The sequence below is a fragment of the Ornithorhynchus anatinus genome, chromosome 3 (assembly GCF_004115215.2).
Source record: "Ornithorhynchus anatinus isolate Pmale09 chromosome 3, mOrnAna1.pri.v4, whole genome shotgun sequence".
NCBI lineage: Eukaryota > Metazoa > Chordata > Mammalia > Monotremata > Ornithorhynchidae > Ornithorhynchus > Ornithorhynchus anatinus.
In genome coordinates, this window is record NC_041730.1 from 65,961,791 (window position 1) to 66,233,601 (window position 271,811).

The window sequence follows — 271,811 nt, forward strand, 5'->3', positions numbered from 1 at the left end:
TACTATGCTCTTTCCCCAGGTTGATACAGGACACCTTGAGGACTTAGTGCAAACCAGCTTGTTGGACACCAAGAGCCCCAGTGCAATCTTCATCTTGTGTCCTACCCTCAGAGATGATGGTGCCAATTACAAGAATGTAGATCTATGCTAAATTGCACAGCCACCATCTCCTAGACTCACATCTCTGAACAGGGAAACGTGGCCTAGTGGATAAAACGCAGGCCTGAGAGCCAGAGGATGTGCGTTCCAATCCCAACTTTGCCACTTGCCTGCTGTGTGACCTTGTCCAAGTCACTTCACTTCTCTTTGCCTCAGGCTCCCCAACTGCAAAATGGGGATTCAATACCTGCTCTCCTTCCTACTTAGACTGTGAACCCCTTGTGGCACAGGGACTGTGTCTGGCCTGCGTAATTTTTACGTACTCAGTTCTTTGAAAGGTGCTTGATGGTACCATTACCATTACTATGGTAAGCTGTTAACAGATATTAAAAAATTGCCAAATTGTTACATCTCTCTTGGCTGGGCTGCTTATTTCACAGGGAGATCACACAGCATCAAACAAGTTGTTGATTACATTTTAGAAGCGAGCTTGTTACGGGCAGGGAGCATGTCCACTAACTCTGTGGTGTTGTACTCTCCCAAACGCTTAGTACAGTGGTCTGCGCATAGTAAGCATTCAATAAATACTATTGATGATGATGAAGAGGTGGAGGAGAAGGAGGAGAACATAGGATAAAAGAGTATTCCTACATGTCTATAAAAAGTTGTATGGTTCAGATTTTTCAGTTAATTTTAAAGTACAGGTATCAAGCTGTCAAAGCCCAGTTTGAACTTAGATTCCAGTTGCTTTGTGTGGAAAAGCTTCATTCTCAAATCTCTAAACTGAGTAGATGTCAACATTATTTACAAATGCATTGTTGTAGAAGGTGGCTTCTTCAGTGAAACTGTTAGCCAGAATTTGATTTCCACTCAGAGTCTTAACTGGAAAATCTCAAATCCACGGCATGAGAAATCATTGGAAAAAAATGCAACTTCAATCCAACAGTCTCGGTGGAAGAAGCCTTTCTGTTCAATAGTTATTGATCCCAATCATCCGATTATACTGTTATTTTGCAGGCTAGAGCAAGCCAATATACATTCTTCATTCATGATGTACTGAAGGGAAAATAAAGGGAAATACTGAAGGGAAGGACTGAATTTAACTTTAAGGGAGAAATTAGGCACTTGAAAATATATTTATGCTTTTTGCAACACAATTAAGGATGACACTACTGCGGGGGGACTTAGATCCAGGGGAACAGTGAAAATAAAAATCAACAACTGTGGCGTGGATTGACAACAAAGCTATTTAATAGTGGACCTGATTCTCTTCTTGGGGCTAGCTAAGAACCCCAGTAGAACATCTTCCTATGCAATTCTCCTCTCTTGCCCTGCCCGTGGTAATGGAAGTATCTGTTATTAGAGAAGCAGCGAGGCCTAGTGGATAAAACACGGAGCTGGGAGTCAGAAGGACCGGGGTTCTAATCCCAGCTCTGCTGTGTGACCTTGGGCAAGTCACTTAACTTCTCTATGCCTCAGTTGCTGCATCTGTAAAATGGGGATTAAGATTGTGAGCCCCATGTGGGACAGGGACTGTGCCCAACCTAATTAGCTTTTATCTCCCCAGTACTTGGTACAGTGCCTGGCACATAGTAAATGCTTAACAAATGCCCCGATTATTTATAACAGACTTTCCTTTGGCTTGTTGTTGCCCAACTCCATATGAGCTGAAAAACTGGCACTAGAGAAAGGGCTTTTTCAGCTGAGATTCTAGACAAATCGGACAGGAGAGGAGAGACCGACTGGAGAAGAGAGAGTCGTCTCTTCACTAACCTGAGATCATGAGCTACATGTGCCTCCATGGGCTCAGAACGGAGTTTTAAGCCAAGATGTTGGATAACAAACATTGTTGGAAAACCTTACAATGTTGTCCCATTATCGAGAAGCAGCGTGGCTCAGTGGAAAGAGCCTGCGCTTGGGAGTCAGAGGTCATAGGTTTGAATCCCTGCTCTGCCACTTGTCAGCTGTGTGACTGTGGGCAAGTCACTTAACTTTTCGGTGCCTCAGTGACCTCATCTGTAAAATGGGGATTGACTGTGAGCCTTACGGGGGACAACCTGATGACCCTGTATCTACCCTAGTGCTTAGAACAGTGCTCTGCATAGTAAGTGCTTAACAAATACCAACATTATTATTACATTATTATTATTTATAAATTTAGGAGCTAATTTGGAAGATGAACTGTAGTCATGAAGGAGAAGAAATTTAGACCCAGCGGTCACACGGATAATTCCTTTTCTTGTTCACGAGACGGTTGCCCACTGTTTCTTTACCTCTGTACCCCGGTTCAGATCCAGTTAATAAAGTTTGAGGAGTCAGAGAACCTGGTTTCTAATCCCAGCTCGGCCACTTGCCTGCCTTGTGACTTGGACAGGGGACTTTACTTTTCTGTGCCTTAGTATCCTTAACTGTAAAATGGGGATTCAATCCCTGTACCTCCTCCCATTTAGACTTTGAGCCCCATATGGTACAGGGACTGTGTTCAAGCCGATTAAGCACTTAACACTATCACAATAATGATATTATTGTTATCATTAGTAGTAGTATCGTTGTTAGTATTGAATCAATAGTAAGATTGGTAGTGTGTCCCCTTTCAATTTACCAGCCTTCTGATGAAAATATTTGGCAGTCACTGGATAAATTCGTAAGATAAAATTGATTCCTTTTGAACTGTATGAGAAAGTGACACTAACTGGGAAGTCCATAATTCTTTGGAACATTAAGAGTATAAGAAATGCCTTTACTGGTTAGGCTAGTGTCCATCCAATCTAGGATGCGACAGGATGATACTTAGAAAAAAAACGTGATCACTGCCCCCTCCTTGACATCATTCTGAACATTTTAGCTGTGGTAACAAATTCGATATGGTTATCGTGGACTGGGTGGAAAAGAGTTTCCTTTGTCTTTGAACCCACCCTATTCAAAGTTTAATGGCTGCCTCACAGTTTTTTTTCTTTATTATGGTATTTGTTAAGCACTTACTCTGTGTCAGGCCATGAACTGAGTCCTGGGGTAGAAACAAGATAATCAGTTTGGACCCAATCCATGTCCCACATGGGGCTTGCAGTCTTAATCTCCATTTTACAGAAGAGGTAACTGAGGCACAGAGAAGTTAAGTAACTTGTCTGAGGTCCCACAGCAGACAAGTGGTGGAGCCAGAATTAGAACCCAGGTCCTCAGACTCCCATTTCTATATTTTGACTCTCTTTCCCTAGTCCATCTGGAAATCATATGTGGAGGAAAGTCAAAATCACATCTCTTCCAAAAGGCCTTCCCTGATTAAACTCTCATTTCCCCTCCCCATTCATCCTTCTGTGTCTATGCACTTGGATATGTACCTCCTAAGAACTTTGATGCTTACCCCAGACCAATAGCCCTTTTTCTTTTTTTTAATGGTATTTGTTAAGCACTTACTAATAATAATAATAATGTTGGTATTTGTTAAGCGCTTACTATGTGCCGAGCACTGTTCTAAGCGCTGGGGTAAACACAGGGGAATCAGGTCGTCCCACGTGGGGCTCACAGTCTTCATCCCCATTTTACAGATGAGGGAACTGAGGCACAGAGAAGTTAAGTGACTTGCCCACAGTCACACAGCTGACAAGTGGCAGAGCTGGGCGTACCAGGCACTGTACTATGCGCTGGGGAAGATACAAATGAATTAGACTGGACACAGTCCATGTCCCACAGGGGGCTCCGAGCTTTAATCCCCATTTTACGGATGAGGTAACTGAGGCACAGAGAAGTTAAGCGTGTCCAAGATCACACAGCAGATAAGGGGCGGAATCTCTTCAACTTGGAGTCAATGGGATTCCAAGAACAACAATTCCATTCCTTTCTGTAATCATGAACAACTGATGAAAATATCTCTTGTGTGAAAGACATCCATTTATTAGATCAGGCTGCACACCCTGACTCGGATGCCTGCATTCAAAAACACTGCGCCGACGCGATACACCCTGTCTATGCCTCCTTCATAAATTGTTTCAGTAGCAAAGCGAGCAGGTTCCCAGAACCCACATTCAAGCCTGGAGAGAAATAGGCCTTTGTTTGCATCCCACTTATGCAACGTCCCTGGCAGCCACCAGGAAGGCCGGGGTGGTGGTATGTCTGGAGGCCTGGAAGGAAGAACTGTTCTAATGATTTCATTAAATATTCTGCCGCCTCGGGACCCGATGTCTGGTCCACCGCTTGTTACTGCATCCTGTTTTATGTTTGTAGCCAGAGGGCGTGAAAACTCCCGACGTAGGCCGGATTGCGGCGAGGAGTCGATGGGGTTCGGTAAAACACGTGGAAGGTTCTCTGCCCAAGTGCTTTCATTAGCTTCCGTGGAGGTGGTACCCATCAGTGTGGCTGGGAGCTAATATCCTACTTCTTCCGCCAAGTCTTGACTATTCAGGATCATGGGGGAACTCCTTGGCCTTGCTTACCCAAACCACAGATCATTGACAGAATATGCACAAAGAGTGCCAGCTCCTTGCATTCATTTACCACTTCCAGGTAAACTCCAAGATGAGTCGCATGCCCTTGTAGAAACCAAATCAACATTGTCTCACCTTGAAGAAAACACTACGATCACTCACTCTGGAGTAGAATCACCACGGGCAGACTGACAGAAAACAGAAGGGCATGAGAGGTCCAGATTTACGAATCCACACATGCGGTGGATGAATTTTTCCTCCCTTTCCCTTCCTGCCTTAAGATGAAGGTGCTATTTGAGCAATGAAAAGACTACAGATAAAGACAGAGGATATGGTGATTAGCAGAGCGGAATGATTCACGAAATAGAGTTGACTGTATTTCACAAAAAAGAAAAAAAACAAAGCATCTCATCCTGGGTTTCATTGGTTTTTTTCAGTGAAGCTGAAAACAGTAAGTAAGGCAAGAACAAACAGCTTGCTATATCCAGCTTCAACTCAGCACTTGATCATTTCCAAACCTGCTCAAACTGCTGAGATTGCAGCTATAGGACCTGTGTTTGAGTGTTCAGGTTGTTCTGAGCTGGCTGTATTTATTTGAGTCGCAAAGATTTGGACTTTCTCCAGCTTCTTGCCACCTGGGGTGATTTTCACAAGTGATGTCCCCATAGCTGCCAGCTTCAGGAGGGCTAGGTGTGAGGTGGGGGTGGGGAGGGGACTCCCCACTTTAGGCAGGGTGGGCAACCATCGGTAGCCCACCTCCCTCTCTTTTCTGGAATCTAGAAAGGAACCTGAAGGACAGAGATGGGGAGTCAAGATTTTGGCAGCAGGAGTGATAGCTGTTGCTGATGCTGAAGAAGAGGAGGAGAGGTCCATGGTTCCGTCCCGCCACCCTGGCCCCAGATGAGACCCTTAACAGGTCCCGTGTTTGGCTTTACAAGTGGCAGAATAAAACCTTGAAAGCGGGACAGGGCCACCTAAAATGAGGCATTTGATCACCTCACTTTTTACCAATGAGATGGGCAGGGGCAAAGGAGGTGAGCTTCTCACTACAGTGTCTCCTTTCCAGCCTCAGCGATCCCTACTTTCCTTTCCTGGACCTCTAAGAGCTTGCTAAGACCTCTCCCTTTCAAACTTGGGCATATCGCTTGCTACAGTTCTGGCTACCCATACTCTTACATAAGATTCCCCGTCTCCCCTCCTCCTTATGGCCAAAGGAAACTGAGGCTGAAAATTGGCCTTTACAGTTCCGCTTCTCTGAAGGCCGTGGCAACCGACTCATCACAGATTGTTGGTGAACCCTAAGAGGAGCGTGGTTTATGGCGGTATTACTCAGGTCCCATTCCTGAAAGGAGAAAGCAAGCTCTTGGTAAAAGTAGACTGAGGGATATTTATAACCAGCCACATCTTTCCGTGCAAAGAAGCAGCCTTCTAACTTTTCAGAGCAATCATCTTTCCTTTTTCAAAACATATAGCTCAGGTTCGAGCAAATTACTTTACTGAGGCAAATGTGCTTCTTGAAAGATCTAAAGCTGGTTGCATTCTGAAGTCATCCTAGTAAAAAACTTTTTTTGATATTTGATAGTTGGATAATTTGTCTTAGTGGAGCACAGTGGAGCACTGTATATTTTGTTAAAAGGAAGAAATGTAAGCACATGTGTGTTTGATAGACTATGCCATATATTATATTTTTTTCTGTGGAAATTATCCAGACAAATTGAGTTGCCCCCCAAAAAACTTCCATTAACTGATACTCCTGGTGCCTGGTATTTTTTTTACAGGAATGGTGCTGGCAGTTGAGTTAAATAAACAACTATTTTTCGAGTTGAGGATTGTCGGAGTAGTCAGATGGACATTGTGAGATGAAAATTAAAAAGAATTCTTTCCAGATTGAAATAAACTTAACCTCTAAATTTCACTGGACCACCTGGGGATTTTAGCAGGGGAATTCATACCTAAGTGGGATTGTGTAAATTTAAGGAGCCCCTGGACTTGAATGTTTTTGCGAATTTTTGAGAAGTTCGGCTGTGCAGGAAATCAATTCCCTGTCGCAGAGGCATGTAAAGTGGGACAAGTTTGAAATGCGAAGAATCTCGGGGTGGGGGGAGGGAGGGGAGGTTTGGCTCCCTGTGAGTGAGCCGGAGGGACAACAGCCCACCCTGGAGGGTTGAGAGGAGTGAACTCCACCGAGTATGCCATTTAGCGCCGAAGTAAGGGTATGCCAACAGTCGTGAATGTTTCCGACTAGAGAGCTCTGGAGGTTGTTTTCCAAGGTGGACAGGCCCAGTACGACACGTCCAGATGGAGGACTCCCAAAACAGTGCCCTGTTAAAGGAACAGGATTACAGCACCTCTAAGAAGCAGCGTGGCTTAGTGGATAGAGGGTGGGCCTGGAAGTCAGAAGGAGCTGGGTGCTAATCTCGGCTCTGCCCCATGTCTGCTGTGTCACCTTGGGCAAGTCACTTCACTTCGGTGGGCCTCAGTCACCTCATCTGTACAATGGGGATTAAAAGAGAGAGCCTCATATGGGACAGGGACTGAGTCCAACCTAACGTGTAACTACCCCAGTGTTTAGAACAGTGCTTGGCACACAGTAAGCGTTTAACAAGTACCATAATTATTATTATCGTTGTCAAGTGCTCGCTCTGACCGGCAAGTAGTTCCATGCTGTAAACCTCTCACCTCCCTCTCACCTCCCCACCAGACGACAGGTGGAAGGAAGCGCCCTGCAGTGGTCGATTTGGTCTGGGCTGATCCTGGGGGTGGTCCTGGAGCAGTGAAAGGTTGAGGAAAGGGTGGTAGGTGGCCAGGTTGGGAATGAGGTCAACCCATGGAGGGACAGGGCAGTAAAGGAACTTGGTTAAGCGGTTGGGTATTTGGTCCAGAGAGGAATGATCCAACCGAGACACCTGCGGCAACATTTCATCTTGGGGCTCCTCTCCTGGGGTTGGAATGCCATGTGTAACTTCACCGCGATGTTAGAGTGCTGCTGTCAACAAGACAGCGAGGTTGGGGAGAGGGGAGGAAGCAGCCCTAGAGACCATTTGGGCATTTGGTCCCTGAATTTAAGGCATGCGCCACGATCCAATCTCCAAATCCAGGGGTGTTGGATGCTGCTTTCTGTGTGGCGAGGCTCCAGAAATATACAAACACCCATGAATTTTCCACACAAAACTACTAGGGCTTAAGAGGCCCCTATAGCCCTCAAATGAGCCCAATAAATCCTGAGACTTTAGGACCAGCTTCCTAACTGCTCCAGTAGCAATTCTGCTCCTGGTTTGCCCTGAGTTTAATTTGGGTATTTTCTCTGCTGTATGTTCTGCAAATCTTTAGGCCATCAATTCACTTATGCACATATCTTTATACTCTACTGCAGCCTTCTATCTGAAATTCTTCTACCTGAAATGACTTCTTCTGCTAGCTTATTCACTCCTTGAGAACAGAGATCACGCCTAATAATTTCTTATACTCTCCCAACTTCTTAGTACAGTGCTTTGCACACTGGTGCTCAACAAATTTATCAGTTGGTTGATTTATCTACTGAGAGGGAGTGTGGTGGAATCTACAATTCTATGCAGGTGAGGGATAGGTGCTAGCATTTCTTAAACAACCCTCTTTCCCACATTAAGCTTTGACTGTGGATTTATGTGAATAATAAACATCTTGCCTAAAGCCCTGGGTGAATCTGAGGCAATGGGGTTTAGTCTATGTGCAAGAATTCTCCATGTGCATGTTCAATGCATGAACAACTCCATGAATTCTCCCAGGTCACGCACACAAACGGAAGACAACTGCACTGGATCTTCCCCTCTGATGGAGAACACTGTATAGGTCAGGTTTTCCTCTTACACTTCTTAAACTAAGTGACAAGAGGCTGGAAGTGGGGAGTAAAGTAAGGCAGTGTGGGATAGGACAGTTTTGGAGGGAGTTTCAGGAAAGGAACTTGAAGAGAGTTGATTGGTGGTATTTATTGAGAGGAGAGACAGTTAGGCTTGTGGAGGCCAGCCATGTCAGGCAGGAGGGATCTAACCCTGTCAGATCTTTCCAAACCTGCCACTTGGGATGATGGAATGCCTTAAGCTGAGTTAAGGAAAAGGATTTCTTATTCTGAAGCTAATACTGTTTCTCTTAAGTGTTGGTTCTCTCCCTGGCCATTCTGCTCCATTTAGGGAAGTGGCGGGATGGATGTTGATTAATGGAAAACATCTGATGCACCCACAGGAGTTTCTGAAACAGGGACGATGTTGATTGGTTGTTAATAGATAGGGTAGAGGTGGTGTAGAACAACATGGAGTCTCTTTGGTTTTAGGAGGTATTCTCATCTGACTTCTTCCCATCCTTTCCCCAGTTAGCAATTACTCCAGGAGACTTCTTTAAGGTGTAGGGATTGGGAACAACCTGTCTCCTGCTAGAAGAACTCAGAGGAGAGCCAAGCCAGGAGGCACAAAGGTAATGAAGCATGCATAAATACATACCCTGCATTCCCCTTCATTTTTACTCCCAGTACTTTGTAATGGGCTCTGATTGCAAAGGCATATTTCACAGTATATCCTGCAATTTAGAGGAAGGCCATTCCCTGTCTTGGGAAAACATACTTACCATTTGAGGAAAATTAACTCTTCCAGAGTGTTCTTTGAAAGAGACAAGCAGTGTGATCTAGTAGATAAAGTAGGGGCCTAGGAGTCAAATGACTTGGCTTCTAATTCTGGCTCCACCACTTTTCTGCTGTTGGACCTTGGACAGATCACTTAACTTTTCTGTACCTCAGTTACCTCACCTGTCAAATGGGGATTAAGATTGTGTGCCCTACGTGGGATATGGATTATTTCCGACCTAACATATCTACCCCCGTGCTTAGTACAGTGTCTGGCAAAGAGTACTTACTTACCAAATACTACAACAAAAGAAAAATGGCCTCAAGAAAATTACCCTCAACTTGCTTCTCTAACCTAAAAAAAAATCCACTAAGTGCTCAATAAATGCGATTGACTTGTTGATATAGAAGAGAGGATTATTTTGGCCCGATCCTAAACATAATTCTGGGAAACCTTTTTTGTCCAGATGGAGTGTCTTCTAGTGTAAACAGCATTAAACCCTTATATCTGGTTTCAATTTTGTTTTGCCACAGATGTATCTTAGTCATGTCACTTAAGCTCTCAGGATCTTTGCTCATCTGTAAAATGGGTCTAGCAATTCGTATTCCTCCCTACTGTGGTGGTGAGTTGATGCTCAGGGGTGAGTTAATAGAACAAATGTAAGCACTGAATAAATACAATATCATCTTATTTTTGCTGTTGTCATGACTCCCAAGGAATTGAATTCATTTTTAGATCATGAAAAATTTCCCCCTCTCCCTGCCCCAGGGACAGGGACCGTGTTTCATGGTATAGTGGTTAGAGCACAGGCTTAGGAGTCAGTGGTCATGGGCTCTAATTCTGACTCCTCCACTTGTCTGCTGCATAACCTTGGGGAAGTCACTTCACTTCTCTGGGGCTCAGCTATGTCATCTGTAAAAAAAAAAAAAAATGGGGATTAAGAGTGTGAGCCCATTGTGGAACAGGGACTGTGTCCAACCCGATTAATCTATACCTATCCTAGCACTTAGAAGAGTGCTTGGCCCACAGTAAGCGCTTAACAAGTTCCTTTATTGTTATATTATGAATTCCCTCCTATATAGTCTTTCCCCGTACTTAGTACAGTCCTCTGCTCAAAGAAAGTGCTTAATAAACGCTATTAGTATTGCAGTACTACTAATTCTTATTTTGGGGGGGGGGGGTTGAGCTACGCAGATGATCTCAGGCTCACAAACTTAGTTCGGAAGCAAACTGAAACTAGCACGGCTAAGGGTGGACAAGGGCTGGACTGGAGCCGGCCTGAGAGCCTCAGGAGCCCCAGGCCGGGCAAATTTCCGACCCCGGCGAATGCCCAGCCTGGCAGAGGGGCCGTGGGGCCCCTCAGGCTGAGGACAAGGGAGGGGAGGAAGGCCAGAGGAGGGATGCTGGAGATGGGGGGTGGGGGGGGGGGGGGAGGAAGGATAGAGAAGCAGCGTGGCTCAGTGGAAAGAGCCCGGGCTTGGGAGTCAGAGGTCATGGGATCGAATCCCGGCTCTGCCACTTGTCAGCTGTGTGACTTAGGGCAAGTCACTTCACTTCTTCTCAGTTACCTCATCTGTAAAATGGGGATGAAGACCGTGAGCCCGATGAGGGACAACCTGATCACCTTGCATCCCCCCAGCGCTCAGAACAGTGCTCTGCACATAGTAAGCGCTTAACAGATACCAACATCATTACTGGGGACGAGGCGGAGGGGCAAGGTGGACCCAGATCTCGTGACCCAGAAGATGGGGGGACGGGGGGAGAGGGAGAGGAGGGGGTCTTCTGCTGCCCTTCACCCTTCGACCTATCCACCGGGCCGGGCTGGGGAAGCAGGCCGGGGAGGAGAAGCAAGGGTCGGCTCTCCCGCTGGGCGTCCCGGGGGACCCCGGCGACCCCCATCCCCGCACCAGCCGCAGCAGGTGGGAGCCAGGCCGGCCGGGTGATTGACAGGAGGAGGGGGCGCGGCTGGGAGGAGGAGGAGGAGGAGGAGGAGCAAGAGGAAAGGAGGAGGAGGAGGTGGAGGAGGAGGGCGGCCGGGTGGTGGCAAGGACCGGCTCCGGCGCTGACAGCAGATCGGGGGTCGCCAGACCTAGCGATCCTCGGCTTGGGGGTCTGCCATCTCTCTCCATCTCTGTCGTCTCTGACTCGGCCCCCAGACAAAGGCGGTGGACCTCGCCGTCTGCAGAGACCCCCGCCCGTTCCCCGAGCCGGCAGGAGCTGCCCCGCGGTGAGTGACTTCACCGTCCCCATCCCCCTCTCCTTTCTTCGCTGCTGCTCTTGGCCGGGGACTTGGGGAGCGACGTCCCCTCGGAGGGGGACGGGGGGCGGCGGATAGAAGGGGAACCCCCGGACCCGCCCCAAGCCGGGTAGCAGGGGCAGGGGAAGTCCCGATCGGGCCGGCTCCTGCAACCCCCGAGACCCCTGCCTCCTCCAGCTGTCCGTCCTGCTCAGCCCGGTCCGTCCTGGTCCGTCCCGCTCCGACCTGGTCCGCCCCGGTCCGCCTTGGTCCGTCCCGGTCCTCCCTGGCCTGTCGGTGGTCCGGCTCGCTGTCGCGGCTCCCCCTCGGTGGGCTAGCTGGCTTGCGTTTGCGGGGACAAGCCGGGCTCAGGGGGAGGAAAGATCAGCCCGCAGAGAGGTCCAGGGAGGGCTGGAAGCAAGCTCTCCGGGATGCCGGGCCACCGGGCTGCTGGCAGCGCTGACTTCTCACTCCCCACCCAAGGACTGGCGCCTGGGGCTCCTTTCTTTCCTCCCCCCCCCCCCCTTCTTTCCTTCCCTCTTTCTCCCTCTCTCTCCCTCCTTCCTTTCCTTCCCTCTCTCTCCCTCCCTCCTTTCCTTCCCTCTTTCTCTTTCTTTCCCTCCCTCCTTTCCTTCCCTCTTTCTCTCTCTCTCCCTCCCTCTTTCCCTTCCCTCTTTCTCTCTCTCTCCCTCCCTCCTTTCCTTCCCTCTCTCTCCCTCTTACCTTTCCTTCCCTCTTTCTCTTTCTCTCCCTCCCTCCCTCTTTTCCTTCCCTCTTTCTCTCTGTCTCTCCCTCCTTCCTTTCCTTCCCTCTTTCTTTCTCTCTCCCTCCTTCCTTTCCTTCCCTCTTTCTTTCTCTCTCCCTCCTTCCTTTCCTTTCCTCTTTCTTTCTCTCTCCCTCCTTCCTTTCCTTCCCTCTTTCTTTCTCTCTCCCTCCTTCCTTTCCTTTCCTCTTTCTTTCTCTCTCCCTCCTTCCTTTCCTTTCCTCTTTCTCTCTCTCCCTCCCTCCTTTCCTTTCCTTCCCTCTTTCTCTTTCCCTCCCTCCTTTCCTTCCCTCTTTCTCTCCCTCCCTCCTTTCCTTTCCTTCCCTCTTTCTCTCTCCCTCCCTCCTTTCCTTCCCTCTTTCTCTTTCCCTCCCTCCTTCTTTTCCTTCCCTCTTTCCCTCCCTCCCTCTCTTTCTCTTTCCCTCCCTCACCTGTAACCCCTGCCCAGCAGAGGTGTTTCTGCCTTTTCTCTCCTGAGTTTTCCCTTCCGTCGCCCTTCTCTCGGGAGCGCGGGGAAAAGCATTTCTGCTGTAATGTCTCCACCGCAGACTGGGTTTGGGGAGAGGGAACTAGGGAAGGGGGGGGGGGGGGTGTATTCGTAGTCTTCATTCCCAGAGCAGGTAGACCGAGCCTTTGATTCTCGTGGCTGGGAAATGTGGAGACAGAAACCTAGATGGTTTAGTTTAATTTTTGGTTCTGTGGCATCGTTTGTATAAGGTCGTCGTTCCCTCCCCGACCGCCACGGGTTTGTCAAGGAAAGCAGCTCCTGTACAGTGCATTGTTCTTCCTTTTTAACTCTCTCGGAACAGTGCGGTCCCTGCTGGGTCCCCGGGGGGTGATCACAGTAAATCCCCCAGGGGCCCCCAAAGTGAAGAAGACCAGCAACCTTTCCTTGACGGGAGGGACACAAGGAAAGGTTTTCATTCAATTATTCTTTTGTCAGGGTGGCTTTCAGGGTGCACACAACTGAAGGTGTTTCTGGCTCCACTTCCCCTTGTGTCCTCAAATCCCATAAAATCTATCCTGCCTCTCTCCAGGTGACCAGTTTCCTTTACGTGTACTTGGAAGCAATTTATCTATGTTAACCTCCATTGTCTTTTTTGTTTGTTTTGGGTTTGTTTTTTTTTAAAGGATCCTTTCCCTTCCCCTGGGATTGCTATTGGGCACTACATAGAAATGGAGCTGGGTCTCAGATTTTGTATCTTTTTGTGTAAGGGGGCAGGGGACTGTAGTACCCACGTCTGGCAACGGGAACCAGGGAGGAGATTCCGACGGCTCCTTTCGCCTCTCTGCCTTATGTGTAAGGCATGTTTGAGAGAAGCCCTTGCCAAGTTTCTGGACTGTTCATTATACGGCGTGGGAAAAGCTGATAATCAGTTATTCCGCATCCCCAGAAGAAGAGAAATTGGACTCCAGTTATAGCATGGGGAATTTAGGAGGTAGAGGGAAATCTTCCTACATGGGAGGAAGGGTGGCTAGACCCTAGAGGAACAGGGGGAGGTTGAGGAGTGTCCTCTGTCACCTTTTAGAAGAGAGAGCTCTCTATATGATGGCCAGGCATGGTCCTGTCTGAAGCCAGAAGCATGGGCTAAATGGCCACAGAGGAGGTCTAGGTGACTGTGTAAATCAGTCAGTGGCATTTATGAATGCTTATTGGATGCAGAGCACTGTACTGAGCACTTGGTCTCAGTGTACGGTACACCGGACTTGGTAGACACATTCCCTGCCTACAAGAAGCTTCCAGTCAAAAAGGAGAGACAGGCAATACAAATTCATCACGGATATGTACATAAGTGCTGTGGGGCTGAGGTTGGGGTGAATAGCAAGTGTTAAAAGGTACAGATCCAAGTGCCTGGTTGATGGGGGAGGGGGCAAGAGAGCTTAATTGGACCTCTTGGAGATGTGATTTGACTAAGGCTTTGAAGGTGGGGAGTGTGGTGGTTTGGAATATGTGGAGGGGGAGGGAGCCTTCAAATTCGAAAATGTGACTGTCATGGAGATCCTATCCACATATAAGGGAGTGGCTAAAAGACCTATCCGTGGCTAACAATCCATCTGTGAGATATGAGATATCAAGATCCTCCCTTATCATGCTACTGTTTGCCATTTGCCGAACCTGTCATATTTTAATCCGTCTCAGTACCATAATCTGTTTGAAGAGAGCAATCTCTTTCCTGACTGCTGGGCACAAAGCTAGTCCGTCTGCTGCCTCCGTCTCCCAACAACCCACTGATAAGCTGCATTATTTGAGGCAACAGCTCATTAGGTTGCCCCTCCATCTCCGTACCAAAAACTCCTCACCACTGGCTATAAAGCACTCTATCACCTCCCCCCCCCCCCCCCACCTACCTCACCTCACTTCTCTCCTTCTACAACCCAGCCCGTGCACTTCTCTCTTCTAGTACAAACCTTCTCACTGTGCCTCGATCTCACCTGTCTTGCCTCCAACCCTAGCACACGTTCTGCCTCTGGCCTGGAATGGCCTCCCTCCTCAAATTTGACAGACAATAACTCTCCCCCACCTTCAAAGCCTTATTGAAGGCACATCTCCTCCAAGAGGCATTCCCAGACTAAGCCCCACTTTTCCTCATCTCCCACCCTTCTTCTGCATTGCCTTGACTTGCTCCCTTTGCTCGTCCCCTCCCCACCCCCAGCTCTACAAGAGTTATGTACATATCTGTAATTTTGTTTGTATTACCGTCTGTCTCTTCTCCCTCACCCAGCCACAGACTAAATTCTTTGTGGGCAGGAAATGTCATTATTTGTTGTTGTACTGTACTTTCCCAAGGAGTTAGTTCAGTGTTGTGCACATAGTAAGTGCTCAATAAATGTGAATGCACATAGTAAGTGCTCAATAAATGTGAATGAATTGTCTTAAAATGTTTGTTATGCCCTTCCTACTTGCGTATACCTAATTTCAATTCATCATACACACAGCACTTGTGTTCTTATCTGTTATTTGTATTGTCTGTCTCCCCCCCCATACTGTAAGCTTATTGTGGACAGGGACTGTCTGTTTATTTTTGCACTCCTCCCAGCGCTTAGTACTGTGCTCTGCACACAGTAAGCACTCAATGAGTAGGACTGACTGACAACTGCTTATATAGCCTGCTGCTGTTCTTTTCATTCATTCAATAGTATTTATTGAGCGCTTACTATGTGCAGAGCACTGTACTAAGCGCTTGGGATGAACAAGTCGGCAGTTCTTTCTCCTCACGTGTCCTGCTCTGTTGAAGCCGTGTTGGGAACGACATTGCCTCGCTACCGATGAGTTGTGCTCTGGAGCCTCAGTGGCGGTGACCTTGTCTTGCCATTTTAGTCTGAAGATGGCTTGTAGGAGATGCTGATGAAACTGTTTGAAAAGCTTCAAGTGCAATCTAGGTGGCAACCCTTAGACACTACCACAACTCCGAAGCTCTTCAGCTTTCAGTGTCATTCTCCTAAACACATAGCTCCAGACGAGTACTGAATTACACAATTTATCAGTAGAGCCCTGGATGTGGGACTTCCTCTGAGAGGCTCCAACTTCATTTGAGTGTACTTTTAAGCCAGAGAATCCTCATATTATCTAAGCCTTTGGCAGAAGTTAGTGCTTAAGGAGACTGGGAGACAGAGTTTCCAACTCATGTCATATCCTTGTGGAAAAAAACCCCAGTGGAATAGCAAGAGTACTTAAAATCTAACTGCAGCTGGGGAATTGAGAGTTCCACTCACCTGAGAATCAACAGTAATCATGGGGCACTGAGTGCAGGATTCTGTGCCAGAGGACCCAAAAAACAATAAAGAATGAGCCATGGCCTCTGCCCTTAAGGAGACTGCAATCTAAAAGATGATGCCAGCTTTACCCTTTACTAATTGTGTCTCTAGATGATAAAAGTCAGAGAGGGGGATAGAAATCTCATTCCCATCACCTTCAGTCCCCTTAAGCTAAGCATCTATCGGGCGATGTTTCATTTGCTTTATGCATTAGTGATATCACTGTTAACACAGAGCAATAGCTAGGAATGGGCGCAGTCTAGAACTTCCCCAGGCAAGATGCTGAACTGCTATGCTGGTCTTCTAGGCATCTCTTTTCTTCACTATTCCTCATCACTACTCAATGCCTGAATAAGGAGGGAGGGTCACTGAATCTAACAAATTGAGAAACACCTAGACCTGGGTGGTTTGGGCATTAACTCTATGATTCCCAGCTGAACATCCTCTGGAGCTTTGTACTCTGCTTCTTAAGACACATATTTCTTCACCAACCGCGGGCTCACCTGGCTGTCTTCTTCAATGATCCTTCCCTCTTTTCCAGTCTCTCTCTACTCTGACTCTTCCATTCTTTTGATTTTTCTTTCTTTATTTTCCTCCTCCCAGAAAACTTAGAAAGGAAAAATATTTTGTAAAATATGGCTTGGGTGAGGTTGCTTTCGTTAGGCTCTGATTTCCCTGCCACTCCTCCTCCCCTCCTCCGTTTGGAAATTAAAAATGTCAACTCAGGGCCCCAGCCTTGCTGTACACGCTTAAGCTGGGTCCATGTGGGGAGCAGTGAGAGTTAGGCATTCAGGGGTCCAGTGCTTAGAACAGGGTCTAGCACACTGTAAGAGTTTAACAGATACCATTTTTAAAAACTGCTCACTTCCCATTGGGTTCTCTTGAGGAAGTCTAACTTTCTGGAGAAATTTTCAGATGCATGGAGGCTTTTGGGTGCCAGGCATCTGTCTGACTTTTTGGGATAAATATCCAAATGACTTTTCACCTCCTGCGTATCTCTGTGTTCCCATAAATGTCCCAGTGGAGACTGGCAGAATGGCCCTCAACAAGTTATGTAGTTCAGCCTCCCACTACCTCCAGGAATGTGAACACCTCCACCAGCCAGGAAAATGTCTGCTAATTCAGTTGTATTGTACTCTCTCAAGCGGTTAGCACAGTGCGTTGCACACAGTAAGTGCGGCGTGGCCAGGTGGATAGAGCATGGGCCTGGAAGTCAACAGGACATGGGTTCTAAGCCCAGCCCCACCACTTCTCTGTTGTGTGACCCAGGGAAAGTCACTTCACTTTTCTGGGCCTCATTTACCTTATCTGTAAAATGGGGATTAAAACTGTGAGAAGCAGCGTCGCTCAGTGGAAAGAGCACTGGCTTGGGAGTCAGAGGTCATGAGTTCGAATTCTGACTCTGCCACTTGTCAGCTGTGTGACTGTGGGCAAATCACTTAACTTCTCTGTGCCTCAGTTACCTCATCTGTAAAATGGGGATTAACTGTGAGCCTCACGTGGGACAACCTGATTACCCTGTATCTCCCCCAGTGCTTAGAACAGTGCTCTGCACAGAGTAAGCGCTTAACAAATACCAACAAAAACAAAACAAAACAAAACAAAAAACTGTGAGCCCTATATGGGCTCATTCTGGGCAGGGAATGTGTTATTATATCAAGCATTTAGTGCAGTGTACAGCAGACAGTAAGTGCTCAATAAATATGATGATCTAATTAGGGTGAATCTATCTCAGTGATCAGAACAATGCCTGGCACATAGTAAGTGCTTAACAAATACCATTGATTGAAATTCCTCTGTCTAATTTTTATGATCTCAAACACACAGAGCGGAGGGACTGCTCAGTTATGTGGCACACTCTCTTCTCTCCCTTTTCTTTCAACTCCCCCAAAGTGTATCTGGAGCAGTTTGAAATGACTCTAGTGATGGTTCCAGCCTTTCTCTCTAGGAACAAGTCTATCTTTGGCTAGACCACTTAGGATTTATTTCTCAACACTGAGTTGATGGGGAATGCAGGAGCAAATCAGTTACCCAGAATGAGAGACTTCTCTTTGGATGTGTCTGGAGGCAGGGGCTGGACTAAATGACTTGGGCAATGCAATTTTTATGAACTGGAACAGCACTGACTGTCTCCTAGGGAATCATTAAAGGACTGTATGGTACAAGGAACACTAAACTGGAGGGTGGGAAGAAGGCTACCATTTGTGCCTCCCTTTCAGCATGATAGATGTCCCCACTTTCAGCATTTAGGTCCCTTAGCGGGTCCTGTGTGGCTCAAGGCAAGTCTACACTGGGGTCAGGAGTGGTCTGGGTTCAACGTTTGTGCACTGGGAGTTGAAAGCTTCCAATTCACATGCGTTATAATAATAATAATTGTGGAATTAAGTGTTTACTATGTGCCAGGCATTGTACTAAACGCTGGGGTGGATACAAGCAAATTGGGGTGGCCACAGTCCCTATCCCATTCATTCAATCATATTGAGTGCTTAATTTATGAAAAGCACTGTACTAAGCGCTTGGGACAGTGCAGTGTAACAACAGACACATTCCTGCCCACAACAAACTCATAGTCTAGAGGGGGGGAGACAAATTGCTTGTTAAGGAGGAGCCCCACATTGGGGCTTACAGTCTCAATCCCCATTTTACGGATGAGCTATCTTGAGCCTATAATCCTAGAGGGGGTGAAGGTGAGGCTTGAAGACTCAGGAACACTGGGACTATGAGAGACATGACAGAGGCACCCCCAAAAGGAAAGGCCCTCCCCACCTCAAATGTCCAGGGCTCGGGGGCGGCTACCCACCTTGCCCAATGGTGGTTCCGCCCCTCTTTGAGACCCACCCCCAAGCTGGAGGAATGGGGCTGCCTGAGGTCAGGGTCGGCCTGTCCAGATGAAGGGAGCTGGCGTGAGCTCGTTGTGGGCAGGGACTGTCACCGTTTATTGCTGCATTACGCTTTCCCAAGCTCTTAGTACAGTGCTTTGTACACAGTAAGTGCTTCATAAATAATAATAAGCCGGGTGTGAACAGGGATTGTCTCTCACTGTTGCTGAATTGTACTTTCCAAGTCCTTAGTACAGTGCTCTGCACAAAGTAAGTGCTTAATAAAAACACTGAATAAATGAATGAGACCCAAAGAAGTGATTTGCCCAAAGTCACACAGCAGACAAGTGGTGGAGTAGGTCCTCCCTTCCCCATTGCCCCTACTCCCTCCCTCTGCTCTACACCCTTCCCCTCCCTATAGCACTTGTAAATATTGTACATATTTATTACTCTATTTTATTAATGAGGTGTATATATGATTCTAATTTATCTATTTTGGTGGTATTGATGCCTGTCATTTTGTTTTGTTTTTTGTTGTCTGTCTCCCCCTTCTAGACTGTGAGCCCATTGTTGGGTAGGGATTGGCTCTATCTGTTGCTGAATTGTACTTTCCTAACGCTTAGTACGCTGCTCTGCACACAGCAAGCGTTCAATAAATTCGATTGAAAGAACCCATGATCTTCTGACTCCCTGGGCCGTGCTCTATCCACTATGCCATGCTGCTTCTATCTCTGGGTCTATGAATTCTGTAATTAGCGGGGCCTTTAAATTCTCATCCCCACCCACTTGCATGTTGGCTGACAGCTAGGAGAGGGGAAAGAGGGGTCATGAAGATTTCTCTCCAGTTCTTGGGGCATTTTTTGTCACTGTCAAAGCAGTGTAGTCTAGTGGAAATAGCATGATCTTGGGAGTCAGGATATTTGGGTTCTAATCCTGGCTCTGTCATAGCATGGCATAGTGGATAGAGCCCGGACCTGGGAGTCAGAAGATCATGAGTTCTAATCCTGCTCTGCCACTTGTCTGCTTTGTGACCTTGAGCAAGTCACTTCACTTCTCCGTGCCTCAGTTACCTCTTCTGTAAAATGAGGTTTTGAGACTGTGACACCCCCTTGGGACGGGGACTGCACTCAAACCAATTCGCTTATATCCATCGCAGTGCCTAGCACATAATAAGCACTTAAACATATGCCAGAATTATTATCATTATTATTATTATTATTTGCCTGCTGGGTGGCCTTGGGCAAGTCACTTGACTTCTCTGTGCCTCCATTTACTCATCTGTAAAATGAGGACTAAGTATCGGTTCTCCCTCACTCTTAGACTATGGGCCCCATGTGGGGCAGGGTCTGTGCCCAACCTATCTTGTATCCACTTTAGCAATCCATAAAGTGGTTAGCCCACATTAAGTGCTTTACAAGTATCACAATTACTATTATTATCATTACTGATCTTGTGGGAGATCACAAGATCACCTGACATGGGTGAGGAGTGAACACCTTCCAGTGAGTTAAACTCATGGTGCTTGGCTCATTGGCTCAAGCCCAGTAATGCTTATAGAACAATAATTGAACACCAGGGAGAAGTTGGTGCCCGAATTGAAAGTGCTTAAAGTATGCACCCTGTATTGTGCTCATACTTTTCCTTTTATTCCCTCACTCCCCTGCTTCAAACCCCTCTAGTCCTTAAACTTTTCAGATCTCTTGAGGGTAGCCAGTTATCATATTCCTCTTCCAGCTCAGCTGCTTAGCCAAGCTTCACATATGGTATTTCTTTGAAGTAAAATCCCTGCAGCCCTTCCGTCTCTGTGTCGACTATTCTCTCTCTCTTTCTGTCTCCGTCCGAAAATTGTGAAAGTCTTTCTTATGCCGAGTTGCCCAGAGGCAAAATCAGGACTGGAGTGATCTGTCCCCGGTGTCAAAGTAAGAGACCTTTGCTGACTTGCTGGATGTTCTTCCTCTATTTAGCAACTTTGGAAAATTTACCTGAAATGCTATGTTTTCCTCATTTTTAGAACTTTGAGAAGAATCAGTAATGAAAGCCAAGATATTCATTCATTCAATCATATTTATTGAGTGCTTACTGTGTACAGAGCACTGTACTAAGCGCTTGGGAAGTACAGTTCAACAACAGAGACAATCCCTGCCCACAGCAGGCTCACAGTCTAGAAGATAGAGCTAAGTTCACGTGGTCATGGGGGCATGGGTGTTTTGAAGAGACAGGTGGGGGACTACACCAGCGGTCATCATTGGACCGCTCTGTTGATAGATGAACAAGGCCAAAATGTTTCTCATGTTAGATGAGATGCTCACCTTGTGCATTTCTTCAGGAGGAATAAAATGTAAATTCTAATTCCTCAGAATGTAGGGAGATTGCCTGCCATATTCACTGAGCACCTACTGTAGGCAGGGCATAGTTCATAAGAAGGAGAAACAAAGGGCTTCCAATCTAATGGTCGGGACCGGGGGGAGATGAGATGAGCACAAATGAGCAAACATAATAGCCAAGGCTAGAAATATGAAACATTCAGAAAAAACCCCAAAGTTGGAAATACATTTTCAGAGACATAGATAAGTGCCATGAACTTCCTGAAGTGAACTAACTTGATGAGAACCTGTCTGCTAAATCCGTTGTATCGTACTCTTCCAAGCTCCTAGTACGGTGTTTTGCATCTAGTAACCACTCAATAAATACGGTTGATTGATTTGATTGATGAGTCCAGAACTGACATAGGGAGGGATTTGCCAAGAGGCGAGAAGCTTAATTTTGCTTCCAGTCAGTTAAGTTTCAGTTAATGTAGTTTTGGATTAATGAAACGGAGATACACTTAGGGATGATAAATAATAAAAACATTATTGCTTAGCAGTATACTGAAACAGCCCTCAATCATTCATATTTATTGAATACTTACTGTGTGCAGAGTACTGACTAAGGGCTTGGGCGAGTAGAATAGAGCAGAGTTGGTAGACACGTCCCCTGCTCACAAGCAGCTCACATTTTCCCTATCTGCTCATCTCTCTGTGTTGACATCATGCTTGTGTGGGTGCCCTTTGAGTACTTTGATATTCACCACAGACCCACAGTACCTTTATACATATCCTTATGCTCTATTATATCCTCTCCCACGATCTATTTTAATGTCTTTCTTCCCCTTGTAGACTGTAAACTCCTTGAGGACTCTATTACCTTGTACCTTCCCCAAGCTTCATATAGTGCTCCGCACACTGTAAGTGCTCAACAAATACCACTGATTGATTGACACAGGTCTCTTGGCCATGAAAATGGTCTTAAATATGGTTTCCTTTCGGAAATAATACAAAAAGCAACATCTCTGAGCACAGGAAGAATCTCATATCGTTCAACAGAATAAATACTTGCCCAGTTGATACCTAAATGTAATGTTCTAAGAATCTTCTCCGAACTGTTCTAAAGAGTGAATGAGTCCCATTATTTTTGATCAAGGTTCAGTGCGTCATATTCAGTTCATGCATTTGAGGTCTATTCAGCGAATGCGTCTTTCTGATGGAGAAATTGGGATGAAAAATGTATCCTCTAGTTTAAGTACTTTGAAGGTGAAAGATGCTGTGTGAGAGCTAATACAGCTGAACTTGGAGATTTTGAAAGGTGAGTTCCTTGATTTTCTTTTTTGAATTTTAGAGTCACTTTGGAAGATCCTCAAGAAAATAGGGAGGTACTAGAGTTTTTTGCCTCCATTAGTAAAAATAAGGGGGTATAGTGAGGGCAAGGGAAGGCTTGTTCAAGGTTGTCCTCAGTTGAAGTCAGAAATAAGAATTCTGGGCATCTGCTTTCAGATTTTAGTTACTGAGACACGATCTCTCTTGTAGGATGAGGAATGGGGCAGAATAGATTCTGGTCTAGTTACCGAATTGTGATGTTGCTCTCTGTCATTTTGATGATCTGTATTTCACTCGGTTTGTCACCCAGCAGATGTGTGGGTCATTAAAGTCCTCTCTGACTGCAGTAGCGGGCACTCTTGAATGCCATTAGAGTTGGCTCTGAGTTTTTCATTGCCTCTGTTGAGTCCTGAGAACCAAGAGCAGCTGCCTTCCTGGTTCATGGTTTTAATTTTTTAACTGCTTCTCCCAAGCACGCCCTCCCCAGCATGATCTAGTGGAAAGACCATGGGCCTGAAAGTCAGAGGACCTGGGTTCTAATTCCCTCTGTAGGGTAAGCTCTTGTGGGCAGTGAACTTGTCTACTGACTCTTTTATATTGTACTCTCCCATGCACTTAGTAAGCACTCAATAAATGTTTGATCCTTATTGACTTTCCACTTGCCTGCTGTGACATTGGCCAAATCACTTCCCTGTGCCTGTTTCCTCTAAAATAGGAATTCAATACCTGCCCCTGCCTCTTACTTTAGACTATGACCCCCATGTGAGGTGGGCACTGGGATTAACTTGGTTATTTTGGCAGGAGTAAGTCTTTAACATACCACCATTATTATTATAGTGATGATGAATTCAGCTGTGTTAATGTCTTTCTTTCTTTCTAGAAGCTTCTGGTGCTTCACCCTGGACCTCGGGGGTACCCAGAGAGCTGTGAAACACTCCCCTTGCCAAGAGATATGGCCACTCGGTGGGAAATGTCTTTCTTCATATTAAAGCCCTGTCACTTTAAGGACTGCTTCTTCCTTCCTCCTTGAAAGCCAATTAAAATTCTGCTTGAACCAGAACTGCAGGGTTGAATGGGACGTGTGAAAATAACGAGAACACAGAGCCTTGCTCTGATTCTTAATTCTGTCACTTACTCTACGACTGGCTGGATCCTTCAGGCTCTGGCTTTCGTATTTCCAGTGGTCAGCTTGGATTTTGGAATCCCAGCGTTTGTCTTCATCACATCTTCCCCCAGTCATCATGCTCCTTGCCTTTCTGATGTTCCCCAAGACCGGCTATCCTTCTTCACCCTGTTTCTGGGGGTGTGGGTGAGCAGCAGTTTCTCTGGACTCCGCAGCCCCACGCTTCCTGCCTCCTTCGTCTTGGCTGTGAAGGTGAGGTGAAGAGCAGAGCGATCGCAGCTGACTCAGGGAGGCCGACACGGGTCAGCAGCAGCACCCGCAGCTGCCTGACTTCCCTCTTTTCCTAGTCTCTTCACCTTCCTCTCCCCACCTCCCTTTACTACCCATCGCTCAGTGCTGAAAAGAAACAAATCTAACCAGAACACCAGTGGTTCCGGTCATCCCCCTTCCCGACCTATCCCAAAGGGCTTTTGAGGTGATCTGAGAGGGTGCCAGCAGTGAGAGAGCAGGCTTCCAGGAAGGAAGAGGTGGGTGATCAGCCTAATAATAATCATGATGATTCTTATTAAGCACTTAATTTGGGCCAAACACAGTGCTGAGCACTGGGTTAGATAAAAGATAACTAGATCAGATACAGTCTCTGTCCTACCTTCTTGTCTTAAGCCAACGAGTCGTATCCGACCCACAGGGACAGCACGGACACGGCTCTCCCGGAACGCCTCGCTTTCCATCTGAAATTGTTCTGGTAGTGGATCCATAGAGTTTTCTTGGTGAAAATATGGAAGTGGTTTACCATTGCCTCCTTCTGCTCAGTAAACTTGAGTCTCTGCCCTCGACTCTCTCCCATGCCCCTGCTGCCCAGCACGGGTGAGTTTTGACTTGTGGCAGATTGCCTGCCACTCGCTAGCCACTGGCCAAGCTAGGAATGGAATGGGTAGGCCTCTGCTTGACTCTCCTTCCCATAGCTGAGACTGGTAAAGTACGGGAAACTCTCCAGGTGAGATCCTGAGAGGGGCTGTGCTACCTAGGGGCTCCCAATCTAAGAGGGAGGGTGAACAGGTAGCTATGTCATCACCATTTGTGTGGATGAGAAAACTGAGGCACAAAGAATTTAGGTGACTGACTGGACCAAGGTCACAGAGCAGGCCTAGATCCTAGTTAGCCCTAGGCTCTATGTATGGCATTCATTCAATTGTATTTATTGAGTACTTACTGTACTGATTGCTTGGGAAACTCCATTACAACAACAAACAGACCAATTCCCTGCCCACAGTGAGCTCACAGTCTGAGGCTATACTGAGCCACTGGCATGCAGCTCGGGGCCTTAAAATAGAATAAAATGGGTGAGGTGGAGTTTTAGCGCCTGCTAATTAAAGACAGTGAAGACAAAGACGACCTGCCCCCTCCCTGTCACCCCGGCACTTGGCACTTTTTCTTATACCGGAGCAGTGTTCAGGCTGGTTCGTACTTCCAGCATCGTCTGTGGCTCAGATTCCTCTTTTCCAGGTGAACCCAAGCGGAGCTACAGAGGGGGAGCCCTAGTTCTGGAGGCAGAGGAGTTTGGGCCGTGGAACGTGATCAATTAATCAGTCACTGGTATTTGATTGCTTGCTGTGAGCTTGTTCCCTGCCCACAAGGAGCTTACAGTTTAATAATGTTGGTATTTGTTGAGCGCTTACTCTGTGCAGAGCACTGTTCTAAGCGCTGGGGGAGATACAGGGTCATCAGGTTGTCCCATTTGAGGCTCACAGTTAATCCCCATTTTACAGATGAGGTAACTGAGGCACAGAGAAGTTAAGTGACTTGCCCACAGTCACACAGCTGACAAGTGGCAGAGCTGGGAGTCGAACCCATGACGGAGAGAGACACATGAATATAAAGAAACTACAGATATGTACATAAGTACTGTGGGGCTGAGCCTGGAGAGAATAGTAAGCCTGTCAATGGGCAGGGATTGTCTCTGTCGGTTGCCGAATTGTACATTCCAAGCACTTAGTACAGCGCTCTGCACATAGTAAACGCTCAATAAATACTGCTGAATGAATGAATAGCAATTCATCGCATAGTGGTCCCACAGGAATCCAATAAAGATGGATTTCCAATAATAATAATGATGGTATTTAAGTGCTTATTACGTACCATTCAAGCACCGTACTAGGTTTTGGGGTAGATAGGTACAAGGTAAGAGGTCCCATATGAGTCTTACAGTCTAAGTAGGAGGGAGAACAGGTATTGAATCCCCATTTTGCAGATGGAACTGAGGCACAGAGAAGTTAAATGACTTGACAAAGATCACACAGCAGGTAAGTAGTGGAGCAGAGATTAGAAGCCAGGTCATCTGACTCTTTCTAGTAGGCTACACTGCTTCTCTAGCTTAGGTCCTCAGTGAGCCTTCCCTGCCGAAGCTCCGATTGGTCCACTCCCCCCGTCCCCCTTCTCTCTGACCGCCCCCAGTATTGGAGGAGCTGGTTGGCTGGCTTCAACCCATCCAGTCCTCACACTTGAAGGCTACCGCACTAGGGTTCCTAGGCATTCCTGATTCCAACCTGGTGATTCCAACAAGCAATCGGTGACCACCTCCCACCCCCATGCTGGTTGTCATCCTTCAATCTGCTAGAGATGGGCAAAACTTCACCTGGAAGGAGATGGTAGGGGAGCAGATGGGTCTCAATGCTGATCGGAGTTAGAGATCTTTGTTAGCAATATGTCTTGGCAGGAGGAACATCTGATTACAGTGAAGTGACCTTGTTCTGCAGTGCTGTCACTGCTTTCTAGCTGACCCATTGAGGTCTATTAGAGAAGGTGGAGTCCTGGATTGCCCACCTCCATCCCCACTGAAACATTTTGGGAGGAAATGGAAGGTATGTGGGCAGCTGTTGTAATAGAGGGAAGCTCCAAGTGCCTGGGAGTCGGGGGATTTGTGTTCTAATCCCAGCTCCACCACTTGCCTGCTGTGTGACCTTAGGTAAGTCATTTAACTTTTCTGTGCCTCAGTGTACTTAGCTATAAATGGAGACTAGGTAGCCGATCTCCTTTCCTCTTAGACTGTGAGACTCAAGTGGGACAGGGACTGTGTCCAACCTGATTATCTTGTATCTACCCCAGTGCTAGCACGGTGTCTGGGGCATTTGGGGTCAGGGTCAGGTCTACCAAATCCATTGTATTGTACTCTCCTATACGCCTAACACAGTGCTCTTCATGCAGTAAGCACTCAATAAATAGCATAGATGGTTCTGGGGGAGCTAGCAATATAAAAATCTCTGGAGCTGGGGATCCTTCTTGGCCACAAACTGATGGATGGTGACAACCACCCCCCGGCCCATCCCGACTTATTTCCATCTGCCTCTCAGATTCAAGCAAATGAGCGGTGATGTGTTCCTACTAAGATTCTGGTCACCATTACTTGACTCCTCTCTTAAACTCGATTCATGGCTCTCCTCGTACAAATCAACTGGGTACCCAGAAATTGATAGAGTATCAATAAGTGGCTTTTGGGGAGATGCCATCTTTTGTTTTAGGACCTGAATGATTCCTCAACCGCCCACTGCACCTCCTTCCCCATCTTCGCTGTTACATGGCCTGTTATCATTCGTGTGGCCCCTTGTAGGGATGTTCAAAGTCCCCTCTTCCTTGGCGGCATCCGTGCTGAGCTCCGGCTGGAGCCGGGGGCACATTGAATAGGGACCCATGATCAGATCTGGTGTGCAGAAGGTAATTGCATCACGGTTTACAGGTCACCTTGACTTCCCTCCATGAGCAGTGGCGGTGGTTCCAGACGGACAGCTCCGGTCACGGAGATGCCGCTGAAGATGGTCAGGATGGGGGCTGAACTAAGCCCCCCTTTTCCTCTGCTCCCCTTGCCCTGCCCATCACCCTCACTCACTCCCTCTGTTCTACCCCCTCCCTGCCCCACAGCACTTGTGTAAGTATGTACATATTTATAATTCTATTTATTTTTTATTAATGATATGTATATATCTATAATTCTATTTATATTGTTGCTATTGGTGACTGTTTACTTGTTTTGATGTCTGTCGCCCCCGTTCTAGACCGTGAGCCCATTATGGGCATGGATTGGCTCTATTTGTTGCTGAATTGTACTTTCTAAGAAATAAGTGCTCAAATATGAATGAATGAATGAATGGGAACGGTTCAGATGTGACTTGCTGCAGGAGCATTGCTTTATGAGCAAAAGGCAAAGGGAGGGACACAGGGATGGGATGTGACTGCATCAGAGCTAAATCTATGTTTTAAAATTTGCAGAAGCAGAACAAGAGGCATTTCAATGGGACTCCGAAATCCCTTGGATTGGGATGGATGGACTATCCCAATCCATCAATGGTATCGAGTACTTACTGTGTGCAGAACAATGTATGAAGTGTTCAGGAGAGTATAAAAGACACAATCCCCAACCACAAGAAGTTTATAGTCTAGAGCGTTCTGGAGTTGAGCAACTGAATTTGGAATTTTTGAGACATCGGGCATTGTCTATTGAATGATGACACCTTAAACACTGAGTGGGTGTTTCAGAAAACTCTTGGGAGGGATTTTCCTCTGGGCTAAATGGACCTTTTTTAAAATTAGGTTATTTGTTTTAAAAGTGTGAGTGTTTGGTCTGACCAGAACTGTTGGGTCCTGACTTAAAAACTAGAGCTTTAGCCCTTACAGGAGTAGCTTCCTCTTCTCTTCTACACAAGTGGGGCAAATTGATTGTCCATTGTTGTCTTCCTCTTTTGGACCTTCCTTAGCTCCTCCATTCAGTGAGGTGACCTGGACTGTACTACTTGGAAAGTCATACGACCAGCAGTTCAAAAATAGACACCTACTTGCATTCTTGAGATAGTCTTGCATTTCTTGAAAAGCCAGGAGCCTTGAGCTTAGCTAAATATGGGTTGGGCAAGGTGGGTATGTCTTGTCTGTTTGCCTAGAGATAGTGTCCCACTCATTAGCTGATCTAGGGAAGGTTTGTGGGCACAGAGTAGATGGAAGGGGTGGATATTCTACTCCCCACCCCTTCTAGATTGTGAGCCCATTGTTGGGTAGGGATTGCCTCTATTTGCTGCCTAACTGTACTTTCCAACCACTTACTGCAGTGCTCTACACACAGTAAGTGCTCAATATATACAAATGAATGAATATTCTACCCCTTTTCTGTCCAAATCCTAGTGAAAGAGGGAGAGTTGAGAAAACTTAAGGGACAGATATATATGAAGAGAAGGGAAACGGGTATAGAAAGATGGAGAGAAATTTATTCATTTAATCATATTTATTGAGCACTTACTGTGTGCATAACACTGTACTAAGCACTTGGGAAAGTACAATACAGCAGTAAACAGACACATTCACTTCCCACAATGAACTTCAGAGGGAAATAGAATCCAAATCTGGAATCTCTTAAGTTTTCAAGCTTGGAGTAAGTACCCTAGGGAATTCCTCTAGTTCAAAATTTCTAAGGTTGTCTGTGGCTTCTTGCCCCAGAAGTATCTGGAAGGGTGAACCCCACTTTCTTCCCCAATCTCTTTCTCATTCTCATTACACAAGGGGGCAGGGGGGAAGGACGGACTCCTGAATCCTACTCCCTCCAACTTAGGCAGTGAGCCCTGTGTGGGACAGAGACTGTGTTTGACCTGATTCTCTTGAATCTACCTTAGAACAGTGCTTGGCACATAGTATTTAGTATCATTTATTATGATGATTAATACAAGAGGCTCAACAAAGCCACCTACCTGGAGATGACTCAAAGGCCTTCTAATGGAGGCCAGAGTTGCCTACCACCGGTGGAGAAAAAGGAGGTGACCAGGTGACATCTTTGGCTGACCATCACAATAAGAAAGGCCATCCAAGACAAGCTACAGTCATCTATACAATGGGAAGCTCACTTAAGCAAGGGCAAGAAACTCCCTAATGAGAAATTAAATGGGTACAAAAGAAGTTTGAAGAGGGTCCAGTGGAGTTGGCATTGCCATCCACCAAAGGTTTTTCCAGTGTATCAGAAACAGGAAGCCAGCTAGGATATCGGGGGGGCCTTTTAATTTAGGTGGGAAGGAAAAATCCAGGAGGCTCACAGAATTCCAAGTAATGTCTTGGCATGGGTTCTAGCCAGTGGAAGCTGGTCCTTGGCAAGGGTTAAATGTATATAAGTTTAGATATGTGAGGTCAGTAGAGCGAAAAGAGGAAATGCGTAGGTTTGAGTATTAACCGGCAAGGCATACAGGAAATCATCAGAGAAGGTGACATTCCTTTGTTCCTGAAAACTTTCTTGCACATATGGTAAAATCTGACAATTAATCACTGCTAATGCAGTAATTAATATGAGCACAGCTGTTTGGACATTGAGTAGCCAATTAAGTCTTATTTTTCGTTCTTCTCTTGGTTCCCCTCAATCTTTGCCACCTTTCTAAGAATTACAGATAGAGGGTGTCTGGCACTTATAACTCTTGTGTTCTCTCTTGGGTTTCCTAGAGGTCAACTCCAGCTGGGTTTGGAGTTTTGCTCAAACTCTGTTGGACCGGGAGAATCTTTCACTTGGAGAACTGAGCAGGGAAGAAGTTAAGATAGTACACTGCATAGAGGTGGTAGTGGAAACCCTATGAATAGAACAGTCGTCATTGTTATCCTTCCTCCACTTCATCTGAGTGATGTTCCCAGCCCAATAAATCACCTCCCAATAGCTGGGCCGATATAAATGGATGAGTTCCCCATGAAAACATGTAGAAAGTGCGAAGAATAGAGCCTCTCTTCTCAGTTGAAAGATGAGGAGGGGAAGTTCCATCACAGAGGAGATTTATGTGGGGAAAAAGAGGAACACTGGATCTTGTAGGGATCATGATTGGCCACAAAATGGGGTAGGTTAGGGCCTGGGCCATGTGCTTGACAGAATGTTTACCTTCCATCTGGGGTGGCACTTGGGGAAAGACAGGTTTTCCGGTTCAGGGTAAAGGCCTCACTAGGGAGGCTGAGCTATTGAGACTTTTTTAGGACTAAAGGGACTAGAGAGAAAGGACTGGTAGCATGAGGGGAGGAAAAGAAAATCCTCAGAGGGAAGAATGGAGTGACAGTGGCCTAGTGGATAGAGCCCGGGCCTGGCAGTCAGAAGGACTTGGGTTCTAATCTCAGTTCCGCTACTTGTCCGCAGGTGACCTCGGGCAAGTTACTTTACTTCTCTGTGTCTCAGTTCCTTCATCTGTAAAATGGGGATTAAGACTGTGAGCCCTTTGTGGGAGAGGGATTCTGTCCAACCTGATCATCTTGTATCTACCCTATTACTTAGAAAAGTATCTGGCACATTGTAAGTGTTCAACAAATACCACAACTATTATTATTATATGGGATTCCAAGCACCTCATTCACTGACTTACACCCTCGTCTCATACCCCGGTTCCAGATTCTGAAGCTGCTCCCAGCAGTGTTCCTTCATTCACGCACCCAAGCTCATTCTCACCACATGTCTCCTTAGAGCTGTTGGTACTTCCAGAATTGCCCTCTCCTCTCCCTCCATTCTGAGGCTTCAGGCTGGCTTAGAATGCACCTGCCTCCTGATTCAGATTATAACCTCCTTGAGGGCAGGGATCATATGCTTTTGCTTCTGGGGTGCTCTCCCAAGTGACTGGTAAAGCTCTATGCACTCAAAAATACCACTGATTTAGGAGCAAAAGGGAATGGGGAAATCCGGCTGTAGCCTTTTTTTGTTTTTTTCTCTTCAAGGTGGCAAACTGGCTTGTTGGTTGCCTTTCCGGTCACCGGGTTATAGTGTGCGGGCACATGAATGGAAGAACTGCGTAAGCAGAGCCAGGCTTAGAGGAGGATAAAATGGGTGGGCCTCTGGGGTACCCAAATCTAAGGACCTTTCGGTCCCCAATTCCTTCTTGTGAACAACAGAGCCCCTGCCTGCCTGGTGACTGTGCCTTTGGTGTCACTGATTGGTGGCCATGGGCCAACTGGCATTTTGTGAACCAGAATGGGGACTGTAATTTAAAAGCGTTAGGAGTCAGACAACCACCAAGCCAACCTCCTGATTCAGATGGAGGGAGGTGGGTGGCCAGACTTCGTCTCTATGCTATTCAGGATGATAATAATAATAATAATGATTTGGTATTTAAGCGTTTACTATGTGCCAAGCACTGTTCTCAGCTATGGGGTGGATGCAAGATAATCAGTTTATACACAGTCCTTGCCCCTCAGGGGGCTCACAGTCTTGATCCCCATTTTACAGAAGAGGTAACAGAGGCACAGAAAAGTTAAATGACTTGCCCAAAGTCATGAAGCAAACATGTGACAGAGCAGGAATTAGAACCCAAGACTTCTTACTCCCAGGCTTGTGCTCTTTCCACTAGGTCATGCTTGGCCAGTCCCATGTTGAGCTCATAGCTCCATTCTGACGGCCCTTCGATCAGACTCACCACAGGCCCCTGGGCTCACCTACTGATGCTTTCCTCTTTGATTAGCCCAGAGGTCTTAAGAAAATCATGTAGTGGTGACCGCGAGGGCAATATTTGGCCTGGTGTCTGCATCTCAACTCTTACCCTTGTCCAGAGGGTACTAGAGACGCTGTGAAGGTAGAATTAACAGAATATCATAGGTTGAACGAGAGGTTCTGGGTGGGTTGGGGATTTTGTTACGGCCTTGAAACTCTGAGAGGTCTTCAGATCTAAGAGAATTTTTGAAAGTGCAAGAAACAGTTGTGGTGGTTTCTCAATTTCTGTGCATTCTTCTACCTCCAGTATGGATTATTGATGTAACATTCCTCCTTCTGTTCTGTGTGGGTTTAACCATGACATGTTAGCACTATGTCCTTGTCTGTATAAAGTTCTGGGCTAGGTTTGTCCAGTAATTTGGAGACGGAAGAGAAGAGGTTGGCCAAGGTTAAGGTTTGTTGAGCTGAAAAAAGAAAAGACGCTTGAGGGATTTAGTTAAAGAAGTGAGACTTGGTGAGGAGATTTCAGAATTAAAGAGAAGTCATTGGTCCAACAGGTCAGGGAAATTGTTGACTGTAGCAAAATTGATAAATTAGAAATAGATCTGAGTGGGTGACAATGAAGCCAAAGACTAAGTCTCTTTGAAGTCAAACACAATATTTACCAAACAACAAAAAAGCCCCCTTGTTTTCTGTTCCTCATCTAATATTTGACAGTTTTTTAATGAAAGGCACTACAAGATGGTTGATCAGGTATCCAGCAGAATTTGTACCTATTAAAACTCTTTTTACTGTGCTTAAATCATTTGTCACAACTAACTGACATAGTCAATCAAGTTTTGGTTTACCAGAGAAGTAAAGATACAGAGCATTTTCAAATGGTTGGTCGTAAATCTTCCAGGAACTCAGCAATCCCCCATCCAATTAGAATTTGTGACCCCTGGACTTCATGATCCCTCTTGGATTGTCGTCTTTGGCTTTTAAGTCAATGGAGAGCACAAGTGGAAATAGCTGCTGTATCGTGGTGAGAAATAAATGCTCCATGAAGATATTTCAGAATTGAATTGGGAAAACAATGCCATATATTCTCAATTACCTAAGTGCAGTGTGAAGTGTAGATAACTGTGTGCCCTACCCCTGGTGTAACTTAAACCCACTGCCCCGGCAGCTGGTCTGAAATCTCTTGGTTTGGGCAGAGCCACTTGGACAACAGATGCGGTGTTGTTGAGACATCAGGCTAGGTAATAGATACTGATTATGACTGTAAGCTTGTTGTGGGCAGGGAATGTGCCTACCAACTCTGCTATATTGTACTCTCCCAAGGGCTTAGTGCAGTGCTCTGAACACAGTAAGTACTCAAATACCATTGATTGATAGTGCTGTTCCACTTTAGTAAGTCAATCCAATCAGTGGTATTTACTGGGAGTGTCTTTTTGCAGAGCATTCTTCTAAGCCCTTGGGCGGGGAATGTGTCTGCTTATTGCATTATACTCTCCCAAGTGCTTAGTATAGTGCTCTGAATGCAGCGAGCGCTCAATAAATTCAACTGAATGAATGAACAATACGCAGACATGATCTCTACCCTGAAGGAGTTTACAGTCTAGAGAGGAAGATGGACATTAAAATGAATTACAGTTAGGAGAAATGCGGAGTACAGGGGTGTAAATGCTTTTGGAAGTGGGGTGAGCATCAAAGTGCTTAAGGGGAACAGACCCAAGAAGATGGTCACTGCAGACGAGGCATCTGGCCTAGGAACCATCTGACTTAGTGGACTTGGCTGGCCTTACATGCTGGCACTAATCTCTCTGTCGGGAGGATTTGGCTTCAGTGATTCTGGCAGTGAAGCATTTCCGCCTTTCTCACGATACAGGCAGGGGAGCGAGGTCTTCCATGTGCGTGCTTGCCCTTCTGCGTGCCCAGTAGCTCATTGTGGGCAGGGAATGTGTCTGTTATATTGTTATATTTTACTCTCCCAAACGCTTAGTAAAGTCCTCTGCACACAGAAATCGCTCAATAAATACAATTGACTGGCTGTAAATGAGACTACCTGTTGTCTTGCATTGTTCATTCTTTCACTCAGTGGTATCTACTGAGCTTTTACAATATGCAGAACACTGTATTAAGAGCTTGGGAGAGTACGGTATAAATATAAGCAGACACATTCCCAGCACACAGTGAGCTTACACTCTAGAAGGAGAGACAGACATCGATATAAATCATAGAGATATATGTAAGTGCTGTAGAGCTGGGAGAGGGGAATGAATAAAGGGAGCAAGTCAGGCCGATGCAGAAGGGGGTGGGAAAAGAGGAGAGGAGGGATGTGCCTTCAATAAGGATTTGAAGTGCGTAGTAAATGTCTGTCGCATTTGAGGAGGGAGGGCATTCCAGGCCAGAGGCAGGCTGTGGACAAGGGATCAGAGGTGAGATAGACGAGATCGAGGAACAGTGAGAAGGTTCGCGTTAGAGGAGCGAAATGTGCAGGCTGGGTTGTAGGACAGTAGCGAGGCTCATCCTGGGATGGCTTATTGAAACGAGGGTCTGAGTAGTTTAGGAGACAAGTTTTAGCCAGAGTTGAGGGCAACAAGAATAACTGTACCTGCGAAATTTTTATGTCCTCAGCTGTCCTGTCCATGTGGCAGTTGGACCCCTTTACAGGCAGGTTGGTCTGTTAACCTTTTGGACCTGAGGAAAAGGGGGTGTTGGAAAGACCAATTTTTATTCTTGATCCAGACAGGGATACTCCTAGACCAAGAAATGCTTCTCCAAGTCTCTGGAGAACCCTATTTTTGTTACCATTCCAAATAACTTGCTAACAAGAAATGATCATTCTATAGGTGGCTAGATGGTGAGGATGGTGAGAAGGAGAATGACATAGTTGATAGCGCACGGACCCTTGGAGTCAGAAGGTCGTGGCTTCTAATCTCGGCTCTGCCACTTGTCTGTGTGACCTTGGGCAAGTCACTTCACTTCTCTGTACCTCAGTTACTTCATCTGTAAAATGGGGATTGAGACAGTGAACCCTACGTGGGACAGGGACCCTACCCAACCCATTTTGCTTGTATCTACCCCAGAACTTAGTACAGTACCTGGTTCATAGTTAGTGCTTAAAAAATACTATTACTATTATTTTCAGCAGATTCTCAGACTCTGCCTAACTATCAGTTCGATACATGGATTTAAATCTAAGCGGATTTCCTTTCCTCCCCACTTGGGCTGGACTGAATGCAAGGTGTCTGTTATATTGTTATACTCTCCCAAGCGCTTAGTACAGTGCTCTGCACACAGGAAGCACTCAATAAATATAATTGACTGACATGCTGGGCAAGAAGTGAGGCCTCTCTGTTTCCCAATCTGATCTCCTGAGCCAGGCAGTTGAGCAAGTTAATAACACAACTGGGCTGATGACTGTTCCTATTAGGTAAGAAGTAAGTTCACTTGGAAATACAAATGCAGTTTTAACTCGAGCAAACATGAGAGCAATAAGAAGGGCAGGTGGTGTACTTTTAAATGACGTGGCGTGCAATAGATAGTGGAAAAGACTCGGTAAGAGATGGTTCATAAGAAATTTTCATGTTAGCAGGGCACTAGGAACCAAATAGTGGCCAACTGGGTCAGACCGATAATCTTTTCAACCCAGGATTTGGTCTCCAACTGTGACATGAAATATGTTCGGAGGAACTGGTGGGGTGGTCTGCATCCCTCAAATACTTTGGTACTCACCCTCACCACTGTGTACATAGCTTTATATTTCATTGCTGCCTCCATTCTGTAACTTTTAGTATCTGCTTTTCCTCTACCAATTCGTAAGCTCCTTGAACTCAGGGAGCCTGTCTACTAATTGTATTGTTCTCTCCTTTCAATAATAGTCACTCAATAAATACAGTTGATTGGCCAGAGATGTATTTTCTTAAAACTCTAGGATTTTCCCCTCTAACTTGCTGCCGACTTAGCATCCATCAATCAATCTAAGCTTTTTTTGAGATGATTGATGTTTTCTACCCTCACGACTTCCTTATAGTGGTGAATACCATATACTTTCTACATTCTGGGTGAAGTAAATTTTTTTCCACCTTAAATCTGATACTTTGAAACTGGAGTGAATGCTGAGAAGGGTTTAGATGAACTACCATTATGCGTTTATCTGTCCTATCTACAACCTTCATGATTTTTGTAGACTTCAATAAATTTTCCCCAAGCCCTTCTCAGTCTTTGTTTTTAAAGACTGGAGCATCATAATCTTCTCATAGCATTTATATTTGGAAGTCGCTCTGCTTTCGTGACTATCTGCTTTCCATCAGTCAATCATTTATTGAGCACTTACTATGTGCAAAGCACTGTACTAAGCACTTGAGCAAGTATAATAGATTTAGTAGACATGTTCCCTGCCCACAAGGGGCTTACAGTCTTCTCTCATCTCTGATATGACCTTCCTAAGATTTGATAATCAGAACTCCATGCAGTGGTCATACTATGCTTTCTGTGATGTTTTCGGTTATTTTCCTGGTAATGTCCCACTTCTAAAATTACTGAGCCTGGAGATTCAGCAGAGATGCTAGTAGGCATGTCCACTACTGTGCACTTCTGGTAGCTGGATATGTGTTCAGGCATGTGTGTTATGACTGATAATAGATGGAAAACCGAATGCAAATGTTTTAAGGAGTAGATGTGCAGGACCTGGAAGAAATAATGAATTTTAAAAAGTGAAAAGCTTAAAACCTCTTGGGGAAGCACTCTATGAAGTCAAGATGTTGTTGCTTTTAAAGCCCTTGCAATTAAGTGCTTGTTATTTTCGACGTACTTTGAGCCATTACTGAACCCTTTCACACTTTCCTACAGAGTACAGGAATCCACTCTCATTTTTCACTGTCCAAAGACATGCCACTTTTTCTCCACACTGTAATGAAGTCAGCTTTGGGGGTGCTGTCATGTGTGGTGGTGTGACGCTTTGCAGTGGTAGCCGTCTGGGCCTGGATATTGGTCGGGTTGTTCCAATTTTCTGCGAGTACAGAAAAGTTGCCAAATGAACATGTAATAGGTTGACCTTGGTGACTCTGCTCAGTGACTTTAAATATCTGTGCTAAAGACCGATTTAATAGCCAAGTGCAGGCAGAGAACAAGCTAAAGGCAGTTTAGCATAGCCTCATTATGAATTTACAAGAAGAAAATCAGTGATGCCTTTAACAATGGGAGGGAAGAATTTGATTGCTACACTGGCAAGAACTCATTATTAAGGATTAATAACATGCTGAGGCCATTCACCCTCATGGAAAGACAAGAATGTCGTTTTCGCTGCCTTTAATGACTTCAAGGGACCATCTCTTCAATAGTAAACACATGTCTAATGGTCAAAAAAGAACACTTAAACTAATTAGCCAGCATCCCTTCTTAGGAAGTGAAGTGAAAGGTGTGCAAATACAAAAGAAGACAGCTCTTAAGTGTAAATGTCACTTGTAGCTCTCAAAGCACTTTTCCCATCCCTGTTCTCAGCTAGCATTTCTATATGATGATAATAATAATTGTGGTATTAAGAACTTACTGTGCTTCACACACAGTACTAAGCGCTGGGGTGGATACAAGCAAATTGGGTTGGACACAGTCCCTTATCACCATTTTAGAGATGAGGTAACTGGGGCCCAGAGGAGTGAAATGACTTTCCCAAGGTCACACAGCAAGCACGTGGGTTAGGACCTTCTGACTGGAAGGCCTGTGCTCTATCCACTATGCCATGCTGCTTCTCTGAGTAGCTCACTGAAGCAACATTTAAGGGAGTTTTGCAAGCGAGTTAAAAACTCAAAAGCATCCCAAAGAGTTCATCCTGTAGAAAAATGGGTTCATTTAGCTGTTTTTTAAAGACCCAGTTTTTTAGTTTGAGAAATACCTACCTGGAAATCTCCATCTATTTGGAATCAAATCTCTTGTGTCATCACGGTCTCTGACTTTATCCTCACACTTGAACGGAGCAATGGAAAATCCACTTTCTGATTTACATTGTGCTATCCCTGTGCTTAGTTCAGTGCTTGGCTCATGGTAAACTCTTAAGTATCAAAATTGCTACTATTATTATTGCTTTATCCCACCCACTGGCACCCATTCTCTTCATCTGCACCATCAGAAAGTTGGCTGAGGGGGTTGCCACTCATGGGGATTTAGTGTCCTAGCTGGGGTTGTTTGTCCCCTAGACTGTGGGCAGGGAACATGTCTATTAACTTCTCACTTGTTTGAGAAATTTTGAAATTAGAAGGTATATAGCTCAAATGTAAAATCTACCATATAGAGAGTGGTGTGTTTTTTTTTCTAATTCTAAGTACTGTATTTGAAAACTTGTGGTGAAGTTCTGACAATTGGATTCGGATCTGAGGACTTCAAACTGCAAGGCAGCTTGGCCTAGTGGATAGAGCTTGGGCCTGGGAGTCAGAGGACCTGGATTCTAATCCTGGATCCACCTTACGTCTTCTGCAGAACTTTAGTCAAGTCACTTAACTTCTTGCTCTGTGCCTCAGTTGCCTCATCTGTAAAATGGGGGTTAAGAATGTGAGCCCTATGTGAGTCCCACATAGTATGGACTGTGCTCAATCTGCTTATCTTGTATCTACCCCAGTGCTTAGTACAGTGCCTGGCATATAGTTTAAATACCACTAAAAAAAATCAGCTCCCCCGACCTCAAAATCCCAAGTGATCCAGTTGCCCATATTACAGAGGAGATCACAAAGTTGTCATAATACTTTAGAGCCTTTCCTCTACCCAAGTCCTTAATAATGACCCTTTATGACATGATGTACAATAGAGGCTGTGACATCACAATGGAGGCCAGAGTATAATGTCACAAAGGACCTTTGTTGAGCTCTGAAATTTTTTTAAAAAAGTATAAATTCAGAAGCCCAGCTGGGGTTCCTGAGAGGCTGCTGGTACTATATATTGGTAATGGTTTGTGAGTATATTGCAGCCTGTGTAGGCTTTTGGCCTTTGTTTAGCTCTTCCCACTCTGTCCCTGTGAATAAACTAAACTTCTTTGTCTAAATTCCGAGTATTTAGGACCCTTCTGGAGTAGGGGTTTGCACCTAGGGAGGCATGTGACATCACGTGCCTTGTAGTACTTATGTCCGTATCCATAACTTATTTTAATCAGTTGTATTTTTTGAGAATTTACTGTGTTCAGAGCACTGTATTAAGCTTGGGAGAATACACTATCTCACAGTTAGTGGACACATTCCCTGCTCACAGTGAACTAGTGTCTGCCTTCCCCTATAGACTGTGAGCTCCTTATGGCAATGTCTACCAACTCTGTCATACTGTGCTCTCCCAAGCCTTTAGTGCAATGCTCTATACATAGTAAATGCTCCATAAATTCCATCGATTGACTTAAACCAGGCCTGCAGGGTAACGCTTTGACTCCATACACACCAATTTGCAGAAGCTGGATCTACCCGAACTGGAGTGTCTTTGAGGGGAAGAGGACCCCTGATTCCCATACTTGTTCCAGCAAGGGGAGCCTTTGCATTCCCCTCCCAGCCCCCCGAATCTCCTGGGAGCCAGTTCCGATCATGGGCCTCAGAGGCAGGAGCCATGGTGAATGGAGGGTAGCTAACGCTGAAAGCAAAAATACCGGATGTGATTGTGTCTTGTGTCTTATCTGTATTGGAGAAGGTTCAGACCAGGTGAAAATTCTGCAAAACTGAATGACTACCCCAACGCCTACAACTAAGACTAAAGTTGACTAGACTGTAAACTCACTGAAGGCAGTGAACTCTGTTGTATTCTACTATCCCAAGTGCTTTGTACAGTGCTCTGCACATAAGTGCTCAATCAACACCATTGATTGATTACACAATTCCCGAGCAACCTTTCCTGATAAACCTCTCATCTCCCCCGGCTCCACTATTCTCCCTCTGTATTGAATTCTTTGTATACTTAAGTCTGTTCCTCCTGACACTTTTTAAAAATGGTATTTAAGTGTTTACTACGTGACAGGCTAATCAGGTTGGACACAGTCCAGGTCCCACAATGGGCTGAGTCTTAATCCTCATTTTCAGATGAGGAATCTGAGGCATAGAGAAGTAAAATGATTTGCCCAGGGTCACAGAGCAGACAAGTGGCAGAACTGGGATTAGAACCCAGGTCCTCCTGACTCCCAGGCCCATGCTCTAGCCACTAGACCATACTGCTTCTCTACTTTTCTACTAGAGAAGCAGTGTGGCTCAGTGGAAAGAGCCTGGGCTTGGGAGTCAGAGGTCATGGGTTCTAATCCCGGCTCCTCCACTTGTCAGCTGAGTGACTTTGGGCAAGTCACTTCACTCTCTGTGCCTCAGTTACCTCATCTGTAAAATGGGTATTGACTGTGAGCCCCATGTGGGGCAACCTGATCACCTTGTATCCCCCGAGCGCTTAGAACAGTGCTTTGCACATAGTAAGCGCTTAACAAATACCATCATTATTATTATTACTTGACCCATCCCCTCAACACTTATGCTCTGCTTCCTCCATCTTAAATTTATTTTAATGTCTGCCTCCCCCATTAGATTGTAAGCTCTTTGAGGGCAGATACTGTGCCCCACAATTCTAATGTACTCTCCCAAGTGCTTAGCAAAGTGCTCTGTATACAATAATAATTATGGTATTTCTTAAGCACTTATTCTATAGCAAGCACTGTTCTAAGTGCGGGGTAGATACAAATACAATCATTCAATTGTATTTATTGAGCACTTACTGTGTGCAGAGCACTGTACTAAGCACTTGAGAGAGTACAATACAGCAATAAACGAACACATTCCCTGCCTACAATGATCTTACAGTCTCACAGTCTTAGTTCCCATTTTACAGATGAGGTAAACTGAGACACAGATAAGTTAAGTCACTTGCCCAAGGTCCCAGTTGCAGAGCCAGGATTAGAACTTACATCCTCTGACTCCCAAGTCCATGTTTTTGTCACTGGGCCTTGCTGCTTCTCTGTAAACCGTTCAGAAAATGCCGCAGGTTGATTTAAGACACCATGTGCTATTTCTCAAATCCTTTGCCTTGTAACCTTGATCGATCAGCTCTCATTAAGTGTGTGTGTGCGTGCACGCACATTTGAGGGTGGGGAATCCAGCGTGGGTGATCCATGTGGACTCTCAGTGGCTCTCTGACTGAAGGACAGGGTCTCGAGAATTGGCTCCTTCTGGCTAAAACGCCAGAGAAACGATACCCCACAGCTCTAAAGCTCCTTCGTCTGGGGCTCCGATTCTTTAGTTAAACTTTCTGCAGCCTGTACGTCAGAGACATTGGCAGGCTGATTGTTGTCAAGAAGCTTGGTAGTCTGAGGAATAAGCATAAAGCCTTCCTTCTACCCTAAACATCTCCCACAGTGAAGCCTAAACTGCCTGGCGATGGCAGCCATCCCTGTGATGTTTGGCAACACCTTCACGGAGTGGCTTTTCAAATGTCTTCCTTGATGGGAAAAGGCAACTGCACGTTTGACCTGGTAAGGAGGGATTTCGTCTCCTCCGCCTTTCCCTAATGCTCTGCCCTGTTAGGTCTTTGAGGCTGTGGCAGGAGGTGGGAACATCCCTTCTGCTTATTTCCAGGCTCACTTTTTCCTTGCTTTTTTTTTTTTTATTAAATCCAACCTTAACTTGAGCTCATTTAAATTGTTGTCATATGAGTAAATCCTTTTGGCTTTTACATATTTTATGGCTTGGAATGACTTTAACAGCACACAGCAACACTGCTGTTGATTACCTCACCCTCTTCCCTGACTTTGAAGCCCACAACCTCTGTGGCATTCTCTCCTCATTGACTTTCAGTTCTTGCATTCAGTTGACTGCCAAATTTACCAGTTCTTTCTCCACATTTTCCATATCCTGTATCCTTTTCCACCAAGCAGCCACCACTCTGGCTCAACTTCTCATAGTTGTAGAAATAGCACTTCTGTACTTACTGCATGCCGAGTACCGTGCTAAACCCTGGGAAGGTTACACATTTAGGAATTAGACATAATCCCTGTCCCTGGGGAAACTCACAAGCTAATAATAAAAAAGAAGGGGGATTGGCAACAGAACCCTAAGCACTTTGTGTCTCATTGTAATATACTTTTTCATCCTCCTCATTGTCTTTAGCTTCTCCCCACCTCCATGATGATTATTATTATTAACAGTAGTAATAAATGTGACATTAAGTGCTTACAATGTGCCGGGCACTGTACTAAGCACTGGGGTTGATACAAGATAATTGGGTTGGACACAGTGTCTCTCCCACACAGGGCTCCAGGCCTTAATCCCCATTTTACAGATGAGGTAACTAAGGCTTAGAGAAGTAAGTGAGGTGCCTAAAGTCACACAGCAGACAAGTAGCGGAGCTAGGATTAGAATCCAGGTCCTCTGACTCCTAGTCCGTACTCTATCCACAAGGCCATACTGCTTCTCCTTAAATACTACCTGCTACTGTCCGAATCCCCTTCCGGGCAATGTTTTTTCCACTCCTCAGAAAAAAAGTCTATTTCCCGCTTCATCAGACAAAAACTCCTCCCAGTTGGATCCAAAGCCTTTTATACTAGATCTCCTCAGGTTACATATTTTAGTTCTCTTCACCAGTTACTCATCGGCTCCCATAAGTTAACCTCATTTTTGAGTCTCCAGCCTCTTACCCTTTGTTTACACCATTCACCAAGCCTAGAGCTCCTTTCCCTGCCAAATACCAGGCTACAGTTCTCTCCATGATCAAAGACCTTCTAAATCATTACCTCCTAATAGTAGTAGTAAGAGTAATATTATTGATTAAGCACTTAAGCACTTACTGGGAAAGAATACATGGATGGGAATTAGACTGTTTCTGACCTTGAGGGGGCTCACAGTCTAAAAAATAAGGCAGGAGAGGGAAATGTTGGCAGACAGAAGAAGAGAGGGAACAAAATCCTAAGACAAAATTGTAAATGTGGACAATACACAAGCAGCGTGGTCTAGAGATTAAACTTTGGGTCCGAGAATCAGAGGATCCGGATTCTAATCCTGACTCCACCATTGAGAAGCAGCATGGCTCAGTGGAAAGAGCAGCGGCTGGGGAGTCAGAGGTCATGGGTTCAAATCCCGGCTCCCCCGCTTGTCAGCTGTGTGACTTTGGGCGAGTCACTAACTTCTCTGTTGCCTCAGTTACCTCAACTGTATAATGGAGATTAAGACTGTGAGCCCCACGTGGGACATCCTGATCACCTTCGAATCCTCCACAGCACTTAGAACAGTGCTTCGCACATAGTAAGTGCTTAACAGATGCCATCATCATTATTATTATTATTTGCCTGATGTGGACCTTGGGCAAGTCATTTAACTTTTCAGTGCCTCAGTTGCCTTCTCTGTGAAATTGGGATTCAATACCTTGTTTACTTCCTACTTAAACTGTGCGTCCCATTTGGGTCGGGCTATGCCCAACCTGACTATCTTGTATCTGCCCCAGTGCTTGTATGGTGCTTGGCATATGTTAAGCACTTAACAAAGACCATCATCATCATTATTATTATTATAATTGTCCTGTGGTCAGAGGAGCAAAATTTCAGACCCCTTACAGTTCAGCATTCACAACTGTCACCGCAGTGACCGTTAAAGTAGCAGGTGCCATCACCTCTCTGGGGTTTTGTGGAGCTGGGAACAGGCTGAGACTGCTTTTCTCTGTCCCACTGGGGTCAGATCAGGATGGAGGTTCCTCAGTGACGGGGCAGAGCCAGCCCCTGAAGGGGCAGAGTGATGGTGAAGTAGAGGAAGCTGAGAGGCCTGATCATCCTGCTGGGAAGCTCAGGCTTCTGGTGGAGAGAAAGGTCTGGGGAGCCCTCTACAGCAGCTTAGATCCTCACAGCCTGCAGTACCAGGGGCAAATGAGTTGAAGCAGTGTGGCCTAGTGGATAGAGCGTGGGCCTGGAAGTCAGAAGGAACTAGCTTCTAATCCCGGCTCTGCCACTTGTCTGCTGTGTGACTTTGGGCAAGTCACTTCACTTCTCTGTGCTTCAGTTACCTCATCTGTACAATGGGGATTAAGACCGTAAGCCCCATGTAGGTATTGCCATTGTTCTCGTGTGTCCGTCTCCCCCGATTAGACCGTAAACCCGTCAAACGGCAGGGACCGTCTCTATCTGTTGCCGACTTGTTCATTCCAAGTGCTTAGTACAGTGCTCTGCACAAAGTAAGCGCTCAATAAATACTATTGAATGAATGAATGATAGTGGCTGTGTCCAATCTGATTAACTTTTATCTACCCCAGCACTAAGTACAGGGTCTATCACACAATAAGCACTTAACAAATACAGGGTTTTCTTTTATTTAAAGAAAAATGTTGGGAACAGGGACTCTTGGAGCTGTATTGGGTGGGGAGCATCTGGTGGAGAGAGGAGTCCAAGAAACTTTCCCAACACCCAATGGTAACAAGCCAACAGTCACCTCTAACTACCCTGAGGACTCATGCTTAAGGGCTGAGAATGAATATAAACATGCATATGTATGATTGTACAGTGAGAGATTCTGCTCTTTCATCCAGACATTTGTGCTACCATCTGCTATAAGTCGGTTCTTCCTCTTGCTCCAACCATTTATAAGTAATTTGGATACCCCATTTGATCATAAACCCCTTGAGGGCAAGACTATATCTTTCCCTTCTGGTGTAGCCCCCCCAGGTGTTTAGTATAGTGCTCTGCCCACATAGGGTGTTCAATAAATACTACTGATTGTGTGTTCCATCGTGGCAGGCTGGCATTCTGTTGCTGATGAAGGCAGGCACCAGAGAATGCCCTTTAGATTGTAAACTCATTGTGGGTAGGGGATGTGACTGTTTATTGTTATATTGTACTCTCCCAAGTGCCTAGTATAGTGCTCTGCACACAGTAAGTGCTCAATAAATACAATTGAATGAGTGAAAGAACAGAGGGATGGGGATAACTGCAGGTTTACAAATAATAGTAACTGTGGTATTTGTAACGTGCTTACTATGTGACAAGCTCTGTTCTAAGCACTGGGGTGAGTACAAGATAATCAGGTTGGACACAGTCCCTGTCCCACGTGGGGCTCACACTCTTAATACCCATTTTACAGTTGAGCTGAGAGACAGAAAAGTGAAGTGATTTGCCCAAGGTCACTCAGCAGATATGTCCTCTGACTCCCAAACCTGCGCTCTTTCCACTAGACCATGCTGCGTCCTGCAAACAGATCCTGCCTATTGCCAACTGCTGGGAATGATTTTTACAAAAATTACGAATATTACAGAGTTTGAAACTCTTTAACATTTGACAGATTAAAAGCAGGTGTTCTCAAGGTCAGTGGGAGGTGGTGGCTGTCTCCGGGGTGTCAGGGTATTGGGGGAGGAGCAGCAGGCCGGACCCAAGACAGTTCCACATGTCACCGTCGTTTTCGGTCTTGGGGGCCCCTGGTAGCCGAGCACCGGCCGCTTTAAAGGACGCAGGAGTGGCGAAGCGGCTGCAGTGCTCTGCATACAGTAAGCGCTTAATAATAAATAATAAATACGATTAAATGAATAAATGACTCCCTGAGATTCCTCCTGCTGCTGCCTCTTCGGTATGATGCTTTGGTGTCTGTGAGCATCCCACTGCTTTCACTGTCACAACCAATTTTAGGTGAATTTTTTTTTTTTTTAAACTATATGTCCATGAGTTTATAGTCAGATGGAAACCCAGCTGGGTGCACCTTTGTTGGGACTGTCAGCTGCATTTATCCAGCACCTATTGTGCAGAGCATTGCTCTAGACATTTAGAAACATCATAAGTAAAAGGCATGTTCCCTACCCTTGAGGCTCTTACAGTCAAGTAGGGGAGGCCCTAAATTTAAGGAATCAAGACTCTCGTATCTTTAAGAAAATGATTATGGTATCTGTAACCACTTACTATTCATTCAGTAGTATTTACTGAGCGATTACTATGTGCAGAGCACTGTACTAAGCACTTGGAATGTACAATTCGGCAACAGATGGAGACAATCTCTGCCCATTGACGGGCTCACAGTCTAATCGTACTTATCATGTATCAAACACTTGTTCTAAGAGCTGGGGTAGATACGAGTAAATCTGGCTGGACACAGACCCTGTCCCATATGGACTCACAGTCTAAGCAATCAAACAATCGTGTTGATTGAGCATTTACTGTGTGCAGACCACAGTAATGAGTGCTGGGTAGACTACAGTATAGCAGAGTTGGTAGATACGTTTCCCCATCCACAGCAAGCTTACACGCTAGTGGGGGAGAGTCTAATTAGGAGGGAGAGTAGTTAAATCCCCAACTTACAGTTGAGGAAACGGAGGTACAGAGAGGTTAAGCGATTTTCCCAAGGTCACACAGCAGGTAAGGGGCAGAACCGGCATCAGAACTCAGATCCTCTGACACTTGGGCCTTGTCTATTCCACTAGGTCAGACTGCTTCTCGATCATGCAATAGTAAACTCCAGGAGAGCAGGGATTTATGGGTTTTGCTTCTGTTGTACTCTCCCAAGCGAAGCAGCGTGGCTCAGTGGAAAGTTCCTGGACTTCGGAGTCAGAGATCATGGGTTCGATTCCCGGCTCTGCCACTTGTCAGCTGTGTGACTGTGGGCAAGTCACTTAACTTCTCTGTGCCTCAGTTACCTCATCTGTAAAATAGGGATTAACTGTGAGCCTCACGTGGGACAACCTGATTACTGCGTATCTCCCCCAGCGCTTAGAACAGTGCTCTGCACATAGTAAGCGCTTAACAAATACCAACATTATTATTATTACTACTACAGCGCTTTGCACTGAATAGGCACTCAGTGATTGTCTCTATTTGGTGCTGAATTGTACTTTCCAAGTCTCAGTACAGTGCTCTGCACAAAATAAGCACTCAGTAAATACGATTAAATGAATGGTGGAAAGTGTTCTTTTGTATGAAATGGTCAAGTGAAACCTCATGAGAGAAAATTTTTGACTGAATTTATAACCACAATCTCTAGTGAATACAAGGTGTTTTTATCTCTCAGTATTTTATGAACATTAGCTAATTAATCCTAATTAGGCATTCAAGGGAAATCTCATTATTTCTCACTTCAGTGATCCATAAACTGAAATAATACTCTCACACCAAGATTAAGCTCCCCCAAAATATCTCAACTCTAATAACTGAAAGCAACTGTGTATACTTAATCAATGAAGACTATGAATTTATCTCCTTCTTTCCTAAAGAGCTTCTCTGCAGGGTCTCAGGTTGTGCTTCTCTTTATAAATAACCAATATCACATTTTCTGCTCAAGTATAACCCTAAATCATTCAAGTAAAATCTGTTTGTGGAAATACCAGTCGACTTTTCTTATGATATAATTCTTTCTATTTACAGGAGGCCTCTTTCCAAAAGAAGCAAAAATACTGCAAATATGAAATTGATTTTCACTTACTTTAAATAAGTAAAATTGGCCTCTAAGAGATTGCAGACGACATAAGCATTCTAAACCCATGAAAGTCAACCACTGTGTTCTCATTCGTGACACTTTCCTGTATATAGCCCCACATGAGGAGCAGCGTGGCATAGTGGAAAGAGCCCGGTCTTGGGAGTCAGCGGTCGTGGGTTCTAATCCTGGTTCCACCACGTGTCTGCTGGGTGACCTTGGCCAAGTCATTTAACTTCTCTGTATCTGTTGCCTCATCTGTAAAATGGGGATTAAGACTGTGAGCCCCACGTAGGACAACCTGATTCCCTTGTATCTACCCCTGTGCTTAGAACAGTACTTGGCACATAGTAAGTGCTTAGCAGATGCCATCATTATTATTATTATTATGACTGAACTTATCTGTTCTTCAAACTAACGAATGGGGATCATTACTAGCAATTTATCCTTACCCACATTAGGTAAAACTTGCCTTCTTGCTTGTCTCCAAAGACATAAATATGTTAGGTCCCTGTGTAATTACTGCTAAAGGGCAGTGTTTTCTCACTTTTTCTCACTCTCATATCATAGTGATGAGGCAGGATTCTATTACTTGCCCTTCATGGTTGTTCTCATTTATAATTTCTGAAGTCCAATAGTAAAGGCATTTTTCTTTGGAAACCGCTGTTTTAAGAACTGTCTACATTATGATAAAAAGGACCATTCAGAGAGACCACTGTGATACAAGTTCTATACCTGTGACATCAGCCTTAAAACACAGCTCATCCTTCTGCCCTCTAAACTGGCAGGGGAGGAGAAGAGGTGCCTGACTGAGAGGTTGAGTCAGGATGGGTAAGCGGGAAAGCCAAAGAAAAGGCGAGATGAGAGGAGCAAGCCCAAGAAAAGGGGCAGGAATGGTAGCTGCCAAACTGTCAGCCAATGAAGGTGATCTCACACCAAAGTCAGTATTTCCTTCTCCCCATTATCTGGAGAGGTTGCCCAGTTTTCTTGCATCTCTTCATAAGAGAGTAATGTTCATTGGATCAACTTATATTTAGAGCAGTCGGCTTCACCTGCAAAAGTTATCGGGTGTCTCCTTTACACTTTGGTCTACAGGGTGAGAGGGAACTTCCAAGGGAACATTTCACTACAGAGGAATGGGAAAAACATTTTACAAAGGGCACAAAATAGGCTTCACTTGGGAAAATGTGGGGTCAGCCGATTCCAGTGGAAAGTATTGTGTGTTTTGACTGATGAGCAAATCCGTCACTGCATAGTCTATGAAATAAGTGATTTCTTTAGGTACAGCATGAAGCTACTTTCAAGAGAACTGGTCTCATGCTACGCTTGCCTTCCCTGTAAACCCTGGGTGTCCCTTCTGTTTACTGAAGGCGACGACCACAAGCAGATATCTCAAAATAACTCAAATGAGGATTTTTGGGTGCTTTCAGGACCACGAGACATCACAGATTCAGTTCCAATATACAGAACCTCAGAAATTAAAGATGACGCTTAGAGAAGCTAAACATGAGGACAAGTGGGGCCAAAAGAACAATGTGTAATGTGCCTCCCCATCTCTATTGGCCAGGCAAACCCTGGTCCCAGTCTGATATACAGAATAAATGCAGGCCAATAAAAGCAGTGTTACCTGATGGCTAGAGTCCCGGCCTAGGAGTCAGAAGGACCTGGGTTCTAATTCTGACCCTGCCACTTGTCTGCTGTGTGTCCTTGGGCAAGTCACTTCACTGGGCCTCATTTACCTCATCTGTAAAATGGGGATTAAGATTGTGAGCCCCCGGTGGGATGTGGACTGTGTCCAACCTAATTAGTTTTATCTACCCCAGTGCTGAGTACAGTGTCTGGCACATAGTAAGTGCTTAATGAAATGCAACTAAAACACCAGACAAAATACCAACCTGTTGGTAGGAAGCAAGGAAGATGATCTCAGGTACTACTCTGGAACTGAAACAATGGAATCAAGAATCTGGACCCCGTTTTCCTCGCTGAATACATGAGGTTACTGCCATACACGCACACGTGGGCAAACACACATGCACACTCAAATCATAATAGTAATGTAAAAAACTGTGATACTTGTGTAGTGTGTACTATGTGCCCTGCTGTGCTAGGAGGATGATAGATGCAATACTCTCTGGAGCGCAAAGACTGAGGCAAATCCTTGGGTGGATCCAGATTGAAGTTGATCAATCTATCAATCAGTGGCATTTACTGAGAACTGACTGTGCAGTGCAATGAACTAAACAGTGTTACAGGTCAGAGTGCTTGTCACATCACCCAGTGGACAGTCAGTTGATCCCAGCTCTGTGATTATCCAATATGTCTTTATCGAAGGGCTTTTCTTGGCCAGCTGGACTGAGGCTGTCTACAGAGAGCCAGGAGACTCACTTCCTTCCTCTTCTCTTTTCAACACTCCTGAAATTCAGGCCAGGCAGAGAGACCAGGGCTGTTTTCTTCAGGAAAAGCTGTTGGAGGAAGCCGGTGGTTGATGTAACCCCATATAACTCTTTCCCTTTCTGTAAACCCAAGCTTATTTCCTGAATAAATTTTCTTGTCTCCGGGGCCAGGATGAGGTGCCAGCATTCGCCTGGTGGTCCCAGTTCTTCTGTCTCCTTTCTCCCTGGCAGGTTGTGGCCTCGTCCCGTCTCTGGGCCCCGAGCCTTCCCTTTTGTTTCCCTGCCCACTCAGCATCCGACGTCTGAACAACTCTGTGCACCAGAGCCGTCTTCCTCACCCCTGGGCGGTGGGAGGTTTTCAGATTGGATTGTTAACCATGAATCCTGATGAGAAAGAGAAAATAACAATAGTAACTGTGGTATTTGTTAAGTGCTGGTATTTAATTTTTTATGGTATTTAAGCGCTTACTATGTACAAAGCACTGTTCTGAACAGTGGCATAATAATAATGATGGTATTTGTTAAGTACTTACTATGTGCCAAGCACCGTTCTAAACACTAGGGTAGATACAAGGTAATCAGGTTGTCCCATACGGTGCTCAGCGTGGCTCAGTGGCAAGAGCGCGGGCTTGGGAGTCAGAGACCGTGGGTTCTAATCCCCCCTCTGCCACTTGTCAGTTGTGTTTCTTTGGGCAAGTCTCTTAACTTCTCTGGGCCTCAGTTACCTCATCTGTAAAATGGTGATGAAGACTGTGAGCCCCACATGGGACAAGCTGATCACCCTGTATCTACCCCAGTGCTTAGAACAGTGCTTGGCATACAGTAAGTGCTTAACAAATACCAACATTAGTTATTATTATTATTATGAATCCCCATTTTAGAGATGAGGTAACTGAGGCCCAGAGAAATGAAGTGATTTGCCCAAGGTCACCCAGCAGACAACTAACAGAGCTGATATTAGAACCCGTGACCTCTGACACCGAAGCCTGAACTCTTTCCGCTAAGCCAGGCCAGGCCACCAGGATGACCTGCCCTCGCTGCATGCCTCCCCCACCCCCGCCCTGGATTGGCTTGCTGGTTGACCTGCTGTAGAGCCAAAGGGGGAGAGGGAGGGTTAGATCTTCTCTCCCCCTCTTCCCCCCCAGGGCCCTCCCTCAGTGGAGGATCCCCTTCCTGGAGGAGGGGAGTGAGACCCTTCCCCTCTCCCCCTACAAGCCACGCACTGTACTAAGTGCTGAGGTGGCTATAAGCATATCAGGTCGGACAAAGTCCCTCTCCCATAAGGAGCTCGCGGTCTCAATTCCCATTTTATGATTGAGAGAACTGAGGCGCAGAGAAGTGAAGTGATTTGTCCAAGGTCACAGAGCAGACTAGTGGCAAAGCTGGGATTAAAAACCATGACCTTCTGACTCCCAGGTCCGGGCTCTATCTACTACACTAGGGCAACCACTGTACTAAGCACTGGGGTAGATAAAAGATAATCAGGTCCCACATGGGGCTTATAGTCTAAGAAGGAGAACAGGGCTTTAAATTCCCATTTTGTAGATGAGGAAATTGAGGCACAGAGGAGTGACCTGCCCAGGATATCAGAGCAGGTACGTGGCGGAGCCGGGATTAGAACCCAGGTCCTCTGACTCTTAGGCCTGTGCTCTTTCCGCTAGGCCATTCTGCTTTCCATAATGTGGAGAGGGTTCATAGCATGGGGACGAATGACAGTGAACCCCACTATGTAGGCACAGTTGTGAGAGTCCAGTGCTAGAGACAGGTTAAGGGAGACAGAAGAGAGCTGGCAGTAACCTTTTATCCACTTCCACATCATCACAATAATGATAACAGTAACTGTGGAATTCCAGTTCTTACTGTGTACCAAGAGTGGGGTAAATAAAAGATAATCAGGTCACACACTATCCTAATCCCACATGGGGCTCACACTCTAAGTAGGAGGAAGTACATAAGTGTTATGAGGGTTCTAAGTGTTTACATGTTACAGAAGGGACAAAGAAGTAGTTAGATATAAACTGAGGAAATTAGAGACATACCGGGGAAGGCTTTCAAGAGGAGAGGTGATTTCAGAAAGGCATTGTAAGTGGGGCGAGCTGTATTGGATGTGAAAGGGAGGGGAGTTCTGAGGAAAAAGAAGGGCCACAGTGGAAGAGGTAAGCGCGTAGAACAGCGCTTGGCACATAGTAAGTGCTTAACAAATACCATAATTATTATTATAAGGAACAAGGCACGGTCAGGAGACTGGTTTGTCTTGTCTTAAGCTGTCGAGTCATTTCCAACCCATAGCGACACCACGGACACATCTCTCCCAGAACGCTCCGTTCTCCATTTGCAGTCGTTCTGAGAATGTATCCACTGAGTTTTCTTGATAAAAATACAGAAGCGTTTTACCACTGCCTCCTTCCGCGCAGTAAACCTGAGTCTCCGCCCTCGACTCTCTCTCCCAAGATGCTGCTGCCCAGCATGGGTGAGTTTTGACTTGTAGCAGATAACCTTCCACTCACTAGCCACTGCCCAAACTAGGAACGGAATGGACAGGCCTCTGCTTGACTATCCCTCCCGTAGCCGAGATGAATAGAGTTCTGGCAACACTCCAGGTGTGACCCTGAGAGGGGAAGATTAGCTTGAGAATAATGAAATGTTTGAGCTTTGCTGTAGTGGGAGCAGAAAGTGGATAAGTAAGAGGGAGATAGCCGATGGAGTGACTTAGCCAATGGTCTGTAGTATCTGCTTATTGCAGAAAGGAATGGGCAATCATTAGAAGCTTTTGAGGAATGGTCAGACAATGTGCAGAATGGAGTTTTAGAAAAATGAAAGTGAAGCCAAATGAAGTGTGGACCTGCGAGGGGAGAGCCTGGAAGCAGGGAGATCAGGAAAGGGTTCTTGGAGTAAGCAAAGAGAACCCAGAATTAAGCCTCGAAAACACCAACAGTAGAGGAGTGGGAAGCAAAAGAAGAGCAGACAAAAGAGGTAAAGAAGGGTCAGACAAGAGAGGTAAGAGAAAAACCACGAAAGAAATATCTAGAAAAGCTAAAGTTGGTTTCAGGAAAAAAAACACCCAGGAAAGAACTACCTAGAAAAACTAAAGTTGGTGTTTTCAGGAGGGGTGGTCCAAGGTGTCAAAGACAGCTGAGAGGTCTCATATCAGACAGATGATTACTCTCCCCAACTTCAAAGTCTTATTGAAGGCACATCTCCTTGAAGAAGTTTTCCTTAACTAAGTCCTCGCCTTGTCTTCTCTCACTCCCTTCTGGGCCACTCTTACTTGCTCCTTCCTTCAACCCCTTTCCCAGGCCCGAAGCACATATAACAATAATGTTGATATATGTTAAGCGCTTACTATGTGCTGAGCGCTGTTCTAAGCGCCGGGGTAGACACAGGGTAATCAGGTTGTTCCACGTGAGGCTCACAGTCTTAATCCCCATTTTACAGATGAGATAACTGAGGCACCGAGAAATTTAAGTGGACTTGCCCAAAGTCACACAGCTGACAGGTGGCAGAGTCAGGATTAGAACCCATGACCTCCAAGTCCTAAGACCATGCTCTTTCCACTCAGCCACGCTGCTTCTCAAGGTACATATTTACAGATGCATATCTGTATTTTTTTTAATGTTTATATCAATGTCTGTCTCCCCCCTAGACTGTGAGCTTGTTGTGGGCAGGACTGTGTCTGCTGTTACATTGTACTCTATATTGTACTATGTTGTACTTAGTAAAGTGCTTTGCACACAGTAAGAGCTCAATAAATATGATTGAATGAATGAAAAGGGGGATTAATACAGACTAAAACCTATTAGATTTGGCAAAAATGCGGTCATCGGTGATCTGGGAGAAGCAGTGTGGCTTAATAATAATAATTGAGGTACTTGTTAAGCAGTTACTGTTTGCCAGGTACTGTACTAAGCACTGAATGGATAGAGCAAAGCTTGGGAGTCAGAAGGACCTGGGTTCTAATCCCAGCTCTGCCAAGTGTCTGCTGTGTGACCTTGGGCAAGGCAGTTCACCTCTCTGTGCCTCAGTTATCTCATCTGTAAAATGGGTATCAAGAATGAGTTCCACGTGGGACTGTCCCCAACCTAATTAAGTTATATCTACCCAGTACTTAGAACAGTGCTCAGCATATAGTAAGTGCTGAACAAATAACATTATTATTTTTAATCTTCATTATACAGATGAGGTCACTGAGGCACAGACAACAGAAGCCACTTGCCCAAGGTCACACAACAGACAGGTAGCGGATCCACGATTAGAACTTAGGTCCTCTGACTCTCAGGCTCTTTCCACTAGGCCATGCTGCTTCTCTGGCTCAGATGTTGCACCAGATTTGACAGTGACCGGGAAAGGGAACAGAAAGGCTCTGGAGTGAGAAGCAGATGCAGGGATGTCCATGGAGAAATCCTCCAGGATCATGCAAAATGTACAAACATCTGGAAAATGTTGTCCTTAATGAGATTAAATTGTGATGCACGCATGGTGTAATATACATGGTCATGTGCATGGTTTAGTGGCGAGAGCATGGGCTTGGGAGTCAGAGGTTGAGGGTTCTAACCCCGGCTCCACCACTTATCAACTGTGTGACTTTGGGCAACTCCCTTAACTCACTTACTTCATCTGTAAAATGGGGATTAAGACTGAGCCCCATATGGGACAACCTGATTGCCTTATATCTACCCCAGTGCTTAGAACAGTGCTTGGCACATAGTATGTGCTTAACAAATACTAAAATTATTATTATTACATTTCTAGGATATCTATAGATATTGCCAAAATAGATTATCATCGTCAATGGAATTTATTGAGCACTTATTTTGTGCAGAGAACTGCACTAAGAACTCTAGTACTGTACTAAGAGCCTGAACACTTGTCACGGTTCCCACCTGACTGGCTTATAATTGAAATAATCTTATGTTTGAGCAACATTGCCACCTGCCACTAACCCCATGAGGGAGGAAGTGGTTCCAGGAGGGGTGAGAATTCATCTCTTTTTGCCTGTGCCGTTTCACTAGTCTAAAGGCAAAAGAAGATATTGAATTGTGGTTCTGGTGATGTTCAGATCCTCCATTTCCACTGCCGCAGCACTTTGCGCCCGTCTGAAATGGGTTTCTTCTTTGGGAACAGAGAAGACTTTGCATTTTTTTTTCCTTTGGAAACTTCACGTTGACTGCCATTGCCTCTGAGCTACAGACACTGGCTTAGCGGATCAGAAGCAGCCCCTGCCCCATCACCCGCACGTGAAAAGCCTCCCCTTGGGAAGAGCAACCTTCTGAGCACTGGATGCTCCAAATGGCAGCTGACAGCAGCAGAGTCAGATCAGTCGTCTCCCAGGTGAATGACCTCCCATCTTCATGCCTTTCTCATTGGTGTTTTTCTTCTTTCAAAACAAATAGATTGTTTTGAAGAACTTAGGTAACAGTGATTGCCTGGCAGATCATTGTTCATATAGCTCTGTCTTTTCTGGCATCTCACTTCTCTCCTCCTGTAACCCAGCCAACACACTTGGCTCTTCTGTGGCTAACCTTCTTATGTGCCTTGATCTCGCCTGTCTCGCCGCCGACGCCTGGCCCGTGTCCTATCTCTGGCCTGAAATGCTCATCCTCCTCAGATTGGCCAGGCAATTACTCTCCTCCCCTTCAGAGCCTTACTGAAGGCACATCTCCTCCGAGAGGCCTTCCCAGACTAAGCCCCACTTTTCCTCATCTCTCACTCCCTTCTGTGTCACTCTGATTTGCTCTTTTTGCTCTTCCTCCCCTCTCTCCTCCCCACAGCACTATGTATATGTCTATAATTTTATTAAATTATATTGGTGTCTTTGTTTGTATTGATGTCTGTCTCTTCACCTCCCCCCCACCCCAACCCCTATTCCCTCCCTGGCCCCCAATACTGTGAGCTCATTGTGGTCAGGGATTGTCTCTCTCTATTGCTGTATTTACTTTCCCAAATGCTCAGTACAGTGCTCTGCACACAGTAAGCACTCAATAAATATGAATGAATGAGTAGAAGCCAGTGAGACCATGTGACCATGTGGGACATCAGAGAGCAGAGATCAATTAATTAGAATTCAGGGTCATCAGAGACCCAATCACAGCTGATCCATATAAGGCCCAGTCACCTGTTTACTAACATTAGAGTTTGTCTTTTCACGGAAGAGGGCAATGGAAATTGTTTAACTCACATGTCCCTCCCTTATCAATTCTAATACCCACAACGCTAGTTAGAAATAAGCAAGCTCTCCAGAGCCTGTGAAGGCACACTGTAGACACTTCTCCAAGAGACCTTCCATCCTAAGCCCTCCTTTACTCTTCTCCCACTATTTTCTCTGTCACCCTGACTTGCTCCTTTTATCCATCCCTCCATCTGACCCTCACAGCACTTAAGTACATATCAGTAATTTATTTATATTAATATCAGTCTCCCTTATCCGTCTTACTGAGCAGTAAGTGCTGAATAAATACAATTGACCTGACTGACTGGCCTTAGTCCAAGATTGTGCTTAAAAGGTTGAAAAATAGGTAAGATTAACCAGAATTGTACCCTTGCGGTATGGCGAGATCTGGGTTTCCAGTCTGCCCAGAAAGAACTGCGTATGTCGTCTCTGGAAAACAGCGGAGCTGTACGTAATCCTGAGGAACTCTTGCATTGGTGAAGTCATTTAATGAAATAGTATCTTGTCTCTGAGGCCTGAGGAAGGGTTTGGCGTTTTCCCATCGGAATTTATTATGGTTTCTGGAGCCTCCTGCCCACATCACAAAACACTAAATCACCACATAACGTATGTGGTTTCCACTAACAAAGGGGCCAGAGGAAGACTGCAGAAAGAAATTGGATATATCAAGGCATTTTACCTGTACCTAACTTCAGAGAAGAGGTGATTCTGGTTTATTTTCCCCTCAACTCTCTAAGCTTTAGCACCTTTCTGAAAACTGATATGAAATAGCTGGACTCCCTTTGTCTAATGAGGCTTATTGTATTGGATGAAGGGGTCAAAGACAAGCTGAAGGCCTCCTATGTTGCATTTTCAGTTTCTGTGAGATGGTGGAATTACTGATGAGAAATTTTAATTGACTCTTAAGAGAGTTTTATGTTGCAACTTATACCGGATGTATTTAACTGTGATACGTATTTAACTGTGATATTTAAGTGCTTGCTATATGCCAAACACCGTGCTGGGGGCTGGACTAGATACCAGATAATCATGTTCGACACAATCCTGTCCCTGACTGGGTTCACAGTCTAAGAGGGAAGGAGAACAGGTATTCAATCCCCATTTTACAGAGGAGGGAAAAAAAAGGCACTGAAAAGTAAATGTACTTGCTCAAGGTCACACCGCAGGAAAATAGTGGCATCAAGATTTGATCTCAAATCTCCTGATTTCCATTACTGTGGCCTTTCCACTAGATGGTAGACAGTAAGCTCCTTTTGGGCAAGGATGGCATCTACTAACTCTGTTGTAGTGTACTTTCCCAAGCGCTTAGTACTGTGTTCTGCACACAGTAAGCACTCAAAGTGCCATTGATTGATTGAGCCAACACTGCTTCTGAATTTTAATTTAATTTACACACACAACAGCCCACTGGTCAGTTTGCAGGAATGAGCATTTACCTAAGCTTCTTTCCCCAAATCCATTTCTAATAAAGAATGTGTAGACTGCTCTGCTAATTTCTTTATTATCTTGAACTTCCTTCCTATCCCTTAGACCTTCATTAGCCACCATAAAGCAATGGATCTGACTCCTCACGAGTGGAGAAGTTTGTCACATTTCTTTCTTAATGAATAACCAAGATAAAGAGTATCAAGATTGTATATAACCATTATCACATTCCATGTGAGACTAATTCCAATTTATGAAACATTTTCCACAGATGCTGTTCTAATGTGTTATTTTTCTTCATGAGAAACAGTCATTGCTTTAAATCGAGTAGAACATGATATTTTTAAATGGTGTGTTTGGCATGAAATGAAATCAAGCATTTAAAGCAGTTACGATGAAACAAGGACAAATGGACATGTTCCATAATATTAACTTACGTGCCAAAAATGTCTCTCTAGGGATTAAAATGCCTTTGAATTCTGAGAGCCTTTTACATCAAAGCCCTTCACAGGCTCTTACTTATTAGCACTCATGGCCCTTCCATAAGGAGGGGGAGAAGCATTTTTATCCCAATAAGTGGATGGGAACATTTGATGTATAGAGTCTGAAATCTGGAACTGGAGAGGAACTCAAGTCATCTGCCTTCCAGGCAAATAGGTAGATGACAGGTTTTTTCTGAAATCACTCCTTCTGTGAATCAGTTTGGTATGGGTATAAAGGTGATGATGCAGTCTGATGGGCATTGAGAAGCATCTGTGACAGATATTTGTCTGGCCTTGGTCCAGTCCTCAATCCCTTTCACTGCCAGGAGAAATTTCCGGACACAGCGTCCAGCAACAGTGGCGGGATCAGACCAAAACCACAGTCCCATCAGCTCGGAATCATCCTTGAAAATACGGAGGGCATGGGATTTCCAAAACCTCATTTTACCCAAGAGTGTGGATCCCTTTTAGTGGTTTTCCTTTTTCCAGGGACTGCCTACAAGGAGCAGAAAGGATGACTTTTCTCCCATGTCTCTCTACCCTTTCCTAGTCTGTCCTCTGGCCTTGCTTCTGGTGAGCAGTGAAATGTGGCTTGAGAAGCAGTGTGGTGTGGTGGCTAGAACATGAGCCTGGGAGTCTGAAGGATCTGGGTTCTAATCCCAGCTCTGCCACTTCCCTGCTATATGACCCTGCAAAAGTCACTTCACTTCTCTGTGCCTCAGTTACTTCATCTGCAATATGGGGATTAAGGCTGTGAGCTCCATTTGGGACAGGGACCGTGTCCAACCTGATTAGCTTGTATCTGCCCCAGTGTTTAGTACAATGCCTGGTACATAGTAAGCAATGTTAACTATAGTTAACAAATACCATAAAAAATGGCCCAAAGGTAGGAAAAGGAAGGAGCAAGAGGAGAAAGAAGAGGGCTGGAAAATCCACAAACTGGATATCAGTCAGTCAGTGGTATTTAGTGAATGCTTCCGGTGTGCAAAACACTGCACTAAATGCTTGGGAGAGTACTGTGCAATAGAACTGATAGCCATGTTCCCTGCCCACAATGAGTTTACAGTAGAGATGGGGAGACAGAAATTAAAATATGTGTGATAACCAGCTGCGAGTTGGTTTGGGGAGGCAGGTGACCCTTGGGTGCTGTTGTGAGCCAGGATTTAACACTGAGATAAGCCTTTACCAAAAGAAACCCTACATGGGCCTTGGAGTTGTCCCATCTACAAATGAACAGAGGAGGCAACTTCTTTATTTGGGTTGGCGATCCTGGGCACATACCAGGTGTCTGAGGCCTGATGATCTTGCGCTGAATATTTATTTGTTCAAATGATTATTTAGTTTTCCTCAGGAATCTGGGGTCTTTAGCCAAGTCCTTCTCTTCTTGCATTGTTTGTCAGTGGGGAAGTCACCCCGCCTCCCCGTTTTGTACTCCGAGATCTGCAGAGTCATCCCCTTTGACTTTCAGATTGTCTGCTGACCCTCAGCTGAGAGGCGATGTACTGCTGATAATCTTTGGAAATTTCCATATATTTTCCATTCCTTCCCCAGGTCCATCAGAAATGCTATCTGTTCATTCAATAGTATTTATCGAGCGCTTACTATGTGCAGAGCACTGTACTAAGCGCTTGGAATGAACAAGTCGGCAACAGATAGACACGGTCCCTGCCGTTTGACGGGTGTTCCTTTCCCTGACACATGGGCCAGTCTATCCCTGCAAACAAACCTCAGTTACCTATCACGATGGCTTTTTGAACTTTTCAGACCATCCAAACATTTTAAAGAGGCCTTTAATCTCATCCTCCTCTCCAACAAAACAAAGCCAAACTGCCCCTAAGTCACAGAGGGTCTGAACTGAAATCTACATCTTTTCTCTAGCTCTCTCATTTCAGTGGCAGAATAGTCCCACTTAAGGCCCTGGGCAGGATAGAATCAGCCACTCATCAATCAGTGGTATTTATTGAGCATTTACTATGGGCAGAGTGTTGTCCTAAGTGCTTGGGAGGGTTCAACACAACAGAATTAGACAAGTTCCCTGCCCGTAATGCGCTTACAATCTAGAGCGGGAGACAGACATTCATACGACGAAGTAATTTATAATTTAAAGATTTGTACGTAAGCACTGTGGGGCTGGGGATGGGGTGAATTTCAAATATCCAAAGGTCACAGATCCAAGCGCATAGAAGATGGAGAGAGCGAGCTGGGGAAAAAAGAGCTTAATCGGGGAAGGCCTCTTGGAGGAGATGTGACCTTAATGATTTGAAGGTGGAGTGTAACTTAGGTCCCCTCTTCTCCCCAGTGTCAGGCATTAAGGCTGGGAGTGCCAGGGTGAGCAGAGGCACCGAGCCCCAAACCTGGAGTTTTAGAACTAGTGCTTGTTTAAAGGAGCTCAGAATACCTTCAGACTTACCAAGGCTGAACTATCAAGGTTTAGCAGGTCCCAGAGGCACTCAAATACCACTTAAAGCATCGTGGTCTAGAGGAAAGAGCACGGGCCTGAAAGTCAGAAGACCTTGGTTCTAATCCCAGCTCTGCGACTTGTTTGCTGTATGACCCTGGGCAAATCACTTAACTTCTCTGTGCCTCACTTTCCTCATCTGTAAAATGGGGATTCAATTTCTGTTCTCACTCCTGCTTAGACTGGGAGCCCCATGTGGAGCAGGGACTGTGTCCAACCCGATTAATTTGTATCTACCCCAGAGCTTAGAACAAGGCTCAACATAGAATAAATGTTTTAAGTACCGTAATTATTAATATTATTGAGCCTCAAGGATCCTGGGCTACTATTTCCCTTCCCTCCCCGACTTTTCCCCTTGTTCACCCTCAGGGAAAGGTGCTAATAAGAACTAGAATGATAAATAGTGAGCAGCAGTAGGAAGGAAGGAGAGAAGTAGAGGGTTTGGGAAAAATCCATGAACTGGGCTATCATCTCATGAAAATGGAAAGCGGGTTGGATATTCAGAGTAAAACCAGAGGAGGGGTGAGATGAGAGAAAACTCCTCAGTCTGTTTCTGGTGTAGATACAAGTTAATCAGGTTGGACACAGTCCATGTCCCACATGGGGCTCATAACATCATTCCCCATTTTACATATGAGGTAACAGGCCCGGAGAAGTTGAACGACTTGCTCAAGGTCACACAGCAGACAAAAGGAGGAACTGTGATTAGAGCTCAGGTCCTTCTGACTCCCGAGCTCATGCTATGGTATGCTGCTTCCTCGTATGATAATTGGCTGATCTGGCCATTTAAAAATGTATCTTCAGTATTTTTTCCCCCTTGAGGATTTCCCTTCTGTCCACTCTGTAAAGGCAGGAGTTTGCTTGGGTAGCTGGTACCTCTACCCATGATTGATTTTTGCTTCTCTCTTATGTGAATGTTAGCATTTTTCTCACTCCCAAGTAGAACCCTTACCTCTAAACCAGGGTTTGGATGGTATGAAGTTTTTAAGTGACCCTAAGGACCAGTCCCCCAAATGAATTAAAGTTGTTTTAACATTATAAATGACAAAGGTGACTCGTGTCAAAAATTCAGTTAGCTATTTGGGCCATTGGCAAACAGCAAAAAGGAGTTACTCTAATGAAGAAAAACCATATTTTTGTCATTGAAAGCCAATTTTTGCCTGGATTTAAAAAGAGTAAAACATGGCCATGATCCCACAATGGGGGAGGGGGAGGTTTTGTGTGTGTGTGTATGATGCATGTGTGTGTGTGTGCGAGTGTAACGCTGAATTCACTTGTCTATCATTCATGTGGAATTGTCAAGAACAGATACTAGGGCCAGTTTTAATCAGTATCTTTGTAGGTGAATATGAGTGATTTAATAAAAGGATTTAGGTATTTGAAGGGATTTTATGATTGTTTTCCAAGTTTTATCAGTTGTCCTCCAATCCTCTGAACACCCAGTGAGTGGAAATGGGCAGAAATTCAAGTAGGAAAGATTTTTGATTGGTCAGAAGGAGGAATTTAGTCTTCAGAGTAATAAAATGTAGGTTATGTAAATTCAGGCCCTCGAAGGAATAAGTAGACACCAGCTTGTCCTCGGATGCAGATCCTTGGGCCGGTTCATCTCTAGAGATGCATTTATCCTGTGAATCAAATTTCTTCATACTAACTGGATTTCTTGCAAAATGAACCTCACATAATAATGCCATGATCTCCTCTCTCTCACCACTGAACCGTTACTCAAACCCTCTCCACTGCCCAAACCTCCCTCTGCTTATATTCAACAGACCACCACCACTTTCCATCTTCAAAGCCCAACTAAAATTATATTTTTGTGTCAGATGCCTTTCCTGACTATCCTTTCACCTCCTCACTGTTTTCTTCTTCCCTTCTGCATTGGCATTCATTACAACTAAGCACTTTGATACTCATCCCACCCCTATGCCCACAGCACTTATTTGCATGTCCTTATACTCTGCTGCTTCCTTATCAGTAATTTATCTGTATCCTCCTCCACCTTAGAGTGTAAACTCCTTGTGAACAGGGATCTGTCTGTGGACTCTTGCACTGTACTCTTCGAAGGGCTTAATACATTACTCGGCACACAGTAAGCACTCAAATACCATTGATTAGTCATTTTCGTACACTAGCCCTAAGAATTTAATGATTTTAAAATATTTTGTCTTTTGTTTCTGCTTGTTGCTTTGTCCTTGTCAATTGGTCAATCGATGGTATTTATTGAGCATTTGCTGTGCCATCATTTTTGTTGGGTTTCAGAAAAAATAGATTGAAAACACAAAGGCACTTTCAGAAACTGAAAAGTCAACACTAGCTTTAGTCACGAGACATGACCAAGAAAGAGCACAACTTTTCTCAGTTGGGCAGCAGCAGAGTCAAATTCCAAGTCACTGGGAGAACGGGAAGGGAAAAGCTTATGGAAATGAAGCTTACTGGCATCTTGGCAGGGATCTGCTTCTTTCCAAGTCACTGCACTTGAACAGGGGATAACTAAATCTCAAGCCAGACTGCAAATTCAGGAGATAGAGGTGAAGCCATTTTATTTATCTGCTGACCAAGGGAGAGAAGGACCGATTCAGGCTTCGAAGTGGATTTTTTGTTTGTTTTGTCCCGAATAATTTGGTTGGGTCAAAGACAAGTATCAACACAGAACGATGACCCTCCAAATTCAACCGCAAGAAGCAGGACAAGGCTTGGTGGTCATTCGGTTTCCCAGATTCAGTCAAGCTAAGGAGGGAAAGGTTATGTGTGGTGGGCATGGGGGATTTTTCCTCTCGGATGCCACTACACTCTAGTTGCTGCCCTCTCCTCCCTCTGCCTATACTTCATGAAGTTAATCAGTGGTATTTATTGAGTGCTTACTGTGTGCAGAGCACTGTACTAAGTGCTTGGGAGAGACAATAGAACAGAGATGGTAGACACGTTCCCTGCCCATAATAAGCTTGTGGTGCTGCTAATCCTTCTCCCACTTTCTGCAAAACGTGCCAGGAGAGTCATCGTTCTACTCGTGGTGACTGGGCTTTGTCCACACCCCAAATTATCCAGATCATTGCCAGTTCTTCCCTTCACATTGTGCCTGGGTAAATCAAGACTGTGAGGATAGAAGTCCCAAGTCAGCAGAAGTGTTTTGGCTGGGGTGAAGGGAGGCATGGAGAGAAGAAGCAGTGTGGTCCAGTGGATAGAGCTTGGGCCTGGGAGCTAGAAGGATCTGGATTCTAATCCCAGCTCTGCCACTTGTCTGCTGTGTGACCTTGGGCAAGTCACATCACTTCTGTGCCTCAGTTGCCTCATCTGGAAAATGAGATTGACTGCCCCAGGTGGGACATGGACTGTGTCCATCCTGATTACTTTGTATATATTAATGATAATGGTATATGTAAAGTGCTTACTATGTGCCAAGCACTGTTCTAAGCACTGGAGAAAATACAAGGTAATCAGGTTGTCCCACATGGGGCTCACAGTCCTCATTCCCATTTTACAGAAGAGGTAACGGAGGCACAGAGAAGTTAAGTGGCTTGCCCAAGGTCACACAGTGGACAAGAGGTAGAGCCGGGATTAGAGACCACAATCTCTGACTCCCAAACCCGTGCTCTTTCCACTAAGTCACGCTGCTTCTCTTGTATCAACCCCAATGCTTAGAATAGTGCCTGGCATGTAGTAAGCTCTTAACAAATACCTTAAAAAAAGAGAAGACTTCTTTTCCCTCTTCGTAGTCTCTCTTGATTCTTCTCATGCTCACCATGAAGTTAGTTAGCGGGCCGGGGGATCATGCAACATTTCTCCTCCCCTCCATCCAACTCAAAAGAGACACATGTGGTAATGCAGAACTTGGAGTGACTCCACATTGATGTCACTGGAGGGTCCGGGACTTGATTTTCCCCAAACGTCTCATTTCCTCTTATGACTGAAGCACCGTCCATCGCAAGAATGGCTTTAAGAAGGCCAGTGGAGGGTCACATCTGTGATGATCCCTTTGGTGTGTCCCTGGGAAGCAATTTCAAAAATAATTTTATCCCTCCATCTCCTCACATCCTTCTGTCAAGACTTCTTCCATGTTGGGAGAGCTGCTTGGTCCAACTGCCACCCCATAGGCGGTTGTACTGAAAAGATTTGCTACCTTAATGTTAATCTGCTGTCCCGGACCCGGGAGCCATTTATCACCGGAGTCTTTTCAGTGTTCACCGTGAAGTGAAATCAACCCCTTAGTTATCGGAGACTCCCCTGTTCATCTGGGAGATGAATGGGCTTTTTCATTGCGATTCATAAGTTCCGGAGAAAGGTGACAGAATTATGATCTCAAGTTTTGCATTTCTGCTCTTCCCCCTCACACCTGAGCCCTTTATTTAATCTAGCATCTATTTGATTCTTCCCTGGGTTTAACCTTGCTTCTTGTCTAGACCAACCTAAAACACGGAGGCTCGAAGGCAAAGAAGAATGACAGGGAAAACCCTCACACGATGATCTCTGTTAGGAGGTGGAAGGGTCACTCGGCCAATCTACTGGGAGCCCCTTTGGAGAAACGTTTGGAACGAGCCTGGAAGCAGAGCAAAATGATGAATGCTGGGAACTGAGCCAAGTTGGAGCTGCATCTCATGCCTGGATCACTTGTCTAAAAAAAAAAAAAAAGAAGAAGATCCAGTCCACATCTCCCCACGCCTCAAAAACCTCCAGTGGTCGCCCATCCACCTCTGCATCAAACAGAAACTCCTTACCACTGGTTTTAAGGCACTCGATCAATTCTCCCCTCCTACCTTACCTAACTGATTTCCACCCACAACCCAGAAAGCACATTTCGCTCCTCAAACACCAACCTACTGAGTGTATCTCGATCTCGTCTATTCTGCTGCCAACCCCTTGCCCACGTCCTGCCTCTGGCCTGGAACTTCCTTCCCTTTCAAATCTGTCGGACCACCACTCTCCCCATCTTCAAAGCCTTATGAAAATCTTACCTCTTCCTAAAGGCCTTCCCCAACTAAGCCCTCATTTCCCCTACTCCCTCTCCCTTCTTTGAGGCCTATGCACTTGGATCTGTCCCCTAAGCACTTGATACTCACCCATCCTCAGCCCCAAACATTTACATATAGTTCCGTACACTCCACCATTTCCCCTATCTGTAATCTATTTGAAAACCTGTTTTCCCTTCTAGACTTAGCTCATGGTCCGGGACTTAGCTCCCGGGCTTGGGAGTTAGAGGTCGTGGGTTCTAATCCCGGATCCGCCGCTTGTCAGCTGGGTGACTTGAGGCAAGTCACTTCACCTCTCTGTGCCTCAGTTCCCTCATCTGGAAAATGGGGATGAAGACTGTGAGCCCTGTGTGGAGCAACCTGATTACCTTGTACCTACCCCAGGGCTTAGAACAGTGTTTGGCATGTAGTAAGCGCTTAACAAATACCATCATTATTATTATTGTTGTGGGGAGAGAATCATGTTTACCAACTCCATTGTGTTGTACTCTTCCAAATGCTTAGCTTAGAACCAAGTTCTAAGCTAAGAGGTAGGCTTACAGAAGACTTGAATGCACAATAAGTATTCAAAAATTATCATTTTGAATCACTAGCTGCCATTTTACCCTCTTCAGCAAGCAGCCTAGGCACCTTCCCAAACATGCTGCTTCATAGGCTGTGGTGTAAGGGGTTATCGGTCTCTAGATTGTAAGCTCTTTTTGGGAAGTGAACCTATATGCCAACTCTATTGTTCTCTCCCATGGGCTTAGTATAGTGCTCTGCATACTGGGGAGTCAGGGGTCATGGGTTCGAATGCCGTCTCAGCCACTTGGCAGACTTTGGGCAAGTCACTTAACTTCTTTGTGCCTCAGTTACCTCATCTGTAAAATGGGGATGAAGACAGTGAGCCCCTCGTGGGACAATCTGATTACCCTATATCCACCCCGGAGCTAAGAACAGTGCTCTGCACGTAGTAAGCGCTTAACAAATACCAACATTATTATACAGTAAGGGCTCAACAGAGAAGCAGCATGGTCCAGTGGAAAGAGCATGGGCCTGGGAATCGGAGGAGTCGGAGGACCTGGGTTCTAATGCTGGCTCTGCCAATTGCTTGCTGTGAGGCCCTGGGCAACTCACTTCACCTCTACCTGCTTCAGTTCCTCAACCCTCAAATGTTCAATCTTATTACACATTTACAGTGTGCAGAACAACTCTTCTCCCTCCTACTTAAACTATGAGCCCCATGTGGAACAGGGGCCATGTCCTACCTAATTAACTTGTATCCACCCCAGCACTTAGCACAGTGCTTGACTTTTAGGAGTCATAACATTTTTAAAAGGGCCCTCAATCAGCGCTCTCCCTTCTATTATCCACTCTCTTCTCCCACTACACCACAGCTCATACTCTTTATGCTTCTGAAGCTAACCTATTTACTGTGCCTCATTCTAATCTCATTGGTGGCCTCTTTCTCATGTCCTCCCCACTACTCAGAACTTCTTCCCCCATCAAATTTCACAGAGCACAGTTCTTCCCATCTTCAAAGCCCTTCCGAAATAACATCAACTTCCGGAGAGCCACCCCGATTAATTTCTACTCTCCCTTTCTTATATCCCCACTGTTGTCTAATCAGCGCTTCTGTGCCGCCTAAGCATTTAAGTACTTGCAACTTCCCATAGCATTTTTATACTAATCTCACATATCTTCTTACTTAATCACTAACTCATTTACATTTCCTTCTTCCTCCTATTTGTAATTTATCTTGAATATATTTATTTATTTTAGACGTTTCGCTTCTTGAGAGTGAAAACCATGTCTTCTACTCCCAATGTACTCTTCCAGACAAGCTCGCCTGTAGACTCTAAGCTCGTGTGGGCAGGGAATGTGTCTATTATATTATTATATTTTTCTCTCCCAAGTGCTCAGTACAGTGTACAAAGTAAGGGCTCAATAAATGACTGACTGATTGACAAGCACTTAGTATAGTGTTCTTCACACAGTAGACTCTCAGTAAATCCTATTGGCTGATTTCTCCGTCCTTTCTGTTTGGGATTGCTCAATTTTAGTTTCCCTTATAGCATACTGTTGGGGTCCTCTTGTCATCCATTCTCACAGAGTAAGCACTCAATAAATACCTTTGATTAATCAGTTGATTTCCACATCCCACTCAGGATAGTTGTATCATTGAGGATAGGGGAGATGGTAGGGAACTGACCTATTTCCAGGACTTTATTATTTGTCATCCCACTTGGAGAGTCGATATCCAAGGTGACCCCAGTGAAGTGTTGGTAGAAGTGTTTTCATAATTGGATGTAGCCTTTACTTAGCGCTTACTGTATGCAGAGCATTGTACTGAGTGCTCAGGAGAGCACAGTATAACAATATAACTGCCACGTTCCCTGCCCACAACGAGCTTACGACCACAGAGAAGGTTGGACAGTGCTGTAGCTTTGCAGTCCTTCATTTTGGTTTGCGGCCTGATGCCACACTGCTGGTAGTAGCAAAATCCTTGAATTGAATGAATATCCCAAGGCAGCAGCCAAAATGTGTATTAATCATGGAGTTGTTTGAGTGTGAAGAATTCTAGTAGGCACACTGTTTCCAAACACACCGTGCGACGATTTTCAGGGATGGCTAAGAGTATGCCGGAGAGAGGAGGAAGCTTGTAGATCTAGTTTTCTATTTTCGTTTCTTCCCTTGCAAACCTACGGTCTGTTCTGTTCACTGCCCATTTGCCATACTGCCTCTGGAATCTTTAGTAACCCCCGGTGGACTGGAACCTGGTTGTACCATCTGCTTACATTCCAGTGTGCACGAATCCTCCATATATAACGATTGCGACTCTCATTCAACCGGAGGATACGTTCCAGTTGCTGGCTTAGTATTTCTATTTTTATATTTTGGTCAATATTTTTCTACCCTGAGGATCAGAGCTGAGCTCTGCATAGCCTGTGTTGGACAGCAAAACAGAGGAACAGACTAGATCAATCTCTTTCCTGTCTAAGAGAAGCAACGTGACTTAGTGGAAAGAGCATGGGCTTGGGAGTCAGAGGATGTGGGTTCTAATTCCGCCTCTGCCACTTGTTTCTCTGTGTGGCTTTGGGCAAGTCACTTAACTTCTCTGTGCTCAGTTACCTCATATGTAAAATGGGGATTAAAAGTGTGAGCCCCATGTGGGACAACCTGACGACCCTGTATCTACCCCAGCGCTTAGAACCGTGCTTAACACACAGTAAGTGCTTAACAAATAGCAGAATTATTATTATTACACATGTAGCATGGGCCTGAGTTCTAATCCTGATTCTGCCACTTGCCTGCTGCGTGGCCAAGTAACTTAACTTCTCTGTGCCTGTTTCCTCTTCTGTAAAATGGGGATTCAATATCTGTTTTCCTTCCTACCTGGACTGTGAGCCAGGATGGGGACTGGGGCTGATCTGATTAACTCGTATTTGCCCCCGTTCTTAGTGGAGTGCCAGGCTCCTAGTGAGCTCTTAAATGCCACAGTCATTATTGTTATGTAGTACTGAGCCTCCTTGGGCCCTTTGTAGGTGGAAAGGAGCTACAGATAACTATAATATTATTTGTTAATATTATAGTATTTGTTAACCACTTACTGTATATCAAGCACTGTTCCAAATGCTGGGGTAGATACAAGCTAATCAGGTCAGACAGTGTCCAACTCTGCTAAACAGTGGCACTCAACCAACTTGCCCTTTCCTATCTTATCTCACTGATTTCCTACTACTGATTTCGCGCCCTCACTTCACTCCTCTAACTTGGATCCCTCTCACTGATCTTCCCGCCGAATCCTCACCCTCATAATAATAATAATAATATTGGTATTTGTTAAACGCTTACTATGTGCTGAGCACTGTTCTAAGCGCTGGGGTAGATACAAGGTAATTAGGTTGTCCCTCGTGAGGCTCACAGTCTTAATCCCTATTTTACAGATGAGGTAACTGAGGCACCAAGAAGTGAAGTGACTTGCCCAGAGTCACATAGCTGACAAGTGGTGGAGCCGGGATTAGAACCCATGTCCTCTGACTCTGAAGCCCGTGCTCTTTCCACTGAGCCACACTGCTCATCCTGCCTCTGGCCCGGATCACCCTCCCACTTCATATCTGACAGACCATCACTCTCCCCTACTTTGCCTTATTAAAATCACATCTCCTCCAAGACGCCTTCTCTGACTAGACCTTTATTTCTCCTACCCTCTCATCCTTCTGTGTACACAAAAGGGTACGCTTCAATTTGTACCCTTTATTTACCCTATTCTCAGCGCCACAACATTTAAGAACATATCTATAATTTATTTTAATGTCTGTGCCCCCTCTAGACAGCAAGTTCCTTGTTGTCAGGCAACACATCTACCGACTCTTTTATACTGTACTCTCACAGTAAACTCTATGGTGGTTAATACAGTGTTCTGCACACGGTAAATGTTTAATACATACAATTGATTAATTGATAGATCAAACAGCTTCAAACTCTCCTTACCACTTCAATATCGTAAGAAAAAACTCCTATCGTGCCTTATTTATATCCCCCCTCTCCCAATTCATTTCTCACACTTTGCCCTTGCAAAGACCAAACATCTTTTATGTGTCAAACACTGTTCCAACCACTGGGGTAGGTACAAGTTAACTAGATTGGACACAGTCCCTGTCCTTCAAAAGTTCACAGTCTAAGTAGGAGGGAGAACAGGTAAGTATTTAACAAATGCCATAAAAAAAAAAATGGTGAGGGCAAAGGGAGCAAGCCAGACAACTAATAGCATCACTGTCTCTTGCCGGGTATCTTCTTTCTAATCAGTGAGGTTTGTTAGGGAGACATACAATGGGTCTTGTGATTCCTTTATTCAACTTGGCTGCTCGCATAAGGGTGGCATAAGGAGATTCTGAGTAGTTATTTTGGTTTACGTCTTGGGTAAATCTCGAGCTGAAGGTCCAGGGGCTCAAAGCCACAGTGAAATAAACCATCATGTAATGAGTGTGACATGCTCCTTTAATTCCCCAAGCAGTAGCAAGAGCTCCCAGAAGGATGGAGTTGGCTGGGTCAGAATCAGATTGAACAAACAACAATATGATTATGTTTTTCACATGTTAGTTGGCTCCAGAGCCAGGACCGAAATTGGCATATTAATTTAGAGTGGAAAGTTTTTTGAACAAAAGAGACACTACTTGCACAGACTTGTCTGCAGCCCCTAAGTTTGCCAAATGAGAAGTGCAACAGTGTGTTGGGGACACGGAATTCACCCTGAGAAATCCACCAGACAAGAGGAAGTGAGGTAGACTCTGATCCAGAAGGAATTCGTCTTGAGCTGGAGAGACAGAATGTGACGATTCAGTTTTGCACTCCTCACCTATTTTGCAATGGGGGGCTTTGAAATGGCAGCTTGGAAAATTGGCAAACCCATCCTGGATTACCTAGCTTCCAAATCCTGAGACTGAAATTCAGCATTTCAAGCTGAGACTTGCAGCTCTTTCATTACTCTGGGTTTAAAGGGGATGAGTTGGAGAGTTCTTGGTAAACACGTCGGGAAATATCCTAAGAACTTCTCTCTTGAGAAATGCAATTTTCGGATCAGTCGATCAGTGGTACTTACTGAGTGTTTACAATGGGTAGAGGACTGCTGTAAGCACTGGGGAGAGTACAATACAACAGAATTAGCAGACACGTTCCCTGCCCACACTGAGTTTATGGTCTAGAGGAATCAGTTTATCTGGAGACGTGGGCCTGCAGGTGAGTCAAGAAGTGAAGCAAGAATGAGAGAGGAGCCATGTCTCCAGTCTGCAAACAGTGGGCTGAAGGATTTGAAGGTTATTTTGTGGGCGGGGGGGGGCGTTGTGAGGAGGTGATGGTGTAGTGACTAGCCCATCTATCACCTCAGTCTGTCCACTTCCTCTGGAGATGCAGAGTGGCCAAGTAGAAGGAGCTTTGGCTTGGGTTCTTATTCCCAGCTCCACCAATTACCCACTGTGTGTCCTTGAGCAAGTGAACTACGGTGGACCTCATCTGTAAAATAATAATGTTGGTCTTTGTTAAGCGCTTACTATGTGCAGAGCACTGTTCTAAGCGCTGGGGTAGATACAGGGTGATCAGATCTTCCCACGTGGGGATCACAGTTTTAATCCCCATTTTACAGATGAGGGAACCGAGGCTCAGAGAAGTTAAGTGACTTGCCCACAGTCACACAGCTGACAAGTGGCGGAGCCGGGATTCGAACCCCTGACCTCTGACTTCCAAGCCCGGGCTCTTTCCACTGAGCCACGCTGCTGGGGTTAAGCTACCTTTTCTACCTACTTCTTAGACACTGAGCCCATCTGGGCTAGGGATTGTGTCTAGATCTGCTTAGCTTGTATCTACCTCAACACTTAGTACATTGCTTTGTGCATAATAAGCACTTAATGAATACTGCTGTGATTATTATTATTCTTGAAGTTCAGGGAAAGCGAGTAGAAGATGAGCCCCTAAGAACCAGTGCTTCAGTGGCAGTATCTGTGACCCAGTCATGGGTTCTAATCCCAGTTCTGCCACCTGTCAACTGTGTGACTTTGGGCAAGTCACTTAACTTCTCGGTGCCTCAGTGATCTCATCTGTAAAACGGGGATGAAGAATGTGAGACCCACGTGGGACAACATGATTACCCTCTATCTACCCCAGCGCTTAGAACAGTGCTTGGCACATAGTAAGCGCTTAACAAATACCAAAATTATTATTATTATCCAGTGGAAATACCAGTGTATAACCATGAAAGCAGCCCTGGCAGTAGCACAAATGGGTAGCCTGACCCTCAGAGTCACCAGGACCTGAGAACTACAGTGTCTGGGGTTTCTGGATGGACCGGTCTGGGGCACGTTCTTTGGGTCAGTCCCTCACATCCCTATCCCCAGTTGTTCCAGACATCAGGAGAGACATGTCGAAATGCTTTTGTTGTTGTTGTGATTTTTAGGTATTTGTTAAGCCCTTACAATGTGCCAGAAACTGTTCTAAGCTCTGGGATAGATACAGGGCAATCAGGTTGGACACAGTCCTTGTCCCACGTGGGGCTCACGGTCTTCATCCCCATTTTTTTACAGATGTGGGGACTGAGGTACAGAGAAGTGAAGTGAGTTAACCAAGGTCACACTGCAGTCAGGTGGCAGAGCCGGAACTAGAACCCACAACCTTCTGACTCCCAGTCCCATGTTATATGCACTACTATGCTATGCTGCTTCTCAAGCTTCCTTCCTCTGCTCTCCACCTAGCCCAGGGCACAGAGATTTGACTTCAACAGTGCACCACTGCCCATGGCCAGGAATAGACAGGCCTCACACCTGGGGAGCATCAGGTTCCAGTTAGCTACCCTGACTTTGACTCAAGCTGGGAACCCCCAAGAGGAAGGGTGGGGAAGGAGAAAAGGGAAGTGGAGAGGGAAAATATCCCAGTGGAAGAGTTGAGAAGAGTGAGGCAAAGCAAGTAGGAGAGAAGGAAAAGACTGTAATTGTGGTATTTATTAAGAATTTACTATGTGCTAAATGCCGGGAGGTAGAGGAAGCATTTTTGAGATCGGACCCACTTCCAGTCCCACATAGGGCTGGCTCACTATTTTATCTCCGTTTTACAGATGAGGAAACTGAGGCCCACAGAGATTAAGTAGGATAGGTGTTTTTTAAGAGCTTACTATGTGCCAAGAACTGTACTTCACCCTGAGGTAGATTCAAGATGAATGAATAGCCCAAGAGGTCTCACAGGCTTCTAGACTGTAAGTTCATGGGTGGCAGTGAGTGTCTGTTATACTGTTGTTAATAATAATAATTGTGTTGTTTAAGTGGTTACTATGTGCCAGGCACTTTACTAAGTGCTGGGGTGAATACAAGTAAATCGGGTTGGATACCATCCTTGTTCCACGTGGGGCTCACAGTCTCAATCCTCTTTTTACAGATGAGGTAACTGATTTGCAGAGATGATTCCCTTGTGTCTACCCCAGCGCTTAGAACAGTGCTCTGCACATAGTAAGCGCTTAACAAATACCAACATTATTATTAGTAGAGTGACTTGCCCAAGTTGTTGTATTGTACTCTAGTAACTGCTTAGCACAGTGCTCCACTCACAGTAAGTGCTCAATAAATATCATTGACTGACAGTCTGTGCTGGATCTGGGACTCGAACTGAGGTTTTCCGTCTCCCAGTCCCGTGCTCTTCCCACTAAGCAAACCATACAGGAGACCCAAATTACAACATCCCAAATTATAACAGAGGAGGAGGAGCCCATGGGTCAACAGGATACGTCTGGGAAACAGGTGAAGGAAAAGCTAATAGGACACAAGTGAAAGTGAAAGAAGGAGAAAGGCAAGAGCAAGGGAAAAAATATGAGGATGTGACCTCAGAAGAACAAGAAACAGGAGGGAATGAAGATCTGGAGATAACACTCGGGGATGAGTGGATGGATGGGGAGAGTGGAAGTAATGGATAGTAGAACAGTGGGTGAGAGGGAAGCAGTAGGAGGGGGATAAACAGTGGTGATGGTTGCACGAAGCTAAGACATCAGTAAATTAACCCTAGATGAATCGATTTTACTGTGGTTCCGGTGATACTGGTTTTGCTGGAATAATTTTTTAGATCCACGAGAATAAGTCCTCAACTCACCGTAATTATCATCATTATTTTTTTTAGCTGTCCGTACTTGATGGCAATGATGGTGAAGCGGACCTCTGGGTGACCGTGTCACCAAAAATACCAACACGGGACTTAGAGTTCCAGGAGTGTGGAGCACCCCCTAAGATTAGTACCCCCAAAGATTGCTTCTCGCTATGCGGGTGCTTTTGTTGTTGTGGCCACGGGTGTGATTTTCTCTCTGCCTCCTTATCTCACGATCTTTATCAATCAATCCTATTTTTTGAGTGCTTATTGTATGCAGAACAATGAACTAAGTGGTTGGAAGAGTACGATATAACAGAATTGGTAGACAAATTCACTGCTCACCACCCGTTTGCAGACTTAGAGAGCTTATGAAGCTTCTGCTCGAAAAGATGACCTTTACAGACTGTAGCGTACCATGCTGCTGCAAACTTTTGTTTACCCAAAACATTTGGCATTAAACCTGCTTCAAATGGTCGCAGTTTCCCAGTAGCTGAGAGACATGGAGTTGTCTGATTCCTTTTCAGATGCAGGAGAGAGATCTGGTAAAAATGCGTTTCGGAAATGGTAACCAATTCTGCTTGTGTGTATTGCCCCCTCCTCCCCAGCCCCCGGCCCCATTCCCTCCACCATCACACCCACTAGAGAGTGGTTTAAAAGCAAGATGTTCATTCCTCCTTTTCCCGGAATCTAGACTGTAGGAGGGGAAGATGAGGAAACAAGCAATGTGGATAGTTAGTACCCAAATATGAGGGATTTTTAGATACTGTTTTTTCTAAATGTTTCGAGAGTCCGACCTCCTTGAATTCTCACTTCTAGTGACCTGATTTATTTTAAAGGCATTTAAGTGCTAGGCACTGCACTAAGTCCTGGAGTAGGTACAAGCTAATCAGGTTGGACACAGTCCTTGTCCCACTTGGTGTTCAGAGTCTTAATCCCCGTTTTACAGATGAGGTAACTAAGTCAGTTACCATTAGTCATCCTTCACTGACCCTCTCAGTGCCCTGACCTGCCTTCAGTTCCTACTCAGAGCTACTCATTTTTTCAGGGCAAAAAGCAGACACACGGAGCTCCCTTGCATTTCTGTAACACTCAGTGTTTAGGATCATTATTTTTAATAATAATAAGTATTATTATTATATTTGTTAAATGCTTACTATGTGCCAGGCACTACGCTAAGCATTGGGGTGGACAGAAGCAAATCGGGATAGACACAGTCCCTGTCCCACAAGGGGCTCACAGTCTTGATCTCATTTTGTAGATGAGGTAACTGAGGCACAAAGAAGTGAAGTGACTTGTCCAAGGTCACAAAGCACAAGAACCCACGACCTTCTGACTCCTAGGCCTGTGCTCTATCCACTATATCATACTGCGCTCTATCCACTATATCATACTGCTCCCCATTATCATTATAATGATCATCATCATTTTTAGTTATCCCTCTGATCCCCTCTAGGAAGTAACTCGGTATTTGCAATTACTGAGGGTATGGGCCGCTCTATGATGGGGTCAAAGCCATAGCTGAAAACAAGATCTCTAGGGTCCTGTGCCTTTGCTTGGGCCTTTGGGTCTGCATGTTTTGGCTTTTTTTTTTGTGGTATTTGTTAGGTGCTTCCTGTGTGCCAGGGATTCTAATAAGCTTTGGGGTGCTTACAAGTAATCAGTTTGGACACAGTCCCTGTTCCACTTGGGGCTCACTGACAATCCATCAGTCGTATTTATTGAGTGCTTACTCTGTGCAGAGCACTGTACTAACCACTTGGTTGAGTATAACAGAGTTGGTAGACACGTTCTTAATTCTCAATTGTATGGATGAGGAAACTGAGGCACAGAGAAATGAAGTGATTTCCCCAAGGTCCCACAGCAGACATATGGCAGAGCTGGGATTAGAACCCAGGCCTTTCTGACTCCCAGGCCTATGTTGTCTCCACTAGGTCACTCTGTTTCTCGTAAGAATATCTTGCCTGCTTCAAGGAGGTGAGTCCTGTTGCAATACTAGCTGTCAATAAATGTCAACCCCTAGAAACTCTTTAGAGTTTAACTCCAGGATAGCTTGAGGCCATATGCAGCAGGACTCAGTTGCTCAGGGCCGGTCAGAATGTCTCTCTGAGAAAATGGGATCCCCCACCAGCCGAGGAGACGTCCAGCCGAGGAGACATGAGAGTTCTTCGCCCATCATATGAGTTGTTGAGGCTGCTCTTCCTGCCACGTGTGACTCCACAGCCTCCTCCTGACATCCAGATAGAGCTTTCCAACAACTCTCGGGAGGGATAGGGATGAAGGCATGAAGGAGCTCTTCAGGGACGAAGGCACTACCTCTAGGTTTTGTGTCCTCATCCAGTTGAGAGAGTGGGTGAAAACTAGTGAAACTGGATGCTATATTGCATTCGAGAGGAGGAGCATCAAGCAGCAGTTGAAAGGGATCTGGATCTTTCATTTGGCTCCTGAGCGCTTCCATTCTCCAGGGGTTTTCCCGGGGGTTTGACCAGATTGTTCAGTGACCACTGCTGAGGCCGAGGCACTTAGCAAAGGTTAAGTGCCTGGACCAGATTGCGCTGTGGGTCAGGAGAATGAGTTCCCATCTGTTCCAGTGGGCCCTGCCTCAGGTTTCCTTCCTGTGGATGGGAGACTTCCCACTTTGTTGAAATTAGTCCTTAGTCAGTAGACAGCGTGGCCTGCCTGCAGATATTTCATTATCACTGTCCAGGGCTACAGTGACAGCCAGGAGCAACAGTTTGGAGTCCAAGAGTGCAGGACTTATTTGCCCTTTCAGCCTGCCCAAAGACTGATTTCTTTTAGGGCTGGTCCACTGTGGCACCCCCATTCTCTAGACTGTAAACTCACTGTGGGCGGGGAACGTGTTTACCAACTCTGTTACACTGAACTCTTCCAAGCACTTAGTACAGTTTAGTGCACAGAGTAACTGCTCACTAAATACAGTGTTAATTTGCATGGCGGATTTCATTCCATAGCAAGAGCAGTCTGCTAATGTATTTTTTTCCTATAGTATTTGTTAAGCACTTACCATGTGCTAATCAGGTTGGACCCAGTCCATGTCCTTGTCCCACAAAGGGCTCGCATTTTAATCCCCATTTTACAAATGAAGCAACTGAGGCACAGAGAAGTGCCTTGTCCAAGGTCACACAGCAGGCAAGTGAAAAAGCAGCATGATCTAAAGGAGTGTTTCCCAGTGGATTGAGCATGGGCCTGGGAATCAGAATGACCTGGGTCCTAATCCCGACTCCAACCCCTGTCTGCTGTGTAACCTTGGCCAAGTCACCTCACTTCTCTGGGCCTTATTTAGAACATCTATAAAATGGGGATTAAGACTGTGAGTCCCATGTGAGACAGGGTCTGTGTCCAAACTGATTAACCTGTATCTGCCCCAGTGCTTAGAACAGTGCCTGGCACATAATAACTGCTTAAGAAATACTATTTGTAAAAAAAAAGCAGAACCAGCATTAGAACCCAGGTCCTTTTAACTCCCAAGTCTGTGCTCTAGCCACTAGGACATGCTGCTTCTCTAATTATCACTCTTTTTCCATTTCTCAGGTACTATCCCATTGGAGAGAGCTGTGACGCACAATGCTGTTGACATTCAGATGGCTTTGTGTCCTGCAACTCTCCTCTTTTCAGAAGTTTGAGCCCAGTGTGTTCGTCTCCTTGGGAATCTCAGGAAGCCAATCATCATTTTGGACCCTCAGCCCTTCACAGGGATAGTGATGGTCTGAATGAGGTCAGAGCTGATCATTTGGAGGCTTATATCATAATCCCCCTCCATTACTCCTTTCACCTTGTTCTCTGACGGAAATGGAGGAGAGGAAGTGGGGGAAAGCTGTTCAGGTGAAAAATGAGTTATGAAACCCCCCCCCCCCCACTAGTCTCCAGACCCAAAGTGACCATGTTGAAATTAAATCAGCCTTGAAACCACTATCTCTCCACTTAGTCTTCCCAAGAGGGGTGAGGAATCGTCTTTCCTGGTGACTTTTAATGCTAGGGTAGACAAGGTAACAGATCATCCCGCAAGATATTCCTGCTCAGAAGCAGGGGGATAACATAGAATGGGTTTGAGCCACTGAGGCCATTGAAATCACTTGCATCTCTATGATTCATGAACCCTGCAGCCTAGGGCTTGGGTGTCTGAGCTAGTGTCAGATGGGTTTAGAGATTCTCCTAAGATTTGTATGTATTTTTATTATATTTATTTAGCAGTTAATAGTAATGGTATTTGTTAAGCACTTTACTACATGCCAAACACTGTTCTAAGTGCTGGGGTAAATACAAGGTAATCAGGTTGTCCCACGTGGAGCTCACAATCTAAATCCCCGTTTTGCAGATGAGGTAACTGAGGCCCAGATAAGTTAAGTGACTTGCCCAAGGTCACCCAGCAAACAAGTGGCAAAGGTGGGATTGGAACCCACATCCTCTGATTCCCAAGCCTGTGCTCTTGTCACTAAGCCACGCTGCTGTACTAATCACTGGGATAGAAACAAACTGATCAGGATGGACACAGACCTTGTCCCACAAGGGGCTCTCATTCTTAATCCCCATTTTACACATGAGTTAATGGAGGCACAGAGAAGTTAAGTGACTTGCTCAAGGCCACAGAGCAGGCAAGTGGCAGACCCAGGATTAGAATCCACATCCTTCTGATTCCCACGTCCGTGCTCTATCCAATAGGTACTGCTGTTTCTCTGTTGTTGTTGTTCAGGCCCTATAAAAATGAATGCCCATTTCCCTAGATGGAAGAAGAAAAAACAGATTTGTAAAATTTTAGCAGCTCCTTAAAAGAAGGACATGTTTTTAACCCTCAATGATGTCATTAGAGTCCTATTTGGGAGCCAGGTGTCTCATTTTGAGAGTGTCTCATTTTGAAAGTCTTTCATTTTAGCATTCTTTCAAAGAATGGGTACCTATCATCATCTAGGTTTGGTAGCAAACAGGGCCATGCCAAGGCCACGTGCCTATGTAAGAACCTTCCCAGATGTTAGTGAAGAGTGTGTGAAAGAGAAAAAGGAAATCATAAAAAACCACCAAAAATAAGGCCAGTAGATTGATCATTTGTTGGTTACAGTTCCAATTTAGCACTGAAATATGAATATTTTATGGGCAAACAAGAAACCAGTCTAAGAATCCAATGTGCCAGAGATTGACGGTTTACTAGAAACAGCATCAAGTTTCATATGAAGTTGGAAAGGCTACAAGGCCATGGTAGACTCCAAACTTCTATAGTGGTTTTGGTACCTGGACTTTCCACAGATAGCATAATATAAACTTAAGCTATTTCACCCTCTAGACTCTTAGCTTATAAGCTCATTCTGCTGCCTGGATCATTTTTCTACAAAAGCATTCAGTTCACGTTTCCCCACTCCTCAAGAACCTCCAGTAGTTTCCCATCCACCTCCGCATCGTACAGAAGCTCCTTACCGTCGGCTTTAAAGCACTCAATCACCTTGCCCCATTCTACCTCACCTCGCTGCTCTCCTACTGCAACCTAGCCCACACTTTGCTCTTCAAATGCCAACCTACTCGATCTTGTCTATCGCTCCTCCTACTTCTCGCCCACGTCCTGTCTCTGGCCTGGAGCACCCGACCTCTTCATATCCAAAGGACAGTTACTCCCTCCGCCCTTCAAACCCTTATTGTAGGCACATCTCCTCAAAAGGCCTTCCCCGACTGAGCCCTCATTTCCTCTTTTCCCACTCCCTTCTGCATCACCTTTACGCTTGGATTCGCCCTTTATTCACCCCTTCCTCAGCCCCACAACACTTTTATGTATATCTGTATTTGATTCATTTATATTAATGTCCACATCTCCCCCTCTAGACTGTAAATTCATTAGGGGCATGAGGATGTCTACAAACTCTGTTGTATTGTACTCTCTCAAGAACTTAGTACAGTGCTCTGTGCACAGTAAGTGCTTAGTAAATACAATCAAAGATGATGATATTTGTAAAGCATAATTTCAAGTGATGAGGTGTAACACCCATCTGTTTGGAGGTGAATGCAGCAGTTAGACCAGCCTGAAAGTCTGCGGTTAGGATAGAGGGGTTGTTCTCTTTAGGCAGAATCTTCAGAGAAAGTCACGACACCAAGATATAAACATCCAAGCAGCAGCAGCAACGTGGGAAGAAGCGTGGCCTAATGATTAAAGCATGGACCTGGGAGTTAGAAGAACCTGGGTTCTAATTCCAGCTCTACCACTTGTCTGCAGTGTGACCTTGGACAAATTACTTAACTTCTCAGTGCCTCAGTTACCTCATCTGTAAAATGAGGAATAAGACTGGGAGCCCTGTGTGGAACATGGATTGTGTCCAACCTAATTACCTTGTATCTACCCCAGCGCTTAGTAAAGTGCCTGGAACATATTAAGTGCTCAACAAATACCACCAAAAAAAGGTAGCAAAGAAAACATGGAAGTGTTGGTTGAGTCTATGCCTATGTCCTTTGACCCACACCCAAAAGCATGGATAAAACTAGAAAACAGATCTGCTTCATCTTTTTGCTGTTGACATAGTATTTTGATCTCCCATAAGAGGCAGTTGAAAGGATCTCAGCTTCCATTCTATAAATGAAGGTCTTAAGACATGCCCTATCATGACAGTGATTGAGAGCCACTGAATCTCGAAGCACAGGTTGATACTATTTATGGGCCCACAAGTAAAGGGAATTTTTAATTAATTGCTATGTCATGACTAATTAAATGATAGAAAGCAGGCTGTTTTTCAGGATCATGTACCAGAGCTAAAGAATTATATTATTAGGGCTTGTGAGTAATAGATTTTTGGGGGTGACTGTTCAATTGCTCATTCCCAAATTTCAATGCAATTATTCAGTGCTGGCTGCAAATTTGCTTTGAAAATACATTTGTGAGTGTGTGCATTTTCCCTTCTAGTTTCCTTTTTTAAAACTTTGCTAAAGATGTTCGAGATTAAGTCACTATGGACATCTCTAAGAGAAATTTCAGAGAAAGGATTCAGGCAGCAGCTTTGACTGCTCCCCTTGGAACATATGTTCAGGTCATAATACTTTGTTGTCTTTCAGTCTTAATTCAGTATGCTTTCCTCTCTGGACCTATTCATTAAAGGAGAAGGAAGCAAGTCACAAAATCCAAGTGTCTTTGAGTAGCCCTTTGATCTAAGCCCTGCACATCAGTACAGAGTAGTGCTCGAGCCTCTACACTCCACAGAACCCCTGTTTGGATGCGGTTTCTGGGATTCGTCTCATTAGAGTAATCCAGTACTTTCCTGAAAGATGAAAATAGGCCATTTAAGGAAACGAGAAAAATGCACAATCAGAAATCCAATTAAGCCGTTCTTTAGCTTCTGCTTTAACCTAAACTGCCTACTTCACTGTGCTCCATTTCTCCTCTTCCCCAACTTCTCTTACCTCAGTGCCCTGGGGTGTGCTAGTGTTCCCTTTCCCATGGATAGCTCCCTTTCTTCTCATTTTTTTCCTTATGATATGTGCTAAGCACTTACTATATGCTAGGTACTGTACTAAGAGCCATGGGTAGATACAAGCTAATCAGGTTGGACACAGTCCATGTCCCACATGGGGCTCACAGTCTTAATCCCCATTTTACAAATGAAGTAATGAGGCACAGAAAAACGAATTGCCCATCACATAACAGAGAAGTGGCAGAGTCGGGATTAAAACCCAGATCCTTCTGACTCCCAGGCCTGTGCTCTATCCACTGGGCCATGATGTTTCTCAACTCCTTTAAGTAACCCCTTTATTTCCCTTTTCCTCTCGCCCGTCTGTGTCAACTATGAGCAAGGCTGTAAACTGTTTAGTTCATTCAGTTTTATTTATTGAGCGCTTACTGTGTGCAAAGCACTGTACTAAGTGCTTGGGAGAGTACAATATGACAGACATATTCCCTGCCCACAACGAGCTCACAGTCACAGTCTTAAACTCTTTGATTCTCATCCTAGTCCCACAATACGTAAATATTCTTATATCCTATTATTTCTCAGTTTGTCAGGTTCATTCATTCAGTGTGGTATTTACTGAGCGCTCACTATGTGCAGAGCTTACTAAGTGCTTGGAATGTACAATTCGGCAACAGATAGAGACAATCCCTGCCCAACAACGGCTCACAGTCTAAATGAGAGAGACAGACAACAAAACAAGTAGTCTAGCGTCAATATCATCACGATAAATAGAATCACAGATATATACGTATCATAAACAAAATAAATAGAGAAATAATATATACAAATAAGCACAAGTGCTGTGGGGAAGGGAAGGGGGAAGAGCAGAGGGAGGGAGTCAGGTGTGTGCCAGATGCTTGAACTCCAATTCTGACAAAAACAAATTTGAAACAAAGTCTAACACACAAAGCCACAGTGGAGAGGGTAGTATTAGAGAAGCCTGGAGATTTCCTCATGAGATATTTCTGGTAAGGTTTCTGGAGAGTTGAAGAGGGGGCTGGAAGAAGAAAGGAGGGATTTATGGAGACCATGCCTAATGGCTTCAATTTTACACATGAAGTTTGTGGTCAGGTCATTAGGGCAAAAGACGGGAGGGGAGACAGGAGATTTGAGGGAGTGAAACTTGTGAAACAACTGGTGAGGGAAATGGGTGCAGGAATTGATAGGGATGGAGAAATAATGTGGTCTTGTGAAGGAAAGAGAAGACCATAAGCAGGTGATGATGAATACTGTTGCTTCTACTATTAGCAATATTATAATTACTACGACTATTACTAGAGCCTTGAGGGAGAACTTCAGGGATTGCTGGCTAAATGTCTTTCTTCTGATTGCAATAATAATAATAATTATGTTGGTATTTGTTGAGTTTACTATATGCCGAGCACTGTTCTAAGCGCTGGACTAGATAAGGGATAATCAGGTTCCACGCAGGGGTCACAGTCTTAATCCCCATTTCCCAGATGAGGTAACTGAGGCACAGAGAAGATAAGTGACTTGCCCAAAGTCACACAGCTGACAAGTGGCGGATCTGAGATTAGAACTCATGACCTCTGACTTCTAAACCCGTGCTCTTTCCACTGAGCCACTGTGCAGTTAGGGTTCTCTCTGTCTAGGAGATTCTTCAGAATAATAATAATAACTATGGTATTTGTTAAGTGCTTACTATGTGCCAGGCACTGTACTAAGCACTGGGGAGGATTCAAGCAAATCAGGTTGGTCACAGTCGCTGTCTCACTTGAGGCTCACGGTCTTAATCTCTGAGTTAACTGAGGCACAGAGAAGTTAAGTTACTTGCCCAAGGTCACCCAGCAAACAAATAATGGAGTGGGGATTAGAACCCCAGGTCCTTCTGGAGATCCTTCAGAATGGGCTTCCTGAGTCTCTGGTGATCTAAAGAGGTGACCCTGTGATCCAGGCAGTTGTCTGTCATTATTAACACAGAACCCTGTGCAAACAAAAGGTGACCATGAGGATTGCCTCTTGTTAGCAATCAGTGGTATTTATTGAGAGCTTACTCTCTGCAGAACACTATACTACAAGCTTGGGAGAGTACAGTACAACAGAGTTGGTAGACTGCTTTGTGAGGGAGTCTGGGGGGGCATTGGAAAGTTAACTTTTTCAGAATCAGAAATTGGAATAATAGCAGCACTAAAGTTGCCGTAACAACTCCTCCCACTGCAGGGAGAGGAAAAAGTTTGAGAGGAGAAGGAAGGGGAAATGACAATCCCTCTTTCCCTAGCAAAGAGGGAAGCTGACAGCTGGTGACGACAGGGGATTTGAAATCAGAAGAAAGACCGCTGGAATGAAACAGCTGAGGGGCATGGAACTGCTGAAGTGAAGACTGAAACAAGACGTTTGTTATTGCGGCAGCACTGTGGGTAAACCCTGAACTGGGCTGCTCAGGTGCCAAAGCAGCCCATTGTGATGTGAGAGAGAGAAAAAAGAGAGGTGACAAAGGAGACAGAGAAAGGGAGATGGAGTGGGAGTGACAGCGAGGCAGATGAAGAGAGCAAAAAGTCTCTGGTGTGTAGGAAGTCAGCTGAGCAATTAAAGATGTGGGAGCTGAGGTGGAGAAAGAACTTTTATGTGTCATCCAAAATGACCTAGGTAATTGGCAGAGAATCATAAGCTTTAAAAGTTGACAGGCACCATTTCATTGCATCAGGTGAGAGAGAGAAATTCTTAGGAATCTAAGAAGTCTGGATTTCCTACTAAGCAGCCCATAGAAATACTGGATATTAACTATCTGAAGCGGTATTAATAATAATTATGGTAGTTGTTAAACACTTACTATGTGCCAGGCACTCTGAGTGCTGGGGTGGATACATGCAAATTGGATTGGACACAGTCCCTGTTCCATGTGGGGCTCCCAGTCTCAATCCCCATTTTACAGATGAGGTAACTAAGGCCCAGAGAAGTGAAGTGATTTGCCCAAGGTCACACAGCAGACAAGTGGCAGAGCTGGAATTAGAACCCATGAACTTCTGACTCCCAGAGTGGTGCTCTGTACACTATACCATGCTGTTTCAGTGGTTTTTATCGGTTATCCCCGAGTACTGTTCTCTTGGTTATATCAAGTTTTCAGAATAAGAAACTGATGCCAGAAAGATCACCTGACTTTTTTCCAAGGTCACAGAGGGAGTAATAACAATAATAGCTGTGGCATTTGTTAAGTGCTTACTATGTTCGAAGCCCTGTACAAAACACCGAGGTAAGTACAAGATAATCAGGCCAGGTCCAGTCCTTGTCTCACATGGGACTCACAGACTAATGGGGAGGGAGAATAAGTATTTAGTAGTAATTATGATATTTAAGTGCTTATTACTTGTCTATCACTGTACTAAGCACTGGGGTAGATAGAAATTAATTGGATCATATGCATTCTTTGTCCCACATTAGGTTCTAAGCTTAAGTGAAAGTTTAGCTGTGGACTTTCATCCCCATTTTATAGATGAGCAAAGCAACGGTGGCCTGCTTGCTCCCCCGCTCCCTCCTCCCTGCTCCTTTTCCTTCCTTTCCCTGACCCATTGCCACCCCTGGGATGCTCAGGGGGGTGTTCTAGGGGAGAGGTTATCAACAAGAGCCAGGAGGAGGAGGAGAAGACCTCGAGTCCAGTTGGAGAAGGAGAGGCTGGTCCACCCTTACAACTCTCTTGTGACTATAGACCAGGGTATGGGGAGAGCTGCTTTGGAGGAAAGGGAAAGGGGAGGGGAATATAGAGAGCGATAAGGGCCCTTTCTCAGAGCTCTCATCTGCTGCCTGACAAGTGGAGGTTTGAAAGGAATTGGGGTACCCAGTCTCTGTCCTAACCTGTGACATCACATTATGCTCTGTGTCATGTGTAATTGTGTGGCCTCATGGGTGTGCAGGCTATAATATTTTTTTAAGTTCACCCCTAAGAAGTTATGGTCAGTTCCCCATCTGTAAAATGGGAATTAACTGTGAGCCTCACGTGGGACAACTTGATTACCCCGCATCTACCTCAGCGCTTAGAACAGTGCCCTGCATATAGTAAAGCGCTTAACAGATACCAGCATTATTATTATGGTCTTTCCATCAGCAGCTAATATTTTTTAATTAGAGAGTCTTGCATCAAATTTCAAGAAATCACTCAACCAACCAGTCGTATTTATTGAGTGCTTACTTTATGCAGAGCACTTTACTAAATGCTTGGGAGAATACAATGTAACAGAGTTGGTAGACATGTTCCCTGCCCCCATTGAGTTTACAGTCTAGAGGGTGAACTCATTGGATAAACTTCATTAATAATAATAATAATGATGATGGTATTTCTTAAGTGCTTACTATGTGCCAAGCACTGTTCTAAATGCTGGGGCAGATACAAAGTAAGCAGGTTGTCCTACGTGGGGCTCACAGTCTAAATCCCCATTTTATAGATGAGATAACTGAGGCTCAGAGAAGTTCAGTGGCTTGCCCAAGGTCACACAGCAGACAAGTGGCAGAGATGGGGTTAGAACCCTCATTCTCTGAGTCCCAAGCCCATGCTCTTTCCACAGAGCCACACTGCTTAAGTGAATAAACTTAGATGATTGAAGAAGATTACAGAGAAGCAGCATGGCATAGTGGATAGAGCATGGGCCTGAGAGTCGGAAGGTCATGGATTCTAATTCCAGCTCTGCCACTTGTCTGCTGTATGACCTTGGGCAAGTTACTTCACCTCTCTGGACCTCGGTTACTTCATCTGTAAAATGGGGATTGAGACTGAGCCCCAATGGTGGGTCAAAGGATTTGCTTGTATGCACCCCAGGGCTTAATTCAGTGCCTGGCACATAGTAAAGTGCTTAACAAATACCATTATTATTATTATTATCTACCCCAGGACTTAGTAAAGTGCCTGGCACATAGTAAGCACATAACAAATACCATATGAAAAAGAAGACCCTAATGGAGAGAGGAGTGTCAAGATGTATTGAAGTACTCAGGAGTTGGCCTGTAACAAGGTACTTTATGAAGAAAAGAAGGCTGAGGTTTATCTCAAATTGGCATATTTTTCATTAAAGCCATTGTCAATCAGTGGAATAAACTTCTGCTTCTGATGCCTCCTACAAAGCCTCCTAATCATATTAAAGCTCCTTATTTAGTTAATGTTGTAATGTCATGCTTTTAATTACTTTAACAAAGACTTAGCAATAGTCGGGTAATGTTAAAGTCACAGTAAATAGCATGGAAATGAATTTCATTAATTTTTCAGGGGTTCTGGTACAGATACTGATTTATCACATGTACATTTATGGGTAAAGATACTCCACCGTACAGCCATTCATGATACATAACATCCTCTTACCTCTCTGGCCGGTCATTCTCGGTCTCCTTCGCCGGAGCCTCCTCCCCCTCCCATCCTTTAACTGTTGGAGTTCCTCAAGGGTCAGTTCTTGGCCCTCTTCTGTTCTCCATTCACACTCACTCCCTCGGTGAACTCATCCGCTCTCACGGCTTTGACTACCATCTCTACGCAGATGACACGCAGATCTACATCTCCGCCCCTGTCCTCTCCCCCTCCCTTCAGGCTCGCATCTCCTCCTGCCTCCGGGATGTCTCCACCTGGATGTCGGCCCGCCACCTAAAACTCAACATGAGCGAGACTGAGCTCCTCATCTTCCCTCCCAAACCCGGTCCTCTCCCAGACTTCTCTATCACCGTGGATGGCACGACCGTCCTTCCCGTCTCTCGGGCCCGCGATCTCGGTGTCATCCTTGACTCGTCCCTCTCGTTCACCCCACACATCCTATCCGTTACCGAGACCTGCCGGTTTCACCTCTACAATATCGCCAAGATCCGCCCTTTCCTCTCCACCCAGACGGCTACCTTACTGTTACGGGCTCTCGTTATATCCCGGCTAGACTACTGTGTCAGCCTTCTCTCTGACCTCCCTTCCTCCTCTCTCGCCCCGCTCCGGTCTATTCTTCACTCCGCTGCCCGGCTCATCTTCCTGCAGAAACGATCTGGGCGTGTCACTCCCCTTCTTAAACAACTCCAGTGGTTGCCTATCGACCTCCGCCCCAAACAAAAACTCCTCACTCTAGGCTTCAAGGCTCTCCATCACCTTGCCCCTTCCTACCTCTCCTCCCTTCTCTCTTTCTACCGCCCACCCCGCACGCTCCGCTCCTCCGCCGCCCACCTCCTCGCCGTCCCTCGGTCTCGCCTATCCCGCCGTCGACCCCTGGGTCACGTCCTCCCGCGGTCCTGGAACGCCCTCCCTCCTCACCTCCGCCAAACTGATTCTCTTTCCCTCTTCAAAACCCTACTTAAAAATCACCTCCTCCAAGAGGCCTTCCCAGACTGAGCTCCTCTTCCCCCTCTACTCCCTCTGCCATCCCCCTTTACCTCTCCGCAGCTAAAGCCTCTTTTCCCCCAATCTCCCTCTGCTCCTCCACCTCTCCCTTCCCATCCCCACAGCACTGTACTCGTCCGCTCAACTGTATATATTTTTGTTACCCTATTTATTTTGTTAATGAATTGTACATCGCCTCGATTCTATTTAGTCGCCATTGTTTTTACGAGATGTTCTTCCCCTTGACTCTGTTTATTGCCATTGTTCTTGTCTGTCCGTCTCCCCCGATTAGACTGTAAGCCCGTCAAACGGCAGGGACTGTCTCTATCTGTTGCCGACTTGTTCATCCCAAGCGCTTAGTACAGTGCTCTGCACATAGTAAGCGCTCAATAAATACGAATGAATGAATGAATGAATGAATGAATGCCTTGTGAGGAATGCCCAGATATCAAACATAGCCTGACAGTTAAGTGGTGCCAGCAGATTTTGGAAATGTGTGTTGATTTGGGGGATTGTACCTGGATGTAGAGTAGCTTTGGAGACACTAGAGACTGCAGGCTATTGGGAGAAAGAAGTGATATGACAACAGTGGTGGGAACTTTTTCAATGGAAAGATGTTTCTGATTATAATGTCCTTTGTTATGTTTCTCCTCAAGAAAAGGGAAGAGCGCCTGGGGGCATAAAATTTACCTAAGCTTGGTAAACAGCCCGGAATTAGCATCTTCTGCTTGTCATGGCACAGATCTGAAAGCTGAGAAGGAAGGAAGGACAGAGGGGTTGATGGCACACTGAGCCAAAGCAAGCTGGATTTACTTTGAGGCAAATGTATTTTCACTTCTTGAATGCACTGTCAATCATATTTACTGAGACTTACCTTGTTAAGTGCTTACAATACTAAGCACTGTACTAAGCACTTGGGAGAGTACAATAAAACAGAATTGGTAGACACATTCCCTGACTCCAAGTGTACAGTCTAGTGACATTGACCCTCACTATCATAAATATGATGTGTGTGGGGGCTGATGATAATCTTAGCATTGAATGGACTGGAGTTAGAATGAAGTGAAAATGCAAAAATTATTTTACTTATATCAATATACAGGAGAAAAGAACAGCTCTGGGAGGCAGAGGGTATTTTCACCCCCTTCTGTGGAGGAATGGAGTTGTCTTCTTCTTAATGTGTAATCTGGGAGATTATAAACTCTGCTAGACTGCACGTGGTTTTTCCCTTATCCGTAATTTATTTTATTAGCTGTCTCCCTCCCCAGATTATAAAACAGTTCAGAGGTAATTGAAACCATCTCCTCTCCCTCTCTCATCCCTCTCCCTCTCCTCTCCTCAAGCCAGAGATTGTGCCTACCAGTTTAACTGTACTCTTCCAAGCATTTAGTACTGTGTTTTTATATAAAGTTAGCACTCAAATCCTATTCATTGATTGTCCATGATGTTGATAGTGGTTTAGATCGACTACCATGCCTACTTTCCTGCCAATTGTTTCAGAAATGTAACTTCCTTCTCGAACTGCCGTTCCCTTCCCCTGGCCCCTCCGGCTCCCTCCATCTCTTGCCCCAGTGATCTGGCCACATACTTTAAGAAAATTGAAACCATCAGGCATGATCTCCCTAACATCTTCAGTGCTTCTTTCCAGTCCCTCCCTCCCTCCTGCCCCCTATTCCTCACTCCCAACTTTCCCAGGAAAATCTCAAGAAGAGACCTTCAACCTCCTATCAAAATCTATCCCTTCCACCTGAAGCTCTGTCCTCACCCCTTTGCACCTTATCAAAACACTTGCCCCTCCCATCTTCCTTGCCGGAGGACTATCTTCAATTGTTGGATCTCCAATGGATTCTTTCCTACTGCTTTCAAACATTCCCATGTCTCCTTATCCTAAAAAGAACACTCCTTTGGCCTCATGGCTCCTTCCAGTTATTGTCCCATCTCCCTCCTACCATTTCTCCCCAAACTCCTTGACAAAATGATCTATACCTGCTTCCTCCACTTCTGTACCCTAATTGGCCCCTCTCCCCGCTTCAATCATTGAAAACTGCTCTCCCTAAGGACATCAATAAGATTCTTCTTGCTTGCCAGGTGAGACGCAGCATGGCCTAATGGAGAGAGCACTGGCCTGGGAGTCAGAAGGACTCCCTGCTCCTACACATGACTGCTGTGTGACCTCGGGAAAGTCGCTTCACTTCTCTGGGCCTTAGTTACCTCATATGTAAAAGGAGGATTATTAATACTGTGAGTCCCTTTGTGGGACATGGATTGTGTCCAACCTGATTAGCTTGTATCTGCACCAGCCCTCAATATAGTGCATGGCATATAGTAAGCCCTTCACAGATACCATTAAAAAAAACCCCCAAACAAAACCCCATAAATTCAAAAGCCTCTATCTTAATCTTCCTCAACCTCATGGCTGCCATCCTCCTCGAAACATTATCCAACCTTGGCTTCACTGACACTACCCTATCCCGGTTCTTCTCCTATCTTTTCGGCTGTTCTCTTTTCAATCTCCTCTGCTTTTCACTCTCTGACTGTGGTAGTCCCTCTAGGCTTAGTTCTGGGTTCCCTTCAATTCTCCATTTACATCTACTCCCTTGGATAATTCATTTGCTCCCTTGACTTCATCTACCAACTCTACATGGATGATTCCCAAATATACCTCGCCAGTCCTACAACACTTATTGTACATATGTCTAATTTTAGTTATATTAATGTCCATCTCCTCCTCTAGACTGTAAGCTCGTTGTGGGCAGGGAATATGTCCCATATTTTTTATATCGTAGTCTCCGAAGTGCTTAGCACAGTCCTCTGCATACAATAAGTGCTCAATAAAATATGATTGACTAATGGAGCCTCAGTAAATCGTTGGCATTTATTGAGCACTTAATGTGTGCAGAGCACTGTAATACATGCTTGGGAGAGGACAATAGAGTGACTGTACATGACTCCTGCCCACAAGTACCTGTTTAAGGGAAACCATGGGGACGGGGGACATTCTTTTCAAAAACTCTCAGTGAACCACGATTCTTTTTGGAATAAGACTCCTTTATTAGGTGTGCAGGGTGAAGAGTAAGAAATTGCAGTACAACCCAGGGGTCGTCAGAGGGAGCAAATCACAGCGAGAGTAAACTTAGGGAAATAAACCGAGAAGAAAAGTCAGACAAAGAACAAATGAGATGGAAATGGTTTTTAGGAGGAGCCCTCAGTGCATGATGAGGCTTTCTGGCCTCAATTAAGTCATAATAGAGAGCTCTTGTGGGAAGAAAAAAATTAGTGTACCACAACTTTGAGAAGGGACTAGGGAGACTGTGAAGACTTCACTGACACTGTCCTTTCCTGGTTCTCCTCTTACCTCTCTGGCTGTTCATTCTCAGTCTCCTTGGCGGCCGCTGCCCTTCCATCCCCAAACTTTGGGGATCCCTCAAGGTTCAGTTCTGTGCCCTCTTCTGTTTTCCATCTATACCCACTCCCTTGGAGAACTCATTCGTTCCCATGACTTCAACTCCCACCTCTACGCAGATTATCATCTGCATCTCCAGCCCTGGTGTCTCTCCCTCTCTGCAGTCTCGCATTTCCTCCCGCCTTCAAGGTCTCTCTATTTAGATGTCCTCCGGTCAGCTCAAGCTAAACATGTCCAAAACAGAACTGCTTCTCTTCCCACCCAAACCCTGTCTTCTCCCTGACTTTCCATCATTGCAGTTAGCACCACCATCCTTCCTGTCCCACGAGCCCGTAACCTTGGTGTTATCCTTGACTCCTGTCGGTCATTCAACCCACATAATCATTCCAAGACTAAATCCTGTCAGTCTCACCTTCACAATCTTGCTCAAATCCGCCCTTTCCTCTCCATCCACCCTGCTACTGCCTGTTTACTTGTTTTGATACCTGTCTCCTCCCTTCTAAACTGTAAGCCCGGTGTGGGCAGTGATCGTTTGTCTTTATTGCTGAATTGTACTCTCCAGGCGCTTACTACAGTGCTCTGCATAGAGTAAGTACTCAATAAATATGATTGAATGAATGCATGAATGCTACCACATTAATACAATCACTCATACTATCCTATCTGGATTACTGCATCAGCCTCCTTGCTGACCTCCCAGCCTCCTGTCTCTCCCCACTCCAGTCCATACATCACTCCGTTGCCCGGATCATTTTTCTACAGAAACATTTAGGACACGTTTTCCCCAGTCCTCAGAAAACTCCAGTGGTTGTTTCTCCACTTCCATATCAAACAAAAACTCCTCACCGTTGGTTTTAAAGCATTCCATCATCTTGCCTCCTCCTACTTCATCTCGCTACTCTCCTACTACAACCCAGCCCACACACTTCGCTCTTCTAATGCTAACCTTCTCCCTATGCTTTGATCTCATCTATCTCGCCGCCGACACCTCGCCCACATCCTGCCTCTGGACTGGAACACCCTCCCTCCTCAAATCCGACACACAGTACTCTCCTGAACTTCAAAGCCTTACTGAAAGCACATCTCCTCCAAGAGGCCTTCCCTGACTAAGGCCCCCTTTCCTCTTTTCCCACTCCCTTCTTTGTCGCCCTGACTTGCTCCCTTTGTTCTTCCCCTCTCCCAGCCCCATAGCACTTAGGTATATATCTGTAATTTATTTATATTAATGTCTGCCTCCCGCCCTCTAAACTGTAAGCTTGTTTTGGGCAGGGAATGTGTTTGTTTATTACTGCATCGTACTCTCCCAAGTGCAGTCAGTGCTCTGCACACAGTAAGTGCTTAATAAATATGACTGAATGAATGAATTCCACATACTAATGTTGGTATTTATTTATTAAGCGCTTACTATGTGCAGAGCACTGTTCTAAGCGCTGGGGGAGATACAGGGTGATCAGGTCGTCCCACGTGAGGCTCACAGTTAATCCCCATTTTACAGATGAGGTAACTGAGGCACAGAGAAGTTAAGTGACTTGCCCACAGTCACACAGCTGACAAGTGGCAGAGCCGCGAGTCGAACCCATGACCTCTGACTCCGAAGCCCAGGCTCTTTCCACTGAGCCACGCTGCTTCCCCTAGGACATGGGACAGGGACTGTGTCCAACCTGATTATCTCGTATCTACCCTAGTATTTAGAACAGTGCTTGGCACATAGTAACCACTCAAAAAATACCATTAAAAAAAAGGAGAGAGAGAATGCCTCAGGGAGCAGAAAATACATGCTGCAAAGTTTGAAGGGAAAAGCCACTGCTAAGGGAGAGAGAACCACAGGTTCCATTCCATCACTTCATTGAAACCAGAGCAGGGGTACTCACTGCGCTGAATGGATTGGCTGGAAATCTGCAACTTACTTGTACTAGAAGAAAGACCTGCCAGAGTTCGGTCATAGGGAGAGGAATTGCATGCTAATGACAGTACAAATGTCTTCAGGGAGCAGCCTAAATAATTTTTAAGTGATGATTATGTTTCAGTCACTTAAGTTGCAAATTTCAATCCAGAAGCTTAGCAGCTAAACTATACAATTGATGCCATCTGAAATGTTGGGCTTCCGAAGTCTGAAGGGTAATAATGGGTTGTGGACTTGGATGGGAGACTCAATCAATTAATCAGTTGCATTTATTGAGCACTTACTGTGTGCAGGGCACTGTACTAAGCACTTGGGAGAATACAGCACAACAATTTAACAGACACATTCCCTGCCCACAGTGAGCTTACAGACTAGAGGGGAGACAGACATTATTATAAATAAAATACAGATATGTATATAAGTGCTGTGGGGCTGGGAGGGGGGATGAATCAAAGGAGCAAGTCAGGGACACTCACAAGGGAGTGAAAGAAAGGGAAAAGAGGGCTTAGTCGGGAAAGTCTTCTTGGAGGAGATGTGCCTTCAGTAAGGTTCTGAAGGAGGGAGAGAATATTTGTCTGTCGGATATGAAGATAAAGGGCATTCCAGGCCACAGGCAGGATGTGAGCAAGAGTTCAGTGCTGAGATAGATGAGAGCGAGGCGTAATGAGTAGATTGGCATTAGAGGAGCTAAGTGTGCGGGCTGGGCTTCAGTAGGAGAGAAGTATTTTGCCATCTGATGAATCTTCTATTGAAATGCAGTCGTAGAAAGCTTACAGCCAACATCTGGTTCAGTCTTTCAAAGTTAGGAAAGGACAAGTTTGAAGATGCCCTCTTCAGGAAGAAAATGAGAGAAAAAGGATTTTTTGCATGTTATCCCCCCAAAAAGCACTCCCCTGTTCTGCTTGGTTACTGCTTGGTTGACACCCCCAGAGTTTTACAGTGACTCAGGCTGGTGATCTTGAAGCCAGAGTGGTTTGTTTCTAACCCTCAAGTTTTAGCATTCAGTCCAGGACTCGATTTAAAAAGTGGTCCGCCAGCCACTTTGGGTCCCTCTTTTATGATCTGAAGAACCTTTCGGAGTTTGATAGACGAATGAGAATTCAGAGTGGTTTGGTATTTAGAATCCTTTATTTTGTGCTATTCTGTTGTTTATATTGTTGCTAGGCAGAAAGGCAGAAACAAGGGGAGCCAAGCAGAAGACCTGACCCTTTTGGCATCAGGCAGGAAACCATTCCTCAGCTCCCCTCGAGCCTGGACCCAGGCCATATTAAAATTCAGCACATGGCAAGAGGAAGAGCATCAATGCCATTTGATCTTTCTGTCTGATTCCCCCTCTTAGTGAGGGTTCGGGTTATATTAGTATTTTCTCTAGACTATAAGCTCATTATAAGCAGATGTGTCTGCTAATTCTGTTGTACTCTCCCAAGCACTTAATAAGGTGCTCTACACATATTTAGTGCTGGATAACTGATTGTTTTTTACAGGGGATGATTGTTGGGTTTGTGTTTCATCCAAGACTTTTGCTTCGACACATCTCTCCTGACGGCCACCTTTTCACCATTTCTCTGCTTCTTAGCTCCTCCCGTTCTCCCAGTACGTTCTTAACTATTTGTCAAAACTACAAAATTTGTTGTGCATTATCTGAAGACTTTAATTAGCCATGCTATTCCTGTCCTCCACTGCCAAGGACAATTGAGACTTGACTTTGTTTGTGCAAGTGGAACTTGATTTTGAGATTTAGGCCGTAGGAAACTAGATGATGTGAGTTCCATGTATATTAATACATGTGGGAGTCAGTGAATTTTTTCCATGTAGCAAAGACCCGTGATCCAATTGAATCGCCCAGTCCAGTACTGGCTTGCTTACTGACGGCTGTTGTCTCTAAGATAGTGTTGAACTGTGGTGCCCAAATAGTTTAATCAGGTGGTGATATTAATAATAACTGTAGCATTTGTCCAGTACTTACTATATGCCAAGCACTGTACTAAGCACTGGGGTAGATACAAGATCTACTTGGTCCTGAGGCTCACAGTCGAAGTGGGAGGAAGAACTGGCATGGAATCCCCATTTTGCTGATGAGGAAACTGAGGCACAGAGAAGTTAAGTGACTTACCTAAGGCCACACATCAGGTAAGTGGCAGAGCTGGAATTAGAACCTAGGGCTTCTGGGCCCCATGTTCTTTCCTCTATACCACATTGATTTGGGCAACAATTGCAGTCTTTACAGAATTGGCTTACGTTACCACAGGCTCGGGAATCTGGGCAGAACAGGATGAGGGGCAGATGTACTTAAGGGAGATGGACTTGCCCCTTAATCATTAGCCCTGGTCTTGGAAAAAAAAAAATAACTCAACTAAATAGGCAGGATGGGGGAAGTAGGTCGGTCAGGAAGAGGAGAGAATGGGAAGCTACTCTGTCAGTGCATAAAACAGTAACACTGTTTTCTCCTTGGGTCCCTACAGAATGGGGAAACCCAAGAGGAAAGCCAATCCATTTATCTCTTGCTTCACTATACCCCTATAGTTGAAAATTAATACTTAAATACATTCTCTTCAGGGCCAGACTAATCTCTTAGATTCTGAGGCTAATAATTTTGGGGGGTCCCTATGTGACATTAAGCTACAAATTACTTCATCTCTCTCTTCCTCCACGCCCCACATCTTTCCTTTTTCTTGCTCCCTCTCCCTCCCCCTCTCCGCTCTTTCTCCCTCCTCCTCTTCTTCCCTCCCCTTCTTCCCCCCTCCCCCTCTCCTTCCCTCATCTCTTCCCTTTCTCCCCTTCTCCACTCTGCTTTCTTTTTTCCACCCTCATGTCCAAGTGGCATTTCCTGACTGAGGTTGGAATCGGGTCCCCAACATCGCTACCCTTTCCACTTCCCTCTCCACGTAGATCAGTGACCAACTCAATCCTGATAAAACTGTTTGGGCACCACAGTTCAACCCTATCTTGAGAGAGAACAGCTGCCAATAAACAAACCAATACTGGATTGGGCAATTCAGTTGAATCACAACTCTTTGCTACAATGGAAAAAATTCACCGCCTCCCACCAGTCTTAGTATAAATGGAACTCAAATCGCCTACTTTCCGATGGCTCCGTGGCAGACCTGGGAAAGTGGCAGGAGAACCTGTACCCTTGTGAGAGTGGGACCATTATACAAGTAGCATGCCCTAGTGGATAGAGTTTAGGCATGGAAGTCAGAAAATCATGGGTTCTAATCCTGGTTCAGCCACTTGCTGTGTGATCTTGGTCAAGTCTCTTCATTTCTCTGTACCTCGGTTCCTTCATCTGCAAAGTGGGGATTAAGACTGTGAGCCTCATATCGGACAGGGACTGCGTTCAACCCAATTATCTTGTATCTACCCCAGTACTTGGAACAGTGCCTGGCATATAATAAGCGCTTAACATTATTATGATTATTATAAGTCCTCTTCCTCCTCCCTCCTCTTTTGTTGGTCCTCCACTTCTTTGCTTCTTTCCCAGGCAACTGAAGGATGATCCTTGATTAGCTCTCCACAGTCCACACCAGTCTGGGGAGATATGGCAAGAGCACAGGCTTTGGAGTCAGAGCACATGGGTTCTAATCCCGACTCTGCCACTTGTCTGCTATGTGACCTAGGGCAAGTCACTTCACTTCTCTGTCCCTTAGTTACCTCAGCTGTCAAATGGAGATTAAGACTGTGAGCCCCACATAGCACAAGCTGATTACTTTGTATCTACCTCAGTGCTTAGAACAGTGCTTGGCACATAGTGAGCACTTAACAGATACTATACTTTTTATTATTATTATTATTATGAAGGGGAGAGGGAGATATATAATGATGAGGAAGAGAAGGGAAAGAGACTATTTTGGTCTAGCCTCAGTCTCCCTGTCTTGTCCAGCTGTCAGGACCTGGGGAAGCCGTGGAAAAGTGTCACAAAGTGTGACCTAACTAAAATCCTAAGGGAATCCAATAGGAATAATAATAATAATGTTGGTATTTGTTAAGCACTTACTATGAGCATAACACTGTTCTGAGCGCTGGGGTAGACACAGGGGAATCAGGTTGTCCCACGTGGGGCTCACAGTCTTAATCCCCATTTTACAGATGAGGTAACTGAGGCACAGAGAAGTTAAGTGACTTGCCCACAGTCACACAGCTGACAAGTGGCAGAGCTGGGATTTGAACCCATGACCTCTGACTCCAAAGCCCGTGCTGTTTCCACTGAGCCAATTCTACTCCTTGCCATATTCCAGACCCTTCTCTTGTGAAGGAGAAGACTTTTTTGAGTTACAATGTTCTTAGCACCCTCAATTTCACACCAAACCAGTGGAGCCAAGACGGGAGTTTTCACAAACTGGGCTGGAGAAGGAGAAACTGCTTCTTGAGGTAGAAGAGAAGCAGAGTGGCCTAATGGATAGAACACGGCCTGGGAATCAGAAGGGTCTGAATTCTAGTACTGGTTCCGCCACCTGTCTGCTGTGTAATCTTGGGCAAGTCAGTCAGTCAATCGAATTTATTGAGCGCTTTCTGTGTCAAGAGCACTCTATTAAGTTCTTGGGAGAGTACAGTATAACAGACGCATATCCTGCCCACAGTGAAGTCACTTCACTTCTCTGGGCCTCAGATACTTTATCTGTAAAATGGGGATTAAGACTGTGAGCCCCATGTGGGACAGGGACTGTGTCCAACTGATTAGCTTATATCTTGTCTTTTGCGGTCAAGTCATCTCTGACTCATAGCGATGCCGCGGACACATCTCTCCCAGAAAGCCCCACCTCCGCCTGCATTCGTTCTGTCCTGTATCCATAGAGGTTTTTTTAGTAAAAATACACAAGTGGTTTACCATTGCCTCCTTCTGAACGGTAAACTTGAGCATCCTCCCTTGACTCTCTCCCATACTGCTGCTGCCCAGCACACACAGGTGGGTTTTGACTTGTAGCAGATTGCCTTCCACGCACTAGCCACTGCCCAAGCTAGGAATGGAATGGGTAAGCCTCCAATTGACTCTCCTTCAAGAAGTTGAAACTGGTAGAGTACTGGAAACCCTCCAGGGGCAACCCTGAGGGGGTAGCTTGTATCTATCCCAGTGCTTAGTACAGAGCATGGCACATAGTAAGCATGGCTTAACAAATACCATTTAAAAAAAAACACTCTGCCGAAGAAGGTGCTAAGTGATTAATGGAGTGAGATGTGCTTTGAAGGGTCAACACCTGCCATTTAAAAAAAAAAAGAGAATATGCTTAAGAGAGCCTGTGAGGTGTCAGCTGCTGGGAAGATTCTGTTTGTAGGTGTGACTGATGCATATGGGTAGGGGGACTGTTGTTATTGCTGTTCCAGCATTAACTTCATTACAGATTTGACAGGTGTGTGAGTCAAAAAGCACACAAACTGCTATAGCAGGCTCAGTTTAGACTTAATAAAAACAGATTAAAGCAAAGTAAATTTTCTAAATTTAAAGTATAGCTGTGTAGTCCCTCTCCTTTTTTCTTCTCCCCCCTTCCCTTCTCACCAGCTGAATATGGATTATTTCTATATAAATGCTGGGTATAACTGTCAACAGTATGTTGAATGAAGCTCACATGCCTGGGGTTCATTCATTGTCTTGCCTAACAAATGAAAGAGAGCCCACATCTTTTTTGGTTTAGAACTTCCAGAGGGCCTGACTCTGCATAGACTTGGATGAAAATAGAAATGTCCTACCTCAATTCAGCTCAATTCAATTACTTCTTAAGTTTCTCTAGGGTCCCTTGTCTTCTCCTTAGTTGCCAGTGCCCAAAATCTTCTTTTTTAATGTCTTCGTTAAGTGCTTACTATATGTCAACCACTCTTCTAAACACAGGGGTAGATACAAGCTTATTAGGTTGGAGAAAGCCTCTTTTCCACATACATCTCACAGTATTAATCCCCATTTTTCGAGTGAGGTCACTGAGACACAGAGAAGTTAACTGACTTGCCCCAGGCTTACAGAGCAGGCAAGTGGTAGAGTCAGCCTTAGAGCCCAGGTCCTCTGACTCCCAGGCCCTTGGAGATGCTGATGTCACTGAGCATATGGTGAGAGTAGTGACAAACGACTATCCAGGAAGTAAGCTTATTGAAGAGCATCACTATTCAATTATGAAGAAAATTCCGATATGGAATGCCAACAGCTGCTATCTCATGGTTCACATGTGGGGGTTTTTCCCTGACTCAGTAATTGCTTAATTATTCAGTGATGAAGAGTTGCCACTTGGCAATTAACTTGTCCTTTCCAAGCACAGGTTTAAACAGATATTTAGTTTATATGGTGTGAGGAGAGATATAGGGAGAGGAATCTCAGGCTTAGCTTGTGGTTTGGGGCTTGGCACCATTATCGGTGCTCTCAGGGATGATTCTAAGGTGGATTTGTGGGTGGGGAGCACTGAGAACTACACATTTTTGTTTACATTTCTTAATTAACTATTATTAATTGTGACATTTAAGAATTTATTGGGTGCCAAGCACTGGGGTAGATACAATCAGTAAATCTATAGATTCATTGAGTGTTTACTCTGTGCAGAACATTGCACTAAGCACTTGGAAAAAAACACTATAGCTGAGTTGGCTGACATGTTCCCTGACCACAGCGAGCTTACAGTTTAGAGGGGGGAATCTATCAGCGAGCTGTATTTATTGAGCGCTTACTGTGTGCTGAGTACTGTACTAAGCACTTGGGAGAGTACAACATAAAAATAAGCAGACACATTCCCTGCCCACAACGAGCTTACGATCTAGAGGGGGAGACAGACGTTAATATAAATAAATAAATTACAGATATGTACATAAGTGCTGTGGGGCTGGGAGGGGGAATGAATAAAGGCAGCAAGTCAGGGTGATGCTGAAGGAAGTGGGAGAAGAGAAAAGGAAGGCTTAGTCAGGGAAGGCCTTTTGGAGGAGATGCTCCTTCAATAAGGTTTTGAAGGGGGGGAGAGTCACTGATAAGAGGAAGGGTACATTAGTAAGCATTGTTGTTGTTATTGCTATTATTATTATATAAAAGTCCCAAACTCTCAGGGGAGTTACTCTAGCTCTGCCCTCAAGGTCCAGAAACTATGACCTGCATTCTCAGTTGCTGGGTGGGTCTGGCCCCATCCTTTCCTCAGCTGTCTGAGGCAGCCCGGCTACAGGATGGAAACCCCGGTGGGGTATGGGGAGGGAGAGCAAGGGGTCCCACCCCCATCCTAGTTAAACATAAAACTTTGTCCAACTGCAAAACCGTTGGCAGACTGTTTAAAGGGACAGTTTCCATTCGCCTGCCATCTCCTTTAAGAAAGATAAGTGGCAACCCGGGCTCACAGAGACATCGCACTTCTAGTAGCATCATCCACTTTGCAGAAGCCCGAGCTCTCAGTAAACCCACAAGCTAAACCTAAAAGCTGGTGCCCAGGAATCTGGCCCTGGGCTGCTTGTGTCATTCTCTGGGTGAGCCAAATTCAACATGTGGGGAACTTGAGCACTAAAGCACTTCCTCCTTCTCCCCACTTTTGTCTGACAAAGAAATTGACACCTTATCGGAGAGACTGGCGATCCTTCATGTGCTATTTTGGCATTGCTGTGAGGCTTGCAAGTCTTTCTCCTCCCTGGCTGGATATATTATTTTCCAAATAACAGCTAAGACTGAAAGCGGTCAGCCCTTCTCCTTCCCTAGGGGCTTGGGCTTTCTCTGGGCTCCCACAGAGCTGTGTGCTTGGCATTAATGTGGGATCAGGGCCGCAGGGAGTCCCTGTGGGATGGTCCAGGCCCGCGCCACTGGCATCAAAGACTGCTGAGGGGTTAGGAGGTGAGGAGTGGGGGTACAGTGTACAGCGCAGAAAGAAAAACCAACCCTCTTATGAATGGCTGTTGGCTGATGGGGGCTGGAGGAGCTAGAATGGCCTTTTTTCTCCTGCAGTGAGGATTTTCTGGAAAAAAGAAGTGGGAAGAATGTGGCTATAGAAAAGGTTTTGAATTAAGCACAGCCCTTTGGTCATGGCATGGAGCAGCATCGCTACTTGATACAAAGCCACTGTCTAAAAAAACCCCCAAAAAACAATGTTGGTGTTTAAGCAAAGGCGCCAGGCCCCGGGCCTGGAACCTTGTCTTAGGGAAAACTGCTTAACCCAACTCTTGGGAGATTTCCAGCTGGCTTTTGGTGGGTGGGATCTTTGGGCCATTGTGGGTTTGTCTTGGGTGGGTGCGGGGCAAGAGGGACAGGAGGAGAAGCCGTGTGGCCCAGTGGAAAGAGCCCAGCCCTGCGGGTCAGAAAGCCCTGGGTTGTAATCCTGGCTGGGCTGTTTGTCTGCTGGGTGACCTTGGGCAAACCATTTCACTTCTCTCTGTCTCAGTTACCTCATCTGTAAAGTGGGGAATAAGACTCAGCCCCGAGTGGGCTCCAATCCAATTTGCTTGTATCCACTCCAGAGTTTAGTAGAGTGCCTGGCACATAATTAGCGCTTAAATACTACAGTTATTATTATCCTTTCTAAACTGTAAGCTCATCGTGGGCTGGGAATGACTCTGCTTATTGTTACGTAGTACTCTCCCAACTGCTCTGCACACAGTAAACTCTCGCAAAAAAATATGATTGACTGCCTGAGACAAAAAAAGAGTATTGGCTTTCCTGGGAACTGGATCAGATACCCTGGTTTGACCCCGCACCCCCAAATGAAAGGATGTTCTCTCGGGAGCAGCCATTTTTTGCCCAGAAGTCATGTTGCTTTGAGCTCTGCCTGAAGATGGGTTGAATAACCCCACTTCCTATGAGCCAGAATCTAAATGAGACTTCATTTTCGTAATTGTTACAGAGCACAAAGGTTGTTTCCATCTGTGTTCACTTTCTGACTCTACAGAATATTGGCAGTTAATGTCAAAAAACCATTAGAAGGGCAGATTGAGGATTTATGTAGAGAAATAAGGAATTGACCAGTTGTATGTGAGAGCCTTTGTACTGGGTGAGATGACACAAAGAAAAGGTTCAGAAGGCTTACTTTGTCTGTAATCTCATGCCTATAATATGCATAATAATATTGATAGAATTTATTAAGTACTTAATATGTGCTGAACTCTGGGGTAGATATAAGCTTATAGGATCAAAGTGTCTGTCCCACATGGGGATCACAGTCTCTTTTATCCCCACTTCATAGATGAGGAAACTGAGGTCCAGAGAGGAACGACTTAAATAACACACTCTAAATTGATTTCACAAATATTTAAATTGACTTTAATTTTCAATACCAGTTACTAATTATTATTATTATTGTATTTGTTAAATGCTTACTGTGTGCCAGGCACTGTACAAAGCACTGCAGTGGATACAAGCAAATTGAGTTAGACACAGTTTCTGTCCCAGCTCTATCTTCTCCCAGGAGCCTTCCCCTCTAGTTTGCAGGGGCCAGGGAACACACGATTTTAGGAGACGCTGTGGTCGGGTGAGGAAGGAGCCTGTTTCCATCTAAGCACCTTCCCTGCGGTGATTCTCTCCCCTCTGTCAATGCCCCGTGCTCTTCAAAATTCCTCCTCAAAACCTACTTCTTCCAAGGGCCCCGTCCAGGACCATCTACATGCAGAGGCTTCTCTTCAAGGATCAGAGAAGAAGGTGGGCCGGACAAAGAAGGAAAGTTCAACTCAGGAAACCAGTCTCTCACCCGTGACATCAGTCCGCTGTCTCTCCTGGCGTTTGCCGTTTTTCACATTGTGAAGGCACTAGCTTGGAGCCGGCTTCCTCTACGCTGTAAGGCAGCCAAGCTCTGCAACACAAGAAATAATAACTACCAGAGGGCATAAATTGAACACAGGATGTTTAACAAACAAGGAGCAATCCTGTACCAGAAAGGAGGCATGTCGGTTCAGCCTAAATGACTCAGTGTTGGTACATTCGTTCGTGTGCCTTTTCCCTCGTTTGGCGTTATTTACTGGTGTAGGACAAGCTGCCCGTCCCTGCAAAACGTGAGCATCGCAATGCTCGCTAACCATCAGAAATTCTTTCCTCTTGGTTGCTAAGTAGGAAATGTCTTTCTTGCCATGTGTTGTAGTGCAATTTTCTTATAATTTGGTAAGTGTGTTTATACCACCTAAGTGGAAAGCTAGAGACATAAGTGTAATTAAATTTCAGGCTGTAGCAAACCACCTCTTAAAATATTCAAAGGTATTTACTGAAAAAAAAACAAAACCCAAAGAAGACTAAGGCAAGAAACAGAATTGTGGTCCCTTTGTTCTCCCCCTTCAAGAGTTCCTTTTTTCCCTGTTGGCGTGCTGCCGCTGGTGTGTGTGTTTGGAGAGCATAACTGATGAATTTCTGAAAGGTCGCAGCTGATACGGTTGCGGGCGTGTTAACCTTCAGGGAGCACAGATTTACATCAAGCCCATTTGACGGTCTGATCGAATCAATCTTCTCTTGCTTCTAGGAGGAGAGCTGGAAGCGAACAAGGGCCATAGAGGGCAATCAATTCAACTGGCAAGAAGCGTCTCGACCAGTTCTGTGGATTGGAGAACGATTGGGTTGGCGGTTCGAAAGACATGCGAGGGTTGGAGCCTGGACAGAACCTGGAAATTATCCCCGTGGGGCTCCTCTGCTGATGAGAAATGAGTTTGGGTCCGAAAGACCCCTCGCTCTAGAGGTGACACGGATCTGACTGGACATGGAATCTGGATAGGGCAGGGAGCGGTGCCCTAATCACCAACAGCTCTCTTGGTGACCCTTTCCCACAAGTCCAATTCAAGTCCAAACCTTGGATTTCGAAATTTACAGCGACCGGGAGCTGCTCTGGCTTTCAAAACTGATGTTCTCCACAAAAGATGGGGCGCGGTGCCCGGGGTGAGACCCACTGTGGTACCAGAAGGAGGATGGCTTCAGCCCTTGCCGACCCACTCCACCGCCCCTGCTGATGGGTGGCATCCCCGGCCCACGACAGTCCAAAGGGAGAGTCGGGGAGCGGCGGATGCCTTCAGCGAGCCTGAGCTTTTAATAGACTAAAGAATAATAAACGTTACGTGTTTGGATAAGAAGGCATTATTTTTCTTCCCAGTCACTTCTCCTCAAAGGATTCCAAGCCATTCCATGGTCTCGAGCTGAGGGTGTGGGTGTATTCGGGAGGCTGAGGGGAAGGAGGGGAGGGCGGAGGTCTCACCCCGGTGACAAGGCCGGGACTCCATCCTCTCCCACGGACAGGGGTCTGCCCGATCGATGAATCCTCCACCCAGGGGATCCGGAACAGACCCCTGATCCCGGCTCCCGGGGATGAGCCACTGAGGGTGGGAGCCAGAACCTGAGTCACTTTCGCCGAGCGCACCCCAGCGGGACCCCGGTGCCTGACGTGAACGATGGCGGAAAAGGGGGACTGTATCGCCAGCATGTACGGCTACGACCTGGGCTGCCGCTTTGTTGACTTCCAGCCCCTGGGCTTTGGGGTCAACGGGCTGGTCCTCTCGGCCACGGACAGCCAGAGCTGCCGGAAGGTGGCCGTGAAGAAGATCGCCGTGAGCGACGCCCGGAGCATGAAGCACGCGCTGCGGGAGGTCAAGATCATTCGCCGGCTGGACCACGACAACATCGTCAAGGTGTACGAGGTGTTGGGGCCCAAGGGGGTGGACCTGCAGGGGCAGCTGTTCAAGTTCAACGTGGTGTACGTGGTCCAGGAGTACATGGAGACGGATCTGGCCCGGCTCCTGGAGCAGGGCACTCTGACCGAGGACCACGCCAAGCTCTTCATGTACCAGCTTCTCCGCGGGCTGAAGTACATTCACTCGGCCAACGTCCTGCACAGGGACCTGAAGCCGGCCAACATTTTCATCAGCACCGAGGACCTCGTCCTGAAGATTGGGGACTTCGGCTTGGCCCGGATCGTCGATCAGCATTACTCCCACAAGGTAGGTTGGAGGGTTCGATCGATCAGTCGGTGGGTTTTACTGAGAGCTGACTGTGTGCAGAGCACTGTGCTAAGAGCTTGGGAGAGTACAGTATAATAGAGTTGGTAGACACGTTCCCCACCCACAGCAAGTTTAGACTGTGGCATGTTTCCCTGGCCTCTGCCCTTCCTCGGTCGGACGTCCATAGTCCCGAGGGACAGAGATAACAGGGAGAGCTAAGAGCCACAGAAAATTCCCAAACCTCCATCCCCTCTAACCAGTCGATGTTCTGAATTGGGTCTCACCAGGGTAATGACCAGAACGGCCATCTGACGTCGCTTCACCCAGTCACGTTTCTTAGCTGAACTGGACCCTTTTGCTGGTTTGGTTCCACCGAGTGGCTTGTCACTTTATCTTCAACTCGCTCTCCCTCTCACCTTCGGACCAGCTGACTCAGTGGTTGGAGGCTCGGTTCTTTGGGTTTCCCTTGGAGGTGAGATAGGGGAAACCAAATGGATACAAAGTGAGGAACTGAAGAGAAGCCAAAGGCCAGGATAATTCATCACTAACTGGATAAACAGCTCTGAATTATCCAAAGCAAGCTAGACCCACTGCCTTACAAGTGAACGGGGAAGGGACGATTGCTTCAGGTTCCATGCTTTGAAGGGCCTGCTCTTGGTTAAGAACTGGGTGGGCAGCTCTAGTCAAGTAGAAGAAGGGCTGGGACCTGGGGGGAAGAGGGAGGTAAAATTGGATAGGGTCTTTTGGGAAGGCACTGTGGTGTCAGGCGGGTGACTCCTACTCACTTTCGTGTCAGAGTTCACTCCCTCTGCCCTTCTTAATCCCCTCCAAACCAGCTTTGCCCAAGCGCTCAATAAATGCCATGGATTGATTGTATGTTCAGGAGCAGGCTCGTTTGGAGGTAGGAGGATGGTGAGATGGAGAGTGCTGGCTGCAGGGGCCCTATGACAGATTTTCCTGGGCAGGAGGAATGAGGGGGAACAGAGGGCCCAGGGCAGCAACTCCTTCCCCCATTGGCTGAAGCATTTTTCGAGGGATGCTTTCTCCTGGCTTTTTTTCCTCCCTCCCTGCCCCAGCCTGGGGGCCAAGGGACCTTTAAGAGATTTTTCACCTTGAAGCCTAGAAAGCCATTCTTAACTTTACCTCTTTCATCTGGTTTCCTTTGCCGCCAGCTTCTCCTCTGCCTCCAGCTTCTCCTCCGGACCGCTTGTCTGCGGTTGCTTTGCAAAGAACAGTAGCCCCTTCTGTGTGAAGCAATATTGGGAAAACAGTAAACTTCTGTTGCCATCCTGGGCCCTTTGCAGCCCTCAACCCTCTCGCGTTGTCTGGAGCAGCAGTTAGGCATCGCAGTCTCGGATATCTAAAAATCAAAACCAGCCCGAGCGCAGCAGGCAGACGGGCGGTCTGGTCTCTTGGCTCTCTGTTCCCAGAATGCATTAAATGTCTGGGCACTTTGCAGCTTGTTTCTGAATTAGGCAGCTGCGTTTCTTTCACTCGGTTCCAGTATTTCCCTGTAAGAGAGAAAGGGGAGGGAGACTATTTTCCGAGATGTAAAGAGGTTTGCTGGAGTTCATTCTAGGTTTTAGTAAAGAAGCGAGCTGCAGTCGGTAAGAAAGGAGGTTCGGCACCTTCTACGGCTGCTGTTCTTAGAGCTCTCCTGCTCCTTGGTGGACCCCAACCTGAGACGTTTTCCTTGCAGACAACAGGAATTTACCACCTTCTTGGAGATCCAGGTACCAGAATCCGAGAACCAGATTCCATCTCTTAGGTTATCAAAAAACTAGGGAAGCAGCGTGCTTCAGGGGAATGAGCAGCGACCTGAGAGTCGGAGGACCTGGGTTCATATCCCAGCTCTGCCACTTAACTGCTGTGTGACCTTGAACAAGTGACTTAACTTTCCTGGGCCTCAGTTCCCTCATCCGCAAAATGGGAGACTCAATATCTGTGTTCTCTCCGATTCAAACTGTGAGCCCCATGTGGGGCCTGATATTCTCCTATCTGCCCCAGCGCTTAGTGAAGTGCTTGTCACATAGCAAGCGCTAAACAAATACTACAGTTATTATTTTCAATGGTGACTTCCCCTACTCCTCATTACAGAGAAGGATGATTTTCAGCCGCTCATCTCCTTGAATGGATTGATTTGCTGGTTTTCAGTGTGGTGCTTCTGTTCTGACCTTGGGTAATTCCCTTGAGAAAATATATATTATTCCATGGCATTCCTTGCACACAGAGTGCCTTCCTGTCTCTCCACTTAGCTGTTAGACCTTATGATAAGTTTGGCAAGACAAAGTTTTGTTGCCCCTATTTTATGGAGAGGTAACCAAGGCCTAGGAAAAGTGAAGGTAGCAAAGTCTGATCTGAATCCAGTGCCCCCGAGGGTTTGGTAGATGGTACAGTTTGCAAAGCCCCACGGTTTCCCTTCCCTTCCCTGACTCTAAGGGTAAGAGTTAAACCCACAGGGTTGGCATCTCGGCAGTGATTCATTGATTGATGCCCTGGACTGGGAAGAAAGTCATGGGACCTACCTGAGCATCCAGTACCATCCCCCAAGTAGACTCTTATCTCCTCAGGATTTGACAATCAGTCATATTTTTTGAGCACTTAATATGTGCGGAGCACTGTCCTAGGTGTTTGGGAGAGTTGGTAGACACGCTCCATGCCCACAGCAAGCTTCCAGCTAGAGACCAGAGGCAGAATCCTAAGCCGGGCCCAGTCTTTCAGCCTGCAGGAGCAGCAGGGTTGTGCCATGGACTACCTGGATAAGGCATTGGTCAGGGATTCAGAAGGACCTGGGTTCTAGTCCCACTTCTGCCTCTTGTGGATAGAGCACAGGCCTGAGATTCAGAAGGTCATGGGTTCTAATCTCGGCTCTGCCACTTGTGTGCTGTCTGACCTTGGGCAAGTCACTTCACTTCTCTATGCCTCAGTAACCTCATCTGTAAAATGGGGACTAAGGCTGTGATTTCCATGGGGGAAAGGGATTGTGTCCAATCTGATTACTTTGTTTCTACCCCAGCATTTAGAACAGCGCATGGCATGTAGTAAGCACTTAATACCATAAAAAAAAAGACATGGCGACCCAGTGAAGGACAAATTTTCCACATCCAGAGAAGGAATGGGGGCCATTGTTGGCCCTTTCAGTCTCACCACAGAGATAACATCTTAATTTCAATCACCCAATGTATGCCTATGTGCAAAGACCTCGGTTTACCAGCTGCCTCCCTTTGCCCTGGCCTAAAGAGAGCGCAGCTGCTATTCTGCTAGCCACTGCTCATTAGGACTTCCTGATCTGCAATCCCATTAAGACTTTATGCCTATCCATTAGCCAGCCTGACTCACCATTTATTTCCTCTCTATTGTGTCTCAGAAGGGGTGTCTGAAGAATAGGAGCATGTTCAATTTTGAATTGATCTCGTTAGGAAGTGTACAGTTTTTTTTATAAGGGAGTTTTATGAGAAGCAGCACGCCTGGTGGATAGAGCAGGGGCTTGGGAGTCAGAAGGACCTGGGTTCTAGTTCCCAGCTCTGCCACTTAGCTGCTGTGTGACCTTGGACAAGTCACTCCATTTCTCGGTGCTTCAGTTCCCTCATCTGTAAAATGGGGATTAAGAGTGTGGGCACCACGTGGGACAGGGACTTTGTCCAACTTGACTTAGTTCAGTGCCTGGCACATCATGAGCACTTAACAAATGCCATAAAAAAAAAGAGTTCTTTAAGGTTTCCATGTGATCTGGGTAAACTCCCAGGAAATCAGAAACCGGCACTGGGGACTGAAGAGGTGTGTTGCGTGTTTGATTAATGATTTCCGGCTAGAAAGTTATGCACTCAGTGCTTTGGAAGGGAAACTGTGGACAGCCCCAATCCAGGGCCACAGAGGCAGGATGGCAGCCTCCCGGTCTTTGTTGGGAGCCTGCGACTGGTGACCAGACAGAGGCAAAATTTACCTGAAAGCTCCTTTGTGTCTGAAGCCATGTCCAAGCCATTGGCTTCATTCCCAGCTAACCGGGCAGGAGCGAAGCTGCTTCTCGGGCTTAAAAGCTGGGAACCATTACTCAGAATGGTTTTCTGGGCTCAGTGACCAAGCAGCAGTGCCCGATGATCTCCTGTTCTGAATATCTTTCGTCATTAACATTTGCTGGGCAACCCCGATACAGGGGTCACATTCGCAGACTGTAAGCCCCACCCTTTAGACTGTAAACTCGTTGTGGGCAAGGAACATGTCTACTAACTCTATTGGTTTTGGGGTTGGGGGATAACTGTATTTGTTAAGTGCTTAATATGTTCCAGGCACTCTGCTAAGCACAGAGGTAGATACAAGGTAATCAGGTTGGACACAGTCTCAGGCCCACATGGGGCTCACAGTCTTCATCCCCACTTTCAGATGAGGTGTCTGAGGTGTAGAGAAGTGAAGTGACTTGACCAAAGTCACACAGCAGATGAGTGGTGGAGTCAGGATTAGAATCCAGGTCCATACTTAGATTTAAGTCTATTGAGTGCCCCTCAGATATGAAGAAAGAAGGTGTTGCAGGACATGAGTGAGAGAATGGCTATGAGATATACCAGATCGAGGTACAGTGAGTAGGATGGCATTAGAGGAGAAAAATATGCAAACTAGGTTGTAGTGGGGAATCAGGGAGGTAAAGTAGGACGGGGCAAGGCGATTGAGTACCTTAAAGCCCATGGTGCAAGTTGGATAATAATAATAATAAATAATAATATAATGATGGCATTTGTTGAGGGCTTACAATCACTGTTTAGATACAAATTAATCAGCTTGGCAGTAGTCCCTGTCCCACAGAGCGATCATAGTTTAAAGGAGAGGGAGACCCCATTTTACAGATGAGGAAACTCAGATCCAGAGAAGGTAAGTGACTTGCCCAAGAACGCAGAGCAGACAAAGGGCAGAGCCAGGATTAGAATCCATGTTCTCTGAGCCCCAGGACGGTGTGGCCTTTCTATTATGCCATGCCGTTCTCTCTTTCTTGGTCAAAGAGGTTGTCATCCTCGGTTTCTGAAATGGAAGCTGCCAGGGTTGATCTGGTGTCTGTTTCCATGTCCTCTTGTTCTGGCCAAGTGGCGCTCATGGATCCTGTCTAGTCCCTAGAGCAGAATCACACTGACTTTTAAAGGACATTTGGCATCTGACGAAGACATTTCCAGGATATGATTTCAGTCAAATGAATTCGGCCAAATCAATCAACCAATATTTTAATTATGTGAATTTGGTGGTGAATGACGTGTGTGTCTATGATTCCATTATTATACCAATATAACACACAACAAACAAAAGATGACTTTAAATCCAAGTCTTACACTTAGACTTTACATGTAAAATACTCCCAAGTAGAATTAGGTGCCACTGGAATCGGAACTAATATTTTTTATTCCTATGACGATTGCATATTCACTCTCCTTGCTCTCCCATTAGAACATAAACTTCTTGAAAGCAGGGAGCAAATTGTCTTTTCTGTCATGTGTTGACGGTAAAGTGATCTTCATTCAAGAGCTCAGTAAACGCTGTTGATGATGGTGGTGGTCCCCTGGTTTAGACTTTGAGATCTGGGTTTTTATCTTGTTGGCGGATATGCGTAGTTATGGATTATGGGCCGTGTCTGTGGACAGTCAGCTTCCCTTTCCCGAGGTTTTTGCCTGAGAGCTGTCAGAAAGGGATGTGATGGGAAGGGACTGGAGGATCGATCACAATTTTCACTGCACCGATAGGCATCCTTACAGTATATGAATCTGATACGATTATTTCTCCTCAACCCACCACTTCATGCATGTGGGTTATTTTCACTGCCTTTGGTATTGTGATTCCAAGCTGCTTGCAGGCATCATTACAGCCATACAGATATTGTTGGGAAATATCGGGGAGGCTTCGTTGGATTGATAGGAGGAATGTGGAGGGGAAACAAGGTTAAGGGAATGATAACAGAAACGTTCTACAACTTGCACCATGGGCTTTAAGGTACTCAATCGCCTTGCCCCGTCCTACTTTACCTCCCTGATTCCCCACTACAACCTAGTTTGCATATTTTTCTCCTCTAGTGCCATCCTACTCACTGTACCTCGATCTGGTATATCTCATAGCCATTCTCTCACTCATGTCCTGCAACACCTTCTTTCTTCATATCTGATGGAAAAATCACTTATTCCACCTTTCAAGCCTTATTAAAAACACATCTCCTTCAAAAGGCCTTCCCTGACTAAGTTCCCATTTCCTCTTCTCTCACTCATTTCTCTGTAGCCCTTACACTTGGATTTCTACCCTTAATTCGCTCCCCCCCAGCACTTATATATATACACATATATATGCGCATATATATATATATATATATAGTAATTTATTTATATAAATGTCCGTCTCCCCCTCTTTGTGGGCAGGGTACATGTTTACCTACTCTATTTTATTGTACTCTCCCAAGAGCTTAGTACAGTACTCTGCACTCAGTAAATGTTTAATAAATATGACTGACTGATTGCATCCCATCTGACTGGTGTGAAAGAATGAAAATGAAGTCAGGCCCCCCTGATAGTCTTGCTCCAGCCAGGTTGTGAAAGAATTCTAGGGCAGGAGGCTTCTTGAAGGGGTATCTAGATAAGATTCCTGACTACTGTCTCCCAGTCTTGTCTTATGCCGTCAAGTTGTTTCCGACTCATAGCGACACCACTTAACACATCTCTTCCAAAACACCCCGCTCTCCATCTGCAATCATTCTGGTAGTATATCCATAGAGTTTTCTTGGTAAAAATACAGAAGTGGTTTACCATTGCCTCCTTCCACACAGTAAACTTGAGTCTCCACCTTAGACTCTCTCCCATGCTGCTGCTGCCCAGCACGGGTGAGTTTTGACTTGTAGCAGATTGCCTTCCACTTGCTAACCACTGGCTAAGCTAGAAATGGAGTAGATACGTCTCTGCTTGACTCTCCCTCCCATAGCCGAGACTGGTAGAGTACTGGAAACTTTCCAGGTATGGTCCTGAGAGGGGCTGTCTCCCAGTAACCCTGCATTATTCTAAAAAAGATAATTGATATTTACTTTCTTAAATATTTCTCAATTTGGAGAATCCACAAACCTCCCTTTAAAGCCATGTCCCAGTGATTCCCAACTCTTAGTCTTTTCTCAGTCCCTTTCTCCAATTTAAATCCTTACTGTCCTGAGACATCTTCATCTGATTGGCAGGGAGATGTGAGCCCTGTGTCTTGATAAGAGGATATTAGAAACTTTCCAAGATGCCCTCGTTGTCTCCATCACCACCATCTTCATCAAGTATCAACCTGCAGTAGACATTGAAAGTCCTCTGCTGGAGACAGACTAACAGGAAAACCCAAAACTGAAAAGCACTATCAGGAAAACCCAAACTGAAGAAACTCAATAATATCCATAATTCATTTATTTATACTAATGACTGTCTCCCCCTCTAGACTGTAAATTTGTGATGGGCAAGAAATGTTTCTGTTGTATTGTGTGTTGTATTCTCCCAAGTGCTCTGCACACAGTAAGCTCTCCATAAATATGATTGATTGATTGGCATTAGGAAGGAAAACCAGGGTATCATTTAGTCTACTTGGTCAAGATTCTCTGATATTGTTGTGGGTATGTGAGCAAAGTGATTTTCAAGGCAGAACAGAAGTATTCACCATCTGTAGAAAGTATCATATGCATTAATTCACTCATCTTTTTCCTGTGTGGATTTATGCAATATTTTCCCCTCTTCCAAATAAAGAAGTGAAGGCAACAGGAAGATGGATAGCTTATCTAATCACATGACCCCTTGTGAGAGGATCCTGAATAGAAGATGAGCCATTGGTTTGAAGATGCGTACAGGGAAGCCAATCGCAACTCCAACAAGAAGCCGAGTAGGCTCGTGGTTGGGTGGCCAGAGATAAATAAAGCAGATTAGGGAAGCATTTTGTTTTTCTATTTGGAATTCCAAGAGTGGTTTATCAAACCAACAGAGTCAAAGCAATGTATTTTAAAAGAATGGATGCACTCCTTTTTACTGGAGCAAAAATAGCCTGGAGGATGATAATTTAGGTCAAACATTCTTGGTCTTTAATCAAAGCTGTCCTACTTTGCCTGCAGTGTTTCCCTTTTATTACTCCCCTACCTGAAGTATGGAGATAAACCCCTGTACTTTTGACCTGAGCACCGAAAAGAACAAGAACCAGTGAGAGGCTTGTCAAACTTTAATTTCAGAATATGAGAGAGGATGGCTGTTGATACATGTAACGGTGAGGTGAGGTATCAGTGTTGATTTTGGTGTTAAAATGTTGGTTGGGGAAAGGGGGAAATATTGTGCCTCATGGAACTGGAAAGCTAAAAAGCAATTGTCTATTCTGTGAATGGGAGGGGCCGGCAGACCAGCCCTGAACAGTCAAAGGAGGGAAAGACCCAGAAGTTTCCTAGAACAGGAAATCTGCTTCCTTCACAGGACACCCTTTTACAGAAATCTCCTTTACAGAAGATGTCAGCCACTCACCTAGCGACATTAGCTAGAGCACACCAATTTCAGTGGAGGATTTGGGCCAGGAGGGAGGGGACCAAGAAAGAGCAAGACAATCCTGGAGCCATATAGAAGGGGAAAGTCCATATTAGACTCTCAATCAGGGGTAATTATTGAGTGCTACAGTGTGTACAACACTGTACCACACACTTGGGAGGCTACAATATAACAGAGTTGGTAGATACGTTTCCTGCCCACAAGGAACTTATGTCCTAGAGAGGAGTCAGATGTTTCTCCAGGAAAGCGCAAGGTCAGATGGGTGAAGTACACACAACTTATGCTGTCCCCCTGAGGCTTGCATATCTATCGGTCAATCGACGGCATTTAATAATAATAATGTTGGTATTTGTTAAGCGCTTACTATGTGCTGAGCACTGTTCTAAGCGCTGGGGTAGATGCAGGGTAATCAGGTTGTCCCACGTGAGGCTCACAATCTTAATCCCCATTTTACAGATGAGGTAACTGAGGCACAGAGAAGTTAAGTGACTCGCCCACAGTCACACAGCTAACAAGTGGCAGAGCTGGGAGTCGAACTCATGAGCTCTGAATCCGAAGCCCAGGCTCTTTCCACTGAGCCATTTATTGAGTGCTTACTGTGTGTACTGAGCACTGGATTAGGTACTTGGGAGAGTGCAATACAGCAGAGTTGATCGATAGTTTCCCTGGCCGCAGAGAACTCCCAGTGGGAAATAGACTTTAAAATAAATTACTGATAGGATCCACAGAAGACCTGCAAGGGTTCAAGGTGGATATTAGTCTTGGGTTTAAGGAGGAACAAGTACTAGATGGTGGGTATTCCTTGAACTGCTTTAAGATCGTGTTGTACAACTCTTGCTGTTGTTGTTGAAATCCTTTATGTTGGTTATGAGTTCATAATCAAAGATGTGCCTGAGAAATCTGAAAACTGCAGAGTCTACCAATTCTTGGGGGAGGAAGGCATTTGATACACCTCCAAACCCCCAAAAGTCAGTTCTTAGGGTGCAGGACCCTAGATCCTTCCCATACACTTGTGGAGATTCGAAGTCTAGGAATCTCAGGATGGCAGCAGCAACAATCTAAGGGTGCCCTCGTGTGAGCCCCTAAAAATCCCTCTCCCAACTGTCAATTGCCAGGGGTAATAATAACAGTGGTATTTGTTAGGTGCTTACTATGTGCCAAGCACTGTTCTAAGCACTGGGGAAGATACAAGGTAATCAAGATGTCGTATGTGGGGCTCACAGTCTTAATCCCCATTTTACAAATGAAGTAACTGAGGCACAGAGAAGTTAAGGGACTTGCCCAAAGTCGCACAGCTGATAAGTGGTGGAGCCAGGATTAGAACCTACGACCTCTAACTCCCAAGCCCGGCCTCTTTCCACTAACAACCTTAGTGTCACAACCTCAAAAGTGACTGGAAACTTCCCAGTGCTAAGCATCAATTCATAACAACCCACCCTCTCGTCCCCAAGAGAATGACATCTTGGATGTTCCCAAGATCTTAGCAATGCCATCTGATTGACTGGATCGTTGTCCGACAGTGAGAACTGAAGGAAGTAGTCCAAGCTGTTGCTTCTTTGGCAGAGCGATAGGCCAACGTGACTCGATGAAATCTAAATGTTGTACATTGATGCAGCTGGCATATCGCAGAGTGTTGCCCAGGCCATCCAGATGGCTGAATATTGAGCTGAGTTTAGTCACACTGGCAATGAGGAATCCCCAACCACCTCTCCCAGTGTGGCCAGTGAACAGTTGTCTCTGTGAAATACTGTTTAAAGGGCAGTTTGTATATGCTTCTGGACAAAAACATCGGTAGTGATTCGACATGCATCAGAAGCCTGGCCTGTACTTTCCGAAATCATTTATCCAAGGTGCTCAAGAGATGTCCATATTCAGGCAGGAAAACAGCTGACTAAGATAACACACGCTATGTTTTTGCTCCAACCACACTAAATTCAGAGCGGCAGGCTTCTGGCACCAACAGGCTCCCCGCTGGGTCCTAATCCTGTATCCTTTCCTCCTCTCCATGATATCATGCTTCATCTATGCTGCCTGTCATGTATCTGTCAAGGCCAGTTTTTTCTTCTATTTTTTTAATGGCATTTGTTAAGTATTTACTAGGTACCAGGCACTATACTAAGTGCTAGGCTAGTCACAAGCTAATCCCACCTAGTCCCACATGGGGCTCACAGTTTTAATGACTATTTTACTATTGTATTCTGAGGCCCAGAAAGTTAAGTGACTTGCCCAAGGTCACACAGCGGACAAATGGCAGAGCCGGGATTAGAACTTTCCGACTCCCAGGACCTTGCTCTATCCACCAGGCCACACTGCTTCTCAGTTCTGATCCTGGAGCTGGCCCCTTGTTTCTCTGGGCAGAGCTGTGGGGGAAGGAAGTCCCTCCTTCACTAATCCCTTTAAGCTGCTTCAACCCCTTTCTGAGGTTTCCAGGGAGATCAGTCTAGTTCAGGTTTCTCTAAGGAGGCCTGGGGCTCCCTCAGGGCACTAAAGGAACCACATGTCTTACCAGAAAACTTATTTTCCGTGTCTTGTACCCCATGGCTGCAGAAGTGCTGCCAAAACCACGCTTTCTCGGGACCATATTTAGAAAAGTGGCCCTTCTCTCTAAAACAGTGTCTCTGTGTTCAGACGTCCTGGAACGAGCATTTCTCATTTCTGAAATCCGGTGTCAGAAATGCATTGGAGAATCATAACTGAGAACCAGTAGGACACCGGTGGTTCGGAACTTGCTGAATGAACCAAGATGAATTACCTGCCTGATTTCCACATGGCCGGAAGCGACCTCAAAGAGTCTTCTGGCTCCCACCCACCTCAAAGCTGATCTGTGTCCTCTACAGATGAGCAAAAACAAATAAGCTCAGCAGAGGCACACTGAAATCCTTAATCCCACGAGACACGGCAATATGGCAAATAAACCAAGAGGCTCACCACTACCCATCCCTCTCAACTAGGGTCTGCTTATTCCTTTCCAAAAGGACCACAGGGAAGGAGAGGGAGTGGATGAGGCAAATCAGTGAATGGTGTTTATCAATTCTGCACTTACTACGTGTACAGCACTGTACTCAGCGCTTGGGAGAGTACAATAAAACAGAGTAGGCAGGCACGTTCCCTGCCTATAAAGAGCTTACCGACTAGTGGGGCAACTGCCCCAGCCCTGGACCAAGAAGGGTCCTGAACTAGTTCAGGAGACCAACCAGTCCTCTGGTTCTGCTTCTGGCTCTGCCCTGACATCACCTCTGGAGATTTCTCCAGTCTGGGTCCCGATTCTCCCAGTGGTGAAAGCCAAAACAGAAGTGCCTGCCCAGACTGACTGGTCTGAGTGTCAGTATTTATTGAGCGCTACTATGTGTGAAGCAGTGTTCTAGGTGCTCAGGTAACTAAATAAGGAAGTAAAAGGAGTGAATCCTAGCCTCAGGAAGTTTACCACCTTATGGAGCCAAAGGCCTCGAATAAGCATCTGTTTTACCTGCCCCTATCCAGTTTCTCTTGGCATTGCACTCTGCTGGCTCCAAACTATTTCCTCCAATCCTTGGACTTTCTTGTTAATGGTATTTATTGAGTGCTTACTGTGTTCAGAGCACTGTACTAAGTCCTTAGGAGAGTACAATACACATTATCCCTGCCCCAAAGGAGCCACTGTCAAGAGGGGTAGGCAGACATTAAAATAAATTACTCACAGGGGAAATGGCACGGTATAGAGATATTGGCTGTTTAGTATACCTTCCTTCTCCCCTTGCCTCTCTCTCTTTAGGGGAACCTTGTCTTGGCTAATGAGAGTCTTGCCTTTCTAAAGTCACTTTCACCTCCCACCTCCAAACCTCACTGTAAGGATATAAGCTTCTCCAATACCTCGACACCATAAACCGAAAAGACTTTTTCTGAAACAAAAGAGCAGGTGGGGAGCAGAAGTGAGACTGGAAATGAAGCCCACCAAGCAGCTTTTCTCTGAAACTGCTGTCATTAGTCCTCCCTCACTGACTAATGATTAGAGTTTGGCCCCCTTCATTGCCCTGCCCTATGGTCAATCCCTTGTCAGGGCTACTCATTTATTCATAGCAAACAGCAGACACATAGAGCCCCCTTGTATTTCTGTAACACTTGGTGCTTAAGATTATTGCTAATAGTTTTCCCTCAGATCCCCTCCAGGAAGTAACTTGATATTTGCAATTATTGAGGTTATGGGTTTCTCCATGACACATGAACCGAGTCAGATCTGAAAACCAGATATCCAGGGTCCTGTGGCTTTGCTTAGGCCTCTGGATCTGCATTTTTTAATGGTATTTGCTAGCATTTTCTCTGTGCCAGGCATCGTACTAAACGCTGGGGTTAATATAAGCTAATCGGGTTGAATTCAGTCCCTGTCCCACATAGGGCTCGCAATGTAAATCCCTATTTTACAGATGAGGTAACTGAGGCATAGAGTAGTTAAGTGATTTGCCCAAGGTCACGTAGCAGACTGGTGGCAGAGCCAGAGTTAGAACCCAAGTCCTTCTGACTCCCACCCTGTGCTCTATCCACCAGACCGTGCTGCTTTGCACGTGTTCCCACTTACTGCTTCTGCTGCTCTCTCTGAATACCCAGGCCCTGATTTAACTGGTTCTCTGGTTCTACTACAAGGTTGCTTCCATAAGCCGTGTTCCCTACCCTACTCATATTTCCATTATGCAGTCTACCAAGGCAAACCAAAGTCGGAGCACTAATCACCTCGGCACCAGAGAGGTAATTACTCCCAACCAGTCCATGTAACTTCACTGCTAGAGTTAGAACTTTCCTCTAGCTAATGAATTCCCTCTATGGGAGCTAAGGCCTCCCTGTCTTCTGTTATGGATGAGTCTCATTTCTTTCATTCATTCAATAGTATTTATTGAGCGCTTACTATGTGCAGAGCACTGTACTAAGCGCTTGGGATGAACAAATCGGCAACAGAGAGAGACAGTCCCTGCCGTTTGACGGGCTTAGAGTCTAATTTTTCATCCTCAAAGGGGCAGAGGCAGAAAAGGTTGCCTCAACCTTTTCTGCTGAGGAGTGGGAATAATCCCAGGGTTACAGCCTAATGAAAATTTGTCATCCAATTTAATAGTGAAAACAATTTAGTAGTGAAAACAATTTTTAAGACTAGTTTGCCCATTTTGGAATACAGCTCTATTGGGGAAAAGTATCGTTCACTGCCCCACACCAAACTCTGCTGTGAATTTCGACTAGTTAGGAAATTGTGGAAAAGATGCCACTTTTCCTGATGGGCCTTCCTAGAAACAGTGTGGCTTAGTGCTGTGACATGAAACCATGTCAGGAGTTGACAAGCACCACCCTGATGACTGGTGACATTCTTGAAGAATTCACGGTTGATGCTGTTCCCAAAGCCAAATGGTGGGGGAAAAGGAAACAAATGGGAGAGGATTTTGCTGATCGAGTGAGACCAGGATCAGAAAGGAAAGCACTTTATTTTCAGTCTCTAAATAGGGAATTTCTAAAAGCGGGAAAGGGTACCATTCACTTCAAACTTAGATCCATCCTCAGCCCTCTGTGAACAAATAAAATTCCTTCTTAGGACTCTTAACACATGGTATTTTTATGGTACTTATGTAGTGTAGTGTAGTGTAGTGTAGTGTAGTGTAGTGTAGTGTAGAGAGCCTGGGGCTGGAAGTCAGAAAGACCTGCTTCTAATCCCAGATCTGCCACTTTGCTGTGTGTGATCTTGGGCAAGTCACTTCACTTCTCTGGACCTCATTTATCTCCTCCGTAAAATGGGGATTGAGACTGAGAGCTCCCTTTGTGGGACAGGGACTTGGCCAATCTGATTTGCTTGTATCATCTCAGCTCTGAATGCAGAGCCTCGCCCGCAGTAAATGCTTAACAAATATCATAACTATTATTTAAATCCTACTCTCTTCTACTTACACTGTGATTCCTCATTTGGGAAAAGGCGATGTGTCCAACGGAGTTATCTTGTATCTACCCCAGCTCTTGATACAGTCAGTGCTTGGTAAATAATAAGCTATTAACAAGTACCATAATTATTACTATAGTAATAGCAACGCAAGGATGCTTTCACACCAGAGGTGAAATATGCTTGGAAACCAATTGACCTTCCTAACACATACCTTTATCTGAAATGAACTGCACTTTTGAAGGGCAGACCAGATCTTGCACTGCTTGAATCAAATTATGAGGCCGTGTGGATAATGTTATGGTTTCAATAAAATATAATATGAAGAAATGCATTATCTACTACTACTAAGCTAACTCATTTTGCTTCCCAAGTTCAACTGTGACCTCTGGTGTGTTGTGATAACTCAAATTAACCCAATAGCTTTTGGGCACTAGCCTTTAGGCTAGATCTGCAATCCAGGTAAAGAAAACATCTGTGGGTTTTTGTGTTGTTGGATTAGTGTAAAGTTGCATACACTATTCATAATGACTGCTATTTGTCAGTATCAGTATCGTACCTTGTTTTTTGTTTGGGTTAATATAAAGTTGTATACACTAGTCATGATGACTGCTGATATTTATCAATATCAGTACTGAGAAGCAGCGTGGCTCAGTGGAAAGAGCCCAGGCTTGGGAGTCAGAGATCATGGGTTCGACTCCCGACTCTGCCCCTTGTCAGCTGTGTGACTGTGGGCAAGTCACTTAACTTCTCTGTGCCTCAGTTACCTCATCTGTAAAATGGGGATTAACTGTGAGCCTCACGTGGGACAACCTGATTACCCTGTACCTCCCCCAGCGCTTAGTACAGTGCTCTGCACATAGTAAGCGCTTAACAAATACCAACATTATTATTACTGCATTAGCTGCCAGACTACACTGAACTTTGGGAGAAATTCTCTAAGTCAGGTTTACTCACCTTTCAACCCAAAGATTGAGAGGTGTAGAAACTTGCCAGCTACCCAGGGCTGTCAGTTGGCTGTGTCAGTTCACCATCCTGGGTCACTCATTGAGTGACTGGAAACCAGCTCTAGACAGCGGTATCCCTTGTTTCTGTGGAACTTTGGAAGAAGTGGTTTTCTGGAGCCTATTCTGCTCTCCCTGGGTATCCTCAAAATGAAGGAAGGTGGGTCCACAGAAGTAAAAAGATTACCCAGTGGTCGATTTGCTTTCATCTGCCGGGGATCTAGCTCCTCAAAACAGTTGTATGCTATTTCAGCAAATCATCATGCTCCTGTTCACAGGTGGTGGAATGTGCTTAGGCATGTTGGAAGGCTGTTTCTGGCCATCAAACAAAGCTCCCATCATCAGAGGCTGCTTCTTGGATCTTCAAACCAAGAAGATGCTTATTGCAGCAGACATCTGGAGTTTAGGTCAGGTCTGAGTCTCCATAATACTACCTGCTTAAAACCCAAGAGCTGAATAAAGTGGGCTTCATAGATGGGAGGACTAGGTCTTGTGAGATTCCAATTTTCATTAAGTGGATGACCTGGATGTTATTTTGAATAACATTGAATTTAGGCACATTCAAAACTTGTACTGAACTACACTATTAGATGAAGAGAAGACTGGGGATTTGGTGCCAAGAAATGATCTCTCTCGACAAGAGAAAATTGGCTGTGGCTATAATTTATGCTACAGTATTGTCTTGATCATACTTCCTAAAGATTAGGTTCATAAGTAAAGTTCTAGCCAGACAGCACCTTTTTTTTTTTCTTCTTGATTCCCAATAGAATATGATTGCTATTTGTGAAAGTAAACTGGCTTAAAAACTGCCCAGTTTTACCACAATCTCGTTTTCAGCTTGTCCTCTCCCTGTCCACTGAAATACAGCATAAGGGGCTTTTATGTTTAGTACACTCACTTGCAGCATTTACCCCCTCTATGCCCTGGCTTCGGTGACTCAGATGGGATATCTAATTTGCCCGAATTTACTCATAATAGCTTGGAACAGTTGGATGGGGGTGGAAGTAGGAAGTCCCTTCTAGTAATGCTCTTATTTCAAGCCAGTTTTAGTCTCAGTTGGACGGACGGCCACAAAAATGGCAGCCCTAGGACATCACCGTGTCACGCTCTGTGCTGGCATGTGTGATGTCTGCCTCTTGTCTGATGTGTGACTTTGGGCAAATCACTTCACTTCTTTGTGCCTCAGTTACCTCACCTATAAAATGGATTTTTAGACTGTGAGCCCCATGTGGAGCAGGGTCTGTGTCTAACACAATTTGCTTCTATTTACCTTAGTGTTTAGTAGAGTTCCTGGCACATAATAAGTGCTTAACAAATTCCATAATTATTATTATTATTAGGTCACAGGCTCTTTGGAGTCTGGTTTTATCAAGTGCTTTTGCTGACCACCTACTTAGGAATAAACATGCGATTACAAGGGAGGCAAGCCTAGGAGAGCAGATTAGTTGGAGTAGAGTTCTTTCATCTGGAAAGGAAAAGTCTGAAGGTACACTGAATAACCATCTTCAAGTATACAAAGGATTTCTCTGAGGAAGATGCTGACCTGCATTCTCTAAATTCATTAAATAACGGGAAATGCCTTGGATTGCAGCAAGAAGGGATTTAGTTACATAAGGAAGAACTTTTTGACAATCAGTGTGACTCATCTTGAACCAGACTATCCTGGGAAGTTGTGGGGCTTTGTCCCTGGAGATCTTTTTTAAAGAACCATCCCTGGAGGGTTTAGATACCTACCTGGGGATGGAGACTGAGCCACGAGCAGCAGTGTGGCCTAATGGGTAGACCCTGGACCTGGGAGTCAGAGGGACAGGAGTTCTAATCCCAGATCTGACTCTTGTTTGTCGTGTGACCTTGGGCAAGTCACTTCACTTCACTGTGTTTCAGTTACCTCAGTAAAATGGGGATTAATAATAATAATAATAATAATAATGTTGGTATTTGTTAAGCGCTTACTATGTGCCGAGCACTGTTCTAAGCTCTGGGGTAGACATAGGGGAATCAGCTTGTCCCATGTGGGGCTCACAGTCTTAATCCCCATTTTACAGATGAGGGAACTGAGGCACAGAGAAGTTAAGTGACTTGCCCACAGTCACACAGCCGACAAGTGGCAGGGCTGGTATTCGAACTCATGAGCCCTAACTCCAAAGCCCGTGCTCTTTCCACTGAGCCACACCGCTTCTCCACGCTGCTTAAGACTGTGAGCCCCATGTAGGACTTGGACTGTGTCCAACCTAATTAGCTTGTATCTACCCCAGCGCTTAGTACAGCTCCTGGCACACAGTAAAGGGCTTAACAAATAACATTTTTAAAAAAAGGAAAAGAAAATTACTTAGGGTTTCTTCTACTGCCACTGACCAACCTCTCAAATTCCAGGCATGGAGGCGCATATAACATTACTAGCAGTACCCAGAGTGCATAGTCAGATGTGTGTGCCTCAGTTACCTCATCTGAAAAATGGGGATTGAAACTGTGAGCCCCATGTGGGACACGGACTGTGTCCAACCTGATAAACTTGTATCTACCCAGCGCTTAGTACAGTGCCTGGAACATGGTAAGTACTTAACAAATACCGTTAAAAAAAGTATCATTTTGCTGAAGTCAGAGGATCCCCAGACACATTCCTATCCCCGGCTTGCTCTGAAGCCACCACACTACTCTCTTAAATCCATATGAACTCCAATGCCCCTTCAGAGCCGAGGAACTAGGCAGTGGGAACCGCAGCTTGAAGACACCGGGTGTTTAAAACGTTAAAGCCTGACATAAAAACATCCCGTTCTTTATCAGTTTTAACTAGGGGACAGGCCCATTGAAAATTGAAGTGCCCAAGATAAAGCCAGCTGAATAGCCACCCTACTTAAAGTGCAGTGATGCTCCCATTCTGACTTAGCTTTTTTTATGGTATTTGTCAAGTGCTTACTACATACCAGGCACAGGTCTAAATGCTGGGGTAGATACAAGGTAATCAGGTTGGACACAGTCCATGTACCACATGGGCTCACAGACTTAATCCCCATTTTAAAGATGAGGTAACTGAAGCACAGAGAAATTAAGTGACTCTTCCAAGGTCACACAGCAGAAAAGTGCTAGAGCCAGGATTACAACCCAAGGTCTTTGGACTCCTAGGCCTGTACTCTTTCCGCTAGGTCATGCTGCTTCTTGTGGCCCAGTGTTACCCACCCTTCCCTCCCCCACAGTTCCCTTCCCAATAGGTGTGACACCATCTGGTTTAGGTGTAGCTACATCACCTGGGGGAGGAACCAGTGGGTGAGGCAGCTAGTCTGGAAACCAAATGAACAATCTGATTAGAGCAGGTAAAGCACTCATGGTGCTCTTAGCAAAGTGGGGCCAGCTGACCCAGTGGCCCAGAACAGAGCACTGTCAGATCCCACATCCAAAATCCTGAGGGCAAGGGTTGTGTCTCTTACCTCTGTATACTCTTCCAAGTGCTTAATCTCATTCTAGGCACTCAGTAAATACCACTGATGGGTTGACTGATCCTCAAGTGGCCTGGCCTGGAGCTCTTCCGTGGAAAATATCACACCCCAAGATATGTCTCTGAGATCGGATCATGACCAGTTTGAGTGTGGCGTACATTTCTGAAAATATGCACTGAGGGGAAAATGAGGTATTTTGGCTCGGTTCCAGAGTGGGCCCTGGAGAAGGCTTAGAAATCAATCAATCAGTGGTATTTATTGAGCATGTACTGTTTGCAGAGCACTCTTCTAAGCACTTGAGATCGTCCAGTACAACAGAGTTAGTATACACATTCTCTGCCCACAACAAATTTACAGTCTGGAGAGGGAGACGTATATTAATATAAACAAATGTTACAGATATGGATTTAAAAGGTGAGGGGTTGAAGATGGGTTGAGTATCAAGTACCCAAAGAGTACAGATCTAAGTGCATCTGTGACACCAATGTGGGAGGGAGAGGGGGAGAAGAAACTTCTATCCACAGCGCTAAGGAGCACCTGCTGGCAGATTGGGCTAGCATGCAGACTTTGACAGGGCTTTATATCTTTCCCTTTTTAAAAGCATCACCAGTCTGCCTTGGACCACTGCAGGGTAATTATTTTGGGAACCCTGAAGGTAGACCAAAGTAGCAGAGTAAAATGTTCATCATCATCGTCATTCCTCTTTGGAAAGAGCTGAGTTGCTCTTTTGCCTACCTCTTACCACCTGGTATCAGGATACTCACAAAAGGAGAGCAGAATAAATAAGGCTTCAGATCCCAAAGCTAATAAATTGCCAGGATACAATTCACTGGACCCCAGAGAGGCTTAGTGGGTATCTAAAAGGCAGAGAGGCATTTCCCCTCTGGGAACTCAGTGGGTAAGAGAATGTACAGTAAGAAAATATTGAAACAGCCTGACATGCCTAAATAACACAACCCCTACTAACACAACCCCTATGTTCAGTTTGCTTGATAATATGTGTGCTCGGAGAAGATGTACTCAAATAGTAGTAATAACAGTAATATTATTTATTATTAAGTGCTTACTGTGTGCAGAACATTGCACTAAATGCTGCAAGAGAATATACAGGTGGGAATTAAACATGATCTCTGTCCCTTATGGGGCTCACAATCTAAAGGTTTTAGTGGTTAGAAGAGATTGGAGCCAGATATATCGAGTGATGCAACATTAAAACAAAACACAAACCAATAGACCAAATAGGGTCAAAGTCTGGACAGTGAGGAAGAGTTCGAGACCATGCAGGAGCAAGCCGGGAGCAGAGAATCTCAGTGGTAGAAGGGAGGGCCATGGTTGCCACGGTGCTTTTTCAGTGGCAAAGGAGGGATCACAGAGCATGTGGGAGCAGCGTTTATCCCCAGTCTGTGGTGGATATAGACTTACGACTCTTACATGTGGAACGCTTGAAAAGCTGAGGGATGCGAAGGAAAAAATCTTCCTCTTCAAGTTGACTTGGTTTTTAGGAGCTGAGGAAAGCCAGTGTGCTTATCTGATGTGACAAAGCGGGAACAGTTAACATCTTTGACCATTAAATGGGAGCATATTAGAGAAAGTTCAAATTGGATAGGTGAAAAGGCTGAAACTTTTGATCCTTCAGAGCTTCAAAATGATCAGCTGGAAGCGATCCCTATTGAGCCTGATCCTTTCCTGGGAAGCTGTGTTCATTCTTTTTGTGTACCGTGGGGCCAATTAGCAAATTTGGAAATCTCCTCAGACAGTGGAGGCATCTTCCAAAAGGAGCTTGCTTTACTCACACGACACATCTGCTGCTCTGGGAGAGTCTCCAGGGATTGAAATCCCATCTTGGATTTTCCAAATCTCTTCTTTTCACCCCTCTCTCTTCCCCACCTTCTAATAGTCCTTATAACATTATTATTATTGTATTTGTTAAGTGCTGCTGTCAGCCCTGTTCCAAGCACTGGTGTAGATACAAGTTAGGGACACAGTCCCTGGCCCGCATGGGGCTCACAGTCTGAATACAAGGAAGAACAGGCATTGAATTCTCTTTTTACAGATGAGGAAGCTGAGGCACTGAGGAGCCCAAGTTCATGCAGCAGGCAACTGGCAGAGCCAGGATTAGAATCCAGGTCCCCTGATTCCCAGCTCTGTGCTCTTTCCACTAGACCGGCTATTTCTCCTGTATTGATTCTGTTGGAATTCTGATCTGGGTGGACCTTGGGTCTGACTCAGAAATTTCAAGGTCTCAATATGTATTTAACCCATTAGTCAGTCAGCCAATCATTTACTGAGTGCTTATTGTGTGCAGACTAAGCACTTGGGAGAGTAGAAGACAACAGACAATATTCACTTGGATTATTTGTGGATTTCATTTAACCAGGCTCCCTCTGGTTCCCATTAACTAGGACAATTGAGAGCTTGGCTGGATGAACATAGGAATGGAAGCCTTCCTCTTTATGGAGATGGCAAAGAATTCGTATGGATCCCCGAGCGACCTACCCAGTGCCTGTACAAGGGAGTGCCCTGCAAATGACACCAATCTCCCAGGTTCCCTGAAATTTCTGGAGCAGAATTAGTCCCTGCTACCACGTTACCTTTTATCCAATAGCACTGGAGTCTGAAAGGGCTTCATGGAAGCATAGGGGATAGACCATGGCCCTGGGATTCAGAAGGTCATGGGTTCTAACCCTAGCTCTGCCACTTGTCTCCTGTGTGGCCTTGAGCAAGTCACTTCACTTCTCTGGGCCTCAGTTACCTCATCTGTAAAATGGGGATTAAGACTGGAAGCCCTACGCAGGCAGGGACTATGTCCAACCCGATTTGCTTGTATTCACCCCAGCGTTTCGTACAGTGTCTAGTATATAGTATGTGCTTAACAAAAACCATAATTATTATTATTATCTGAAATCATGCCAGCATTAGAAAGTGACAAGATTAGAAGCAGGAGATCATCAGCTCCCGGAAAGTGTCACGAGGACCACAGGATGGCCAGGCCACTAGAAGCTACGAGGGGCATCTTCCCTCAGGACTAGGCCAACACTGGCCTGGCCTGGCAGGTGGGAAAAGTGGCCGAGGCAACATTCAAGTGGATGCTACCAGAAGATATCCAATTTTGCAACATATAACCAGGGTATAATAATAATGTTGGTATTTGTTAAGCGCTTACTATGTGCAGAACACTGTTCTAAGCGCTGGGGTAGATACAGGGTAATCAGGTTGTCCCACGTGAGGCTCACAGTTAATCCCCATTTTACAGATGAGGGAACTGAGGCACAGAGAAGTTAAGTGACTTGCCCAAGGTCACACAGCTGACAAGTGGCAGAGAACTGTGGCTAGAGGATGGTGAGATCCTTCAGGGCATAGAGACGTTGTCTTTTATGTCTCTTGAACTCTCCCAAGTGCTAAGTATAGGTAACACAAACAGTAATAGCTCAGTAAATACTAAACCGCTCATGATGAGATTCATCGTAAAGCCTAGAAAACACCCTTGTTATCAGGGAGACCTCCTTTAAAAAAAGATTTTTGCTATTAGATCAATCAGTGGTATTTATTGTGTGCTTACTATGTACAGAGCACTGTGCAAAGTGCTTGGGAAAGTACAAAACAACAGAATCGGTAGATGTGTTCCCTGCTCACAGGGAGCTTACATTCTAGAGGGGGAGTTACAGTCTAGAGTTGATTCTGATATTTTGGGAAATCCTTCAAAATAGCCTGCATGCTGGTGAGTTTAATTCGTGACAGAAGGGACTTTAATGGGATTCCAGTTCTCAGTTCCAGGAAAGTGCGTGATAGAGTGACAGCTCCTAGGTTTTAGGACAAATCATCCCTTCAATCTCCAGTGGCACAAACGCACTTTGGATGCTTCTAAGTGGCTCACCAGCTTGCTAAGCATTTCACTGACAGTGACTACATATCACTGGAGTGGATAGCAGTCTCTTAACAGGAGGAGCTGCACTGCCTGGTGGGAAGACCACAGGCCTGGAAGTCAGAGGACCTGGGTTCTAATCCCAGATCCACCGGTTGCCTGCTGTGTGGCCTTGGGCAACTCACTTCTCTGCACCTCAGTTTTCTCAAATGGGGATTCAATACCCATTCTCCTTCCTACTTACATTGTGTGCCCCATATAGGATGGGAACTGTGTCCAACCAGATTAACCAGCACTTAGAATAGTGCTTGAAATGTAGTAAGCACTTAACAAACATCATAAAAATAATAGCAATATTAACAAGACGGTAGGTCTGTGGGGCAGGATTTCCTCACCCCATTTGTTCTAGCGAGGACAACCACCAGAAAGAGCTGTTTCACTGGAGCTTTAGTAGCTGCTTTCTGTTATGTAAGATGCTGCCCAACCTTGGAGAGCCTGCTGATTTGTTGTGGATTAGTTAGGCCCAGTCAGGAAAACTGGGATGGAATGAGAAGCAGTGTGGTCTATTGGAAAGAGCTAGGGCTTGGGAGTCAGAGGTCATGGGTTTGAATTCCGGCTCCGCCACTTGTCAGCTGTGTGACTGTGGGCAAGTCACTTCACTTCTCTGTGCCTCAGTTCCCTCATCTGTAAAATGAGGATTAACTGTGACCCTCACGTGGGACAACCTGATGACCCTCTATCTACCCCAACGCTTAGAACAGTGCTCTGCCCATAGTAAGCGCTTAACAAATACCAACATTATTAGAGCAGAAGTGAGAGTCAGAAAGGCCTGGGTTCTAATCTTGGCTCTGTCAGTTGTGTGCTGTGTGAAATTGGGCAACTCACTTAAATTCTCTGAGCGTCAGTTACCTCATTTGTAAAATGGGGATTAAGACTGTGAGCCCCATCTGGGACATGGATTGTGCCCAACCTGATTAGCTGTATCTACCCCAGTGCTTAGAACATTGTCTGGCACATAGTAAGTGCTTAACAAATGCCATAATAATAATAAAAAAAATCTTAGAGCAAGGATGACAGCTCTAGGGAAGGTTTGACTCCTCTAGATTCATTGTGACTCCCCAAACCCCATAGGGGATTCTAGGTAAATCCATTCTAAACTCTGAAGCTCTCCTGCAATAGTCCAGTGATTGAACTGGGATGTAATAGGTGGGCAGTTGCCGTGGTCACATGGACAAGGAAAAATAGAATGCTAGAGATGAAACAGACCGTGAAATCGGGGCTGGTCTATTGCCCTGACATCAGTCTTTCCCAGGGAGATTTAGCTCCTCTATCTCGTGCGATCAGAGATGTTCAGACATAAGCAGACTTCCTTCTCATCTCTGATTTTGGTGAGAAGAAAAGTGCTTTAGCAGAGTCAGAAGAATCCTAGAGATGTGAGGAAAGCAAGACTGGCCATTAGAAAACCAATTACCCAGGAAGACTCTGTAGTTCCAACCTGGATCAGGATACTTCGCAGCTGGCCGGCAGAAAACCAATAACTACACTATAGTGTGACTGTTACCATAATTACAGCTCAAAAAAGCAGGCATAATAAGAGCCCTTTTTAGCAGTGCATCTTGTTTACAGGAATTAGAGCAAGAACCCATTCAATTAGAGTAATTGCATCTATGTACATGACAGCAAAGACAGCCCACGCCGGTGCCGGCTGTGGGAGTGAATCAGACTGAGTTCTGATTCCAGACAGGAGGAGCGTAGAGTGAGCGGCCGTGGAGTGTGGAAGCGGAGAAGTTAGGCTTCTATTTGGTTTGAGCTCTAGCTTAACATCAGGTCGAAATGAGGAGAAGGGGGCATGGCTTCAGAAACTTTCCCTGGAGAAACAAGTGATTGTGATTGGATCATGTGGCAGGACTTTGCTCTGGCCAAGAGTTGACTTTGGGGAACATGAATTTCATGCGGCATCACTGCTCGGCGAGAAGTGAAATCCCGGTCCAGTGGTCTGGGTAGTTGAAAAAATGTTATCCACCTTTGCTCTGGCTCAGACCAAAGTTTGTAGAGGGCAGGAGGTGACCTCTATGGGAGTTACCGACACCAGAGATTTTGTCCAAGGTTTCTGCCACCTGAGTGGGTCACTCATTGACATTCCTGAGGGGATCAATCAGCCTGCTAATATTGGTTTCCTGATGCAGAGTAGCACAAGAAACAGCATGGTCTAATGGAAAGAGCATGGTCCTGGGAGTCGGAGGACCTGCTCTCTAATCACGGCTCCGCCACTTGTCTTTTTGTTCTGTTTTTCTGTTTTTTCTTGTCCTTTTTTTGGTTTGTTTTGTTCTTTAGGAGTATTTGTTAAGCACTTACTATATGCTAGGCACTGTACTACTAAGAGCTGGGGTGTCCCACATGAGTCTCTCAGTCTTAATCTCCATTTTACAGATGAGGTCATTGAGGTGCAGAGAAGTTAAGTGACTTGCCTATGGTCACACAGCAAAGTGGGGTATTCATTCATTCAGTAGTATTTATTGAGCGCTTACTATGTGCAGAGCACTGTACTAAGCGCTTGGAATGTACTATTCTATTCAATAACAGATAGAGACAGTCCCTTCCCTTTGACGGGCTTACAGTCTAATCGGGGGAGACGGACAGACAAGAACAGTAACAATAAATAGAATCAAGGGGATGAACATCTCATTAAAACAATAGCAAATAAATAGAATCAAGGTTAGAACACAAATTCTTCTTAGTCCCAAGTTCATGCACTAGCCATTAGGCACACTGCTTCTTTGTTGTGTGAACTTGGGTACGTCACTTCTCTGTGTGTCTTTTTCCTCACCTGAAAAATGGGGAGTAAATCCTACTCCCTCCTTCTTAGACTCTGAGGCCCGTGAAGAATTATGATACTTGTTAAGTACTTGCTTTGTGCCAGTCACTGTACAAAGAGATAGATACAAAATAAACAGGTAGAACAGGGACTGTTTCCAACCAGATTATCTTGTATCTATTCCTTAGTACAGTGCTTGGCACACAGTCAGGATTTAGTGCGTACCATAATTATTATCATTATTATTTCTGGCTCCGGATTTGCTGCCATCCGTCTGGATGATGATCCTGTCGAAACAGGCTCTGACTTTCTAGCAAATGTTTCTGGGTGAGCTGAGTAAACAGAAGCCTGTGTCCTCTCATTAACGGAGGCTGGCTCTAGAATGGAGGCTGGAGATTCCTGAAGACCTGATTTCTGGGACTTGCTCCAAGCCAGGTCCTGGCATACGATAAAGTTCGGTGACCCTGCCCTTTGCAGGCCCAGTCAAAGGCAGCTGGTGAGAATCCAGAGCCTCGTTTGGTTTCCATTTTCCTTTGGGTCAGGTAATATAATAATAATAATAGTCATAACTGTGGTCCGATCAGTCAAATGTATTTACTGAATGCTTACTGTGCACAGAGCACTGTACTAAGCACTTGGGACAGTACACTATAACAACAAACAGACGCATTCCTTGCCCACATCCAGGACTACCCTGAATTGGAGTGATAAGGCTTTTCACATAAGCGCATACTAGTCTAGTCGATGTCCGACCACCACTGGGGATTATAGATAGTCTTTCCGACAGACTGTTGAACCTGAGTGAAGAGATTACTGTAGGTGTACATATTCCCAAGAGGTCCCAATGGCAGCCCGAGGAGGTCCTGTGTCCTGTGAGGGCCTGCCCTTTGAGGATCTATGTCTTGTGAGGCTCTAAATCCTTTGAGGCCCTGTCCCGTGAGACACTGTCTTATGAGGCCCTATCCCAAGGTGAACCTCAGCATTTGGCCATGCTGGGTTTGGGGGATGGGGGTGGCCCAGGTCCAGTGGTTGTCCATCCATCACTGCATCAAGCAGAAACTCTTTACCATTGACTCTAAGTCAATAAATCAGCTCTTCACCCCCCCCCATGTTACACTGCTGTTCTCTTATTACAAGCCAGCCTGTCCACATTGCTTTTCTAAAATTTTGATCTCATTTATCACACCACCGGCAACCCCTTGTCCACGTCTTCTCTCTGGCCTGCAACTCCCCATCCCTTCATATCCAACAGACTATTACAACATCAAAACCTTCCTAAAATTTCATCTCCTCCTAAGCCCTCTTTTCCCCCTTATGCCCTCCCATCTGCATTGCTTAGGCATTTGGATCTGTTCTCCTTAAACATTTGATATTCAACCCCACCCTCAGCCCCACAACACTTATAGACATATCTACATTCTCTCCCATTTCCCCTATCTTAAATTTGTTTTACTGTCCTTCTCCCCATCTAGACTCTAAGCTCCCTATGGGCAGGAATCATGTCTACTGACTACTGTATTCTCCCAAGTGCTTAGTTCCGTGTTCTCCATGAAGTAAGTACTTAATAAATGTATTGATTTGGAAATTCATACAATGCAGAGGCATTTTCTAGACCCACAGTCTAGAAGGCAGCTTAGCAACCTCCAATCCACCCTCCTGCTCCCCAGCCATGTTGTCCCTTTGACTGCTGCTCTGGAGGTAGAGTTGTACTCCAAATCCTTTTTTAAAAAACAAATTTGTTTTTTTTTTTAGTTTTTGTCTGGAGGATGTGGTGTTATGATATTTGTTAAGTGTTTATTATATGCCAGGCACTGTATTAAGCACTGGGGTAGAGACAAGTTAATCAGGTTGGGCATAGTCCATGTCCTGCATGGGGCTCACCATCTTAATCCCCATTTTATAGATGAGGGAATTGAGGTACAGAGAAGTTAAGTGACTTGCCCATGGTCACACTGCACGTAAGTGTCAGGGCCGGGATTAGAACCATGGTCTCTCTAACTCGCAGGCCCGTGCTCGTTCCACTAGGCCAGGGATATTTCTTTCTCTACGAAATATTGTTTGTTGTTTCCCCTTATGGTTCTCACAAGCTGTTTCCATTCCGTGGATATTCGAACTGCCTGATCTGCCCCTCTCTAAGGCCATGGAGGCTTCTGGTCTCCCTTTGTCCTGTGATCTCAGATGCCTGCCAATTTTCAAGAAATCTGCCAACCGCATCCTAGCGACGAGTATGCTGAGCAGAACAGATATAATAAAGGGTGCTGTGTTTCCCTTTAAGACTGAGAGAGACTGAAAACATTCCAGGTATATTTTGACCCATTTTTTTCAGAGAAGAGGCAAGAATCCAGAGAGGCTAGGGGACCACTGAGCTGAATCTTTAAACTGTTTTTAATGAGAATTACCCATTCATATCCATGAACAAAGCTGGATCATTTAGTAGGTAGTTACTAACTTCCTACACGGTTCAAGCACCAGGCGTATTTCCTGTCCACAGGGAGCTTATACTCATAAGCCAACTGGCTACCCAGGAACTCCTGGTTGTGCCACCAGCCCCTTCTGAGTACAATAATAACTGTGGTAGTTTTTAAGTGCTTACAATTTGCCATGAATTGTACTAGGAGCTGGGGTAGTTGCAAGCTAATCAGGTGAAACACAGTCCCTGTCCCATATAGGGTTCACAGCCTTAATACCATTTTACAGATGAGGGAACTGAGACACAAAGAAGTTAAGCAACTTGCCCAAGGTCACACAGCAGGCAGGTGGCGGAGCCAGGATTGAAACACAGGTCCTTCTGACTCCCAGGCTTGTGCTCTGTCCCCTAGGCCATGCAGCTACAATGCCTGAGGTTGATTATTCATAATAAAAGTGATAGTGGTTTGTATTTGCCCACTTTCAACTCATTCCATTTAGTGAATTATCCAGGGCTCTCGCTTCCCCTCCTACCGTCTGCCTTCTGATGATCTCACTACTCTTTAGCAGGATAAAGGGACAGAGATAAAAGGGAAGCATTAATTTTTATCTGCAGTTCTAGATTTATTGGTCCTTGAGGGCCGGGACTATATCGTCTATCAATCAGTCAATTATATATATTGAGCACCAGAGTGCAAGCAGAATACTATATTAAGTATTTGTCAGAGTATACCAAAAACAATAGACACAGTCCCTGCCCTCAAGAAGTTTACATTCTAACGGGTGGACAGGCCAACTAAATTATTTAAAAATAGGTGAAGGAAGGATGAAAATACCACAGGCAAGTAGCATGAGTATGTCAGGATAAAATAGCTGATCCGATAATTACGTATAGAGTTGATGATGCATCTACGCATGAAACATGTTTCTCTCTGAGCACTTTGTCCTCACTAAGTCCACAGGTGAGACCCCAAATAGGTTTTAAGTACCTATTACTCCCCATCCCCCAGGTTTATCAATGATCAATAATATTATTAATCTGCTCCTTTCCCAGCCCACCTCTTCTCAACCTGATATGCCTTCCAAAGGATAAACAAAGGACTTTGTCTCCCCTTGAACACCTCAAAACTGTTAATGGAAATTCCCAGAGAGGAGGCTGTTAAATTGACTGATCATACAATACACCCTGTACTCCCTGCACAGTTCAGGAAGTACAGTATCCAGTGTACATCCCTGCACAGAGCTTCCTTTGAGTCCACTGGGAATTCCGAATCCAGAAGCTACAGCAGGAAAGAAATGAGTATAGAACTCACATTGTTTGGCCTTTCTTTTTACAAGGCAGAATTGTTTCAAGCTGTGTGTTAAAATACCAAGTATTGTAAAAACGCTGTAATTTAAGAAAAAAGATTTGAGGTGGTTTGAACAAGCTAAGCAATAATTAATCCCGATCCATCAGGGAGAAAGCGGAAAGCTAACACTCTTTAAGACCAATAGGGCCAAATTTCCCTCCCAATGAGGCAGTCAGGACAGGGAAAAGTACATGCCCTAAGGCTGTTGGGCTAGCTCTTCTGAATAGCCAGGGTAATGTTCTTCAGACCCTCAGGGGCCAGGACTTCTTCTGGCATCTCTTCCATGCTATGAAATATCCAACTGCTTTTAGCATAGAGCTCCTACAAAGTTGTTGTTGGCTGCTGGACATTCTGCTGCTTTAGGTCTTGACTCTCCTCTTAAGCTCCTCCTGGTTTTCTTCTTTTGCCATTGTTTGTCACTTAAAGGGGGTGCTATAACCTTCTCGACTGGTCAAAAATGCCATGAAGTTAGTTTACCATTCTGTTTCTGGGAAGACCCATTAGTGGTCTCGTGACCCCACCTTTCTGAGATCTTAGCCCCACTCCTGCCTGGTTGGCGGTGGGCCCAGTCATGGTGAAGGATGGAGATGGAGCTGACCTGAACTGTGGAATCTGACTGGTGCAAGGAGGGGCAAACCCAGGTGTGTGAGTGATGCAAGATCAGTTCTGTCACCCCATGCCTGGTGCTGGCAAAGCCATGCCATCACAGTAGAGGCGAGCCTGAATCCAGGAACATCTACCCTGGTGGGCTGGATTACCAGACAATTGCCTGCCCAACTGCCATACGTTTCCCTATACGTTAGATGGTGACTAATCCAAGGTGGCAGTGCCCAGATGGCACTGGGGACCTTATTCCCCCTACCATCGTTCTTCATCTAGGGCATTCCACTTCCTGAGAAATCCACCAGCATCCCCATAGCTCAGCACATGCACACACAGACTTGGGACAGCAGTGGCGTGGAGGGGAGAGGTGCTCCACCAATACGTTCAAACAATTCCTATTTTTGGGGTGGACATAATAATAATTATTATTGTATTTGTTAAGCACTTACTATGTGCCAGGAACTGTACTAAGCCCTGGGTTGGATATAAGCAAATCAGGTTGAACACAGTCCCTGTCCCATCTGGTGCTCACCGTCTCGTTCCCCATTTTACAGATGAAGTAACTGAGGCACAGAGAAATCGAGTGACTTGCTCAAGGTCCCACAGCAGTCCAGTGGCAGAACTTGGATTAGAACCCGTGACCTTCTGACTCCCAGGCCTGTGCTCTATCCACTACACCATGCTGCGGTTCTGTCTCATTACCCATCTACTGTCTGACTCGTTTTTAGCACAGTCTTAATTTCTTTTGGGCTTAGCAGGCAATGCTAACTCACCTGTCTGGCTTCTTGGAAGCCCTCCTTGATTAGTATTGCCATACACAGTTGCGCCCTCCTTCTATCCAGTCATCCTAGATATAATAATAATAATATTAATAATAACTGTGGTTTTGTTAAGTTCTTGCTCTGTCAAGCACTGCAAGAAGCACTGGAATAGATATAAGATCATCAAGTTCTACGTGAGGCTCATGGTCTAAGTAGGAGGAATAACAGGTATTGAATCCCCATGTTGCAGATGAGGGAATTGAGGCACAGAGAAGTGAAGTGACTTGCCCGTGGTCACACAGCAGGTAGGTGGAGAAACCAGGATTAGAAACCAGTTTCTCTGAATCCCGGGTCCGTGCTCTTTCCACTAGACCAAGCATGCTTTTGTACTGCAGAAGAGGAGGGACCATGGGAGAGGCAAAGTCTCCACCATTCTTAAAAGCCTTGTTCTCTTGGCAGAAAAAGTCGGGCCCCAGTATCACTTCTACCAACAAAGAACCAGGGCCTTGGCCCTTAGGGGGCTCCCTCCCTGCCCTCTGGCAAATGGAGCCCCAATCTCTTAACATGCCCACTTCAGAGAAAAACCATCATTCACTTTGTGACAAGCATCTTATAGCTCTTTTTCCTCTTTCCTTTCTCCCAAGTTAATAGGGATACCTTTAATTACACCTTCCCTCTGGATGCCGACAATTGCTCTCCAATTTCACACATTGAAAGGCAGCCACAGTTCAGTTGCTTCCCAAACATTCTTCGGTCATTCTAAGTTGGCTGCCTCTCTTTTGGGATTTGCTTACTAATAGGGCTGATCTAATCACCTCACCAAGGTCAATTAATCTAGCATATTTAGAGGGGTCAACATGAGACTTTTTAAAATGGAAAGTAAACCTGAGCACTTCCTGACCACTAGAACTCAAAATCTCCTCAACATTGGTGGATCGATTGCGGGGCAGGAGGCTCAATGAGGAGGCCCATCTGCGATGTTCCTTCGTGTTCTTTCATATTGCTGTTCTGGTCTTTGGGGATTCTTGGGTGATCTCTCCCCACCTTCAAAGCCTTATTAAAATCACATCTCCTCCAAGAGAAAGACATTAATATAAATAAATATATTGCAGATTACATAAGTGCTGTGGGGCTGGGAGGGAGAATGAATAAAGGGAGCGAGACAGGGTGACCCAGAAGGGAGTGGGAGAAGAAGAAAGGGGGGCTTAGGGAAGGCCAACTGTAGGAGACGTGTGTTCAGTAATGAAGGTGGGGGAGAGTAATAGTGGGAGAATAACTGCATATCTGTCCCTTCGTTTCCCTACACTCAGACACTGGCGCACTGTTATTGTGTATTTCTAGGAAAGAAGGAAGGATCTGGTCTTTGGCAGCCAAAACTTGTGAACCTGAGAGAGGTTGTCAAGCTCTACCCCAAGTATAACCAATTCTAGACTAGCACAAGAATGACAAACCCTAGAGAAGTGACTGAAAGGTCTAAGGGAAGCAAATGAACAGAAACATTCTCGTGCTGCTTCAGTGGGGGGGGAGAAAATACGCCCTCCCACCCCCCTTCTTTCAGATTAAAATAATAATAATAATAATGTTGGTATTTGTTAAGCGCTTACTATGTGCCGAGCACTGTTCTAAGCGCTGGGGTAGACACAGGGGAATCAGGATGTCCCACGTGGGGCTCACACTCTTAATCCCCATTTTACAGATGAGGTAACTGAGGCCCAGAGAAGTTAAGTGACTTAACTTAAAATAGAATCACATCCTTAAAATAAGAGAGTGGAGGGATTCACTCTGGACAGGGAACCAAACTGGGAAGTCTTAAGGAGTCGCTGCCTCAGCAGAGATCACAGTGAAGCTGCCCACCTGCCAGGCCCTAGAAGCATGGCAGATGTTGGCTCCTTGTTTAGATTTCGGGACCATTTTTCATCATTATCCAACTTTCTCCTGTGCTCCCTTTGAGGAGAAGAGAAGCTGGACTCTGTGCCCTCAGGGACCCAGGGTCAGGGGAAGAGGGGACTCTCTTCTCCTCAAAGGGAGAAGCTTCACTGTGATCTCTGCTGAGCCAGCCACTCCTTAAGACCTCCCAGTTTGGTTCTCTGTGCAGAGTGAATCCTTCCACTCTCTTATTTTAAGGATGTGATTCTATTTTAATCTGAAAGAAGGGGCAGGGGGGCATATTTTCTCCCTACACTGAAGCAGCATGAGAACGTTTCTGTTCATCTGCTTCCCTTAGACCTCTCAGTCACTTCTCCAGCGTTTGTTCATTCATTCATTCATTCAATAGTATTTATTGAGCGCTTACTATGTGCAGAGCACTGTACTAAGCGCTTGGGATGAACAAGTCGGCAACAGATAGAGACAGTCCCTGCCGTTTGACGGGCTTACAGTCTAATCGGGGGAGACGGACAGACAAGAACAATGGCAATAAACAGCGTCAAGGGGAAGAACATCTCGTAAAAACAATGGCAACTAAATAGAATCAAGGCGATGTACAATTCATTAACAAAATAAATAGGGTAACGAAAATATATACAGTTGAGCAGTATATACAGTTTGTCATTCATACAGAAAATATATACAGTTTGTCATTCATATGCTAGTCTAGAAATGGTTATAATTGGGCTAGAGCTTGACAACCTCTTTCAGGTTCACACCTGGTGAGTTTCCAGTACTCTACAAGTCTCGGCTATGGTAGGGAGAGTCAAGCAGAGGCATACCCATTCATTCCCAGCCTGGGCAGTGGCAAGCTTCAAGTCAAAACTCACCTGTGCCGGGCAGCAGCGGCGTGGGAGAGAGTCGAGGGTAGAAACTCAAGTTTACTGCGCTGAAAAGGCAATGGTAAACCACTTCCGTATTTTTACCATTAGGTAAGTGGTAGGGCTCAAGGCCGGGTCTGCTGGACCCCTACCTTCCCCACATGACCTCTAGGGAGATGACTTGTTTTTGTTAGTAAGCTGTTTGGGAAAGTTCTTTTACTTTACAGTGTACCTAGTGGAAAGAGCATGAGCCTGGGAGCCAGAGGACCTTGGTTCTAAACCTGGTGGTGTATGACCTTGGGCAAGTCACTCCAATTCTCTGAGCTTCAGTACTCATCTGCAAAATGGGGATTCGGTACGTGGTCGCTCTCCTAGACTATGACCCTCATGGGAGACCTGATTATTCTGTAACTACCCCAGCGCTCATTACAGTGCTTGACACATAGTAAGCACTTAATGAACATAATTATCTTTAAATTGCTAGTCATAACTGTTGCCCATGAAGCCATTTGAATGAGCTTCAAACACAGGATTATCTCTGTCAAGCTCTTGTCTTGTCTTATGGTGGCCTTGGGCAAAAAACTTCACCCCTCTGTGTTCATTTCCCCATTTGTAGAGTGGGACTGATGATAATGTCCTCCCCACCTCTCAGGTACTTTGGGAGTACAAATGAGATCATTTATGTCTAGGAAAATTAAAATATGGATGAGGTTCAAAGTAGTGAAGTCACATTTGAAGAGTGGGATTCAGTCATTACTCAATCAAAGAAAATCACTGATGGGAATAATCCACTTTTCCATTTCAGAGGGATTGAGGAGAGGAAGGGTAGTAAGATATGGGGAGAAATTGAAGGAGAAGGGGACAGGACAGAGAAGAGGAGAGGAAAAAGAGAGAATAAGAGGAGAGACTGAGAGGAAGGGAGAGAGGAGAAAGAAGGGAAAGTAGAGAGAAAAAGAGTATAAATATGTATCACACAGTTACAAGACTGATAGTGTGTGAAATCCTTGAAAGCAGAAAATAGAATATAATTGAACTTTCCACCTGCTTTACTGGACCCTCAGTCTTTTGGGAGCTGTGGTGATGGTTTGAAGGGGAGGGTTTATTCCATGCCATGTTGAGAATCAGGCCTCAGGAGGTGTGGGTCTCATATCTCAAGGTGATTAAACCAAAACAGTTAAAAGAGAAATGGAACCCCAAATTCAGGGCCTGAAAAATTTCCTAAAGCCTTGGAGGTTACAGCTGAGAACTTATCTTTTCAAAGGTTTCATGTGACTTTGTGAATGACTGCAGGTTCCTTTCTTTTAAAACCAAGCCTTTTGGGGTGAACTGCAGGGTGGCTCATTGAGTTATTTTTGAAGTGGGCCTATTATACTGAAACTGTGTGAAGCCAGTTTGAACTCTCTTGACAGCTTTTCATAAGCTGGTATTCATTTGTGTTTGGAGTGCTATGCAGTGAAGGGTAGTGTATTATTATCCATTGGATGGTTGAGCAATAATGAAACCAAGTGGGGTCCTCTTTTTCAGGGTTCTCTTTGTTTTAGAGTCATATAAGGACATGGGAGTTTGGAGTGTCCGTTGCACCTCTCTGCTTAGCTCCGAGGGCTGTTTGCCGTCATCTCGTTAAACCTTGTAATCTGAATTTGGTGACTGGTATTGTAATGATGCTTATGATGATGAAGATGATGATTCCCATTTGACAGAGGGGAAACTGAGGGCCAGGATGTGTTCTCTGATGTGTCACAACAGCAGCCAGTAGTAGTTGACAGCAGGGTGTAATCTCCTCTCTGGAATTCCACCTGATTGGCCACATTCCCGAAAACCTCCAATTAGCAGCTCACCATGTAGCTGATCCAGAAAGTCCAAAGTGGCTGTTAAGCAGCCTTCTGTGGCAGAACTGAACAAGATCCCTGCTATTTCCTGTACCACAGCTGTGACTTTAGGCTACAAGTAGAACGTGGCTAGCCGGAGCTGGAGAGGGCACTTTGTATTTCTAGAGAAACAGTGTGGCTCAGTGGAAAGAGCCCGGGCTTAGAAGTCAGAGGTCATGGGTTCGAATCCCTGCTCTGCCACTTGTCAGCTGTGTGACTGTGGGCAAGTCACTTCACTTCTCTGTGCCTCAGTGACCTCATCTGTAAAATGGGGATTAAGACTGTGAGCCTTATGTGGGACAACCTGATTATCTTGTATACCCCAGCACTTAGAATAGTGCTCTGCACATAGTAAGCACTTAACAAATACCAACATTATTATTATTATTACTGAGCATTTAGGGAGGCAATACTAAACATTTGAGAGAGTGCAGTTGAGTGGGTATCCATGATCGCTACCCACAAGGAGCTTAGAATCTAGTGAAACTGAGGACAAATGAAGAAACGCCTTTTAACCTTACGTCCTCTCTTGGTGAGATTGGACTGGGGGAATGTTGGAAGAATGTGGCTCTGACTTATTTACCTCTATATGTGTGTGATTTTTTATGTGTCTTTCAGGGTTATCTGTCAGAAGGGTTGGTAACGAAATGGTATCGATCTCCTCGCCTGCTCCTCTCACCCAACAACTACACCAAAGCCATCGATATGTGGGCGGCAGGGTGCATCCTGGCAGAAATGCTCACTGGGAGAATGCTGTTTGCTGGTGCGTTTCTACCTCTGCTTTGCTCCTTTTCTTTAGTTGTCTTTTCCTCACATAGTATGGCCCCCAAATTAAGCACAGGGCAATGTGCCCAAGCCTAAGGAAATCAGGCAACGGCTCTGAAAGAAATGTTCTCTGTGCTGCCTCTCGTTTCGATTCTCCTTGGGTTTGGTTTTCATGGGCATCTGAGATGGGAGGGAATTATGCAAGGTTTTCTGAATGTGTTTGTTGCAAGGAGAGGGCTTTGTTCTTTTGGGGGGCAGCAGCAGGAAGTTGGAAGGGGCAGGAGTGGGTGGGGGTGAGAGTTGGGAAATGAGGGCAGAGCCAATTTGTCATTAATAGGTTAAATTCGATTTTTGTGGCTTAACGATTTCTGCAAACATTGGGTTGGCTAGCTTATTGCTCCTGCCAATGGAGGGGTGGAACAACTTTCTCAAAAATCCCAGGGAACTGTTTAGAGCAATGACCATTCATATAACTTTCCATAACTGATGAGTGAACCAATCAGTGGTATTTCTCGAACACTTACTAGTTGAGAAGTCTGAACGAAGCACTTGGGAGAGGACGATAGAATCAGTATAAATCCCTGGTCCTCAAGGAGCTTACCATCTGGTGGGGGACACAGATACTAAAATAAATTACAGATGGTAAGGAGTAATGATGAGAAATATGAAACATCAGTATAAATATATCGAGTGCTTACTGTGTGCTAAGCACTGTATATTAGGTGCTTGGGAGAGAATGATACAATAGAGTTGATAGACATGTTCCCTGCCCACAAGACACTCACAGTCTAGTAGGGGGAAACAGTCATTAAAATAAATTACTGATAGGGGAGTGCAGGGAAGGAGAACATAAGGATATAGAAATAAATAAAATGCAAAAGAATGAGAAAAAATAGAGCTGCTAAAAAGAAGAAAACGTTTGAAATCGTCAGATGGCAGTAAGGCAACATGAAATCCATATCCTTAAAATGTAATATCACAGATACTTAACCGAGTAATAAAGCAACACATGTAACAAATTCCAGAAACACAAAAAAACATTGTCACATATTCTTGAGGTGAAATCTCATGACACTGGGATCATGCTGGATGACTGCCCAGGCCTCCCAGTTCTTGTTCAGACAAAGGGAGTGAGACAACTACTTTCTCCTTGAATGTTTCTTTCTCTCTCTCTTCTCCCTCTATGCATCTCCCCCTCTATGCTCCATTTCTCTCTCGCTTTCTATCTCTAGCTTTCTATTTCCCCCTTTCTTTCTCCTTCTCGCCCTCTCCCTTTCTCTCCCTCTCCTTTTCTCCCTCTCTCCTTCCTCCTCTCTTCTCTCTCCATATCTCTCCCCTCACTCCTTCTTTCTGTCTCTCTCTCTCTTTCTGTGTCTCTCCCTCCCTCTCCCTCTCTCCCCTTTCCTGCTCCCCTACGTCTTCCTCCATCCCTCCTTAAAAGCTTTTGGGAATATATCTCCTAAATAGGACAAGCAGTTCCTATTCTTACATGCTAAACATTGCTTAGGCCATCTGCTTAGACCAAGATTCTCATTGGACTGATATACTGGACCAGTATTTTATATTAATAGTCCACTATTGCTACATTCCTGAAAGAGCCTTGGCCATAAAAATTAGTATGTTTTGCTATTAGTTACGGATGGTTTTCTTCCTCCGTCTCAGACACTCTATTTCTTCTTCACATAAACCTAAACATTCTCAGTTCCTTTGTATTTTGGGGCCTTCTTGCTCCTCTATCTTAGATTGTGTCTTTTTGATCTTGGTGAAATGTTCTATGTCTCTGCGTCAAAAACTGCTTTATTTTCCTCTCCGGTCCACGGCTCCTCTGGGGTTTGTCGGGTTTGCGGGGACTTTACTCTGATTATGCCAGTTCTCCGTGCCCAGATTTAGGCAAGTAGAGATCATAATGCAATGCATTTGATAGGAAAACACACACACACACACACACACACACATTCTCCCCACCCCCCTGCCTCTAAGAGATCATGAATCTGGTTGGATCTAGCTCTGAGAGTTTGGATCCAACAAGGAGCATTCTCAAGTCACTGCAGCCTGAGGAGAGGGGCCCTCCCATCCAATGCGGATGGGCCAGGGAACTGACTCAGCCTCTTGGGGCTGCTCAGAGGGCCAGGCTGGCCTTTCCAGAGCCAATGGAATTGAAACTAAACACCTCCCACCACCAAACTAGGCCTGAGCCCCTTACTAGCTGGACTAATACCAGGCAGCCTCCGGAATTGGCGAAACCAGGGTCCATTTGCCTGGATGTGGGGGCAGCCAGTTCACTGGAGCCGAGCTCCTCACCTTGGTTCCCTTGCCTGGCGAGTGAATCTTACCACTAGACCAAACTTCCTGCCTAGGATGGCCAGGCATCTGGTTTTAAGCATTTAGGACAATGCTTTGCACACAGAAAGCACACAAGAAATACCACTGATGGATATATATTGGACAGTATGGTTTTCAACAGCTGTTTTCCGGGGGGGGTTCATCGCCCCAGATGACTCTATATCCAGGATTTTAAGTTTCTCTCCGCCATGGCCTCTGCCACCGAGTTTTGTGGCTCAGATGTGGTGCCTGTGCCTGTGGAGGGGAATGCAGTGACTCTGGAGCAAGTTGGGGAATCTGGGCCTCCCCAGTCGATCAATCAGTGGCATTTACTGAGCACATACTATCTGCAGAGAACTGTACTAAGAGCTTGGGAGAGTAAAATACAACAAAATTAGCAGGAGAAACGTTCTAAGTTCGAGAATATTCAACACACTCAAAATGGCTTGTATTGATGGTTTCACGTGATGCTGAATACATGTTACATCATAGGTATTTCAGTGTCCAGTAGTCTCGAGGACCATCAGTGACCACCTTGTTCTGAGCTCATCCACTCCGTGTCCTCCGAAGTGGTATTTTGTTAAGTACTTACTATGTGCAGGGCATTGTACTAAACACTGGGGTGGATACAAGCAAATCAGGTTGGACACAGTCGGACACAGTCCTTGTCCCACATGGGGCTCACCGACTCAATCCCCATTTTACAGATGAGGTAGCTGAGGCCCGGAGAAGTGAAATGACTTGCCCTTGGTCACACAGCAGACAGGTGATGGAGCCGGGATTAGAACCCATGACTTTGTGACTTCCAGCCCATGTTCTATCCACTGCGACTGTGCTCCCTCCCCTCATTTCTCTGGCAGAGGTTGGGGGGAGATAACGGAGCAATCATTTAATCAATTTAAATAAGTATTGCCCGGTTACTGCTGCAGTCCACTAAGGGCTGTCACCTAAGGTCTTGTCTCTCTGTTTTTCTAGCTTCTCATTTTCAAGTGTCTCATTTTGGTGAATCACCACCCCCTCTCACTGTGCACTCTGGGAAAATTAACTCTAGTTAAGGCCCAAATTTATCCTGCACCCCACCCCTCCCTCTACCCAACCCCCTCCCTCAACTGTAACCCAGACTGCAGATTTACACTGACCTCAGCCTTATTCCCCAGAATCTGAGCAGAACTCGGGCAGTTCTTCAGGGATAGCTTTCACATACTTGTGCCAGCCATTTCAGCCTCCCATCAGGATGAACTAAACCAGGGTAGAGTCACGGCAGCCCTGGAGTTGCTTTCCCCTGGTTGCTTCCAGATAGCACCAGTGCAATAAAAATTTAAAAATGAAATTGAGGGGGTGGGAAATCTCATTTAGAACTAAGTGCCTGAGGGATATTGTACAGAAATGCCAACTGTCTGCTGCAGTGGGTGACAGTGTTCCCAGAGCAAGTGAAAGGACTGAGATTGTCCCACTCCCGATGGCTCCCTGCCGTCCTCATAGCCGAAGACAGGGCCTCTTCTTTGACTTGGTCTCCTTCTCACAGAGGATTTCTAAGCTAGCAAAATGAATTGACTGGAGAAACCCTGACTGAGAGCGGCACGAAAATAACATTAATCACTGGGAGCAGCAAGTTCACACAATAATAACGGATTATAAGACTTGTTCAGTGCTTACTCTGTGTCAAGCAGTGTTCTAAGTGCTGGGGTAGATACAAAATATTCAGGGTGGATTCTAAGTGCTGGGGTAGATACAAAATATTCAGGGTGGACACAGTCCCTGTCCTACTTGGGGTTCATGGTCTAAGTAGGAAGAAATAGGATTTATTCCCCATTTTGCCAGTGAGGAAACCAAGGTACAGAGAAGTGACTTGCCTAAGGTCACCAAGGAGGCAACTGGCCCAGCCGGAATTAGAATCCGCGTCGTCTGAACTCCCAGGCCCTGTGGTCTTTCTGCCAGGCCACACTGCTTCCCACAACCGTTCAGAACTGGCTACCACAAGCCTCCAGCTAGACCCTATGCCTGGAGGGAAATCACTGCTGTTTGCTGACTGGCTGGTGACATCTGTGTCCCACTTCAGCACCTACTTCCCTCTGCCACTGGACCTCTGCTGCTCATAGCTCATTTGGAGATGTCACTTCACCTCTCCTGCCTAATTCCACCACCTTCACCTGAAGGTTGAGGAAAGTTTCTGGTTCTTTTCTTTTTAAAAAAGGACAAATGCATTGCTGCCGGTAAAGAGAATCGGTCTAGGTGAAAGCCAGTTTAGAGGCTGCTGTCAACCAACCCTAACCCTCACGAGCCTGGCCTGTGGTCAGTTGTGTGCCTCATGCCCTGCCTGTAAGAACTTCTCCTAACACACTGGACATGTTTCTATTTGTTTTATGGTATTTGTTAAACAGTTACTATGCATCAAACACTGTTCTAAATGTTGGGGTAGGTACAAGTTAATGAGATCAGTCCCGTCCCGCATGGGGCTCACAGTCTAAGTGGGAGACAGAAGAGATATTTAATCCCCATTTTAGAGTTGAGGAGCCTGAAGCTCAGAAAAGTTAAGTGACTTGCCCAAGGTCACACAGCAAGCAGTTAGAGCTAGCAAGCTCTAATCAGAGTAGGGATTAGAACCCAGGTCCTCTGACTCTCAGACATGCGCCCTTTCAACAAGGCTATGCTGTTGCCTGTTCTATGACCTAGGTCAAGTTGCTTAACTTCTCTGTACAAGCATGTGTGGCTCAGTGGAAAGAGCACGGGCTTTGGAGTCAGAGGTCATGGGTTCGAATTCCGGCTCGACCACTTGTCAGCTGTGTGACTTTGGGCAAGTCACTTAACTTCTCTGTGCCTCAGTTACCTCATCTGTAAAATGGGGATTAAGACTGTGAGCCCCACGTGGGACAACCTGATTCCCCTGTGTCTACCCCAGCGCTTAGAACAGTGCTCAGCACATAGTAAGCGCTTAACAAATACCAACATTATTATTACTACCTTTGATTCCTCATTTTTAAAAGAGGGAAGCAATTGCTATTCTCCCTCTTAGACTGTGAGGCCAATGTAGTAATAAAAATAATAATAATTGTATTAAGTGCTTACTATGAGCCAAGCAGTATACTAAGTGTTGGGGCAGATCAATCAGTCAGTGGTACTTATTGAGCACTTACTGTGTGAACAGCAGTGTACTAAGCACTTGGGTAAGTACAGTACCAAGGAGTTGGTCGAATTGTTCCCTGCCCACAGTGAGCTTACAGTATAGAGCGAGAGACAGAAATAAATTATGGATATGTATATAACTGCTGTCTTGCAGAGGGTGGGGCGATACCAAATGCCCAAATGGTACCAGATCCACATGCATAGATGATGCAGAAGGCAGAGAGAGATGGGAAAAAGAGAACTTATTTGGGAAAGTTCTTTTTTTTCCCAGGTATTTGTTAATAGTTTATTATGTGCTGTACTAAGCACTGGGGTAGATACAAATCATCAGATTGGACAAAGTCCCTATTCCTCATGGAGCTCAGAGTCTTAATACCCATTTTATAGATGAGGTAAACTGAGGCACAAGGAAGTTACGTGACATGCTCAAGGTCACACAGCAGACAAACGGAGCTGGGAAAAGAACGTAGGTCCTTCTGACTACCAGGCAGGTGCTCTTTCCACTAGGCAACACTGCTTCTCTTGAAGGAGATGTGACCTTCATAAGGTTTCAAAGGTGATAGATAAGGCTTTGCAGAGTGAGATTATTTAAGGATAATGCCAAAGGTATGAGCTTGTGAGACAGGGAGGATAGTCATGTTGTCTGCAGTGATTGGATAGGCAGGGCAAGAAACAGGGCTTGGTTGGGAAATGAGTTTTGCTTTGGATATGTTAAGCTTGACCTGTTGGAAGGACATCCAAGTAGAGATGTCCTGAAGGGATGGGAAAATACAGGATGGCAGAGGAGGAGAGAGAGTTCAGGATTGGAGATGTAGATTTGGGAATCATCCACATAGAGATGGGTGTTGGTGGTAAAAAGAAGGGGACCCAGAACTGAGCCTTGTTAGAGGAGCCTGTGAAAGAGACAGAGAAGGAGTGACCAGAGAGATAGGAGAACAAGAAAGGTGTGCTGACAAAGAGGATGAGGACAGAGTAGAGGCCATTAGATTTGGTGAGATCGTTGGTGACCTTTGAGAGGAGAGTTTCCGGGGAGTGAAGAGGGTATAAGCAAAATTGGAGGGGATCAAGGAGAGAGTTGGAGGCGAGGAGTAGAGGCATCATGTATAGACAACTAACTCAAAGAATTTTGAGAGGAATAGTAAGAGGGACTTGGTGTAGTAACTGGAGGGAGCCATGAAATCAAGGGAAGGTTGTTTTTTTAGAATGAAGGATACATGGACAGTGGGAAAGGAGCTATTGGAAAGTTAACAGTTAAAGTTGGTAATCAGGGAGGGAAGAAGGAAGGGATGGGGACGGGTGGAGGGGGAAGATTCTGAGAGGAGGCAGGATATCTCCTCTGGGGATACTACTGAGAAAGAGATGGAATATCAAAGGAGCAGGAAGGACGGACTGGAGAGGGGCAGGGGAGATTTTAGGGAGGTCACGCCTGATGGTTTCAATTTTCTCAGTAAAGTATAGAGCCAGATGGGGGGTGGAGACGGGGGGGTTTAGTAGGGAGTTAAATGTCTGAAATAACTGATGAGTGCAATGGGTGTGGGAGTTAATAATGATGGAGAAATGATGTACGACAGAGGGGAGGACAGAGTTAAAGCAGGTGAGAATGAAGTTGAGATGGACACGTTCAATTTGATGTCTGGATTTCCACCAGCAATGCTCTGCAGCTCATGCACAGGAGCAGAGGAAGTGGTTTATGGAAGTGATCCACGGTTTGTGGGTTAGTGGTACAAGATCACGGAGGGGACAAGGGAAAGAGGGAGTTGAGTTCAGCGGAAGGGGAATCTTGAGTCCATCCATTTCTGCTCCAAGAGAAGGTAGTTGGAGTATGAAAACCAAATGGGGCACGATGACTTTAGGGAGGTTAAAAGATCAGCGGTCTCTGTGGGCGAACAGGATAGATTTTTGGGGAGGGAGTGTGTAGAAGAGAAGGCCCGTTGAGGAGGTTGTGATAGAGGGAATTCAAAGTTGGTGAGGATAGAGACTGTAGAGTGACTAGAGATGATGAGATAGAGTACGTATCTGAGTAGGTGAGGTGGGGTGCAGCAGGTCAGTGGAGTTGAGGAATAAGACGAGAAGGAAACATCCTTATGGGTATTGAAGTCCCCAAATTTCAATGTAGGATTGGAGAAAAAGAAAAGGAATGTTAGGAATCAAAATGGTTCAGAGAGTTGGAGGGCCCTGAGACATGGTAGATGTCTGTGACTAATAACCGGATTAGGTGGTAGAGGCAGATGATCTGGGCTTCAAGGGAGGGGAAAGAGAGGGATGAGGGAGATGGGATGGTGTGAAAATGTCATTAGAGAGCAAGAAGGAAGCCCACTCTTCCCGCTTTCCCAGTGAATCTTGGGGAGTAGAAGATGAGGCCCCCTCTAGAGAGAGCCACAGGGGAGAGACTGTCATCTGGGGAGAGTCAGCCTTCATTGATGGCAAGGAGGTGCAGTGACTGAGTCAGGAACAGGTCAAGGATGAAGGAAAACTTTCCCATGATGGAGTGGAGGCTGAGGCTGTTGGGGAGGGAATGGGTGTGGGAAGGGGTTGGATGGGGAGGCAGTCTGAAAGGGTGGCATGAGGGGAAGGGGATAAAAGGGGCGGTGCTAGGAAAGAAGGACAAGTATGGGGGTGAAGGGAGGGGATGTCACAGTCAATCAACCAATCGTATTTATTGAGTGCTTACAATGTTCAGTGCACTGTACTAAGCACTTGGCAGAGTGCAATACAACAGAATTAGCAGATATGTTCTCTACCCATTGCAAGTTTACAGTCTAGAGGGGGAGACGTGCTATTGATGCCTGTCTACCTTTTTTGTTTTATTGTCTGTCTCCCCTCTTCTAGACTGTGAGCCCACCTTTGGGTAGGGATTGTCTCTCTCTCTCTTGTCGCATTGTACTTTCCAAGCGCTTAGTACAGTGCTTGCACACAGTAAGCACTCAATAAATATGAGTTGAATGAATGAAAGAAATGACAGACATAAGGGGCAGGGAGAGATTGGAAGGAGATAGGTGAAGGGTGGTGCTGTCTCTCTCCTCCTCTTTGTATTTCTCCCTCTCTCCCTCTGTCTCCTCCCTGTTCTTCTTTTTCCCTCCCTCTCTCTCCCTCCCCCACCCACTTCCTCCATCTCCCACTACCTCTCTCTCTCTCTGCCTCTTTCTCTCTCCCTCCTCTCCCACTCTCCCTCATTCCCTCTCTCTCTATATATATATATCCTTCCTCCCCTTTCTGTATATTGCATTGATGACAATTTAATGGATGGCTAATACAGTAATTAGCTCAGTGGCCTGTGTAGGATGTTTACACTTTGTGCAAGTGGGAAGTGAGATTATCTGCTGTGGAGAATTGTAGCTCTAAGGCTTGCTTTCTTTCTGAGTCTACAGAATCATATCCCTGACATATCTATGGGGGACTGAGTCGTGAGATTGGGAGGAGGGAAAATGCACCAGAGGTTGGACTGTAACCGGAGCAGAGGAGCCAGGGGAGTTTGGAAACAGAAGCATCAACACCGAGTCTGGAATCAGCCCCGGTTTAATGTTTGGGCTGTGTGGTGTGTGGCTCGTTTTTGATTCGATGCCTGTAGCAAGCGATTCCCTCTCCATTCGCTTTCCTCCCACGGTTCGTCTTTTCCAATCTGATGGCGGATCCCTGAGCCTTGGCCTGGGTGTCCCTTCACTCTCAGCAGGGGCACTGCCCACACTCTTCCACGGCCCAGGTCAGAGGAAAACCTGCCTCCTCAAGAAAGAATTGCCCAAATAAGCTCCATCTTAATTCTGATCTTAAGTGTGAACTAGATGTCGCTGAGTTTAATAGAAAATTCATGAGGCAAACCTATCACAATAATAATAATAATCCTTATGGTATTGGTTAAGCACTTACAGTGTCAGACCACTGTTCTATAGCACTGGGGGTGGACACAAGCAAATCGAATTGGACACAGTCCCCGTTCCTTGTGGGGTTCACAGTCTCAATCCCCATTTTGCAGATGAGGTAACCGAGGCCCAGAGAAGTGAAATGACTTGTCCAAGGTCACACAGCAAACAAGTGGCAGAGCCAGGATTAGAACCCATGACTTTCTGACTCCCAGGCTCCTGCTCTATCCACTACACCACGCTCAATTCCGGTCACCCTAGTGGCCACGGTCACAGGTCTGGGCTTGATTGTAACTAGGCCAGGTCTAGGAGAAGTCAGCCTCTAGGAGAACAGGACAGGAAGTCAGGGGCCCCAGACCCTTTGTGCCACTGGGACACCAGAGGGCTGCCTGACGTCCAGGCAAACTCCACTCCTGCCCGACACCACGGGAGTGAGATCCCCCATCCCTAGGATGAAGCTGGGTGGCCAGTCTCCCCTTCCATCTGTCATGGGGTGGTTACCTGGATTGGAACAGTACCTGGTGACATCCCCTCCAAGGATGATCCATCAATCAATCCATCCATGGTATTTACTGAATGCTTACTGTGTGCTGAGCATTATACTAAACACTTGGAAAAGTACAACAGACATGTTCCCTACCCACAAGGAGTCTACAGTCTTCAGGGGGAGAACAAAGGAATGGTGTAACTTATACATTTACCACTGGTCCTTTTGTTCGCCTCAATTCAAACCTGTTGTCATCGTGGTTTAGAAACATATTCTCATTGTTAGAGATGTCTCTTTCCCTGTTTAGATGGTGGGAACCCTTCTGAGACAGGGACTGTCCTTAATTGACTTTCCTTGCATTAACACAGTGCTTGGCATGCAGTAAATACCTAATAAATTGTGGTCACGACAGACTCTGGAAAGGAAGAGTTGTATTAAAGATTAAAAGTACAAACCCATAGCCCAGCTACTGCAGGCTGTTGCTTCCGAACTGTTTGCAAGGTACGATGACTCCAGTGGGTGTGGGAACAGTTGGGAAAATTGGGGTGGGTTAATAGAATATAATTTTCTGGCACATGTGTAGAGATTTATTGAGCATCCAAGAGGCATAAGGCATAGCTGTCGTATAATCGAGCACCCACCAGAGAGGAGATGGGATTTACCAGCCTATGGAGAAATTGGAAATAGCCACAGCAAATCACAACAGGGTCTGGAGTTGCTGGGACTGGATGTCAAAGGTTAATAAGCTTTTAAATCCCTTCTGTTAATAATTTTAAAAAGTAACAGCCACAGGCAAGAATTAAACTCACTGTAGGCGGGGAATGTGTCTACCCGCTGGGTTATATTGTACTCTCCCAAGCATTTAGTCCAGTGCTTTGCACACGGTAAGTGCTCAATAAATACAATTGATTGATTGACTGACCGGGAAAAGTAGGCATGAAGAGTGCAACATAGACAGCCTGGGCTGAGAGCCACTTCGTGTTCTTGTGGTGTTTACTCTGCTGGCCCAGGGAGAAGCATGCGGCCTTGTCTACGACTTGTTTTGTCAGACAGGACTGTACCGGGCGTCTTTCCCTGACGAATAAACAGAAATGTGAGGTTGGAATCTTTCAAACTTGGAGTCTGACACAGGGTCTGTCGGACACAGCCCTCTGGGGCCAGTTGGTGTTTAGGAACCAAAGGTTCCAAGTCAAAATCCCAAAGTTGTGCCTGCCCCAGAATTCCTGGCAGCAAGCCACCGAGGAAAGTGTCCTGTTTTCCATCATGTAGGGTGGCCGACTGGGCGGAGAGAGCAAGGGCAGGTCAGGACCTCTGGAACTTTGATGAGGATCCCAGTCTTCTTAGCAGGGAGCCTATCTGAAGCTCTCTGGGCTCAGAGGCCTCCTCCCTGGTGAACGGATTAAGGGTGGCCTAAAAATGTTCAGAGATCTGGGTCTTTGGAATTAGAGCATGCTGGCTTTCATTTTCTCCAGTGTCTTAGAAAGCATAGAGAGAACTGTGAGAAATGGTCTAGTGGAAGGGGTGTGTGATGGACTCTGGAGATCTCGTTCTAATCCTGAGGTGCAAACTGAGTCTTTGGAATTAGAGCATGCTGGCTTTCATTTTCTCCAGTGTCTTAGAAAGCATAGAGAGAACTGTGAGACAATGGTCTAGTGGAAGGGGTGTGTGATGGACTCTGGAGATCTCGTTCTAATCCTGAGGTGCAAACTGAGTCTAATCCAAACATTCCAAAGGAATAAAGGAGATGTGCAATCTGGCTAGATTCCAAACAGGAGTTTCTTTCCAAGTACTTGGAAGAGGGTTTTCTTTTTTCCTTTTTTATGGTATTTTGTTAACCGCTTAGTATATACCAGACACTGTAATAAGCGCCGGGTTAGATACGAGGTAATCAAGTTGGACACAGGTCCCTGTCCACATGGGCTCAAAGTCTTAATCCCCATTTTACAGATGAGGGAACTGAGGCACAAAGAAGCAAAATGACTTGATCAAAGGTCACACAAAAGACAAAGGCTGGAGCTGGGATTAGAACTCAGGTCCTCTTACTTCCAGGTCCAGTGCCCTTTCCATTAGACCACACTGCTTCGCTTCCTCAGCAGGGCCCTGCCCATTCTCCCCTTCCTTGTTCTCTCGCGTCAGTGCTAGCCTCCAAATGACCCTCCTTGATCTTTACTTTGCTAAGAGAAGAATTGTAAAAATTAATAATGTTGGTATTTGTTAAGCGCTTACTATGTGCGAGCACTGGTTTCTAAGCGCTGGGTAGACATAGGGAATTAGGTTGTCCCACGTGGGGCTCACAGTCTTAATCCCCATTTTACAGATGGGGAACTGAGGCCACAGAGAAGTTAGTGACTTGCCCACAGTCACACAAGCCGACAAGTGGCAGAGCTGGGATTCGAACTCATGAGCCCTGACTCCAGAGCCCATGCTCTTTCACTGAGCCACGCTGCTTCTCTACAAAGTTGTGAAACTCTGATAAACAAAACTCTCATAATGTTTTCATCAGCTGTAGATGGAAGAAAAAATACATGAGGAGTTGCCAAGGTTACTCAGCAGACAAGTGGCAGAGTTAGGATTAGAACCCATGACCTTCTGACTCCCAGGCCTGTGCCCCTATCCACCAGTGCTATAGAAGTGGTGGCTCACTGAGGCAGAACCCCTCACTAATAATAGTAACAACAATAGACTTGTTTAAGAATGTGCCAACTACTGTTCTAAGCACTGGGGTAGATACAGATTAATCAGTTTGGACATATAGTTTCCTTCCACATGGTGCTCACGATCTAAGTAGGTGGGAGTAAAAACTAATCCCCAATTTACAGATGTAATTGAAGCACAGAGAAGTTAAGTGACTTTCCCCCAGGTTCACACAGTGAAACACATGGCAGATTGAACCCAGGTCTTCCAACTCCCTGGCACTCTGCTCTCTGTCCTGATTTTGTTGCCTCTACCGGCACTTTGGCACAAAGCCACTGGCTGGGTTGGCTGGGTAGTCGTCTCCTTGGTCCTGAAGCCCCCTGGTATTCTGCAGTGCTGGCTGGGCTCAAGAAATAGAAAGTTTTGGCTCTGGCTGTTGCTGCAGAACATTTGGATCAGTCTTGTTAGGTTATTGTTTTCATAACTCTAAACATACATCCAAAGGGGAAAAGCTTTTTTTAAAAATAATGAAAGGTATCTTTTAGGCCCTTAGATGAAAGAAAATCTCTACCTTCAGCCTTTATTGTATTTTTTCTCTAAGGATCTAGCAATCTAAACAAAGTAGAGAAGGTAAATTCGGGTTGTGCAAGATAAGCAGTCTAAACAATTCAGTTAGAGCAGGGTTGTTTTTTGTGTATTTTTAAAAGGAATTTGGTAAGTGCTTATTATGTGCCAGGCACTGTACTAAGTGCTGAGTTAGACACTAGATCAATCCGTGTCCCATGTAGAGCTCACACTCTAATCACATTTTACAGATGAGGTAACTGAGGCCCAGAAAAGTTAAGTAACTTCCCCCAAGGTCAATAGCAGACAAGTGATGAAACTTGGATTAGAACCCAGGTTCTCTATCTCCCAGGTCCATTCTCTTTCCACCAGACTTAGATGTTTCTATTATTCGTGGGACGCTGGAAGTACAATTTTCCAGATAACTTTCTCCTGATCTTTGCTTTATTTTGCCTGGAAGATATAATAGTCATGGTATTTAAGTGCTCACTTTAACACAAAGTATAGGGTAGATACAAATAGAATTGGACACAGTCTCTGTCCTGCATGGGGTCACAGTCTGAGAGGGGAGGGAGAGCAGTTCTTCAATCCCCATTTTACAGACGTGGAAACTGAGACACAAAAGGAAGTGAAGTGACTGGCCCCAAGGTCACACAGCAGGGAAGTGTGGGGGTTGGGGGCTGATTCTTGACTCTGTAGGTCAGGAGACAGATTGGAATCAAGCAGGAGAGTGCAACCTAGCAGGGGACGATGCTGGTAGAGAGTGCCTGAGACCTTCTCCTGGGACAGTAGACATTTGGGCCAGTTGAAAATGTCCAAGGAGATGCTGAGAGGGTATCGTGATCCAGTCGGCAATCAGAATGAGGAGTGTGAGGGGTTTTTTTTCCCTCTTCTCCTGAGACTCGAGGCCTGTGAATACCTGAATTATTTGACTGTGGGGTGCTTATTCATCCCTGGAGGGAGTCTGATTAATTGTACACTAGTGAAGGAATGTGCTGGGCAGCAGCGGCATGAGAAAAAATCAAGGGCGAAGACTCAAGTTTACTGTGTGGAAAGAGGCAATGGTAAACCACGTCTGTATTTTTACTGGATATGCTGCCAGGACGATTGCAGATGGAGGTGGGGTGTTCTGAAAGAGATGTGTCCATGGCATCACTATGGGTCGAAGACGACTCGACGGCATAATAATAATGTTGGTATTTGTTAAGCGCTTACTATGTGCAGAGCACTGTTCTAAGCGCCGGGGTAGATACAGGGGAATCAGGTTGTCCCACGTGGGGCTCACAGTCTTAATCCCCATTTTACAGATGAGGGAACTGAGGCACCGAGAAGTTAAATGACTTGCCCAAAGTCACACAGCTGACTAGTGGCCGAGCCGGGATTCGAACCCATGACCTCTGACTCCAAAGCCCGTGCTCTTTCCACTGAGCCACGCTGCTTCTCATGACTTCATGACTTCTGGGGTTTGATGAATCGCCTCCAGGGGTAGCACGAAGGTGAAGTTTGTCTTTATTGACTGCTGTTCTCACAGTTATGGATCCCTAGCTTTCTCCATTGAATGAAGCAGGCCGCAACTTAATAAAGCCTGCCTATCTCACTTCCCCTGGCTCCAGTCTGCCCATCTGCATCCGCAACGTCATAGAAAAAATAAACACAAAGCAGACTCTGTTGAGCTGTGCCCACCATGAGGGTATCTAGGTCTCCTGGGGTCCTTTCCCTCAGTGATCTCGGTCTGCCTCATCTCGACCTCAGTCCTACGTCCTCTCATTCTGGCCCTGGGAGAAGTGAGGAAACATTCAAGAATGGCAGGAGCCCAGGTGACACAGTTGTGGTATGGCTCCTACAGTTCTGCTCTAACCCCAAGAAGTCCAGCCTGGTCCCTAGGTGCCCCGGGGCTGCCCTAGCTAGAAGGTCCCGGGGAGCTGGCTCAGTCCGGGAGCCAACCCGACGTTCAGAGACCCGAAGACCTGATTTGGTCTGAGTCCTTAGCAGTCGCCATGGTGTCACAGATTAGCCTTTTGTGTCCCAGAACTCTAGCCTACACTTCTGAAAGGCAGATGAACGTGCTTGGTTTGGGGTTTTTTTGGCACCTGCAGTGTGAAGAAATGAAGCACAGTTAAGTTGGTGGCTTCACCTGCCCTGCTGCCGGCCGGAATCAGCGCTTGTGGTCCTGGGGCTACCTCCTAGGGGACGGTGAATGTTGCAAAACATCTCTCTCGGAGGACTGGTTAACCTTGTTAGATTGGGCGTCTCTTAAGGCTGCACCGCCTCCGGGAAGATGGGACCATGTCTTTATCTCCCCTTGTCTCTCCCGTCCTCATTGAAATAACCAAGCATTTGAGGACTGTGTTTCCTTAGGAGGCCACGAGCTGGAACAGATGCAACTCATCCTGGAGACAATCCCTGTGATCCGGGAAGAGGACAAAGATGAACTCCTCAAAGTGATGCCTTCCTTCGTCAACTGCACCTGGGAAGTGAAGAAACCACTGCGGAAACTGCTTCCTCAAGTGAACAGCGAAGGTACTGTCAATGGGTCCTGACCCCAGGGAGCATCTACCTTCCCAGATGTCCACCTTTGCTCACTCTTGCCCTGGGCACGGGCAAATAGGGCCTCTCCCTCTACACTGTAAGCCTGTTATGGGTAGGAAACGCATCTGCTAATTTGCTCACAGTGTACTCTCCCAATGTTCTGCACACAGTAAGCTCTCAATAGATACTATTGATTGACTGATTGATTGATTTTCTGGTCTTACCCACTGGGTCCCTGACCAGTTCATGTTGGTGGTGTTAAAGGCCTCGATCCCTGAGGACCCACCTCTGGACAAGAACAGGAGGCTTGGGTGCCAGCTGCTGCAATGGAAAGGCTGGGGGGGGAAGAGTTGAGAGCCGGTGGGCAGCACAGTCGATTTGGCTGGTAGTTTGGAGGCCTGGGTTCTAGTCTTCCTTCCACTCCTGACTCATTTTAGCTCCCTGATCTTCAGGATCTTCATCTGTAAAATGAGACTGATGCCATGGTTCCTCCTGTCCAGCATTCTGTCCAGTGGCAGTGGGCTGCTTAGAGGACAGTAGGATGGTTGCCCATCATGTAATCCACCTAAAAATCCTCAACTTTCTCTCTAAATCTGTTATTTTAAAAAAAAGTAGCTTTTGCTGAGCCCCATTTATGCTGAGAAAATGCTGGAGGAACCAGTTACTAGATGGTTGATTAAACCAGCATTCCTTTGTCCAGGTTGGATGACATCAGACTTGCCCTGCTTGAGGGTGGATCACTCTCTTATGGAACCTAGCATGTCAGCTCAGGTCTTCCTCCTTCTTGCCAGGGAAGGGAAGGTGACTTGGTGATGTACCTTGAGGATCTTCCTCAGGCCTACAGTTTGTTCATCCGTTACTGTCTGGTTGGCTTGGAGTTTGACAGTTGATGTGGCCAGAAAATCCAGGAACCTGGAGGCCCTTCAATCAGACCTCCAATTCTCTCCAAAGGCCCAGACCTGACCTTTCCCAAGGCCACTATTTTGAATCTAGACCTCAGAGGGACAATTGATTTGTTTTTTCTCCACTACCCTGGCATTGTTTAGGCTTCATAGATGAATGCAGCCTTCCTTGAATCAGTGAAGAATTGGGGGCTATTGGAGCATCTTGGTCCCATGCACTGCTTCTCCCTCTGTGCCCACTGTTTGACCCAGAGAAAATTTCTCAACATCAGTTTTTCCCACTCTGAGACAGTGGAATCCACGGCAGTTATCAAAAGGGTGTCTGAGAAGTTGGGCTGCTGGCCAATCTGAGGTATTTAGGGGGCTGATGTCACCCACTCTCTCGTGAAGGCCATGGAGTAGAGGGCAGGCTCAATGTATGGAAGGAGGCAATACTTGGGCAGATTCCTGTTGCTCTTTGCTTCAGGAAACTCAAATGAAATCTTCTCAGTTGACTTGAGAATATTCCCTCCAAGCCCTTCACTTGCCTTGGCATCCAAGAGACCGGCTCTGAAAAGGCCAAAGGACATTTCCTGCCATGTACACTCACCCCTGCTCTGCTGAAAAACGTGGGATCGCAGCCCCCGCTGACCTTCTTAGAGCAGGCATCTGCAATTGACGTTTTAGCTCTCTGGAGAAAGGAGACCATTCTTCTGACTCAGGTCGTCACTGCGGTGAATCTCTCCTTTCACCACCTGAATCCTTTTGTTGAGCTGCAACACTGCAGTAGCCTCAGTGGATGCCAGAAGGCTGCATGTGGAGTTAGCACAAGCTGCAGAAGAATCTTAACAATGACGAAGGGTTCAAGCCCCTTTCCTCCCCACCCCCACAATCCAACTTTCTCCTCAGAAGGTACCATAGAAGTTGGAATGTACGTGTCTTCTTTCCCCAAAGCGTGGAGACTATGACCTGCCTAATGATTTAAATGACGTCAGAAATCTGGTCACCAGGAACTCAGCTCCCCATGCGGATCTTATTGCCATGGGCCCCTATTCTGCCTGGGTAACCCCACACCCTGTTGGGCCCTATCTGGGTAACCCACACCCTGGTTACTTCCAGGACTTCTCTAGGTGCACAAGTAAAGGAAGGAATTGGACGCAAGGGCAATCAATCAATTAATGGCATTTATTGAGTATTTAATATGTGCAGAGCACTGTACTAGAGCACTTGGGAAAATATGATTACAACAGAATTACCTAATGGGTACCCTGCCCATAACAAGCTTTCCTTCTAGCAGAGGAGGAGACAGATGCTAATATAAATAATTTATAATGTATAATTTAAAAGATATGTGCTGTGTAACGCTTTTCACTGGTGGTGGGAGTGAGAGAGAGTATGCGGAAAATGGAGGAACCCAAGCCCCAGACCCTCCTGGCCCAGTGGAAGTCACTGAGTGCGAACAAAGTACTAGTTGAGAAGTAGCATTGCCTAGTGGTTAGAGCCTGAAGTCTGGGGCTAAGAAGGATCGGGGTTCCAATCCCGGCTCTGTCCCTTCTGTGAGACCTTGGGCAAGTCATTTCCCTTCTCTTTGCCTCAGTTCCCTCATCTGTAAAATGGGGATTAAGACTGTGAGCTCCAGGTGGGATATGAAACTCTGTCCAACCTGATTATCTCGTATCTACCCCAGCACTTAAAACAGTGCCTGGCACAAAGTAAGCACTTAACAAATATCATAAAAAGTAGAGGTAATAGTAGTGGGAGTAGTAGAAAGAATTTATTGAGTCCCCTCTTGATGCAGTGCACTAAAGTAAGCACTTGGGAAGTGCAGACTAAAGAAGTGACACAAAGAGCAACAAACATAAAATATTTATCACAAGAGTAGGTGAAATAAATACATGGAGCACGAGGCTGCGTCTTGGTCTCTGTGGGCCGCGTTGCTGGGGTTGCGGGCAGCGGGAATGTCAATTAGCTCTCGTTTACTGTTCCCAGGCGGGGCGTTTGGTCTGCCTGGAGCTTGGAATCGGGGGAAATGAATGATTTCTGGGTCTTTGCCTCTCCCTCCCCATGCAGCTAATTGATTTCCTAGAGAAGATCCTAACCTTTAACCCCATGGACCGCTTAACAGCTGAGCTGGGGCTGCAGCACCCTTATATGAGCCCTTACGCCTGCCCCGAGGATGAGCCATCTCCCAGCACCCATTCCGCATCGAGGACGAGATTGACGATATCCTGCTGATGGCGGCCAACCAGAGCCAGCTGTCCAACTGGACAGTATGCTATTGAAGGCTTGCAGATATGGTTTGCTTTAATCATTTTCCCTCTTAAATTTTTCAGGGAACATACAGGAAGCTTGTTCTATTACCTAGGAAAAAGGGAGTGGCCACCAACGGGCTTGATTGGCATCCATTAGGCAACATCACATTCCATGTCAAGAGTTTGAAGACGACTAGTCACATCAACGATACTGTGGATATGCTGCTGGGAAATTTTGCAATGAGCCTGGACTCAGGAGACCTGAAACCTAGTCCCGATGAGCCGGTGACTTGCTTTTGTGATCTGGGGCAGTCCACTTAACCTCTCAGTGTTTTTGATTTCCCCGACAATAGTATCTGTCCCTCTTTTAAGGATGTTAGGAGGAGATATGAAAGCAGCTTGACCTAGTAGAAAGAGCCCTAGCCTGGGAGTTGGAGGGCCTAGGTTTAAAGCTCAGCCTGCCCATTGCTGTTGTATGACCTTGGGGCAAGTCACTTCACTTCTCTGGTCCCCCAGTTTTCTCAACTATAAATGGGGATTAATTGGCCTAGTCTCGTTCCTGTTTGGCCTGGGAGTCCCATGTTGCACAGGGACTGTGTCACACCTGATTGATTTGTATCTATCCAGCACTCAGAAGAGTGCTTGACACATAGTAAGCACTTAACAAATGCCATAATCATAATGAAAGGATAATTATGAAAGGGCTTGGATGTCTTCAGCAGCCAGGTTGCTCTAATTCCCCAAGTCTGCATTAGTGCTTCTCCTCCTCCACGGGTCTCCCTTAGTTCTAAAATTAACTGAGGTAATGGTTATGCCATGGGGTGTTTTTAATGGATCGGCTGGGTGAGGCAAACAAGAAGAGAGTTTCAAAGCCTCCAGTATGACCTTATTTACCTTTCGTGGGACAGTGCCCATTTTGGAATCCGGGGGAGGACAAGAACAGGTGCTCGCTGTTGTCCCCAGACTCGGCCTAGTGGAGTCTGGGCCATGTCAGCCACAGAGGATGGGATTCCTCCAGAGCTGTGGTTTTGCTTCCAGCCCAATCCAGTGGGAAATTGGAGAGAGGGAGATGGGTTGTATAGAGAAACAGAGTTAATTAAAGCCTCCTGACAAAAGATTTACTCTTCTTAAATTGCCTCTTCTTGTGTCTGGAGGCTTTGGGCTGGTCCCGTCTCATTGCCCACTGAGCTCGTTGAGAACAGTGAGGCAGGGATCATGGCTGAGGCTCAGGGGGAAAGCGCGGGCCAGGGCAGCAGAGGAGTGGCCACCCTGAGGAGAACGCAGAGCTCATTTGATGGGTAGGCAGGACAGGGTTGTTTGCCAGGTAAGCTCACTGTGGGCAGGGAATGTATCTGTTATATTGTTGTGTTGTGCTCTCTGAAGTGCTTAGTACAGTGCTTTGCACACATTAATAAGAGAGCTTCCTGCTGGGTCAGGTAGGCGTCTCTCCCGCTCCTGGCACCAGAATTCATTCATTCGGTCAGCATATTTATTGAGTGATTATTTGTGCAGATGCGATAGTACTAAGCGCTTTAGTGACCAGGGCACTTGGTCAGTGGAATCAGGATAGCCTGGGGAGCCAAGGTCAACAAAGCAACATGGCCTAGTGGCCGAGTCCAGGCCTGGGAAGCAGAGAATCTGGATTCTAGTCTGCTGTGTGACTTTGGACAAGTCATTTCACTTCTCTGTGCTTCAGTCTCTTCAACTGGAAAATGGAGATTAAAAACCTGTTCTCTCTCATCCTTAAACTGTGAGCCCCATGTGGGACAGGGACATGATTAACTTGTATGTATCCCAGTGCTAATAACAGTACTTGATATATAGTAAGCACTTAAATGCTGTTTAAAAAAAAGGCAATGGATCCTGAACCTTTAGCATTTTGTGTGGCTCAAATAAGAGTCCTATTTCCCCTGCCCACTGACCAGGGCTGGTTCCACAGAGAGAACAGGTACCTCCCTGTCCTCAGGAGGTCACATTCTCATGAGAGAGACCGGGCAGGTACTATGGCATACCCCTCCCTTTCTTGGGGATAGAAGGGAAATAAAAGATCTATAGCTACCCAACAGGGCTAGAAGCCATGGGGTCCCTTGGATAATAATGGCACTGATGAAGCACTTACTGTGTGCCAAGCACTTGGCTTAATGTTAGGGATAGATATAAGACAATCAAGTAGGCCCTAGTGCTCCTCAAGTGAGGAACCGTTCCCTGGTGAAGCCTCCCGCCTCAGTTTCTGGCCCACGTTTTGACCCCATCCGCCTCCCTCTGTCTCTCCTCAGATATCACATCAGTCTGTCTTCGGACCTAGAATGGAGACACGATCGATACCAGGCCACAGTGAGGTTCAGCGGGATCCCCGCGCGGGTTCCGAATCCATCGCGGAAGAGGCCCAGGTGGATCCGCGGAAGTATTCCCAGAGCAGTTCGGAACGGTTCCTGGACCAGTCCCACTCCTCCATGGACCGAGCATTCGAAGCGGACTACGGGCGGTCCTGCGACTACAAGGTCGGCTCTCCCTCCTACCTGGACAAGCTGCTGTGGAGGGACAACAAGCCCCATCACTACTCTGAGCCCAAGCTCATCTTAGACTTGTCCCACTGGAAAAAAGCATCCATCGCCCCTGCCGCCGAGCTGGCCCTGGAAGAGGAGCCGTCCAATCTCTTCCTGGAGATCGCCCAGTGGGTGAAAAGCACCCAGGCGGGGCTGGAGTGCCCCGGACCCCTCCCCGAGATCCAGGAACAGAGCCTGCCCTCCTCCCCCCACCACCACCGGGCCCCCAAGGAGGCGAACCACAGCACTGACCCTCAGTTCGACTTGGACGTCTTCATCTCCCGGGCCCTTAAACTCTGCTCCAAACCCGAGGACCTGCCCGACAGCAAGCTGGGAGAGATCAACGGGGCCTGCATCGGAGAGCGCCCCAGTGATATCGTGCAGACCGAAGCCTATCAGAAGGAGAGGTGGTGAGGGGGTCGGGCCTGGCCTCTGGCCCCATCCGGCCCAGCATTCACGGCTCCACTTCTTGACACGGGGCTGGGAGCGAGCAGCGGTGGGCCGAGGAGTGGCCCACCGGCCCCCTGGCGAGCTACCTTCTCCCGGTCGTTTGGGAGGTACCCCTCGATGCCTTTTGATGAAAGGCAAGCACCAAGCCTCGGGCCCCCTTCTGATGCCTTAGGGTTACAAAAACCCTTCAAGGAATCCCAGTTTCTCAAATTGCCTTAACAACCCAGCCTTTAACCTTTACAACCTGCCCTGAGCACGGGTCTCCGGATGGGAGACTATCGTCCAAAAACCCCAGCGTGAGAAGTTGGCAGATGTTGGGCCTTGGTTCCTTTTTTCAGACCCAGTCTTCTCCTCATGGGAGAGGAGGTGGTCCTCTGAAAGGAGCGAGTTCTACCTCGTTTGCCAGGTTCAAAGAAAGGGAGCCCAGAGATTTACCTTTAATAGATAAATTCTCCCCCAGCGTCGCCTAAGACAAAGCAAGGCCAGAGAGCCTTTTCCAGACACATCATTGCTTAGCCCGATCTGTGGAAATTTCATCTGGTTTAATCAGAAATTGGAATCTAAGCCAAAGTGTTTCAGCCGATCGGCTTGCCATTCTAATCTAGCTCCCTGTCTGTCACCTCGGGTCTTTCTCCAAGATCCCTGTTTGCCAGAGGCCCAAACCAATGGACGACCCGGGCGATGGAGGGGAATCACCACATGGCATCGCTGATCTGTTGCTCCTCCACCCAAGGTAGATGCTCACTGGCTCAGCTGGTTGGAAGAAGCCCATGAAAGCCATCAGAGCAGGCCCAGAGGCAAGTGGGATACGAGAGGTTAGCTAAGGAGAGATGAGCTGTGTAACGCCCTTTCCTGGGCACATGCGCTTACCTGGACTCTTTCCACTGGGCTTGGTGGTCGGGTGAGGGGAGGTAGCGGAGGGCCAGATCCGCAGAGGGAGACCCACTGCAGTGATAGGAGGGGTTTACATTTGTTCTGGGAGGAAGGTTACTGCCTTCCATTGGCTTTGGGACCTCGGGTTCCCTATCTCAGTCAGTCAAACATAAGTATTAATTGAGCTTCTACCTTGTTCAGCGCACTATACTAAGCACTTGGTAGAATAATGTAGCGGTAGAAGACCCGATCCCAGAGAGCACAAGTAGGAAGCGGGGCCTTCTCCTTCGGCATTCTTTGCTGGCAGAGATCTCTGTAGAGAAACCTATCTCCTTTGTAAATTGATAAATCCCACGAGCCAGTCCTGGATCTCTTTTTACTCACACCTCTGAGGCACCTTAAGTAATTACCCCGCTAAATGTAGTTTGTATACTGAAACAGACCAGAGACTTATATTTAACAAAAATACTCAACCTGACCAAGTTTTTTAAAGAATGGAAATGGTGTAAATATGAAGATGTTTTTAGAAACCAATCAGTAACCAAGGTATGAAGGTCCTCTGTGCCATTTGCTTCTCTGGCCGAAGAAGGAGAAGAGGAGCTGTACTCCTAGACTCCAGGATCCTTGCCTCACACGTATCTCTGGGCACTTACTGTTACTCCCACAGTACGAGGTCACGGGTAGATCTTACCAGATGATCTGCAGGGATGTAATGTTCCCAGCTCCTCTGCTCCCTCTGTTTTCGGCAGCGACAAGGTTTGGGTTTCCGTGGGGAAAGCTTGTCCCGGCACCGGGTCAGAGGGCTGACCGTGTTCGCTCTGCGCTCATTCTTGTTGGTTTCAGCGGGCATTCTTCTTTCCTGAGTGGCGATCTCGAGACAGATTTGGGCGCCTTTGGATGGGGCATAGGGATCCTGTCACAAAATACCCTCAGGGTCCAAGGGGGAAGGCCCATTTGGCAGCCAGAATTCGGTCCTGCAGGTCCCCAGTCAGCACCTCACCGGAGCGGATCCCATCCGTACCAGCTGCAGGGCTGCCCCAGGAGGGGGGTGGAACCAAGGACAGGTGAGGCTGTCAGAGATCCCCAAACCAGGAAGCAGAGAGAAGCAGTGTGGTGCAAAGAGCATAGGCCAGAACATCAGATGACCTGGGTTCTAATCTCAGCTCCACCACTCATCAGCTGTGTGACCTTGGGAAAGTCACTTAACTTCTCTGTGCCTGTTTCCTCGTCTGTAGAATGGGAAATTAAGATTCAGCTCTATGCGACGCATGGACTGTGTCCAAACTGATTATCTTGCATCTACCACAGCACTTAGTACAGTGCTCGGCACATAGCAAGCGCATAACAAAAAGGGGATCTCATAGCTGAAATTGGGCTACTCGTGACCATTTGGCGGAGAGTGAGGTGATGGGAGAGGTCCTGGCTCCAAGGTAGGGGGAAGGAAAATGTGCTGGGAAGGGGCCAGGAGTTCTGGTTTCCCAGTGATGCAGCCAACTCTTGGTCCCCTGAGGCCTGGAAAGAAGGAGTTGCATAGACAGATTAGATCCACAGGTAGTCTCCAAGCCTCATTTTACTCCAAATTTTCACCCACATACCTCACCAAAAGTGAACAAGTAGTCTTATTCTTTGAGGTGTTTCTCCATTCTCTTGCCCATTCCGGGATGAAGTAGGATCAGAAAGCTGGGAATGGGAGCCAGGAGGAGAAACAGAGAACCTGATTAACCTACACTGTATGCTCGTTGTGGACAAATAATGTGTCTATCAACTCTGTTATATAGTACACTGCACACTGCATTGATATGGTATATCAATAAACCATCTCAGAATCAAATTGAGAGTGGACCCATGTCCACGAGAGCAAAACCATCACATTAAATGAAAATGTTCCACTTCCAGCCAAGAAAAGAGAGCATTGTTAAGAGTCTCATTTCCCCCCCGCTACTAGAGACTTTCTATTCCAGATGAAAAACAACTGAGCCCAAAGGATCAGGTCTAGAGTGGCTTCCCGGCCATCGGGGCCAAGGTGGGGGTGTTTTTGCATTCTACAGACCGGCCTCTCCCCTGTCCTGCTCTGGAGCTTCTCCTCGGGGAGCTGGGCTTGCCAGCGGCAGGGTGGGTCTATGATCCAAAGTCTGTTATCCGATGTATCTACCAACTCTGTTGTATTGTACTCTCCTAAGCACTATACAGTGCTCTGCACAGACTAAACACTCAATAAATACCACTGAATGATCGACTGACTGAAGATCCCTTTCTGTTTTTGGATTTTAGCGAGAGAATGGCTTTTCCATCTGCTCTGGACATGGAAAGTCAAATGCAGATCAATGTTGCATCTTCCTAGTGACCTTTGACAATTTTTTTTCTTTTCTAGGAGAATCTGTCTTCAGTAGAACTTAAGAAAAGGCCTGGTGAGATTGACAGAAGAAGGGTCTCCTGGACCATCACTCAGTCAATAGTATTTAATGAGTTCCTGTGGGCAGAGTTCGTCTTCCAACTCTCTCATCTTTTACTCCCGCAAGTGCTTCATCCAAGCTTCTGTACACAGTATGCCCTCAATAAATACTGTTGACTGACTGCAGGAACAGGGTGGGGGCAGGAGGTAAGGAGGGGATGGAGTACCATGCTAAGCACTTAGTACAGTGCTTTGCTCACAGTAAGCACTCAATAAATACTATTGAATGAATGAAAGATAAGGGCTGCCTGGAAAGAGCACCTCTCAGTGAGAGGGAGTCTTCTGGAACTCCAGAGTCACTGTGATGCCAGTTTTGCACCGTTATCACCTCCGATGACCACTCCAGGTTTGGTGGGGACTCCTGCTCCCAGATTAAGAAAGGTGACTTTAACAGGGTAGGAACTCAGATAGCCCTGGGCCCGAGGGCTGTGCTTCTTCCTGGGGGAGGCCTAGACCCAGGTGCCGTGGTTTCTGGAGAGTGTTGGTGATGGGGCAGAGCAGGGATGAACAAAATCTCACTCCTGCCCACTTGTAGCATCGTGAGAGGTGGACGCTTCCTTTCCATAGTGCCTCCCTAGGCCCGTAACTAGCTCTAGACTGCTCTGATTGTGGCCGCCGGCCCAGCCCTGGCCCAGCTTCTGTAACCGCAGTGTTCAACTACTATATCAAGCCTTTGCCATCCAAAGCCACCATCCTTTTTGCTCCAAACCTTCCTTTCCCAACTCCTCAGCCAGGGCCCATGCTGCTCTGGGAAAACAAAGTAGGAAGAAATGTCCCAATTCCCCCAAGCTTAGCTGGGTCCACTGTCAAAGAAGCAGCTCCTGCTAGGCCTAGGGATGCCTTCATCACCCTCAGCTTGCGGGCAGGAGCTGGAAGACTTTCTGAACTGTGACGGGGGAATCCTAGCAAGAGGGGGAAAGATAGAGATAGATTTACCTTATTTGAATCTACCCCATCTCTAGGTACAGTGCTCGGCACATAGTGAGTGCTTAACAAATGCCTTATTGTTAACAATTGGTGCAGTCCAGGGATTAGACCTGAAGATTACACAGGACCCAGGGGAAATCCGATTCATGCTGCTGCTACTTCCTCCGAGTGTTCATATTTGTTCCATCTCCCTCCCTCCCTTCCTTCCTGCCACCCCCCCACCTCCTTTCCCCCTCCCTTCCTGTCCAGCCGGCTCTTTTCAGGCTAGATCTCGGTCCTCCCCTCTCTTTTCTGCCACAAGCCTACCTGTGCATCAGGCTCATCAGCCCAGTACCCTTCAAAAGAAAAGGGGGAATGGCATCAGTCAGAGATGCCACCTCTAGTGGGAGAAGACACCTCAGTCCTCGGAATCTTCTCTGCTGGGACCGCAACTCAGAGGGAGCCTAGGGCACTTGGCAGTGGAGGTTCCCAATAGTGATATCAAAAATAATAATAATGGTACATTTTAATCACTTACTATGTGCAAAGCAGTATACTAAGCCCTGGGGTAAAAACAAGGTAATCAGATCAGACACAAGTCCTATCCCACATGGGGCTCACAGTCTAAGGGTGAGAGAGAACAGGTATTGAATCCTTATTTTACTGATCAGGAAACTGAGGTGGAGAGAAGTTTAGAGACCTGTCCATGGACACACAGGACACAAATGGAAGAACCAAAATTAGAACCCGGACCCAGTAGGCCTCCCCGCTCCACTACAACAGATACGTTGGACCCAGGCCATAGAATGCCTTTTCTGATCCCATGGGTTTGTGGGGATCATGCATTGGAGACATCATCATCAATGGTATCTGAGTGCTTACTATGTGCAGAGCAGTATACAACAGAGTTGGCAAACACATTCCCTGCCCACAATGAGCTTGTAGTCTAAAGAATTATAAATTGGCAAGTGCTTTTCCTTAAAAAAATGGAATCCATTTTTAGCCCAGTAGCCAATCAGCAATTAAACAATAAAAGCAACAAGGCATCCAAACTTTAAACACCACCCATAAAGAGCTAGCCAACTCAGTCCTCAAACTCTCTCCCTTTACCTTTAATCCCAAATGCTAATACTAACCCCTTTTGGCCTTTGATTCTGCTAACGGTTACACAACTTCACTTTCAGGACTTGAGGAGATCTGTTTGAGGCATCAGTTTCAGAGATCCTGAGTGGAGGTTAGAGAGGAGCCTCTGAGCCACAAAGTCCTTGTGGGCACCAAGATCGACCTGAGGACAAGGAACACAGGTCTTGCTTTTGTTGCAGTGTATGAGGCACTTGGGAAAGTACTTCTCCCTCGGGTGCTCAGTAAAGACCACTGATTGATTGAATGAAGTGTCAGTGTATGTTCCACTGATTTTATTCTAGCTCTTTAGAACTGCGGCTCTGGGCTTTCGTGGATGATCCATGACCTAACTAACATCTGACATCACTTTGATCTCTTATCAAACATTTAGCTCAAGGAAATCCCCTCTGTGCTAGACTTGGGAGTTCATCGGGAATATTTCTTTCCTGCCCATTGTTCATTTCGGGTCTACATCACTCAGTGTGAGACTCGCCCTGGCGCTTCAAAGGGGCCTGTGAGTCTGGGCGAGGGATAGTATATGTCAAGTGGGCCCTTCAGTAACATTCCAATGGGGTACTACCTCTCTCCTAGCTTTCCTCTACCTTGACTCCACAGCAGAACAAAACTGAATATGCTAGATCTAAATTCAATTCTACAGTTGTGTGATAGTTTAATCTATCCTGTTTTAACATTACCGAGTGGCAGTAAAGATTTCCTATACAAACTGCTACAGCCTTCAGTATAGCCATGAATTATCTGGTGCAATATGTGTTCATTTTCTTTAAGTATCTACTATTAAAGAAAATAAAAGGAATGCTATGCTGAAATGCAGCTAACACTCTGGATCCTTTTTTTATTAAATCACTGCCTGATTACCAGAGTCTGTCTACAGATTAGCAAGCAAGCTGTTAATCTTGTCACCTCAGCTATCACCAATGGGTTTATTTTGCTGTGAACATGATGGATTGTCTTAGAAAAGCCATTTCAGACTAACCCAGAATGATATTCTATCACAAACATCTGAGCACCATCATTTCTTGTAAGGTGCACTATGCAATGTGCCATTATGTGCATTGTATAAGTCCCATTTATCTCCTTACGAGGCTTTAAATACAGATGCCTGAGGGTTTGGAGGGGAAAGAGGTAGAGGGGGGTGTGGGGGGGAGGGGGAAGAGAAAGTGAGAGAGAGAGAGAGAGAGAGTGTGTGTGTGTGTGTGTGTGTGTTTGGTCCAAGAATGAAAAGGAGCTAGAGTATAAGATGAAATATTATGAAATATTATGAAATATTCACACCCTGTAGGTATCCCATTCCTCATTTCCCCTTCCTCTCCCTGCACCCAATCTCCCCTTCTACATTCCTTTCTCCCCTTCTCTCCTCTCCTCCTCCTTTTCCTCTTCCCTCCCTGACCGGCATTCTGCCCTCCACCCTCCCTCTCCAACTCAATCCTGTGAAGGCCCTGTTCTGCCCCATGGACCATCCCCAATGGGGTTCGGCTTCTGGGTTGATCTGGGCTCATTTCCGATCTGGCTGCGAGATCCTCAGGGCCGGACTCAGTACCAAGCTGGGCATACATGGGGAGCTTGTCGACCTAAGCGTGACTCTTTGGGGCAGGATGATGCGACTACATTTATGATGATTTTGCCAGATGGGCTGCTGACACCCCCTTCCACCAGATGGTAAGTCCTCAAGAGAGGCTAGTGAAAGGGGGCTGTGACCCCAGTCAGAGCCTCCATGCAGCTTCTGTGTGGGACCTGGGGGTGAGGGAGGAGGTGGAGGAAGGCTTCTCCCTTCCCACAGTTCCAGGGACCAGGATGTTAGGAGAAAAAGCAGGCCCTATTGGCTAGACCACAGACCTGGAAGTCAGAAGGACCTGGCTTCTCATCATAGCCTTAGCATCCTCGTTCATTCTAAGCAGCATAGCGTAAGGGATAGAGCACGGGCCTGGGAGTGAGAAGGTCCTGAGTTCTAATCTCAGCTCTGTCATTTGTCTGCTGGGTGACTTTGGGCAAGTCACTTCACTTCTCTGTGCCTCAGTTACCCCATCTGTAAAATGGGAATTAAGACTGTGAGCCCCATCCGGGACAAGAACTGTATCCGATCTGATTACCTTGTATCTACCCCATCACTTAGAACAGTGCTCACTTAGAACAGTGCCTGCCCATAGTAGCAGGCACTTAAATAAAATGGAAAACAAAACAAACAGTGCCTGCCCAAAGTAAGCAATTAATACCATAAAAACAAAAAATGGAAAACACAAAGACGGGGGCTCTTTGAAGCTGCAAATGGTGTGGGGCAGGGAAATTAGGGGCCAGTGAAGAGAATTTAATGTCGGGGAAGGGAAAACTTCTAGAGTTTAATAACCACCCTGACTACACACTAAGAGCTTAATACATACTACTACTAGGAATGCTCTCCCTCCTCTAATCTGTCAATTACTCCCCCCTCCTTCAAGGACTTATTAAAGACACATCTTCTCCAACAGGCCTCCTCTGTCTAAGCCCTCCTTTCCTCTTCCACTCTCTTCTGCTTAGCCTTGACTTGCTTCCTTTATTCATCCCCTCCTTCCAGCTCCACGGCGCTTATGTATATATCTGTAATTTATTTCTTCATAGTAATGTCTGTCTCCCCCTCTAGACTGTAAGCTCATTGTGGGCAGGGAATGTGTCTGTTTATTGGTATATTGTACTGTACCAAGCACTTAGTACAGTGCTCTGCACTCAGTAAAGCGCTCAATAAATTCAACTGAATAAACTACTATTACTCCTCATGAGACAGAGCCAGTCTCCCATTGATGCCCAGTTTCTTGGGGAGATGGGTTTACGAACATAAAGGTCTTAGAGGACACACCTGAGACAAGAGATAATCATCAGTGGCCTGCGGGACCTAAAAGTCAGGCAGAAATTAAAACTCCAGGTGCATTCTGCATTTTCAAGTTCCAAGTCCCCGTTGTAAAATTCAGACCTGGTTAAATGAAGGACATACTGATTTGGATTTTTCCTTGAGGAATCCTGGCCCAACCTCCTTCACTGACCTGATTTATATCTTGAAGGGAAACAGTGCATCTACCTCCAAGATCAAACAACTGGAGTGATATATCAAAAATCCTGGTAGATTCCTTGAATCAGCAGTTCTCTTGTAATCTAATACATTTAATGAGGTCTATTTATTATAACCAAAATTGTGGCTTTAAAAAAATCAATCAGTAGTGTTTCTTGAGTGTTCGCTGTGGTCCAAGTGCTGTACTAATTGCTTGGGAGAGCCCGACATTGGGCAGGGATTGTCTCTATCTGTTGCCATATTGTACATTCCAAGCGCTTAGTACAGTGCTCTGCACATAGTAAACGCTCAGTAAATATTACTGAATGAATGAAATGAATGAATATAATTCAGTAGAGTTGGTAGACATGATCCCTGCCCAGGAGATGCTGAGGGAGGTACAGTCTTCAAAATAAATTATAGCTACAGGAAATGGATATATACAAAAGTGCTTGGAAAATGGGGGGGATATAATAATGATGGTACTTGTTAAGCACCTGCTATGTGCCAAGCACCTGTTTTAACTGCTGGAGTAGATAAAAGTTAATCAGATTGGACACAGTCCCTGTCCCACATGGGGCTTAATCCCTATTTTACATATAAGGTAACCGAGGTCCAGAGAAATTTAGTGACTTGCCCAAGGTCACACAGCAGACATCGATTAATCATTCAAACGTATTTATTGAGCGCCTACAGCGTGCACAGCACAGACATGTGGCGGAGCCGGGTTTAGAAGCCAGGAATAGCAAGAGCTTAAAGGATAAAGATCAAAATGCACAAGTAAATAGAGGAAATGACAACTTAGCCAAAGAAAGTCTTTGGAAGGATGATTTTGATATAGGGCTTTTAAAGGTAACATTACAATTTAGAATGGGAATTTCTTGCCCTTGCTTTTTGGAATACAATAGTCTTAGCTCGCACCCATGAGGAATACCGCTTAAACTTCTGAGTTGAGAACTGTCTCTAAAGGCTTTCTTCACTGCTCCTATGGTGGGTTCTCAGCAGTGAGAGATTTTCTAGCCACAATAAAGTGCTCTCCCTGTCCTTAACCAGGTCTGGAACTGCTGTAGCAGCAGTAAAGGACCCGGGGGGTGGGGCGGGGGGAAATCAAGCAGGCACATCATTCACTCTCCTGGACCACAAAATATCCCCCCTGAAATGGAGGGAATTCTGTTGGGAACATGATTCTGACTGGGCCCTCCTATGCAATGCCTTAGGTACCTAAGGAGGCTCACAAAATCTAAGATGTGGTTTGGCCTGCTTTCTTTTCAGGGGAGCCCAGGTTTGGAGGTAATTCACGTGTCACATGGGGGGGTTCCTCCGAAGAGCCTGCAGCTCAGAGCAGTTTCCACCCAATACCTCATTCGCTGCATATAATTGTATCCAGAGCCTGGGGCCCCCACATTTGCCGAAGGAACCAGCTCTCCAAACTATGAGGTAATTGATCTTGTCTCTTCTGGCGCCACACTGGGCTCTGTATTTCTGTGCCCTGTGGCTCAGCCTTATGATTTACTTATTAGGCTTAACTATGACACCGGACTCCCTAGGGGAAAAAACTGAGGCCATCCTCTGAATTCGGACAGATGCTCAGTCCAGAATGCTGACTGATTTAGCTGGGGGTGTTCCCCGGAGCAAGTTGAAGTCAGGAACGTTTCAGTCCGTTGCCCTGAAAATCTGGGGCCTGGGCTGATCAGGCAGTTGGTTGTAGCGTTCTGCCCGGTCCCACGAGCCCCATCAGATTCCCCTTCCCCAAACCCAGCCACCCTGAACCCCTCCCATACTCTCGACTGTAAGCTCGTTGTGGGTAGGGAATGTGTCTGTTTATTGTAATATTGTATTCTCCCATTGTTTTATCACTTATTTAGTTTTTATAATGATGAAACAGGATTCTATAGCTTGCCCTTCATGGTTGTTTTCCAAAAGAATTTCTGAAGTCCAACAGTAAGGATATTTCCTCTTTAGACATCACTGCTTTCAGAAGACTCTACATGCCAAGAAGAAGGACCATTCAGGGAAACCACTGTGATACGGCTTCCATACCAGCTGCACCAGCCATAAAATACCACTCATCTTTCGGACCTCTAACCTTGCCGGGGAAAGGGGGTGCCTGGCTAAGAGACTGAGCCAGGGCGGGTAAGCACTGAGGCCGGAGACCAGGCTGAGCAAGAGGAGGGGAGCAAGCCCAAGGAAAGGGGCAAAGACAGCTCCATTTGCTTGTATCCACCCTAGCGCTTAGTACAGTGCATGGCACATAGTAAGCATTTAAATACTACTACTACTCACCCAAGCGCTGAGTACAGCACTTTAAATGCTCAATAAATGCAACCGAATGAATGAATTACTGCACAGAGCTCTCCCTATCTATTCCTCTCACACTCACCCCACCACTTAGCACAAGGTTTAGGTATGCATTAAGCACTTAATGCTGGTATGATTATTATTATAATCATCATCATCGTCATCGAGGAAGGAAGAAGAAAGATTCGGCATGCTGTTGCAATCTTTTACACCCATATTGTCCTGACGGATGGGGCTGATCTCAAGGTCGGGGGGAGGAGGAGGGCATCTTTTGCCCCTCCTTATGTTGGCTGCCTACTGGCACAAGATCACTGTGGTGTGCCCCGGGCCCTCTGCTCTGCCCTTCCTTTGGCCCACGAGTGTAAAGACCTTGGGAGTCGGTGAGGACTGCCCTGTCAACGACTCTGGTATTATGCCTGGCAACCACAAGCTGCAAATTGTCATCTGAGCATTGTGTAAATTCATTCAATCATATTTACTGAGAGCTGACTGTTCAGAGCACTGTAATCAGGACTTGGGAGAGTACAATATAACAATCGACAGACACATTCCCTGCCCACGCAGAGATTTCGGTGAGTGCTCGTTACCTTCATAACCTGGTTGTCTGACTTCAGCTTTGAGACTTCGGGATGCTAGCTGAAGTCCATCTATCCTTATCTTCCACTGTATTTTTCTGTTTGTCTCCCCAGTTAGAGTGTAAACTGCATGTGGAAAGGGAACATAACCTCCTTTATTCTGTATTATCCACATGCCTAATACAGTGCAATGCATAAGTAGGCACTCAGTATATGCTACCATTACCAACTGCAGAGAGTCAGGGCTTCAACTCTATTGTATCCTCCTGAGTATTTAATACAGTACTCGGCACACAATAAGTCCTCAGTAAATACTACTAAATGATGACTACAGTGCTCTGCACATAGTAGGCGCTCAATAAATACTATTGAATGAATGAATGACTAGGTCCGTATCCCTCTAATTTGGAACGATTATGTATCCCTGACCCAGGTGACCTTTCTGGGGCATAGCATTGAGAAGCAGTGTGACCTAGTGGATAGAGCACGGGCCTAGGAGTCAGAAGGACCTGGGTTCTAATCCTGATCTGTCCCATGTCTTGTGTGACCTTGGCAAGTCACTTCACAACTCTGTGCCTCAGTCATCTCATCTGTAAAAGAGGGATTGTGACTCTGAGCTCGGTGTAGGACAGGGACTGTGTCCAACCTGATTTGGTTGTATCTACCCCAGTATTTAGTATAGTGCCTGGCACAGAGTAAGCACTTAAATACACTAAAAAAAAAAATCCCACCATGCACAAGCTGTCTGGCAACTGCACCCCTTTCTTTCCCCTGTACCACCCTCCCACCCTTGTTTGTGTAAGACCCTCAGCTTCCAACTATGCTTGCTCCTTCTCTCTCTGTCTATAATCTCTCTCCAGTCTCCCGTCTCTCTCCATCTTTCTCCTGTCTCTCATCTCTCTCTGTCTCTCTTGTCTCTGCCTCTAGGCAGTGGAGTTTCCAGCTGCTCTGGGACGTGTTACCTCACAGGGCCATCACCTTTTGCTCCAGAATGGGAGGAAAACCCACCACAATGAACAGGAAGCTAAATACTTTCCTCAATCTTTCTTTCATTTCCTTGACTTTCTATTGCACTTTCCCAACAGCTGGGTAAAATGTGTTTTATCATAAGCGGGGTTTCACGTACGGGTTTAGCCGTTGATGGTCCCGGTCTTCCAAGCACACCCCTGGGACTCTCTCTGGGATCTGGAATCTGGTGCCGGAGCTCCAATTTCTCATCTACAATAGCAGACCTGTACAATAATACCAATTAAACGTGGTCTACCGGAAGGAGCACAGGACTGGGAGTAAGGAGACATAGATTCTAAGCCCAACGCTGTCACTTGCCTACTGGGTGACCTTAGACAAGGTCACAATTTCTCTGGACCTCAGTTTCCTCACCTGTAAAGTGGGGACTCAAAAACTGCTCCCCCTTTCCCTTCGATAGTGAACACTATGTGAATCAGGGACTGTATCTGACCTGATTATCTTCATTTACCCCAGCGTTTAACACAGAGCTTGGCCCGTAAAATGTGCTTAAATACCAAAATCATTATTATTATTATTATTATTATTCAAGTGCTTTGATTCAATTTGTGAATCATCTAGACCCTTCTCGCCTCTCTACCCCTCATCTTTTGAGGTATCTTTGAAAGATGGTTCACTGGGCTATCCCAGCTGTTGAGGAATGGGGGAGGTGAAACTCTTCAATCATCTTGGTTCTTTGGTGGGAGCTTGCAGGTAAATGTTGGGAGAAAAGGAGGTTGAAACTTATTTGAGGATGTGGGATTATCTGTTCTATCCATACACAATTATGATTTGAGCTGCAGAGTCATTCAGAAACCAGATATACCCTGGTCCCGGAAAATTCCACTGAATATATGTGGAATATGTGTGAAGACACACCCACACACAGTCAAGCTGGACCCATCACTTATTCGGATCCCGTACAGGGCACTGTGCTAGAATGCCAGGGACAGCAGGCTGAAACAATCAAGTGCTCCATTCTACGTTCTGGTAATCTTTCTACCTATATCATTACCTCTTCTCTTGCAAATGCTCTAATTCCAGTTTTCACCATCCCAAGACTCTGTTCCTGACAGCAACCCTACAACAATAAACCAGTTCAAGTGTGAGCCTTGTCTGTACTTTCAACATGCGCACTACAAAACTGACAAAGCTGGAAAGGCCCGGATTGCAGTTTTCTGCATGTGCTAGGTGAGGAGAAACGGGATCCAGCCTGGATTGGGAAAAAGCATCTGCCTTTACCCTCTCTGCTGATGAAAACTTCTCAGTTACCTGTGCCAAATTTGCAGATACTGGGTGAATGATATCAAAAATAAATCTGGCCTTTAATTCCCACTCTGCTACACAAATTCAAGCACTCGAGAAATACAATTGAATGAGTAAACATATCTAGACTCTAAGCTTGTTGTGGGTGGGGAATGTGTCTGTTTATTGTTATATTGTACTCTCCCAAGCTCTTAGTACAGTGCTCTGCACACAGTGAGCACTCAATACGATTGACAAAAAAATTCCAAGAAAAGGGAAAATTTTCCTTAAACTTCCATCCTGGCATTAATTTACATTCAAAGAGTCACACATATGCACTGTCTAAATCTGTGAGTGAAAAGCAAATCAAACCAAAGCTTCTTCTGGGATGCAGTGTCGACTATTAAGATACCACTTACCAAGGAGACACTAGACAGAGAGCATGTCAGATCTTGATTAGTGAAAACTGTGTGCATCAGAGAGAAGAAGAAGGATGGGCAGGTGCAGTGTTGCTACATTTTATCCTACCTAGTCTGTAAGCTCTTTAAGGATAGGGATCATGCTTCTCCATCCTAGTGCATTGTACTTTTCCAAGGATTTAGTACAGTGCTCTGCACACGGTAAGTATTCAGTAAATACCGTTGATTGAATGATTGCTGTCTCCTCCTCCTGGTATTGATTATGTCAGTGGCAGCACTGCCAACGCTGCAATCCCAAGAAGCAACGAGACCCAGTGGGCTCACTGAACCCAGTGAACCATGGGCCTGGGAGTCAGAAGGACCTGGGTTCCAAGCAGTCCAAGCAGCTCCGGCCAAACAAAGCCAAGGTGGCAGCTGGAGGGGTTGAGTTTAAAAGCAGCTGAATCACACCCAATCTTCAATCCCCCAGCAGAGGACAATGTGCCCTGGAGCCCAGTGGGGCAATCCTTGCTGTGGGAGGCTCAGATTCTGGGGTGCTCCAAGTCCATTCCCCTCCAGAGCTTCACCCCTCTGCTTTATACTGCACCGCTAGTGAGCTAGACAGCAGGAGTGATGGTGCGTGAGGGAAGGAGAGAACGCAGTAGACTGAAGCCACACACAATGGGTGTGGAAAACTGCTGGGCAGGAGGAGAAGGCAGACACTCAAGACAACAAGGGGAGAGATTTACGCTTAGCCTCCTCTTAACCAGCAGTTTTCCACACCCACTGTTTGTGGCTTCAATCTACCACGTTCTGACAACCCCACATTCTCAGGGCAGTTTCCAGGGCTATACAGGGAGAGGATTCCCCCTCCCCACTTCCTCACCTTTGATTGTACAGTGTAAAGTCTTCCCTATTAGGTTCTGAGCTCTTTAAGGCCAGGGGTCGGTCATTTTTTCTTCTTTTTCAGCACTGAACCAGGGACGAGAGGAGCTATAAACAGATCAGTCACTGATGAGCTGACTGACTTTGTTGACTGGGACGCCCCAGAAGGCTGGAAATGTGAGAATATGGGGAGGGGTGGATGTAATTACTGAGAACACTGGAAGTGCAGGATGGATGGAACATAATAATAATAATTAGGGTATTTGCTAAGCGCTAACTATGTGCCAGGCACTATATTAAGAACTGGGGTGGATACAAACAAATCGGATTGGACACAGTCCCTGTCACACATGGGGCTCACAGTTTCAATCCCCATTTTACAGATGAGGTAAATGAGGCCCTGAGAAGTGAAGTGACTTGCCCAAGGTCACACAGGAGACAAACGGCAGAGCCAGGATTAAAACCCCATGACTTTCTGACTCCCAGGCCCGCGCTCTATCCACTACACCATGCTGCTTCCCATTCTCATGGGAAAGAGGAGAGGGAAGAAATTAAGGAACAACTTTCCAGAGCCAGTTTGATGGGTTCAACATCTGAAGATCTTAGATGTAACTATCCACCTCTCCCCTTCAGATATGGCTACCCCTCTCCCCCACCTTCCCAGGTAACAAATTAGTCCCTCAAGGTCTGGAGAGCTTCTGTCTGGCACCCTGGAAGCCTGGAACAAAGAAATTGGATAAAACATCTGGTAATAAGATTACCTAGCTATTCCTTGGGGGGAAACAGAACTGACATCTGGAATCTTGATAGAGGCTGAGGGGGAGGGTAGTCATTGGAGGTAATCTGGCTTCATAGAGTTAAAAGAAATGAATAAAGCTGGGCCTCCCACTGACACCTGCTCCACACTCAGCCAGCCTCAGGACTGACCACCCATCCAGGAGCCTTTGTCTGGCATGGAGCCCTAGCAGGGAAAACCCTCAAACTCCCTCGTTTCGTTGCCCTGCAGCAGAGACACTTGAAAACCTGTTTCTGGACTGTGCTGTGAGAGTCTGGGGAGTTCCCAGGGACTCTAGATCCAATCCTTGGCTATTTGGGAACAAGGATCAAAGTCTTTGGAGGCAGTGACTGTAGAACTTTGGTGCCTTATTACAATCCCCAATCTTGGGACATCTCTGGTTCCCCCGAGACCGGTTATTTGGGAAAGAAACTGACCACTCCCTAGGCATCAGTGGCAGACACCGGCAAGGCTGCTACTGTGTTTATTATCCCTCAGAGGGCAAGGGAAGTACAAGCAGAGTTTGATTGGTCCATGGGGACAGGTGGCTTATACCTGGGAGAGAAGAGCCAAGGGAAAGTGGACAAGCCTTCCTGCAGTCTGCTCCTTCCTATGGAGTTTAGGGTCCTTATCTATAAAAATATCCCTCTTCCCTCTTTCAAATCCAACTCTCTCTCTTCCCCAAGTCTAGCTCTGGTTTCAGTAAGAGAGCACAGTAATAATAGTAGTAATGGTATTTGTTAAGAGCTTACTTTGTGCCAAGCACTGTTCTAAACATTGGAGTAGATACAAAATAATCAGGTTATCCCACGTGGGACTCACAGTCTTCATCCCCACTTTACAGATGAGGTAACTGAGGTACAGAGAAGTTAAGTGACTTGCCCAGAATCACAGACCTGACATGTGACAGAGCCGGGATTAGAACCCATGACCTCTGACTCCCATGCCAATGCTTTTTCCACTAAGCCACACTGCTTCTCCTAAAACACTTTATGAAAGGAGGAGCTAGTTTTGCAAAACACAGCAGTCTTTGCAAAATTGGAATCCTTGGCACCAACCACCCTCAAATCCATTACAAATGCCAGTATTTAATCAGCAGCTTCCTGCAAGAACTGGGCCCTGATATCTAGATGGAGAGCAGCGTGGTCTAGTGGGTAGAGCACGGACCTGGGAATCAGAATGACCTCGATGCAGCTCTGCCATGTGTCTTCTGTGTGATCTTGGCCAAGTCACTTAACTTCTCTGTGCCTGTTACCTCATCTGTAAAATGGGAATTAAGATTGTGAGCCCTATGCTGGATCGGACTTTGTCCAACCTGATTTACTTGTTTCTACCCCAGCACTTAGTATAGTGCCTGGCACATAGTAGCTCTTGAACAAATAAAATGAAAAATCAAAACAAACACTGGGCAAACATTCCATAATGTCCCACACTAGCAGTTCAACAAGGTGTTGTGTCCAGTCAACCATTACCCAACTCAAGCCTTTCCTCCTCCCAGTGCCACCATACTTTAAAGAGTTAATATTCTTAATTAATGAACATTAAAAATAATTCATTCTTATTTATTGAGAACTTACTGTGTGCAGAGCACTGTACTGCTTGGGAGAGCACAGTACAGCAATAAATAGTCACATTCCCTGCCCACAGTGGGCTTACAGTTTAGAGTTAGATATTAATGTAAATAAATAAAATTAAATATATGCACATAAGTGCTGTGGGGCTGGGAGGGGGAAAGAGCAAAGGGAGCAAGTCAGGGCGACACAGAAGAGAGTGGGAGATGAGGAAAAGTGGGCTTTAGTCTGGGAAGGCCTCTTGGATGAGATGTGTCTTCAATAAGGCTTTGAAGTGGGGGAGAGTAATTGTCTCGCGGATTTGAGAAGGGAGGGCCTTCCAGGCCAGAGGCAGGATGTGGGCTAAGGGTCAGAGGTGGTGAGACAGGGGAGGTAGAGGCACGGTGAGAAGGTTAGCATGAGAGGAGCAAAGTGTGCAGCCTGGGTTATAGAAAGAGAGAAGTGAGGTGAGATAGAAGGGGGCAGGGTGGAGGAGTTTTCGTTTGATGCAAAGGTGGATGGGCAACCAACCACTGGAGTTTTTTGAGGAGCAAGGTGACCCGTTCTGAATGTTTTGGTAGAAAAATGATCCTGGCAGCAGAGTGAAGTATGGACTGAAGTGGGGAAGAGACAGGAGGCTGGGAGGTCGGCAAGGAGGCTGATGCAATAATCCATGCAGGATAAGATGAGTGATTCTATTGACATGGTAGCAATTTGGATGGAGACGAAGGGTAGGTAGATTTTAGCTATGTTGTGAAGGTGGTATAGACATGATTTAGTGATGGATCACCCCACTAGCTCCCCCTTAGCCTGAGAGAAAGACAGAGAGACTGGCATAAGGAGAGGGGTTCTTCTGCTCCAAGATTCCTCTTAGTTCATGTGGCTTACCCAGCAGCACGTGTTCACACTGAGTAATTTTATAATCAATCTGGTTTTGTGCTTTTAAGCTTTGATAAGTTATTTAGCCTAGTGAATTGAATTCTCCTGCTTAGCCTCATTACTCACTTGCAAAGCAGCTTTCCCAGAAATCAAACTCCTTTGGGGAGTGTGAGAAAAATGCACTGAGCACAACATAAATGTATTCAACAGACCAAAAACTCCCCTAGAAATAACCTGGTAAAGGAAGTAGCAGATCAAACCTTTAATAATCCTGAGAAATAGTCTCAGGTAGGAAAAAAGGTCTCCACCCAGTATCAGCTGTCTCAGCTAAGTATGTCTTGTCCACATTACTTATGCACAGTAGTTGAGTGATACACTAGCCCATAAATACACTGATATATAGGCAGGGAAAACAGTAGAAATCCAGTAAATCAGTCCAAACCTGAACTAGCAAGAACAGACTAAGTTGGTGGATGCTGAAAGGTAACCAAGCAGCCTTCCCTGACTAAGCCCTCCTTCCCTCTTCTCCCACTCCCTTCTGCTTCACCCTGACTGGCTTCCTTTATTCATCTCCCTTCCCAGCCCCACAGCACTTTTGTACATATACATAATTTATTTATATTGTCTGTCTCCCCCTCTAGGATGTCAGCTCGTTGTGGGCAGGGAATCTGTTTACTGTTGTATTGTGCTCTCCCAAGCACTTAGTACAGTGCTCTGCACACAGTAAACACGACTGAAGTTTTGAACCCGTTTTAATCACTTCCTAGGCTTATTTGAAAAACAGGTTATAAGCTAAGGACAGATTGTATTGCTTATGCTAAAACTATAGTTTTGAAACCTTTAGAACATCTTACCATTCTCTTACTTCCTACGCTGGATAACAGCAGTCCTTGTCATCTTTCCCAGTGTGTCTGCTGCACCAAGGCTTCTGAACATCCCAGCACCACCAGACCTTTGTTCTACTGAACCTTGTGATATCTTCAACAGAGCAATGTGATTCAATGGACTGTCTCTGCCAGTCTCAAAAGGCTGAGAGGAAAAGGGATGGTAAGAGGACGTGGAGTTCTTTATCGATCGTAAAGACACTTTTTAAAAAATAATTTGTTAAGCATTTACTATGAGTCGAGCACTGTTCTAAGTACTGGGGTAGACACAAGCTAATCAGGTTGGACACAGTCTTAACCCCTATTGTACTTGAACAGTGTCCAACCTGCTTATCTCAGACCTACCCCAGGGCTTAAAACAATGGTTGCCTAGTAAGCACCTAACAAGTACTATAATAATAGAACATATTTACAGATGAGGTACCTTAAATGACTTGCCCATAGTCACAGGCAGACAAGTGGTGGAGCCGGGATTAGAACCCAGGTCCTTCTGACCCGGGCTGTAGCTACTAAACCACACTGCTTATACCTACAGGTGGTGGCTTCCCCTGAGATGCCCCTCAGGGAGATCCAGCCCAGAGTGCCCTGGGACAACTCAGCCTAAGGGACAACCAGAAAATGATCCTAGGCACCTCCAGGGCCGATTTAGGGCACCCCTGTGAGCTGTTGACCCCACTAAAACCCCTAAGAGTGGCCCCAGGGGTGCATACTGGGTGAAACCCAACCAGGTGGAGCGTTCATCCCGGGGGAATTCACCTTATGGAGCCCTGAGGGCACTGAATCTGGGCCACCTGACGGACAAAACCCAAACCCCTTGTTGGAAGGACACGGTTTAGTGGAAAGAGCACGGCCTGGGAGTCAGAAGTAGCAGGATTCTAACCCCGGCTCTGCCACTTGTCTGTTGAGTGACTTTGGACAAGTCGCTTAACTTCTCTGTGCCTCAGTTCCCTCATCTGTAAAATGGAGACTAACACCCTAAACCCCAAGGGGCACATGGACTGTGTCCGCCTTGATTAGCTTGTATCTAACTCAGAGTTTAGTACAGTGCCTGGCACAGATTAAGCACTTAAATATCATATAAAAGAAAGGATGAAGTCAAGTCACCCCAGGAATCTACTCATATTACTGCTCACTGCCCCAAGCAGGATAGTAAGATAGGTTATCTGGAGTGCCAGGCAGGAATCCCTGTCCTAAATAGACCTCACTATCCAAGTAATAGGAAGAACTAGTAACTCATCTCCATTCTTCAGATAAGAAAACAGACATGGAATGTATAAGTGACTTGCCCAAGGTGATATCAGGCCAGGTCTCTTGACTCCCATTAGACACACACTCCCCCTTACCTCCTCTTCCCTGTCTATAACATCATTTTTTCCCTCCCCGGTTTTCTTACCTCATAAGGACTGGTGAAGGAAAAGGGTGGTGGTGTTTTTCAACCATCCTACCTTTATTTTCAATCGACAGTGATTTTTCCATTCATTCACCTGAGATACCAAGGACTTAAAAACCACCCTTAAATTTCTGAAATCCTGAGCTTTCCAGAAAAATAATCCAAGTACGACAGTCCCCTGTTAACCAGCACTGCTTTGTAAACTCTTAGGCTGCTTTGTTAAACGCTCACTACCGGGCCCCTTGCCTTCTCCCAGGAGGCACAGCCCTCCCCACCTCTAAAGTCCTTTTGAAATCCCACTTCTTTCAGGAGACATTACGTGATGCATTTTTCCTCTCTTTAGATCATATCCTCCCAACGACCACCACACCACTTATATGATAACAGCCACCCAAAGCATATTGGGCCATATTTTCTACCCAAACCCAACAGCCTCCACTCCATCCTAATCCTCTTCAACCTCTCAGCTGCCTCTGACACCATCAGCCGCTTCTGACAATGCAGACCCCTAGCCTGCCTCTGGCCTGAATGACCTCGCTTCTCATATCTGACAGACAATAACTCTCCCCTCAGTTCAAAGCCTTATTGAAGGTGCGTGTCCTCCAAGAGGCCTTCCTTGATCTTCTCCCCCTACCTTCTATATCACAATGACTTGCTCCATCTGTTCTTTCCCCGTCCCAGCCCCACAGAACTTGTGTACATATCTGTAATTTATTTATTTATATTAATGGCCGTCTCCCCCTCCTCTAGACCAAAAGCTCATTGTGGGCAGAGAATATCTGTTTATTGTGGTATTATATTCTCTGAAGCACTTAGTACAGTACTGTGCACACAGTAAGCACTCAAATATAATCGAATGAATGAATATACTGGGAAACAGCATGGGCTAGTAGAAAAAAGTACAGGCTTAGTTGTCAGAGGACAAGCGTTCTAATCCTTCTTCCTTCAATTGTCTGCTGTATAACCTTGGGCAAGTCATTTAACTTCTCTCTGCAACTGTGAAATGGAGATTAAGACTTTGAGCCCCAAGTGTGACATTAACTGTGTCCAACCTGATTACCTTGTATCTACCCTAGTGCTTAGGACAGTGCAAGGTACATAGTAAATGCTTAACAAATTCCAAAAAAAAAAAGATTAAATTCTCCTCCCACCAATTTAAACTGTAGGGACTATGTCTGATCTGATTATCTACCCCACATTTAGTACAGTGCTTGGCACATTATAAACACTTAAAATACCACAATTCTTATTATTACCCGACTATTTTAGTACTTCATTCAGCTATTCACATTCCTTTCATTTTCCTCCTATCTGTTAATTATTTTGTGTCTTTTTCTCTCAAATTTGTAATAGTTGTGTTTGTTAAGCATTTGCTATGTGTCACGTGCTGGGGATGATCCTGTATAAATCAGTAGGGATTCTGTTCCACATGGTGTTCACAGTCTAAAAGAAGAGTAATCGGGAAGGTGACAGTTTTGTATTTTACCTCTATTGTATTCTCCTGAGGTCTGCACTAAGTGCTCAGTGAACACTACTGATTGATTCTTCCAAAGGCGAAACTGGCAACAAAGGCAGGTTAAACCAAATATTGCTTATATTCTGTGTCTTTGTCTACACTGACTAAATATATTTTTCTACTCTCCTTCTCTCAGACCTGTTCAGTGAAATATTTAAAAAGAATAAGTAAATCAAAATCACCCACCTACCACTGCACAACTTTGGGCCTCCAAAGGCCGAGCAAGGATTATATATACATATTTATATAAAATGTTGGCATTTGTTAAGCGCTTACTATGTGCAGAGCACTGTTCTAAGCGCTGGGGTAGATACGGGTAATCAGGTTGTCCCACATGAGGCTCACAGTCTTCATCCCCATTTTACAGATGAGGTAACTGAGGCACAGAGAAGTTTTATATATATATATATATACATATATATATGTATATATATATTTATATCTCAAGGTATTAGCAATATCCTCTTAGTTGTATTTTTTATGTATTGCTACTTGGATAAATTTTCTGGATTGGCATTATTTATGTAGATCCCCCAGGATACAATCAAATAAGTAAATATTGTCAACTTGGGTGCAGATTAGCAAATTTTGAGACGCGCAGTAAACTATCTTCGCAGCAATGTGAGGCTTATGATGGAAGTTACTGGCTGTGAAGGACTTTTTCCTAGAGGCAGAATCTTATAAGTGGTCATTATGCCTCTTAGTTCCAAACAGGAAACATGCATTTTCATAGGAAAATTGATTAGAGGATAGGTTTCCATATGCCGGACCTTAACTGGAGAGGAACCATGAATGAGGGAAGGACAAAAGCAATACACTAGCAATGATAGCTCGGAGAGACAGATTTTTCCCACCTATTGAATGGTGGAGGGTAGAAAAGTGACTTGGTTATCTTTCGATGGTCACATGCCATTCTTAAATCGTTAACTTTTATGGAGCAGAATTTCTTTAAAAGATGGTCCAAAGGAACGGAGGTGTTGCTGCCCTCTCCTGATCATCGGGTAGAATTCTTTTCTTATTTTCACAATTAGGATCCCTCTCTACAATCCAAAGGCCCTGTAGAAGATCAAATCGTTAATCAATTGTATTTATCGAGCACATACTGTGTGAAAAGCACTGTTCTAAAGACTTGGAAGAGTACGCTATAAAAGAGTTGGAAGACATGTTCTATGCCCATCAGGAGCGACAAACGATAAACTATGGACATGCACATAATAATAATGATGATGGTATTTGTTAAGCGCTTACTATCTGTTGCCGACTTGTTCATCCCAAGCGCTTAGTACAGTGCTCTGCACATAGTAAGCGCTCAATAAATACTATTGAATGAATGAATGAATGTGTGCAAAGCACTGTTCTAAGCGCTGGGGGCTATAAGGTGATCAGGTTGTCCCACGTGGGGCTCACAGTCTTCATCCCCGTATTACAGATGAGGTAACTGAGTCCCAGAGAAGTGAAGTGACTTGCCCACAGTCACACAGCTGACAAGTGGTGGAGCGGGGATTCGAACCCATAACCTCTGACTCTCAAGCCCAGGCTCTTTCTACTGAGCCATGAGTGCTGTGGAGCAGAGGGTGTGGTGAATAAAAGGTACAAAGCCAAGAGCAAGGGAGACACCGAAGGTAAAGGGAATAGGAGAAATTAAGGATTAGTCAAGGAGGGACTCTGGCCTGAAACACCCTCCCTTTTCATGTCCGACAGACAATTACTCTGCCCCACTTCAAAGCTTTATTGAAGGTACATCTCCTCCAAGAGGCCTTTCCTGACTAAACCAGAATTTCCTCTTCTCCTATTCCCTTCTGCATCATCCCGATCTGCTCCCTTTATTCATCCCTCCCTCAGCACTTAAGTATATAGCCATAATTTATTTATATTAATGCCTGCCTCCCCCTGTAGACCCCAAACTCATTATAGGCAGGAAATGCGTCTACCACCTGTTATAGTGTACTCTCCCAAGAACCTAGTACAATGCTCTGTGCACAGTAATAATAATGGCAGTATTTGTTAAGCATTTACTATGTGCAGAGCACTGTTCTAAGCACTGGGGGGATTCAAGGTGATCAGGTTGCCCCACGTGGGGCTCACAGTTTTAAGCCCCATTCTCCAGATGAGGTAACTGAGTCACAGGGAAGTTAAATGACTTGCTCAAAGTCACAGCTGGAAAGAGGCAGAGCCGGGAATAGAGCCCACGACCTCTGACTCCGAAGCCCGGGCTCTTTCCATTGAACCATGCTGCTCAATACGATTGATTGATTGATAAGGATTTGACGGAGGGAAGAGTGATAGTCTATTGGATATATGTGGTAAGCCCACAACGAGCTGCCTTATTAGCGACCGTTTGTGATTCAGTGAACAGCAACAAGGGAATAGTGAAGGCACTGATGGGCTCTACTTGAGGGCAGGTGTTTGCCGGCCTGCGATGGTGGAGCACGGAGGGAGGTGTGGCTTTTTCTCCCTGTTCTACCCAGTAATGGGCCTGGACCAATCAATGACTGCCGCATAGACCCACAGCTGTGAAGCCAAAGGCAGATAAAAGGTGCTCATTTGCTTTTCATTTTTTTTTTTTACTCCTGAGGAAGCATAAGTAGCAGAAGTGAAGTGTACAGAGATGAAGTGTACAGACCTGAAGCAGCACTGAGGCATACAGAGGAGAAGGAAGGAATAGTCCTTGGAAGCAGAAAGAAGATGTATTCCCAGATGGGCTCCCTTGACCAGTAGACTGGTATTGGACCATCGGTGGAGTGAGTGTATGGGTCACTACACCCTTGCATGTTGGTAAAACTAAGTACAGAGATTTCCACGGTAGTCTTGGTGGTGAGTGATGTTTGACTCTGTTACATGTCACTGAGGCTCCCCGGGTCCGGGAAGGTCCCGGTTGGTCCGAGCAGGGAGTTTGCGACAATATAAAGGGGGAGGGAGTGCTAGGCCAGAGGCGGGATGCGTAAAGTGATTGAGTGTTTTAAAGCCACTGGTAAGGAGTTTTTTGTTTGCAGAGATGCAGTTGGGAAGTTGACAGACCATGAAATTCATAACCCTTTCTCCTTCTCAGAAGTTAATTATTGCTGACTTTTTCACTACTATCCAGGGGAAAGGGGCATATGGGCCCACAGTGGGGAGGAAATGCTAGGAAGGTCTCCGCCCATGCAGGAATTCCAGGAATTATTTACCTGAAGGCAGTCACTGGGAGACGGGTTGGAGGATCAGCCACATGACTTTATTTCAGAGCCATTGATTTAGTTTTGTTTTTTTTAAAGATAAAAAGAAGTTGTAGCCTTTCCCATCTCACCCCAAAAAGACATTTGACCAAGTGCTTAGTCAGATCTCCCTCCCACATAAGAAATGGAAACAGCATGGTCCCGGGAGTCAGAGGACCTGGGTTCTAATCCCAGCCTCGGTTTCCTCATCTTTAGAATGGAGATTCAGTACCTGTTCTCCCTCCTATACTGTGAGACCCAGAAGGGACGGGGACTATGCCCAACCTGATTATCAAGTATCTATTCCCACACTAGGTAGAGTGATTGGCCACTGTATGGACAACATTTCTGTGGCAAAATGTAGGAAAACTTAAGCCTTGCTACTAGTTATCTCCCCTCTCAACAGGAGAGGAGACATGGAAGAAATCCAGGCAAGGCAGGAGAAGGGATGGGTTCCATCTACCCGTCTGTTGCCTAACTGTACATTCCAAGCACTTAGTACAGTGCTCTGCTCACAGTAAGTGCTCAATAAATGACTGAATGAATCTATCCAGTGTCTTAGCTTGTAGAGACTCAGAAAAGACACAGCTAAGGGTTGACCTAATATCAAGCTTTCCGTGAATATATATCTTTGGCTCTTACAATCATGGGCAGACTGGAAGGTCCCTATTCATTCAATAGTATTTATTGAGCGCTTACTATGTGCAGAGCACTGTATTAAGTGTTTGGAATGCACAAATTGGTAACAGATAGAGACAGTCCCTGCCCTTTGACGGGTTTATAGTCTAATCGGGGGAGATGGACAGACGAGAACAATGCCAATAAATAGAATCAAGGGGAAGAACATTTCATTAAAACAATAGCAAATAGAATCAAGGTGATGTACATCTCATTAACAAAATAAATAGGGTGATGAAGATATATACATTTGAGCGGACGAGTGCAGTGCTGAGGGGATGGGACAGGAGAGGGGGAGGAGCAGGGGGAGAAGAGGGTTTAGCTGCAGAGAGGTGAAGGGGGGTAGAGGGAGCAGAGGGAAAAGGGGAGCTCAGTCTGGGAAGGCCTCTTGGAGGAGGTGAGAGGCCTCTCTGAGGAGGTGAGCTTTAAGTAGGGATTTGAAGAGGGGAAGAGAATTAGTTGGGCGGAGGTGGGGAGGGAGGGCATTCCAGGTCCGCGGGAGGACGTGGCCCAGGGGTCGACGGCGGGATAGGCGAGACCGAGGGACGGTGAGGAGGTGGGCGGCGGAGGAGCGGAGCGTGCGGGGTGGGCGGTAGAAAGAGAGAAGGGAGGAGAGGTAGGAAGGGGCAAGGTGATGTAGAGCCTCGAAGCCTAGAGTGAGGAGTTTTTGTTTGGAGCGGAGGTCGATAGGCAACCACTGGAGTTGTTTAAGAAGGGGAGTGACATGCCCAGATCGTTTCTGCGGGAAGATGAGCCGGGCAGCGGAGTGAAGAATAGACTGGAGCGGGGCGAGAGAGGAGGAAGGGAGATCAGAGAGAAGGCTGACACAGTAATCTAGCCGGGATATAACGAGAGCCCGTAGCAGTAAAATAGCCATTTGGGTGGAGAGGAAAGGGCGGATCTTGGTGATATTATAAAGGTGGGACTGGCAGGTTTTGGTGACGTACCGGATGTGTGGGGTGAACGAGAGAGCCGAGTCAAAGATGACACCGAGGTTGCGGGCCTGAGAGAAGGGAAGGATGTTCGTACCATCCACGGTAATAGGCAAGTCAGGGAGAGGACAGGGCTTGGGAGGGAAGATGAGGAGCTCAGTTTTGGCCATGTTGAGTTTTAGGTGGTGGGCAGACATCCAAGTAGAGATGTCCTGGAGGCAGGAGGAGATGCGAGCCTGAAGGGAGGGGGAGAGGATGGGACAGAGATGTAGATCTGTGTGTCATCTGCATGGAAATGATAGTTCTCAGCTATAATAATTCCCTTGAGGATTATGTCTGTTCCTACCTCTGTGAAGAGAACTCCCAAATCAACCTCCTTAATTGAGCTCTTCTCATCTGATCTCTAGGATCTCCTAGATTCTCCTCCTGCCTCTAGGATATTTCTATATGATTGTGTCCCAGGTACCTAAAGCTCAACATGGCCAAACCAAACTCCTAATTTCTCTCCAAAAATCTTTTTCTCTTCTTTATGCTCCCATGACAGTTGACATCACCATCATTCTCCCTGCCTCTCAAGCTCACAACCTTGGCACTAAAGCTCACAACCTGCTCTCTTTTTAAGCCCTTATATTCAGCCTGTCACTGCATCCTGTCAATTCTTCCTCCACGACGTTTCCAGGCTCTGCCTTCTGCTCCCCATCCACTATGTCACCACAATGGTCCACGCACTTTATTGCATCGTCCTCCTCACTGACTTCCTGCCTCCAACCACACTCCTTTCCAGTCCATCTTTTCCTATGGTGCCCAGTTCAATTTTCTAAAACACCATATCCCCACTCCTCAATTTCCAATCGTTACCCATTTTGGGGTTATGTGAGAATAAATGAGTATTCATTGGAGGGTTTGAAAGGAGTGATGCATTCTAAACAATGATGGAAGAAGTCAGTCATCACCATGAATGATATTTATTGAGTACAGATCAGTGTTCTAAACACTTGGGCGAGTACAGTGCAAGAGTTGATATATGCAATACTTAAGGTAGAGGCTTACGGCAGAGAGACCAGTAGAGAGGCTTTAATAGCAATCCATCCAGGAGCTGAGATGCCAGGGTGGATCCATGAAAGATTATATTATTTGTAATCTATTAGTCTGATTCCCCCAACTAGCCTGTAAGCTCCCTGAAGGCAGAGATCTTGCCTATTAATTCTACTGTGCACTCCCCAACCTTTAGTGCAGGATTTTTCATACAGTCAACACTTAATACAAATGATTTAAATGTATATTCGATAAATACATTCAATTATTTGATTCCACTATTTGTACATATTACCCTGATTTTGTCCTCCATTAAAGCGTAAGCAACTTGTCCTGAGCTTTTGTCAAACTTTCCCAAATCACTCTCTCCCCGAGCACCCAGTTGGTGCTCAATAATTACCACTGCTACTGATTATTACTACATACTCCATATGATTAGTATAGCATTTGTTAAGCACTTCCTATGTGTCTAGCAGTGTTCTAAGCGCTGGGGTGGGTACAAGATTAAATCATGTTGAACATAATCTCAGTCTCACAATCTGACTAGGAGGGAGAACAGGTATTGAATCCCCATTTTACACATGGGGAACTTAAAGCACAGAGAAGTGAAGTGACTTGCCCAAGATCATGCAGCAGGCAAGTAGAGGAGGTGGAATTAAAACCCAGGTCCTCTGACTCTCAAACCCATGCTCTTTCCATTAGTTCATGCTGGCTAAAGAGAAAAAACAGGCAGATTTAGAGACTGACCAAATGTAGGAGGTCAAAGGCATCTTGGAGTTAAGGTTGACAGCAAAATTGTGAGCTTTGGTCAGAGGATGCTAATGGCATTTTTGGTGAAGGGAAAGTTAGGAAGAAGAGAGATTTAGGAAAGAAGATCGGGGGACTCCGTTTCTAACATCAAGTTAAAGGAGCTGGCAGATCATCCAAGTAACATGCCACAGACAGGAAGAGATATCAAGTTGTAAAACGGGAGAGAAGACAGGGTTGAAGTTCCAGATTTTTGGAGTCATGCACCGACGGTAACTAATGCAGCGTGAGCAGATGAGTTTCCGAAAAGGAGAGGAGAACCACTTCTCTTAATACAGAGTCTTGAAAGACATTTACTGTTAAATGATAGTAATACTATTTGTTGAGTACTTTTAATATGCCAAGCACTGAGGTAGGTACAAAATAATCCTATTAGATACAGTCCTTGTCCGACATGGGGCTCGCAGTGTGAGGGAGATGGGAAGAGCCCAGATATCTAATCCTCATTTTATAGGTGAGGAAACTGAGGCACAGGGAAGCTAAGTGGCCTACCCACAGTCATAGAGCAGGTAAAGAGCAGAGCCAAAGTTAGAAGCTGGGTCTCCTGGCTTCCCATCCTGTGCTCTTTCCACTGGGCCACACAAACAGTAAGGGAGGACAAAGAACCAGGAATGGAAATTAATGAAGATGAATCAAAGTTAGGGGATGAGTTTTTTGGCAAAAAAAAAAAAGGGCCAGCAAGAGTGTTTAGGAGTAAGGGACCAACAATATCAAAGGTAGTTGAGAGGAGGAGGAGGGAGGGAGAAAAAGATTAGGAGTAGAGCCCATTAGATGGATAACAGTCATCTCATATGAAAGAAGTTAGCCTCTGGGTGGGGAAAAGAAAACAAAATAATGGTACTTGTTAAGCGCTTACAATGTGTCAAGCACTGTACAAGTTCTGGGGTAGTTAATTAGATTGGGCAGAGTCTCTGTCCCATATTGGGCTCACACTCTTAATCCCCTTTTTTTTTTTTTTAACAGAGGAGATAACTGAGGCCAGAAAAGTTAAATGACTTGCCCAAGGTCACACAGCAGACAAGGGGCAGAGGTGGAATTAGAACCCATGACCTGATTCCCAGTCCTGTGCTCTATCCACTACCCCATGCTGCTCCTCTAAAAGAAGTGAAGTGGAGTTCTTATGAGTGAGCAGCTTCCCTGCCTAGAAAGGTCTGGTCTTTCCCCTTTATCTATGTTGAATTTAGCCTATTGTACAACTAGCCTGACCCTGTATTGCATTGTTTAATATAAACTAGGACCACTTAATCTATGGGCCCAGGGACAAGCAAATTCATATTAAAACGCTGATCTAAAGCATTTTCCTATCTCTGGGTGGCAGGTCTCAACAGTGAAAATACTTTCCTGTTGAGCAGGAGCTTCAGTTGCACTAGCTAGTTAAGATTTGTTAGCTATTGCCCAGGATTATTTAAAAATACATCCAATTTCTCCACTCAGGTAATGACAAGGGATAAGATAAAAATCTCAAGGAGTAATAATAATTATTTCTCAGAGTAAAAAAAAAAAGTCAGGATTACTAATGAATTAACTGGAGGATTGTCACTTTAGGTGAAAGAGTCCATTTAAACAATCCTAGAATTGATGATAAAAGTCATTATTTCAGCAGACTAAATATCCAGGAGCCATCCTAATAAAGGTGAGGGAACAATTTGCAATTTTATATTCAGAAGTCATTTCGAAGCATGCATTTAGAACTTGCAATATTCTGGAGTTGTAAAGAGCTCAGATGTGATTTACCATAAAAGTACTTCCCAGTTTATAAGGATCGTGTCTTAAGTTATATTTATCTGGTTCCCAAGGTCCTTCTAAAACCCATTCACTCATCATAATTCAGCATCCAAAGGTTCCAAGAGTTTCTTCCAGACCACAGTATTATTTGAGAACTCAGAAGTGAAGCTGAGCCATTTTAATGTTAACTCAATGGCTAAAGATGTAACAAAGGATTTACAGCGTAGGCAAAATGCCCAACAAAAGATATCTCCTCCTAATTCCAAATTCTGTAATTTCCTACACACTTAAACCCTTCCATTCAAGTTTCCACTCGAGTTTTAATATAAACACTGATTCCACTCAACGGTTTTGACATAAACACTGACCTTCATATGTCAAAAAGCTATGATGTTTATTTATAAAACAAGCTATTCACTCTGTGGGCTCAATCCCATTACAAGAAGGCTGGCAGTTGAGATAACTAGAAGCCAAAATATTTATCTTAAAGGTAAATAAGATTAGAGGTATTAACCTTACTGATTCTTACTTTTCAAAAGCTTATCAAGAATCTTCTGATTATAGGCGATGGCAAATGGTATCCACATAAAATGTGTGAGTGTGAAATTACTCTGTAATTACAAGTGCTACTAGCAAGGAAGAACTGAAAATGCATTCAAGGAGAGTTCAAAAGAGCAAAGCCCTTCTCCTTGGGTGTTGATGAGTTACCGTGAGCAGGAATAATAATCCACAAGTGATTTGAGTTGATGGTTCTCGTCTGAATTATATTCTGACCAAATTTAGCATTTGTAAAGAGCGAGACAAAGCATGGTCAACACAGCAAGAGCCAGCTGTACTAAAATCTCCAAATCAAATCATTCAATAGCACTTCCTACCATCTGCTAATGGATAACACAAGCAAACTGCCTAGGTTTTTCAAATAGCATCTCTCCACCCCATTAACAATGTCCCAGAGATTCAGTTCTTCCCCTAAAGTCACCTGCAACTTGCTGATATTGCTCATCCGGCTGTGCTTCTGTCACGTTTGATCTCTTCTATTATTATTGTTTCATTTCTTAAGTGCTTACCATGGGCCAAACACTGTTCTAAATACTTAAGTTAATACAAGTAAATCAGGTTGGATATGGTCCCAGTCCCACATGGGGCTCACAGACAAAGTAGACAGGAGAACAGGTATTAAATCCTGATTTTACAGCTGAGGAAACTGAGGCACAGAGAAGTGAAGTGACTTGTCCAAGCTCACACAGCAAGCAATTGGCAGAACTGGTAGTAGAACCCAAGTGCTCTGACTCCAAGGTCATGTGATTGCTCTTTCCAATAATAATAATAATGTTGGTATTTGTTAAACGCTTACTATGTGCCGAGCACAGTTCTAAGCGCTGGGGTAGATACAGGGTAATCAGGTTGTCCCATGTGAGGCTCACAGTTAATCCCCATTTCACAGAGAAGTGAAGTGACTTGCCCACAGTCACACAGCTGACAAGTGGCAGAGCCGGGATTTGAACTCATGACCTCTGACTCCCAAGCCCGTGCTCTTTCCACTGAGCCACATTCCATTAGGCCTTGCACCCATAAGTCTGGAATGAATTTGCTTATCTGCCCAGAGAGAAACCTCTTCCCTTTTTGAAGAGCTAGGAAAGACATATTCCATAATCTAGCTGCGTTTATTGCTGTTATTACTGCTAACACCTTTTCCACCTGTCCTCCTCAAACCACGGGAGAGTCAGCAATGGGACCAATAAATCTTTCTCTTTTCCTTGGCAGTGCAAGACTGTTTAACACATAGACAATTACCATTTTACCTTTTAAGACTTCTCTGTACCACCTTTGTGTTTTCCTAACCACAGCGTAAATCACTGAGATCACAGCCAAATCATAGACGCCAGAGCAAAAATTAGGGATTACCTCTCCTAAAACTCTTTTTCTTGGCACTGCAAGAATAATAGTCTACAGTGAGTTTCCATGCCGGCAAAACACAGTACTTGTCATTTTTGAATTTTTCATAACTTGCTCAAGGATTGATTCTGTCTCATGAATTGGATATGTACCTTTTCTACAACTTTTCTTGACAATGTATTCTCATTCTCTCTCTCCCCCACCCCCCACGACTCCATGCCCCCCACCACCTGAAATGAGGAGATAGAGACCTTATAGGGGATTGGTGGAAAAGTCTGGAATGAATCTGCTTATCTGCTCAGAAAGAAACCTCCTCTCTTCATGAAGAGCTAGGAAAGACACAAGGTTCAGTAACTTCAAAAAAAAACCATGGGTAAAGTAGTCCTCAGGAATGGTGAAGAATAGGTAGATGGATGGGAAAACAACAGAGAGTGTAATGAAGCTACATGGCCTAGTGGATAGATCACAGGCCTGGAAGTCAGAAAGACCTGAGTTCTAATTCTACCTCTGCCGCTTTTCTACTGTGTGACCTTTGGCAAGTCACTTAACTCCTCTGTACCTCAATTATCTCATCTATAAAATGGGATTAAGACTGGGAGCCGCATTTGGAACACAGGTTATGTCCCATCTGATTAGCTTGTATCTACCCCAGTACTAAGTACAGTACTTCAACCCCACAGTTCTTAAGTGCATATCTTTACATTATGTATTATAAATCATTCATTTATATTAATGTCTGTCTCCCCATCTAGTCAGTAAACTTGTTATGGGCAGGGAAATGTCTGCTAATTCTTGTATTATAATCTTCCAAGTGTTTAGTACAGTGTTCTGCTCATAGTAAGTGCTCAGTAAATGCCACTGCTGGATCGATTGATAGTAAACTGTTCACAAATACCATTCAAAAAGAATGAAAAACAAACAAGAAAGGTTTTTAATCACTACAAAATTTATTTGAAATATAAATTCACAAAATGCACAGGATCACAGATCGATACTTATGAAAGTTATGGAACTATGAAAAAGAGATGGAGGAGAGTTCTTCTACGTAGTAATGCTTCAAAGATGTCACTTATGCCACTCAAATACCCATCCCTGGGAAAAGGTGAGGAGTGGATACTTTCAAATTATTTTTTAAAAACATTATCGAATCTGAAAAAGAGGTGTTGGGGCAAATCATGGAGATATATTGTTTAGCTCAGAAAGAGAAGCGAGCCACTATTGGGGGTAGAGGAAAATGGGATTCAGGCAAATAGAAGGGGGAAATTTAGGAAATTATTCATTTATGGGGCAGTTTTGAGTTTTAATGATTAAAGAACAGATAATTGGCTAAAAGGGCAAAGTGTTAAGATTGGTTCTACCAGAAGATGGGAAAGGAATTCGTGAGTGAGTGAGTTTTTACCTAGCTGTATGCCACTCCCGAAAACTGTTACCATATTTTGGAGGATAAAATAGGCGACGTGGAAGTGCTAGTCAGTTCCTGTGTACTGAGAGATAAATGAAACAATGGCTACAAACCAGGGGAGGCAGAGTTAAGACCCGCTAAGTCCTACTGGGGCCCCTCTGTGTAGGAGAGAGGTAATTGAGCCTGGAGACAGCCACTATTTTGAACCGGGGTGCTGCAGTGAAGGTTAAGTGAAAGCAATCTAAAAGATCTGACATGGATAATGAAAAGCGGACTCGGTAAAGGCAAATAGATTACCACCGAATGCTAGTAAAAGCTATTTTTTCTCACTTTGAGGGACGTGGGCCTAAAGAACAGGAAATGAGCTGAATACAATAAAGACGATCCAAGCCGGGCTCTTCAGTGTTGAGTTCATGCTTTCCATGCTGCGGAGGCTTCATAGGATTTTATTTGCATAGAAGAACTGCAAGAGTTCTGGGTGATAGTGACTCTGAGAGGAAACAAATTCAGATGTGAGTAAGAGATTCAATAAAAAGCTCTTTTCACATTTTAATACTGAACATCATTCTGTTGAACTTCTCCAGTGGAACCTAGATAATCTCCCCCAAGCCGCTAGCTTTCGTCACTTGAGACTCTCTGGATTTCCTTTACCTAATACCTCCAGAGAGCATTTGGACAAATATTGAGCATGATGAGATGCATCCAATAAGGCAGACCTCCAGGGACAGACTCTCAAAACTCCTGGGTGGCAGAGACTGTCTCATTTGAGTTAAAAATGAAATCTGTGATGCAGAAATGATTGGAGAGCTACAAATTCCCCTTAGAGAATGGCACTAAGGAAGTAAAAATAAGACGACATTAAGAATCTGTGGTCTGCTTCTCTCAAATGAGCTGATCCTGTAGAACCCCTTTTGATGAGATCAGTGAAACAGCATTTTAAGAAATCGGTAATGAAAAACAATGCCAATCTACTCCGCTTTCTTTCGGAAACAGTGTGACCTTTACCGATCCTTGCGTCACTTACGACATTTACCCTCAATTATGAACAACCTTTTCATCCAACCATCCATTTTTGAATAGTCTTGTAGGCCAACCCCTTCCCTTCCAGAAAGACATTTTTATCACTGAAGCCAGGGCTCACTCACCAGTTGTCGGCAGAGTTTAGGGTTCCTTTGCTCTTCCTGCATCTGAAGTGAGTATTCGAGGGATCTCTTTCTTGGCCTCAGAAATGGGGAGCAGGCATGAAACGTAGCTCTGCAAGCCTGGGGAAGAAGAAGACTATGCTTTCAGAATCTTAGAACTGGAAGGGATGGGGGAGTGCCCCTCAAGGTCGACCTTTAAGAGTTGAGCGTCTTGAAGCAGCCTGGCCTAGGTGATGGAGCATGGGCTTGGGAGTCAGGAGGTTCTAATCCCTGCTCCCCCACGTGTCTGCTGTGTGACCTTGGGCAAGTTGCATTGTTTCTCTTGGCCTCAGTTACCTCATCTGTAAAAATGGGGATTCAGAGTGTGAGCCTCATTTGGGACAGGGACTTCTCTATGCCTCAGTTTCTTCATCTGTATAATGAAGATTAAAATTGTGAACTCAGTGTGGGACAGGGACTGTGTCCGACCCAATTACCTTGTATCTACCCCAGCGCTTAGTACAATGCCTGGAACATAGTAAGTGCTTAACCAATACCATTATTATAATAACAACCAATCCAGCCCCTTGTCTCTAGACAAAACCCTTCATAATAATAATGTTGGTATTTGTTAAGTGCTTCCTATGTGCAGAGAACTGCTCTAAGCGCTGGGGTAGATACAGGGTAATCAGGTTGTCCCACATGAGGCTCACAATCTTCATCCCCATTTTACAGATGAGGTAACTGAGGCCCAGAGAAGTGAAGTGACTTGCCCACAGTCACACAGCTGCCAAGCGGCAGAGCCGGGATTCAAACCCATAACCTCTGACTCTTTCCACTGAGCCAAGCTGCTTCTTTTATGAAGGATCCATGCTCAGGGGTTGATTTGAGCAGATGCGCATCCCTCTATTTCCGAGGAACATGATTGGATGGAGAAATAGTGATAACAAAAGCTAGGATTAGATAGAGGAGCAACATCAAGTATTCAGCTAAACAAGCCCCTTTCCAATTGACATACCCCATCAGAGTCTACTTCACCATCATTAGCAGCTGCTGTTAGGTGGTATGGGCGTGGAGAAAATGGGAAAATTACATGAATTTATTCTGAAAGATTCTGCTTCACTGGGGGAAAGTTATCAAATCAAGTTAGCTCAAGGGCCTTAGAGAGGTCTGATGAGATTGCCTGATTAGAATTCTCTGATGGGGCGCGCAAGGTGGCCTTACCGTGGCCACGTTGGAATTTACATCCCGGGAATGGACCAGGAATGAGGTCTGAGTCTGTTTAACTTGACTGGTGAAAAATTTCTTCCACTTCCACCCAGCAAAGGAAGCCAGTTGTCCAAACAAGATAAAGGCCGAGTACCTCAGACTGTCATTTTCCTGTGACCGAGGAGCACAAAACAGTTCATTAGGCAAATGGCCCTTGTACTCATTCATTGTCATATTTATTGAGCACTTACTACGTGCAAAGCACTGTATTAAGTTCTTGGGAGAGTACAATGCAACAACAGATACATTCCCTGCCCACAATGAGTTTACAGTGTAGAGGGGGAGACGGACATACATTATTATTATACATACATTAAATAAATTACAGATATGTGATGGGGGGATGGGAGACAGGATGAATGAAGGGAGCAAGTCAGGGTGACCCAGAATGGAGTGGGAGAAGAGAGGAGCCCTTAGTCAGGGAAGGAGATGTGCCTTCAGTAAGGCTTTGAAGTGGGGGAGAGCAATTATCCATCTGATAAGAGGAGGGAGGAGGTCCAGGCCTGAGAGAGGACGCGGACAAGAGGGTAGACGAGATAGAGATACAGTGAGAAGATTAGCATTATAAGAACAAACTGTGCGGGCTGGACTGTAGTAGGAGAGTAGTGAGGTGAGGTAGGAGGGGGCAAGGTGATCAAGTGCTTTCAAACCAATGGTGAGGAGTTCGACAGTGAGCTTAATGTTGTTCAGTATAGGGGATGGTTTGTTAGCAGTGAGCTACCTAACGAACCATTCCCTATACCGAACAACATTACAGGCCGTCAACTCTTCCTGACAAACTCACTGAACGGGGGCCGAATCCTCAGGGGGGTTCTGAAAAGATGACAAAGTAGGAAGCGACGTGGCCTAATGGATAGACCACAGGCCCGGGAGTCAGAGGGACCTGGATTCTAATCCTGCCTCCACCACTTGTCTGCGATGTGACCTTTGAGCAAATCACTTAACTTCTCTGTGCCTTAGTTCCCTCACCTGTAAAATGGGGATTAAGACTGTGAGCCCCATAAGGGATGGGGACGCTGTCCCAACTGACGTCACATATACCCCAGTGTTTGGTATAGTTCCTGGCACAAAGTAAGCACTTAACAAATACCATAAAAAGTGGCAAAATGACAGGAGCACAGAACCAAGAGTCAGGACACCCTGATTCTAGTCCCAGATCTCCACCTGCCTTCTCTGTGACTTTGGGTGAGTCACAACCTCCCTGGGCTTCAGTTTCTTCATCTGCAAAATGGAGAAAAAATAAGAATTCTCTCTACCTCTTAGACTCTGAGCCCCAAGTGGGAGAAGGGACTTTCATCTGATTATTTTAGCACAGTGCCTAATAAATATAATTACTGTTATTATTGTCATTATTATTACTGAACAGAAGAGGAGGTTTAGACGGTCAGTAGTGAAATTACCAGAATATTGAGGATATTGCCTATTCTTTTGTGCCTGAGTTTTCGAACAAGGTTTGCAACCTTGAGGGACAGTGATGAACATTAAGATGTTACGGTGACAAGTTAGTAGTGTTCTAATAGGAAGAAGTTTTGCCAAATGACAGAGCTTAAAATGTTCCCGAGAGGACGGAAAATGATTAAACGGAATGAATTCCAGGGCAAGGAGATAAAAATCTTATTTTCCAATCGCAAATGCACTCAAAGCAGCACAGCAGACAGAGGCTATGTTCTTTTCATCGGCCTGACCTTAGATTTGAGCCGCCTTAGCTGAAGAACAGAATTTGCTCGGTTGCTTTTTGTCATCTCACTTACGTCATCGAGCAGCGTCCTGGTCTGGAGGGTGATGTCTATGAAGAAGGAGCCCAAACCTGTCCCCTTGATCTTGCCCAGGAGAACACTAAGGGCCTTTACACTTTCATATATGACTTCAGGACTCACAGGATCATAAAGTCCATGAACCAGGGGATCCAGCAATATCTTCTTATACTTCTTGACCTGTTCGAAAATAAAGGCAATTAGGCATTAGTTGCCAACCAATAATAGCAATAATGATGATGGTATTTGTTAAGCATCTACTATGTGTCAAGTACTGTTCTAAGCACTGGGGTAGATATAAGCTAATCAGGTTGAACACAGTCCCTGTCCCACATGGGGCTCACAGTCTTAATCCCCATTTTACAGATGAAGGGACTGAAGCCCAGAGAAGTGAAGTGATTTGCCCAAGGTCACACAGCAAGCACGTGGTAGAGACGGGATCAGAATCTAGGTCCCTCTGACTCTCAGGCCCGTGCTCCATCCACTAGGCCATGCTGCTGGGAGGATACATAGATGAATTGTCCTACCTTTCAAATACCCAGCCCACTCTAGTCTCCTAATCAGTGTGAATTTTCAGAATCTGATCTCTTTGTAAATGTTACATGTCTGCCCAAAGAACCAATTTAGCAACAGTGAAAAATAATGCAGATTCCTATTCATATTAAGTCCTGGTTTAGCCCTTTAATTATTGTTAGTGTATAAAATAGCCATATCTTCCTGTTTTCTGCATTTGAACATGGCACCTCTGACAGCTCGGTTCTCAAGTGTGGTTGAACAGAAGAATTCACAGTTTCCTCATATAATAATGTTGGTATATGTTAAGCACTTACTATGTGCAGAGCACTGTTCTAAGCGCTGGGGTAGATACAGGGTCATCAGGTTGTCCCACGTGAGGCTCACAGTCTTCATCCCCATTTTACAGATGAGGTCACTGAGGCACAGAGGAGTTAAGTGACTTGCCCACAGTCACACAGCTGACAAGTGGCAGAGCTGGTATTCGAACCCATGACCGTCCAACTCCCAAGCACGGGCTCTTTCCACTGAGCCACGTATAAATTCTGCCCTTTGGCTTGCTATTGGAAAAGTGCCTGACACCCTTTTCAGTTCTGCCATTTTGCCTCTTGAGGTGTCCAAAGCCCCAGCTTTGTAACTGTGGTATTTGTTGAGTTATTAAAATGTGCCAAGCACTGTACTAAGCACTGCAGTAGATAGAAAATTATCAGGTCCCACATAGGGCTCATATATGGGAGAAAAACAGGTATTGAATCCCCAGATGAGGTAACTGAGTCACCGAGAAGTTAAATGACTCGTCCAAGGTCACACAGAAGACAAGGAGCAGAGTCAGGAAAAGAGATCCTCTGACTCCTCTATCCACTAGGCCACGCTGCTTTTCTGTCAGTCAGTCAATCGTATTTATTGAGAGCTTACCGTGTGCAAAGCACTGTACTAAGTGCTTGGGAGAGTACAATACAACAATAAACAGACACATTCCATGTCCACAGTGAGCTTACCGTCTCGAGAGGGAGGCAGATATGCCGGGCTGGGCTGTCCACTAGAGCTTAGCATGGGCTAGCAATCTAAAGCCTGGCTGGATCCCATCCTCCTGAATTTTTTCCAAGCCTAGGCTCCTGCCAGGGCTTGCCGGATGCTGCCTGTAATCGCTGTAGCACAATGGCACTGAAACAATAGGCGCAGAAATCTGCCCATCCAGCCAGAAGCGAGTTGTTGGCTGCTCTGATTTAATGCCAAATATTTCTAGTTCAGCCCCGCGACGGCCACCTGCCTGAAACAGAGGCCAGAGCCATCTCACCGAGGTTCAGTTCTGTACCGACGGCCCCTTCCTTGGGGGTTCTGGATGTTAATAATCGTGGTATTTGTTAATCACTTATCTCGTGCCGGGTTTTGTATTAAGCACTGGGGTGGATACAATGTAATTGGGTTAGACAAAGTCCCTGATCCACAAAGGGTCACAGTCTTGATCCCCGTTTTCCAGATGAGGTAACTGAGGCACAGACAAGTTAAGTGACTTGCCCAAGGTCACACAGCAGACAAGTGGCGGAGCTGGGATTGAACTCAGGTCTTCTGATCTCCAGGCCCCTGCTCTATCCACTAGGCCATACTGCTTCTTCAGGCAGTCATGAGCCAGTGCCAGGCTTTACTGTCTATTGTCGTTGCCAGCGGTCTCCCCATCTCCCACATTGGCTACCTAGTTTGTGGTTGCCCCACTTAGGCAAACTAAACTATTACGTTTGCTATTATTCAGTTTCTTTTCATGGTATTTGTTAGGCTCTTACTAAGTGCCAGGCAACGTTCTAAGTGCCGGGGTGGATACAAGCTAATCGGGTTGGGCACAGTTCCTGTTCCACATGGGGCTCACCGTTTTAATCCTCATTTTGCAGATGTGGGAAATGAGGCACAAAGAAGTTAAGTGACTTGTTCGAAGTCACAGAGTAATAATAATAATAATAATGTTGGTATTTGTTAAGCGCTTACTATGTGCAGAGCACTGTTCTAAGCGCTGGGATAGATACAGGGTAATCAGGTTGTCCCATGTGAGGCTCATAGTTAATCCCCATTTTACAGATGAGGTAACTGAGGCCCAGAGAAGTTGTGACTTGCCCACAGTCACACAGGTGACAAGCGGCAGAGCAGGAATTCGAACCCGTGACCTCTGACTCCCAAGCCCGGGCTCTTTCCACTGAGCCACGCTGCTTCTCTAGTAGCCAAGTGGCAGAGTTGGGATTAGAACCCAGGTCCTTCTAACTTTCAGGTCTGTGTTCTTTCTACCCACTTAGTCACACCTCTTCTGCCAACATCCTGTCCACAGATGTTGTGATGCGTTAAGCAACATTTCAATGCTGGTGGATTGAACAGCCTGCCTAGCGGGCAGAGCACGGGACTGGGAATAAGAAGGATCTTGGTTCTAATCCCAGCTCCACTACTTGGCTGCCATGGGACCGTGGGCAAGTCACTTAAAATTCTCTGCTCCTCAGTTACCTCATCTATAGAATGGGGGTTAAGACTGAGAGTCCATATGGGACGTGGACTGTGGGCAACCTGATCAGCTTGCGTGTAACCATTTAAAAAAAAAAAAAGACTTCATTCTGGTGGTGCTGACCTGTGACGGCGATTACAAATGCCCAGTAGATGGTACTAATGAAACTGTGCAGAGTCAGCTGAGGTGTCTATTGGGCATGTAGCTGTAAAGAAAATATGAAGGTCCCCTCTGAAGACTTTCTGTTTGCGAAGTACATGCCACGTTCGCCCCACGCTCCTCCAGCCTTTCACACTATATGGCTCGCATCCTTCAGAACTCATCTTTGAACCCAAGCCCTCCAGGGAGCTCTATCTGACTATCAGTCAATCAATCGTATTTATTGAGGGTTTACTCTGGGCAGAGCACTGTACTAAGCGCTTGGGAGAGTACAGTACAACAGAATTAGCAGGAGCGTTCCCTGCCCATAACGAGTTTACAGCCTAGAGGGGCGTCTAAAGTGTAGTCTAGATCGGGTTAAAAGAAGTCTCGGACTCATACTTGAACTCCCTCCTTCTTAACACTGTGATCCCCGTGTGAGACAGGCATTGTGTCCAACTTAATAATAATAATAATAATGTTGGTATTTGTTAAGCGCTTACTATGTGCCGAGCACTGTTCTAAGCGCTGGGGTAGACACAGGGGAATCAGGTTGTCCTACGTGGGGCTCACAGTCTTAATCCCCATTTTACAGATGAGGGAACTGAGGCACAGAGAAGTTAAGTGACTTGCCCACAGTCACACAGCTAAGTGGCAGAGCTGGGATTCAAACCCATGACCTCTGACTCCAAAGCCTGGGCTCTTTCCACTGAGCCACGCTGCTTCTCGTACTTGATGACCTTGTATCTACCCTGGCTTTTTGTACGGTACTTGACACATAGTAAGAGCTTAACAAGTACCAGAAGGAAAAAAAACACCTTTTACCCTTTGTCTCCCATCCGGTTCACTTCCTTGCCTGCCTGGAATTCCCTCCCCGCAGATCTCCCCATCTTCAAAGCCCTTCTGAAACCCCACCTCCTCCAGGAGGCCTTCCCTCATTTGTTTTTCTTCTACCAACCCATTTTGCCCCCTGTATTTCACTTCTGTACACATTTCATATACTCTATTGTTTGGGCATTTCTTCCTCTTATTTGTAATCTAAAGTAGTCCCACATTGAGATAAATCAATCAGGCAAGAAGCAGGGTGGCAATCAATCAGTGGGGAAGCAGCGTGGCTCAGTGGAAAGAGCACGGGCTTGGGAGTCAGAAGTCGTGGATTCTAATCCCAGCTCAGCCACTTGTCTGCTGTGTGACCTTGGGCAAATCACTTAACTTCTCTGTGCCTCAGTTACCTCATCTGTAAAATAGGGATTAAGACTGTGAGCCCCAAGTGGGACAACCTGATTACCTTGTATCGACCCCGGTGCTTAGAACAGTGCTCGGCACATAGTAAGCGCTTAACAAATACCCCAATTATTATTTACCGAGTGTTTACTTGTGCAAAGCACTGTGCCCGGTGTCTGGGAGAGTGCAATATGATGTAATTGTAATAATAATAATGTTGGCATTTGTTAAGCGCTTACTATGTGCCAAGCACTGTTCTAAAGTGCTGTACTGTACTGGTGGAGACTATTCGTTCAATGGTATTTACTGAGAGCTTACTGTGTGCCAAGCACAGAATTAAGTGCTTGGGGGAGTACAATACAACAATAAACAGATACACTCCCCGCCCACAACAAGCTCACAGTCTTGAGCTAATACCTCGGCCAATTTCTCAGAGGATAGTTTGGATCTGAGCCATGTCTGGAGCGGGTGTTCAGGGGAGGTCCCGAGTGAGGTGGACCTGGGAGTTTGTTTAGTCCACGATGACTCTAGTCTATCAGACTTGGATAACTAATTTTCCCTCTAGACCGTAAACTCATTGTGGACAGGGAGCGTGTCTACCGTCTCTGTTATTGTGTACTCTCCCAGGCCCTTGATAAAGAGCTCTGCAATAATAACAGACACCATCATCGTTGTTGTGATTATTAAGCGCTTACTATTCACCAAGCATTGTTCTAAGTCCTGGGGTAGATACCACCTAATCAGGTTGTATCTAATATTCTTATCTAGTAATATCTTAGTAATAGTAAGTGCTTAACAAATACCATCATCGTGATTGTGATTACCATCTAGTAATATCTTACTAATAATATAATAATTACGGTATTTGTTAAGCGCTTACTATGTGTTGAGCATTGTTCTAAGCGCTGGGACAGATACAGGGTAATCAGGTTGTTCCATGTAGGGCTCACTTTTTTTTTAATCCCCATTTTTACAGATGAGGTAACTGAGGCACCGAGAAGTTAAGTGACTTGCTCAAAGTCACACAGCTGACAGGTGGCAGAGCAGGGATTAGAACCCATGACCTCTGACTCCTCATAGTAAGTGCTTAACAAATACCATCATCGTTATTGTGATTAGTAAGCGCTTACTATTCATCAAGCATTGTTCTAAGCCCTGGGGTAGATACAACCTAATCTAACTCTGATTAGGTTAGAGACAGACCCTGTCCCACATGGGGATCACAGTGGGATCATCATTTTACAGATGAGGTATTCATTCAGTCGTATTTATTAAGCGCTTGCTGTGTGCCAAGCACTGTACAAAGCGCTTGGGAGAGTGCAATACAACACTAAACAGACACATTCGCCCACAACAAGCTTACAATCTAGGGAAGGGGAGACAGACATTAACATAAATAAAGATATTACAGACTTGCCCAAGGTCATACAGCAAACAAGTGGAGGACCCGGGATTAGAAGCCAGGTCCTTCTGACTCCCAGCCCTGTGCTCCATCCACTAGACCATGCCACTTCTCAAGAATCATAGGTGGAGAGGTCAGGGATCGACCCCGGGGCCTCATACATGAGAAGCAGGTGCCCTACCCCTGAGTTGTTACATCTGCAATGCCTGATAAACGCTGCTTCTGATAGAGAAGCAGCGTGGCTCAGTGGAAAGAGCCCGGGCTTGGGAGTCAGAGGTCCTGGGTTTGAATTCCGGCTCTGCCACTTCTCAGCTGTGTGACTGTGGGCAAGTCACTTCACTTCTCTGGGCCTCAGTTACCTCATCTGTAAAATGGGGATGAAGACTGTGAGCCTCATGTGGGACAACCTGATTACCCCTTACACCCCCAGCACTTAGAACAGTGCTCTGCACATAGTGAGCACTTAACAAATACCAACATTATTATAACGGCACATATAGTACAGAGAATATAGTAAGTGCTCAATAAATACCACTGATTGATTGACTGAACTCGAAGATGCAAAGCCTGTCCTGGGGCTTCTCTGGAAGTCCAGATCTCCTTCTCGTCTTGCTTCTGGGCTTTGGGCTAAACCCTTGGATCTACCAGGGAGTAAAATCAATCTTCAAGCAGGCAGAGGTTGCCTTCTCCCCAATGCCACATTCAACTTTTTTAATGGGATTTATTAAGCACTTACTATGTGCCCAGCACTGTACTAAGTGCTGGGGTCAATGCAAGTTCACTAGGCTGGATACAGTCCCTGTCCCACATGGGGCTCGCAGCTTAAGTAGGAGGGAGAACAGGTAATGAATCCCCATTTTGCAGCTGAGGAAACTGAGGGACAGAGAAGGGAAGTGACTTGCCCCAGGTCACACAGGCAAGGGGCAGAGCAGGGATTAGAAACCAGACCCTTCGGCTTCCAGGCACGTGCTTTATCCACTAGGCAGTGCTGCTTAAGTTTCTTTACTGTGTTCCCGGATATACTGTGTTTAGCCCCCCAGCCATCGCCTTGCACATATTTACCTGGCTTATCTGTCGCATCATCTATTTTTTGTCTATTGAGTTTGTCAGTCTACCTTTCTTGAGTCGGTCTTTGAGGTCCTTATTTTACCTTGTCTGGGGCTTCGCAGGCCATATTCCCTAAGCCTCGAATAGCCATGTGGCGCTTTGTAATATTGCTGTCTCGAGCCCTTGCCGCCAAACGGTAAAATGCATTCTTCAGAGGCTCCCGGTCTTTGAACGTCAGGTTCCGCGTTATCTGCAATTGACATACCTGTTAGCTCTGAGTGAGAATGCATCCCTCAGTAGTTACTACGTTGCAGTTAAAGCACGGAATATTTCATAAGGAAGATGATGTGTGTTAGACTTTAAGCTAGGTGATGATGTGCTAGACTTCAAAGCTCGCTGCGGGCAGGGAACGTGTCTGTCAGCTCTGCTCTACTGGACTACCCCAAGCACTTAGCACAGTGCTCTGCACACAGTAAGCAATCAGTAAATACGATTGATTGATGTTCCCTCTGATGGAATGAAATTCACCGGTGAGACACGCACAGCCTCCTTGAGATGCCTTTACAGCGTTCTCCTCGCAGTGAACTGTGTGTGCTAAAGTGATATGGTAACATGGCCAGGCCTGGAGATTCCAGTAGACTGGGGCAGAGCTTGACAGACCCAGGAAGACATGAGGGTTGTAAAGCTCACTGCAGGCAGGGAATGTGTTTACTGTATATTATACTCTCCCAAGCGCTTAGTACAGTGCTCTGCACACAGTAAGTGCTCAGTTAATATGATTGAATGAATCACTGAATGAGGTTCCATACTCTGGATTTGAAATGCTGAGCTCAACAAAATGGTGGGCAAGATAGGTGAATGGGGAGGGCTCTTTCTACTGCCCACATTCCCAAAAGCTGTTCTTCAAGGGTGGAAAACGACATTAAGAGCAAGAAGGAGCACGAAACAATCTTGACTCTATTTATTGCCATTGTTCTCGTCTGTCCGTCTCCCCCCTTTAGACCGTAAGCCCGTCAAAGGGCAGGGACTGTCTCTATCTGTTGCCGACTTGTTCATTCCAAGCGCTTAGTACAGTGCTCTGCACATAGTAAGCGCTCAATAAATACTATTGAATGAATGAATGAACAAGGGAAAGAATGAATGGATGAACACCTCTTTAAGATTCCTAGAGAACCTAACCTTGGAAAAGAATGCTATCCCAGTTTTCTTCGGCTTCTCCATCTGGCAGCTGGGAATGAGGCTTTCTGGGATGTTGCTTTGCTCTTCTTTACTAGAAAAGAAAAATCTCCACATGAAACACGGGGTATGTGTTTTATAAACAATGAGAAGGGGGAAGCAGTGGAGGTATGTAAACACAGCTGGGATCTTTGGAGTTCAGGACTAGTGCTCCTGTGACTATATACAAACTATCAGCAGACCTCCAAACCCCATTCCCCTGAAAGTGTGAAAGTCAGGTGAAGGCTGAGAATGATCTAAATCTCCTGTCAACAGGACCAGGTTGCTTAAAAAGGATCACGGCTTCAGTTTTCCCCCAAAACATCCATACTGCTCTCCAGCATGGCTCTAAAAGTGTTGCCCGTCGTTTAAAAACATTGGGAGGATGTGACGATTTGGTAAAAGGAGACCCTCGTTGAGAGTGGTGAGAAACCAGAGGATTATTAATCAATGACATTGAGCGCCTACTGTGTGCAGAGCACTGTACTAAACTCTTAGGAGAGACAAAGACAGTACAACAGGGCTTGTAGACACATTCCCTACTAACAAGGAGCTTACAGTCAAGAGGGGGATTATTCCTCCCCATCAGTAAAGTACTATTAATGTATTATTGTTTTTTCTGAATTTACCCTGTTATTCTTTCCCTGTGCGTCTGTACTTTCCACAACCTCTTCAATCTACAGTATTTAATGAGCACCCAGGGTGTTCAGAGCACTGAGTTAAAAACTTGTACAAAGCAGTTGAGTAAGAAACATAGTTCCTGCGTTCAAGGAACTTACAATCCAACAGGGAAGAGTGAAAGACACAAGTTATTTACAAACAGAGAAGACAGAAGCAGCGTTACAGATTTTGATAGCAGAAATATGGAAAGATACATAGATACATAAATGATGTGAATTCATGTAAGCTGAGACTATGCATCATCATCATCAGTGTATTTATTGAGCACTTACTATAGGCAGAGCAGTGTACTTACTAAGTGCTTGGGAGAGTACAATACAACAGTTAGAAGACATGTTCCCTGCCCAAAACGAGTGCCACTAATAATATGGAGGTAATAATTATGGAATTTAAGTCCTTACTATGTGCTAGGCACTGTACCGAGTGTTGGGTTAGACACAGTCCCTGTCTCACGTGGAGCTCACAGTCTCAATCCCCGTTATGCAGATAAGATAACTGAGGCACAGAGAAGTGAAGTGATTTGCCCAAGGTCACACAGCAGACAAATGGCAGAGCTGGAATTAGAACTCATGACCTCCGGAATTAGAACTCATGACCTCCTGACTCCCAGGCCCATTTTGATGTGTATGTATCTATAATTCTATTTATTTATATTGATGCCTACTTACTGGTTTTGATGTCTGTCTCCCCCTTCTAGCCTATAAACCCGGTGTGGGAAGGGATTGTAACTCTTCATTGCTGAACTGTACTTTCCAAGGGCTTAGTACAGTGCTCTGCACACAGTAAGTGCTCAATAACTATGACTGAATGAATGAAGGAATTATGCCACGCTGCTTAGAATGAACACAGATGCTAAGGGCAACTGTTGGATGAATGTGATGGATGTGGGAAGATAGAGCTTAATCAGGAAATGCCACTTGAAGGAGGTAGTTTTTCAGGAGATTTTTGAAGCTGGGAAAAGGTATGGCAGGGAATGTGACTGTTACATTGTTATATCGTACTCTCCCAAGTACTTAGTACAGGGCTCTGCACACAGTAAGGGCTCAATAAATACGATTGACTGACTGAGAGATTTTTGTGGTTGGGTTGTGGTTTAAGGGGTTGGTGTTCCAGGTAGAAGGAAGGATGCGAGTAAGAGTTTGTGGGTGGGAGAGATGAGACCAAGGCACTCCAAGTCGGTTAGCTTGGAAGGAGCCAAGAATGCAAGCTGGGGTGTAGTGGAAGAAGACATTGGGTATGTCAGAGGGAGAGAGAGTTAATCAAGAACCTTAACGCCAATGGCCAGGAATTTCTGTATGGTACAGAAGAAATGGGTATTAAGGGAGTAGACAGAATTACAGAATAGCATTGTGGAAAAATGATCTGTCCAGCAGAATGTAGTGTGGACTGGATAGTGGAGAATCGGGAGCCCCTTGTAACTGAATCACGGTCCTTGAATTTCTTTATTCCAGCGTTTCGTTCGGTGTTTCACACATTACGAGCCCCTATTTGTGACTATTACGTCTTCTACTATAGCCCCCAAAATGTTTGAACTTAAAGAACATCCAAATCAGTTTGCCTTAAAATCAAATTGTCTTTTAGGTTACTAGGAGTGATGAGGTTTTCTCTCCCTCTCTCGTGGATACCAGATGACTCAAACCGTCCATACTTGGTCAACAGGCCTGTTCCATTAGAGTGCATCTGGGGAGATCCTGAGAGATTCCACTTGTTTTCCTCCTCAGGAAGCTGTCTAGCTTCACCATCCATCATGGCATGGGCAGGGAAGCACCTCAGCCCTTCCACAGGAAAGCTAAATTCAAACACATGAGGTTACATCCCTTTAGTGGGTCGGCACAGACTTCAGAACCAACAAATAATCTCTCGTGAAACAGAGAACCTTACGTATTCAACCTAGAATTTCCTCTTAAGAGCATTAACAATAAGCGCTTAGTACAGTACTCTGCACACAGTAAGCGCCCAATAAATACAATGGAATGAATGAAGTAAATGACGGTCTCCTACACGATAGCTACCCATCAAAAGGAATTTCCTGAGAAGAAACTTGCCTTTGAGTCCCCTAAAAACATAATCTTTTCCTGTGGAATCTTTCTCTGGGGAGGAAAATGTAGGTTCAGAGCTGTCACATACCTGTCAAAAGGCAGGGGCCTGTTTAAGAAGAAAACAATGATTTTCTCAAAGGGGTAGTCTTCCAAGAGAAGGGCAGCAGGCTTTATTATAACAGAGCCGAGTTGCCTTTGTTCACTGACCAGGAGGAAAAGGTCAGTCCTGCCATAAGCGTCTCTCAGCTGGAAAGAGAAATAAACACATTACCATTTTAACATCCTTCATCTCCTTTCACGGCAAAGATGTAAACCAATACAACTCGCGTCCTGTAAACCAGTACAGCTTCAGCTTTCTCTGATATGCACGTCGAGCTTTCAAACTGATGCTTCTAAATGGCAGCAGCAGAAGCTAAAGCGAAATGTTGATTAAAATGGCTCGAGCTGTACTTCTACGGGAATTCAGGGAGAATTGTTAGAAGGAAGACAAGACACAGGTCCCTCACCTCTGTCTTATCTCTAAACACAGGTGCTTTCAGACCATATATAACCCAAGCTCTCACAAAAACTAAATCATGGCAGATGCCCAGCATGAAATGTCACTCTCTGAACAGGAATCTCTGGGGGGGAAAATCCCAAATCCAACACCAGATTATCAAGTACACCACACTTCTTCATATGTCAACCCAAGAACCTTCTGCTTCTTAAGTGGTTAGGTCTGCATGCCCATCGTGTGTACAGCAGTGTGGGAAGCAGTGTGGCTCAGTGGATAGTACAGTGCTCTGTACATAGTAAGCGCTCAATAAATAAATACTATTGAATGAAAGGGGCTGGGCTTTGGAGTCAGAGGTCATGGGTTCAACTCCCAGCTCTGCCACTTGTCAGCTGTGTGACTATGGGCAAGTCACTTCACTTCTCTGTGCCTCAGTTACCTCATCTGTAAAATGGGGATTAACTGTGAGCCTCACTTGGGATGCCCTGATGACCCTGTATCTCCCCCAGCACTTAGAACAGTGCTCTGCACATAGTAAGTGCTTAACAAATACCAACATTATTATTGCAGCACTCTAAAGGAAGTCCACAGACTTATGAAATAACTGGTTCCTGAAATCTGTTTTAATTGAAAATGTTGTTTTTCCCCTAGGCTCAACATAATAATAATAATAATGTTGGTATTTGTTAAGCGCTTACTATGTGCCGAGCACTGTTCTAAGCGCTGGGGTAGACATAGGGGAATCAGGTTGTCCCTTGTGGGGCTCACAGTCTTAATCCCCATTTTACAGATGAGGGAACTGAGGCACAGAGAAGTTAAGTGACTTGCCCACAGTCACACAGCCGACAAGTGGCAGAGCTGGGATTCGAACTCATGAGCCCTGACTCCAAAGCCCATGCTCTTTCCACTGAGCCACGCTGCTTCTCCAGCATAGTAGTTGGGGACTGGTTCCCGACTTGGAAATCTGTTCCCTGATTTTTCCAAAGAGGCAGCTTGGCCTAGTGGATAGCACTGGCAGTTGTACCTCAGTGTCATCTAGCTTACCACCCTGCCTCTAACCTGGAATGCGCTCCCTCTTCATATCCAAAAAACAATTAGTCTCCCCACCTTCAAAGACTTATTGAAGATTCAGCTCCTCCAAGAGGCCTTCCCTGACTAAGCCCTCTTTTCCTTTTCTTCCACTTCATTCTGCACTGTCCTGACTTGATCCCTTTATTCATCTCTCCCCCTGCGCCCCAGCCCCTTAGCACTTATGTACATTTCTGTAATTTATTTACTTATTTTAATGTCTGTCCCCTCTAGACTATAAGCTGTTTGTTGGCAGTGAATGTGTCATTGAAATGCACTTTCCCAATCGCTTAATACATACTTTGCACACATTAGGTGCTCAATAAATACCACTGATTAAGTGATTGATTGACTGATAGAACATGAGCCTAGGAGTCAGAAGGAACTGGGTTCTAATTCCGGCTCCTCCAGTTGTCAGCTATGCGACCTTGGGCATGCCACTTAACTTCTCTATGCTTCAGTTACCTCATATGTAAAATGGGGATTAAGGCCATGAGCTCCATCTTGGACATGCACTGTGTCCAACCTGATTAGGTTGTTTCTACGAACGTGTGCATGTAGTAAGCACTTAAAAAAAAATCATAAAAAATTGTGACTTCAGTCACTGGTGGATAAGTAGTCTGGCTACATTGAAGTATTTACATTGAATCAGATAGATTGCATGATAGGGCAGCTGATTTTTACTTCATCAGACCTGCTTGCTCTAGCCTCATTTCCCAGCCTCATCCTCTTCACCCTAACTTTTCTTCCTCATTTCTTACCCCATTGTGACTTTTAAAGTTATTCCCCCTCATATTCCATGAGTCCCTCCCACCACCTGGACCCCTAGAACTAGTGCCATAATGGAGGCTATTATTGTAAAGAATTGACACCAATGTGTTATAAAGCTGAAATAGGGGGCAAATTCAGAATCATTGAAAGTGCTATTTACCTTAACTCAAAATAGCTCAAGGTGGGATTTCCTGTACTAAATACTTCAGAGATTAGAATAGAGATAAAAGATTCAATCTCTGTCCTCAAATTCACAAATTTACAGTCTTATGGAAAGGCTCCTCCAGGGCTAACAGAGAGATAGGGGTGGCCACGGCAGGCATGGCAGGACCAGGACAGGGGAAGTGGGCAGGAGAGCAGAATTGCAAATGTGCTATAGAATCGACCTGACTTCATCTGACAAAAAGCCCCTGAGGGGTTTTCACATTTGACCTCTTGTTCATGAGGGAGAACATGACCAGTTAGAAAAGTCCTGAATCACTCCACAGTAAGCACAGTTCATAATAGGATTCTGAAAAGAGCTCTAGATTTTATCTGGGGGTTTCTAGAGCAGTTTTATGTCAGTATTTTGTATTCCCCATTAGACAGACTTCTGACTCCTATGGAGTCTGGGATTAAACCGCCAGCAGCACACTCTACCTCCAGCTCTGAACTTGCTTTCTTGTAAATTGCGGTGGTGATTCTGCTGGAGAACTGGTTCAGTGTGCCTCTGGGGAAAAACCACAGCTCCCAATTTTGACGGTCAAATAAAATGACTCTCCTGAATTTCGCCAGTCCTGCATTTCAGGCACAAAAAGAAGAATCGTTAGGAAAGACATCACTGAAAAGGCACTGTTCAAAGGCCTCTATCTTAACTGTACAGGATGACTGTTCACTTCAAGTAAGTATTGCATTGAATGGGCACAGGAATTAGGCTTGACCTTGAAATCTGGTATCGGGAGGATGCTTCTCTTCATCCCCCTTACTGTGATTCTCATTTCTGTAACTGTTTCTTAAACTCTTTTGAAGGAACCGTGTTGCAAAATACTAAAACTATCTTCCACAGGATAACTCTGATTGAAATTCAAGAGGAGCCCACAAGATGGCAGGGCAGCAACTCTATTGTTCTGAGAAATTTGAAAATCGGTCGTCCCTCAAATGTGAATTTCCTTTTCATGTCCGTATTGGAGGTGCATTTTTCTCAGGAAGAGCAGACTATTTGCAGGTGCATAAAGAAAGAATTACTGGGGGTTGGGGGAACTAAAAATTAAACTTTAATTTCAAAATACAACCAAAACCTCCCATAAACTTGATATTCCCATTCCCTTGCCTTCTGTTCCCTTGACTCAAACCCGAAAGATATCAGACCTTACTGTCCTGAGATTCTGTAGAACTGAAAATCAGGCACTGCAAATAATTTGAGAAGCATCATGGCCTAGTGGCTAGAGTCCGGTCCTGGAAGTCAGAAGGACCTGGTTTCTAATTCCCAGCACCATCACTTGTTTGCTGTGTTACCTTGGGAAAATCACATAACTTCTCTATGCCTCAGTTACCTCCGCTGTAAAGTGGGGATTAAGACTACGAGCCCCGTGTGGGACAGGGATTGTGTCCGATCCACTTAGCTAGTATCCACCCCAGTGCTTAGTACAGTGCCTAGCATATATAAGGCACTTAACAAATGCCACAATTAGTAGTAGTAGTATATAGAAAATGCCCTTTCCCCAAAATTCAGAACTTCATCTAGAAATAAGAATCATTATTTGGGCCTCATTTAATAGTTGAGAAACCTGAGATGCAGAGAAGGTTCAGTGTGGCCTAGTGAGAAGCAGCATGATGTAGTGGACACAACATGGGCCTAGGAGTCAGAAGGACCTGGGTTCTAATCCCATCTGGGCCACTTATCTGCTGTGTGACCTTGGGTATGTCGCTTAACTTCTCTGTGCTTCAGTTACATCATCTGAAAAATGGGGATTAAGACTATGAGCCCCATGTGGGACAGGGACTGTGTCCAACCTGACAAACTTGTATCTACCCCAACTCTAAGTACAGTGCCTGGCACATATTAAGCACTTAACAAATACCACAATTAATGTTGTTATTATTTCAGAATTTGTTTTGCTGATGCACTGAAAGTCTGAGGTAAAATTAAGATCGGCACCCGGAATTACTTCTAAGTACCCTAGAACAACATTCCAGAGTCAGTGGACTTTCAATATATATCAATAATAGTATTTACTGAGCACTTATTCTGTGCTAAGCACTGTACTAAGCAATTGAGGGAATACAATAGACTTAATAGACTTGATCCCTGAACTCAAGAATATTACAATTTGGTGTTGGAGACAGACCCTAAAATAAATTATAGGTAGGGGAATCAACTGAATAAAAAGATATGCATAAAGTGCTGTGGGGAGAAGGGGCAGGCTGAGTGCCTGTGCTTAGGGGTCAGAACTTTGTCATGATGGATGGACTCTCCTAAGTACTAAATATAGTGCACTGCACACAGTAAGTGCTCAATAAATACTGAATAGTTGATGTAGTAGGTGTGGAATAGACTGGGAAAATGAGAGATTAGTCAAGTAAAACTTCCTGGAAGAGATGTGATTTTAGCAGGGTTTTGAAAATGGGGACAGTGGTAGTCAGATGTGAAGAGGAAGGGAATCCAGACAGACGGGAGGACACGAGAAAGAGGTCAACCTTAAGAGAGATGAGAGAAAGTCACAGTGAGGTGGTTGGCATTAGCGTAACCAAGTGTACAGACTAGGTTGCAGGGAGAGATGTGCAAAGATGTTAATATGGTATTTGTTAGGCACTTCCTTTGTGCTAAACACTGTTCTAAGTATTGAAGTAGATGCAAGATGATCCGATAAGACACAGTCTCCGTCCCACATGAGGCTCACAGTCTTAGTGTGAGTGAGCGCCTTAGTGCCAGTGGTCAGGGATTTAAAACTGAAAATATATTGAAACTATAACTCTGGCTGACCTCTGCTGAGAGAACTCTCATTTTTGACATTGCAGATACTGAAAACCACATAGACTGCAATGAAGTCATCAATAGTTCCATGAGGTCTCGGACACAACACAGGCACAAAAACCATCAGTAATAGGGCTTGGACTCCCCAGGACATTTAAGGTGTTCCTTTGTGGCTTTAAGCTCTTTTTAAACCCCAATCATCATCCACCTCAGGTACCCACAGACTCAACCTCAGGCCATTCAGCTGTGAATTTAAAGCTAAAGAAAAGGTTTCTCTGAATTTCCTCGATAAACTCTCTACATCCTAGTAATTCTGACCTAACAGGTGAAGCCGTAAAATAAAGCACCAAAAATATTTTCAACATTGTCATGTTGATGAATATTCATTGATCATCCTAGTTGCTGTGCTACACGCAGAACATGGAAGGAAAGCTACTGATTTAGAAAAACAGTAACGAGTTGTACTTCACTGAGAAACAATCCATTTCCACCATAGACTTAGTTCTGAGAAACTTAGTCCTTAAGGCACAATAATAATGTTGATCATGGAATGACAACCCCCTTGTGCTATGTGGATTGGCAGGGGGATGAAACACTAATTTATCTTCGGAACTGCCTCATTTGGGTGATTATGAGAGATCGGCTCTTATAATTGCCTTCAAAGGCTTTGTTTTTACTTCCCACTATAGGCAACTTTCAACTATATAACTCCTCTTACACTCTTCAAAACCACTAAAATTTGCTCCTTCCTCTCTACTATAGACACGAATATCATTATTCCCCATTTTCCTCCTCTGTTTCTACAACTGCTTCTCCCCGCGATGGCTCAGATCCACTCCCATTTTCCAGAAGAATGTGGATTCATGTGATCCTAAAGTGTTTCCCCGGGGGAGGACCTTGAATCCCAACTTGCTCCAGCGCCTTCGTGTCGTCCCAGTTCAGCATGAAGTCTGGTGCAGAATCTGAGCCTTGGAACTAGATAACAAAAGCTGTGGCAGAGGGAGGCTCTGTGCCAAAAATTTAAAAACAGACATATAAGCCTGCAGAAATCTCTCAAAACTGAATTGTCGGGGGGCAGCCCAACAGAAAAGTGGACATCTGGCCACGCTACCTCCCTCTGCCCTCACCCAGTCCTGGGTACCGTGGACTGTATTAAGTGGTTGGGGAAGTACCCCAGAAGCACAGGACATGTTCTCTTGCCATAACTGACTTACACTCTAATAAGTAGAGATGGATATTGAATTTTTTTCCAAAAGGGTAATAAGAAGAAATAAATCAACTATAAGCTCATTATGGGCCGGGAAAATGGCCACCAATTCTGTTGTACTCTCCCAAGCGCTTCAAACATTGCTCTGTACGAGGTAAGCGCTCAGTAAATACCACTGATCGAACGACGGTACATTCAATCGTACATATATATGTTTGGGTATTCAGAGTATAATTGATCACCTACATATGTGTGATTGATTGTAAAGTCTATTTATTCTAATTAACATATATAATATATGCAGTCTTCTAGACTGATAGCTCGCTGTGGCCAGAGAATGTGTCTACCAACTCTCTTGTATTGTACTCTCCCAAACACTTAGTTCAGGACTCTGCACACTTGAAGTGCTCAGTAAATACCATTGATGATATATATGCTGAGAGGTATAAATAAATACATGAATATGGAAGTGCAACAGGTCATTGGTGGGTAAGACTGTCAGCCCCATGCAAGAGAGGGACTGTGTCCAACCTAATTAACTTGTATCTATTCCAGGGTTTAGAGTATAGTAAGCGTTTATTAAATGCCATTAAAAAAATGGGGTGCTGGGAGTTAATCGGTGGGGAATTGTTGGAGGAGGTTTGTTTTTAGGAGGGCTTGGTAAGTGTGAAGAGTTGTGGTCCATCAGATTGGGTGGGAAGAAGACTCGGCATTGATGGGACAGCAGAAGGATAGAGGGGTGAGAGTCGAGAGAAAGTGGAAGAATAAAAATGGTCAGCGTGGGAGGAACACAAAAAGTGAGCTGGACAGCTGTGGGAGAAGAGGGCCGATAACTAAGATGGAGAGAATCGGTGGACAGTTTGAGACTTTGCTTGATGAAGAAGGAAATGAGAAACCATGGATTTAAGATATAATCAACTTTGTTCACGCAGCAAGGATGTCGGCTGGTTACAGAAACTCCTGCACATGAATCAGAATAGTCTGACTCATCAAGATCCAGCACTGGAGAGATTGAGGAGAGAGCCAGCTGGGAGGAACTTGGAAGAGGAGTGATAGGTTACAGAAGAGCAGCTCAGCGATAGGAAGCCAAGAATTTCCCTGGTTCCGCCCAAGAACCTGGTCACCCTTTGTTCCTCTGCTGCTCTTCGCCCAAGCTCCCTTTTTGCCATTTCTCCAGACACCTGCTTTCTAACTTTTGTATTGTAGTCTCCCAACTACAGTGCTCTGAGCTCAGTAAGTGCTCAATAAATACAACTGATTGATTGAACTGGCTTCCACACCCACAGTGCAGCTTCTGCTACCTCTGTTATTGCCACCTTCATCACCCCTCCCCGATTCTTCCACCGCCTGGGGTCATTTAAAAGGGAAATCTGGCTGCTCTATGAGTGAACATTATATCATCTTTTTATTGACTCTTTATGGATGATTTGAAAATCTATGCCCACCTAAAACATAGTTTAATCAACTACTGAAAAGACAAAGTACCTAATAATATCTGAACCGAGTTTGATGTGGATGAAGGCAAGTCACCGTCAATGGTAAAAGAATAATTTACAGTGAAGTTTGGTTTCACTGCCGAATTTGAATTATTGGTGATTCAGTGCAATATGTCTTCTGCATCACACATCTGCTGTGTGACCTTGGACAAGTCACTTAACTTCTCTGGGCCTCAGTTACCTCATCTGTAAGATCGGGATTGAGAGTATGAGTGGGTCAGGGACTATGTCTAAGCTGATTAACTTGTATCTACCCTAGCGCTTAGAACAATGCTTGGCAAATAGTAAGGGCTTAACAAGCGCTTGTGTTATTATTACTAAAAGGACACATACAAATCTAAGCTGAATTTGTGGCAGATTTTGCTGGGGTTCAGTCCTGGGACCTCTAGGCAGAGCCCTGGGATGGTCAGGTTTAAATTGATCCTGAATCCACCAGTGAAGCCCAGTTTGCCCTCTCCAGGAATCATTCTTTCTTTACTGAACTCAGCTCATTCAAGCTGAGAGGAAACAAGTCAGGATCTGGGTCTCCTCTACTTTCTTGGTCTAGAAAAAGAGGAGTTTCTGCTCCTTTTCTCTTTTCTAGCCCTACAGCTGGTAGCTCACCACAGAAGAGGTGGGGGAAGGAGAAGGGATGGGTGGAGATGGGGAAAAAGCTGGTATTCAACCTTCCGGCTCCTAAGTAGAACTTAAGCCCTGATAAATACTTGAGCTCCTAAGAAGTAAGAAAAACGATCTGCTGAAAAGATAAGGCACATGTTTAGTTTATGTGTGAAAAACTTACGTTCAGAAAGGCAATGAAACGAAGGCAACACATCCGCTTGAAGTTCCGTTTCAAACATATTCACATAATCATTTGATCATCTAAAATGGTCCTGCTACAGAGACCCTCATATTTTGTACCACCAGAATGTTAATAACAAAGCACGACCAGAAGCAACTGAAAGAATCACTCTGCCACATAGAGTAAAGGTAATCTGCATTTACAGTTCCTGTTTCTCCCAAACTATAAAACAAAAGTGCTAGAACAAATAAATTTATTTTCTAATTAATTCGCACAGGTTTCAGCCTGTGTTTTATACCTGTGAAGTTAGGCAATATAACGTTCTGCTGCAGATAAACAAATTTAGGCTCAGGGAAAAAAAGTGCATAATTTTCAACACATAAATTTAACCAAAATTATATAAATAGAACTTCACTGACTTTTGTCTGAGGTTTGACAATGTTTGCTGACTGAAGGATTTGCTGCAGCTACCCAGTATTCAATTAGACAGTGTGGTTTAATGGCAAGGGCATGGTTCTGGGAGGTAGAGGACCAGGGGTTCTAATTGTGGTTCCACCATTTATTCATTCAATCATATTTAATGAGTACTTACTGTGTGCAAAGCACTGCACTGAACACTTGGGAGACTACAATGCAACAACAGACACATTCCCTGTCCACAGCAAGCTCACGCTTGCCTGCTTAGGTGGCCCTGGGGAAGTCACTTAGCATCTTTGGGCCTCAGTTTTCTCATCTGCAAAAGGGGGATTCATTATATGTTCTCCATCCTTTTTAGAGTGTGAACTATGTGTTGGACAGGGACTGTACTATATCTACTCTAGAGCTTAGAACGGCATTTGCCACATAATAAATGTTTAACAAATACCACAGATATCACTATTATTGCTCGGGCTAAAATATATTGTGCAGTTGTGGAAATTGAAGGAGACATCACTGTTACTGAAGCTTATTTACAGGTGTGGGTCTCTAGAGACCTAAGAAGCCATTGTTTATGGAAAATCTTCCTTAAGGATGCACAGTGCTAAGAAGGGGAAGGACAGTCTCAACCCACCAGGCTCACACAAATGTTGACCCTTATTACGTTCTGTCTGTGGTTTGGAGTTTGGAAAGCGTAGCACTGTTTTCAGTTTGGGCTCATCTCATAAGGTTGAAAAAACTGTTCAAAATCTACATTTGAAATAAAATGTATTCCAATACTAATCCAATCCTAATTGGGTCTGATACTGTGCTAGCCCAGTCAACTCTTGCAGGCTCAGTACAGGCGGGACGTACTCTAGAAATAATAATAATAATGGTATTTTTTAAGCCCTTAATATGTGCCAAGCACTGTTCTAAGCGCTGAGCAATAAATGCAGAGGATATGTGAAAGCTGAGACAGCTAGACACATAATTAGAGGAAGTGGTCGATTGGCTATAGAGGATTACATTAACTAGCACAATAATTTCTTTAAATTCACTTACTAACAGATAACCTTCAATTGCAAGTTAGTGGATAATTAACTGCAGTTTATAAATATGAATCTCAAAATATGAGTTCATTGTGGGCAGGGAGTTTGTAGGCTAACTCTGTTATATTGTGTTCTCCCAAGCGCTTAGTACAATGCTCTGCACATAGTGAGTGCTCAGTAAATACCATTTGATTGTTTCTAAAAACAGCTATTGTAAATATAAGTGGGACCAAATAGTCTGTGGCTTGATAACCAGTAAAAAACTAGAATTTATGAATACTGTTGTTTCCCAAAATAGAAATCCTCCATGAAATAGCAAACATAATAATGTTGGTATTTGTTAAGCGCTTACTATGTGCAGAGCACTGTTCTAATATATATATATATGTTGGTATTTGTTAAGCGCTTACTATGTGCCGAGCACTGTTCTAAGCGCTGGGGTAGACACAGGGGAATCAGGGTGTCCCACGTGGGGCTCACAGTCTGCACCCCCATTTTACAGATGAGGTAACTGAGGCACCGAGAAGTTAAGTGACTTGCCCAAAGTCACACAGCTGACAAGTGACCGAGCCGGGATTCGAACCCATGACCCCTGACTCCAAAGCCCGGGCTCTTTCCACTGAGCCACGCTGCAGCGCTGGGGTAGACACAGGGGAATCAGGTTGTCCCACGTGAGGCTCACAGTCTTAATCCCCATTTTACAGATGAGGGAACTGAGGCACAGAGAAATTAAGTGACTTGCCCACAGTCACACAGCTGACAAGTGGCAGAGCTGGGATTCGAACTCATGAGCCCTGACTCCAAAGCCCATGCTCTTTCCACTGCGCCACGCTGCTTTTCGTAACATAGAAAAGATTAGTAAATCTGGGCGGCCGTACAGGAGCTGAAACAAACATGGAGATTGAAAAGCAGCAAAACAAAATATTTTTGTATAGCAGCAACTATGATTATTCCAAATTACCTCTTTAAGCATCTTAAAGAACTGCAGGTTCCACATTTACTGACCTGAGTTTTAAAAAAACAATTTTTCTGCATACCTGCTGCATAAACTGGAGATTTGGGGCTCAACAATAGATAAGGACAATGTTCTGGGGTAATGCCCAAGTTCATACAAATCGATCAATCAATCAATGGCACTTACTGAGTGCTTACTATGTGCAGAGCACTGAACTAAGCACTCAGGAGAGTACTACTCAACATAGTAGACACATCCCTTGCCCACAAGGAGCTTACACAATAGGTAAAAAGTAGAATAATATTAAAAAAAAAAAAAAAGGTATGGTTCTACTCTCTTCTACAGCCTCGAATGATCAGGAAAGCCTCATAGAACAGTAATTGTATTAAAAACAACCAAGACTATCAGGGCTCAGCAAGTGGTTTATCTTACCAGTGCTTGCTTTCTTCTTGACACTAGATGTTTGTTTTTCCATTCTTTTCACTCCATGGGTCTATATCAGATTGCAGTCATATTTGATTTTCACAAATGTTAATTCCACAAAAAAGATAAAAAATAATTTAGTCAACGTTTGTACTCCCATACCGAAAGAGAAACAAGTACTTATGAATATGAATTGAGATGATCATCCCTTAGGATGCATATATTATTCATAAATTGGAACAGTAACGCAATTACTAACTGAAAAGTAAATGGTCTCAAAAGTAGATTAATAAAAACAGTAACTGAATTGATGTAATCTGTAGGAAAGTTAATGCTACTAATATTGAAACAATTGATATTAATATTATTATGTAATTAATATTAAACCTTCTAGCATCAAAATCCTCTGCCTCTTCCTGCCTTACGCGCATTCCTGAACACTTACCTTAGGCTCAGTAATTCTGTAGACACTGATTTCTGCCTGGTTGCTAGCCTTAATGCAGGATGGATACAAGTCACAACATTTCTGTCCCTTAAGCATTGTGAGGCGGATAGCAAGACCGCGTCCTTGAAGATGAAACATGGGGCTGATTAATGTTTATTCATCCATGTAGGCGGTGAGAGAAATACGCAGAAAAACTATGCATGTTGTTCTTACTGATTGATAGACATCTCAGTGTTATAGAAACGTTTAGAATTGTTGTCCTCATTGCCGCAGGTGGCCAGTGTCCTCTTTTCGAAGCCAGTTTGGACGGCAATCGGAAGTCAGGTTGCTGGAAAATAATCACAGGGAGGGAAGGGGATCTATACAGGTCATCTGGTCTAATGTACCCAAAGCAAGTGATTGTCTGGTTTTATCTTAAAGCTCTTCAGCAGGGAGGCCTTCTTGGGAGCTCATTTTAATGTTGTTTTTTTTCCACTCTGTCAAGAAGCTCTTTCTTCCATCCAGTCAAAATCACCCCTGTGTCTGTTTATTGTTATATTGTACTCTCCCAAGCCTTAGTGCAGTCCTCTGCCCACAGTAAAGAGCTCAGTAATTTTAACTGACTAACATTAACCCCCTTTTCTCTTGCTTGATCCTCAGTAATAAACATGGAGAGCAACTGTTTAGCAGTCTCCAAATAAGGATTCTGGTGATCAGTGATCAAGACCACTTTCTCTCCTGAATGAGTTCAATCTGAAAAGAGAGAAATATTTAGTATGACTAGTGATGTATGGAGAACTAAGAGTTAAAATAACCTGAAGATGAGTGGAAATACTAGATGAAATACTAGGAAACCAGGCACTCAATCAGCATTCTTCCTACTTATCCACTCTCTTCTCCCACTACACCACAGCTCGAACTCTTTATTCCACTCCAATTAATGACCTGCTCACTGAGCCTCATTCTGTATTTGCATTGTTGATATTTTTTAACTGTTTCAATAATAACAGTGGTATTTGTTAATAATAATAATGTTGGTATTTGTTAAGCGCTGACTATGTGCCGAGCACTGTTCTAAGCGCTGGGGTAGTTACAAGGTAATCAGATTGTCCCATGTGAGGCTCGCAGTTAATCCCCATTTTACAGATGAGGTAACTGAGGCATAGAGAAGTTAAGTGGCTTATCCACAGTCCCACAGCTGACAAGTGGCAGAGCCGGGAGTCGAACCCATGACCTCTGACTCCGAAGCCCAGGCTCTTTCCACTGAGCCACACTGCTTCCCCTAAACACTTACTATATGCCAGACACTGTTCTAAGTGCTGGGGTGCATACAAAATAGGTTGGACACAGTCCCCGTCCCACAGAGGGCTCACAGTCTTAATCCCCATTTTACAGATGAGGGAATTGAGGCACAGAGAAGTGAAGTGACTTGCCCAAGGCCACACAGCACAAGTGGCGGAGCCGGGATTAGGGCCCATGACCTTCTGACTCCCAGGCCTGTACTCTATCCACTACACCAAGCTACTTCCCTGCTTTTCAACTTCCTTAAATTATACTGAGTTCTGTTGATTTTTCAAAGTGTTAGCCACCCTGCCAGATAGCAACTCCGCCCATTCAGTATCAACTGCAGTTAAACAATTGGACAGTGAACCATCAGTGTGGCCCAGTGGATAGAGCATGGACCTGGGAGTCAGAAGGACCGTGTTCTAATCCCGGCTCTGCCACTTGTCTGCTGTGTGACCTTGGGCAACTCACTTTATTTCTCTGGGCCTCAGGCACCTCTTCTGTAAAATGGGGATTAAGACTGTGAGCCCCATGTGGGACATGGACTGTATCCAACCTGATTATCTTGTACCTACCCCAGCACTTAGTACAGTGCCTGGAAAATAGTAAGTGCTGAACAGATACCATTAAAAAAACCCACTGGGCCAATAAACCAAGGTTACACAGGAATGTGGAATTTATCTGTGCTTTCATATTCCTAAGGCTCATGGGAATGCAATCAATCAGTCAATCGGTGGCATTTATTGAACATTTTGATGTGCAGAGCACTGTCCTAAGTGCTTGCGAGAGTACAGAATTAGTCACATTCCCTGCTCATAATGAGCTTAGAGTCTAGAAGGGGAGACAGGCATTAATATGAATAAATAATTCATCATAAATAATTTAAAGATATATACATAAGTGCTCTAGGGTTGGGCGTGGGGCAAATATCAAATGCAATGCCTGGATAGGTCTCAAGCCAGCAAAAAAAGTATGAATGTTTTTTTTCTGTTATAGCTGTAGCTTCAGAGATTACCTTTATTATCACTTTTAATTTCATTAATTTGCATTCACAGAACACTGCCACTGACCCTGAAAGAAAATGTTTCCTTCTGATGGGACTAAGTTTTCCCGAGAACCGCTATAATCATAATAATACCTTGTGGGGCATTTCACCTCAATTATCTCACAAGCACTTTCACATCAATTATCTCATTTTATCCTCCGTCATTTATCCTTCCTCATCTCTAGGAAAAGGTAGGTAGTAGTAACCCCATTTTCCAGATAGGGAAACTGAAAGGTGAAATGACTTACCTAAATCACACAGCAGGCCAAGGGCAGAGACATGACTAGAACTCAAGCCTCCTGATTTCCAGTCCCATGCTCTCTCCACTAGATTACGCTCCCTCAATAAACTTGCGTTAGGAAAGAGATTTATTAATGATATTTGGTATGGTATTTATTTTACGTCACCATTTCTTTGCCCTGTTGCTCCAGCTCCCAAACCTTTCACCTAATCTCTAAATTGAGACTACTGGAGAATGTTCCTCTGACTTCCCCATAAACCTACTCTTCCTCTTCTCCCTTTTTCATTGGCGATGTCATCAATGTAGTAACATGTTCAATGAAATACAGGTAATTTTTAAAGATTCAGGGGCCAATTATCTAAACTATTAGATAGTTATCCAAGAATCAGGGCTCATCACTTTCATGCTGTTTGCATCTAGCAAAGTGGTAAAACCTGTAGTGCATGAGATTATTATCATAAGAACCCAGGGAACTTCTGTTCCTGCACTTTCTTGCAATGTCAGAAGTTTTCAAACTATTTACTTGGACCAAAGAATGCAATTTGCTCTGGCTCTTTCTGCCAGTAGAAAGAAGACAATTCTGAAGACAAAGCCTTCTCTGAAATGCAAACTAGTTTGAATGAAAGCAAAGCTGAACTTGTTTCCATTCTCTCTGAAAAAATGCCCTCTCCCAAACGGGGTGTTTATTCGGATTATTCATTCACTGACCCTATACATCTGCAAAATGGGTAGCAGAAGAAATCACTTTATTTGGAGAAGGGGAGTTATTTTTAGTTTAACATGGGAAGCACTGGCTAAATACCATGGATTGATTGATTAACATGATTCAGCATACAAATTGGAGTCATTTTTCATAGTTCCTTGATTTAGAAAAATCTGATAAAACATTTAACTAATATTTGGGCACTTTGAAAATTAGCTGAATAATAGGGATGTGAGAACATTCTCACAGCAGAGAATCTGAGCCAAACGTAGTACAAATAGTCTTTTCTATTTTATGTTTTAAATGGAATGTTTGTTCCCATTTAATCTATATTCGGGAACACAAGGATAAGTGTTTCAGTTACAAGTTGTAATAATTATTTTCTTCCATCCTCAGAAAACTTGAGAATGTTTTTAAAAGTATTCTCAATGCAAGTTCTTTGCATAACAATGTTAAGCACCATTTACTGCCTCCCAATAGCCTCACTGAGTTTCTGTTTACTTATCACATTTACATTTATTCTCCTTTCTGCACACCTGGAATTGAAATTCCCAAAGTAACGGTCTGGTTGGTTGGGCGTCTAATGTAGAAAAATATTACATGACTATGTATTTAGTAAGAGACCATCTCAGTTGTTATTTTATTCATAATTCAAGTTTATTTTCTACCAAAATGCTAGACCTTTCCCAAACATTGTTCCAAGAGACTTCTTGATTAAGCTTCCGTCTCACCAGAGTTATTCCCTTACTTACCTTTCAGTTGCTGCTTGAATCACTCACTGGTGATTGAGCACAAAGCACTTAACTAAGCACTTGAATCAAACTGAAACTGCTCATCTAAATGCACTAATTGCACCTAAATACACTGCAACAATTGGGTCCTTACCCTACTGCCCTTCGACTAAGCACATGAAGCTGTAGAAGAAAAAAGACCAATCAATCATATTTATTGAGTACTTACTGTTACAGAGCACTTTCCCAAGCACTTAGGAGAGTACAGTAGCACAGAGTTGGTATACACGTTCCCTGCCCACAAGGAGCTTATGGTCAAATCTAAGTGCAAAAGTAATGCAGAAAGGAGAGGGAGTAGGGGAAATGAGGGTTTAGTCAGGGAAGGGCCTTTTGGAGATGTGATTTCAATAAGGATTTGGAGGTGGGGAGAGTGATGGTCTGCTGGATATGAAGGGGAGGCAGTTCCAGACCAGAGGCAGGGATCGCCAGTTAGACAGATGAGATTGAGGTAAAGCGCTCAATAAATACGAATGATTGATTATTAAGATTTGTATCATGTGTCAAGCACCCCGGTAAGCACTGAGATAGACTCATTTTAATCCGATCAAGCACAGTATTTGTTGCACATGCTCAAAATCTAAGAGGTAGGAGGAGCTGGTATCATATCCCTCCATTTTTCAGATAAGGAGACAGACAGAGTGAGGTTAGGTGTTTTGCCCGAGGGGTAGACACAAGATAATCAGGTTGGGCACAGTCTGTGTCTTACATGGGGCTCACATTCTTAAGCCCTATTTTACAGATGAGGTAACTGAGGCACAGAGAAGTGAGGTGACTTGCCCAAGGTCACAGAGGCGCCAAGCGGGGTTGGGATAAGAGCCCAGGTCCTCTGACTCTCAGGCCAGTGCTCTTTCTACTAGGCCATGCTGCTTCTCTCTAGGCTATACGCGGCTTCTCACTAGGCCAAGCTGCTTCTCAGTAGGCTGCGCTGCTTCTCGAGTCAGCTCTTCTGGCGTCCAGTCTCATGCTCTTCCCATTAGGCCACGCTGCCGTCAAATAACTTACGATCTAGTAGGAGAGACGGGCAGGCATGAATCATTTATGAAGAGTAGGTGGAGGAGAATGAAAAGCACTACAAATGCCGGAAGGAGAAATATGGCAGGATAAATGAACAAACATGTCTATGTGCTAAGCGTGGCTTTATACACACGACCGCTAAGGATAGATGTTGGATTGTCACAATCTGAAAGCTTAGTTACAAACGTGCTCTCGGAGGGGTTGAGCTTTCAGGAGGGCTTTGAAAATGGGAATGGTCTCGTGGATTTAAAGAGGGAATAATAATAATAATAATGTTGGTATTTGTTAAGCGCTTACTACGTGCAGAGCACTTTTCTAAGCGCTGGGGTAGATACAGGGTAGCAATTGTCCCCCGTGAGGCTCACAGTTAATCCCGATTTTACACATGATGTAACTGAGGCACTGAGAAGTGAAGTGACTTGCCCACAGTCACACAGCTGACAAGTGGCAGAGCCGGGATTCGAACCTATGACCTCTGACTCCCAAGCCCGGACTCTTTCCACTGAGCCATGCTGCTTCCCATACGATACCATAGAGAGAAGGAGTTCCATGCCAGAAGAAAGGTATAAGCAAGGCACTGAAGGCAGGCGAATCAAGGATGAGGCATAATATGCAGGTTAACTTGGAAAGAGCAAAGAGCTTGACCTGGGATATGATAATAGCAATAATAATAATAGTACTTATTAAACACTTACTATGTGCCAAGCACTGTTCAAAGCACTGAGATAGATACAAGTTAATCAGGTTGGACACAGTCCCTGTCCCTCATGGGGCTCACATCCTTAATCCCCATTATACAGATGAGGTAACTGAGACCCAGAGAAGTAAAGTGACTTGTCCAAGATCACTCAGCGGATGTGTGCTAGAGGAGGGATTAGAACTCAGGTCCTTCTGACTCCCAGGGCTCTATCCGCTAAGCCACGCTGAAAGTGAAGTAAGATGATGAGGGAGAGGGATAGATTAGTAAAGAGAAAGACCCATCAGGTACTGATGTTTCATAAACACCTTCGGTACTTTGAGCGTCAGTCTGGGGTCGTGCACCTCTCAGGGTCGCGCCTGGAGAGTTTCCAGTAGTCTACCAGTCTCGACTACAGGAGGGAGAGTAAAGCAGAGACCCGTCCATTCCATTCCTAGGTTGGCCAGGGGCTAGCGAGTGGAAGGCAATGTGCTACCAGTCAAAACTCACCTGCGCTGGGCAGCAGCGGCAGGGGAAAGAGCCAAGAGCGGAGACTCGGGTTAACCGTGTGGAAGGAGGCGATGGTAAACTGCTTCCGTATACCAAGAAAACTCTATGGATCCACTACCAGAACGATTGCAGATGGAGGTGGGGTGTTCTGGGAAAGATGTGACCACGGTGTCGTTACGGGTTGGAAATGACTCGAGAGCCTAGGACGACAAGAACAACTGGGGTTGTGGTTTGCCTCCACCACAGTGGAGTTCCAAATGACTTCTAATACAGCCCTGGAACCGCTTCCTGGTCTTTTGTGGCTGTCACAGTCCTTCTGCTAGTCTTATTTCATTCATTCATTCCTTCATTCATATTTACTGAGCGCTTACTGCATACAGAGCACTGTACTAAGCGCTTGGAAAGTGCAATTCAGCAATAAAGAGAGACAATCCCTGCCCATAACGGGCTTACAGTCTAGAAGGGGGGAGACAGACAGCAAAACAATTAAACAGGGATCAATATAAATAAATAGAATCATAGATATATACAAATCGAAACGAGTAAACAGGCAATAATATAAATAAACAGAATTATAGATATGTACATATATATAGAAGCGCTGTGGGTTGGGGAGGGGGGTAGAGCAAAGGGAGCGAGTCGGGGTGATGGGGAGGGAAGGGGGAGCTGAGGAAAAGGGGGGCTTAGTCTGGGAAGGCCTTTTCAGGAGGTGAACCTTCAGTAGGGCTTTGAAGAGGGGAAGTGTATCAGACTGCCCTACGGTCTCTTTTCACCCAGGCCTCTGGATGGGGGAACCAGATGATGATAATAATAATAATAATAATGATGTTGGCATTTGTTAAGCGCTTACTATGTGCAGAGCACTGTTCTAAGTGCTGGGGGAGATGCAGGGTAATCAGGTTGTCCCACGTGAGGCTCACAGTTAATCCCCATTTTAGAGATGAGGTAACTGAGGCACAGAGAAGTGAAGTGACTTGCTCACAGTCACACAGCTGACAAGTGGCAGAGCTGGGATTCGAACCCATGACCTCTGACTCCCAAGCCCGGGCTCTTTCCACTGAGCCACGCTGCTTCAAAGCCGCGACCGTAGTTAGACTGCACTGCCGTACCATGGGTCTTTGAGGAGAACTGTGTGGGCTCAGATCATCCAAAAGGTCCTATTCAAAGCCGTCAAGTGAACTGAAAAGAAAAGGAGAAACTACACGTTCCCGGAAACAGAGCGGCTGGCTCATCATCATAGTAAGTGGTAGTCCTAATACAGCCCTGGAACCACTTCCTGGTCTTTTGTGGCTGTCACAAGCATACTGCTGGTCTTATTTCATTCATTCGTTCATTTAATCGAATTTATTGAGCGCTTACTGTGTGCAGAGCACTGTACTAAGCGCTTGGAATGTACAATTCAGCAATAAAGAGAGACAATCCCTGCCCATACAGGGCTTACAGTCTAGAAGGGGGGAGATAGACATCAAAACAAGTAAACAGGGATCAATATAAATAAATAGCATTATAATAATAATATTGCTGCTATTTGTTAAGCGCTTACTATGTGCAGAGCACTGTTCTAAGCGCTGCGGTAGATACAGAGTAATCAAGTTTTCCCATGTGAGGCTCACAGTTAATCCCCATTTTACAGATGAGGGAACGTAGTCCCAGAGAAGTTAAGTGACTTGCCCACAGTCACGCAGCTGACAAGTGGCGGAGCCTGGATTCGAACCCATGACCTCTGACTCCCAAGCTCGGGCTCTTTCCACTGAGCCACGCAATTACAGCTATATACACGTCAAAACAAGTAAACAGGCATTAATATAAATAAACAGAATTGTGGATTTGTACTTATATATACAAGCACTGTGGGGTGGGGAGATGGGTAGAGTAAAACTCACCTCCTCCAAGAGGCCTTCGCAGATTAAGCTTCCCCTTTTCCCTCTGCTCCCTCTCTGCTCCTCCTCTACCCTCTGCTTCCTCCCCCTCTCCCTTCCCCTCCCCTCAGCACTGTGCTTATTTGTATAGATTTTTATTACCCTATTTATTTTGTTAATGAGGTGCACATCCCCTGATTCTATTTATTGTGATTATGTTGTCTTGTTTCTGTCCATCTGTCTCCCCCAATTAGACTGTAAGCCCGTCAGTGGGCAGGGACCGTCTCTATCTGTTGCCGAATTGTACATTCCAAGCGCTTAGTACAGTGCTCTGCCCATAGTAAGCGCTCAATAAATATTATTGAATGAATGAATAAAGGGAACGAGCCGGGGTGACGCGGCTGACTCATCATCATAGTAAGTGGTAGTCCTGGGCAGAGCCAACTCCTCCCTGCATTTTCTTGGCGGAGGCAGAGAAAGATTTCTTCTCCCTGTTCTATTGCTGGTGGTGGCTGAGGGATGAGCTTCTTCATCTCAGCTCTGCAGAGCTGGCTCCACGTGGGTGAACCCATAGCCCCCTAAATTAAGCCGATGTAAGGGTATGCTAGGGAAGTTGGGGCTTGATGATCTATTTGGGAGTTTTCTGGTGTAGCTCTTGGTTTGTGATTTTAAATCTCTATTGGAACCAACTTCCTTGCGTTCTTTTCGATCGCATCTCCGATTTAAATAGTACCAGCGTGGTGCAGTGGGTAGGCCACGGGCCTGGGAGTCAGAGGGTCCTGGGTTCTGATCCCAGCTCCTCCACTTGTCTGCTGTGGTGATCTTAGGCAAGTCACTTCACTTCTCTGGGCCTCAGTTACCTCATCTGTAAAATGGGGATTGAGACTGTGAGCCCCATGCAGGCCAGGGACTGCATCCAACCTGATAAACTTGTATCTACCCTTGTGCTTAATACAGTGCCTGGCATGTAGTAAGTGCTTAACAAATATCGCAATCATTATCGTTATTGTTATCCCGGCTCTGCCACTTGTCAGCTGTGTGACTGTGAGCAAGTCACTTCACTTCTCTGGGCCTCAGTTACCTCATCTGTAAAATGGGGATTAAGACTGTGAGCCCCACATGGGACAATCTGATTCCCCTGTGTCTACCCCAGCGCTTAGAACAGTGCTCTGCACATAGTAAGTGCTTAACAAACACCAACCTTATTATTATTATTATTATTATTATTATTATTAGTTACCAGACATGGAGAATGAGCTTTAGAGTTCTTCAAAGTACTCAAGCAGAGCTTCCTTTCAGATCTGGCCAGATTTCATATCTCTTTTATGCCTTTTGAGTGTCCAGTCCGGAGACGGCTATTAACTTACCTCATTCTAGGTATTTTTAGGTGCTCCTTAACCTAATAAGCAGTAACCCAGGAGATCGGAAGGCAGCATCGGCAAAGCAGCAACTTAGGGGAAAAAGGGAACGGGTCAGAACGGGTCGGGCAGTGTTTCTCTAAAACTGATACCTGACACACCCTCTTCCCCTACAACTTCTCAGGAAATAGCAGTGGCATAAGAGCGTTCCCCACCCACCCCCCCCCGAAAAATCAACTCCCACTCTATTTGTATTTACACAGTTGTGCTGTTTTGTAATTCTATAGTTCCTATGTTTCTGCTGCATGTGTGCGTCTGGATATTTGGTCAGCGCTTAGTACGTAATTGTTATTGTTATCGTCATTATGGCCTCTACTGTTAGGATTTCCCGTCAGGCCCTGGTGTAGTAGCCTCTGGCCTACTGTTCATCTACCTGGATCTGGACGACTGTTACGAAACCAAAATCTGTCCCAACCGTAATTTGTCCCACTGTGACGGTAAAGGACGGGCAGAAGAGTAGTGCAATCCATGAGTCCAAATCAAGCTTGGAGTGTCCAGATGAGGACAAGGGGCCGCCTGCCCGGAGAGGTTCTCCAGGAAAAAAGAATTTAAATGGATATTTAAAATGGATACTCAAAATGATCACACCGCGTAAACAAGAGATGCCTATAAGAGGTTCCCTTGATACACAGCCTCTCCCAATCAGATTGCTTCTCGATGTTCCGGGTAGAACGGCGCTGGTATCAATCAATCGTATTTATTGAGCCCTCCTGTGTGCCGAGCACTGGATTAAGTGCTTGGTAGAGTTCAGTAGGACAGAGTCGGTAGACAAGTTCCCTCCCCACAACAAGGGCCGGTAGTAGGTTTAGGCAATTTGTCTTCTTACCTCCCGGGAGGAGTCATGAGCTGGCAGCAGAATTGCAGTTACAAAATTTCTGTGATTATATGGCGGCATTCAGACCATGCAAGGGGGAACCCCCATTTAATGACATAGCTAGGAGTCAGTTCCCGATTGCACTGGCACACCACTGGGATATGTGGGTGAGGCCCTCATTTATCATCACAGATTAACCGGTTTACTTAACTAATTACCTTGTTATTCCTTCTGCCCTTGATCTGGGTACCACTTGTCCTCTCTCTCCCTACACAGTATAGAAAGCTCAGTACATTCCAGCCTTCTCCAGCCATGCCGTCTTCCTTACTTGAGGTGTTGGAATTTTCATCTGTATATTTAATTACTTATTTGGCTATTTCAACAGGATGTAGTTACACTGCTTCCTGCTGTACCCTTGTTCCTCCTGCTGCTCATACTATTTGTAAATCATTTTGTCTGCCTGTACTCCTCGTTAGTTCGTGGGCTCCCTAAGGGCAGACAATAAGCCCATTGCTTCTGCGGTGCTCCGTCAGGCACTCATTAGGCACCCAATAAATATCAGTGATTGATTGACTGATCTCCCACTGGTCACGCAATTTTATTCTCATCCGTTAGAGTTCCGCTATCCCATCTCTGATCAACGTTCTGACAGTTAAGAGGTTGATTGGGAGTCTGATTACTCCCTGTGTGGTGAGGGAAGAGGTCATAGAAGGAGTTTGAGATCTATGGAACCCATTACTGAGTCATTCTTTGCTGCTGTTTCACTAGATTCAGCTCCTCTTTAACAACAGCAGCTTTAGTTGTACTAAAAGTAATGGGACGGCGACACACCATACTGAGCTCTTAGTCTTTTTCTTATGGCATTTATTAAGCGCTGACTATGTGTCAGGCACTATACTAAGCACTGAGGTAGATACAAGCTAACGAGGTTGGACACAGTCCAGGACCCACACTGGGCTCACAGTCCTAAATCCCATTTTACAGACAAAGGAACTGAGTCCCAGAGAAGTTAAGTGAGTTGCCCAGGGTCGCCCAGCAGACAAGTGGCAGAGCCGGGATTAGAACCCAGGTCTTTCTGACTCCCAGGCCCGTGCTCTATCCATTAGGCCACATTGCTTCTCTTTGCTCAGCTCATCACTCAGTTGTGTAAGCATTATGCTTACATTTACCCCTACTGGGGAGGTTGGGAGAGAAAAGCTTTCATCACTCACTGTTATCTCCACTCCCAGAGCAGTGGGCTCCAGCATTTTATCTCTGCAATGTCATGTCTATTCTCGGTTCCAACTTTATAGGGTTCACCTTCCATTTGTTAGCAAACTCTTGTTTTCTTGCCACTCCAAGATTTTAAAAACTCTGTCTCCTGCTTGGAGCTTCGGGCAACACTTCTTAGTGTCATAGCATCATGGCTTGTGCTTATCAGAGTTCTTTTAGGCTCTCCTAGATGTTGAGGGGAGTTTCTCTGCAAATCGATGGGGTGGTTGTTATACCTCATTCACGTCCCTTATGCTGAGACACATTCATGGGTAGGCACGGCTCCTAACCAGATATCAGTGAGGGCAGGGGAAATGCAGTGGCATTATTTATTCATTCATTCATTCAATCGTATCTATTAAGTGCTTACTGTGTGCAGAGCATTGTACTAAGCTCTTGGGTGAGTACGATACAACAATAAACAGACAGATTCCCTGCTCATATTGAGCTTACAGTCTAGATGGGGAGTTTACAGTCTAGAGGGGGATTATAGTTTGGTACCCGGAATGTGGATGGGAAGGGTCTAATGAGCTTTCTTCCCTGGATACAGGGACTGCACATTCAGCGGTGACAGTTTCAAGCATTCTGGTAGACCTCCTGGTATACCGTGCTCCTAGACGTCTCCATCCCTGTTCCTCTCTGCATCTATCACCTCAGTGTGTTCTAAAAGTGAGGAACTAAATCAAAGTGTATCCACAGGGCAAGTTATAACCACAGAAATATTTTCGCCAAGATTTTAGTGAGATAGAAGAAGCTTCTGGTGGATATGAAAAGGGAAGGCTGGTTGTAACTTTGTGAAATCTGTCCATGGCCACATAAACAGATCTGACCCTCCCTCCCATCCCAAGCTTCCTTCTGGACCCATGCCAGCTTTGACCTCCCTCCCAGCTTTTCTGACTCCTTCCACTCCCCAGAAACCCAGGGCTGACAGTAACAGTAGGTTTGACGTCAGCGGCTTGAGCCGTCGAGGCAGAGGGTGGGATGAGGAGAGTCTGCGAATGCTGAGTTGGAATTCCTTTCTGCCTCTTAAAGCTCCACCCCGTGGCTTGGAAATATGATAAACAGCACAGTGTGCTCAGAGAGGCAGCTCTTGCTGCTTTCTTCCCTCGTTCTATTTGAAGCTTCTAGCCCAGGAGGGCCATGGCCTGCCCTTTCTTCAAAGCCCTGCACGACTCCTAATATTGTTCTTTGTGTACTGCAGGGGCTCACTGGGTCCTACTGACTACTGGCTGGGAATGTATTTGATTTTCCCTCTGGAAAACTATAACCCTTCATAAAAAGAATGCGCTTGTCTTGAAGCGTTTATATTAGCGTCACGATCACTGGGGCAATTACTTCCCCAGCTGCTGTTTAAAACTAAACAGTTTAAAATTAACTTTTAAAATGAACTAGAATGGAGCAACAAGAAGAGATTTTTAAAAAAGCAACACAACAGTACAGCACAACCTTAAGTAATGCAGAATTTCTATGGACTGCTTGGTCAACCTCAGCACTTCTTTTTCAGCTCTGGGCTGACAAGAATCTTTGAGGAAGGATTTTTCGAACAAAGTGGGTTTGCCCGATTACTTGTTTTGTTTGCCTGACTACTTGTTTTGTTTTGTTGTCTGTTTCTCCCTTTTAGACTGTGACTGGGCAGGGATTGCCTCTATCTGTTGCCGAATTGTACATTCCAAACGCTTAGTACAGTGGTCTGCACACAGTAAGGGCTCAATAAATAAGGGCTTCAGTTCACATGACAGTGTTTAGGATCCGATACTGATCTTTCTCAGCCTCCCCTGAAAAGCTACTTCAGCCCATAACACCAATCAATCATATTTAATGAGCGCTAACTGTGTACAGAACACTGTATTAAGAGCTTGGGCGCATACAATATAACAGGGTTAGAAGACATGTTCCCTGCCCACGATGAGTTTACGGCCTAGAGGACTCATCTAGCTGACTCAGCGCCCCTTGTAGAAACTGTAGCCCAGTTTTCAGAACCGCGGACATAAGGCATTTTGGCTGAGACTCCATTCTCAGGACTACAACAAGTGGAATGTGACCCTGCATATGTTCGGGTAAGCTTGGAATCTCCCAACAGGGCACATCCGTACTTCCACACATCCGTGAAGTCTACAAAATCATAAAGATTGTGTACACAGGGCACATCCGTACACATCCTAGTGTAAGCATAGACTAGGTTTCACAGAGTCTTTAAAACAGAGAAGCAGCATGGCCTAGTGGATAGATCGGGGGCTTGGGAGTCAAAACAACCTGGGTTCTAATCCCGGCTCTGCCACTTGTCTGCTCTGTGGCCTTGGACAAGTCACTTCGCTTCACTCACTTACTTCATCTGCAGAATGGGGATTAAGACTGAGCCCCCTTTGAGACAGGGACTGCGTCCCAACCGATTTGCTTCTATCCACCCCAGCACTCAGGACAGTGCCTGGCACATAGTAAATGCTTAAATACCGAACCAAAATAAAGTGGCATTGTGATGAGAATCATATCGATGTGGGTGGACCGATTGTCTTTCTGACCACATGGTTAAAAAGGATTGTCCTGCTGTTATTTAATTAAAGGATTCAGCGGGGGGAAGGTAGTTTCTTAATTTTCGGTGAAAAAATACGAATAATTATTGTTATTATTATTTTAATGGTGGCTTTTAAGTACTAATACGCCACCCACTGTACTAAGCCACTGGTGTAGACACTAGTTAATCCGTTGTCACGTGGGGCTCACAGTCTAAGTAGGAGGGAGAACAGGTCTTGATTCTCCATTTTGCAGATGAGGGAACTGAGGCACAGAGAAGCTAAATGACTTGCCCAAGGTCACACAGAAGATCCAGGATTAGAAAAGAAACCACACATTTCTTTGCAGGTACCTACTGTAGGTAGAGATGGCTATTATCTAAGAGAAGGTCCCCAGGGACAAGGAATAATATTGACTTTCCTGTCTCTGAAAATACCTCATGGAACAAGTATTTGCCTTTTAACCTCTTGATTTCTTGGAGCTGTATATCAGCATCATATGGAGCTAATGTAGTTTGGAAGTTTTCCAAAACGAAGTCAGAAACTAAACAGTATTCTCCTTTGATCATTAGCTACTATAACTATCGAACAGGCCTTTAAAAAACGCCCTCTGGGCTGTTTAACCTTAGTTTCAGACCCACCGACTGCTTTATGTTCATGTGCGACTGCTCATTACACCGCGTTCCCAGCTCCTCTGTGTGTTTAATGTCTGTGGAAATGAGAAATATTGAAATGTACAGAGCTCTCCGTGGTAATGTGATCAAACATCTGGTCTTCTGTGGGCACGTCGTTCTGATAGGGTTGGAGAAGCTTCCTTACGAGGACAGGTTACAAAGGTTAGTACTCTTCATTCTGGAAAGACAGAGGCTGCCATCCAAGCTGTGCTTCAGACTGGCACAACACGAGTGCCCGCTGTGGCTCTACCGAAGCCAGTTGGCCAGGACCAGGATCTGGTACTGACGCTGCCTGGGGCACAGTAATAAATAATGTTAGCAATAATAATGATAACAATATTAAGTGCTTACTATGTGCTTACTTACTCTTCTAAGTATTTGGGCAGGGGCTCAGAGTCCTCTTTCCCAAGAACTGAGGACTCAACGATAATCTTGACCGGCTCCTACCTTGGGCAGTGGTGACAGCAGTAATTTGTGGTCAGCAGTAGTGGATTTTTACTTGTGTTTCTGTGTGCCTGCATAACTATGGGTCTCTGCGTGTTTCACCCTTACTCTGACCCCCTTCTCTTTCAGAATTACTGTTGCCTTCTGGCCTCCTTGTCCTCTTTTTGTCCGGCACTTAGCACAGTGCCTGGCACATACTGAGCACTTAACCAATACCATAAAATAAATAAATTTGTCCTTCATCCCCCTCTCTGTAATTCTTTCTTTCTCTGTCTTTCCAACTTTTTCTTGCTTCATTTTTTACCTCCCTCTGACTCTGTATATCTTTGGCTCTCTAGCTTTCTCTCTTTCCTGCCTTCTCGGCTCCACACCATTTTTTTCACTTTTGAGCTCCCCCAGATCCGGTCACCTTATACGTGAGTGAAGTCTACAAAATCGTAAAGCCTGTGTACATGGGACAAACAGTATTGTTGGTCATAAAATCTTAAAATATCTGGACAAAAGGGCATCCACTGAAGCTTGAAGGTGGTGGGTTCAAAACAAACTAAAGGAAGCCCTTGCCTTCTTGTATAAAGGGATTTGGGTATTCATATCGAAGAGGTACATACCACATTACAAGAAGAAAAGTTCAGGATAAACTTTGGGATAGTTGGGGATTTTAGATAATATGTCCCAAGGGATACACTGTAAGAAGCCAGGTGTTAGGAGGACTCGTCCTTCAGTCAAGGAGGACAACTGTCACACACATCCACCTCGCATCCAGAAGCAACCATGAGGAACAGATATTGGGCTGGATGACCATTTGTGTGAGCCAGAATTTCTTATGAAAGGTGATGAAAACTATTCAAGTAAAGTTCTGGCTGCTTCCAACAGAACCATCTCTAGTTCTAACTTCATAATTTTTAGTGCATCTAGAAGTTAAAAGTTTGGATAATGGGCATCGCTCGGAAGCGGTGCAGGGAAGGAAGAGTCCAGAGATTAAGATTCCCTTCTTATTTGCAACTCTGTTCCAGGCCTTGAGGTTGTGCTTGAGGCTGACTCCTAGAAAATCTACCGATCCAAGAAGGAGCACAAGGAACTTTCTGGATCTCACCTTGGCAGGAAAGGAGATGCATGAAGTCCATAAAAGGAAAAAATTGGGCGAACCAGTAAAATGTCTTTATTTGGATATCTGGAAAGACAACTCTTCACTTGAAGGACCAAAGATATGCCACATAAAAACTTATTGGTAAAGCAAGGGAAGAAAAAAAAGAATTACAAAAAACAGCAGAGGCAGCAGCAAGGGGACCCTTTAGAGTTCAATCCCCAAGCCCAAACAGGAGGTGATGGGGAGGGGGACTACTTCTGCCCCACTTGACGAAGACCAGCACTGTACACGGCTGAGAACTTACAAGGGAGCAGATGTGTGGGTGGAATGTTTAGGGAAAACCACTCCTTTCTGTCTCTTTTTCTCATTCCTCTCTTTTCTTCTAAACACTCTCATTCTCTGTCACACACTCTATCCTGATCCTCTCTTCCAATACAACCGAACGGCTCAGTGACTCACTAGTCTTATCCATCTCTGTCCCATTCCCAGACCTCCACGTCTGACCTGAGTGAGGTAGTTTGGCCGTGTCGGCTGAGGAATCAGGTGTCCCTGCAGCCTTTCCACGTTAATAATCCCCGTTTTAGTCTCCCACAGTTCCATGTAGGTTTTCCTCTTAGAGGCGAGGGAATGCACAGATGGAGGTAAGGAGTGCGGAAACCTCCTGAGCAGGGAGAGGTGGATCTCAGTGGTTGTTGAGGGTCAGTGAGGTGACTGGTTAGAGTGTGGACAACTTGACTGTCTCTCCACTACCTCCAACACTGTGGTTCACTCCCTTCTCCTGGAAATACCATCTAACCTTGGTTTGTTCTGTGGCGGTTCCTTTCTGGTTCTCCTCTTACTCCTCCGGGTGTCCAATCCATCAGACAATCAGTGGTATCTACTAGTGCTTACTGCACGCAGAGCACCGTACTAAATGCTCGGCGAGTACAACATAAGAGTTGACAGATAGGATACCGGCCTAGAACTCAGTTTCCTTCACCAGCTCTTCCTCTGCCAACCTCTCACTAGCTGTTCTGGGTTCCTTTCTCTTCTCAATTTTCTTTCACTCCCTTGAAGAGTTTGTCTTTTCCCACACCTTCAATCCCTGCCTCTGTGGGGTTGCCTCCAAAGTCTATCTTGCTAATCCTATCCCCTTGTCTCTGAAAACTTTCATTTCCTCTTGTCTCCAGGACTTCGCTACTCAGATGTCCCACTGGACCTCAATCTCCAACTACCAGCTCTGCACTTTTGTGCTCCCTAAGCACTTAATTCAAAACCTCATGTAGTCTGTGCCTACATATTTTTATTCTCTATTGTTTACCCCTGTAATTTATTTTAATGCTGGTCTCCCCCTATTAGATTGCAAGCTCCTTAAGGGCAGGGGTCAAGTTTATAATTTGTTTATATTCTCTTGAGAAGCAGCGTGGCTTAGTGGATGCAGCAGGTGCCTGGGAGTCAGAAGGACCTGGTTTCTAATCTTGGCTCTGCCATATGTCTGTTGTATGACCTTGGTCAAGTCACTTAACATCTCTGTAACTCAGTTACCTCCCCTGTAAAATAGGGATAAGACTGTGAGCCCCATGTGGGACAGGGAATGTGTCCCACCTGATTAACTCGTATCTACTCCAGCACTTAGAACACCACTTGGCACATAGTAAGCACATTACAAGTACCAATATTATTATCATTGTTATTATTATTGTACCCTCCCAAGATCTTAGTGGCAGTGTGGCTCAGTAGAAAAAGCCCGGGCTTGGGAGTCAGAGGTCATGGGTTCTAATCTCGGCTCTGCCACTTGTCAGCTGTGTGACTTTGGGCAAGTCACTTAACTTCTCTGTGCCTCAGTTACCTCATCTGTAAAATGGGGATTATGACTGTGAGCCCCACGTGGGACAACCTGATTACCGTGTATCCACCCCAGAGCTCAGAACAGTGCGTGGCACATAGTAAGCACTTAACAAATGCCAACATTATTATTAGTAGTAGTACAGTGATCTGCACACAAAAGTGCTCAGTAAATACTATTGAGAGATTCTGATTAATTTCCGATGCCAAATTCAGAAGCAGGGATTCATTCATTCATTCAACAGTATTTATTGAGCGCTTACTATGCGCAGAGCACCGTACTAAGCCCTCGGAATGGACAAATCGGTAACAGATAGAGACGGTCCCTGCCCATTGACGGGCTTACAGTCTAATCGGGGGAGACGGACAGAGGGATAAAACTATGGGGCCCAGAGAGACCCCTTTTACAGTGTCACTTGATGTCATCCTTTTACTATGTGGTGTATACATGATAGCAAGGTATAAAAGCCAGGAGGGCAATTGCAGGGGCTCTGACATGAGAAGATCTTCCCATACGTAATTCCAGTTACGAACTCCAACGGCCAAGTCCTAGATGTCTGACTGCCAATCAACCAGTTTGAGCCTGGGCCAATTAGAGAGAGGAACGTGGTGGGGACTAATGGACCTGAGAAACCGAGCTTCAAGAAGGTGAACACTAATGACCCCAAGCGACGTCATCGCTACGAAGGACCACACCATCTGTACAGCTCTATACTTTAGAGTTCTGTTTTTTGTTTCTTGGTTTTTTTTATGGTAATTGCTCAGTTCTTATCATGTGGCAGGCGCTGTACTGAGCGCAGGGCTAGGTACAAGCTAATCAGTTTGGACGCAGTCCATGTTTCGCAGTGGGCTCAGAGTCTTAATCCCATTTTACAAGAGAGGGAACTGAAGCCTAGAGAAGTTAATTGACTTTCCTAGGTCACACAGCAGACAAGTGGCAGAGCCAGGATTAGAACCCAGGTCTTTCCAACTTCCAGGCCCGTGCGCTATCCACAAGACCTTACCACTTCTCCGATTCCAGTGATGACTGATGACTCTTGAAGACAGAGGGACTCACGCACTATCCGAAGGTTCTGATAAACTGGTCCGGCTCTTCTCTTCATGGTCAGGACTCAGTTAAAAAACTTTTTCATAAATGTCCGGGTAGACTTATGGGGGTAATTCCAAACCAAGTATTTGGAAGTATGAAATATCAGAATATTAATACATTTAGTTGTATTTATTGAGCACTTACTGTTTGCAAACCTCTGCACTAAGCGCTTGAGCACTGTACTAAGTGCTTTTCAGAAGGCTACAGAGATTCCCAACTGTTGCTTGCATCAAGTTAAAACCCCTGACCCCTCAACCCTCCGTCAGCCCCACAGCACTTAGGTACATAGCCATTATTTATTTAATTATATGAATATCTGTCTGGGAAAGGGACGTGTCTACCAACTCTGTTATGCTCTAGTCACCCAAACACTCAATACAGAGAAGCAGCGTGGCTCAGTGGAAAGAGCCCGGGCTTGGGAGTCAGAGGTCATGGGTTCGAATCCTGGCTCTGCCGCTGGTCAGCTGTGTGACTGTGGGCAAGTCACTTCACTTCTCTGTGCCTCAGTTACCTCATCTGCAAAAAGGGGGTGAAGACTGTGAGCCTCACGTGGGACAACCTGATCACCCTGTATCTATCCCAGCACTTAGAACAGTGCTCTGAACATAGTGAGCGCTTAACACATACCAACGTTATTATTTTTACAGTGCTCTGCACACAGTAAACACTTAATAAGTGCCACTGACGATGACGTTGAGATGATGCCCCCTACACGCAGGAACAGGAGAAGCTGTTGCAACCATACGAACATTAGGAATGCCGGGAAGTTTGGATCCGCTGGAATCTGAACTGACCTGTCCCAGTGAGTAGCCGAAAGCGGTAATTTCATCCATATCTTACAAAAGCTCTTGTACAATAGGGATAAGATTACTGGTTTAGACTACTCACTCATTGTTTCTATTGTCCCTGTTTTCTCTTATGCTCTTTTGCTTTCTGACATTTCATTCATTCCTGAATGTCGATTGCTTTTCACCTCTTGCATTCTCCGATCATGAGTCCCTGTTGGGGCAGGGGCCAGGGTTAATGTACTTTTCCTCAGGGCTTAGTACAGTGCTCTGTGGATGCTCAGTACATAGAACTGAATGAGTGAATGAATGATTGCACCTTATCGTCAAGTTATTAAACCCATTCTAGGCAGCTAATACGGATACTGGAAGCAAGAAAATGAAATTTTCAATACGCAGGATAATTGCAAACTCTCGGGTTGATTTCGGTTATGTGGTTCCCATTACTGATAATAGCTTTAACCTCAATGTGCCCGGAGCCAGAGAGATACCCTGAATCCCAGTGAGTAATGGTTCAAACATCTGGCCTCATATTCAATTTGGAGTCCCTGAAGAGTCAGGTCATTTGGCTGTTCGTACAGCGGGTAGAGGGTAGTTCTCAATGGCATTGTAGTTAATAAGTGCTTTGAAGTGTTCTGTTTCTGTACAGGAGAGAAAGCCCAAGAAGGACCTCTTGGCAAAGTAATGTGTTATACGATGCTGTGAGCTCTTGAAAAAAACAGGTACTTTCAGGTGTACTTATAAATATTAGCTCAGGGCCGGTGGGACTGATGTCAGAGCTGATGGACAAAAGTTTCTTTTAAACAATTCAGAGAAACGAAAGAAACAGCAAGGACTTTTCGCGGGAGTGTGAAGCTGGGGCCTGGGATTCCAAAATTTTAAACTTGGCTCTAGCCCTTAGTCCCTGGGTGGCTCACAATGAGTCAGAGAGAGCTATAATTAAGTGTTACCTTGGGTTAAATGGGGATGATGAAATCTGTTCTGGACTCTTGTACAGGGAAGTTACAGGGATTAATAAAATTGTACCTACCTTGCAGTCCTTGGAAGGAAGGTGTAAATAAATACAAGGTACTACGCAGTCACCAGGACGGCTACTGAACTGAAGATTAAGAGGACGGGGACTCTGTGATTACAACAGTAGAATCTAGTCATTAGCACTTGGTGGGTTTTTAGAAATACCAAAGCACAAACCAGAGGTCAGTTCTCATTTCACCTTAGGTTAGAAGCATGTCCTAGGATACAGTCACCCTTTGAAATGGGTAAATCCGAGTTTATTATTTATATATTATATAAATATAATCTATTTCTTATATATTTATTACCCCAAAATGTCTTTTTCCTGCTCGGTGATTGTCTGACGTTCTGTAATGAAGTAGAATGTGAAAATTGATACATGTTTAATGCATGTATTTGTTAATTTAATTTTATTTACCAGTTGAAATATAGAGATTTGTTGAGAAAAGCTTTAGGCTGGTAGCTTTAAAATTTGGGATTTCAACATGCAGAAGGGCTTTTTCGTATGGGGGACAGAGTAACAAAAGGAGTAGAGAGAGGAGGTGACATATTTGGGAAAGATCATCCAGTTTGGGCTCGTAGATCGACTTTAAAACTGTAAGCTCTCTATAGGCAGGGAATGTGCCCGCTCCTTCTGCTGTATTGTACTCTCCCAAGTGCTTAGTACAGTACCCTGCACAGAGTAAGCACTCAATAAAAATATCACTGATTGATCGGCTGATTCAGAATAAAACCAGAATCATTAGGTGCTGTTTTCCTGTCTCCAAATCCTTCTTTGCCCCTATGTCTGACCTCCATTTCAGTCCCTCAGCTGAAGTCTCTATCTCCTTGCTTCTTCCAAGACAGTCCTCTCATAGCCCAGAATCTTGAGTAGGTTGGAAGTTACAAATTATGCAGTAGAGCAATTTTTCCTTACAGAGTTTGCAATGACATCATGTCTTTGTGAATGCAATTAAACGGACTGTTGTGAGTGCAAAGACTGAATCTCAATTGTTGTGGGTGCAGATGTGGACATCTTTTGGTTGCTATTGATGGTGAGGCTTTTTTTTTTTGGTCAATGTGTGTGAGTGAGGTTGATGAGACCAAAGAGTGGCCACATCATATGTGACCAAATCATGTGCATATAAAAGTTGACCCCGCTGCACCTTTGCTTTTGATAGCCAGGATGCCTAGTGCTGTTTTTGTTTCTTCCTATTTGTGTCATTGAAACTCTGTATTGGACCAGATCGATCCTTCTTTTAAGAACCCAGAAACCAGAGAACGAGCATGGCCTAGTGGAGAGAGCACAGGCCTGGGAGTCAGAAGGATCTGGGTTCTAATCTCAGCTCGGCCACTTGTCTGACGTGACCTTGGGTAAGTCACTTAACTTCTCTGTGCCTCGGTTCCCTCATCTGTAAAATGGGGATTAAGATTGGGAGCCCCAGGTGGGACAGGGACTGTGTCCAACCTGATAATAATAATAATAATGTTGGTATTTGTTAAGCGCTTACTATTTGCAGAGCACTGTTCTAAGCGCTGGGGTAGATACAGGGTGATCAGGTTGTCCCACGTGAGGCTCACAGTTAATCCCCATTTTACAGATGAGGTAACTGAGGCACAGAGGTTAAGTGACTTGCCCACAGGCACACAGCTGACAAACAGCTTGTATCGTGGCTCAGTGGAAAAAACACGGGCTTGGGAGTCAGAGGTCATGGGTTCAAAGCCCAGCTCTGCCACTTGTCAGTTGTGTGACTGTGGGCAAGTCACTTAACTTCTCTGTGCCTCAGTTACCTCATCTGTAAAATGGGGATTAAGACTGTGAGCCTCACGTGGGACAAGCTGATGACCCTTATCTACCCCAGCACTTAGAACAGTGCTCTGCACATAGTAAGCGCTTAACAAATACCAACATTATTATTATTATGATTATCTACCCCAGCTCTTAGTACAGTGCCTGCCACACAGTAAGCACTTAACAAATGCCACAAAAAATGTGTCAAGGAGTCGGTCTAGTCCCTTCTAAAATCTATACCTCATTTGGTTGAAACCTGAGATGCCTATTCTATCCTCGGATCCATTTCCCAACTTTGGTTTTATGAACACTTGTTTCAGAGATGATTTTTCCATTTGCAGAACCTACCGACCAATCAGTCTTATTCATCGAGGGCTTACTATTTGCGGCCTACTGTCCCGAACCTTTAGGAGAGTACAGAATAAAAGAGTCGGTAGACACATTTCCTGCCCACAGCAAGCTTATACGCTTAGTGCGCATAAAATCACGATACATTTTTTCCAGCGTAGCATAAAAAAGATGAGGTGACCTTAGTCATCATTTTTACTGCTGACAGCAGAGGCCCAAGTCATCTAAATTTGGGGACACTCGGGCAAGCCTGGGAATTCAGTTAATCATTTCTCAAATAATCATAAAAGTTCAGGTTTACTCTCTGTCCAAAGGTCAAGCTATACTGAGATGAATCTTTATCATTAATAAGTCAAAGTATCTTAGATATAAGAATGATGATTGGTACCTACATAGCTCTGCGCATGTGCCGAATCTTTTATATACCTACAATAAGCCGAGGAGGTTGCTCGGTAATCTTATCTCCACTTAACAGGTGAGGAGGTTGGAGGGCAAGCGACTTAAAATCCCCTGACAGATAGGGATAGCAAACCCAGCTTCCAGCGGGAAATGGCTCAGCGATAGGTTTACCTTAAGTTTCTGAGTCACCTTGGAGCAGAGTGCTGTATTACACAGCTCCCTGGGTCCTGCTAAACACAGTCTGCGAGAAGCAACAAGGCCTAGCGGATAGAGCTCGGGCCTGGCTTCTAATCCCGGCTCTTCCACTTGTCTGCTGTGTGACCTTAGGCAAGTCACTTCACTTCTCTGGGCCTCAGTTACCCCTCATCTGTAAAACGGAGATTAAGACGGTGAGCTCCATGTGGGACGGGGACTGTGTCCATCCTGATCTTAAATCCACCCTCGTGCTTAGTACGGTGCCTGGCACATAGTAAGCACCTAACAGATTTCATCATCATCATCGTTCTGAACCCTGGGCTTTGCACATAGGTTTTCGGAGATGGAGCAGGATGCGAAATCATTTAAAATACCCCTGAGCACCAGGAACCTCAGAACCCGGATAATTTCAAGGAGAAGGTTGTTATTCTTGTCTTACACTAACTCTTCCCTCAAGGCCATCCCACACACCTTCTAATGCTTTCTGGAAAGGTCATAAAGATAAGGGAAGGAACTATGGATTTATTTCTACTGACATAGAAACTTTCTTCTGAGGGGCTCAACTTCTGATAACTATTGAGTTATTTCACTCTCTCCTTCAGTTTTTCAATGGAGGCTACTGGTTAGTATCAGTACCGGTTGGTATTATTGATCCCGAGTCTTCCTCTGCCAAGAGGGATGTGTCCACAGATTTCTGGTAGGGAGGGGAAGAATACAGGAGATTGTTATGGCTCATCTGTGGACAGGTCAGGGTCAGGCTTAGCCAAATTGTAGCACTAAGAGGCATCGCCTTGCCCCCATCCCCTCCCTGCCCTACACAAGCATTAAGACACCAGAAACATGCTTGAAGATGCCACCAGCCATGACAAGCTAGCAACTAGTTTAGAAGCAGGTAGGTAGAAAATAATCTGGTTGGAAACAGAACCTATTCCACCTGTTTATCTTGAATCTATCCCTTAGTAAGATGGCTAGCACATAGCAAGTATCATAGTTCCTCAAGGGGCTCAGGGTCTAAGCAGGAGGGGACTCAGATTTAATCCTCATTTTACAGGTGAGGAAACTGAAGCACAGAGAAGTGACTTGCCCATATTCACACAACAGAGAAGCAGTGTGGCCTGGTGGACAGAGCACGGGTCTGGGAATCAGAAGGAGCTGGGTTCTAATCCCAGCTCTGCCACCTGTCTGCTGTGTGACCTTGGGGAAATCAACTCGCTTCTCTGTTACCTCATCTGTAAAATGGTCATTAGTTCTGTGAGCCCCATGTGGGACATGGACTGTGTCCAACCTGATTATCTTGTACCTACCCCAGTGCTATGTACAGTGTCTGGCACATGATAAGTGCTTAACAAATGCCATAAAAGAAAAAAAAAGCAATTGTAGTTGGTCAGCAGTGGCCCCAAGGGAAAGGAAGATGGGGAGGTAACATTCATTACTATTATTGGTTTCGTTCCCACTATATGCAGAGTGCTCTACTAGGTACCCTGAATTAGATGAAGAAGATGTAAATTGAGGACAAGAGATTTACGATCTGGATGGGGGCTGGGAGGGGAAGGAAGACAAATACCAAAACAATGAGTAGATAACTAAAGATAGCTAAAATTGAAGCACTCCTTTCTCTTACCTGTAAATTATTTCTTGCCTTTGTCCCCCAGTAGATAGTAAGTTCCTTGAGGGCAGAAATCTTGTCTTCTACCCACACTGTTCTTTCCCAAGCACTTAGTACAGTAATAATGTTGGTATTTGTTAAGCCCTATGTGCAGAGCACTTTTCTAACCGCTGGGGTAGATAAAGGATAATCAGGTTGTCCCAAGTGAGGCTCACGGTTAATCCCCATTTTCCAGATGAGGTCACTGAGGCCCAGAGAAGTGAAGTGACTTGCCCACAGTCACACAGCTGACAAGTGGCAGAGCCGGGATACGAACCCATGACCTCTGACTCCCAAGCCTGGGCTCTTTCCACTGAACCACGCTGCTTCTTCATAGAGTTGGAATTCAATAAATACCGCTCCAGTGGAGAGCAAGGATTTGCTGCTGAGATTAATGGCGTTCCTAGAAGTGTGTGTTTGTGTGTTTTGGGGGGTAAGGGGGCTGTAGAGGGGGAGACTGAGGCCCTGAACCACTAAACAACCCTGCCTGAGGACATGACTGAAGTTTACAAGATCAATAATAATAATAATGTTGGTATTTGTGAAGCGCTTACTTTGTGCCGAGCACTGTTCTAAGCGCTGGGGTAGACACAGGGGAATCAGGTTGTCCCACGTGGGGCTCACAGTCTTAATCCCCATTTTACAGATGAGGTAACTGAGGCACAGAGAAGTTAAGTGACTCGCCCACAGTCACACAGCTGACAAGTGGCAGAGCCGGGAGTCGAACCCATGACCTCTGACTCCGAAGCCCAGGCTCTTTCCACTGAGCCACGCTGCAAGGACAGGGTGAACCTGGAATTGCTGATCACCATATCCCACAACATCATATATGGGGCGCCCACTGAAGCTTGAAGGTGGTAGGCTCAAAACAAACAAAAAATATTTTTCACACAGTGCGCAGACGTCAAATTGAATTATTATTCAATCAGTAGTATTAACTGAGTGCTTATTGTGTGCTTAGCACAGTACAGAGCGCTTAGGAGACTACAAAAGAGTTGCTAGGCTTATTGCAGACAGAAGCAGCGTGGCTCAATGGAAAGAGCACGGGTTTAGGAGTCATAGGTCTTGGGTTCTAATTCTGGCTCCGCCACCTGTCAGCTGTGTGACTTTGGGCAACTCACTTGATTCTTGGTGCCTCAGTTACCTCATCTTTAAAATGGGATTAAGACTGTGAGCCTCGTGTGGGACAACCTGATTCCCCTGTATCTACCCCAGTGCTTAGAACAGTGCTCGGCCCATAGTAAGCGCTTAACAAATACCAACATTATTATTATTATTAAGCGGGGGAGAGAGACATTAGTATAAATAAATTACTGATATAATAACAATAATAATAATGGTATTTGTTAAGGATTTACTACACACCAGGCACTGTACTAAGCGCAGGGGTAGATACGAGTAAATTGGGTTGGACACAGTCCCCGTCCCGTGCTCACAGTCTCAATACCCATTTAACAGATGAGGGAACTGAAGCACAGAGAAGTAAAGTGACTTGCCCAAGGTCACCCAGCAGACAAGTGGCAGAGTCAGGATTAGAAGCCGTGACCTTCTGACTCCCAGGTCCGTGCTCTATCCACTATACCATGCTGCTTCCTGCAGTGGGATTAAGGGAGGGGAAAACAAATACCCAAAGATTTCGGATCCAAGTACATAGACAACACAAAAGGAAAATACAACTAGAGATAGTGCAGGTGGAAAATATCAACATTCATTCATTCAATTCTAATTTATTGAGCGCTTAGTGTGTGCAAAGCACTGCACTAAGCACTTGAAAGAGTCCAGTAAAACAACAAAAAGACGGCTTGGATAAATTCATGAATGAGAGAGGGACGGTAAATTATTAGAATGAAAAAAGTACATTTGAAATTGCGCGCTTGGATGTTGAACGAGCTAGCAATCTTCCTATTTCACCTAGCATCTTTTGGGGGTCACTGTTGGAGAATAAAGGCAAGGCTAGATGGGCCACTGATCTGACCCAGGGGGCTGGCTTATGCGCCTACGGGAACTGATTGGGATAATAATATCAGCAATAACAATAATAGCATTTATTAAGCACTTACTATGAACTATTAAGCACTTACTATGAAATAATACAAAGGTGAGAGTCAGACAAGGTGTCTGCCCCTCCGGGGGTGGCTCGCAATCTAACGTGATGCCGGCAAGGGGGAGCAATCAATCCAGGGTATTTATTGAGCGCTTACTGTGGGCAGGGAACGTGTCTGTTGTATTGCTATATTCTTCGATATATAGCAGTAAGCACTCAATGAATAAGAAGGGCTGACTGACTGTGTGCTGAGCACTGTATTAAATGCTGGGGAGAGCACGATATAACAGACACATTCCCTGGCCACGCTGAGCACTTGGGAAGGTACAGTATAGCGGATCTGGAAGACATGCTCCCTGCCCACAGGGAGCTTACAGTGTGAAGGAAGCCGAAGAAGCAGGAAAAGTGCTCGTTCCCCTCTCTCTACTTCCCTAAGAGGTTCTCCAAGTCCCATTAAGGAGGTGTTGGAGGGATGCTCTGCCTGCAGTAAGTGCTCAGTAAATACTACTGATCGATTGGAGAAGCAGCGTGGCTCAGTGGAAAGAGCCCAGGCTTGGGAGTCAGAGGTCACGGATTCGAATCCCCTCTCTGCCACTAGTCAGCTGTGGGACTGTGGGCAAGTCACTTCACTTCTCTGGGCCTCAGTTCCCTCATCTGCAAAATGGGGATGAAGGCTGTGAGCCTCACTTGGGACAACCTGATCACTCTGTATCTCCCCCAGCGCTTAGAACAGTGCTCTGCACATAGTAAGCAGTTAACAAATGCTAACATTATTATCATTATTGATTTGAATGGGGAATAAAGGAGGGGTGGAGGGAGGCGGCTTTCCCTTCTGAGGCGAGGATACATCACAGTGCCTTTGGAAGATTTAGGTAGGGAAGTTGGACTCATTATCCTTGCTTGGGGTTGTATGAGAAGGGGATTCTAGTATCCCTAAAAATGGGAAAAGCTGAGCCACTTGCAGTAAGTGCTCAAAAACGTACACAGTCATAGAAGACCAAATCCCTAGCTAGAAGTGATAACTGGAATGACAAGCGTTTTTTTCTAGTACTGCACTGTCCTTGCCACCCCCAGACACAGCTGTTAAAAGCTTTCAGCTTCCACTCATTAACGACATAAAGGAATCGCACCACTCCTCCCTCCCAATCCCACCGCTGGGCTTCAGTCCAAAACGCAACCGTTCTGATGTAAAAGAGACATTATCCACAAAACACGAGAGGCACGCTACGAGAAGCAGCGTGGCCTAGTGGAAAGAGCCTGGGCTTGGGAGTGAGAGGTCGTGGGTTCTAATCCCAGCTCCTCCACTTGTCTCCTGTGTGGCCTTGGGTGAGCCACTTGACTTCTCTGTGCCTCAGTTACCTCATCTGTAAAATGGGGTTTAAAACTGTGAGCCCCACCTGGGACAAATGGATTACCTTGCATCTCCCCCAGCACTTAGCTTGGCACATAGTAAGTGCTTAACAAATACCAACACTATGATTATTATTAGTGGAATCAGAGGACCCGGGTTCCGACCCCGGCTCGGCCACTTACCTGCGGTGTGACCTTGGGTAAGTCATTTAACTTCTGTGTCTCAGTTCCTTCATCTGCAAAATAGGGATTCAATACTCCTTCTCCCTCCTACTTAGACTTTGAGTCCCATGGGGGACTTAACTGTCTTGTATCTACCCCAGAGTTTAGGACAGTGCTTGGCACATAGTAAGTGCTTAACAAATACCATCATTATTATGTTACCTTCATTAGTGGTATCATTATTATTATTATTAATGACTGAATGAGAAGCCTAGGAGGGGTCAGCTGTGAGATCCCCTGCATCAAATGAAGGTGCTGCCTGCCCCACCCACTGTCAAATTTCTGTGGTTTTCATTCTGCAAAGGTCACTCCTCGGGAGCGGCATGGAAATATGGTGGAGTCAGCAGATCAAAGATCAAAGTCCTGGAATTTTACCCAATTTTACCAGTAGATAGCACGCAGATATCTGCTAGGCTTTCAAATCCCTTCACTTCTTTTTATAAGTAAGCAAATGGGTCAAAAATGCACAAGAGAAATAAAATGAAAATAAACTGTCCTTGGATTTGACTGTGAATCTAACTATTACAAGTGAATCAAACAGGAGAGGAAATAAATACTGGTCCCGGTTAAAAAAAGTCTAAAAAAATAAATAAATAAATAAATAAATAAGGCCACAGCCTACAGGATATCAGGCAGTGTGACTATTTCATTCAGTTTGGTTGTTTGGTACTGGATTATTCTCTCAATCTAGTACTACGGGGAACATTGAAAAAATTTAAATGCCTAAGAGTCGGAGGAGAAGATACTTGAAAATCTAAGTTAGCGAATACAAATATTTACAGATTCAATACAAGTTTTGCAGGCCAGATATCATTTATAACAAGTGAAAATACAATTAGCAAATGTGACAGTTTAGCAAAGGATGATTTATTTAGATCACAGAAAGCGTTGTACATTGGTCTTTTCCGGCCCGCCCCATCCAACAAGTATAATTCACTGACTGCTGTACTATCTGCAAATTCAGAGAAGAATTATGTAAAAATTGTATCTCTAAGTCTTTTTGAAATTTCTAGAGTGGTAATCTATTACATCCACACATTCTCAGAATATAAGAAAGATATTTTATTTATTTTTTCAAAAGAGCAGCTAAAATGAGTTTCCCTTCTCAAAAAAAGGTGGTATTTAAATAATTACTAATAAATATGATGCGGGAGTGGGGTGTTCTTGTTAGAACAAGAAAGTCTTCTAGTGGAGGCTCAAAAATGCAAGAGTGAAAATGCCCCAAATGCAGCAAATATTTTTAAAAAGTATGTTTTCTTGATGTAATTATAATAGACGTAAGAGACATGACAAAATCAATCTCAATAACACAGACCACAGTATGACTAATATAAAATCTTCTCTTAAATCAAACACCCTGGGGCAGGGAAAGCTGACACCTTCAAACTGAATGCCAGACTTGTCCCATGGGTAAATTAAATCTGGATTTGCTTCAAATGTTGCTCTCATTACCAGGATTTTGAAAGCGCACTCTCATCTAGTTGCCCTCCAAATAGCCTACAATAGTATTTGTTAAACGCCTACTGTATGCAGAGCACTTTGATAAGCACTGGGAAAAAGGACACGGATGAAAATTAAACACCATCCCTGGGCCTGAGAATGGATTGGTATTTCAGCAACTGAAAGAAGCAGTTTGTTAATTGAAAAGGTCTTCGTGTGACCTTGAAACTGAATATCTTTCAGAGCAACATCGGGAAGCCCCTTTACATTTGAACTGACTTCTCTCTGATGCAACTTGAACTAGCAAAGAGTTAACAGTCCAACAGGGGAAAGAATCGAAATTCAAGAGTGCCAATCCTACATTTCCCCTCCCTGACCCCTGACCCCGGGGGATCCTGGAATCTCGGAGGTTTACAGCTGATCCAGATGGCCAAGGCTTTGCGGGACGCCGCTCACGGGGAATTTGCTTGGACTTATAGTGGATGGGCCCATAGCCCTGAAACCCTCGACCAATATCAGGGCTCCTTGGCCCAAAATGACAATTCTAATCAGGGCTTGCCCAGAAGATCCCCGTTCCAGCCTCAGAGGGTCCATTCTGGACTTGGTACAGCGCTTAGGGTCTGGACACCCTCCCGATATTAGACAATTTCAGGGCCTTCCTAAATTGAGAAGTAGTGTGTCTTAGTGGATAGAGCACAGGCCTGGAAGTCAGAAGGACTTGAGTTCTAATCCTGCCTGTGCCACATGTCTACTGTGTGACCTTAGGCAAGTCATTTAATTTCTCTGTGCCTCAGTACCCTCATATGTTAAACGGGGATAAAGAGTGTGAATCCCATATAATAATAATAATGTTGGTATTTGTTAAGCTCTTACTATGTGCAGAGCACTGTTCTAAGCGCTGGGGTAAACACAGAGGAATCAGGTTGTCCCACGTGGGGTTCACAGTCTTAATCCCCATTTTACAGATGAGGGAACTGAGGCACAGAGAAGTTAAGTGACTTGCCCACAGTCACACAGCTGACAAGGGGCAGAGCTGGGATTCGAACTCATGAGCCCTGACTCCAAAGCCCATGCTCTTTCCACTGTGCCACGCTGCTTCTCATGGGACAGGGACTGTGTCCAAACTGATTAACTTGCATCTACCTAAGCGCCTAGAACAGTGCTTGGCCCACAGTAAGTTCTTAATAAATACCATTATTATCATTACCAAATTGCCATCAGCCTTCATGACATCCCACCCTGGACCTACTACAAGTCTCCCATGTGACCTTCAAAGCAGTTCCCCCAATGCAACAGTGAGCCAGTTTTATCCTCAAATGACAACATATGACCCAAAAAATGAAGTTATTAACTAGATCCAAAGCACTGCTCATCCCATCAGAGCTTTGCAGGGTGGGTGATGTTTGAAGAGCACTGTCAACAGCGAGATATCCAAAAAGCGGCTCTGTGGTCTCTAATAGTGAGCTAAAATACGGTAACCATAAATTGTGGGTAGAAAAAAATGCTTCAAAGACACAGTGAAGGAAAACCTCAGACAACATGGGAGACTAATGAACAAATGGGAGACAATAGCAGAATGCAAACTAGCCTGGCAAAAGCAATTAGAAATTGGGTAATTGTCTCAGAACAGAGGCTATGAGCATCACTAAGAGCAGAAACAAAAACAGCGTTAGGCAGTGTGGGTAACAAATGCAACATTACAGTATGGGTCAATATCTTCAAGCACACCACAGGAAAGGGATTGTTGGCCCCACATTGGTTCTACAAGTCTCTCCTCTTTCTCTCTCATGCACATACACGCACACCCCAGGAAAAAAGAATCTCACGGTCAGTGTCATCTCCAACTCAAAAAACAACTCTACATATACCATATATCGGTAAAAAAAATTGAATGACCAAAACTAACTGTGGTTTGGCTGTCTCGCCGTGTCTATCACCTCTGTTGTATTGTACTCTCCCAAGCACTGTACTAAGTGCTCTGCACACAGTAAGTGCTCAATTAACACCACCTAAGATGACGATGACTCCCATGCCCATCGACCATGCCAGTTGTTTCGGGAATTTAACTCCCTCCTCAGATCGCATCTTACCACCTCCTCCAACTTTTGCCTCTATTGATCTGATCATCTCCTCTGATAAAACTGAAACCGTCAGGTGTGTTCTCCCTAAAATCCCCCCTGTATCTCTCCACTCCCATCTTCCTCCTGCCCTGTCTTCAACTCTCCCGTCTTTCTCAGCAGTGCCTCAAGAGATCTCCCACCTCATCTCACAATCTACCCCTCCACCTATGCCTCCAACCCCATCCCTTTTGTACCTTATTAAAACTCTACCCTCCCTGACTGCCACCTTCACCCACTCACCCTTCCCATTGCTTTTAAACACGCTCATCTATCCCATATCCTTAAATTAAACCTCTCCCTGGACACCATGGCTCCCTTCAGTTATCACCCCATCTCCCTTCTACCTTTCCTCTCCAAACTCTTTGAGAGAGTTGTCTACACCTGTTGGCTTCACTTCACCACCAATTCTCTCCTTGGCCCCCTCCAATCTGGCATCCGTCCCCTTTACTCCATGGAAACTGCCCTCTTTGTCATCACTAATGACCTTCTTCTCGCCAGATTCAACGTACTATACCCTATCCTAATCCTCCTCGAAATCTCAGCTGCCTTCGACACCGTGAACCACCCCCGTCTCCTAGAAACACAATAAAAACCTTGGTTTAACTGACACTGTCCTCTCCTGATTCTCCTCCCATACTTCTGGCCGCTCCTTCACTTTTACTGGCTCCTCTTCTGCCTCCCGACCCCCAATTCATGGCTCAGTTCTGATTCCCTTTCTGTTCTCCATCTATGCCCATTTCCTTGGAGAACTCATTCTAACCCATGGTTTCAGCTACCACCTCGGTGCAGATGATTCCGAAATCTACCTCTCCAGACCTAATGTCTCTCCTTCTCCGCCGTCCCACTTTTCATCCTGTCTTCAGGACATCTCTACTTGGATGTCCCAGCAACAACTCAGATTTACCAAACCAAAACAAAATTCCTCATCTTCCCATCCAAACTCTGCCCCTTTCCCATCAGTGTCGTTAACTCCACCGCCCTCCTTTTTTCACATGCCCACAACCTAGGCATTATCCTTGACTCATCCCTTCCATTCAACCGCGTATTCGGTCTGTCATCAAATGCTGTTATTTCCCACTTTCACAACATCACTGAAATCCGGCCCTCCTCTCCCACACCCTTGACCGTAAGCTCCTGGTTGACAGGGAACAGGTCTATCTCCTCTGTTGTATTCTCTCGGGCATTTAGTAGTTTCCTGCACACTGCAAATGCTCAGCAACTACAACTGATTGGTTGACTGATCCATCCAAGCTCCTGCCACGCTGATCCGAGCACTTATCCTATCCTGCCTTGACAACTGCCTCAGCCTCCTCACTGACCTGCCTGCCTTTTACCTCTCCTATCTCCAATCCACATTTTACTCTGCTGCCTGGATCGTTTTCCTAAAAAAAAAAAAAAAAATTGAGTTCATTTCTTCCCATTTCTCAAAACCTCCAGTGGCTATCCATCCACCTCTACATTAAACAGATTTCTCACCATCACCTTGAGTGTGCTCAATCAATTAGCCCCTCCTACCTTTCCTCACTGATCTCCCACTACAACCCAGCCCACACACTTTGCTTCTCTACCTAGACCTGGAAGTCATTTGTCTCACTGCCCCTTGTCCTCGTCCTTCCATGGTCTGGAACTCACTCCCCCATCGTATCTTACAGATCACCTTTCTCCGCATCTTCAAAGCCCTACTAAAATCTCACCTCCTCCAGGAAGCCTTCCCTGACTAGGTTCTCATTTCCCCCAATTGCCCCCCCTTCTACGTTGCCTACGTCCTCGGATCGATACCCCTGAAGAATCTGATATTCATCGCATCTCAGCTCCATGGCACTTAAGTAATAATAATAATGATGGCACTTGTTAAGCCCTTACTTAACTCACAGTCTTAATCTCCATTTTACAGATGAGGTAACTGAGGCACAGAGAAGTTAAGTGACTTGCCCAAAGTCACACAGCTGATGAGTGGCGGCGCCGGGATTAGAACCCATGACCTCTGTCTCTTAAATCCGGGCTCTTTCCACTAAGCCACGCTGCTTCAGTCAATCAGTAAATGGTTATTTACTGAGCACTTACTATGTGCAGAGCACAGTACTAAGCGCTTGGGATAGTACAATACAAAAGAGTTGGTAAATACATTTCCTTCTCACAACAAGCTTACCAACTAGAAGGGGAGACAGACATTATTCATTCAATAGCATTTATTCAGCGCTTACTCTGTGCACAGCACTGGACTAAGCGCTTGGAATGGACAAATCGGTAACAGATAGAGACGGTCCCTGCCCTTTGACGGGCTTACAGTCTAATCGGAGGAGACAGACAAGAAGAATAGCAATAAATATATAGACATTAATATAAATAAGTGTATTACAGATATGTACCTAAGTGCTGTGGAGCTGAGGTTGGGGTGAATGCTAAGTGCTTAAAGGATACAGGTCCAAGCACATAGATGACACGGAAAAGGGAGGAAGTTAGGGAAAAGAGGGCTAAATCAGGGAAGGCCTCTTGGAGGAGATGACACTCTGAAGGTGGGTAGACTGGCGGTCTGGCGTGTATGGAGGGGAAGGGAGTTACGGGCCAGAAGGAAGGTGTGGGAAAGGGGTCGGTGATAAGATAGACGAGATTGAGTCACAGGGAGCGCTTTGGTGCCGGAGGCCCAAAGAGTGTGGGCTCAGGGCAAGGGATGGTGGCGTTGGGGGAGAAAGGGACACTGGAGGATCTTGACCTCCCCTCCGCCCTAACACACACTCCATGACCCACCAAGCCCTATATTCCTATACAATATACCATTATATTATTACAGTGCACCCTTCCCAGCGCCTAGTACAGTGCTCTACACAGAAATCGCTCAAAAAATACGATGGACTCTCCCATTCCTCCACTAGAAATTTATTTTAACGTCTACCTCCCCATCTGGACTCTGCGGTCCTTGTCGCGAGGGAACATGTCTATCAACTCTACCGTATTATTCTCTCCCAAGAGTCTAGTACCGTGCTCAGGACCTCATGAACAGTAAATACCATTCATTCATTGATTGACCCTGAAACCGACCCTTGAGCCAGGTTCTGCTGCTGAAACAAACGTCACCTGCAAGTCGCAAGCAGAGAAAATGGGAGAGGGGGATGAGGGGCAAGAGTATCTCTACTTCTGAGGCCAAGGAAAAGCAACGCTGGAAGAGGCTTGGGATCCCAGAAAATGTTCAGAGTTGCTTGGCTTCGCTGCTTTACCCACTGGTGTTAAGGGTAAGCCCCAACAGAAATAAAATCCTAGCGTACATACATATGCCTCTGTCTCTCTCTTTTCCCCACTCTTTAAGTTGCTTACGTTCATCTCTGCCTGTATCCACCTTCACGCTAAATGCAAAGATCACAGCTTCTTTTCTTTTATATTATTACCCGAAGCCCAAGAACCACAGATTGCCGAACTCACAGCAGACATTTAAATGGTCCTTGCAGCTGGAAAGAAATTGAGTTCTAGGGAGTTTACTGTTGTGGATGAGGGGATTTTTTTCAATCTAGAGAGAATTTAAAAGTTCTCTTGGACTTTCCAAACATATGTGGTCCGTTCCGATATCCTTACCTGCTGGAAAAGCTTTGTGAGATAAAGGCTCTGCTTAATCCCAGTGCAATTTTACTTTTTGAGACAGTCTGAAATAGCTATATTTATTTTAATCATAGGACACTCTTCTGAGGCAATTATTCCTTTAAAATCTGGCTTGGCATTTAGGAGAATGAAAACGTTACCCTGTTCCTTAAAATAACAGTGCTTATTTATGTCCAGTGCTTTGAATTTATATTTCTTATCTGGGTTGACACAGAACTATTTGGGAAGTTTGTCTAGAACTCCATGGGAACTCCCCAAAGAACCCTTTATTCAGTTGTTTTTAAATTCTACATCCAAATATATACAGAGCTGCTTGAATTAGGACATCGAGGCAGAACAGTAGAGAACATTTCTGGAGGAGAACCCGATAGCTCACATTTTGTCTCCAACTATGTCCCTGAGGGTGGTTTGCTACAGGCAGAAACCACTTGCCAGGGGCAGCTCCATGGATGTGGAAAATACCGGTGTTTTGTCCCGATATCTGTGACGGTGTTCTCGAAAGATCAACCGATCAATCAATGGTACGCGTTGAGTGCTTACTGTGAGAAGCAGCGTGGCTCAGTGGAAAGAGCACGGGCTTTGGAGTCAGAGGTCATGGGTTCGAATCCCGGATCGGCCACTTGTCAGCTGTGTGACTCTGGGCAAGTCACTTCACTTCTCGGTGCCTCAGTTACCTCATCTGTAAAATGGGGATTAAGACTGTGAGCCCCAGGTGGGACAACCTGATTCCCCTGTGTCTACCCCAGCGCTTAGAACAGTGCTCGGCACGTAGTAAGCGCTTAACAAATACCAACATTATTATTATTATTATGACTGTGTGCCGAGCACTGTACTGAGCACTTGGAAAAGTACAACTGAATAAAGTCGGTAGACGTAATCCCCGCTCACCCTCTTCAGGGGAAGAAGGACATTAAAAGAAATTACGGCTAGAAGAAATAATATAGTATAAGGATATATTTATAAGTGCCGTGGGGCTGGGGTAAGTTGTCGAAGTGCTTAAGGGGTACAATACTAATAATAATAATGTTGGTATTTGTTAAACGCTTACTATGTGCAGAACACTGTTCTAAGCGCTGGGTGAGATACAGGGTAATCAGGTTGTCCCATGTGAGGCTCACAGTCTTCATCCCCATTTTACAGATGAGGGAACTGAGGCCCAGAGAAGTGAAGTGACTTGCCCACGGTCACACAGCTGACAAGTGGCAGAGGGAGGCCAGGAAGTGAGGACTTAGGAATGACATTTTGGAGGAGATGTGATTTTAGGAGGGTTTTGAGGGTAGGGAGAGCCAGATGTGAAGGGGGAGAGAGGATGTGGACAAGAGGCTGGTTGCGAGATAGATTAAATCAACGTAGAGAGATTAGGTTGGTGTGAGAGGAACAGAGTTTACAGATTGGGCTGTAGTAGGAGATCAGTGGGGTAAGAACAGATAGATGGCTGCTTTAGAAGCAGCGTGGCTCAGTGGAAAGAGCCCGGGCTTGGGAGTCAGAGGTCATGAGTTCGAATCCCGCATCTGCCACTTGTCAGCTGTGTGACTGTGGGCAAGTCACTTAACTTCTCTGTACCTCAGTGACCTCATCTGTAAAATGAGGATTAACTGTGAGCCTCACGTGGGACAACCTGATGACCCTGTATCTCCCCCAGCGCTTAGAACAGTGCTCGGCACAAAGTAAGCGCTTAACAAATACCAACATTATTATTATTATTATTATTAGATACTTCCTGTCAACATCAACAACAATAATAATAGTCTTTAATTAAGCACTTAATTAATTAAGCACGGAGGCATCTGTAGCAGAGGCTTGCTTAGGCACTCACTTGTCCCATAGCACCCTCTTGCCGGACAAACCACTACCAGTGTGGCATAAATACGCAGCAGCAATATCTTAAGGATACCTCCTTAGGCCCGGAGCAAAAGTGCCTCGAATTCAACTGAAGAATGCATGTTAGTTTCCAGCAAATCTAGTTGGTCTTGGAATGATTCTCAAGAGTTTGATTACTAAAAGGTGAATTTTCTATTTTCGAACAGTAAATGGTCCCAAAGACCAGACCCTCTGCCTCTAAATAGTTATTGTGGCCAGACAGGAAAGCTTTTAAAAAATCCACTTCTGTTTTCCAAGCTTGGGTTTGCCATCCTGTACCCTTCTCTTTGTGGTCTACCAATTACTGAGCATTGATTTCTAGAGTTTCTTTTTTCTGGGGGAAAAAAAAAAAGATGTAAGAGCTGTCATTTAGTCAGATCACTTGCTGGGACTTGAAAAGAACCCTTGGACAGGAATATGTCTGTTGTTGTATTGTACTCTCTCAAGTGCTTAGTACAGTGCTTTGTACCCAGTAAGTGCTCAGCGGCGTGGCTCAGTGGAAGGAGCCCGGGCTTGGGAATCAGAGGTCGTGGGTTCGAATCCCCCCTCTGCCGCTTGTCAGCTGGGTGACTCTGGGCCAGTCACTTAACTTCTCTGTGCCTCAGTTCCCTCATCGGTAAAATGGGGATTAAGACTGTGAGCCTCACTTGGGACAACCTTATTACCCTATATCTACCCCAGCACTTAGAACAGTGCTCTGCTCATAGTAAGCGCTTAATAAATACCATCGTCGTCATCATCATCGATAAATATGATTGAATGAATGAGCGAATGAATGAACTCCTGCATATCTCCCCTGTATTCTGCCTCCATCTTCTTCTCTTTCCAGTATGGAATTTTTTTTTTTCTCCATTTTGGGTTTTCTACCTTGCCCCTGCCCACCGTGCCCATTATTAAGCTGCCGTTAAGCAGAGAGCTGACGTAATAAATATCCCCGATTCCTTGGCTGGGTGCCTACTGTTTACATACCACCGAATTGTATACAGCCTCGGGCATCTCCCAGATCTGTGGGGAATCCTTGGAAAGAAAGTGGAGGTTAAGGCTAATCCTGCCTCCAGCGGCACTTGTCCCAGGAACCCACTCCTAGCAAAGCCAAGAACGTCAGTGCTCAGTGTTCACGGTGCTTAGCAGAGCGGCCAGGGGCTGCCCGGAGGCCTGAGCCACAGGGGACATTGAGTCAAGGAACCTGCGGATGGCGGCGGGGCCACAGATGCCTTCCATGCAAAAGAGGTCAGGCCTCTTTTTAGTCTTCTGTGGAAGTCTGCTGTGTGACCTTGGGCAAGTCGCTTCACTTCTCTGGGCCTCAGTGACCTCATCTGTAAAATGGGGATGAAGACTGTGAGCCCCATGTGGGGCGGGGACTGTGTCCGACCTGATGACCTTGTATCTACCCCAGCGCTGAGAACAGTGCCGGCCACATCGTAAGCGCTTAACGAATACTATTATTATTATTATCCAGCGCTTAGAACAGTGCTCGGCACATAGTAAGCGCTTTACAAATACCAACATTATTATTATTATTATTATCCATTGACCTTTGAACCAATGGCGGGATTCATTCATTCATTCAATCGTATTTAATGAGCGCTTGCTATGTGCAGAGCACTCTACTAAGCGCTGGGGTACGTGGTGGCTGTAGTTCAGTAATAGAGAAGCAGCATAGCGTAGTGGATAGAGCACGGGCCTAGGAGTCAGAAGGTCATGAGTTCTAATCCTGGCTCCGCACCTGTCTGCTGTGTGACCTTGGGCAAGTCACTTGACTTCTCAGTTACCTCACCTGTAAAATGGGGATTAAGACTGTGAGCCTGATAGGGGACAGGGACTGTGTCCAAGCTGATTTGCTCCTATCCACTTCAGTGCTCAGTACAGTGCCTGGCACAGAGTAAGCGCTTAACAAATACCACAATTATTATCAGTAGTAGGAATAGTAATAATATCACTGAGCAGATGCAAGTAGTTTCCCATTCTAGTTTGGACAAAGCGGCCCAATCCCAGAACTCGCCTTCTGCAATGGGAGTGACAGCGAGGAGGGGCAGGCGGAATGCCCCGAAACCTAAGAATATGGGAATGGAGGCCAAACTCTTTTGGTCACTCTACTCCTCAGGTGTTCCAGAGAGACTCAAGACAAAACTGGGAGTGGGCAGGAAAGCCATGGAGGTGACTCCCTCCAAAATCCGGGATTTTGAGGGTGCCGCTCCCCATCTTCCCCACCCCATCCCAGCCACACTCCCCTCGAACTCTTCTAGTGTTTTTCAGAAGAGAGGCCTCAGAGACAGACATTTGGACTCGATTATTGTGCGCCTGACTTCTGAATATGGGGCTTCTGTTGGGACAGGAGAAACTTTGGCTGAGGAGTGAGTTTCAGGGATAGGAGCTAGAAACAGGACACCACTCCCACCAGGCACCAAAATAGCTTTCCCGTATTCTCCCAAATTTCGGGTCCAGTCCTTCCATGGGTCCGCAAGGCGATAAGGTAACAGGAATGCGACCGAAAAGCTGAGGGCTGTGAGCACGGCAAACCCTCTCTCTGTGTGTGTCCTTTCTAGAGAACAGATACTACCGGAGACAGCTCTCATCTCTTAGGTCACCCTCTAATGCAGAAAGCAACCAGCTTTACCCAGCATATTTCAGTGTAAACTCCGCTGCACGGAGACCTACTTTTAAAATGACATCTCACCTTGTCAGAGCATTACGTTCTATTTTTTAGATCTGGACAGCTGCTCAAAGGTAGAGTCATTCTTCAGCTCTTAGAAAATGATCATTTGGATGAGAGTTTCCAGTACTAAAAGAGTTGAACTGTATGGTGCTTGGGGCAAGTGATAAATTTTAGGATTCTGTTTGGCATCTTTTGCAAAATTAAGTTGAGGGTCTCCAATTAGAAGTGGGTAAGAGCATCAGAGGCAGGGAACGTGTGTGCTAATTCTGTTGAATTGTACTCTTCCAAGCGCTTAGTGCAGTGCTCTGCACATAGTAAGGGCTCAAGAAATATAATTGATTCATTGATTAGGGGTAAAGCATTTCATAGAACCTGAAAAATATTTTTTTCAGAGAGCATGAGGAAAAAGGATTGGGAAATATACCCTCTCCTGGCAATTAGGAGACAGAAACTGATGCTTAAAAAACATTAAAACCCCTTTTAAAATGATGCTTACATCCAACAGAATCTCTGTACCTGCTTGCCATTCATGACAGCCACTCAAGGGAGGCCCAAAGATAGGAACTGTTATATAGTTTGAATATGATGGAAGACTATTATTTATCTTCCTTCTCCCCCACTAGACCCTGAACTTGTTGTGGGCAGGGAATGTGGTTATCAACTCTTGAATTGTAATCTCCCAAGTGCTTGGTACAGGGCTCTGCACACGGTAAGCACTCAACAGCTACTCTAAACGTGCCAAAAGACGCAAATGAGAATTCGAGACATTTGGAAAAAGAAAAAAGGTAGATGAAAGGAAAATATAATGAGAAAGAGATTCTTGCAGTTACTTTTCTACACAGAAGTCACTGCATAGGAGAATAAGGCTGCGCTAGTTCGGAAGTGTTGAATAAAGGCCTGGTGACACCTGATACTTGAAAAGGATATATAGCAAACTTAGATTTAAGAAATAACCAGGTAGAAAACCGAAGCCTTTCTGGATAAATTTCAAGGCCCATTACTCAACTCAACTCAACTGTATATATCTTCATCACCCTATTTATTTTGTTTATTTTGTTTAATGAGATGTACATCACCCTGATTCTATTTATTTGCCATTGTTTTTATGAGATGTTCTTCCACTTGACTCTATTTATTGCCATTGTTCTTGTCAGTCTGTCTCCCCCGATTAGACTGTAAGCCCGTCAAAGGGCAGGGACTGTCTCTATCTGTTGCCGATTTGTACATTCCAAGTGCTTAGTACAGTGCTCTGCACATAGTAAGCGCTCAATAAATACGAATGAATGAATGAATGAATGAATGAATGAATGAACTCTGTGGTTAAGATCGGAAACACAACAGCTTTTCCCCACCAAGTAAACCTTTCTTCTCCAACGGGGTTGAGGGGAAAAGGGAACGGTGAAAGGGGAGTGAAGGGAAGAAATGAGGAACACAGGTACTCTGAGGAAAAAATCAGACATTGAGGGACAGCGGCCAGGAGGAAGAGCTGGAGAGTTAAGAGTTTAGGAGCTTTGTGGAAGAGGACTACCTCCAGTCTCATTCAACATCAACCCCACCCTCCCAATAAAGCCACAGCTTCTCTCTGTATGCCTTCATCTGGGATTTCCACATAGGCTAAACCTTATTCCTCCTACCGCAAACGACCGCAAAGGATTTTTTTTGTCTCCGTTAATGAGGTGTTCATACTGCCACTTGTGATTTTTGAAGTTTTACTCACTCAACTTGTCCCAGCTTGACAATTCCTGTCATGTCAGGTTATTTTAGACCACTCTTTGTTTTATAGCTGTTCTTTTATGTTAGTAGTTACCATGGCAGCCCTGCCTATCATTTGACTATAGCACGGGTATTTACTTGCCTTCCCCTGGGTAGCCAGAGATCTCAACTAGCTCTAGAGTCTCGCTTTCCTTATCTTCCTTTTTAATCACCTCTTACCTATTCTTTTGTACTGCTCATTTTTTACGGTATTTGTTAAGGGCCTGCTGTGTGTCAAGCTTTGTTCTAAGAGAAGCGGCGTGGCTCAGTGGAAAGAGCCTGGGCTTGGGAGTCAGAGGGCATGGGTTCGACTCCCGGCTCTGCTCTTGTCAGCTGTGTGACCGTGGGCAAGTCACTTCACTTCTCTGTGCCTCAGTTACCTCATCTGTAAAATGGGGATTAACTGTGAGCCTCACGCGGGACAACCTGATTACCCTGTATCTCCCCCCAGCGCGTAGAGCAGTGCTCTGCACATAGTAAGCGCTTAACAAATACCAACATCAACCGATCAGCTAGGGCAGATACAAGTTAATCAGATCGCATACAGTCCCTGTCCCTTGTGGGGCTCCCATTAAGCAGGGGGAAGAATAGATATCGAATCCCCATTTTATACTCAAGGAAAGTGAGGCGCAGAGAAGTTAAATGACTTGGCCAAGGTCACAGAGCAGGTGCACGGTAGAACGGGAATGATAACCCAGACCCTCCGACCCTCAGGTCCGTGGTCTTTCCACTAGTCTATGCTGCTCTTCTATCGCTTTCCACCTTTTCCCCTACTCAGCTTCTCTCACCTCATGACATTTAATTTTAAAACCATGCCCTTTGGTTAGAAAACCTCAGGGTACAAATCACCAGTGAACAACAGCAGTGATCAGATAATCTTCAGCTCTGAGTCAACCTCCATTCAAATGTAATAAGAAAGCAAATGACTCTCTACCAATTCTAGGAGTCAGTTCTGGCCTAGGCACAGGAGTGCTTATCTGAACTCACACTCCTAATTTAGAGATAAAAATAAACTGGCTCATAGAAGCTAGGTCAGAGATCATTATTTACATTCAAGTCTGTCTCCCCATCTAGATCTAGCTCTCTGTGGGCAGAGAATATGTCTTCCAGCTCTGTTATATCGATCGGTCGTACTTACTGGCAGCGTGGCTCACTGGGAAGCAGCGTGGCTCACTGGAAAGAGCACGGGCTTTGGAGTCAGAGGTCATGGGTTCGAACCCCGGCTCTGCCACTTGCCAGCTGTGTGACTTTGGGCAAGTCACTTAACTTCTCGGTGCCTCAGTTCCCTCGTCTGTAAAATGGGGATTAAGACTGTGAGCCCCACGTGGGACAACCTGATTCCCCTATGTCTACCCCAGCGCTTAGAACAGTGCTCGGCACATAGTAAGCGCTTAACAAATACCAACATTATTATTACTGAGCACTTACTGAGTTCAGAGCACTGTACTAAGTGCTTGGGAGAGTACAATAGAACAATATAACAGACCCATTCCCTGCCCACAACAAACTCATAGCCTAGAGTCTACAGTATATCGTACTCTCCCAACCATTTGCTCTGCACACAGTACATTAATGAATTGATCAGAAGTGGATGTGTAAGCCACATCATTTTCAACCTGACTCTTACCCCACTGAGCTACTGTAATCCCAATAATTATTTTCCTTTCCCCTTTGCTGACATCTGTCACCTCTCATACACATTACTGTAATATTCATGAACATCTCCGGATAATAGGTGCCCTGGGGCACATTAAGGGCTGGGAGTCTACACAGGGCAGACAGAAACAAGGAGAAATCCAATTTCCACTTTGGGGAGGCAAAAATGACTTGCGGAGTACTCTCCAATAATGCCACATTTTCCCCCAACTTGATCGGCAGACAGCAGAACTGGAAGTTGCTTTAGGGATGGTGACACCGAAGGAGCACCCCTGCCAAACTGTCTTCTGCCACCTTGTATTCATTTGCACAGACAGAATCTAGAGGTTCATTCATTCATTCATTCAATAGTATTTATTGAGCGTTTACTATGTGCAGAGCACTGGACTAAGCGCTTGGAATGGACAAATCGGTAACAGATAGAGACGGTCCCTGCCCTTTGACGGGCTTACGGTCTAACGGGGGGAGACGGACAGACAAGAACATTAGCAGTAAATAGAATCGAGGGGATGGACATCTCATTAAAACAATAGCAAATAAATAGAATCAAGGTGGTGTGCATCCCCTTAACAAAATAATAGAATCAAGGTGATGTACATCTCATTAACAAATAGGGTAATGAAAATATATACAGTTGAGCGGAGGAGCACAGTGCTGAGGGGAGGGGAAGGGAGAGGGGGAGGAGCGGAGGGAAAGGGGGGGAAAGAGGGCTTAGCTGAGGGGAGGTGAAGGGGGAGGTAGAAGCAGCGTGAAGCAGCGTGGCTCAGTGGAAAGAGCACGGGCTTTGGAGTCAGAGGTCATGGGTTCGAATCCCGGCTCGGCCACTTGTCAGCTGTGTGACTGTGGGCAAGTCACTTAACATCTCTGCGCCTCAGTTACCTCATCTGTAAAATGGGGATTAAAGACTGTGGGACAACCTGATTCCCCTGTGTCTACCCCGGCGCTTAGAACAGTGCTCTGCACATAGTAAGCGCTTAACAAATACCAACATTATTATTATTAGAGGGGAGCAGAGGGAGCAGAGGGAAAAGGAGGTTGAAACTGGAGTGTCGCTTTTGGGGCCAGGAAAAGTCCTGTGATTCTAGGCCACTAGGTAAAGCCTCTGGAGGCCGAACTTTGGAGGGAGAGGCTTTCGACGATCGTGAAACCCTGTACGATGCTCTTGCCAGCGGGCTGGGGGTTGGGAATGGGGCTTAAGTGGGACTCAGCTGTTTGCTTCCTTGTTCCTTCCTCTCTCCGCTAGCAGGGAAGTGCATTTACCCTTGGTGCATTGAGAGGAATATCTGCTTATCTGCTAGGAGAGTTTATTTAGGCGTTAGGGGAGCTTATCCCCGGATCCCTAAAGGCAGCATGGCCTAGTGTTCTAGGCCCGGGAGTCAGAGGACCTGGGTTCTAAGCCCAGCTCTGCCAATTGCTTACTGTGTGGCCTTGGGCACTTAATTTCTCTGGGCCTCAGTTCTCCTGTCTCCCTCCTACTTGGGCTGTGAGCCCCACGTGGGACAGGGACCGTGTCCAACCTAATTCACTTGTATCTTCCTCGATGGAGGGCTTGACACTCAGTAAGCACTGAACAAATGCCGTTAGAAAAAAGAAAAAGCCAAGGCAAGCATTTCCCAGATAATTCTGGGAACCAGGCGGATTTTAATTCCCAGACCTTAAATTCTGGGCAGTTCAAATTCTGCCCCCTCCCCCTTTCTCCCTCTTCCCCTTTGTTTATTCCGTCACTTAGGGAAACGGCATGGCCTAGGGGTTAGAGCCCGGGCCTGGGCGTCAGAAAGACCCGGGTTCTAAGCCCAACTCTGCCCCACATCTGCTGTGTGACCTTGGGCAAGTCACTTAATGTCTCTGTGCCTCAGTTACCTCATCTAGACTGTGAGCTCACTGGGAGCAGGACTGTCAGTTTGTTGTTATATCCTACTCTCCCAAGCGCTTAATATAGCGCTTTGCACACGGTAACAGCTCAATAAATACGATTAAATGAATGAAACTGAGGATTAAGACTGTGAGACACATGTGTCTAATCTGATTATCGTCTATCTTTCTCAGAGCTAAGTACGGTGCCTGGAAAATAGTAAGTCCTTAGCAAGTACCATCCAAAAAAAGATAAATAAAGGATAGTTTCCTGGCCCTCCCTCTTTCCAAATCTCCATCTTTGAGTGGAATCCTCCCAGTTCTCCCGCCCGCGACTTCCTTTTCCCATTTTTCCTCCACCCACCCCAGCCCCTTCCCACCCTCTCGCCTTCCCTCGAGCTGCGGGGAGGATCCGGGATCTGGAAAGGACCAAACTAACTAATTCTCTTCAAACTAACTCTCTTCCCCTCTTCCAAGTCCTCCTGAGAGCTCACCTCCTCCAGGAGGCCTTCCCAGGCCTTCCCATTCCCCCTTCTCCCTCCCTCTGCTCTACCCTCTTCCCCTCTCCCCAGCACTTGCGTATAGTTGAAGATGTTTTTATTACTCTGTTCATTTTATTAATGATGTGTAGACAGCAGCGTCGCTCAGGGGAAAGAGCCCGGGCTTGGGAGTCAGAGGTGGTGGGTTCTAATCCTGCCTCCGCCGCTCGTCAGCTGGGTGACTGTGGACCAGTCACTTCTCTGGGCCTCAGATCCCTCCTCTGTCAAATGAAGACTGTGAGCCTCACGTGGGACCACCTGATCACCTTGTTTGCCCCCAGCGCTTAGAACAGTGCTTGGCGCATAGTAAGCACTTAAAGAATAGCCACATTATTATTCCCTCTGCCCTTCCTCCCCATTCCCGTGGCTCAATGGCAAGACCCTGGGCTTGGGAGTCAGAGGTCATGGGTTCGACTCCCGGCTCTGCCCCTTGTCCGCCGTGTGACTGTGGGCAAGTCACTTAACTTCTCTGGGCCTCAGTTACCTCGTCTGTAAAATGGGGATTAACTGTGAGCCTCACGTGGGACGACCTGATGACCCTGGATCTCCCCCAGCGCTTAGAACGGTGCTCTGCACAGAGTAAGCGCTTAATAAATACCGACATTATTATTCTCCTTCCCTCTGCTCTACCCCCTACAGCACTTGCGTCTATTTCTAGAAATTATTTCTCTTTATTTTACTGACGATGTGTGAGCCTCCGTGGCTCATTGGAAAGAGCACGGGCTTTAGAGTCAGAGGTCAGGGGTTCGAATCCCGGCTCGGCCACTTGTCAGCTGTGTGACTTTGGGCAAGACACTTAACTTCTCGGTGCCTCAGTTCCCTCATCTGTAAAATGGGGATTAAGACCGGGAGCCCCACGTGGGACAACCTGATTCCCCTGTGTCTACCCCAGAGCTTAGAACAGTGCTCGGCACATAGTAAGCACTTAACAAATACCAACATTATTATTATTATTATTGTTACAGCTACGCTTCTATTGATTTATGTTGGACGGCATCGACGCCTGACTGGCTCGGTCCTGTTGTCTGCCTCCCCCTTTTCAACCGTGAGCCCGGGGCTATTTTTGCTATTGTTTTAATGAGATGTTCATCCCTTTGATTCTATTTATTTGCTATCGTTTTAATGAGATGTCCATCCCCTCGAATCTACTTATTGCTATTGTTTTTGTCTGTCCGTCTCCTCCGATTAGACTGTAAGCCCGTCAAAGGGCAGGGACTGTCTCTGTTACCGATTTATCCCTTCCAAGCGCTTAGTCCAGTGCTCCGCACATAGGAAATGCTCCATAAATACTATTGAATGAATGAGTGAATGAAGGAATGATTCTATTTATTGCTATTGTCTCAAGGGCAGAGATGGTCTCTCTCTGTTGCCGATTTGTCCCTTCCAAGCACTTAGTCCAGTGCTCCGCACATAGTAAGCGCTCCATAAATACTATTGAATGAATGAATGAGTGAATGAATGAATGATTCTATTTATTGCTATTGTCTCAAGGGCAGGCATGGTCTCTCCCTGTTGCCGATTTGTCCCTTCCAAGCGCTTAGTCCAGTGCTCCGCACATAGTAAGCGCTCCATAAATACTATTGAATGAATGAATGAGTGAATGAATGAATGATTCTATTTATTGCTATTGTCTCAAGGGCAGGCATGGTCTCTCCCTGTTGCCGATTTGTCCCTTCCAAGTGCTTAGTACAGGGCTCCGCACATAGTGAGTGCTCCATAAATACTATTGAATGAATGAGTGAATGAATGAATGATTCTATTTATTGCTATTGTCTCAAGGGCAGGCATGGTCTCTCCCTGTTGCCGATTTGTCCCTTCCAAGTGCTTAGTACAGGGCTCCGCACATAGTGAGTGCTCCATAAATACTACCGAATGAATGAGTGAATGACTGCCCCTCCCCTCTCTCTGTTGCCCAATTGTCCCTTTCAAGCGCTTAGTCCAGTGCTCTGCACACCGTAAGCGCTCCATCCATACTATTGCATGAATGAATGAATGATGAATGAATGACTGCCCCTCCCCTCTCTCTGTTGCCCAACTGTCCATTCCCGGCGCTTAGTTCAGTGCTCTGCACCCAGTAAGCGCTCCATCTATACTATTTGAATGAATGAATGATGAATGAATGATGGAGGAATGAATGAATGATGAATGAATGCCCCTCCTCTCTCTCTGTTGCCCAACTGTCCATTCCCGGCGCTTAGTTCAGTGCTCTGCACCCAGTAAGTGCTCCATCTATATTATTTGAATGAATGAATGATGGAGGAATGAATGAATGATGAATGAATGATGAAAGAATGACTGCCCCTCCCCTCTCTCTGTTGCCCAGTTGTCCCTTTTAAGCGCTTAGTCCAGTGCTCTGCACACAGTAGGCGCTCCATCCATACTACTGAATGAATGAATGAATGATGGATGGATGAATGAATGATGAATGAATGACTGCCCCTCCCCTCTCTCTGTTGCCCAACTGTCCCTTCCCAGCGCTTAGTCCAGTGCTCTGCACACCGTAAGCGCGCTCCATCCATGCTCTTGAATGAATAATAAGGATGGATTTCTCGTGCCCCTCCTTCCCCTCATGGCGCGCGCCCCCCATCCCTCAGCGGGGGCGCGCGCGCGCGAGAGCCGTTAGCGGCGGCCCCGCCCCTTCCCCGGGGGCGCGCGCCCGCCCTCCGCGCAGGCGCCCTCGCGGCCCGCTCCGGGAGGGGCGGGGCTGGGAGGGGAGGCGCCGCCGGGATTGGCGGAGGGGTCCGGCCCCGCCCCCCCCGC

At 45.4% G+C, this 271,811-nt stretch overlaps 2 protein-coding genes and 3 non-coding genes across 6 annotated transcripts; 2 read left to right on the forward strand and 3 right to left on the reverse strand.

Moving 5' to 3' along the window:
- The first annotated feature begins 11,139 nt into the window (after positions 1-11,139).
- MAPK4 (mitogen-activated protein kinase 4) lies at positions 11,140-164,252 on the forward strand. The gene is given in 8 exon segments (XM_029061403.1): positions 11,140-11,339; positions 103,104-104,565; positions 140,424-140,568; positions 155,916-156,082; positions 159,038-159,149; positions 159,152-159,251; positions 161,496-161,545; positions 161,548-164,252. Coding segments are annotated over 7 exon segments (1,752 nt in total). The 5' UTR covers positions 11,140-11,339; positions 103,104-104,019; the 3' UTR covers positions 162,180-164,252.
- Positions 24,319-24,456, reverse strand: LOC114810998. Its single transcript, XR_003758683.1, has one exon. It is a non-coding gene; the product is annotated as a small nucleolar RNA SNORA7 (small nucleolar RNA).
- LOC114810921 lies at positions 111,417-111,554 on the reverse strand. The gene has a single exon (XR_003758610.1). It is a non-coding gene; the product is annotated as a small nucleolar RNA SNORA7 (small nucleolar RNA).
- A 30,946-nt stretch (positions 164,253-195,198) lies between the features above and the next one.
- Positions 195,199-222,716, reverse strand: MRO (maestro). Of its 2 annotated transcripts, XM_007659492.3 has the most exons (11): positions 222,600-222,716; positions 222,164-222,224; positions 213,531-213,667; positions 210,648-210,805; positions 210,169-210,309; positions 207,804-207,894; positions 206,728-206,874; positions 199,816-199,998; positions 198,020-198,175; positions 196,820-196,936; positions 195,199-196,164 (listed from the first exon to the last, which is right to left on the reverse strand). In XM_007659492.3, exons 1-11 carry the CDS (start codon positions 222,693-222,695, stop codon positions 196,111-196,113), a joined length of 1,341 nt encoding a protein of 446 aa, XP_007657682.2. In that variant the 5' UTR covers positions 222,696-222,716; the 3' UTR covers positions 195,199-196,110. The 2 variants fall into 2 exon arrangements, with proteins under 2 accessions (XP_007657682.2, XP_028915298.1); XM_029059465.1 differs by lacking the exons at positions 213,531-213,667; positions 222,600-222,716.
- A 5,978-nt stretch (positions 222,717-228,694) lies between these two features.
- Positions 228,695-228,832, forward strand: LOC114810487. Its single transcript, XR_003758186.1, has one exon. It is a non-coding gene; the product is annotated as a small nucleolar RNA SNORA7 (small nucleolar RNA).
- Positions 228,833-271,811: the final 42,979 nt, after the last annotated feature.

What these genes read in the sequence shown, in the direction of transcription:
- MRO (XM_007659492.3), bottom strand. Translation starts at nt 222,695, where the DNA reads ATGCTTAAGGGACAGAAATGTTGTGACTTGTATCCATCCTGCATTAAG. An exon ending in AAGCAAGTTCAGAGCTGGAG is followed by an intron (nt 210,806 to 213,530) that starts GTAGAGTGTGCT and finishes TTCTCTTTCCAG; the next exon opens with CTGAGAGACGCTTATGGCAG. An exon ending in CCAGGACGCTGCTCGATGAC is followed by an intron (nt 198,176 to 199,815) that starts GTAAGTGAGATG and finishes CCTCGGTCACAG; the next exon opens with GAAAATGACAGTCTGAGGTA.